General features: G+C 42.5%; 2 protein-coding genes across 5 annotated transcripts in view; both read left to right on the forward strand.

Annotated features, from left to right (window-relative positions):
* The first annotated feature begins 5,711 nt into the window (after positions 1-5,711).
* Positions 5,712-147,765, forward strand: SPATS2 (spermatogenesis associated serine rich 2). Of its 4 annotated transcripts, none has more exons than XM_089679637.1 (13): positions 5,712-5,832; positions 54,285-54,459; positions 100,324-100,403; positions 103,397-103,505; positions 104,216-104,265; positions 105,877-106,138; positions 107,100-107,300; positions 113,208-113,343; positions 122,838-122,896; positions 126,086-126,195; positions 126,569-126,671; positions 139,406-139,596; positions 139,720-147,765. In XM_089679637.1, the coding sequence occupies exons 2-13, from the start codon at positions 54,435-54,437 to the stop codon at positions 140,032-140,034; spliced, it is 1,641 nt and encodes a 546-aa protein (XP_089535763.1). In that variant the 5' UTR covers positions 5,712-5,832; positions 54,285-54,434; the 3' UTR covers positions 140,035-147,765. The 4 variants fall into 4 exon arrangements, with proteins under 4 accessions (XP_089535763.1, XP_089535772.1, XP_089535781.1 ...); XM_089679646.1 differs by having other exon boundaries at positions 5,736-5,905; XM_089679655.1 differs by lacking the exon at positions 5,712-5,832 and adding an exon at positions 10,617-10,731.
* Positions 147,766-201,883: 54,118 nt separating this feature from the next.
* Positions 201,884-288,358, forward strand: part of KCNH3 (potassium voltage-gated channel subfamily H member 3) — a 94,889-nt gene continuing 8,414 nt past the window's right edge. Inside the window, exons 1-13 of the mRNA XM_089679660.1 lie at positions 201,884-202,050; positions 205,839-205,952; positions 253,167-253,400; positions 257,005-257,136; positions 257,253-257,383; positions 258,155-258,404; positions 264,840-264,997; positions 266,557-266,764; positions 268,252-268,521; positions 274,117-274,316; positions 276,952-277,201; positions 284,403-284,620; positions 285,843-286,090. Of these exons, the coding sequence (XP_089535786.1) occupies positions 205,877-205,952; positions 253,167-253,400; positions 257,005-257,136; positions 257,253-257,383; positions 258,155-258,404; positions 264,840-264,997; positions 266,557-266,764; positions 268,252-268,521; positions 274,117-274,316; positions 276,952-277,201; positions 284,403-284,620; positions 285,843-286,090 (2,375 nt within the window). The 5' untranslated portion in view covers positions 201,884-202,050; positions 205,839-205,876. The remainder of the gene's footprint in view (positions 202,051-205,838; positions 205,953-253,166; positions 253,401-257,004; positions 257,137-257,252; positions 257,384-258,154; positions 258,405-264,839; positions 264,998-266,556; positions 266,765-268,251; positions 268,522-274,116; positions 274,317-276,951; positions 277,202-284,402; positions 284,621-285,842; positions 286,091-288,358) is intronic.

The following is a 288,358-nucleotide window of genomic DNA, read 5'->3' on the forward strand; positions in this document are numbered from 1 at the left end:
GGAGGATCTGCAGGAGAGGGGCTTATCGGAATCTGGAAGCCTCCTTTAACAAGAGGGCCTCCAGATCCCACCTCCCATGTGTATGAGTGTGGGATACATAGTATTAGGGCTGAAACAACTAATCAACATAATCGATTATAATCGATTATGAAAATGGTTGTCAACTATTTTTACAATTGATTACTTGGTCAGCAGATTGGTTGGCTTGCATACAGAATGCATTATTTGTTTACATATTAGAAAATACAGTGCTGCACATGTCAGTATACATAGTGCAGCACCAGGGGCGGACTGACCATTTGGAAACTTGGGCACTGCCCGAGGGCCCAGGGTCAGTAGGGGGCCCCATGAGATGCCCCTGGTACCTTTTTCATAGGCTTTTTTGAGTTTGGGCAAGGACACAGGGGCCCCATGATCCCCTATTGCCCGGGGGGCCCCATGAGTTGTCAGTCCGCCCCTGTTCAGCATACATACAGCTCAGTACACTGTCCATACATGTCAGCACGTGCCTGAGAACTTGTGAATGTGTGAGAAGCAATGCATCATGGAACATGTAGTCCTGGGCAGGGAAAGGAAGTAATATGAAGTGATTCTAAAGGCAGAATTTGTTTTACCTTGTTATGGGGGCACTCTATACGATACTTTGTGGCTTGCTATAGGGGCACTCTGAAGGCAGGAGAAGCCAAAAGCGCCAGTGGGGGACCCCAGAAGAGAAGAATCAAGGAGAAAACCATTACAGAGCAGGTAAGTATGACAAATTGACAAATAGGTTGCTTAAAAAAAATTCCAATGTTTACAATCACTTTAAGGGCTCTGTGCAGGAAGATCAGCATCTGAACCCAAAGAAGCTGGAGACTGATAGATTGGAGTTAATGTAAGGCATTACAATTACATTTAAAGTAAAAGTTTACCAGTATTGTGTATTATATTTAAAATTGTTTATATTCATGCAAAAAAATCTCAGCCTTTAGTTCTACTTTATAGATTTATATCTCCCCTTCACCCTTCATATTGCTTCATATCGAACTCCCAGTTCAAATACCCTGTATATCCTGCTTCTGGGTATATTTGTATATTTACAGTATATATATATATACCTCTCAACTTTCTGAGATGAGAATGAGGGACACCTACTATCAAAAGTATGTAGGCATAGGACACCCCCTGCCACGCCCCCTTAAAGGAGAATTGAAAAAAAAAAAAAATGTTAGGTTAAACCAGTGCTTCTCAAATAGTGGGGCGCGCCCCCCAGGGGGGGAGCGAGGCTCCGTCAAGGGGGGCGCGTACAGGGGTGGGCAGAGGGCTGCTGTCTCTTACCTGGCTCCCACGATGATCCATCCAGGAAGCACTGCTCCTTCCGTCACTCCGGCCACTCCCTCACTCCTGCCGCTCGGCTCCGCCTCCTCACCGGTGATTGGCCGCCAGAACTGTAGCTCAGGAAAGGTACACAGACGGCCAATCACGGGCGAGGAGGTGGAGCCGAGCGGACCCGCGAAAATCGAGTGAGGGAAAAGCCGGTAAGTGTGCAGTGCAGAGGTGCTGCTGCAACCACATATGCTGGCTGCAGCAGCACCATACTGCAACAGGGGTCAGCAAGTGTCATTGGTGTCAGTGGGAGGAATAGTGCCGCATCATTGGTGTCACTGATACTAATTATGGGGCATTATTCCTCCCACTGACACCAACAATGGGGCACTATTCCTCCCACTGACACCAATGATGGGGCACTATTCCTCCCACTGATACTAATGATGGGGCATTATTCCTCCCACTGACACCAACGATGGGGCACTATTCCTCCCAGTGATACCAATGATGGGGCACTATTCCTCCCACTTACACCAATGATGGGGCACTATTCCTCCCACTGACACCAATGATGGGGCACTATTCCTCCCACTGACACCAATGATGGGGCACTATTCCTCCCACTGACACCAATGATGGGGCACTATTCCTCCCACTGACACCAATGATGGGGCACTATTCCTCCCACTGACACCAATGATGGGGCACTATTCCTCCCACTGACACCAATGATGGGGCACTATTCCTCCCACTGACACCAATGATGGGGCACTATTCCTCCCACTGATACTAATGATGGGGCACTATTCCTCCCACTGACACCAATGATGGGGCACTATTCCTACTTATAACAATTTTATAGACAAATGATACTATTTACAGTCGCGCGGGGGGGGGGGGGGGGCGCGAAATGTTTTCTTCTTCCTAGGGGGGGCATGACAGAAAATAATTGAGAAGCACTGGGTTAAACTGACAAGTGCATTTTTACTACTACTATTCTTTTATATTGGCTTTTGAATTTTACAAATGCAACAATTTAGAAACTGGATGAAAGCTTTAGCACTGTGAAACACTTTTTGATAGCTAAGTAGTACATTTTATATACAACTGTATAGATCAGACCAAAATGAGAGACAAGGGGAAAATATATGTTTTAAGGGCCAGTTCACACCAACATCACATAGGAACATGGTCTGCGTTCCTGTGCATTTCCTGTGCGTTCCCCTACAGTGTGATTTTCATCATAAATTGCACCAGGCGGCACACAACGTAGAGCATGCACTACTTTTAAAAAATGTATTAGGTAGCTTCAGCGTGGTGCAGTGGCAGTTTTCACACAGAGGCCTGCAGTGCTGTAACTGATGTACTGAAAAACTTGCAAACAGTACAACAACCTGGTGGGAAGCTCACCTGACTGGAAACTTAGGGCTCGTTCACACTTGGCTGTTTTGCCAACGCTTGCCAAACGCCCCTATAGCGTTTGGCAAGCGTTGGTCCGGCATTTGCGGAGCGTTTTTAACGCTCCGCAAACGCTCCGCAAACGCCACATGCGTGGTTTAGCGGCGGTTGCTAGGCGTTTGCCGAGCGTTAATAACGCCCCACAAACGCCTATAATGCAGTTTGAGTGGTGTTACCGCTCCGCAAACGCCCCGCAACCGCGTCGCAACCGCACCGCAAACGCCGGCCGGGCGTTTGCGGAGCGGCACCATAGACGAGAATAGGAGGCTTCAAAGCCTCCTGACTCGACCAGAGGCGTCAGTTTTGCCGCGACGCGACGCAAACGCTCCCGTTAGAACAGCACCATGTGCTGTAATGTGCAGAATTGGCAGAGGCGTTTGGGAAGCGGTAAAAACGCTTCTCAAACGCCTCTCTGCCGCCTGCACACAAGGCTAGTGTGAACGTAGCCTAACAGTCTATGCAGCCAAAAGTAGCGCAGTAGGCTCAAACTGAAGACAGCATTTCCCAAGGGGGGTGGAATACAGCCTTGTAGGTCCAACCCAAAAGGGAGCTTTCTGAAGTCCAGATGTAAACCCTGAGGTATCCCTGCTCCTCTGGAACCTGTCCCTACCTGACAGACGGGAATGCTCTCACTACACTAGCCACTTCTCCAAAGCACACCACAACCTGGGGGCAGGAACTTAAAAATACTCTACATGACCCAAGATGACCGCTAGGGTCACCTGGATGCAGCTGCAGTACCACTCTGAACAAGCGCCCCCTGCAGTGAAGATAATAGACATTGCACAAAATTGCATGGTACTGCGATACCATGCGATCTGGTGTCTGCAAACGCACTAACAAAATATTGGCACACACAAGAGATCACAAAGGCATTGTGGTTTGAATGCAATGTCTTGCCTTTCTTGAACCATGTTCTGGTGCAAACCGGCCCTAAATGCAATGTTTATAGTGACTATACATCAAACCAGAACAAAGCACATCAGGAGATGGAAGAGGGACATTGGAATTTGGTTCCAGAAGAGGACAGTTGAATTTGGTTCCAGAAGAGGGACAGTTGGGAGCCATATTTAAATGGGTTGTAAAGGCTCCAGGTTTTTTAATTTCCCATCACAATCCAGCAATGTGCACAAGAGCCTTATCTCTCTGGGGACTCTTACACCTTCTTGGCTAAGACAGCTGTCAATCACAGCCAGTGAGCCAATGAGGAGAGAGAGGGGGTGGGGCCAAGTCATGGCTCTGTGTGTGAATGGACACACAGAGCAGCAGCTTGGGAGTGAGCCTGCTTGGGTGCCCCGACAGAAGAGAGGAGTCAGGAGCACCGGCGTGGGACCCGAGAAGTGGAGGATTGGGGCTGTTTTGTGCAAAAACACTGCACAGAGCAGGTATGACATGTTTATTATTCAAAAATCAGTATGTGCATAGTGCCTTTTGTGTGTTTTGCTTGATTTTTGCATGCATCTTCCTTCCTCAGTCACCAGGGAAAAATGGCCATGTGACAGAAAAAAATGCACTAATAAAAATGTATGTTGCATTTTTTGGTGCACTACCATTGACTATAATAAAAGGTCTGTTTTTCATAAAACACTCTAAAGATGCAACAAGCAGGACTTTTCAAAAACGACCAGCACACTGTAGAAAAAAGCAGCGCACAGATGTGAACAAATTACAAAGCATTAATGTTTTATTTAAATTTCATGTGTGTTTTAGCATGGCAAAAGCGCACAGATGTGAACAAATCCTAATCAAAGAATAGGTGGGCGCTATGAACACATGTGGGATGTTTTTTTTTCAACCAACCCCCTATAGCCCGGGTTCACACCCATGTGGAGCAGGAACCGCTGTGAATCCTGTGCGTTTCCCACACCGCATTGCAATGGCATCGCATTCATGTGATCTGAAACAGCTTGCAAATTGTGATGCAATTGCCAGAAATCGCATTGCATGGGTGAGAACACTCATGTGATGCGATTCAGGTGCAGATTTAAAAAAGTGTCCTGAACCTTTTTGGTGCGGTTGCGATTTGAGCCATACAAAATGTATGGCTCAAATTGCATCGCACAGACATTTGCATGTAATTTGCACATGTAAAATGCGGTATAGTGTGAACCCCGGCTTAAAACAGAACTCATGTTAATTTTTTTATTTTCCCATGCAGTGGGGGTGTGCCTGCACTGCAAGGGTTAACTGTTCGTTCTGTCTAGGAAAAGCTATACTTACCCTGTCCTCCGATCCTCTGGAAAACTGTGCTCCCCTACGTCCAGCGGTGGACTGTTCCTGGCCTCCTCACATCCAAAGCCGGTCTATGGGCATGATGACGTCAGCAACAGTCCATTCACAAGACTACTAATGTGAGGGGGGGAGCTGTGGGGACCAGTCTTGCGCTAGGAGAAGCTGCAGACTAGGTAAGTATATCTCAGCTTTATGATCCCCTAGAAAAAAGGAGCATTTAACCCATTCAGTGCGGGTACAGCTCCACTGCATGGGAAAATAACACTTTTGCCTGGATTTCCTCTTTAAGTCTTTTTTTTTATTTTGTTAAGCTTTTCATCTCCAATATTTTCCTTTCCCTTTAATGAGCACACTGTTATTATTTGAACAGATCTCCAGACATGGCTCTGCTATGACTGTACTCCTCTCCAGGATGATCTCATGTTTCCATTCATATAAAGGAAACGATCCAATCCCTTCGTTTCGTTTCCTCCCAACATCGGACAGTCCAGTAGCAGACTTCGGCTCTCTCCGTCGCTCCTCGGACGTCTTCGGTAATTTCCGGACGCGCCGTCCAATCCGATCCTTCCTTTCACAGCGGACTAGCTCCTTCGTTTTTTTGTTCTCGTGAGGGACCACGCCCCCAGTGCGCGCATTGGAATGCGGCTCTTCTATTGGTCGGAGCTCTTGCGTCCGCCCCGGGCTGAAGCGTAGCTCCTCCCTCATTGTGAGAATTCTCCACCTCTGCTGCTCGATAGGACACGGCACCGGAGACACGGGAGGTTGGTTTGGCGGAGCTAGGTCACGCAGGCGCCTCAGGAAGGAGACGAGGAGTCGTATTCGGGCGTTGGAAGGGTAATAGAGCTGCACGGGGGACACTTACAATTCAGCATCTTCCAGTCCGCTCCCTCGTCACCGATTAATCACGGTATTGTAGTGCTGTGCCAGCAGGGCCGCTCATCTGTGTGGGGGCTCGGTGGGCACGGCGGTGGGAGGCCTCCCTTCCCTCCCAGGGCTGTGTGTGGAATGAGGCGCCCGGCCATTGTGCTGCAGAGGGAGCTCGGAGGATGCTGAGGGGAGTGGAGGAGGGAGGAGAAAGGGCAGAGGATGCTGCAGGGCACGATGGAGCAGGGGCTCCGCTTCACTCCAAGGCTTCTCACACAGGGCTTGCCTGCCAGTGTCGGGAGCCTACCAAATGCCAGGATACCTTCTTACCCTCTGAAGAGCAGCAGTCATGCATGTTAGGTTACTGTTCATATGGGGCCCATTCACACCATACACATAGGGCACATGTGCCTGACACATAGACAGGGTCGATCAGTTGACATCAGTGCATAGCATTGGGGCATGCTAAAAAAAAAGACATGCTGCCTTTTAGCGTGGTGTGGTTGTGACACACTGTGCCACATAATGTCAATGAAGTTAAGAAAAACAAAAAAAGGTAAATAGTGTTGTAACACACATCACACGGCACTTCCCTTTGATGTGTGATTGGGCCCTTGAAGAGCAAAAATGTCTTTATGTTCTACTGTCACACATAGGTCATCATTAATGCTGGGCTTTGGGAAAAAATACCCGTGCCATGCCCCCCCATTCCACACTGAAAGGGTTTGAATGCTTCTCATCAAGGCAGAACTAAACCCTCCCATCGCTTTCAGCCAAGGAAGCTGCCATCTTGGCCTTGGTTTGATCTCTTATCTACTATGATGCTGTGATCAGTTATGACGCCAGCCATTTATTTATTATTATTTATTTCAGGTACTTGTATAGTGCTGTCAATTTACACAGCGCTTTACATATATATTGTGCATTCACATCAGTCCCTAACCCTCAAGGGGTGTACAATCTAAGGTCCCTAACTTACATTCATACATACACATACTAGGGCCAGCATGTTTTTTGGAGTTTGATGGTTTGACAGTTTGCTCAGCAACTGTGACAGTCACATTGTTGGCATGCCCGGAATGTAAGGGTCCTTTCACACCAGCGTTCTTTTTTTCATCAGTACAGTCATGTTTTTTCCAAGAAAAAAGGGATCAGTTTTTCATCAGTTCACATCAGTTTTTCATCAGTTCACATTTAGTTTTTCATCAGTTCACATCAGTTTTTCATCAGTTCACATCTGGTTTTTCATCAGTTCACATCTGGTTTTTCATCAGTTCACATCTGGTTTTTCATCAGTTCACATCTGGTTTTTCATCAGTTCACATCTGGTTTTTCATCAGTTCACATCAGTTTTGTATCAGTTCACATCAGTTTTGTATCAGTTCACATCAGTTTTGTATCAGTTCACATCAGTTTTGTATCAGTTCACATCAGGTTAACATCAGTTTTTCATCAGTTCTTCATCAGTTTTTTACATACTTCACCAATGCAAAAAATGGACCGTATGTCCGTTTACATCCATTTTTGTCTGTTCCGTTTTGTTTTTTTACAGAAGAATAATAGGGTTTTCTTCCATTCAAAAACACAGAATGTTAACGGACGCGGACATTAATGGCTATAAACAGGTTATCATCCATTTACATCCGCTAGTCCATAGAAATACATGGGTGTCTGTTTTTCATCCATAAACGGACAGATGAAAAGTAGACATACGGAACACCCCTATGAAAGGGGCTTAACTGTTTTTTTAAACTGTTGGGTTTCAGCTCAGCATTCATTCACACCATACGTGCATGAAAACTGATGGGAAAACCGTGCAGATTTGCCTTTCACGTCAGTTATGTGGCTTGTTCACACCACAGTGTTGGTGTCATGTTAGTTTTTCATGCAGAAAACTACATATATGCAGATTCCTGTGCAGAGAGAAAATCTGCACTTGATACTGGTGTTGTGGTGTGAACAGGCCACATAGATAAGTTGTTTTTTTTTTTTTTGTGCCCTTGCAAAACGCATGCAGAAAAACGGACATCTCTGCACCATGGTGTGATCAAAGCCTTAAAGACCCGTTCACATCTGTGTGTTGTAAAACCTGATACACATGTTTTGAAAAATCCAACGCAATGCATAATATGGTTTACACGTGTTTTCCTCCCTGGGAAAAATGGACACGTGACTCAAAAAAATGCACTTAGGTTGGTAGCAAACCCAAAACAAAAACGTGTTTTGTTGCAGCTTACCAATCATTAGATGTGGTGGTTGCATTAATTTTTATTTTTGGCTTTTTTCCCCTCTGTTTGCACCTGGTGATCTGACCAGTAACACACCTCCTGTACTAGTGCCCTAGTACTCTTGAAGAAGAAGCACAGAAGGCATGAAGGACAGCAGCATTGTTAGTCCTGGGGGAGGGAAGTGTTAAATGTATTGGCAAATTTAAATACACTAAACAAATTGGAGCCAAACTCCAGCCCACGCTTATAGTCATTTAAGGCAACTGTTTTTTTTTTTTTTTTTCCTTTGGGAATAAAAGTTTTGCATGACTAACTAAAAGCTCATCATTTTAATCACTCATGTCAGTGTTAGGTTGTTTGCCTCATCTGTGTAGTTACATAGTTAGTCTGGCTGAAAAAAGACAAAAGTCCATCTAGGTCAACCATAAAAAAATAGTTATAATCCTACACCCACAGTTGATCCAGAGGAATGCAAAAAACCCAGCAAGGCATGATCCAATTTGCTCCTGCAGGGGAGAAAATTTCCTTCCTGATCCCCCGAGAGTCAATCAGATATTCCCTGGATCAACTTTACCTATAAATGTTAGTATCCAGTTATATTTTGTGTATCTAAGAAATAATCCAGGCCTTTTTTAAAGGAATCCACTGAGCTGGCCAGAACCAACTCTTGAGGGAGTCTATTCCACATTTTCACAGCTCTTACTGTGAAGAAACCTTTCCATATTTGGAGATTACATTTCTTTTCCTCCAGACATAAAGAGTGCCCCCTTGTCCTCTGTGATGACCTCAGGGTGAATAACTGCACCAATTTCACTATATGAACCACTGATGTATTTATACCTAATCCCTTTAATTTTTCCTCATAGCTGAGCTCCTCCATGCCTCGTACCAGTTTGGTTGCTCTTCTCTGTACTTTCTCCAGTTCCACAATGTTCTTTTTGTGAATTGGTGCCCAAAACTGAACTGCATATTCCAGATGAGGTCTTACTAATGATTTGTACAGGGGTAATATGATATCTCTCTCTGGAGTCTATACCTCTTTTAATACAAGAGAGGATTTTGCTTGCTTTAGAAACCTCAGCTTGGCATTGCATGTCATTATTAAGAGAGATTCTACTTTTGAAAAACAGGCTGGTTGGGTCACCAGATGAAAATAGAAGAGAGCCTAAAAATGGAAACTAATGCAGTCATCACATCTAAGAATTGGTAAGCTGCAATATAATTTTTGCTTTTGGGTTTAATACTGCTTTATAAAAACACGGGGTGTGATTCTGTTGCCCATAACAGAAGGTATGTTTTTTGTTGCATTTTTTTTTTTACACAGCGTACTGAAGATACCGTGAGCAGGACTTTTTAAAAGTTCAATGCACTTTTAAAAAAACACAGTGCACAGATGTGAATAGCTACATAGGTTTTAAAAAGGACTATTCTTGTGTTTTTGTGATGGAAAGGTGTACTTTGGTACAGCAAAAGCACACAGGTGTGAACAGAGCCTATATTGTTTCCCAAAAACATTAAATTCAAGGCATGCCATGAATGAAACCTGTCTGTTACCAGTGTGCTTATGTTACCTCTCAACCAAACTGTCAAGCCATCAAATAGCTGGTGTTCTAGTTGATCACATGTGCAGCACTGTGGGAACTGCAGATTAAACAGAGGCTAAGAGGGCAGCTTCCTTGGTTGTAAAGGTTCGAAGGGTTTATATATTGAGGGAGTACAGGGGTTAAAGTGGAGTTCCACTCACACTGTAAAAAATAAGAGTCAGCGGCTACAAAAACTGTAGCTGCTGACTGTTAAACAGCCACTTACCTGTCCTACGAACCCGCGGTGTCCTCTTTGCAGCCCATTTCAGCAGGCGTCTGGTGGTCCAGGCACCGGCATCTTCAGTGTGGGCACCCAGCTGTGACAGCTTGCGGCTTCACAGCCAGGTGCCCACTACGCATGCGCGAGTAGCGCTGCGCTTCCTGAATGGTCCCGTAATCTTCTGGGACGTGTTCCAGAAGACAATGGGGAAGGCGGGTAGGAGGACAACTTCCGCTTCCGATCGCCTAGGCGATAGCAGCGGAAGTGGGAGCGGGTACCTGTCAATTTCGGGTACCCGCTTCCCAAAGGTGCCAATCCTTAATGGGGAGCGGGGGACCAGTCTTTAAAGCGGAACTTCCCCTTTTGGGTGGAGCTCCGCTTTAAGGTTTGTTCTGTGCTCCCACGGGTTCCCTGTATATGTGTATCTGGGTCCCTGCAACTTCCTCTGTAAGCGGTCCTCAGTTGCATGCTTTCCCCCTTCACATACACTGCGAAATTAATAGTCCTGCATTCCACATGATGACCCCAAGGGGTGGACTGGGGCTACAAGGAGAGCAGGAGCCTGCTGGAGTGGGGAGTCAAAAAAAAAAAGTCTATTAAAACTTTGCGCTTAACTTTTTTTTTAACTTGCCTAGGGGAGTAAAAAATATTATTTTTTTTTTTTTTTTCCTTTTCCTAATGTGATGTCATCACAGAGGCTGCTCACTGTTGCCGGACAGCGATATTAAAGATGGCCCCCTATGTCCATTCCTTCAGATGCAGGGCGCTCCATTGAAAGAGTTAGACTGTGCTGATTGGTGCTGAAAAGAATTATTAGTGGTGATCTCTCCTTCTCAGTGTGAGTATAGCTACGCAAGGGTGCCTGTTTTTTGAATGGACTAAATACTAAAGTGTTTGTTGTAGCAATGGTGGCGTGCACAGAAGTGTGCATTGGTACCATCCAGTGGCTTACTTTATAAAAGGTCAGTGATGCACTGCTATTTGCACCAGAAGTTTTGCCAGATGATTTTTGTAGTTCGGTTAGGATTGTTGTCAAATTATCCTGTGTTGTGAATGGCTTACTCTAAGGACACTGGCATAGCAGCAATTTTATTTTAAAATCATGCCTGTCATACATGAGAGGAAAGCAAAATCTGGGTGCGTTATTGGAGCAACCTGTTTTTTTGTTGCAGTGGGTGCACTGAAGGGAGAGATGTTGCACTGGCTTGAAGAGATTGCTGTGAGGCAAGACTATGGCATGTCACATAATATTCAGTGGATGATTGTGATGTGTGTCTGCTAGGTAGACCTGGAAGTGAGATGTGCCTGAGTTGCATAAAATGAGTTTTTACATTGCAGGAAGTGCTGCAGAGTGTTCTGGGAGATATTCTCCTGGATTCTGCTATAAATGCATATATGGCAAGTGTCTCTGGTTTTCAAATTACACACTTGTTACGCTATCCCTGGAAATGTTTCTAGTGTTTTTGGAACAGAAGATTTCACGGATACCATGTCATCTTAAGTCCTCGTGCACACTGGACGTTTTTGCAGCTGCTGTTTTTGGCTTTTGACATTTTTTTTTCTACAGCCAGTAACCCCCCCAGCATGTTATCCTGTGTGTCCATGCACCCATAGACTGTAATCAACATTTTTTTGTCAGGGGTGTTTTTTGTCTGGACCCCCCCCCCCCCCCAGAACTAGTGGGATTCTAGAGGAGTTTTTTTGCTCTAAAAACGCTCTAACACTGGAAAACATGGTAAATTGCAGCAAACCAGCTTTTTTGGACTTTCTTTTTTTACCCCCCCCCCCAAAAAAAAAATGGGGGGGGGGAGGGGAACACTAAAAAACTCAGCTAAATGCTAATACAAAAATGATAAAAACCACATGGAGCCTAAATCTGAACTCTAAGCACAGTTAAAATACACAGGTCAGTGCTGCTGCTGCTTCTCCTTTCATTGCCCAGTCATAGGCTGGGGGGGGTTTCTAGAGGACTTGGGTCCAGAGGAAGTAGGGTTGGATGATGCTGGCCATCAGACTGAAGACATCCTGTGGGAGAAGTCTCTAAATTGAAGGTGAATATTGCAGTGAAGACTGTTTTTTGTTTTATTTTCAATTGTTTATTACAGGTATTTATATAGAGTCAACAATTTACATTGCATGTTTATATACTGTATTCACATCAGTTCTGCTCTCAAGGTGCTTGCAATCTAAGGTCCTTATCTCACATGCATACATACACATGCAAGGTCCATTTAGACAGGAGCCATTTAACCTACCAGTATTTTGTGGCATGTAGAAGGAAATGTAGGCACAAGGAAGACATGCAAACACTGCATTGACATAGAACTGAGCACCCCAGCGCTGCAGTGGCCTAGTCATTTTTATCATATTTTTAGCTGGAGTTTCTACTTTATTTAACCACTTGCCTACAAGGCACTTATACCCCCTTCTTGCCCAGGCCAATTTCCAGCTTTCTGCGCTGTTGCACTTTGAATGACAATTGCGCGGTCATGCAACACTGCCCATATGAAATTTTTATCATTTTTTTGTAACAGATAGAGCTTTATTTTGGTGGTATTTAATCACCTCTGGGTTTTTTATTTTTTCTTAAACCAAAAACCACTTTTGAAAAAAAAAAAGTTTTTTCTTAGTTTTTGTTCTAAAATTTTGTAAATAGGTGATTTTTTTCTCCTTCACTGATGTGCGCTAATGAGGCTACAGTGATGGGCACTGATAGGTGGCACTGATGGGCATTGATGAGGAGGCACTGGAAGGTGGCACTGATGGGCATTGACAGGCATCACTGATGGGCACTGAAAGGCAGCACTCATATATGGCACTGATAGGCGGCACTGACTGGCACTGTTAGGCAGCACTGATGCACACTGATAGGTAGCACTGATTGGCGGCACTGTTAGGTGGCACTGACTGGCATTGATAGGTGGCACTGGCTGGCACTGATGGTTGACACTGAAAGGCAGCTCAGATGGGCACTGATATGTGGCATTGATGTGGCACTGTCAGGTGGCATGGATGAGCACTGAGAGCTGGCACTGATGGACACTGACAGGTGGCGCTGCTGGGGCTACACTGATCATCAGTGCTCTGATGATCAGTGTAGATGTCCCCTCCGAGGAATGCCGATTATCGGCTCTCCTCTCCAGCTCTCAGCGTGACAGCTCGTGGGGAGAGAAGTGCCGATAACTGGCATTTCCCTGTTTACATGTGATCAGCTGTGATTGGACACAGCTGATCACATGACCGAGCCGACATCTTCGGCTCTTTCCGTGGATCGGTGATCCGCTGTGTCCGAGGGACACAGCGCACCGCTGATTGCCGCGCTACGCGCTTTGGGAGCCGCGCATGCGCAGTTAGAATGGGACGATGTCATATGATGTCCTCCCAGAACGAGAGAACCACCTTGTCTGTCATATTACTATATGGTGGGCGGGAGGTGGTTAAGGATTTTATCTGATATGATTTATTTCATTATTGTAGAATGACATTGCCCTCTGATATAGAATCTTGGAACTAGATTCACCTTGGTGACTCCAGCATTGGAAAAGTACTATTTAAAAGAGAAGTATGGGGTATTAAAAAAACAAACATTATATTCGCCTAGGTCAGGGGTAGGCAATCTGCGGCTCTCTAGCTGTTGTGGAACTATATTTCCCATGAGGCATTGCAACATTACAAAACTGACAGTTACAGCTATGACTTGCAGAGGCATGATGGAACTTGTAGTCCTGCAACGGCTGGAGAGCCGCAGGTTGCCTTACCCTGGCCTAGGTGAATCCAGCATTGATCCCTCACTGGCTCTGCATAAAGACCATGATCGCTCAGTTCTCTCCTTCTGCTCTGAGCAGAGAGCCAGGACTGTCGGTCACTGGCTCTCTGCTTTTCTCCCCCAGCGCTCACTGGAGTGCTCGGCTGTGAAGGGTGATGGAGGGCCTGCCTCAGGTTCTCAGTGGATGCCTAAGCTAGGTGCCGGTCCAGAGTTCTAGGTGGAGCCTGACCATATGACCACACAGCTCGCTCCCAGCACAGAGACCAGGGTCTCACTGAAAGCCCTGGGTCCTGTCCTAACGATCGGGACTCGGAACTCCCAATTCTGGGTAATCTGAATAACCTGTGATTGGCTATCACAGTTATCAGTCACTGTGAAGCCCGTCCCCAATTTTTCTCTCTCTCTAAATGGAGGAAGAGAGATGCATTATATCTCTCTCTCTCTCTCTGTTCTTTCAGAGAGAAATAAAAAGTGTGTGTAAAATAATTAAAAAATAAAAAAAACCTAAATCAAGGGTTAGTGTTTGGCTCAGAGTCATGATTTATTTATTTTTTAATTAGTGTCCGTGTCAGTTAGTGGTAGGATAAAAAAAAAGCAAGGTAGGCACTATTGTTTCAGGGCCATACTACGGTACAAAAAACAGCTAACACACATGTGGTATCACTGCAATTGTCAGGAGCAAAACGGCAGTAAATTACCGATTTTTTTTTTTTTTTTTTTTTTTTTTTTTTTTTTTTTTGTAAAATATATAAAAGATGAGGTTGCAGCAAGTAAATACACTGCTCAAAAAAATTAAAAGAACACTTTTTAATCAGAATATAGCATCAAGTCAATTAAGCTCCTTGGATATTGATCTGGTCAGTTAAGTAGCAGAGGGGGTTGTTAATCAGTTTCAGCTGCTTTGGTGTTAATAAAATTAACAGGTGCACTAGATGGGCAACAATGAGATGACCCCCAAAACAGAAATGGTTTTACAGGTGGAGGTCACTGACCATTTTTTCCCTACTCTGTTCTGACTGTTTTTCACTAGTTTTGCATTTGGCTGGGGTCAGTGTCATTTGTGGTAGCATGAGGAGATACCTGGAGCCTACAGAGGTTGCACAGACAGTCCAACTTCTCCAGGATGGCACATCAATGCGTGCCAATGCCAGAAGGTTTGCTGTGTCTATCAGCACAGTCTCAAAAGCATGGAGAAGATTCCAGGAGACTGGCAGGTTCTCTAGGAGAGCTGGATAGGGCCGTAGAAGGTCCTTAACTCATCAGCAGGACCGTTATCTGCTCCTTTGTGCAAGGAGGAACAGGATGAGCACTGCCAGAGCCCTACAAAACCTGACCTCCAGCAGGCCAGTGGTGTGAATGTCTCTGACCAAACAATCAAACACTTCATGAGGGTGGCCTGAGGGCCCGACATCCTCTAGTGGGCTCTGTGCTCACTGCCTGGCACCATAGAGCTCCATTGGCATTTGCCATTTAACACCAGAATTGGCAGGTCCGCCACTGGCACCCTGTGCTTTACACAGATGAGTGCAGGTTCACCCTGAGCACATGTGACAGACGTGAAAGAGTCTGGAGAAGCCATGGAGAACGTTATGCTGTCTGTAACATCGTTTAGCATGACCGTTTTGGTGGTGGGTCAGTGATGGTCTGGGGAGACATATCCATGGAGGGACGCACAGACCTATACAGACTTGACAATGGCACCCTGACTGCCATTAGGTATCAGGATGAAATTCTTGGACCCGTTGTCAGACCCTACGCTTGTGCAATGAGTCCTGGGTTCCTCCTGATGCACGACAATGCTCGGCCTCATGTGGCAAGAGTATGCAAACAGTTCCTGAAGGATAAAGGAATTGCTACCATTGAATGGCCCCATGCTCTCCTGACCCAAATCCAATAGAACACCTCTGGGATATCATGTTTTGGTCCACCCGACACCGCCAGGTTGCAGCTCAGACTGTCCAGGAGCTCAGTGATGTCTTGGTCCAGATCTGGGAGGAAATACCCCAGGACACTATCGTCTCATTAGGAGCATGCCCCGACGTTGTCAGACATGCATACATGCACGTGGGGGCCATACAAACTACTGAGTACCATTTTGAGTAGCTGCAGTGAAATTTCAGCAAAATTAACTAGCCCAGCATTTCTCAATCAGGGTGCCGCGGCACAGAGTCCCCAGGGGTGCCACAGGAAAATTGCCCAAAATTTCCCAATCCATGCCAAATAGATTGTTCTCGACACCAGTACTGTATTTTATTTTCAGCGGTGCTGGTCCGCTGAGTAAATGACGTATACAGATGTCACCAGCACTCAGGAAGCTCTGCAGGCAACCCTCCCATGTCCTGCCAACTGATGATGTCATCACGTCCCACGTGGCTTTCTGGGAGTGCGTGTGGCTAGCGGTCTGCTCTCTCTGCAGTGGTGGACAGAGCTCTTCTGTTGGCAGCTGAAGCGGTACATGCTGGCATGTGAGAGGGCAGAAAAAGACACGGAGAAGGCTTTTCATTGGTGTGCTGCATATGAGCTGTGGAAGGTACAGACTATTCGTGATAGTCTCCTCCTCCCATGCCCGCCTCCAGGACTTCTCCAGGGTGTCACCCATCCTCTGGAACTCCCTGCCCCAACCCATCAGATTATCACCTACTCTCCTCTCCTTTAGGCGCACCCTGAAAACCCATCTCTTCAGGGAAGCCTACCCCACCTCCTGCTAACTTGCCGACCTCCTCCACTCTTCCTACCACTCCATCCCCCACAGCTATCTCCTCCTGTGCCACCATCCCCTCCCTCATAGATTGTAAGCTCGAAAGAGCAGGGCCCTCGATCCCCTCATGTTTTGCATTGTATTGGTATTGTTCTGTCACATGTTCTGTCCCCCTTTGTAATGTACAGCGCTGAGCGAACTATTGGCGCTTTATAAATACTGTATAATAATAATAATAGTAGCAGACGTGATGATTGCAAATTTGGTGATTCGTTTTCATATAATCAAGTTTAGATAGATATATAATTTTTTTTGCTTGCTATGTGGTTTTCACTACTTTCTAAATGTACTGCACGTTTTTTTATTTTTTATGCTTCTTACACATTGCCCTGCTGTAGTTTGGCCACAGTGTAGGTGCAGCACAGGGTACCTGTGTTTTTTGTGCACATTACCTGCAGTTTCCTATGAAACGTGTGGGGTGTGTACATGTGTTTGTGTGTATGTGTACGTACGTAGACGTATGAGTGTGTCTGTATATTTGTGTGGTTTGTACATGTGTGTGTATGCGCACATTACTTTTCATCTTGACCCCCTATTCCTGTACTGTCAGAACTGCTTTTTCTAGGGCTTGTTCATAATAGCAACATGGACTGCGGCTTCTCTGAAAAGCAGTTCATGCTCAAATTGCTTTTCAGAGGCATTTGACAGGTGGTAAAGATGCAATGTGGTGCTTCCTCACCACCTATTTTAATCTCATAAATGCAGCATCACCACACTACAACTGTGTGTAATGCACACAGTTGCCTGGTGGTTGCAGTGCAGTCTGCTCACCTGGCGGTATACTTCCAGCCATGGCAACATCATGTGTACTCTCCCAGCTGATGCCTCTGCAGCTAAAGGGGAACAATTGGGGGTGGTAAAAACAGCTTAACCACGTGTTTTTACCACCCCCAACCGCACATGTGAACAAGCCCTTGGTTCACATCTGTGTGGCTGCATGTAGCGTAGCCTATTTATTTCAGTGGGCTTCCCTATCCGCAGAAATGCAGGGAAAGAAGTCCCCAGCCCATATTTTTAAATTGTGCCAATGTGCGGAGTACCATTAACAATTAATGGCACCCCCAAAGATCAGAGCATTTGCGTGTCATGAACGAGCACACTTTTGCATGTATTCCACGACACGTAGTAACATGAATCAAGCCTTGGACAGGGGTGTCTCGAGACTGAAAATACTTTCCAAGGGCACCCAACTGGAAAAAGGTTGAGAATCACTGGACTAGCCTGCTGCATCATTTTTTCACTTTGATTTTTGGGGTAACTTTGAATTCAGTCCTCTGTAGGTTGATAATTTTCATTTCCATCAAACAATGGGGCATCCTTACGTTCCTAACACATTATCCCATCCATATCAGTATAGATATCCAGCATGAGATTTTTACTCATTGAGATCTGATGTGGTTTCAAAGTGTTCCTTTAATTTTTTTGAGCAGTGTATATATCCAACATGTCAAACCTTACATTTGCGTGCGCTTGTGAAACCAACTTTAGTACCATATACTTTCTAAAGGTGACGCTTTTAAAGCCCCTTATAGGTCATCAATTTAGTGTTGCACAGGAGGTCTTGTAATTAATACCAATAAAGTTATTGCTCTCACTCTGGCATGCACAGCAGTACGTAACGTGTATCGTAATCGGTGATGCAGTAAAGCATCCTTGTTATACTCACTGTGGAATTTAAGGGATTTATCCTCTGCATTGTGTAAAAATTCAGTTTGATCCTGACTTCTCTGATCCTCCCCTTCTTCTAGTATCCCCCTCCTATCTCCTGATAAGATCAGTTTGGTGTGCATTGCTGGAGAGGTTTTTTTTTTTCTTGGGAGAGTGCATGTGATCCGCACAGGGCCAATCAGCACTGTCCAGACAGAGTTAAGAGGTTCTGCATCCTCCTAGAGCAAAATGAAAAATTCCTCCTACAAGCTTTACCAAGTGCTCTGCTGGACACTGATAGAAGTCACAAGACTGGTATTTGGCAGTTTATATTTACTAAAATAATTGCACTTCCATGTTCTGTGTACTGTGGGGGACCAGATATAGTGAATGCAGGGTCCTGGGTTTAGTAACACTTTCACTTTTTTTCTTAATCAGGTGTGGAAATTAAAAAAAAAAAAAAAATACTTGTCCAGGGACTAAATCAGGGCCCCAATCTACTTGTCCCTCATGACAATCTACTGTCCAGATTAAAAAAAAGAAAAGAAAAAAAAACTACCGTATTTGCCGGCGTATAGGACGACTTTTCAACCCGTGAAAATCTTTTGAAAAGTCGGGGGTCGTCTTATACGCCGGTATACGGCGAGCCGGTGTCAGGGCGGCACTTTTTCGATTGGCGGCGCCGCCCGCCCCTCCTCCTCCAACGGACACCAAGTACAGGGGTGGGCAGAGGGGCTGCTGTACCTTACCTGGCTCCGGTCCCGGTCCCACGACGATCCGGTCCAGGAAGCGCGGCTGCTCCTTCTTTCAGTTCGGCCGCTCGATGGTCCCGCCTCCCGCTCGGCTCCGCCTCCTCACCGGTGATTGGGCGCCAGCACTGGAAAGGCACACAGGCGACCAATCACTGGCGAGGAGGCGGAGCCAAACGGCCCCGCGAAAATCAAGCGGCCGAACTGAAAGAAGGAGCAGCTGCTCCTCTCCCCCACTGACACTAACGATGGGGCACTATTCCTCCTCCACACTGACACCAACGATGAGGTACTGTTCCTCCCCCACTGACACCAACGATGGGGCACTATTCCTCCTCCCCACTGACACCAACGATGGGGCACTATTCCTCCTCCCCACTGACACCAACGATGGGGCACTATTCCTCCTCCCCACTGACACCAACGATGGGGCACTATTCCTCCTCCCCACTGACACCAACGATGGGGCACTATTCCTCCTCCCCACTGACACCAACGATGGGGCACTATTCCTCCTCCCCACTGACACCAACGATGGGGCACTATTCCTCCTCCCCACTGACACCAACGATGGGGCACTATTCCTCCTCCCCACTGACACCAACGATGGGGCACTATTCCTCCTCCCCACTGACACCAACGATGGGGCACTATTCCTCCTCCCCACTGACACCAACGATGGGGCACTATTCCTCCTCCCCACTGACACCAACGATGGGGCACTATTCCTCCTCCCCACTGACACCAACGATGGGGCACTATTCCTCCTCCCCACTGACACCAACGATGGGGCACTATTCCTCCTCCCCACTGACACCAACGATGGGGCACTATTCCTCCTCCCCACTGACACCAACGATGGGGCACTATTCCTCCTCCCCACTGACACCAACGATGGGGCACTATTCCTCCTCCCCACTGACACCAACGATGGGGCACTATTCCTCCTCCCCACTGACACCAACGATGGGGCACTATTCCTCCTCCCCACTGACACCAACGATGGGGCACTATTCCTCCTCCCCACTGACACCAACGATGGGGCACTATTCCTCCTCCCCACTGACACCAACGATGGGGCACTATTCCTCCTCCCCACTGACACCAACGATGGGGCACTATTCCTCCTCCCCACTGACACCAACGATGGGGCACTATTCCTCCTCCCCACTGACACCAACGATGGGGCACTATTCCTCCTCCCCACTGACACCAACGATGGGGCACTATTCCTCCCCCCCACTGACACCAATGATGGGGCGCGTTGGAAGAGGGGTAGTCTTATACGGCGAGTATAGCTCAAACCCTATATTTTAACAGGAAAAGTAGGGGGTCGTCTTATACGCCCAGTCGTCTTATACGCCGGCAAATACGGTAACCAAAACCGTATTTAAATCGGAGGTGAGTTTAGGAATGTCTGGGACTTCTAAAAACAAGAAACAGGCTTTAATAGCGACTTAAACGCCTCTCCAGCACAGCCATGCAAAGCAGTGTGCTTACAGTGAAGCACACAGACACAGCCCAATGAAAAACTGCACACAGTTAACCCTTTGATCACCCCTCATGTTAACCCCTTCCTGCGCAGTGCCCTTAGTACAGTGTCAGTGCTTTTTTTTTTTGCTGCACTGATCACTGTATTGGTGTCACTGGGGATGTCAGGAACACCAAGTTAGTTCCCCCCAGTGTCAGAATGCCTGCCGCAGCCCCGCTATAAGTCACTGATCGCTGCCATTACTAGTAAAAATTTTTTAAAAATTCCAGTATCTATATCGCCATTTGTAAACGCTGTAACTTTCACGTAAACCAATACCGCCATTTGTAAACGCTGTAACTTTCACGTAAACCAATCGACAATTGGCACGTATTGGTTTTTTTTTTTTTTTTTTTTAGCAAAGACATGTAGCAGAATACATTTTGGCCTAAATTTATGAGGAAATTTAGATTTTTTTTTTTTTACTAGACATGTTTAGTAGCAAAAAGTCAAAAATATTGTTTTTTTTCCTCAAAATTGTTGCTTTTTTTTTCTAATAGTGCAAAAAAATAAAAACCGCACAGGCGATCAAATACCAGGAAAAGAAAGCTCTATTCGTGGGAAAAGGACATAATTGCATTTGTGTGCAGCATTGCATGACCTCGCAATTGTTAAAGTAACACAGCGCCTTAATGCAAAAAAACGGCCTGGTCAGGAAGGGGGTAAATCCTCAGGAGGGCAAGTGGTTAAATGCCACCAAAAGAAAGCCCTATTTGTGTGGGGGGAGAAAAAAAGATAAAAATGTTGTATGGGCACAGTGTTGCATGGCCGTGCAATTGTCATTCAAAGTGCGATAATGCTGAAAGCTAAAAATTGGACTGGACAGGAAGGGGGTAAAAGTGCCCGGTATTGAAGTGGTTGATAACACAAGTGCCCCACCAGCTCTGCAGTCTTAGTTCCCAATCTGTAAGCTGAATAGCGATGGGGCTCAGGTAAGTATTGAGGGGCTGCTGCAAACAGTAGGTTTTATACCTTCATGCATAAAATGAAGGTAAAAAACCTTGAGCCTTTACAACCACTTTAATCTACTCCTGTCTTATGGCTTGTAATAAACTTTTCATGTACATAAGGTAAAGGCTAAGTTTACTGTTTGCAAGTAAACAAATAAAGGCACATATATTTGCAGAAAAAAATGTGTAGCTTATTATTTGTTTGCAAATGAGCCTGAAAAGCATTGCAACTGACCCATGTTTTGATAAATACCTAGAAAAAAAACTAAAATTATAAGTGGATTGCTGGTGCAGTGCCAGGCTCCTGTAGACTCAACTGAGACGAGACAACACTGAGGTATGGACTCTCGGAGAGCTGGAGGGAACTGTCAATGGACTATGAGTGCTGGTGGCAGGATGATCTTGTAGTGTATTCATTCACAGATCTCTGAATGAATGATGTTGCTGTGCAGGTGGAGCCATGCGCAGCTGCCCCAAGACCTCCCATAAGCTGTTGGGGGTTGCTTGGCTCCATGTTACACCCTTAAGATACCGTTGGGTCCATATATATTTTTACACAGGTACAATTTTCATACTTTTGGCTCTGTATGCCACTAGAGTAAATTTAAAATGAAACAATCCAAATGAATTTGAAGTGCAGACTTTCAGCTTTAATTCAAGGGGTTGAACATAAATATCAAATACATATTTTAGCAACTGCAACCATTTTTATACACAGTCCCTCCATTTTCAGGGGCTCAAATGTAATTGGACAAATTAATATAATCATAAATAAAATGTTCATTTTTAATATTTTGTTGAGAATCCTTTACTAGCAATGACTGCCTGAAGTCTGGAACCCATGGACATTACCAAAGATTGGGTTTCCTTCTTTCTGATGATTTGCCAGACTCTAAGTGCAGCTGTCTTCAGTTGTTCTTTGTTTGTGGGTATTTCTGCCTTTTAGTTTTGCCTTCAACAAGTGAAATGCATGCTCAATTGGGTTGAGATCATGTGATTGACTTGGCCATTGCAGAATATTCCACTTCTTTTCCTTCAAAAGCTCCTGGGTTGCTTTTGCAGTGTGTTTTGTCCATCTGTACTGTGAAGCGCCTTCCAATAAACTCTGCTGCATTTGGCTAAGTCTGGGCTGACAGTATATCTCTAAACACTGCAGAACTCATCCGGCTGCTTCTGTCACATCATCAATAAACACCAATGACCCAGTGCCACTGGAAGCCATGCATGCCCACGCCATCACACTGTCTCCACCATGTTTTACAGATGACGTTGTGTGTTTTGGATCATGAGCTGTTCCAAGCCTTCTCCACACTTTTTTCTTCCTGTGATTCTGGTACAGATTAATCTTAGTTTCATCCATCCAAAGAATGCTTTTCCAGAACTGGTCTGGCTTTTTTAGATGTTTTTTGGCAAAGTCTAATATGGCTTTTCTATTTTTCAGGCTTATGAATGGTTTGCACCTTGTGGTGAACCCTCTGTATTTGCTCTCGTGAAGTCCTCTCTTGATTGTAGACTTTGACAATGAAACGCCCACCTCCTGGAGAGTGTCCTTCACTTGTCTGCATGTTGTGAATGGGTTTTTCTTTACCATAGAGAGGATCCTGCGATCATCCACCATTGTTGTCCTCCTTGGACGTCCATGCCTTTTTATGTTGCTGAGCTCACCAGTGCGTTCTTCTTTCCTCAGAATGTACCAGACTGTTGAATTGGCCACTCATAATTTTGCTTCCATCTCTCTGATAGATTTTTTTTTGTTTTTGAAGCCTTACAATGGCCTGTTTCACTTGCATGAACAGCTCCTTTGAACGCACAATGTAGGTTCACAGCAATAGATTCCAAATGCAAATACCACACTTAGAATCAACTCCAGACCTTTTACCTGCTTAATTGATGAAGAAATAACAAAGGAGTAGCCCACACCTGGCCATGAAACAGCTTTTGATTCAATTGTCCAATTACTTTTCGTCACTTAAAAAAGGGGAATGGCTACTCTTAAGAGCTGTAATTCCTAAACCCTTCCTCCAATTTGGATGTACATACCCTCAAATTAAATCTCCCGAGTGTGCTTTTTCAGCCCATATCCATTATATAAATATAGCTTCAATATGTTTTGATAAATACCTAGAAAAAAAACTAAAATTGTGCCCGTGTCCATATATATATGGACCCAACTGTATAGTGGTTTGGCTAAGGAACTTTACCATCAGCTGTGAACACTCTTGCTTTCCCTTCATTTAGACAGATTGCTTTTTATTTCCACAGAGTGATGTCATAGCTGTCTGCTGGACATTAGGAATATAAGTAAATATTTCCTGACATGGGAAAACCCATCAGTCAGTTTACAGATTAGGCTATTTTAGGATATCATGCAAATAGAAATTTGGTTTTTGCCGCCTTATAAAGACGGCCTCATACGAATATTTATGTTGATACTGTAAATATATAGAAAGCTATGTTTCTGAATATTTGATCTTTCATTAATGAGTAGTCTAAATAACGCAGTGCCGTTAAAGTGTTTTGGAAAGAAGATGAACATGCCATATGCCCTAATCCGGGGGTAGGCAACCTTAACCACTTCCCGACCGCCCTATAGCAGATACAGTTATACAGTGATACAGGGCGGCAGGGGTGTGCAAAACGTGTGTGTGTGTGTGTGTGTGTGTGTGTGTGTATATATATGTGTGTGTGTGTGTGTGCCTAAGCTCTCACCTCAACGACAACAACCTCCTCGATCCCCTACAGTCTGGCTTCCGTCCCCTACACTCCACCGAAACTGCCTTACTCAAACTCTCCAACGACCTGCTAACCGCCAAAGCTAATGGCCACTATTCAGTGCTCCTACTCCTTGACCTCTCCGTGGCCTTCGACACAGTCGACCACCCCCTCCTCCTCAAAAAACTACACTCCCTCGGCCTCAGAGATTCTGCTCTCTCCTGGCTCTCATCCTACCTGTCACAACGCTCTTTCAGTGTTACCTATAATGCTACCACCTCCCCCTCACTCCCCCTCTCTGTTGGGGTCCCTCAAGGCTCCGTCCTCAGGCCCCTTCTCTTCTCCATCTACACCTCTTCCCTTGGCCAACTCATACACTCTCACAGCTTCAACTACCACCTATATGCCGGCGACACACAAATCTATCTCTCACCCCCCCACCTCACCCCCACAGTCTCTACCCGCATCACACACCTACTGAGCGACATATCAGATTGGATGTCGCTCCACTTCCTTAAACTGAACCCCTTCAAAACCGAGTTTCTTGTCTTCCCCCCCAGCCTGGACCCCACCCCCCACTGACTTCTCCATCACGTCCAACAACGCCACCATCAAACCCGCCCCGCAGGCCAGAGTACTTGGTGTCATTCTGGACTCCAACCTATCCTTCCAGCCCCAAGTCCAATCTTTAACAAACTCGTGCAGACTCCACCTCCGCAACATCGCCAAAATACGCACGTTCCTAACTCCAGAAACCACTAAACAGCTCATCCCCTCCCTCATCATATCACGACTCGATTACTGCAACTCCCTCCTTACTGGCCTGCCTCGCCGCTGGCTATCCCCGCTTCAGTCGATCCTGAATACGGCTGCCAGACTCATTCACCTTTCCAACCGCTCCGTTTATGCCACCCCCCTCTGCCAATCCCTCCACTGGCTTCCAATTGTGCAACGGATCAAATTCAAAATCCTAACACTGACGTACAAAGCCGTCCACCATACTGCCCCGAACTACATCTCTGACCTAATATCCAAATACCACCCAAAACGCACTCTCCGCTCCTCACAAGACCTCCTTCTCTCTAGTTCCCTGGTCTCCTCCTCCCATGCCTCCAGGACTTCTCCAGGGTGTCACCCATCCTCTGGAACTCCCTGCCCCAACCCATCAGATTATCACCTACTCTCCTCTCCTTTAGGCGCACCCTGAAAACCCACCTCTTCAGGGAAGCCTACCCCACCCCCTGCTAACTTGCCGACCTCTTCCACTCTTCCTACCACTCCATCCCCCACAGCTCTCTCCTCCTGTGCCACCATCCCCTCCCTCCTAGATTGTAAGCTCGAAAGAGCAGGGCCCTCAATCCCCTCATGTTTAGCATTGTATTGTTATTGTACTGTCACATGTTCTGTCCCCCTTTGTAATGTACAGCGCTAAGCGAACTATTGGCGCTTTATAAATACTGTATAATAATAATATATGTGTGTTTGTGTAATATATATGTAATTTTGCATTTCTGGGTAGGGGGTGTGCGCACCCTTCCCATGCCGCCATTTGCGGCCGCTACTGTCAATCACCGGGTCCTGGCTGGTGATTACTCGCCAGCGCCCGTTGATTGCCGAACATCTCCGACGTGGAGGAGAACAGTTTGTAAACAAAAGAGTTCTCCTCCCTGTCAGCTCGTGCTCCCTGCTTTGCATGGCCGTCCACAGCACAGCCCTGCAAAGCAGTGTGATTACAGTGCAGCACACAGACACAAGTGAAACAGCACACAGTTAACCCCTTGATCACCCCTCATGTTAACCCATTCCTGCCCAGTGCTCTTGGTACAGTCCTTTTTTTTTTTTTTTTTTTTTTTTTTTTTTTTTTTTTTAGCACTGATCACTGTATTGGTGTCACTGGTGTTGTCAGTGACACCAAGTCAGTCCCCCCTAGTGTCAGTGCCCGCTGCAGTCTCTCCATAAGTTGCCGCCATTACTAATAAAAATTCCAGTATCTACACCGCCATTTGTAAATGCTATAACTTTCACATATACCAATTAATTTACATGTATTGGGATTTTTTTTTAGCAAAGACGTAACAGAATACATTTTGGCCTAAATTTATGACGTAATTTTATTTTTGAAATTTTTTTTTACTGGACATGTTTAATAGCAAAAAGTAAAAAATATTGTATTTTTTTTCTCAAAATTGTTTTTATTTTTTTTAGCGCAAAAAATAGAAACTGCACAGGCGATCAAATACCACCAAAAGAAAGCTCAATTCGTGGGGGAAAAAAAAGAATGTAAATTTCATTTGTGTGCAGTGTTGCATGACCATACAATTGTCAGTTAAAATAACACAGTGCCGTAACGCAAAAAATGGCCTGGTCAGGAAGAGGGTAAATCCTCAGGAGGGCAGGTGGTTAAAGAGGTAGAGATCTAATGAACACAGGGCACAGTGTCACCTCCTTACACCTGATTTAACCCTCTAATTGCCATACTATCATATCGCAATCGCGTGCATTGCACAGCAATCATGGGTTTAAATCGGGTGGTGAGGAGGCAACATATCGCCTCTTCACCACCTGTCAAACACACTTGGATCGCTGGACAAATCACTGGATCTCCGCAATGTTGTCAAAATGGCGACCTTTGAGCTGGATCTTCATCTTTGGTAGGAGGGCATTTTCAGGGGTTGAGCTCGTTGAAAGTCTTCCTGATCTCTCATTGTTTTGCAGTGATGTTGTTCCACTCTTGAAGTGCACGTGCCACTCAAAACTCCTCGGAACACTCATTGCAGCATTGCTGTAAACTTGCAGAATCATGTCAAACATCTCTGTGGTAGATTTGCCCAGTTTTACACAGAACTTCATGTTTGCTCTTTGTTCTAACTTGCCCTCCATGATGAAATGGCAGACGTGGTAGCACACCTGGTCAGAATAGCACTAGTTGCACAGCTCCCGATGTACACAGGACAATGTCTTTTGCAACACTGACTTATGAAGGACGGTGCTCCCTGTAACTGTGTGCTGCCATCTGTTGGTGTGTTACAAAATTAGTCTTGAAACGTTTTTATACTACATCATATTATATCCTGCAGGTGTGTTTGTTGCACTTTCTGAAAGCACACCAAAACTCCTGCATTCAGAAGGTGCACCATACCCGCAGAATAAAATAGATGTCTATGGCTAAGCGCAGCAAACCCACAGGAAAGCCGCGGTGTGGGTAAACCGCAGCAGATCAGTGTGAAAGGAGCCCTATTCTATTATGCCCAGTGTATTGCTTTACACTGACCTGAAGATCTCCTCTTTCCTCCTGCTGGCCCCACTCTGGAGGCCGGTAGCGGGGATAAGAAGTGGAGCGCAGCTGGTATTATTATTATTATTATTATTATACAAGATTTATATAGCGCCAACAGTTTGCGCAGCGCTTTACAATATAAGGGAGACAGTACAATTACAATACATTTCAGTACAGAAGGAATAGGAGGGACCTGCTCGTGGGCATGGGACAGGAGCCGACACTACAGAGGAGGCATCAACTTATGTGGATCTTGCTCCCTACTACAGCTCCAACTTTACAAGTAGTCCCTCTGCATTACACTCTATTTGATACTCTGGGATGGTGGGTCAGCAAGCCCAGACCGCAATCTACCAGTCACCTGGCTGAGATCTACTGGTAGATCATGATCTACTGGTTGCAGACCCGCGCCCTAGTCTGTATGTGACCATAAAGCACATTTGGTTTAGTAAGGGTAGAAAGGGTTTCAACACGTCATGCTTTAATCATCTTCCACAAAACTCACTTTTTACGGACATATTTCAGTAGGCACCTCTTATTACTCATAAAAATACAAGTGATCCCCAACTTTCTGTAAATGTTTCTATTGCTACTGTTGGAACTTGCCATTTTATGATTTTTTTTCACCTACTGGTATTTAGATTGAATTTGAAAGTGTGTTAAATTACCTGAAAGGTGGCATAACCAGAATACTGGCAATGGACCAAGTGTAGGCGGTAAAGTATGATCTCTGCTCTCACTGCCCTTCGCTCAGCATTGACTTTCTGCAGGACCTGTCCCACAGCACATTTATTAACCAATCAAGGCTTGCCAATGACAACACAGGTTCTGCAGAATGGACCTTCTACTAGGCTCCTAGTTTGCTCATTGTCGGTGTGTTGTGAAGGCAGATGGATAAGGGGGGCAGGACTCCAGCTTTTCCTAAAGTGTCCCGTGATGTAAACCTATCAATGGTGCATCCTTTCTAATGTCCCTAGTATTAAAGTATTATGCCATATCGTATTGTTGCTTATGTCTTTATTAGTAGACTATCCAGTAATCTCCAAGTCACTTCATTTTATTTATATATATATATATATATATATATATATATATATATATATATATATAATTTTTTTTTTTTTGGGGGGGGGGGGGGGGTAAAGAGTTCACTACCGTTTTGCAATTTGCAAATACCAATATGCATTGTCTAAAGTAAATCTTGCTAATCTAAGCTTGTGTTTTTTTTCCTATTTCATGTACCAGATCATTATATGTATGTTGATCACTGTAGTTCCACTACAGGTACAGTGCCTTGAAAAAGTATTCATACCCCTTGAAATTTTCCACATTTTGTCATGTTACAACCAAAAGCGTAAATGTATTTTATTGGGATTTTATGTGATGAACCAACACAAAGTGGCATATAATTGTAAAGTGGAAAGTAAATGATGAAAAGGTTTTCAAACTGTTTTACAAATAAATATCTGAAAAGTGTGGTGTTCATTTGTATTCATCCCCCTTTACTCTGATACCCCTAACTAAAATATAGTGGAACCAATTGTCTTCAGAAGCCACCTAATTGGTAAATAGTCCACCTGTGTGAGATTTAATCCCAGTATAAATTAGGGATTTACTGAAATTTCGGCCACTGAAACATACCGGACGAATAGCCCTATCTGCATTTTGTTGATAGGAAAAAATGGTGCTGATACAGGAGACTGTGTGTACTGTAGATGTGAGGGGGCGGCTGAGAAAGACAGGAGAGGAACAGTGTATACAGTGACTGGCTGTCATATGTCAGTGCTGGTTTTTAAATGTAATTGCCTGCTTTTTTTTTTTTTTTTTTTCTTCACTATAGCTCACAGAATTAGCTGTCACCCCCCCAGCTAAAAAGACAAAGTTTTCCTCTTAATTTATTTCCTGAGATAAAAGAAACAAGGTTTCCTTTAGCTCCAGGGAAAGCGACAGCTAATTCTGTGAGCTATAGTGAAGGGGAAAAAAAAACGGCAATTGCGGTTAAAAACTGGCACAGACATAGTGAGGGGAGCCTCTCTGTATACACTGCTCCCTCACTGTATACACTGCTCCCCTCCTTGCACACACTGCCCCCAACTCCCTCCCACCTACAAAGAGGACATGTCACTCATGTGCTATCACATAAGAGACTGTTGGTCCCCAATGTGATAGCAATAAAATCATAAGTTAAAAAAAAAAATAAAATATACATGAAAGTAGAAAAAAATACAGAAAATTGGAGCCTCCCTACCCCCACATACAAAGATATTTTTGGTTTCGGTTCGGTTTTTAGCCACATGCTTTCTGAATTTTCGGTATTGGTTTCGTCACCAGAATTTTCTTTTCGATGCACTACTAGTATAAATACAGCTGTTCTGTGAAGCCCTCAGAGTATTGTTAGAGAACATTAATGAACAAACAGTATCGTGAAGGCCAAAGAACACACCAGACAGGTCAGAGATAAAGTTGTGGATAAGTTTAAAGCTGGGTTAGGTTATAAATGAATATCCCAAGCTTTGAACATCTCACAGAGCACTGTTCAATCCACCTTCCAAAAATGAGAAGATTATATCACAACTACAAACCTACCAAGGCATGGCCGTCCACCTAAATGGACAGGCCGGGAAAGGAGATCAATAATCAGAGAAGCAGCCAGTAGGCCAGTGGTAACTCTGGAGTAACTGCACAGATCCACAGCTCAGGTGGGAGAATCTGTCCACAGGACAACTATTAGTCGTTTACTCCACAAATCTGGCCTTTATGGAAGAGTGGCAAGAAGAAAGCCATTGTTGAAAGAGAGCCATAAGAAGTGCAGTTTGTGAGAGGCCATGTGGGGGACACCGCAAACATGTGGAAGAAGGTGCTCTGGTGAGACGAGACCAAAATGGAACATTTTGACCTATAAGCAAAATGCTGTGTGTGGTGATAAACTAACACTACACATCATCCTGAACACACCATCCCCACTGTGAAACGTGGTGGTGGCAGCAGCATCATGTTGTGGGGGATGCTTTTCTTCAGCAGGGACAGGGAAGCTGGTCAGAGTTGATGGGAAGGTGGATGGAGCCAAAAACAGGGCAATCTTAGAAGAAAACCAGTTTGGGTCTGCAAAAGACTTGAGACTGGGGCAGAGGTTCACCTTCCAGCAGGACAACGACCGCAAACATACAGCCAAGAGCTACAATGGAATGGTTTAGACCAGGGGTGGGCAAACTTTTTGACTTGAGGGCCGCAATGGGTTCAAATATTAGACCCGGGGGCCCGACCAAGAGTAGATGAATGATGTGTATGTGTCATCCATAGTAAGTATAGTAATATTCCCCCATAGTAAGCATAGTAATTCATCCCCCATATAGTAATTCATCCCCCATATAGTAATTCATCCCCCATATAGTAATTCCTCCCCCATATAGTAATTCATTCCCCATATAGTAATTCATCCCCCATATAGTAATTCATCCCCCATATAGTAATTCATCCCCCATATTAAGTCCCCAAGTCCCCCCTGTGTCAATTCACTTACCTTTGCTCCGCGCGTTCCTCTCGCCGTGAATCCCGCGCCGTTCCGGTGTAGCATGAAAATCTGTCTCCTATGAGGATCTGTCCCCCTCGACGTATCTGCGCATGTGCCAGTTTCAGGCATTAGCAGCCGATCGGCGATCTCCGGCACATGCGCAGATACGTCGAGGGGGACAGATCCTCGTAGGAGACAGATTTTCATGCTACACAGGTCTTCAGGGCAGACTGTGAGAGGAGCCTAGCGGGAGCCTAGCTCCGCGGGCCGGATTAAAAGGTCCGCCGGGCCGTAGTTTGCCCATTGCTGGTTTAGACCAAAGCATATTCATGTGTTAGAATGGCCCAGTCAAAGTCCAGACCTAAATCCAATTGAGAATCTGTGGCAAGACTTGAAAATTTCTGTTCACAAATACTCTTCATCCAATCTGACTTGAGCTATTTTGCAAAGAAGAATGGGCAAAACTGACACTCTCTAGATGTGCAAAGCTAGTGGAGACATACCAGGGATGTTGAATTCTTATCGCCTGACGCCTGGGACATGTAGTTCCGGGCGTCAGGCAGGTAGTTTTTTTTTTTATTTTTCCTCCTTTTAGCCCTGCTGCGGGCAAGCAGCAGGCCCACCTGTCAGGTGAAGCACACAGTGCCAGCCTCTCCTTGCCGCCCCGCCGTGAGTTTTCCTGGGCTCTGCTTTCCCATCTGCGGGCTCGGCTCGCAGTCAGCTAGAGGGCAGGGAGAAGAGCAGACAAGTCCGCTCCCCTCCCCTACTTGTGCTGACCTGGAAGTGACGTTGCGATGTTACTTCCGGGTTCCCGATGAGAGATTGCAATAAAATCCCCGGGAGAGAATGTAATATGGTGCAATGTACACCACATTACATTCAATGGAGCAGAGGGGAGACATGCAGGGTCTTTTAGACCTTGGATGTCTCGGAGAACCTGTCACCAAAAACCATAACATAGGAGACTTTGTGCCCCATGTGATGTGGGAAAAAACAATTTTTTTTTTAATCGTAAAAAAATTAAAGTTACACTCAAGCACATACCTTGCCCCCCCCCCCCCAAAAAAAAATAGAGCCCCCCACCCCCACATATACACACGTACAAAACTAAAAGCACACGTTGGAATGCCTACGCATGAAACCGTCGATTGCGATACTCCTGTCACATATCGCGTGCAGATCAGGATGAGAGCGATAATTCTAGCAGCAGACCTCCTCTGTACACTATACTGGTGACCCATAAGGAGCTTTAAAAGTGTCGACCTATAGAAAATATAGGGTGCTGAAGTTCGTTGCCATTTCCCAAGTGCGCACAAATTTAAGGTTTGACAAGTTTGATATCTATTTACTCGCTGCAGCCTCATCTTTTATATTTTACAAAAAAATTGGGTAATTTATTGCTTTTTTGTGCCCTAAAATTAACTTGTATTTACAAACATTTTCCGGTAAAATCATGCGACATAAATTGGAACTATGACTATTTTATTCTCTAGGGTCTCTGCTTTCAGAAAATAATATATAATGTTTGGGGGTTTTATGTAATCTTCAGGTCTAAAATTATTTTTTAAACGTGTGCAAAGATGCAAAAATGGCCCTGGCAGTGAAAGGTATAAAGTATAAGCCCTAACCCATCCTTTCCTGACGAGCAGCCAATCGGTACTCATTACACTAGGGCTGTGGAGTCGGTAGATAAATGTTCCGACGACTCAGTTTTTTGTACTTCCGACTCCCGACCGCTCTGTATTAATATGCGAATGTATTTTATACATTCATATTTTTGTGTGCTGATCTGCTGCTGAAGATAGGGCAGTGGGAGGATCCAGGAAGGGGCATTTATTATAAAACATGATTTCCCTAGTAGAATCCCATAGTCATGTTTAAAGTTTAAGCTAACAATCGGAGTTTAAAGGTTTTTTATAGTCTTAGCTAAATGACAGTTTTTCCAATGGTTTACAGCTTCAGTCTTGAACTATTGACCCTCCATTCCATTCCCTTCACTTATACAAGGGTCTCTAGTCCTGCAAAAAATATATTTACTTAATCCCTTATCAGTGAGAGGCTAGGTTACCCATGGGCGCTGCGTTCCCTGTAACAGCAGAACTCAACAATATGGAAAGTATAAGTATTTCCGCTCCTAATTGTGCGTTGCGTGCCATATAGTGAAGCACATGAAAAGCATGCTTCTTCACGGTCACTTAACGTGTTCGTTTTGCGGTTATGTGAGGCACTGCATGCATTGGTCTTTATTCTTACAGTAGAGAAGTCATTAATTATAACTTTTTGTGAATTGGGACATTTAAGCTTGCTTTTTTTTTAAATTCCAATCTAAATTTAATCGGAGTCGTAGCATTGTTTGCCGACTCCGACTCCAGATACCCAAAATTTCCTCCGACTCCACAGCCCTGCATTACACTGCACGGTCTCTCTCCTCCCTGTTAGTCCCTGGGTGCGGTGCTGGAGACAGGGAGGGGAGGAGGAGATATACAGGGCAATGTTAAAAATATTACACGTTTAAGTCTCCATAAAGCCCCTTTTTGTTTTTAAAAGCCCCAGACATTCCTAAAATCACTTCCGATTTAAAAACAGTTTTGGTTAAAAACATTTTTTTTAATCAAGACAAGTAGATTGAGGCCCCGATGAATATTTTTTCAAGGCACTGTACACTTAAAACATGCAGCTTTACAAGTCTATAGTAGGAATCCATACCAGTAATATTTAAGGGCATTTCTGAGCAAATGGGTAACAATGGAATTAGTACATAATTGAACCTTGCCCAGGATCCCCTTTGACCATAATCCCACTATGATAGCGAGCAAGTAAATGTGAAGAGATTAGCATACTTGGTAGTCACATCTTTAGATGGTTGTAGTTACCCTTAAATCTTTTATTCCATTACGATATGGTAAGGGGAAAAGGCAGCCTCTGCGTCATTCTAATACTTTGTGTGACCTTAGGTAAATCCTTTCATTTCCCTGTGACTATTTATCTACCTGTTAGAATTGTATTAAAACTCTTTCCTCCCTCCCTTAGCTGTGCTGAGAACTGCCACGCAGACAAGAGCTGTGGAAATGAGCTGCCAAGATTTGGAGCAATAAACCCCTTTGGAATTCAGTATTGCCATTTAACTTTACATGCTTAAGCACTGTCATCATTTGCTAATCTTTTCCAGTGCAATTAGTCTTCATAGTCTGCTGTCAGTTGCAGACTTTTTTTTTTACTCTGTTTATAAAATCTTTGTGCCATTCCAGCAAATAGTAGGTTAATAAAAGTTACTATTGAACTTCTTGAGCCCTTTTGACACGGCTGGGATTATGTTCAGGTAGACTGGCTAGTCCCAGACAAGCCTCCTTTGTGCAGCTGGCCAGTCAGTGACTGGTTTCAGCTTTCCTTTGCAGTCAGACAGGAGCAGTGTGTTCTCAGTCATGGTTACTGAGTAGATAGTTTAGGCTTGAGGGAGCAGAAGGCAAAATAATCTCTCCCCATTAGCAAATTTTAATGTGTAGATATAGAAATTAGTTCTATATCCCCCCCCACTTCATTTCATAGAAACGTTTTTTTTTTTGGGGGGGGGGGCAGGTACCTGATGTAGACGGGTACCTGCTTTTGCCCAAATCGCCTAGGCAATCTGTGTTGAAGCTCTCTCAAAGGCTTTGAGAAAGCCCAGAGGGGCAATATGCGTGAGGCAGGCGGGACCTGTGTGATGACTTCATGCTGCGAGTGGCCAGGCACCATGTTGCTGAGCTGACAAATCTACACTGTGAATATGCATGCTGTGAATAGACACTTGTGTCTCTGCGCATTTTGTTACTCCTTTAACCACTTGCCTACTGGGCACTTTTACCCCCATCCTGCCCAGGCCAATTTTCAGCTTTCAGCGCTCACACTTTTGAATGACAAAGTTTTCTTAGTTTTGGTTATAACATTTTGTATATAAGCAATTTTTCTCCTTCACTGATGTTCACTAATGAGGCTGCAGTGATGGGCACTGATAGACAGCAGTGATGAGGAGGCACTGATAGGCATTGACAGGCATCACGGATGGGCACGGAAACGCAGCACTCAAATATGGCACTGATAGGCAACTCTAATGAGCACTGGCATTGATGGGCACTGACAGGTGGCATTGATGGGTACTGACAGTGGCAGTGATGGGGCTACACTAATCATCAGTGCCCTGATGATCAGTGTAAATGGCCCCCCTGAAGAATGCCGCTTATCGGCTCTCCTCACGCGTTGTCATTGTGAAGAGAACTGCCGATAATTGGCACTTCCTATTTAAATGCGATCAGCTATGATTAGACACAGCTGATCACATGATAGAGCCTACGTCATCAGCTCTTTACTGTGATCGGTGATCCGCTGTGTCCCAGGGGCACCGCACACCCTTGATCACCGCGCGCTTGTGCAGCTAGAGTTGGAGGACGTCATATGACATCCTCTCAGAATGAGAGAACCGCTGTCCTCCTGTCATTTCCTTATATAGCGGGTGGGGGGGACAGTTAAAGTCACTGGCAATACTACACTATTGGATCTTCTTTGCATATACCTATTTTTGTATGCAGGAGATGTGACCTGGGAGCTGCTGAGGTGTTGCCTGTATGATTAAATGCTCTTGACCACCTTCTGATACTGTGGAAAATGTACTTGTGGCACATGAGCTGTGGTGGTGTTTTTTTTTTTTTTTTTTCTTCCCTGGACACTTACAGACTAATTGGATGATATCTTGGGCTGCTCTTACTTTTTTTTTACCTACAGCCTAATTGGATGATACATGGGATTGTTTTCCTGTGTTTTTTTTTTTTTTTTTTCTTTCTGCACTTGATTTATGATGCTTTGTCCCAATAGACATGAATGGGACTGCAAGCATTGGCGTGCACGCAACACCTGTGCATCCCCATACCGGTAAAATGCGGCCCTGCACGGGGCACAGATGAAATTTTGAACAAGGCCCTAAAGGAGTTCTCTAGTCATAGCATTGTAATGCAATAAAAACAATAGTTTTATATTGAGAATCCAATATAAAGCTTACTTTTAAAAAACCTCTTTGTTTTGAGTGCTGCCTATCTGTTGCCATCTCTTTCTACAACATCCTGGATTCCCTACATGCTTTGCAGCTTCTCCTGTTTAATTTCAATTTCTAAGTCCTACATTTCTCTTACATTCATTGACAGACAAAGCTCTTCTATTCTTAACCATAGGGTTTTATAGAGCCACCTAGAGGAGTTGGACACTAGGCAGAAAGAAACACAGCACTTCATATGCCTATGGGCAATTCTAAGTGGTTTAAGGTGTAAGGATCTAGTTCCTGTTGGCACCTATGATTCCATGGCTTTTTTTTTTCCTGGAATATTGTTCCTGTAGAGATCTTCAATCAACAGCCGAGCTGGGAAAAAGAATGGATAATTTAGATTCAGTGGTCACCTCAGTCTGGCCAACAAGTGCACGCAGACCTTTAGCTACCCTTTGCCTTGACTGCAACAGCCCCACCCTGGATCAGGGCAGCCAGCGAGTTAAACATCTCGCAGACACACATGACCAGGTGCCTGCAGTCTGTGTCAGTGTTACCCTAGCCAACAGCTCTCCACTTTGGTGGAGAAAGGCTCTGTCTTGGGATTTTCGCCCACAAGCTCTGCTAGTGTGATAAGTAGATGGGCCTTCTCTCCCCAGATATGGTGTGGAGCACAGGTATTTCCTGGGGTAGTCGGTTCTGAGGTGTCCCCTCCTCCCCTCCTGGTCTTCGCTCCCTCCTACCAGTCCCCTCCAGTGTTGTCAGTCTCCAGCCTAGGCTTCTACTATGGTGTCTGAGGTCACAATGGTTATACCCCAATCTGTTTATGGTCCTGAATGAGGATGGGGTTTGCCTGATCCATGCCCTGAATGGCTTTATGCAGGTGCAAAAGTTCAAGATGAAATCCATCCGTTCGATGGCAGGCTCCCTTCATCAAGGGGGAAGTTCTGGCTTCCATAGACATCAAGGATGCATACCTGCGCTTCATGTGTTTTTGCAGTTGGTGCATACTAGTATGTTATGACATAAAACTGCAGTGGTCTGTTTTTGTTGTTTTTTTGTTTTTTTTAATTTACTACCACTTTAAAGTGGAGCTCCACCCAAAAGAGGAAGTCCTGATTCCTATTTTGTCTCCAGCTCCCCAAAGGTGCCAATCCTTAACGGGGAGCGGGGGACCAGTCCTTACAGCAGAACGTCCCCTTTTGGGTGGAGCTCTGTTTTAAAGGATAAGTTCACCTTTAAAAATAATAATGATAATAAATGCAAATCTTTTTTGTAGGTAAAAAAAGTGCATTTGTTATTATTATGTATAAAAAAATGCAGCGCAAGATATCACAGCTGGGTGCCCACACTGAAGATGCCAGCGCCAGGGAGAGAAGACGACTGGCGAAACCAGCCCTGGTGAGGACACCGCTGGACCGAGGGACAGGTAAGTGTCTGTATTTTAAAGGTCAGCAGCTATAGTTTTTGTATTTTTCTTTTTCTATTACAACAGTAATGTATTGCTTACTGGCACCAGTTTATATTTGTGGTGATTGACCATTTTCAGTTTCAGAAATACTCTGCAGTTTCGTAGCTTAGGCTTTGCTCACATCTGAACTTGGAGGGTACTGAAAGCGAGGGTAAAGTAAACGTGCTATGAGAGAAATATGAGGCTGCTATTGCTAACCTAATTTGTAAATGCCAGCTGCCTGGCTATTATGCTGATCCATTTGTACCACTATTTTCTTTGTTTGGAATGTTGCTTCCTTGGAATGAGTTTGTAAATCAGGGAAGTCCTGACTGCTTTTCTTTTCTTACCTGTACTTCGGTCCTTCATCAGAGCCCACTAATGCCATGTACTTCAGGGTCGGGGGTAAACCTGTACAGCCTTTGTCCCCAATAATGCAGTATTTCAGCAGTCTGTCACCAGGTTTAAGTGTTGTCACATTAGGCTTAAGAGATGGGTAAATTTTGTGTAATTGAGTTACAGCTTAATATTTTTATGGGCTACAGTCATGGGGGTGTAAAATGGAGAAAAAAAAAAGTGACATGTTTAGTTGTGCCCTGATCGCTGGGAGGGCAACTTCCACCTGGATCTCCTAGGCAGTCTGAGCGGTATTGGGAGCGAGCACCCAGTCCCCTACCCAATGCCTCCCAAAAAAGGTCTACAATAAGGAAGGGGGGGGGGAGGTAGGAACTTTTTAGGTGAATTTTAAGTGCATTAACCACTTGCCTACTGGGCACTTATACCCCCTTCCTGCCCAGCCCAATTTTCAGCTTTCAGCTCTAAGTAACAATTGCGCGGTCATGCAACACTGCATCCCTGTGAAATTTTTATAATTTTTTTCACACAAATAGAGATTTCTTTTGTTGGTATGTATATGGGTGTTTTATTTTTTGCGCTATAAACAAAAAAAGAGCAAACATGTTGAAAAAACATTTTTTTCTTTGTTTCTGTTATAAAATTTTGCAAACAGGTAATTTTTTTCTCCTTCACTGATGTGCGTTGATGATTCGGCACAGATGGGTGGCACTGCTGGGCACTTGTGGGTGGTACTGCTGGGTGGCACCGATCATCAGGGCACTAATCATCAGTGCTGATCCCTCCTCTGACAATTTGCTGGTTATCGGCAGTAACTGCATTTACCGGTGATCTGCTGTGTCATTGGACATGGCTGATCATGTGGTAAAAGGCTGCTGTGATTGGACTTACCACATCACATGATCAGCTGTGTCTGTAGCAGACAGCAATCACGAAGATCGCTGGGTGGGAGGGCGCGTTCTGGGAGGACGTCATATGTCGCCCTCCCAGAACTGGCTGGCCGCAGTGAAGCTGTCATTCGGCTATCTGTGGTTGGCAAGTGGTTAATTGGGAATTTAACTTATTGCATGTACAGCAGAATTTTAAGTAGAATGGTTTTCATAAGATGTATCAAAGGTTTATCAAAGTAGCAGACTGAGAGACGATAGATATTGACGATATATATGCCTCCATAGAATATAAACTTAGACTATAGAGAAAAATAAGGAAGATGCACATATACAGTTAGGTCCATATATATTTGGACACAGGCACAATTTTAGTTTTTTTCAGGTATATGCCAAAACATATTCAAGCTATAGTTATATAATGGATATGGGATGAAAGTACAGTTTAGGAATTACAGCTCTTAAGAGTAGCCATCCCTCCTTTTTAAAGGGACTAAAAGTAATTGGACAATTGAATATAATAAATAAAATGTTAATTTTTAATATTATGTTGAGAATCCTTTACTGGCAATGACTGCCTGAAGTCTGGAACCCATGGACATTACCAAATACTAGGTTTCCTCCTTTCTGATGCATTGCCAGGCTCTAACTGCAGCTGTCTTCAGATGTTCTTTGTTTGTGGGACTTTCCACCTTTAGGTTTGCCTTCAGCAAGTGAAATGCATGCTCAGGTGGGTTGATATCAGATGATTGACTCAGCCATTGCAGAATATTCCACTTCTTTTCCTTCAAAAGCTCCTGGGTTGCTTTTGCAGTGTGTTTTGGATCATTGTCCATCTGTACTGTGAAGCGCCGTCCAATCAACTTTGCTGCATTTGGCTAAATCTAGACTGACCGTATATCTTTAAAAACTGCAGAATTCATCCAGCTGCTTCTGTCACATCATCAATAAACACCAAGGACCCAGTGCCACTGGAAGCCATGCATGCCCATGCCATCACACTGCCTCCACCATGTTTTACAGATGACGTTGCGTGCTTTGGATCATGAGCCATTCCAAGCCTTCTCCACACTTTTTTTCTTGCTGTCATTCTGGTACAGATTAATCTTCGTTTTATCCGTGTCAAGAATGCTTTTTCAGAACTGGTCTGGCTTTTTTAGATGTTTTTTGGCAAAGTTTAAACTGGCTTTTCTATTCTTTAGGCTTATGAGTGGTTTGCACCTTGTGGTGAGCCCTCTGTATTTGCTCTCGTTAAGTCTTCTCTTGATTGTAGACTTTGACAATGATATGCCCACTTCCTGGAGAGTGTCCTTCACTTGTCTGGTTGTTGTAAATGGGTTTTTCTTTACCATAGGATCCTGCGATCATCCAACACTGTTGTCTTCCATGGACGTCCATGCCTTTTTTATGTTGCTGAGCTCACCAGTGCGTTCTTCTTTCTTCAGAATGTACCAAACTGTTGATTTGGTTAATCCTAATGTTGCTGCTATCTCTCTGATGGATTTGTTTCATTTTTGAAGCCTTACAATGGCCTGTTTCACTTGCATGGACAGCTCCTTTGAATGCATGATGTAGGTTCACAGCAATAGATTCCAAATGCAAGTACCACACTTAGAATCAACGCCAGACCTTTTTACCTGCTTAATTTATGAAGAAATAATGAAAGAGTAGCCCACACCTGGCCATGAAATAGCTTTTGATTCAATTGTCCAATTACTTTTGGTCCCTTTAAAAAAGGGGGAATGGCTAATCTTAAGAGCTGTAATTCCTAAACCCTTCCTCCAATTTGGATGTACATACCCTCAAATTAAACCTGAGTGTGCACTTTCAGCCCATATCCATTATACAACTATAGCTTGAATATATTTTGGTAAATACTTGAAAAAAACTAAAATTGTGCCTGTGTCCAAATATTTATGGACATAACTGTAGCTAGGGCTCACTTGGATACCTGGGATTCAGAGTGGTAAAAACATATTTATCTTACCATGAGATATACATACATATATATATATATATATATATATATATATATATATATATATATATATATATAGGAGTTTTTTTTTTTGTGGGGATTTTTACTTTATTTTAGTCACTAAGATTTGTATATGTGAGATTTATGTTAGCATTCTCTTAGGTTATTGGTTTGTGCTAAGATGGCATTCAGAGTTTTTAGTGTTTTAAAATAAACCAGCAAAGATACCCAATCCTCAGGGTCTTTTACACCCAATAGATTACGTACATACCAACATATTTTTTGTGTGTGTGTTTGTGATCAACCCCTTAGGGATCAATTATGACTATTAAATCTTCATTGCTTTTCAAGTGGAACCCAGATCAGTGAGACTTGTGGGAGCAAAGTGCATAGAGAAAGAGAGCCTAAAGTTTGATTGTGTTATATATTACTATGTTATTCTAGGTAAACACAATGGAATAGGAAGATACAATAATGTCATGTAATGTTCTGCACTTAAAGTGGACCTTCCACATTAGTGGAAAGGTCTGCTTAATCAAAATGACCTCGCTTCCCTCTTTAAAATGCAGCATGAAAACACCTTGGGGGAGGAGGTAGTTGGATAATCTCCTTTCCCAGATTGTCTTAATTCAAGGGTTTAATGTCATCCTCCTGTTGACAAGATTCCTGGGAATGTTCAGTAGCCCGAATGTCACAAGAAAGAGCAGCAGGGGAGCAGTTGAATTGGTATCTTGAGCTACTGAGGTGGCAAGGTCTCTTATTCCCAGTAACATTCTCTTCATGGATGTTACTGAGGGTAAGAGTACTCCTCTACTCCAGCAAAAGAAGATTAGACGCTAAGCTGCGAAGAATAAGCCCTCCTCTGAGGCAAAGAAGAGTTACTTTTTTTAATTTCAAGGTTTCAGCCTCTAAGAGTTTAACTGCAAACCTGGGGCCCCTAAATTCTCCCATTTCGGTAGAGCATTCTTGAAGGGTCACCCCAAATTTTCAAAGTAAGGCAACATCTGTTAGAATTTGCAGATGTTTGGGCAGATAGACATATCAGATGCCGGGGTGCACAGGTGGTGTCAACAGGCTAAGTCAGACTTCTGCTTCCAGCCCCCTTTTCGTTTCTTGTTTTCCAATTTTCTGTTACCGCTTAGATAACAGACCTCAGTGTATCCTTGTGGATCTTCTGGAACAGCGTGTTATCACCTCAGTTCCTATTTCATAAATGTTTGAAGGATTTTACTCCAACCTTTTCCAAGTTCCAAAACCAAAAGGAGGCCCATTGACTCTCAAGCCCCTGAATGTTTTCATTCAGTCCCAAATGTGTGGAATCCACCTGGTCTGTCATATCCTCCCTTCATCAGGAAAAAACGTAATGATCTTTACAGACGTCAAGGACATATACCCGCATGTCCCTATTTTTCAAGCACATCAGTAATTTCTTCCTTTTACTGTGGTTCCTCAGCACTTCCAGTTTGTGGCCCCATCATTTGCTCTGTTTTACATACAAAGATTCTAGAATTCATGCTTGCCCTGATACACTCCCTGAGCATCCCAGTTTGTGGGACTTCTAGATGACCTTGTATAGAGCACAGATCCTGACTAATATTTTGGCATTTCAAATCTTGAAAAGGTTCAGTTGGATTCTGGACCTTCAGAAGTCTGCATTGGAGCTGACCCATTGCTTGGAGTGTTGGGGTCTGATCTTGGACACCTCTCCAGCCAGAGTTTTTCTTCCACGAGTAAAGGCTTAAAACTTTCTGCTACCAGACTACCAGACTGTGACTCTTTGATCCAAAATGTAACCAACTCTTCTCTTTTGCTTTAGGGTAATGGGACTGCTAGTAGCCTCATTAGCTGTCTTGTTTCCCACATTTTACTCAAACTGGTTCAGTCTCTAGACAAGCTTATAAGCCAGACACCAAAGACCAGGTTGTTCCTGGCCTAATGGTTCAAGAATCCAGCTCAGAAGTAAAGGGAAATCCATCCTTCCAATCTCTTTGAAGATCATCAGAGTGGTTGCCAGTCTGACAGGCTTGGGGGGAGTCCCAGACACCCTGAGAACGCAGGGGACGTGGACACTGGTAGAATCCTGACTTTTGATCAGCTGTCTAGAGCTGTCAGTGATTTGGTTACCTCTACAACATCTGAACATCTTCTGAACAGGAACCATACATTTCCATATTGGTGGTAGAATGAGAAGTCTTGCCATGTCAAGAGAAGTGAAAAAGATTCTGTCCTGAACAAAACATCACATTCTAGTTTTTTCTGCTGTTCTCACTCCAAGCATGCACAATTGGCAGGCAGACTACCTCATCTAGCAGCATCTGGATCCAGGGGAATGGTCCCCATACCCAGAAGTGTTTCAGAACCTGTTTCTTAAGTGATGGATATATTCAACAATAAAAATTTGTCTCCAGATGCAGGAATCCGAAGGTGGAAGAAATGGATGCTCTGTAGAATTGGTAAGACCTGTTCCACACTTTTCCTCATAAGTCAATTAGATCTCCTATCCCAAGTATCTGTTACCATCCTGTTTCATGTTCATTTTCATGTTAAAATCAGTATTTTTCAGCCTGAAGAACTGGCCATTAAATGCAAAATGTTATTAAAAATACTCTAAAAATTAGTTTTAGTGAACACAAATGCCGTAAAATATATGCAGTAAACATTTTTGGAAAAATGTAAAAGAGGTTGTGTCAAGTAAATATCAAACATGTCCAACCTTAAGGGTGTTTGCTCCTGTGAAACGCTTAAAACCTACACTATGCAAAAGCGTCCATAGGCCACTCCAATCGCATCTACAAGAAACCCAACAGTTAGCTGAAGAAATGTACACAAAATTGCAGTGGCTACAGATGCCAGAAGTCTGTTTACAAGGACTCTGCTGTTCTTCCCCTGAATTTACTTGGCCGTATTAACATCCTCAAAATTATTTATCTACCTAAATTCAATTGTCTTTTCGGAATTGCCCTGTTCGGATTCCCCCTTCCTTTTTTGGCGATCTCGACAAGTGTGTTCATTCGTTTATTTGGCATGGTTCTCTTCCTTAGCTGGCGAAGTCCACTGTGGCTTCATCCTAGACTGGGGGGCCTGGCACTTCCCAATTTTCGAATATATTCTTGGACGGCAATATTGGTATCTGTTCGTTGGTGGTATATGGATTCTAGAGCTAACGCTGTGGTGTGTTTGGAAGCGGCTTCCTTGGGCTCTCTGGTGGATCTGCGTAATTTTATGTATAGGGGACCAAGAGCATATGATAGGGTGACCAAGCCTACTCGTACTACGTGGAGGGTGTGGGTGGCGGCCTGACGTCGTTTTTGTGTCGCCTGGTCAGTGGTCTCTGTCTAACCCTTCTCTTCCTCAATTCTGTACCGTTCCTGACCCTCTAACTTGGGCGAGATATGGGGATAAGACTTTGGCTGATATGCCACAGGAGGACCTTCTACCCTTTTCCCTGCTTTCCATTACTTTTAGAATGTCGCCTCACATGTTTTTTAGGTACCTCCAACTGAGACACGCTGGGAGGGCTCAATTCGGCAGGACGCCTCCCCTCCTCCACTCTGACCCGGTTGAGGAACTGGTGTCTTTGCCGGATTTGGCGAAGCATCTTTCGGCTCTATATGGGGTGCTTCTTCATGTTCAATCTCCTAAGCTTGAGTGTGTGGGACTGCTGGCGGATTGATACTCCGACCTTGGACAGAGAGGACTGGGAGGACTATCTGGAAAGGGATCCTAAGTTGGTCATCTCTTCAAGAGATAAAATGATTCAAGTCAAATTCCTTCATAGATTCTATTATACCCCTCAGAGGCTTCATGCAATTTACCCTGCCTGGGACCCTGTTTGTCCCCGTTGTCGTGTGCAGCCGGGGTCCTTTTTTCATATGTTTTGGTCATGCCCCATAATTTTGGCCTATTGGTGTGAGATTTTTGGTGAGATTAACCTCAGGTTGCACTTGACATTGCCTCTCTTGCCTGGGTTGGCCCTATTGGGCATTCATGAGGACGAACGGTTGTCCCATCACGCTAAGCTTCGTATATCTTACCTTCTGTTTTATGCTAAAAAAGAGATCTCGATCAAGTGGACTTCCCCAGCTCCTCCCGAGTTATCGGCTTGGGAGGCGCAGGTGGATGCCGTTTTGCCCATGTATAAACTTGTGTACATTAATCAGGGTTGTCCTTGGAAGTATCACAAGGTGTGGGCTCCATGGTTAGCTGGGTAGTGCCTTTTCTCCTCTTCTTCTGTGTCTCCCCCCCCCCCCCCCCCCTTTTTCTTTCTCTACTTTTTTGGGGATTTGCCATTGCTTTTGGTTGTTGTATGTGTTCTATACACTGCTCATGTGTGACATCCTAATCAAATTTGTGATTTCCTTTTAGGTATTACAATATATGGATGAATGGTGTCTATTTATTGTTTTTCTCTATTTCATTCTGCTGTGGATTGTGTTTTGTATTGCATCGTGTTGTTTTTGTACCAATGTGTATTGTCTGTTTGGTCAATAAAGTACTCCTTTGTTGTTTGTTTTTTAACAAGAAAAAAAAAAAACTGGCAAGAGTAGAGAGAGAGAGGTGGCACCATCAAAGTGCAGCATAAAAACACCATTTATTGGAATAAAAGTGGAGCAACTCACAAGATAGCAGTGTAAAAGCTCTTGTCAAAATACAAATCCTCCACTAAAGGTTCAGGTGTAGTCAGCTGTGTTACTGGATGTAGCTGGGATGTTTCTCGGTGGCGCTGGTGGCTCCCAGCGCTTCCTGTGAACTCAGGTACACCAGAGGGATGGGGCGGACGGCACTTCTGGGCACATGGGTAGCGGGGGGTTGGTACATGTTCGGAGCATGCGTGCTCCCTCTTCAGACTATGCAGGAGCTATCTTTGTGTGGGAGACCAGAGGGGGTAGATCGTGAACTCTCGTCTTGTGATGATGACATTCTGTATCAATTAAGACCATAAGGGTCCTTAACAATACAAGTAAAAAAGGATAACTGTGAAGGTCGGAGGTGGACGTTGACGTCTGTGAGTGCTTCTTGAACTTTTCAGCATGAGGCGACTGTTCCCTAAATTTAGAAGCCTGCCATCTGGTCTGCTGTTTACATGTTCTCTTCATTTTTATCAGATAGCTGTTCAAATTCTCCTAATGCAAGCTTTGAGTATAGGTTCCTTTAGACGGCAGTTTGAGCTGCAGGTTGAGTTGGTGTGGTAACTTCATTCCGCTGCGGCATTGTATTCTAACAGTGGGAGGTTTCCCAGCCTTCATAATACAGTGATCACTACTGGTGGTTATATCTGCTGGCAGTGATCGAGCAAAAGAACCCGACATTCTAGTTGTGCTAAAGTCAATTGATAAATCGACGACCGTACAATCAAACTGCCCATAGATGGATTAAAATTTGTCCGATTCCTGCTGAACTGGACAAATTTTAGTAACAGTAAAGTGGCGAGCGAGCGACCAGATATAATTATCACCACATCCCTTAAAATTGCAAATATTCAATAGAGAAGATGGGACTTTCAGGGTGCAGGAGCATGAATACCAAACGTTTTAATTAATATTAATATGTTTGGTATTCATGTTCATGCACCCTGAAAGTCCCATCTTCTCTATTGAAAATATGGACAAATTTGAGGTCTGTCTGTTGCTGACTTAATACTAGAGAGTTCAGAACAGTTAATTTTGCATTTCTTGCCAGATGTTTCTGTAGACAAGATCTTATGCTAGCCAGTAGGTGTCCCAAATGTATCATGCTGTTCTTATTTCTAATTTAAATTCAATTGGTAACTTTTCATGTACTACGATATTATGCAGTAAAGTCCAAAATGACCTAATCTGTCAGAAACGTGTATAGGTTAGGGCTAGTTTTGTTGCATTGTCTTTATCCACTGATCTACCATAATCAGGCTGGGCAATCCAGTTGTGTGATGCCTCTATTTGCAAATATATTCACTTATACTACAACTGATTCAGTTTTTCCTACGCAAATGCCTAACCTATATTTATAATCAAAATATTTTTTTCTTGAATTTTGGATGGGGGGGGGGGGTGCAGTTTCACCTTTTCTGTTTGTGCAGGTGAGGACTGTCATCCTGACTTAAAATGAAGGAAAGTCAAAAGTTTTACTTTGTCCCCAGAACAGTAATAGAGGGGAACTCCTTCAGTGAGGATGCTCTTCTTTTTTTTTTTTTTGTAGTGAACTGTCTGCGAGGATCTCCTTTACTTGAGAGCGAGATACATTTTCTCTCTTCCTGTTGTGTCTTCCAGAAAGAAAGAAAAGGAAAATCTCCATATTGGGACAGTAGTATACTTTTATATAGTAGTATATTTATATAGTACTTTAGGTCATGACACTTGTGTATGACCAGATCTGTAAAAGACCATCAGGTGGCTTGATCTTAGCATTGTAAATGGCTGAAAAATAAATGTTTCTTTCATACATAGTGGCTGTGTTTGACTCCGACCCTGCCCTGCTGCAGTTTATATGACCTGTGTGGGTAATAATTTGGAGCTTTATCAGAATCCAGCTGTCCAGGCTCCTTGGGACAAAACTGTTCTGATGAAAAATAAAAGTTGCAGGTCGATATTTACAGTGGTGTTAGAGGTATAGTTTGATATTTATGCCAAGCTCCTTTTCCAGTGCTCGATCAACAAGCTGAAAATAGCTTGTTTAGGGACAGCTTTACTCAAAAGCCAATTAGCCAGATGTTAACGCAAGACGTTGACTTTGTTGTTTTAATCCGAAGAGCAAAACACAGCTCACTGGTAAATCTCCGGTGGCATTTTTAGTTATCCTTTAAGTAGCAGATTTCTACTAAGTTTTAGAAGGATTTTTGGAAATCTGCTGTTCCTATTTGCTTGGTTTCTCAAACCTGAAGAACTCCAGGACAGACACTGTTGTATTTTTTTGTAGGTGCAGTGAAAAGCTTCCTTCTGTCTTGGAATACAATATCTTCAATACAATATGCTTTTTAAAATTTTGTATGCTGTAGTTGGCATAACGACATTAAGCCTAGGTTCATATATGTGATGCTGGAAACACAGCGAATTCTGTGCCTTTCTTGCACTGAATTGAAATCGCACGGTTGTGCTTCAGGTGTCAACATAAAATAAAGATGCCCCAAAGCCGCTTGCAAAAACTCAGTGCAATTGCCTGAATTGGATCGCATGGGTGTTTACACCCATGTGATCTGATTCTGGTGCAGCAAAAAAAAAAGGATCTTTGTAGTCCCAGCAGTTAAATCTGTCAGTGTCCATCAGTGCCAGCTGTCAGTGCTCATCCATGCCACCTGCGAGTGCCCATCATTGCCACATCAATGCCACATATCAGTGCCCATCTGAGCCGCCTATCAGTGCTGCCTATCAGTGTCGCCTATCGGTGCCATGTATGAGTGCTGCCTTTCAGTGCCTATCAGTGATGCCTGTCAATGCCCATCAGTGCCACCTATCAGTGTCTATCAGTGCCCATCACTGCAGTCTCATTAGCGCACATCAGTGAAGGAGAAAAATCACTTATTTACAAAATTTTTTTAACAAAAACTAAGAAAAAACGTTTTTTTTTCCAAAATATTCAGTGGTTTTTGGTTTGTTTAAGAAAAAATAAAAAACCCAGAGGTGATTAAATACCACCAAAATAAAGCTCTATCTGTCACAAAGAAAAGATAAAAATTTCATATGGGTACAGTGTTGCATGACCACGCAATTGTCATTCAAAGTGTGACAGCGCTGAAAGCTGGAAATTGGCCTGGGCAGGAAAGGAGTATAAGTGCCCTGTAGGCTAGTGGTTGATATTATACAGGAGCATGGCTTCAGTGCCTTGTACAACTGCTGGAAGTACCTAGGAGTACACTGTTAGAGGACATTCAGCCCCCCCCCCAAAAAAAAACTAAGTCAACAGCTACAAATACTGTAGCTTCTGACTTTTATTAAAAGGACACTTACCTGTCCATGGATCTAGTACTGACCTCACCTGGGCTGATTCTTCACCGGTCTTCTTGTCCCTGGGGCCAGCATGTTTACAAAGAAACGCCGGCTGTGACTCCTTCACAGTCAGCTTCCCACTCTGCATTTGCGAGCTGCACTGCACTTTGTGGTCCTGCAGCTGTCTGGGACCTGTGATGTAACCCAGAAGGCTGCGGGCAAAGTGGGGTGTACTTCTGCTCCAATCGGAAGTGGGAGTGGGTACCCGTCAAAACAAGGGGGGGGGGTGGAAAAATGGAACATCCCCTTTTGGGTGAAGTACTGCTTTTAACTTCTGCATCCAAGTAATTGTCACCACCAGCTTACTCGCTTCTCTCGGTCTCGATTGTGGCTGCCTTACTCCAGGCCTGCTATGCAGCATCCTGTGCATTAAAAGCTGGGGCTTATATGACAGCACCATTTTTTTTTTTCTTTTAAACTCATTGCTTTTGATGTTTTTCATTGGCTAGCGAGCCAGGGATTACAGTTTTTTAAAGTGTCACTAAATCTACATCACTACAATAAATATAATGTTTGTTTCTTTTGCAATCATTCATATAAAACTCAGTAAAAGAAGTATTTTATAAATATTCCTCACTTTGAGGGTGGTTATGCTGGCCCTGTATGGTCTCACTGTCGGCACTCCTGACAGATATAACTTCTTCTTTATAGCCTTAAAATCAGATTAAAGGCCCTGCCCAGAACCTAGCTGATGGAGGGGGACCAGGAAATCACTTTGCTGGCAGCATTTTGCTGTGGCTGCGTGTGTGTGCGCGTGCGTGCGTGCGTCCGTGCGTGCGGGCACACATACATATACACACACTACGTTGCCAAAAATATTGGGCCATCTGCCTTTACACGCACATGAACTTTAATGGCATCCCAGTCTTAGTCTGTAGGGTTCAATATTGAGTTGGCCCGCCCTTTGCAGCTATAACAGCTTCAACTCTTCTGGGAAGGCCGTCCACAAGGTTTAGGAGTGTGTCTATGGGAATGTCTGACCATTCTTTCAGAAGAGCATTTGTGAGGTCAGGCACTGATGTCGGATGAGAAAGCCTGGCTCGCAGTCTCCATTCTAATTCATCCCAAAGGTGTTCCATCGGGTTGAGGTCAGGGCTCTGTGCAGGCCAGTCAAGTTCCTGCACCCCAAACTCGTTCATCCATGTCTTTATGGACCTTGCTTTGTGCACTGGTGCGCAGTCATGTTGGAACAGGAGGGGGCCATCCCCAAACTGTTCCCACAAAGTTGGGAGCATGAAATCGTCCAAAATGTCTTGGTATAGTGATGCCTTAAGAGTTCCTTTCCCTGGAACCAAGGGGCCAAGCCCAACCCCTGAAAAACAACCTTACACCGTAATCCCCCCTCCACCAAACTTTACACTTGGCACAATGCAGTCAGGCAAATACTATTCTCGTGGCAACTGCCAAACCCAGACATGTCCATCGGATTGCCAAACGGAGAAGCATGATTGGTCACTCCAGAGAACACTTCTCCACTGCTCTAGAGTTCAGTGGTGGCGTGCTTTACACCACTGCATCCGACGCTTTGCATTGCACTTGGTGATGTAAGGCTTGGATGCAGCTGCTCAGCCATTGAAACTCATTCCATGAAGCTCTCTACACACTGTTCTGCTAATCTGAAGGCCACACGAAGTTTGGAGGTCTTTAGCTATTGACTGCAGACAGTCAGTGACTTTTGCACACTGTGTGTTTCAGAATGCACTGAGCCCACTCTGTCATTTTACATGGCCAACCACTTCATGACTGAGTTTCTGTTGTTCCCAGTTGCTTCCACTTTGTCATAATACCACTAAAGGCACTATAGAAATGCAGTCCAGATGTGTTGCTGCATTCACGTTTTTGGCGCATTCTGGTGCGTTTTTGAATCATTCCAGTTAATTTTTTCACCTCTTTTTCTTGAATTTAAATAGACATGTGCGTTTTGTTGCGGTTCGGTATGTTTTTGATGGATTTTACCACATTCCAGTACAGTTCTGTGCAGGAAAAATGCAGCCTGTTCTTTTTTTTTTTTTTTTTTTTTCTGCATCCGAAATGCACTGAAACAACAAGTTCTGATGTAAACTATGACATTGACAACCATATATCCTACTTTCTGTTTGTTTTGGATGCAGAAAAAAAAGCACACTGAAACGCATGTAGTGTGAACTAGCCCTAACTGTTGACAGTGGAATATTTAGTAACAAGGAAATTTCACAGATGGACTTATTGCACAGGTGGCAACCTATCGCGGTACCACGCTTGAATTCACTGAGCTCCTGAGAGAGACCCATTCTATCACAAATGTTTGTAGAAGCAGTTTGCATGCCTAGGTGCTTGATTTTATACACCTGTAGCAATGGAGGTGATTGGAAAACCTGAATCCGATGATTTGGAAGGGTGTCCCAATACTTTTGGCAATATAGTTTATTTCTGTCTCCTATAAAAGAAACTTTGTTGCCATGCGCACATAAGACAAGCCTCGTCTCTGTAAGCCAGTATACATGGTTTTGATACGCTGCAGGGTTCTCCTGCATACACTGGGGAGCATTATATCCACGAGTTTTGCACCACTGAATGGGATATACCTTGTCTCTATGAGCCGGTGTACATGGGTTTGAAACGCTGCAGGGTCGTCCTGCATTTATGAGGGTGCATCATATCCATGGTCTCTGCAATACTGAATGGAATAACTGGTAAAACTGGGTCCTTGAAGTCTTATACCATACCTATTGCGTAAATACGAGGAGGGGGTGTGACAAGATCTGGATATTTAGACACTCAATGTGACCTGTGGTGTCGCCCTAGTGATCCGTGTCTTTTGTTTGGGGGGTTCCCTATGATGTTCATTGGGTATAATTTATCGGGTGGAATGAGGAGGAGGTGTGAAATGATTTGGATGGTTACACACTCATTGTGACCTGGGGTGTGCCTTTGTGATTTGTGCCTGGGGGGTTCCACTGTCTGGGTTTAGCCGGTTTTCCAGCCACATAAGGCGGTATTTTGAAGCACCATGTCTTTTAATGGAGTTTAATAATTCAACTATTTTTTTCTGCACTTTCATGTCACCCATATGCAGAGTTCTTCTTTTTTCCCTGAGGGAGGAGTGAAGTCACTCCGAAACGTGTTGGATCATTTAGAATATTATCTCTGTAATCATGTATACAAACAGTGATATTAAAATATATTTTTATGGCCAGTCACAGTCATACTGGGTATCCTTATGTAATTCATATTCTGATGTTGATGCTGTACTATGGCTTTGGACTATTGTATCGTATGTCTGTGTTGAAACAATTCTTTAAAAAAAAAAAAAGTTTGTACTTTTTTTTATAAAAAAAACTCTTTTGGTATATATTCAAGCCTTTAAAGTCCCAAGCCTTATAGGGGGTCCCTTTCTTGACCTATTTTGCAATTTTAGGGATGGTGGCTCACGATCAGGAATTTCTTTTTCTTTTAGCCTATTGGAAGAGGAGCGTTTACAGGCAGGAAAAAAAAACTGCCAAGGGAGCATTCTGAGAGGCGCTTAAACACTGCTAAACATCTTCCAGTGGCCAGAATAAATAAATATTCTGGCCAGTAGAATGCATATACATATGTAACATTACAGGCCATATTCTAGCAGAAAAAATGCTTTTTTTTTCATAAGCCTCTGTGCATGAGGCCTCAAAATTTTGAAGACTTGGGATCAGCAAGGCTTCAAGGCAGTTGGCATTTTCAACTGTGGTGACTTCTATTTTACTTTCTGTGCAGGTTTTTCTTAACTTTTTATCTTCAGTGTCTCAGCCAGAAAGCTTCCATAACGAGTTAAACACTGCAATTGCAGGAACCGATTCACAGGACACAATCACTGTAATTTAAAGTACCAATTCTGCCAAAATTTATTACATTTTATACAGAAGATAAAAAGGGAGTGGTGTGAGATGTTGCTAAAAATTAGCAAATAGAATAATGTCACATTTTCATATGTCATAGAGTCAGACTATGCCTAACAGTTGCAAAACAAAAACTTCAAGAAGGGAGGCAGAGAGAACATCTAGGTCTGTTGTATCTGTGTCTTTAGTGAAGGGCACAGGGCATATTTTAACACTGCAAGCAAGATGGATTCTTGTGCTTAAATGAACAATGCAGGGAAAGTCCATGTCAAACGTAAACTGAAAGGATGGTTGTTACTTAACATAACCCAGCTACTGTGAGTTGTAAAGGCTGTGGTTGCTCAACTCTCAGAAGAAAAGCAAGAAATAGCATCACACTTGGGAGCTAGGCTGTGGCAGCCTCCAGTGTTCGATGGGAGCATTGGTTGTGACAGGAAAAATCCTGACAGGCTTGCTCAGTCTGCAATGGCATTACTAAGTCTTATGAGATAAGTGTCTTTGTTACACAGATTCTAGGAAGCTTTTAGGTATGATTGAGTTGCGTTTTAATAATGTTGCTTTAAGACCTGGTTCACACTTTTTTTTTTCAGTGCATTTTCAGTAGGGATGCACCGAAATTTCGGCCACCAAAACACATCGGCTGAAAATAGCTCTATCGACATTTTGCCAATAGGAAAAATTTAGGTGATACAAGGGACTGTGTACTGTAGATGTAACCCGCATGACAACAAACACCTCCCAAAAATGCATTTGAAAATAATGCACTGGGGAAATGCATGAATCGCAGCCTATAGGGATTCACCAATGCACTTTTTTGATCGGCAAGTACAAGTGCCAATACTTTTGGTCAAGTACTTGCCGATACTTTGTGGTGTGATTTACATAATACAAAATGTAAAGAATAGCATGTGATTTGAACAAGAATGCAATTCTTGTCCAAATCGCATGACAGTTTGGGCTAGAGGGCTTTTGATTGATCAGCACCATCACATGGACAGTGCTGACCAATCGGAAGTCATCTAGCCCGTACTGTCATCCCTGCAAGAAGAGCTGCTTCACAGGTCTGGGGATTTCTCTCCTCGTGGCTTTCTCTCCTCTCCTTGCAGGGATGATAGTACGGGCTAGACAGCTTCCGATTGATCAGCACCAACCATGTGTGGTGCTGACCAATAAAAAGCCCTCTAGCCTGATCTGTCATCCCTGCAAGGAAAGGAGAGCAAGCCGCAGGGATTTCAAATCCCCGCTGCTTTCTGTCCCCTTCTACAGCTGAGAATACGGAGTATTTGCCTTCATGGTATACATTCCCACATGCCCACTCTCCACTCAACATGAGAGCGATGCAGGAAGGTTTCCCACACCGCTCCTGTGTGAGCTGGGTTCACACAGGAGCAGTGGGGAAAATGCATGTGATGTGGACAGGAATTGAATTCTTTGCGAGTGCATTTTGTATTCACGCAAATCGCACCCCAGAGTATCGGTTTCTGGTATCAGGAGCATTTTCACAAGTACTCGTGAAAATACTCGGTATAGGTGCATGCCTAGCAGCCTATATAGGTGTGAACAAGTCCTAGAGGGGCTTTTATGATTGAAGGCTGCTGTCTTGCTAATTTGGAAGTGTACCTGTAACAACAACTTATTATAGCCTGATCAAATAAGAGAAAATGTCTTTGCTGATGACCGTGAACTTTTAAACAGTCAGTGAGTATATTACATAATGGATGCACATTTGATCTTAGGACTGTTTTACCTTTTGGTTTGTCTAATATCTGAGAAAGTTGTGCATAGTAGTCGTGATGATGTCAGGGACTCTAATGCTTCTGCATATATATTTTCCAGTTGGGCCTTGTGTACTATAATGTATCTCCTGTGTTTTGTGGTTTTACTGTTCCAGTAGAAAGACTTGAATCACAGACATTTGGCACTATCCAGTAATCTTAGTCACATCAAAGTTGCCATCATGTCTAGAAGTATCTCTAGATTAATGTATCCTTGTCTTTTCAGAGCCCAGCAAGACGTGGGGAAGGAACTGACCCAAGTGATGTAAGGAAGCATTTATTCACTTTCCTGGCACCAAAGTCCTAAAATATTGTCAAACTAAGCCTGTGGACAAGCAAACCTCTTGCTTTGAATTCCTAAAATACTCTAACAAAGATGTCTCGAAAACACAGTAATAAGGGTGAGTTGATTAATACCAGTCTATATGTATGCCAGGTTGTTTAAATAAAAGCCAAATATGGTTTCAGTTTTGAAGAACCATTACAATATTCAAATAACTAATTAAATCTGTTTAAAATGCATGCTTCTTTGTGTTTAGCTAAAACTTTTTTGTTAGGTTTGGATAGAGTGGAGGGAGGATTAATACCCAGGGGTGTGGAAATTTTTGAACTACTTGTCTAGGGACTAAATCGGTGTCCCAATCTACTTGTCTCTTGTGACAATCTACTTGTCCTAATAAAAAAAAACATAAATTTTAACAAAAACTGTATTTAAATCTGCTTTAAGTAATGTCGGGGGCTTTTAAAGACAAAAGGGCTTTATAGCGACTTAAACGTTTAATATTTCTAACATTGCGCTGTTTATCTCCTCCTCCCCTCCCTGCCTGAGACAGCACTGGAGACCAGTACTGCACCTGGGGACTAGCAGGGAAGGGAGAGACCTTCCAGTGTAATGAGCACTGATTGGCTGCTTGTCAGGAAAAGGGAGTGTCGGGCTTATCCTTTATCCCTTTCGCTGCCAGAGCTGTTTTTGCATTATTTTCACAAGTTTAAAAAATCGTTTTAGGCCTGAAGATGACACAAACCCCCCAAACGTATATTTTCTGAAATCAGAGATTCTAGAGAATAAAATAGCGGTAGTTCCAATTTTTTATGTCGCACGATATTATCACAAAGGTCTAGGAAACACAAAATTTCAGTAAAAAATACACTTAAATTAATTTTAGGGCACAAAAAGCAATGAATTATCCATTTTTTTTTTTTAAATATAAAAGACGAGGTTGAAGCGAGTAAATAGATATCCAACATGTCAAACCTTGAATTTGCATGCGCTCGTGAAGCGGCAACACACTTTAGTACCCTATATTTTCTATAAGTGACATTTTAAAGCCCCTTATAGGTCATCCGTGTAGTGTACAGAGGAGGTCTGGTGCTAGAATTATTGCTCTCATTCTGGTGTGTGCGGCGATATGTAACATGTATATCACAATCCACGTTTTCATGTGTAGGCGCCCCAGCGCATGCTTTTATGTTTGTGCGTGCGAACATATGTGAATGGCCTGGAAAAATTTGGGGGTGTTATATGCTTGGGTGTAACTTCCATTTAAAAAAAAAAAAAAAATTTAATTTAAAAAGTCCCCTATGTGATGATTTTTGGTGACAGGTTCTCTTTTTTGAGACATGCAGGGTCTAAAAGACCCTGCATGTCTCTCCTGTACTACACTGAATGTAATGTGGTGCACATCATACCACATTACATTCTTTCCTGGCCTCAATGACCGTGAATCTGTCGAACTGGGACCCGGAAGTGGCGTCACATCACTTCCGGATAAGGAGGGTAGGGGAGCGGATGTGTCAGCTCTCCTCCTCCCTCCCCTATACCACATCACCGAACCAGTCTCGGGCCCGCAGATGGGCAAGTGGAGCCCGGGACATATAGCGGGGGAGAGTCTGACACTGGGCTATGTGGAAGTAATCTGGCGGCAGCGCTGCTGCCCAATTGCTTCCACCTGATAGGTGAGCCCTGCTGCTTGCCCGCAGCAGGGCTAAAGGCAAAAAAAGCCTACCTGCACAGCGCCTGGAACTACATGTCTCGGTCGATAAGAATTGAACATCCCTGAATACCCCTGTCAAACTCTTATTGATGTCCGCTTCTTCAGTGCAGAGATTCAAGCTCTGTCTGTCCTGCAAAGCACTGTTGCTAAGAAAGAAAACGATGAAAAATCCAAATTTTACAGTTTTCACAAGAAAAAAAAGTGAAGGTAAATCTTGCAATGTTTGGACACCTGTTTCAGTGATAACGAAGTTGTAATTCCTCCCTCTTAGAGAGATTTCCTTTCACTCCTATTTCTTATCCAATACACTAAGTGAAGAGAAATTCTGCTTTGAATAATTTAACTGACAGTTTTATCCCTTCTCCTCTTTATCCCCCCAAAAAATGTTTTTTGACTTGATACCCAAGCCCGCTTCTGAACAGAACTTGAAATCTGTACGAGTTATACAGTTATTTATTTTGCATCTTAAAAGTGAAGCATTTTTGTCCTGGTTCAAACCTACTTTGAATTTTACACAAGAGGGAATGGCCCCATAATAGAAGTTCTCTTCTGTTGTGTGATGAGGTGTAGCGTGGGGAAGAGAATGAAACTCCTGTCAGGTTGTACTGCCAGTTGGGGACTCCATTGGTGACATTCTTTCACTTTCTGTCTGGTAAAAAGATTGTCACCAGGACAGGAAGTGTGGGGAGATCTCTCCTTTTTGAAGTTAAGTAGAGAAATGCTTAATTATCTTTATGAATTTATTGTCCGTTTCCTGTTTCAGATGTTTTCCTCACTTCCTTTCTGTTAAAGGTTGTCTCCAATCAGGCAACTCTTACAAAAGGGTATGTTCCGACGTCAAGATTTTATCTCCAGCTTGGGTTTGAAACATACAGTTGTGTCCAAAATTATTCAACCCCCAATGCTGTAAAGGGGTTTAGGGACTATAGTGTACATTTGGAATTGTATTCAGAATCAAATCCTACAAGGACGTTGTAACTACCCAAATGCAACTAAAATGACATCAATTGTTTATGTAATACAGTAGTAAATGGTTCTTATGTGGTTTCTTCATTGCCACAATTATTCAACCCCTTAAAGACTACCACTCTGAAGAACAGAGGTTCATACAGGTGCTTTCCATCAGGTATTGAAAACACCTGTGGATGTCACCGAGCAGCAATCAAGCATAATAAGCACCAATTAGGCAGCTTTAAAATGACTGTGATACTCAGCTCCTTCTAGACATTTACTGGTGTGGTTACAAACATGGTGAAGGCAAGAGAATGGTCCAGGAAGACAAGAGAAGAGGTGATTTCTCTTCACAGGAAGGGCAATGGCTATAAGAAGATTGCAAAGATGTTAAACATACCAAGAGACACCTTAGGAAGCATCATTCGCAAATTCAAGGCAAAGGGCACTGTTGAAACGCTACCTGGTCGTGGCAGAAAGAAGATGCTGACTTCGACTGCTGTGCGCTACCTGAAGCGTAGAGTGGAGAGAAGTCCCCGTGTGACTGCTGAGGAACTGAGAAAAGATTTGTCAGATGTGGGTACAGAAGTTTCAGCCCAGACAATAAGACGCACACTGCGTAATGAAGGCCTCCGTGCCAGAACTCCCAGGCGTACCCCCTTGCTGTCTCCAAAGAATAAGAAGAGTCGACTGCAGTATGCCAAAAGCCATGTGGACAAACCACAAAAGTTGTGGGATAGTGTTCTGTGGACTGATGAAACAAAATTAGAACTGTTTGGGCCCATGGATCAACGCTATGTTTGGAGGAGGAAGAACAAGGCCTATGATGAAAAGAACACCTTGCCTACTGTGAAGCATGGTGGAGGGTCAATCATGCTTTGGGGCTGTTTTGCTTCTGCAGGTACAGGGAAGCTTCAGCGTGTGCAAGGTACCATGAATTCTCTTCAGTACCAGGAGATATTGGATGGAAACGTGATGCAGTCCGTCACACACCTGAGGCTTGGGAGACGTTGGACCTTTCAACAGGACAATGATCCCAAGCATACCTCCAAGTCCACTAGAGCATGGTTGCAGAGGAAAGGCTGGAACATTTTGGAGTGGCCATCGCAGTCACCAGACTTAAATCCGATTGAGAACCTCTGGTGGGACTTAAAGAAAGCAGTTGCAGTGCGCAAGCCTAAGAATGTGACTGAACTGGAGGCCTTTGCCCATGAAGAATGGGCGAAGATACCCGTAGATCGCTGCAAGACACTTGTGTCAAGCTATGCTTCACGTTTAAAAGCTGTTATAACTGTAAAAGGATGCTGTACTAAGTACTAAGATTGAATGTCACTTGGGGGTTGAATAAAACTGATAATGCTGTGAGCACAGAAAAGACATTTGTGGTTATTTCATTATAACTGTTATGTTATATTTGTCTGACCTACAAGTGCCTCTTTAATGTAAATGTAAGCAAGATGACTGAATGATCAAAAGCAATGTCAAACTGGCCAAAACACTCAATTTCAGTGGGGGTTGAATAATTTTGGACACAACTGTACCTTGGACCTCTGATTGTGTTTGACCCCCTGTTGGATAAGTGGAGGCTCCAACATCTAACTAACATCTAACTCATTACCTAGCCAGTTTGATTCGGCATGGTATTTTATCCCACCCTAACTCTTCTTTCAAAATTCTTTGCCTGGAGTCAGTGGTCTCATATGGTCTCGGCTGCTGACAAGCTGATACTCCAGCCTTCCAAGTCTTTTGTATCACCCTTCCTGCTGGGACTTGCGTATATTCTGTACTTTGCCCACTATTCCATTTTGAGAAAATATCAGGATTTGGGCTACAAGGTTCTTAATCGCTGTTATAAGGATTTCAGCAATATTGGCAAAAATTTACCCTAAGGCAGTGAATACTTGCTGGGAATGCAAAGAGGGTACCAAGTCAGGGCAACTATTAACCACTTCCTGACCACCCTATAGCAGATGTACTGCTACAGGGCTGCTGGGATGCACAAAATCGTGTGTGTGTGTGTATATTTACGTGATTTCGTTTTTCATGGTAGGAGGCGTGCGCTTCCTACCCGTGCTGCTATTGGCTCCTCAGCATGTCAATCACTGGGTTCCAGACGGGAGCTGACGGTAGAGGTCTGTATGTAAACCTAGATCTCTCCCCTTTCAGCACAAACAGGCTGCTTTGTATTATACTGCTGTGCAGAGCAATACAAAGCTTGTCTCCCTAGTAAATCACACACCGCGCACTGTTAATTCTTTGATCACCCCAGATGTTAATCCCTTACTGCCCAGTGTCATTAGTACATTGGCAGTGTTTTTTTATTAGCACTGATCACTGTATTAGTGTCACTAGGGATATCAGTGGCAGTTCCCCCCAGTGTCAGAATGCCTGCCGCAGTCCCGCAATAAGTCCATTACTAGTATAAAAAAGAAAAAAAAAAAAAGAATTCCAGTGTATATATACTGCCATTTGTAGATGCTATAACTTTCACATAAACCAATTAATTTCCACATGCTGGGATTTTTTTTTTTTTTAGCAAAGACGTGTAGCAGAATACATTTTGGCCTAAATTTATGAAGAAATGTTAATTTTTTTTTTTTTTACTGGATATGTTTTATAGCAAAAAGTCCAAAATTATGGGTTTTTTTTTTTTCAAAATTGTCATTTTTGTTTTGTTTATAGCGCAAAAAATAGAAAATGCACAGGTGAACAAATACCATCAAAAGAAAACTCTATTTGTGGGGAAAAAAAGAACATACATTTAATTTATGTACAACGTTGCATGACTGTGCAATTGTCCGTTAAAGTAATGCAGCAGTATTGCAAAAAATGGCCTGGTTAGGAAGGTGGGGGGGGGGGGTAAATCCTCTAGAGGGCAAGTAGTTAAACAGCTCACTGACTTTGACTTGGTTACAGACCTAGCCAGTTACATGCTGTGCCACTAAGATCTCCTGAAATACAGCTATAAAAAAAACAAAAAAGCACTGGTTCACTTGGTAAATACAGCCACAGTGCTTAACCAAAACTCTGGAAATAGGAATCTCCTCCCACACTTACATTGTGGTTCATCAAAATAGCTTAAATTCACTTCATGGAAAGCAATAAGCTGGCCATACGTGGACCAAAATTCGATCCATATATAGGCACTCTAGTTGTATAAAATTCTCTGTTTCCAGGACTGCTGCAAACAATTGTGCTGGCTGCTGACTGAGGAGAAATTGGAAAATCCATTTGTCCCCTTCCTCTGTAACAAATGGAAAAGCAACAAGGATTTTGTTACTTCTGGTTTTGGTTGTTTGTCTACTGGTCATTATTGGCCCAGCAAACATCTGATCAAACTGATCTTGGTTTAAAGTGACACTAAATTCTTGTTTTTTTTTTTTTTTGTTTTTTTTTAAATAACAAACATGTCATATTTACCTCCTCTGTGCAGTGGTTTTGCACAGAGCAGCCCAATCCTCCTCTTCTCAGGTACCCCCACCAGCGCTCCTGGCCCCTCCCTCCTGTCAGGTGACCCTACAGCAAGCCGCTTGCTATGGGGGCACCCCCGCAGGTGCGTTCCTGAGCTGTGGCTCTGCGTGCCCATTCACTTTTGTCCATCCCCTTGTGATAGCAAGATGAATAAAAAATGAAAGTGTGAAAAAAATTAAATTAAAAAAAAAAAAGTAATGTCCTCTGTGCTTACGCAGAAATGTAAGCATGCATATGTAAATTGTGATTGCACTACACGTGAGGTATCGCTGCAAACAGCAAGAGCAATAATTTTAGCACCAGGGCTCCCATTTAACATGATAATCAATGGTTTGTTTTTTGGTTAAAATAATGTCATACTTGCGTGCTCTGTGTAATGGTTTTGCACAGAGCAGTCACAATCTTACACTTCTCAGGTCCCTTGCTGGCGCTCTGGGCTCCACCCCTGCCAATGGCTCTTCCTGCTGTATTTGAGCCAATGAGGAGTGAGAGTGCCAAGCACATCGCTGAATCGAGATCGGGCTAGAATGCAGTAAGGTAAAAAAAAATAATATTCTGTCTTTAGAATCACTAAGTCTAAACTGGTAACCTGTGAAAGCTTTTAAAGTGTCGCCTTTGGAGATACTATTTCACAGGCATACAAAATTTTAAAATCTTCACGTTTGGTATCTATTTACTTGGTGCAACATCATCTTTTATATGTTACCAAAGTATTGGGTATTGTGTTGTGTGCACTAGAATAAATTTAAAGCGGAGTTCCACCCAAAAGTGTTTGCCTCCAGCCCCCCCCCCCCCCCTTACACTGCCATATTTGGCACTTTTTGGCGAGGAGCGGATACCTGGTTTTGACAGGTACCTGCTCCCATTTCTGGCTAAGTTCGGTGCAGCAAAGTGAGCCGGAATCTTGGCCCCCTCCTTCCTCCCACAGTCTCCTGGGATCATTCACAGGTCCAAGAAGACTGCCGGACCAATCAGGATGCACAGTGTCACTTGCGCATGCACAGTGGGCACCTGGCTGTGAAGCCGCAAGCTTTCACAGCCTGTTGCTCACAGTCTGTGAGATCGGGCGCAATGGAGAGAAGGGACGGCGCGGTTGAGCACATTGCTGGACCCTGGGACAGGTAAGTGTGTGTCTATTAAAGGTCAGCAGCTACAGTTTTTGTAGCTGCTGGCTTTTAATAAACACAAAAATGGCCGGAACTCCTCTTTCAGTGTATTTTTTCATGAAAATTTGCATTTAAAAAAAACAACTGCTCAAATATCGTGTGACATAAAGTGCAACATCCACTATTTTATTCTCCAAGTCCTCTGCTTTCAGGAAATGTTTGGGGCTCTAAATTGCTGATTTAAAAAAAAATGCTGATTTTAATATGTATGTGAAAAATGTCATAATTGGCTTGGGTAGCAAGAGTCTGTTCACCCTTGTATTAACATTTACTGTATATTTAAGGGGCCTTAGTACTTAATAAAACACTGCTTAGTTTAGAAAAAAAAATCTTATTTTGTAGTGATATCCCTGTAAGACAAAGGTGACTTCCCTAAAGTCTGGTGAGAAAACTTCCATTGAGAGAGATTTGCCATGTCCTATGCCAGAATCTTGGACACGAGAACCATTGAGCAAGCCCAAGTATCTAAGGAGCGCCTCCAGAATTTTAGAAACAAGCGCCCTCCATCTGATATACAAAAGCGAATGCACATTGTACTATTCCTCCCCCTGCTATCACAGCAGTGGGTGAGATCTGCTGCTGTCGGGCAGAATGAGCGCACAACGCATGCATGGTTGTATGTGAGAAGGAGAGTACTCCCTCCTTAGATACTGGTGCCGAATCTGTCAATGGACATTTTCTGGTCAGGCTTCAGGAAAGCCACCTTTGGCCTACAGGAATATCATTTTAAACTGAGCTCAATTTTTTTTGCCTCCACTGAACAATGTGTTGTGCAAATCTGAACCCTCTTTATTAAACAGTAATTTTTAATATAAATGTTAACGCTAAGTTTTTTTTCTGGGGGGAGAGGTGTTTTGAGTGGCTTTTTGGCACATATGATTTAGATTTAGTCCTTTGCCCCATCCTTTACAGATCTGATAATATTATTTGACAGCATGTTGTAATAAGCAGTAAATGATAGCAGTAATCTCAGGTTGGCTCATTACTCCTTTCCTCTTACTTACGCATTTGTTGCATTCATTGACCACAAACAAGGTTTATGTTGTTTGAAATCTTGGCTGGCATCCACTGACCTATTTATCTAGGCAAGATAAATATAAGGGCATTTAAACCAATACCGGTTATTCATTTACATAACGTATAGATTATAGTGATTATCTTTCAGTGTAACTCCAGCTTTGGGTCAAGAAAAAAGTATTTAGAGTTGCAAATGATTTATGAATAAATCACCAAATTTATCCTGTAGTGTTTTGTGCTGTTTCACATATACTGTAACCTGGTATTTAAAAAATATTTCAGAGGATGACAATGACTGTAATGTGATAATAGTGTACACTTTGTGTTACCTTCAAGACGTTTTTCCTGGAATAATCTCACCCTAAGGTTTATGCTTATCATGCATCAGTGAAGAGTCAGAAGCATAATCATGGTGGTTTGGTAAAAATAAAAAAAAGCCCACCCAGTATGTGAAAAGTGTAGTCAGATTGGGTGCAAACATACTCCAAAGTATTCTGAGGAGATGTGGTCATCAATAGCTAACTTGACTGTTCAGAAGGCTACTATACCTTGTATGTAAATGAGGGTTTATTAAAAGGTATGTTGAGGCAAAATTAATAATAGTGATAAAAGTACATATCTGCAGTAAATGCACACTTGCGCATGCTTTATCCATTTTAAAAACCCTTCAGGTACAGAAAAATGCCTGTTGATACTGGTAGACATGCATTCAGTTCCTAATTTCACTTTAAAAAGTAAATTTTTACTTGGCTTGGTGAATACAGTGAAACAAAGCAAAAATTCACTTTGCTAAGAATACCTAGATTGTAAACTCAAAAGAGCAGGGCCCTCAATCCCCTCATGTTTTGCATTGTATTGGTATTGTTCTGTCACATGTTCTGTCCCCCTTTGTAATGTACAGCGCTGAGCGAACTATTGGCGCTTTATAAATACTGTATAATAATAATACCCGATCGTGATTATGCTAAAAAGAAAACATTTTCTGCTTGTACCACCTCACCTCCTTCATTTAAGCTAAGTAAAAATTATTTTTGCAAAGTAAAAATTTGCCTTGCTCAGTGAATTGCCTACATTCATGCAGTAAACCAATCCTAGTGTCTATATTGAAAGAAAAAAAAAAGTGAGCTTTACAATCAAGAATTTTTCATTTTATGGTAGCTATAGCTCGCGTGCCCGCAGTGCTGGCTGTTTATGGCATTATTGACACTATGGGGTTGATTTGCTAAAGGCAGATACACTGTGCACGGCAAGTACACCCATAAATACAGTTGCTCTAGATATGAGGGGAAGCTCTGCTGATTTTTCATCCAGTCATGTGCATAAATGCTGGGGTTTTTTTTTTCCTTGCATGTGATTGGGTATTCTTTGCAAAGTGAAGTTTCACCTCATGGAGTAAGTGTGCCTTTGGTAAATCGATCCCTATGATTTTTACCTGTAGCATTAATCTGGATCTAGAATAAGCATCATTAAGCCCGGGTTCACACTGATGCGGTGCGGAACATCACATGTGATTCGCACAGGAGCCGCACCACATTCCTGTGCCAGTCATGCGATTTTCTGTGTGGTGCAATTTGAGCCACCGCACCAGTTTGAACCCAGATTAAAGGCATCCCATTTGTACACAGCACAATTTTTTTCCCTTGCAGTTCTGCTTCAGTGTTCTCTAATTTCACAAGTGATCGGTGTAAGATTGCTATTGTTTGGAAGACGCTGGTGTAACTTACAGTGAGGTTGTAAGATGTTGAAAGATGGTCTGTCACACCTAAAGCTCTTAGAAGCTGCCCTTGCTACATTTTCATTGAGAGAGTTAACAGTGTTAGTGTGAGGATTTACAATTTATATGGGTTAGGCTAATACATTACAGCTATGGTGTCAAGTTTGGATTGGGATTCTTATTTATAGCATAATTTCCCTGAGTTGGAAAGGATTAGTACAATTCATCCAGATGTAAAACTCTGGCTTGAATCATGACTATAATGGAATAGGAGTTTGAATTCTTACTACTTCCATTACTTCTGCTCTTTGTCTCCATGTAACTATTTGTGTCCTAAACATCTAAATCACAGATCAGATTTGCTCTGTCAATAACTCAGAACTAACAAAGAAAACTAAAAGTGCCAACGAAATAAGAAGATCAGAGGAAATCCATTTGTAATCGCCTGTGAATGGCTGTTCAGACCCGGTGGGTGACTGGCTGTGGAAAGCACAGCATTGATCCCTTCAGACCCTGCCTTCCTCAGTCTTTATTAAGCAAGCTGGAAAATTCTTCTGTCCAGTGACGCTCTGAATGTTACAAAATATGCATTTTGTTATTTTATGGCATACGAGGCACACTAAGCAACATAGAGCTGGCTTATTTAGCAACAGATGACCAGATAAACAACCTGTATATTGTAGTAAGTAAATGAATGCCATCCTTGAAAATATGAGTTTGGCTGCCAGAAGTTCAGTTGTGTCCTGAGAAAACTGCAGTGTTGTTTAAGACATCCTTGACCAATTCACCTACAAATCACCACCACTATGTTATAGAAGTGGGAACAGTGGAAGTGTTGTGTAGTCCTAACACTTTCTAGGGTGACAGAGCTGTGCCTACAAAGATATAGTAAAGTGTGTGATTGTTGTGACCCTAGGATAAGGGAGTGTGTTACTGGCAAATCACCAGGCAAAAATTAAGGAAAAAGCCTGAAGAAAAAGAAAACTAACACAACCACACATTTGTTATCTGTAATTCCACTAGTAACTACAAGGTTAAAGTTACTGGACACTTGTAGCTGGAAGCTGCTTTCGGTAACCTATGAACTATAGTAATTTAATCTCAGTTGTAGCAAACAAATACTTGTAACTATGTAAAAATATCTATACCTGAAATTCTTCTTTAAGATATTTGTGTTCTGCTTGGACCAATGTGACTATGCATATGCCATACCTGTGGAACAACCCTGGAAGCTTGAAATCACTGTAGTAGACACGACTACTACAAAACTGGCTTCTGACACCATGCGCCGTTCAGATGGTACTTTTAGGGGGATTGCACAGGTATATGGTATGGTATATGCATGATTACATTGGTACTAACTGGTTCAGTGTAACTGAAATATTCATATCTGGAATTCTTCTTTAACCACTTCAATACCAGGCACTTATACCCCCTTCCTGCCCAGGCCAATTTTCAGCTTTCAGCACTGTCGCACTTTGAATGACTATTACGCGGTCATGTAACACTGTACCCATATTCAATTTTTAGCAATTTTTCACACAAATAGAGCTTTCTTTTTGTGGTATTTAATCGCCACTGAGTTTTTTATTTTTTGCTAAATAAAACAAAAAACACCGGAAACTTTTAAAAAAAGACACACTTTTCTTCGTTTCTGTTATAAAATTTTGCAAATAAATGACATTTCTTCATAAATTTAGGTCAAAATGTATTCTGCTACATTTATTTGGTGAAAATAATAATTTAATTTGTATTTTTTTTTTTTTATTACATTATTTTGTTTTTTACTTTTTTTTTTTCAACACACTGTGACCAAAGCAATACAGTGTTACCAGAGTAATATTGAACTACGCTGGGCAAGTGATCGGGATTTTTTTTTTTTTTAACACATTATGATTGCTAATACCAATGTTTGTATTGATATTTGTAATCATTGTTATTGAATGGAACGGATTCATTCAATCTTTTGTTGTGATTAGCTGTGATTGGGCAAAGTTGATCACATGATACAGATGGGCTGTGAATGGCCCAGTCTGTATCATGTGATTGCTTTGACCAATCACAGCTAACAACACAATTGTATACAATGGATGGCATGTCAGGAAGCCATCCATTGTATACAATTGACATGTAATCTGCTGTGATTGGTCACAGCGGCCACATGATACTGGCAGCGGGCCAGTGTAGTGATATGTCATCGGCTGTGTCCTGTGGACACAGCCGTTGACAGATGACGCCAGTGCGCGGCCCTGTGAGCGGCTAGTTTCGACAGGACTTCATATGACGCCCAGTCACAATAGCGAGTGGCCCGCCTGGCCTTCATTCTGCTATAGGCAGGGTGGGAAGGTGTTAAAAGGCATATCACACTCTTTGACACCTGCTAGCAGTGTGAAGCCTGCACTTCTTGTTAATAGCTGACCCTTTTATAATGCTGTCGTGATGTAAAATAGTTTAGTAAATGTATTTGTAATTGAAAGGAAAAGCTCGCCTCCAGAGCCACTCAAAGAAAAAAAAAATGTGGGCGTTCGTGTGTCAGCTATACCTTAAACCTATATTTCAGCTTTGTGAAGTTGGCTTTTAGTGTAAAGGTTCTCAAGGTAAATCATACATCAGCGTGAAATGGCCTTCGGCTGAATTTACACCTGAATGTGAGCTTGTACAAGCAATTTTGGAATTGCTCTGTGCAGTTTTGCAGGTTTTTTTAGGCATATTCAGGGTTTGTTTTCACACCAGATACGGTGGGACTGCGTTGGGCAGCTATGAACAAGGCAAAATGCCTTGTCTTCTATGTGTCCAGTTCATACCACTGCGTTGTGATGGTATGTGGGCAGAGTGCGCTGAGAAAAAGTACTTATGCAGTGAGAGGCAAACCTTAGTCCCCGGAGAAAAATGCTAATTTTCAAGTACTCCCATTGACATCTATAACACAATTGTATAAATAATTTATTTTTTAATACTTGTTTTCACTTTATGGGCTAATTCACACAAGCGCAGAGGCCCGTACAGCATTCAAAAGCCTGTCTCTGGACTGGTCTGCAGGCGATGTTTGTAAGTAAATTGAGGCACGGAGGCCGTATGGACATTCGAGTTTGGCAGGTTTTCTAGGATAATTGCTCAGCCCGAATGCGGGCAGTGAAGGGAATTTATCAAAACTAGAGCAGCCAAAATCTGAACCAGATGTGAAAGGTACCCAGTCAATCTTTCATTTGCAAACCTTAACATGCTGAAACTGATTGGTTGTCATGCACATATACTCCAGATTCTGTCTGCTCTAGTTTTTTGATTCCCGCCAGTGTGAATTCAGGGCCCTCCCCTGCATGCCTGTCAAACTCCGATGTCTGTACAGCCATTGCATCTGCACTGACTAACATAGACTGCCTGCATGCAGTTCTACGCTGCTCTGGACACACAAACAGCTGGCTCTTGCACACTCTACAGGCTTCTGTGCCATGTGATTGAGCCGTTGTTGGGAATCTGCAAGAAAAAAAAAATAGCAGCTGCGCTTCAGGGCAAATCTGACTTTACTTTTGATTAAAAAAAAAAGTTACGGACAATGAACCAACATCGCAGCTACTGAAGTCAGAACCTGTCCTATAAACTTGTTGCAAGTTTTCAATAGTTTTTTGCATGTTCAGTAGTAAATAGTCTACCATTTCTGATTTGTTTTTAAATTTTCAACTACCATTCTTCTGGTTCCCTCTGTAGCAAAACTACAGGCAAATGGCTAAATAAACAGTTGAAGTGCACATAAGGGAGCTAATTTACGTGCCGGTGAATTAGTATTTTTATCCATCCAGTCTTGAAATTTACACAGATCTGACAGGCAAGAGACCTAATTTTTATTTGCTGCAGGTAAAGTCCAATTTCCACTTCATTATGTTAACTACTGCAGGGCCACTGGATATGAAAACCACAGAGCCCCCCATGTCAATCAACTTCTCTCCAGAAGCAATAATGACCCCGCCCCAGGGGGTCTTTTCATAACAGTTCTTTGCACCCATAGTACAGAGATACAAAAACTATCACATCGGGGACATTGTTGTTATGAGGACCTCCCAACATCCGACTATGAAACAGTTGAAATAAAAGTGTAAAAGAAAATATCACAAAATATATATGGGTGGGGTAAGAAAAAGTGACCCTAATATCCCTATTCTCCAAAAATATTCCATACACATCCACTACTTAATGGCACCGTAATCTATTTTTCATGACATTATTTCTGTGATTTTTCTGCCTCCTTGTAATGTTCTCCATGAGTTTATGAGCTTTTTCTCCCCCCCCCCCCCCCCCCCACTTCAGTTTGGTTTGAACAAGCAGTGCTTGTTAGTTGCGGTCCTGTGCACTGTTCTGTGCACACTACAAATCCCATAGTCCATTGCCCTTAGTTCATCATGGGAGCAAGCAAAAGAGGGTGACTAAGTTCCTACATACAGTGGGACCATGTACAACAAGCGTAGCCAACCTCTGACTGAGAGTCAAATCACACCAGCAAGAACAAGATTTAGAGGAGGCTGAGAGCAATAGAAAGAAAGGACTTTTTTGTGTTTGAGAAAAAAAAATTATATTCGAGCATGTATTCTTAAACAGTTTTAGTTTTAAATTACACTCACTTTAAATTACAGTCACAGCTCACATCTCTCCCCCAGCCTGTAACAGGAGAGTGTGAGGGGAAGCAGCAGACTGATGAGCGCATCTCTCTACACTTGTCTCCTATCAGTAAGTAATGCAGGACAACTGGCTGCCTCCCTCTGCCAGTTTAAACTTTGCTGTACATAGGGGTTTAGCAGGTACTTACACTACTTGCATTTTAACACTAAAACAGGGTTGTTTGTGATATATACAGTGCTTTACATTTGTCCTGATAACGGAGACAGTGATGGCAAAATTACTAAAGGATGAATCTCTCCAGCAAAGACCCGGACATCAATAAAATACTGATGCACTTTATCCAAAACATTAAGGCCTTGTTCACACCATACGTGCAAAATAACCAATGGAAACTGACGCACAGAATTCACTTGCAGAGGCATCCATTTTCATGCGCACTTCATTGGGTTTTATACACGTTGCAGATCCATGTGCAGAAAAAAATCTGCACGTGATGCTGCACCATGGTGTGAATGAGCTCTAAAACCTTTTGGCTTGAGATGTACTAATCTTTCTGAGTGCTATCATCCTTTTTCGTCCATAGATTTTGGATCCAGTGACATCTAGGTATTGATGCCATGGTATTATTGTAGCACATAAGTAACCGTGGATAATGGAAGATATGCATGTGTGCAAATTTTCCTTTAAATATCTGTGTTGCCATAGAATGATGCACAGAACATGTAACAGGGAAGTCGCAGAGATTTTTGGGAGCTGGAAGGAGATGCAGCTGTTCTACAGGACCAAGGAGGGTTGCTGCTGTTATGGCGTGAGGTGATTGTAGCAGTATTAGTGCACGTGCGGCAGAAACAAAATTGAGTACTATTGTTGATACTTTTTTTTATTTAAACTAACATACAATTTTCAGGGCAAGCTTTTGGGGTATGTCCCCTTCTACAAGGTCCTAGCACTACTATTCCAAGTGAAAAGAGGACTTATCCTTTAATCCTTTCGCTGCCATTTTTTAATTTTTTTGCACACGTTTAAAAAATTATTTCAGGCCCAAAGATTACACAAAACCCCCAAACAGTATATATTTTCTGAAAGCAGATGAATGCATTCCATGTGATGAGAATAAAAGTGATTACATTTTTTTTTTTTAAAGGGACAGTGTAAAAAAAAAATTAAATTTAAAAAAAGTTCAAAGTGCCCCCATTCCCCCATGCTTGCACATAGTGGTGAACGCATACATAGGCAACGCCCACATATGTAGACGGTGTACAAACCACACGTGAGATATCGCCACGAACGATATAACGAATTACTAATACTAGTCCTCTTCAATTTTACACTAGTAACCTGTAGAAATTTTAAAAGCATCACTCATGAAGATTTTTATGTACCGTAGTTTGACGCCATTCCATGAGCGTGAGCAATTTTGAAGCATGACATTTACTCGCCGTAACATCATCTTTCTTATATTACAAAAAAATGGTGTGTGTTTGTGTGTGTGTGTATATATATGATATGTATATGTGTGTGTGCGTGTGTGTGTGTGTGTGTATATATATATATATATATATATCTAAAGTGTATTTTTTTTCCACAAAAAATTACATTTGAAAAGTATACTAATTTTTAAAAACTATCTGTTTCGGACAAGTGCATCCTGAATTTTCAGTTACGGCGCCAGAATTTTCATTTCAGTACACCATTTTAGATGCATGATTGGAAATAGATGATGATTTTTTTTTTTTTTTTGTAATCTGGACTATTACTCAAGTGTTTAGGAGGTGTTGTGTTTGTTATGCACATTGCATCTTGAAGGTGTTAAGGGGCAAGGCTTTACACAACTGTCAGCAGCCTGAGGGACATACCAGATCATTTTGTCCTGGAGAACCTCTTGTGATTACTAGCTCCTCTTTTATAATGGAGTTGAATGGAAGGTGATGGATTTGTGCACAGCAATCAATAACTCAACATCTATAATTTTTTAGTGCATTGTAAAAGCTTGCATTTGTTTTTGTTTTTTTTAGCTTGTGTTTGCTTTCTTTTGACAAAAGAAACTGCGCTGTTTGCGTGTGCCTGTAAATAACACACTTTGCACTTCCAGCAGCCTTTATTTGTTGAAATGACTAGAAGGATCCGCTCTATTAAATATAGTGGCCTTTTCATCGTCTAACCTGCACTGGCAGAAAATAAGAGCAGTCCTGTTATATACAACACAGACTTTCCCCCTTCAGACATAAATTCTAATAGTCATATTGTGGTTCTTGAAAGAATGCAGCTCCTATTGCTGAAAATTCCACTTTCGCTCTACAATGTTCAGTCTTAAACGCATTGACTAAATTTGCATTTGATAATCTAGTCAGTTCTATGCATATTGCATGCATCCTTGGCTGTGTTCACCTGAAACTCTTGTTCTATTAAGTACAAAGAAGAACATGGGATGGTGCCCCTTCATTTTAAGAACATGACAAAGCATTCTAGAATTGCATGACTTCACTAAAAGGTACTTTGAGCTTTGTATGCTGTAAAAACAAGAATGGGTATGGACTTGCAAGCTGAGGAGCTGTGCTGTGGATATCTAGACATTAAGGAAAAAGCTTAAACATAAAGAGGAGAACCACGTGAGTTACATGATAAAATGCTGTAAACCCACAATCGCATTGGTAGTAAAGGTCAGTTATCTTAGACTACTTGTCGATACAGCCACTAGCACCTGGTAGACTGTAAAATAAACACTTTTCCAGAATTGGAAAAAAAGTTATACTAAAACTTAAAAAAAAAAAAAGAAATTCTCCCCTTTTTTTAATGAATTCCGTGCATTAGGGTTAAACGTTTTCTATTTCTCTGTTCTTCCCCTTCCCTGTGTGAAGGTGAAGAGATAGCAGAATAGATCCAACGCTGTGCACGGCTGCATCTCTTTTCCCCTCTCTTCCTCTTCACACAGCACTCAAGCAGCATAAGTAGTCATTGGCTCCTTCTGCTGTCAACCAAATGCAGTGAGGAGGAAGTAGGTGGCAGGGCTAAGTTCCACTGTGTGTGTGTCTATGGAGCGCGGCCATAAACACAGCTCTGTAGCAGGCAAACACCGTGTGATCCCAAGGCAAGCGGCTTGCTTTGGGGACTTACGAAAAAGGGGAGGAGTCAAGATCACCACCAGGAGAACCGAGAATATGAGGATTGGGGCTGCTCTGTGCAATACAGTTGCACAGAGCAGACAAGTATAACATGATTGTTATTTTAATTTTTAAAAAAATGACTTTAGTAACAGTTTATTAATCTAGCTGCACTTTAAGGCTTACAGGTCTATGTAAAAATCCACTCTTCATCAGACCCACATTTCTTGAAGACTGCATTGTGTTTGTCTTTCCGTTTTGTCAGGCAATTTTATGTACCGCTCACACTACCAAGTGTTTTTCCTGGTTAATTCACTTACATCCATAGCTTCCATAAGCAAGCAGGTGTTAGACTTGTATACAGGTATTAGTCTAGGTTTACAGCTATGCGTTTTCCATTGCGTTTTGCAGAAACGCACAGCAGTCCATTTAACATGATTTCCTATGGGACAGGTTCACATCTCCGCATTTTTCACCCGGTGTGTTTTTTGGAAAGAGTCAGGGACTTTTTTTAAACTCAAAATGTTGCGTTTTTGGTTCAATAGACTTCAATGGAGATGGTGCAGAAATGCATTTTAATGTTTTAATCTGCCTAGCGATAAGGTGGAGAAAAAAATGCACCACAAAAAGTACTGCAGAAATAGATTAAATGCAAACTGCATAGGTGTGAACCTAGCCCTACTATTGTATAGTTCATCCACTGCGGATCCTATTCATTTTGGGTAAACGACAGTGTGCATCACCCACCTGCATCTCATAACCTGGCTACTATGGTAGCAGGTTTGCAGCTGAGTTTCTAGGTCATCTGTTATGGGTTTTTTTTGTTTTGATTTTTGGGGTGGGGGTGGCTTTTTATTTTTTTGTACAGTATTTGTAGATTAATAGTACAAGTCCAAGTGTGGTCCAGGAGGTGAACTGTCAAGCAAAGATTGTGCTGGTGAAGGTGCCCGTGAATGATTCATCATATAGGCATCTACCAAAAACCAAAATATTTTCCATATCCATTCCTGCTGCCCTACATTGTAGATTTCTTCTGGTTCCAAACTGCTTTCAGCCTCATATACTGCATGGTATGTTTCATAAGTACATCTGAACCAAAGTTTGCTTTCTTGCCTAAATGCAATTACTACTTCTGGTAAGTAATGTGCAGTGTTTATATTTGGCTTGAAATTTCATGGTTTACACCTTTTTGCTGTAGCTTCATTGTTTGTTAGTTTTCTAATAATTCCAGCTTGAAGGTTTTTTAATGTCTTTTAATAATGTTTGTTTGTCCTTTTTGTACGAGATGGCAGTCAGACAACCATGTTATCCGGACTCCTTGATTTCCGCTCATCAGCCAAAAAAACTATTAATGTTTGACATTTCTAAGGAGGCTGACATTTATTTTAATTAAAAGGCAAGTCTTGTGTTACATTGAAAGGGAGGGTGACATGTGGAAGCATGCTGTTAAGACTACACTGACAAATTATTTAAAGATATTTTTTTCTCTTCCCAAATCTCATTTAAAGCCAATATCTTGGGCCGAATCAGTTTTTTTGTTTGTTTTTGTACTTTCTATAGGCATCTTTTTAAAGTTGTAGCATAACATTCTAGTTTCCCGAATTATGGTATTTTGACTGCCGTGAAAGGAATCGCGTACTTTCTTAAATAGGACTTTTTGTGTTTGTAGATTTACTTTTTTTTTTTTTTTCTTTTTTTTGTACCCTTTCCTAAATGTTCTAAAAAAGTTGTCCTAACCATTCTAGGCATGAATTTGGTCATATTGTGCTGTTGATAGAGGGTAAGAGGAGTATTATTTCTATTAATGAATTAAGTGTGTGTGTGTGTGTGTGTGTGTGTGTGTGTGTGTGTCTTCGAAGCGTTGTCTTTTATTAAAATTATAGAGTAGAAAGGAATAGTTTTATTGTTTTCTTTCCTTTTGTGGAGATTTTACTTCCTGTCCCGTAGATGCAACAAGGAGTGAGAGGAAACATTTGTGCACCAGTTTTCCCCCGTTCTGCTGACAACTCATAATGATGAATTTTTATCTTCCTTTCTGTTTCGGTTATCTGGACAGAGGGTGGGTACACACAGTAAATACATACCTGATAGGGTTTCACCACTCCATGCAAGAAATAAATACATACATTTGCCTTTAAATATAAATGCACACACCACTGCACTTCATGAAGTCACGTTGCCTTGCAAACAGTACTATATTTGCTCGCATGAGCACAGCCTGGGGCATCAATCAAAAAGATATCATTCTTGGCAATGCCTATATGCAGCAACTCCACCCACTCCCACAATCCAAAATGTGGAATATGAAGCTTGCATGAGACTGTCATTGCTATTTTAAAATGCCTGCAAAAGAAAGTGTACAACCGTGCAAGAGTATTGTTGACTGTGCGTGGCATGTGAAGCTCCCCGTGGGCAGGATAGCATTGAGGATTTTATTCTGCAGCACACAAAACTGCTATGTTTCCATGTGCATGAAGTCTTAGAAAAGATGGGAAGCAAAAGGAGATGCCATAATGTTGACAGGGTAAAATCCTGGTAATTGGTTTTAATTTTTTGCCATCTCCTTTTGTATGTAAAAGTGTTTATCACAGTAACAACACAAGGAGTGAGGGGAAAGTTTCCTGATGGGGGAAAGTTTCCCGATGGTGTTACAAATGGCAGAAAAATCCCATACTTTGTAACCTTTGCTCATTATATGAGAAACGCAAAAACAAAATTGCTGAAATGTTTATGTAATCTGAGCTATCATAAAGTAGATGTCTAGCCGTGTTGTGATTTCTGTGTAGTTTAATGCTTGCCCATCTATAAGGGGAATTTGCTAGACAGCAAAAGTCTGATACAGATTTTGTATGGAAACCTTGCAGTTCTATTTCGTGTGTAGTTTCAGAGAATCTGTGCCAACTGCAACCAAGCTATGAGAAATGCAAATTCCCAGCTGTGCGAGTTTCACAAGGTATTGTTGAATCTTTACTATTTTCAGAACAGTTGGTTATCCAGATGGCTACCCTAACCAACATTCTTATTCTCTGGTTTCTGTCTTGACATATCTGGTGGTAGCAAAATGGCACATAAAGTATTATAGAAATATTTACTGCTGCCGCAGTTTAACAATTTAGCTTAAATTCTAGTTTTACCATTTTCATTCAACTTCACCTTACATTATTGCAAAAGATTTGCTTTGCATTGTATATAAAGCCACATTCTTCATTGTTTCTCTTCTTTTCTGGTATATTTCTTCAGTACAGCTTATTACATTGCTGTGTGATAGTGTGAACCGTCTGCAGTTCAGACACAGATTAAGGCTTCCCTGGGTCTTCCTTCCCTTTTCAGATTAAAGGTACCAGTGTAGCAACATACTTTCTATGGACGCTATTTTCCTGAAGTGTTAAGGCTGATTGTAATTTTTCCAAATAACTTTTCTTAGTTGCATATTTGTGGGTGTATGGCATGAACATTCGTTAAAGGGAAACTATAACTGAGGGCTGTTTTATATAAATATGTTTACATTTTTATTTAGTGTGTAAGGGAGAGGGAGTCCATGAACAATGGTTCATGTTCTAATTTTAGGCGGAGCCAGGTTAGGGCTCATCTACTGGATTTACATTTGCACATCATTGAGTTAAATACAGTATTTGGATTATATACAGTATCTTCAATCACAATTGGTGGTAGTCAGGTTTGTACTTGGAATGCTACATTTAAAGTGGAGCTCCACCCAAATGGGGAAGTTCCGCTTTAAGGACTGCTTCCCCCGCTTCCTATTAAGGATTGACACCTTTGGGGGGCGGGTACCCAAATTTGACAGGTACCCGCTCCCACTTCCGGTCCGATCGCCTAGGCGATCAGAAACGGAAGGTGTCCTCCCTCCCTGTGGTCTTTTGGGACACGTGACAGGTCCCAGAAGAGTACAGGACCATTTACAAAGCGCAGCACTGCTCGTGCATGCGCAGTGGGTACCCAGCTGTGAAGCCGCAAGCTAGCACAGTCAGGTGCCCACACTGAAGATGCGAGCCTCCTGGAAAACAGGACGGCTGGTGAAACGGGCTGCGGGGGGACACACCATGGGACCGAGGGACAGGTAAGTGGCTGTTTTTTAAAAGTCAGCCGCTACAGTTTTTGTAGCGGCTGACTTTTATTTTTTGACAGGGTGAGTGGAACTCCGCTTTAAGTTCCAGAGAGCAGATTACTCTTGGTTACAGTCTGCATCTGTTTGTAGATGCTGCCATTGGATGCACAAGCTAGCTACCCAGAGGAAAGTCTATATAAACCCCTAACAATGAGCTTCTCTTATTTGCCCCGTTTCGGTCTGCTAAATATACATGTTTATAATGACCTGTACTCTGACTGCTCATGGAGGGATTCTAAAGATCAGGAGGGTAGTGGAGATGAGGCGAGATCTGTGTTCTTTGTATGGGCAGCACGGTGGCTAAATGGTTAGCACTTCCGCCTGGCAGTACTAGGGTTGCTAGTTCGAATCCCAACCCCAGGCCACCTGCCTGGAGTTTGCATGTTCTCCCTGTGACTGCGTGGGTTTCCTCCGGGTACTCCGGTTTCCTCCCACACTCCAAAGACATGCTGGTAGGTTAATTGGCTCCTGTCTAAATTGTCCCTAGTATGTATGTATGAATGCGAGTTGGGGACCTTAGATTGTACGCCCCTTGAGGGTTAAGGACTGATGTGAATGTACTATATGTGTGTGTGTGTGTGTGTGTGTGTGTGTGTATGCATGTGTGTATATGTATATATATATGTACGCTGCGTAAATTGACGGCGCTATTTAAGTACCTGAAATAAATAAATAATCCATCAGTAATTAAATAGGGAGGCCGACACCTTGTGCTTAGGAATTCAGAGCTGTGTTTTCACGTCAGATTGGAAGGGGGAATATATTTCTGGTAGATCAGAGGTTCTTTTTCTTTGCTTTTTCTGTACAGCATGAGTAAAGGGAAAAACATGGAGAATGTGCATGAAAATCAAACCTGTACTAAAAGTCATATTAAAGGCTATTTTTCTTTTTTTTAATGGTAAACACATCATACTTACCTGCTCTCTGCAGTGGTTTTGCACAGAGCAGTTCACATCCTCATCTTCTCGGGTCACCTGCCAGCGATCCTGGCCTCTTCCTCCTGTTGGGTGCTCCCACAGCAACCCTCTGTTCCGTGTGTCCATTCACACACTGAGCCGCAGCTTTTTTTCATCGGAGGGGGCTTAGGTGAGTATTTGGGGGGGGGGGGGGGGCTCGGTGAACTTCTGCACAGAAGTTTTTTTTCTGAGGTAAAAACCTTGAGCTTTTTACAACACTTAAATGTTTGTTTTGTTTTTATGTTGTATTAACATACACTTTAAAGGGTAACTGTCATGTGCATGTGTATTGTTGAATTACTATGAGTGAAGGAAACGTCGTGTCTTAGGGCATCACCACTCTCAGTGGAAGGAAGCTGGGCCACTTGTACACAGCAGCACTGTCAGTCTGGGAGAGAGAGTAGCATTAGATACACTAGCAGATTTGGATGGACTTGACTAACCAATTTAAAGGTGAACTCCACGGAACACTTTTTCAGCTACAATTTTTTTAGGTTAAAGATTTTGCATAAATGAATAAAAGCCGACCATTCTAAGCACCCTTGTCAGTGTTAGATGGTTTGTCTTAACCCTCTAATTGCTGCTTTGTTTGGCCTTCTGGGCAAATTACTGGCTGGATCACCTGGTGAAAAAAGGGGAAAAAAACTAGAAAAGAAATCTAATACAGCCACCACACCTAAATATTGGTAAGCTGCAATATGATACGTTTTTGGATTTAGTGCTGATTTAAAGTGGTTTTAAACTCAAAAGCAAAAGGAGCAGGGCCCTCCTATCCCTCTTGTATTGAACTGTATTGTTGCTGTATTGTTTCCCTTTATACTGTAAAGCACTGAGCAAACTGTTGGCGCTATATAAATTCTGTATAATAATAATATGTATTTTGCAGCTTACCAACTCTTGGATACGGTGACTCAATTAGTATTCTTTTTTTTAGGCTTTCTTTATTTTCATCCTGCCAGTAAGTCTTTTTTTCAACAGAACACCCTTTCCTGCAGATGTAGCAGATATGTTGAGACAAACCATTTACACTGACAAGGGTGCTTACAATGATCACTGTAAAAAACTGTTGCTGTAACTGCTTTAAGCCTGGGTTCACACTGATAAGGTGTGGAATTCGCAATGGTTTCTGTTCGGATTCCACACCGCACCACAATCGCACCCCGTTCATGAGAATTGCTGTAGGTGTGTATGTTAAGTTAACAATACCCTGAAATCGGTCTGCAAAACGCGGTGTGATGTGCATAATCGGATCGCATGGTTGTGAATACCTATGCAATCCGATTCTAGTGTGGATCAAAAAAAGGGTCCTGCACCTTTTTTCTGCGAATGCAGTGCACATGTGATTTGCACAGGAATGCTGTGTGGTACCTGAGTGAATCACATGTGGTATGCTGCACCGCACAAGTGTGAACCTAGGCTAAAGTGTGAGCTGAAGTTCCTGCCCAGATCACAAGGTGGGGGGTGGGGGGGTCTATATAAAGAAAACTAATGCAGCCACCACATCTGATGATTGATAGGCTGCAATATATTGCATTTTTGGTTTTGGGTTTATTACCCCTTTAAGTGGGCCTAATAAAATGAAGTCTGTTTATTTAATTTAAAAAGAAAAGGTAAACAACTATTGTGTTTTTTTTTTTTTGTTTTTTTTTTATTTACGTTTTTTGTTGCTGTTTTTTGTCCTGAGTGAAGTTAGTAATTCTAAAGAATTAAATTAAAAAAAAAAATATCTATACTTACCTGCTGTGTGCAGTGGTTTTGCACAGAGCAGCCCAGATCTTCCTCTTCTCGGGTCCCCCGCTGGTGCTCCTGGCCCCTCCCTCCTGTTGGATGCCCTCGCAGCAAGCAGCTTGCTATGGGGGCATCCGAGCATGCTCCATGTATCTGTTCACACTGGGAACCGTGGTGTGGCCCCTCCCCCACTCTCCTCATTGGCTCACTGGCTGTGATTGACAGCAGCAGGAGCCACTGGCTCCCACTGCTGTCTCAGCCAATGAGGAGAGGGAGTCCTGAGATAACCAAGACTCCATTGCACATCACTGGATCAAGAGGGGCTTAGGTGAGTATTAGGGGTGTTTGGGGGGTGCTGCACAACGAAGGTTTTTACCTTCATGCATACAATGCCTTCATGCCTTTACAACCACTTTAAAGGAACTGTACAACTGAGGATTTGGTTTCGTATAAATTTACATCTGTCTGGGGATTTCAGGCAGTCTGGACACCGATTTCTCCTGAGAGATTTGTAGCTTCCTTTTTAGCACTAGATTTGGGTTTCATCTAAATACCTTTTGGAACAATGGGCCTCTGACAATAAGTTGAAAAGCAGGTAGAAGCAAAATTCAGTTACGGCTTGGAAGAGAGCGCTCAAGCTGGCTATCACACTGATTAGGGTAAATATTTGGACTGCTGTGAGCATCCTGTTTCTTGCAATTTAAAGACTTTTCCTCTCATATGTAACATTTCCTTTGTCCTGCCTAAAATTGTCATGACTACAGTCTGTGCAGAAATACAAAGTGAGGCATTTTTTTTTTGGTGGACTATTGGGATTAGCAGCGATATATTTTTTTTTTTTTTTGTGATTATCCAGTTTCCAGATGCTAGCTTAAAAGAAATGTAAACTGGTTTTTCAAGTATTTTGTACATTAGTTACAGTTTTGTGTATTTTCAATAAGCAGATAATAACATGTTTGCAGTGTTTACTTTGGTCGTTTGTGATGTCCACATCTTTAAATGCTTGCACTTAACATTCTTTGTTGTGTTAGATACAGATATTTGTTGGTTCAATGAGTTGGTTGATTAATGGTATTGTATTGCGAGAAGGAGCAGTAAAGCCAAACCATTGTATATCATTGCAAGGCAGGAAGTAGAGCTGCAGCTTGCTTTAAATATGACTGCCCATGTACGTGTGAGCATAATTGCAAACTGTACGTAGAAAGCAAAAAAAAAATCTATAACCACTTGAAGTCCAGACACTTTTACCCCCTTCCTGTCCAGGCCAATTTTCAGCTTTCAGTGCTATCACACTTTGAATGACAATTGCGCGGTCATGCAACACTGTACCCATATGAATTTTTTAGCATTTTTTTGAGACCGATACAGCTTTATTTTGGTGGTATTTATTCACCACTGGGATTTTTATAAATGAAAAAGTCCAAACATTTGGAAAAAAAAATGTTTTTCTTATAAACTTTTGCAAATAAACAATATTTCATCATAAATCTTGGCCAAAATGTATTCAGTTATCTTTTTAGTAAAAAGAAAATAACCCAAATTAGTTTATAACCAAAAATCATAATTTTTTTTTTTATATATTTTTTTTTTTTACATACTGTCACCCTAGCAGTACAGTGTCACCATGGTGACATTGTACTACTGGTGGGGGGGTGATGTTGTTTTTGTTTTTTTACACTGATTGCTTTTACACCCATAAACACTGTATAAGCAATCATTTCTCCTTCTCTCTGGCTGCATTCTTGCAGCCATTGAGAAATACTGTGTGAGCTGTGATTGGTCACAGCTTGTCACATGGTACAAGGCTGTTGTGAATAGCCTTGTACCATGTGACCTCTGTGACCATTCACAGATTTCACACATAGTAAGCAATGATGTCAGAAGTGACATCTTGCTTACTTTTCTGCATGCGATTGGCCATTCAGTGATCACATGATCGGGACCTCGCAGAAAGGTCCTATACGACGATTGGTGTTCCACTGTGTCCAGAGGACACAGCGGGCACCGGATTGTGGTGCTGCGCGTTCCCAGGGAGTGCGCACAAGCAGGGGGCGAGGAGGCCATTTATAAACGGCCACCCGCACCTGCACTGCTACCGTCTGACCATTTATATACAACGTCCAAACAGGAAGTGGTTAAACACACACAAACTGATGACATTTTCCACATCAAGCTAATCTTTTTGTGTATATCTTTGAATAGATACTACAATTTCTTTAAAAGTTATATTTACTATGCAAGTGGCACCAGGTGAGCAGAATTGTAGAACTATTTCATTATTTTACGTTATTCTTGTGATTCAGATGAGAGCACTAAAATATTATGGTGTAGGAGAGTCTGTTTTGTTGCAATCACAGCTGAAGGGAACAAGTTTGGTGTACAGAGAGAGCTAGAGGAAAATACAATTATGTGGAGAACCACACACTTAACTTTCCCTCTGTGGCACCTTCTTTCCAGTTCAGTCTTGGTCCCAATGAAAACTGCATGTGGGGTATTTTAGGGCTTGTCATTGGGGTGCCATGACAACTATAAAAGGCCTCTGGCAACCAGGATATCCTGTTTTGAGCTCCCAGAAGTTAAAAGAACAGTCAGATGGGGGGATTAACAACTAGTGTGTGTTTTAGGGAGCATGAAAAAAGCCTGGCGCATAATAAGGACTAAACAAGAGAGAAGATGACTGTGAAGAGAGGGATGTAAGAGAGCAAGTAGTCAACTTTTCCATCTATAGCCCTCTTCCTCTATAGCCCACTACAGTGAGGATATCACAGAAAGTGGTTAACAGGTCAACAATCATGTCTATCATAGTATTATGATGTTTGTTTGAAGGTGCTTGGACAAACTACACCAATGCGTTAATGCAAGAGTAGACAATTCCCAGTCCCAAAAACTCAATGGAAAAAAGAAAAAAAACTCCAATAACTAGGTAGCTGAATGCTATTGTCTTTTAACATGGGTCTTTCACCATTTCTAGTTTTATTGCCATGGACATGACACAGCTGGGTAATGGCAGGAAAAAAGGCATGGCGAACGGTCAACTTTAATAAATAAAGCAGGCATTAGGTGATAGGGTAGGGGCAGTAAAATAAAGAGAAACTTACCTCTAAGTTGAAAATATGGTCCATTGGTTCTCTGCATTCAGGTTATTCAGCTGATATACAGAATAAATGTGACTTTTTATTTAAGAAAAATGCAGTGTTTCATAATGTCCATGTGACCTTGCACTTTCCTAGGTTCTCATTTAAAGTCCATTATATGAAATCTATGATGCAAAGCGTTATTTAGTTAACAATATAAGAGGCTGTGTCGGCAGACTGTGGCTAAGTGGTATCAGTTTGAGACGCATCTGAGATCATTCAGAATGAAATGCTAGGTGCAATTGACTTCCTTTTGACCTGCTTCAGGCAGGTTTGAATTCCTATAGGTTTGTACCCATTTGAAGTGGGGGGGGCCTGTCAGCACAGGCCCTGAATTTGTTTTTAATGCAGTTTTCCAAAGACATGCAGAATTAGGTGCGGGATGTGCTATTTACGTAATGTACTTGAAATTCCTATTTAGCGTTGTAGTCACTGCACAAATAATTAAAGCTGGATATGTACTGGTAGGATTAATCACTGACCAGCTTCTTATACAGTGCTGTGAAAAAGTATTTGCCCCTTTCCTGATTTTATTTTTTTGCATATTTGTCACACTTAAATGATTCAGATCATCAAATAAACTTTAATATTACACAAACATAACCCGAGTAAATACAAAATGCAGTTTTTTGGGGGTTTTTTACTTATTCAATTTAGTAGGGGAAAAGAGCTGTCAGAAGCTGCCTAGTAACCCCCCCCCCCTTTCTAAATCATGAATGAACTGTGATTAGCCATTTTTGGAAAGCTGAGTTAAATTTCACATGCCACACCCAGGCCTAATTACTGCCAGACCTGTTGAACCAAGCAATCATTTAAATAGAAGCTGTCTGACAAAGTGAAGCACGCTAAAAAAAACAATGTATCATGCCGCTATGTGAAGAAATTCCAGAACAGATTAGAAACAAGGTAATTGACGTATCAGTCCGGAAAGGGTTACAAAGCCATTTCTAAGGCTTTGGGATTCCAGCGAACCACAGTGAGATCCATTATCCACAAATGGAGAAAACTTGAAACAGTGGTTAACCTTCCAAGGAGTGGCTGGCCTACCAAAATTACTCCAAGAGCACGACGATGACTCATCCAGAAGGTCGTAAATGAACCCAGAACTTAATCTAAAGAACTGTAGGACTCACTTGCCTCAGTTAAGGTCAGTGTTCATGATTCAACAATAAGAAAGAGACTGGGCAAAAATGGCATCAATTGGAGAGTTCCAAGGTGAAAGCCACTGCTGACTAAAAGGAACACAAAGGATCATCTCACATTTGCCAAAAAAAATCTTGATTATCCCCTAGACTTTGGGGCAAATATTCTGTGAACTGATGATTCAAAAGTTTAAATTTTTTGTAAGTTGTGCCTCACCTTAAATCTGGAGTAAAACTAACACAGCATTTCATAAAATGAACATTATAGCAACAGTCAAACATGGTGATGGTAGTGTGATGGTCTGGGGCTGCTTTGGAGCTTCAGGAGCTGGACGATTTGCCATAAGTGATGGAACCATGAATTCTGCACTCTACCAGAAAATCCTGAAGTAGAATGTCCAGCCATCAATTTGTGAGCTCGAGCGCACTTGGGTTATTCAGCAAGACAATGTTCCAAAACACACCAGCAAGTCCACCTTTGAATGGCTCAAAAAAAAAAAATTAAGGATTGAAGTGGCCTAGACAAAGTCCAGACTTAAATCTGATTGAGATGCTGTGCCATAACTTTAAACAGGCTATTCCTGCTCAAAAACCCTACAATGTGGCTGAATTAAAACAATTCTGCAAAGAAGAGTAGGTCACAATTCCTCCACAGTGATGTGAAAGACTCCTTGCCACGTATAGGAAATGCTTGATTCCAGTTGTTGCCACCAAGGGTGGCACAACCAGTTATTAGGTTTAGGAGACAATTATTTTTTCGCATAAGACCAGGCAGGTTTAGAAAGCATTTTTTCCCCTTAATAAATTATCATTGTTTAAAAACTGCATTTTGTATATACTTTTAGTATCTTTGTGTAATATTAAAGTTTGTGTAATCTAAATCATTTAAGTGTGACAAATATGAAAAAAATCAGAAAGGGGCAAATACTTTTTCACAGCACTGTATCCTTACAGATGTTTTGCAACCACTGTAAGGGGGTAGGCTCATAGTGAAGCTAGCAGGTATTGTGGATAATCTGCAACATTTAACCACTTGACCTCCAGAGGATTTACTCCCCTTAATGACCACGCCTCTTTTTGCTACTCGGCGCTGCACTAATTCAACTGATAATTGCGTGGTCATGCAATGCTGCACCCAAACAAAATTTACAGCCTTTTTTCCACACAAATAGAGCTTTCATTTGGTGGTATTTGATCACCTGTGCGCTTTTTATTTTTCACGCTATAAACAAAAAAGGCCAAAATATTTTGAAGAAAAACAATATTTTTTACTTTCAGCTATTAAAAAAAATATATAGTAAACTCAAAGTTGGTTATAAATTTAGGCCAAAATGTATTCTGCTACATGTTTTTGGTAAAAACAATCCCAATAAGTGTATATTGATTGCTTTGTATGAAAGTTATAGCGTCTACAAACTATGGTATAAATACTGCAATTTACGCCATTTTTTTGCTATACAGCGCTGCGCTAGTTAAACGGACAATTGCGCAGTCATGCAATACGGTACATAAATAAAATTTACATCCTTTTTTTTTTCCCCACAAATTGAGCTTTCTTTCGGTGGTATTTGATTGTCTGTGCGGTTTTTATTTTTTGCGCTATAAAAAAAAAGTCTGACAATTTTGAGGAAAAAAACAATATTTTGGACTTTTTGCTATAAAACATGTCTAGTAAAAAAAAATTTAAAAATCAAATTTAATCATAAATTTCTGCCAAAATGCATTCTGCGACATGTCTTTGCTAAAAAAAAAACCCCAATACGTGTAAATTAATTGGTTTACGTGAAAGTTATAGCATTTACAAATGGCGGGAAAGATACTGGGATTTTTATTTTTTTTTATACTAATAATGGCGGCGATCAGCGACTTATAGCGGGACTGCGGCGGACATTCTGACACTGGGGGGGTACTGATTTGGGGTCACTGACATCAATACAGTGATCAGTGCCAAAAAAAAAAACACTGACACTGTACTAATGGCACTGGGGAGGAAGGGGTTAAGTTTATTTTGCAGGGAAGGGTTATCTGTGTGAGGAGGAGTGTTTTACTAGGGGGCGGTGGTGTGTGCTGGACAGGGACAGGCTGATCGAGAGAGAGAAACTCTTCTGTCTCGATCAGCTTGTTCTCGAGCTGTCAGGGAAGTGACAGAAAGCACAGCTACTGCAGCTGTGCTCTCTGTCACTGATTGCCGCCGATCGCCAGGTGATAGCCGGTAAGGACCGGCTGTGACCCGGTGACTGACACCCGCGGCTGTGATCAGCGGGACAGGTAGGGCGGCGACGCGCCTCGCGCGCACCGCCTACCTGTTTACAAAACACACGTTTTAAAACGTGGTTTTGCCTGCCCGTGCCGCCCTGCCGCCGTATTTCTACAGTGGCAGGGCGGCAAGTGGTTAAACTGAAATAGTAGTTTAGGCCCATTACATTAACCCATAATTAGTTCAACCCTTGTCAGTTGTTTTCCTATACTGTTGTGCTCCACATTCTTTGCAGTACTTGAAGGTTTTACTACTATCTGCACATTGTGTCTAATTCACAGAAAACAAAAATATCGAGTTTATATTTCCACAGAAAATGGTTTACCTCCATCCCCAACCCAGTCTGTTGCTAGATTTTTATTTTTAATTGACTGCTTTGCAGGCATGATTGATTACGATGTCTGCAAATAATTTTTTCATGCCAAATAGAGGGTCGGGGTGACCTACCTGTGCTGTTACAGCTATTTCTTGTGTAAACTAAGCTTTTTTATTTCTATTGAACTTTTTTATTTTATGTTTTCTTATCACGGATGGGGCAGGTCACATTGACATAATCTGTACATGCAGGACATGGTAAATCCTGCACACAAAATGCATATTATGTTGTGGTGTCTGGCAGTTCTGTGTGAAAAACACATCTTTTGCAGATGTATATTTGTGGATTTATGATGTAAAGGAATTCAGTGGATTCTATTTGATTGATATACTGGTATTGGATCATTTAATCACAAATCTCCAGAAGTACGAATAAAAAACAGAAAAAGCAGCTCATGGATGGACATTCACACTAAAGTGAACATACACTGGACGATTTTCAAACGACCGTTCATACGAACATTCAAAGGAAAATTCTCAGTATATTTGACAGCTTGATGAATGTTGTTCTAAAGCACTTCAAAATGTTGTTTGCTGGTTACCACTTCCAGCCTTTCGGTGGTTGTACCAGAGTAATGTCTGCAGCTGCGGCGGTCGGCTCTTTTGTACAAGCTGTCGAAGCATCTACTAGCCTCACAATTGCTTGTGCAAGCAGCGGGAGGGGACACCCCCCCACACTTTACTCCACTCTATCAGGATCTCCTGTCCCACCGTGACATGTTTGGTATCTGTTTACTAGGCGTAATATCATCTTTTATATTTTACAAAAAAATTGGGTTATGTATTGTTTTTTGCAATAACATTCTAAAAACTATATTTTTATCGCTTTCCCACTACCTATCATGGTTTCGGAGGCCCTAAAATGCCAGGATAGTACAAACACCCTCCCCCAAATGACCGCTTTTCGAAAAGTAGATACCCGAAGGAATTTGATAAGAGGCATGGTGAGTATTTTACAGATCTCATTTTTGTCAGTGTTTTAAAAAAAAAAAAATACAATTTTGTTTTGTTTTTTTTCTCTTCGTTTTCCAAAAACGTGGTAACAAATGAGATCTGCAAAATACTCACCATGCCTCTTAGGAAAAACCTTGGAGTCTCTACTTTGCAAAAATGGGTCATTTGGAGAGGTTGTTTCTACTATCCTGGCATTTCAGGGCCAACATTAGAAGCTTGTGCCACACATCACCCTCTGGAAAACCAAGCCTTTTCTGACACTTTGTTCACATGAAAAAACTTTTATTGCTAGAGAATTACTTTGAACCCCCAAACATTATATATTTTTTTAAAGCAGAGGCCCTAGATAATAAAATGGTGGGTGTTGAAATGTTTTGCTAAAATATGATGTTACGCCGGGTAAATAGATACCAAACATGACATGCTTTAAAATTGTGCATGCCTGTGCAATGGCAACAAAGTAAATACATTTTTATTATCGATAGGCAACATCCACTCACCTGTCCCACAATCCCACGGTGACCACACCGCAGCCCATTTCACAGGCTTTCCTGTAATCCAGGCACCAGCATCTTCAGTGTAGGCACACGGCTGTGGCAGCTTGCGGCTTCACAGTTGGGTGCCCACTGCGCATGCGTTAGTAGCACAGCGCTTCCTGAATGGCTCCGTCCTCTTCTGGGGCCTGTCACGTGTCCTACAAGACTACGGGGAGGGAGGGTAGGAGGACAACCTCTGCTCCCCAAAGGTGCTGATCCTTAATGGGGAACTTCCCCTTTTGGGTGGAACGCTTTAACTACAGTTTTTATTAAACTTTTCTTTGTGTAGAGAACAGGGGAAATGATTTTGAAATCAAGTGATATGAGCACATAGCTAATATGTAAAGTGCAGTATTGATTGGTATCTTTGGACAATTACCAAATACTCCCAGAGGTCCGTGGTCCAATCAAATGCTCAGAATAGCCAGCACCTTGATGGTAAGCATTGTCTCAAGATAATCTATCTCAAGATAATCTAATAAATGTAATGCCTACACAGTTATGGCTTTATATACATTATTTGTGTGTTTTCCTTCTTGAATACAACACCCGCATATTATAGTGTGACTTTGTTTGTTGCTATTTTCTTTGTATACCAAAAATCTTTATATTATGTTTGCAAATCTTTTTTGTTTTTCATAATAAACTTCTGTCCTTATCCCTGGTACTTAGTAGCATTTCATAGCATATTTTGTGTAAATTACAGACTGCCTAACTTCTCTAGAGAAGAACTATTTAAAAGTTGTGTAACGTTGCATGCACATTCATAAAGTAATATGTGTAATAATCCTTAATGTTTAAATTCCTCCCTTAGAATCTAGGAGAGCAAGGCTGTATGCTTAATTTGCATACTAAAAATAGTAGTTCATTATTGAAATGTCTATCTTGGGTGTTGCCCTAACCTGGAAGTTATCTTGCATTTAATGGCCATTTTTATATCCTGATACCACATAACTGAAAAGTTGTTTTTGTTTGTTTATTTTTTTTTGTTTTTTTTTTACTTTTCAGTCTAAGGCTTGGAATATAATTTATACCATTTGAGGAATAAATATCCCACTGTATGTTGGGTGGATTACATGACCACATTAGTTAAGTATCGGGGATCACTAGTTTTAACCCTTATGCGATCCAATCCTGCTGATAGGTTTCTCTGTTCTAAGCATGGTCGGAATGTTCAACAAAAATTATATATAAAAAAAGTCTCTTGAATTTTCGTTTTACAAACAAAGAGTTCCAGATAGGTTAAACCAGTAATGGTACACTAGCAAGCTTGTTTGATCTAATAAAATTGTGTGCATCATACTAATGTTTCTACTATATACACCACTTCTTACCTGCTTTCCTGTTTATTGGCAGGCATTTTTAATGGTTGAAGTTCTAAGAGGGTGTTTTATTATCTGGTATGTCAGCAGGCTAAAGCTGGCCATATATTATACAATATTCTTGTTCCATTTCCTTTAGATTTACCTTTAACTATGTAGTGCAAGGGCCTGCCCGATTGCCCAAAAATTGAAAGTATTTAGGTTTGACCTCATGTTAAATGGTTTTGGATAATCTAAAGTAAAATTGTATAATGTATGGCCAGCCTAAGTCTGGATGATATCACACTGGTCCTTTATTATGATGTTTCATAACCAGTACATTCTAAGAAGGCATTGGCTTGCTGCTGACTGCTACCATTTTGGTGTGGATAGAGAATGATTGAAGCATGCTTTACTGTAAACCTTTCCCCTTTTTACAGTTGAAATTCATTTTTCAAGTTTTTTTTCTTTTCATTTGCATCTCAGTGCTGATAATTTCTTACAACCATTTCCTTTTTCCATGCACATAATCTGCTGGATGTACATTGTTCTGGATAAGCGTCCTAATGTTCGGAATAGTGGACCATACCTGCACAATGTATCCTTGTAATTTTCTTGGGTGGTGATTTTGACATTGTAACAATGCAAGTGCACATTTGGTTGTCTCTGTAACAGGGGAAGGGGGGGGGGGTGTATTGTCCTAATAACTGGTGAAATTTTAAAGACTAACTTTTGGAATAATATTAAAATATTAAAGCTTTATATAATATTTTAGCTATTGGATTTAGATTTAGCAGTCCAGAAAAGTGTGTTTTAAAAACCAGTTTAAATGTTATGCCTATGCATATTGTTCTTCTGCACTCTCTCTCATATAAACGTATTCTTATATTTGCATTAGCTTGTAGTCTAATCAGTGCTATATTATAATTTTGGTAAATTCAGTACTATTCATTTTTTTGGACACAGTGACCTGCTCTGGAAAAACAGGCCAATGGAAAACTTGTTCTATTTACTCATTTCAGTCTTTGACCTGAACCGAAACTTACTGCAGGTTTTGTTTCAATCCAGGTCACTGCAAATACATTAGCGCTTTAACTCCAACCCTGCTACAGAGATTAGCTGTGTAAGCTCAGTAGCTTCTTTGTGATGTGAGATCATAATAGACACTTGTATGAGTTATTTTGTGTGTGTGTAATAAAATTAATTGGCCTTGTTACTTTCCAAGTGATGTTAAAGCGAAGCTCCAGGCTCCCCCCAAAAAAATTTAAAGTAAGCAGCTACAAATACTGAAGCTGCTGACATTCAATATAAGGACACTTACCTGTCCATGGATCCAGCAATGTCGATTTCTTATCGTTTTTGGGTGCAGGGGCCAGAAAGGGGGGGCTGAAATTCTGGCTCAGGTTTCTGCTGTGCATCTGACCAGAAGTTTGAGTGGGTGCCTGTCAAAACCAGGTGCTATTTCCCCCCCAGACAAGTGGAATTTCCCCTTTTGGGTGAAGTTCAGCTTTGATGGTTTTGCTTTAATGATTAAAATAGAGTAATTGGGTGCTGAAACAGTTGGGCTTTCCTGAAGTGTGTTGCTGAACACGTAAAAGTTACTAATAAAGTGATGATATTCCAACTACTTGATGTTAAAGCTGAAATCCAAGCAGATAGTAACGTTTGTGTGTTTTTTTGTTTTTTTTGTTCTCCTGCAACGTTTTGGTTCTGGATTCTATAAGTTTTAAGTCCTGTTCATACTATATTCCTTGTCCAGCTCATTCCCAACATATAGATGAGTCAATTTGCCTTGGAGCCTTATGAGTTCAGTTAACACTACTAGCAGTGTCCAAAACACACTCCACCTTTGAAGCCAGGCATGACATAGGTGTAAAGTTGGGTGCTGCCGCCCAGGGTGCAGATCCCCAACAAGCGATAGAAAGACCCAACATATGTCCTTGCTAACACATAGCTTTTATTAGCATAACCAGTAAGATTGCAGCAAGAGAAGCTTATATATTTGGCAAACAACCTAATCATGTAAACTTCTGTTGTTGCAATTTTACTGGCTGTGCTAACAAAAGCTATGTAACAAGGACATATGTTGGGTGTTCCGTTCTCTGTCTTGGACAGTTCACACCACTAGGCAAGCACTATTTCTTGGATCGGATTGCATGGGTATTCACACCTGTGCGGTCCTATTCTGCACATCGCACCGCGTTTTACAGACCGATTTCGGGATGTTGTTAACATACAAACCCACAGCGGTTCGCATGAACGGGGTGCGAATGTGATGCAGTGCGGAATTCGCACAGAAACCGCTGCGAATTCCGCACCGCATCAGTGTGAACCCAGGCTAAAACGGTCACAATCCCAGTTTAAATGCCAGGTAAACAGCTGATCAAGCACAGGGAGCTAAGGACATATGTTTACCATAATTAACTCTGTCTGTACTATGCTGACAGATCTTCATAATTCAGCCAAACAATTTAAACAGCCTATGAAGTCTTATGTATATACCTGTTCCAAGAAACAGCTAGGCTGGAGACAGGGAAGATGACCAGATGACCAAGCTGTATTGCTTGTCTGCATTGGAGAAAAAAAGGAACACCATCCTGGCTTTTATACAGTGAGGAACAGAAGTATTTGAACACCTAAGAAACAGCAAGAATTCTGGCTCTCAAAGACCTGTTACTGTGCCTTTAAAAAGTCCACCTCTACTCCACTCAATCTAACTTAGTAGCACCTGTCTGAGCTCTTTAAAGACACCTGTCTACCCCACAGTCAGTCAGACGCCAACTACTACCATGGCCAAGACCAAAGAGCTGTCAAAAGACACCAGAGACAAAATTGTGGACCTCCACAAGGCTGGAAAGGGCTACAGGGCAATTGCCAAGCAGCTTGGTGAAAATAGATCAACTGTTGGAGCAATTGTTAGAAAATGAAAGAGGCTAAAGACAACTGTCAGTCTCCCTCGGACTGGGGCTCCATGCAAGATCTCACCTCGTGGGGTATCACTGATGATAAGAAAGGTGAGGAATCAGCCCAGAACTACAAGGGAGGAGCTGGTCAATGACATGAAGAGAGCTGGGACCACAGTTTCAAAGGTCACTGTCGGTAGAACACTACGCCGTCATGGTTTCAAATCATGCATTGCACGGAAGGTTCCCCTGCTCAAGTCATCATATGTCCAGGCCCGTCTGAAGTTTGCCAGTGACCATCTGGGTGATCCAGAGAAGGCATGGGAGAAAGTCATGTGGTCAGATGAGACCAAAGTAGAACTTTTTGGTCTAAACTTCACTCCTCGTGTTTGGAGAAAAAAGGATGAGTTGCATCCCTACTGTGAAGCATGGGTGTGGTAACATCATGCTTTGGGGGTGCTTTTCTCCGAAGGGGACAGGACGACTGCACTGTATTAAGGAGAGGATGAATGGGCCCATTTTATTATGAGATTTTGAGCAACAACCTCCTTTCCCTCAGTCAGAGCATTGAAGATGGGTCGTGGCTGGGTCTACCAACATGACAACGACCCGAAGCACACAGCCAGGATAACCAAGGAGTGGCTCCGTAAGAAGCATATCAAGGTTCTGGAGTAGCCTAGCCAGTCTCTAGACCTAAATCCAATAGAACATCTTTGGAGGGAGCTGAAACTCCGTGTTGCTCAGCGACAGCCCCGAAACCTGACAGATCTAGAGCTCTGTGTGGAGGAGTGGGCCAAAATCCCTGTTGCAGTGTGTGCAAACCTGGTCAAGAACTACAGGAAACGTTTGACCTCTGTAATTGCAAACAAAGGCTTCTGTACCAAATATTAACACTGATTTTCTCAGGTGTTCAAATACTTATGTTCAGCAGTGCAAGAGAAATAAATTCTTTAAAAATCATACAATGTGATTTCCTGAATTTTTTTTTTTTCAATTCTGTCTCTCAGAGTGGGAATGCACCTACAATGTGAATTTCAGACCCCTCCATGATTTCTAAGTGGGAGAACTTGCAAAATCGCAGGGTGTTCAAATACTTCTGTTCCTCACTGTATGTATAGTAGCAGTGATAGTTGTCTTTTAACCAAAGCCTAGGCACATAGCAGTGTGATCACTTCTGAAGACGAGGAATTGATGCTGAGCTGCTGATACTTCCCTTCAGAAAAGATCATGTGACCAAATATCTAGGCTTTTGGCCATGTTTTCTTGGTGTAAAGACAATCTTTAGGCTGAACTCAGTTGTGTTGGACTTGTGTGGCAACAAATGTTATGTATATAAAAAAAATTATGTAGCACTAACACAAACCAATCTAATAAATGACACATAGACCATAAATGTTGTGTATAAGTGACACCACACAAACACACAAAGTGTTTGTAATCAAATGGTGATAAGTAATACAAGTGCAGCCTGTGGGCTGTAATTCCTACATATGAGTTGTGATCACACAGGGATCAAAATAAAGTGAAACAAAGTATAGAATAAATCTCCAGTGACCACACTATTCCCCAAAAAATGATCTACATGAGATCATGGAAATATCTAAGGTGCAAAAATAGTCCACAATGACTATAGAAGTGCTCAAAAGAAAGAGACCCTAACTGGTCCAAGTGGTATAATACAATGAAAAAAGTCCAATAATAATTAAAAAATAATTTAAAAATATTTTTCAATAAACACGTGTACACATAAACGCAGATACCAAAAAATACAAAACAAAGTGCAAAATAAACGCATACACAAACACATGCGTGATAGTGCTAAATAATGTTCCAACGTGAATATGCATGTGGCTTCACAGCCGGGTGCCCACTGCGCATGCGCGAGCAGTGCTGTGCTTTGTGAATGGTCCCATAGTCTTCTGGGACCTGTCACGTGTCCCAGAATACTATGGTGAGGGAGGGGGGACTTCCGCTTCCGATCGCCTTAGGCAATCGCAGTGGAAGTGGGAGCGGGTACCTGTCAAATTCGGGTGCGTGCTCCCCCCACTCCCCAAAGGTGCCAATCCTTAATGGGAAGCGGGGGACAATGCATTAAAGTGGAACTTCCCCTTTTGGGTGGAGCTCCACTTTAAGGACATTTGTCGGCTTCACAGCTGACAGCCTGCTAGCAACCAGTGATGCTAAGTAGTTGGAACTTGCTGGGGAAGATGAGACACTGGTCCACTCTCCTTGTGATTGACAGCAGGCAGTGTACAAATTCTGTGACCAATAGCAGGCTGTCTGTTAGCTAAGGATCAGACACCACTGCCAGCAGTCAGTCACCAGGAAACCGGACATGATGGGGAACCAATGACTCTGAATCCCCATCATGCTCCGTCCAACCAGCTACAAACTCTTTGGCTGCGTATACATCCCCAGAAGCACTTTGGAATTCTAAAGAGTGTTGTAGACTGCATTGCACTGGATGAATCCAAGGCCCTGACAACAAGTGGAGGCTCTTAGAGGAGCAAGGAGTAAGGAAAGTATATCACTTACATTATTATTCATCCTCTAGGCAAAATGACCAGTTAACCCTTGCATTGGGGAGAAGAACCACTTTTTTCCCAAGGAGATCAGCTTTAACATATTGGAGCAGACAGAATCTGGAGCAGCTGTGCGTGACAACCAATTAGCTTGCATCTTTTATTTTCAAAGGTTAACTGAACAAGTTGAAGATAGAAGCTGATTGGTTGCCATGCACAGCTGCTGTAGAATCTGTCGTCTCCAGTTTTTGTAAATGTCTTCTAATTGTGTTTCAAAAGCTGGGAAAAGCATTTTCCTTTTAACAATGTTTACTGTAGTTTTCCTTGTGCACTTTTCGTGTCAATAAAGGACATAGCATAAGCGTTGAGATCTTGTCTAATATGTAAGTATTTCGATCTGGAGTTGAACCTGAGTTTCCAAGTCCAGTTTTTTTATCAGCCATGTCCCACCCCCTTCCAGCTTTATTGACGTCAGTCAGCATGCTGTGCATTTATGACGAAGAATAGTTGTGCTTACTTTGGGTGCGGATTGTCTTCTGACTGTGACCACTGTGATGGTATTGGAGAGATCTTTTGACAGGGCTGGAGGCGTGGTTGGGAAACCATCCGCCTGTAAAAATGTGTGACACGTTCCAGTACAGAGCACAGCAAACATCAGGTACATTTAACTCTGGTTATACTGTACCTTGTCACACAGCTCGAGTCTGTGATCTCCTATCCACACAAAGCGGAGATCATCACATACTTTTTCAGTGCCTTCATCCAGGTATATGGGTAAGTGGCTACAAATCATAGGTGGTGGGGATCAGGACCTGTTTTGAAGCATTTTTTTATTCTTTATATTGTATAGTTGAACAGTACTGTCTGTTATGTTAATTTCCATACTGTCTTATTTTATGTGGACAATACGAGTTTACAATGTACTTAATAAACTTTTGTAATCTGTTGCAGATGTTTGGGTGTGTTTCTTTTTTTTTTTTTGTTTTTTCTTTTCCAGTTGTGAACTACAAATCCCAGCTTGTAGGCAGAGGCTAAAATGATCTCATTGGACTTGTTCCACAACTTTGTAGCTGTAGGGTGTCGAAGCATATTTTAGCAGTGAATATTGTGGCATTGGAAAACTGTTCTTGAACGTTCTACAAGCTGCATTCTGCAGGTGCACACACAGCTGCGTGTATCTTGCATTAGAGAAAATGTATTTTTTGTTTCTGTGATTTCCTTGTCCTTGGAGTGAAATGCAGGCAGCCGCTTGTAGCACTGTACAGTAAATGTTTCAAAAGAAATCTATGCAGGTATGCCACCAATACCGGACATTCCAGAGCTGTACATGGAGCATCTGTTTAGTATTTATAGACTTTGAAGTTGAGTTGCAGAAGAGCAATTTCTAAAATCTGTACCTACATACAACATCACCCCCCCCCCCCACCCCCCATCTGTTCTTTTCAACAGCCACGTATTATGTGAAAAGCAGTGAGTGCTAGTGTTCCAATGAAAGGCAGCATGTGCCAAACTGTTCATTTGCCTTGTGCAGCAGGCCTAATTCATTGTTCATATTGGGGAATGTGTATTTCTTTGTGTTTTTATATCCTTTGCTTATGACAAACTTCCAACTTTTTTTTTTTTTTTTTTTTTTTTAAATATTGTCCAGGGAGTAGGCAAGAACTGCTGCTAACCAGAACTAACATAGAAGACACAATACAAGTCTTTTGGGGATTTTTTTTTTGGAATGGCCCTAAAAACATAAGTTGTGCAGGTGACTCAACCAGTGCAGGTTTTGCTAGCAAAAACCTCTTTGTACTGGGGAATGTAGTGACCAGTTTACTGGACACTTTTGGTTGTGACAGATCAAAAGGAGATATAGTTGAATGAAGCCTTGCTTACGTCAGAACAAAAATGTTACAGGCAATGGTCATTTGTTTAGTGGTTGGGCAGATGTTACAAAGAACTGTCGAAACTAAAGAAAAACAGTTTTGGCTGGACTTGCACTTTAATGCCCTGGAGACAATTGTCAATTGGACAGAAAGTGAGGGGAAATCTCACTATTGTCTTTTTCTATTGGAAGAACTCATTAAGGAAGATCCTCCAGTAAGGACAACTGTCACTGTGACAGCTGATAAAGGTGAGAATTCTGCTCATTGTGGGGAGAATTACTGTCTCAGGAACCGTCTACACAATAGAGATACAAACAGCTTGAGCCGCGCACGCCGCCCGTCTAACCCCAGCCACATGCATTCCCTTTTTTTTTCTTTTCATAAATGGGGTTGTAGCTTTTTCCTGTAGTGGCATTTTTACTTTTTAAAGCCCAACTTTAGGATGTTCTGGATTAGTGGCACTGATGTGATGTCTGCATCATTATACAGTGAATGAAAAGAGCTGTGGTGATGCCTCCTTAGTGGGCGAGTCCATGAAACGTCACTCACTGTATCTCATCAGTCTTACTGATGCTCAGTGTCATTCATTCCAGAAGGCAGAAGACATCTTGTGTTGAGAGTGTAGGGCACTGCTCTGGATTAAAGGTGAGTATTGCCGCTTGAAATGCCTTTTTCATTTTATCACTGCTTGGAGTCTATTTTAGTTTTAAAAGAACATTTTTATTTTATTTTTTTTTTAAGAATTGGGCTTTAAGTAGTTTTGTCAGCAACTGCTGAAATTGCAGCACAAGTCACATAAAACATAAATTCACAAAGGCACAGCAATTTTTTTTTGTTTAATTCATTAAAGATTTGTCTACTAACTTGACTGCATGTGTTTGTTATCTTTGCAGTTTTTTTTAACATTAAATCAGTTCCCTATTACATAGCTTTGTCCTCCTAGAAATGCTGCTAACTTCTGGATGGCATTACCAGTGAATTTCTATGAGGTGTCTATTGAGTGTAGAAGTTTTTACATGTGGAAAAAAAATCAAGCCTCTCAGTTAAAACATCAGTTTATTAAATATAGTGGATTTCTCCAATTAAATCATTTCAAGTTTTTCTTTATTATCTTTTGATACAAAGATGATTATGTTAAAAATGATCATTAAAAATAATTTGTATGGCTTTGAGAATTGCTATGATGTAATGTTTTCAGTCAGGTTTGAATGATAGCCCTGCACTGCGAAAGTAAACTGAAACGCATAGTACTTTATTACGCAAGGAAAGCCAGCAATATATAAATCCAATTGATATACAAGTTTGTTGTGTTTTTCTTTTTTTTTTTAACCGTAAAAAGATTTTCATTAATGAGAACCTGTCATTCGAGGAAGATGGGGCTGCCACTGTCAGCATTTGTCCAAAAGTTGTGTGACTTTTTTTTTTTTGTTTTGTTAACTGACTAGAGTAATTTGAGTTACTGATGAGTATTATTCAGGTTTTCAGAAAAGTCAAACTTTCCAGGTAACACAGATATATTATTGAAGCCAGGTGGGGGGGGGGGGGGGGTGGGTCAGCAAGATATCCGGACCTCTAACGTTTTTAAAGGCAGGTCTGCAGTGGCAGCTTTCGTTTTTCCCTTCATGACAGGTTTACTTTAAGCTGATCACATTGTCACATTTAAATGTACTGCAGATGCATTTTTGCCATGTCTTCCTGTGTATGCATAATGTAGTTGAGACCTACTTTAGAACTGGAAATGTTAGTTTTTCTCCAGCAGCGACATTTTAAACGAGTGACAGTCATCAGTGACGGGAAAAAAATTTGCCCTGAAGCAGCTAGAGAGGAGCTAAATGAAAGCTCTTATGGTAATAGTTCTATATATCCATAAATATGGATGTCTAGATTATAAATAAATGTACCGCTTTTTTCATTTAATTTAGTAAGAAGAGAATAATTTACAGCTGCCTGGCATCCTGCTGTGTTTCTTTATTTGTATTCTATTAGCACCTCTGTTGTACATTGTACAACCAAGGACCAGTGCTACTGACTGTTGGTGCTCACTTGTAATGGACTAAAGTCAAAATTACTCTATAGACAGGCTTGGTGATAAAATATGGTTCTCACCATCTTGCCTCATTGAGCACTGTAGGAGTTGGTCACAAGTATGCAGCCACTGAAGCTATAACTCCTGGCCTGTGTAAGTGTTCTAGGTCATTGACTAGGAAGAAATTAAAATTGTAAGGCCTACAAAACAGCCAAGCAAATGGCATTTTTAGGAAATTGGCAAGGCAGCAGTATGCATTTCTTCAAGTTTTTGTAAGTGTCTCTATCAATAAAATTAAGCTGCTGGCAGCTATAAAGTACAAACACACACAAGAACCTTCACACAGAGCCCTGGCAATTTTCCTTGCCTGCTCTCAACTCAAAACGTGTGAGTGATAATATCCTACATACTTTCCTTATGGCTAGTAAGGCAGCCCCCATAGTCCTTAGGGACCAAAGGGAATACACTAAGAAGCTAAGCTACCGAAAGGTGTGTACAATTTTCCTGTTCAGAATGGCTCAGCATTTCTAGTGTAGAAGGGGTAGGGTTCCTGAACTCTGCTGCCACATGCAGCACTTTAAGGCCTCATGCTCGCTAAGCATTTGCTCCACTCCTCTACATGCCTTTTCTCCTGGTAGGAGAAATGCTGCTTTTAAAAAACAAAGTAAGAACTACATACTGCGCACACACATTTGCGCATTATTATTCTGGCCATTAGAATGCACTAATGCGCTACACCTAAACACATCTAGCATTTATGCGTGATCCGTGTTTTTTCTGCGTGTGTGTGTGGTGTTTTTTTTTGTTTTCCCCCTACCTGTAAATGCGCCTCTTCTAATACATCTGTAAACCCCTACGAGTGCATGGACACATAGGCTAACATAGAGATGTGTTTACAGGCAAAAACCACAAACCTGTAAAAGCGGCCTTTTTTTATATATATACTTTGTGTGCTTGAGCCCTAAGGTACAGATGATCGACCCTAGACACAGATTGAATGAGCTCTAACGGCAGCTAACCACTCAATGTGCAGATGCATTCAAAAATCAGGGGACAGCCACTGCTCCTGTCAGCCTGTCATTGCTTTGTATAGGCTTACTGGGCACAGATGTTGCATACGCGTGTTTCCAAACACAGGGATCCATTTCCTGGCCTTATCGCAAGTGTGAATGAATACCAAGAAAATGGATTGTCCAAAAAGAGGTGTATACCAGCATAGGTCTCTGATTCACTCACCTTGCAGAGTTTAATGTTAATCCAGTGGTATATATTTAGCATGTACAGTTCCAGACAAGATGCAGCCTTTCTTTCAAAAAAAAAAAAGCCAGCAGGTCTTAAGCCAAAGTAAGTTGAAACACCTGAGCTTCAATTTAAGAGCAACCTTGCCTAAAAGGACTGTCTTTTTCTATTGTTTCTTGCCGCCTTGAGGTGTCCCTATGTCTCATATTGTGTTCTTCTATAAAACGGAAGAATTCAACATATCCAAATCCCCATGGCAGGACTGTGGAACAAATGGCAAACATTGAGATCTAATTCTGGCCAACAAGCATCGGCTGAATTTCTCAATTCTGGCTGACAATTTTCCCTCTCAACAGAAGTTGATTGCTGACTGAATCAAAAAATACTAACTGTGTATGGCCAGCAAAACAACCATAGTCTCAAATAGTGGTTGGATGGTTTAACTCTTCAAAATCTGACCAATCCATATTCGTTCAGGATGAATTGATCTTGATTGTTAGCTTGCTTAGGTTGGTTTGGTGTTGCACATTTCCAATAGCAGAGGGACATGAACAATACAATAGTCTATTGTCATTGCCTGATCTTATCTAATACAAGATTTGGCTCCTTTAGTAGTTTGGTAGCAGCTGCTGAAGAAGTAAAGTCTTCTGGTGTTCTCTTTACACCTTTTTATGGTGTTTATGGAATGTTTATTTTGTTTGTTCTGAAGCACATGTAAGACTTCATATGACAAGCCACATACAGTGTGTGATCAGACCAAGTGATTTCACTGCTGCTACTGACTTTTTAGAGCAGCCTCCCTGTGCAGGATGAATAGTGCACTATGTTATGGAAAAGGAAATTCTAGAGTTAAAGGGATAGAGGGCTGTCCAGTTTTTCCGGGTCGTACAGTATTATAGCCACGCATGCAGCAGCTTCTACACTATCCAGACTTGGGAGGTGGAGCTGCTGGGTATGAACACAGCAAGCTTTAATAAAGTAGCCAAGTAAGAGGAATGAGGTATAACATATATGTGGATATCACACGTACTGAAAAGATCATCATTTGGTGTATATTCCCCATTTTAATATTGTAAATATATTGAGAGTAGATTTTGGTCTAAGAAGTGTGATCTATATATACGTGTGTATGTATGAGTGTAATTTCTCTACATTTATTTTTTTTCACAGATTCAATCGGTTTTGTCTTTGACGTCCAATCTAATACTGTGATGGCTCAAGGAGGCTCCTATGAGAATATGAAGGAAAAGGTAAGTGTCCTGGGGGTTTGTATAGTGCAGGGTTTCTCAAACCCATCCCAGGTATTCATCAGCCATTTTTTGTGGCTATGCACTTAGCAACTAAATCCCATTGTTTGGGACACTAAATGCTACAAGTTTACATATATGCAAAACAAGCCTGGGGTGCTTGAAGACCAGATTCAAGAATCCTTGAGGTAGTGTGCAGCTACACTGAAAGTTCTGAATTTCACTTCTGCACACAATTAGGGCACATAAATTCTGGCTGTCTTATCTGACTATTGATCATTTTATTGCTCAGTTTTCACTGAATTAACCACTGCTTGTAAGTTTTGATTTGAAAGTTTATAAACTGTTTGGTATAATTTTTATTATTTGCATAAAATCTGTAATCTGCAATTAAACATCATTGCTGGGTGCCTGTATTCTTCACTGTAGGCAGCTTGTGAGAGTCTGAGAAAGCCCAGCACTATCTCAGCTGCTGCAGCAGACTAAAGATCTAGACACCGTGTCCTCTTGGGGAAAAGGTGAAGGTTTGCCCCTCCTGTGTGACCTGGAGCTTCAGTTTCCAGGTTACCTGCTGACTACAAAAGGGTAAATGTGGAATATTTATAGTGGATATTTCATATTTATCTTGCTAAATATTAGATTTATTTATAGAAATATTTAAAAAAAACTTTGCATTCCCTTTAGAGTTAACCAGATCTGATTTTTCATTAATATCCAATGGGTTCATTCACCCAACTGCTTATATCTCTGCATTTCAAACATCTCTTTGGTGACTCCTCTCACAACATCTCAGCCATTCAGCTACATTTTCTGTAATTTATGTAAAGAATTCAATAGACAGTGAGATGTCCGGAACTTATGCAATGACATCTTGCTACAGGAGAGACTATAAAATATAATGTTGCTGTTTCATAAAAGGGATATTTAGGCGAATAGCTTTATTTTTCAAGGTCCAAAGAAAAGTAGTATAGTAGTTTAAAAAGATAATTATTCACCACTTTACTAACAGTTTACTTAGTGTAGAGTGCATCCAGAAAGTATTCACAGAACTTGACTTTTGCCACATTTTATGTTCCAGCCCTATTCCAAAATGGATTAAATAATTTTTCTCCTCAACATTCTACAAACAATACCCCATAATGACAATGTGAAAGATGTTAGGGGTTTTTTTTGTTTTTTATTTTTAATAAATTGCATAGATTTCAAAACTATGTACATAAGTATTCACAGCCTTTGCTCAATACTTTGTTGAAGCCACTTTAGCACCAATTACAGCCACATATCGTTTTGAGTATGATCCTACAAGCTTGGCACACCTATTTTTGGGCAGTTTCTCCCATTCTTTGCAGTACCTCTCAAGCTCCATCAGGTTTGATGGGGATCGTCCGTATACAGCCATTTTCAGATCTCTCCAGAAATGTTCAATCGGGTTCAAGTTTGGGCTCTGGCTGGGCCACTCCAGGACATTCACAGAGTTGGCCCGTAGCCACTCCTTTGTTATGTTGGTCTGTGTGCTTAGGGTCGTTGTCCTGTTGAAAGATGAACCATCGCCCCTGTCTAAGGTCCAGAGCGGTCTGGAACAGGTTTTCATCAAGGATGTCTCTGTACATTGCTGCATTCATCTTTCCTTCAATCCTGACTAATATCCCAGTTCCTGCCACTGAAAAACATCCCCACAGCATAATGCTGCCACCACCATTCTTCACTGTAGAGATGGTATTGGCCATGTGGTGAGCGGTGCCTGGTTTCCTCCAGAAATGACGCTTGGCATTTAGGCCAAAGAGTTCAATCTTTGTTTAATCAGACCAGAGAGTTTTGTTTCTCCTGGTCTGAGAGTCCCTCAAGGTGCCTTTTGGCAACCTCCAGACGGGCTGCCATTTGCCTTTTACTGAGGAGTGGCTTCCTTCTGGCCATTCTACCATACAGGCCTGATTGGTGGAGTGTTGCAGAGATGGTTGTTCTTTTGGAAGGTTCTCCTCTCTCCACAGAAAAACATTGGAGCTCTTTCAGAGTGACCATTGGGTGCTTGGTTACCTCCCTGGCTAAGGCCCTTCTCCCTCGATCGCTCATTTTGGTTGGGCGGCCCGCTCTAGAAAGATTCCTGGTGGTTCCAAACTTCTTCCATTTACGGATGATGGAGGCCACTGTGCTCATTGGGACCTTCAATTCTGTGGAAATTTTTCTGTAGCCTTCCCCAGATCTGTGCCTTGATACAATCCTGTCTCAGAGGTCTACGGACAATTCCTTGGACTTCATGGCTTGGTTTGTGCTCTGACATGCACTTTTAACTGTGGGACCTTATATAGACCAGTTTATGCCTTTCCTAATCATGTCCAATCAACTGAATTTCCCTCAGGTGGACTCCAATCAAGTTGTGGAAACATCTCAAGGATGATCAGTGGGAACAGGATGCACCAGAGCTCAATTTTGAGTGTCATGGCAAAAGTTTTTTTTTCCATTCTTTATTTTTAATACATTGCAAAGATTTCAAAACTAACGTCTTTCACGTTGTCATTATGAGGTATTGTTTGTAGACTGCTGAGGGGAAAAATAAATTTTATCCATTTTGGAATAAGGCTGTAACAAAATGTGACAAAAGTTAAGCGCTGTGAATACTTTCTGGATGCACTGTAGATCAACCATAGGAAAACAAACTGTTAGGCCTCCTTCACACTTAATTACCATTCACAACATAATTATTTACATTGACAAAAAAAAACACAAACAAACCTTTAAAAAGCACATCAACAAATGCAAATAAAATTTTAAACAATGCATTTTACACAAGAAATATACATGTACACAATAATAAGAGAGCTGACCTCCCAGAATACATTTTGGGTGATGAATGGGGGTGAAAATGAATTATGAATGGTTCTGTATAATAATCTGTATAATTTTAAATAAAAAGATACATCCTTTTACTGGAGCATATGTGATCTTTTTGAATTATCCTTTATTATGTTACATAATTTAAGCTATTTTTATTATTCTAGATCAATGCAGTCCGTGCCATTGTTCCAAACAAGAGTAACAATGAGATAATACTTGTACTACAGCACTTTGATAACTGCGTGGACAGGACAGTGCAGGCCTTCATGGAAGGTTAGTTTCATAACCTATTCACATAAGTAGTGTGTGGACACCTGGATTTAGAAAATAACCAAAAATTGTTTTGAAGATGCCTGAATTGTGCAGACTATTTTTTTGCTTTTGAGATACTATGCTTATACGCTGTTTGAATTCGCTTGGGAATGTTCACAACAGTGTGCTTAATAACTGGAAATCTGTGTGTATTGAAAGTGAGGGTTCTATTAGAAAAATGCAAGCACATTTCCTAGCATGTGAACTGTGAGAAAACACCCCAGCAGGAGGTCTGCGATCTTACCAAGCAGCAGCTAAAATCTGAAAGTTTTGGTGTCCTGTAAAATCAGAGTAAATATCACCACATTACCTTACCACCAGATCTCATGAGATCCATGTGCCTGCTAATTTTACTCTCTCCCAAACATGATCACTACAACAGAAATGGATTTTGCATTTCTGTCCATCTGGTCTTTGTGTTTTTATGTTGCACTGCATTAAAATGCAGCATGCCTGCATTTTTCCTCAATGCACTAGTTTGTGTGTGAATGAGCCCAAAAAGTTGGAACAGCATTTCTGTGATATCTGGTGTAAGAATTTTTAGAGGAGGAGTTTAAAAAACAAAACACAAAAAAAGTGTATACTTTTTTGTTCTTTTCTTGTGCTGTAGATGTAATGCCAACATGTTAATTTCCTCCTAAGACACATGCATTTGTCTCTTTTTACCCTAGGAAATGCTGTTGAGGTCCTAAAAGAGTGGACTGTGCTTGGCAAGAAAAAGGTAAAACTGCATCTTTGTGTAGTTATGTTGAAATGAGAGCTGAATTTTAGAATCAACAAAGTAAAAGATATTTATACAAACTAACCCTTATTAAGGGCCTGTTTATACAGCAGTGGGCAGCTGCCACCCAAATAAACCACAGCGGTTTAGTTGAGCAGTAGGGGGGTAGTGGGATGCGTGTTTCATCACATTACACAACTTCCTTTTTTTTTCCCCGCCATTTTTTTGTACCAAAAAAAAAACCTTTTATTTGAAGTGCACAAAATGCATGTCTGAATTTTGTCGATGCATACGGCAGCACACATCTTGGGTGTATTGCAATGTCAATACGACACATAGAAAACAGTTGTTTTCTGTGTGACCTGCATTCTTCCAGTGTGGTGAGATGCAGGTCACCGCGCTATCTGTGAACAGGGCCTAATGCTTGTCGTTTGTATGCTGGATCTTAGTAAATTGTTCATGACTTTGGAAATTTGCACTGCCTTTCTACAAATGTCTTTGTGAAGTGTGCTGTAATTTGGATATTGAGGGATATTATCATCTGAATTGTACCACATTCCTTTAAAAAATAATCTTTGCTTTTAGTGTAAATAGACACGCTTTAAAGGACCACTTTTTTCACGTTTGCAAACAAAGTGATACATTTTGCTTTTAATGCAATTTGGTAAGATATGTATAAAATATTTCTAAAAGGAAAAGATGTGTTTGCCACCTTAGTCCTAATTATTCACATCTTCTGTCCAGTCTATATAGAACAAAAAGGAACGTTTTTATGGATTAATTTACTTCAGGCTGGTTTAAAATGGCTAATATATTCCTTTGTTATGTGTATGCAGAAAGACCCAATGGGACTTTATTGCAGCAACTGAGACATTACACATATACCCAAGGAGACATGTTTACAAAAAGAATATCAGCTTTTTACATAGCTGTACTTGCATAATTTTTTTAAAAGCGAAATTTTGCTCTGACAAATATTACAAAAAAGCTTTCTTCACATGATAGAATGCCACTCAAAAAGGGGGAGAAAATTACCCCAACACGTTTTGATCATTCCACATTTTTGATCTTCTTTAGGGGCATAAATACAGTTTAAAAAATATATCAGAGCAATTGTGGGATAATGACATCCAGGTTGAAACCACATGGATCAAGGTCCCGACAGAATAAAGTATCCAAGAGCGCAAGAGTGGTCAAATGTCAATCCCAAGAAACCGACAGCAACTGGGAAACATTAGATCACCCTCTAAACTTTCAAACCATCAAAGTAACGCAGGGAGCCACTTTGGAAGCAGAAACACCAGATCACGGATAGGTAGAAATGTAGTAAGCCTCAGTTGGTATGAGCTGCGTCCAGATTATTTGTCAAACCATGAAGATAATGTAAGAGACCACCTTCAAGTCAAGAAGCCCTATGTATTTTTTATAAGTACATCTATCTAATAAAGCTGATATTCTTTGGAAAAATGTTTCCTTGGATATATGTGTAATGTCTCAGTTGCTGCAATAAATTCCCATTGGGGGGGGTCTTTCTGCATATGTATCTATCAGGGACGAGCAGCTAGATACTTGACTTTTTTGGTTGTGATATGTTCCCTGCTTATCTCTTAGAACAAAAAGAAGAAGACTAAAGCAAAAACAGAAGCTGCAGCTCCTAGCAATACGCCAGATGCTGGGAAATCCGCACCTACAGAAGGGGAACAAAGTACTGCTGCCTCTGATAAAGGCGGACTGAATGGCTATCATGTCAATGGCACCACTAATGACACTGAGTCAGTGGATTCCCTCAGTGAGGGCTTAGATACACTTTCTTTGGATGCTAGAGAATTGGAAGACTCTGAACCAACCACACCGGATGTATCTGACCACCCAGGTGAGAAAAACAAACTGTTCGCCTGTTGTCTTTGTGCACTGTAAAGATGCCCTGGAAACCTAAAGCATATGGCCTTTTCCCTTTTGAAAGAGCATTGTGAAGGCAAACCTGCTGAGGTGATTTAAATATTTAATTGTCCTACTTTAAGGAGGATTAAATAAAGATTTTCCCATTTCCTCTGGGGGATGGGGAGCTTTTGAAGATAATTGGAAAGAGATTTAGACAGTCTTACAACTAATTTGTGGCCAGAGTATGGACAATAAAATATTTACATATTTCTAATACGCAGTAAATGAGCTTTACAAACAAGCTCTTTCTGGCCCCTTTAGCTGAAGGCACTGTGCTGCAGTTCATCCTGAAAGTTGTTAACAGCAGACACACTATTAATTTGGCACTATTAGCAGCTCAGCTTACCCAGATCAGCCCTTTCAGAACATCTGATCTGTTTTATGTTGGAAGACTGCTGAAAAAACTGCTGGAACAGGGAGACCAAGGCAAGCTGAGCTGCCAGGAGTATAACGTGAAGGATTTTAGTTCTTCTGTTAATTTGGAGCATGAATTGTTCCACAGTGACTGTAGACACAGAGGTCAGTGAGGACTTGTTTTAGATATGTATATCTATATATGTATATGGATATATATCTATGTATATGTATGTAATATATAAATACTTGAATATCTATAGCTTACAGGTTCTCTTTAATTGCCTGACTGTCAATGCTTAGTAGTCAAACTGCCTTGGACAAGTGTGCGGATCAGGAATTCTGGCTGCACACTCCTTTTGGTCAACAGACAGTGTGTTAAATCAGAGAATTATTAATGAAGAATGGTGCTTTTTGCATGATGGAAATGTTTTCCATTCATTAACTTTTTGCCTTTCCTCAAAGCCTGCAGTATATATATATGTATCGCAGTACAATAGGTATAAAAAATTTTTGTTTTTTTAATTTTCTTTCTATAGGCTCCACATTTCACAATGGCCGTCCAGACTTAGAGCTGAAGTTGACAGCTTCCCAGCTTCCTCAAAATTCCCAGCAGAAATCCATGCCATCTGACCACAGGCATTCTAATAAAGTCCGCTCTGGAAGTGGTTCAAGTTCCCAGTCACTTGCTTCATCTGTCACAGATGATTCCTACCTATCCACAGGGTCTAAAAAGCTTGGTAAGAGTTTGTAAAGTAAAAAAAGTCATTTCATATAGCAGTGTAGTTTTATGGATTACATAAAAGTTTACTTTATTGGTACATTACAGACATAGGCTAGACATTCCCCAGGCACCCCGGGTCCCCTGTAGTCCTACCCTACTTTGTGTCCTGTTATTTTGCTTTGGGCACTAGATTCTGCTTGGAGGCTTACCTTGGCACTTGGTATAATGCTTGTAGTTAGCCGCAGGGTGCTATACAGGTCTGTGGCTGTGGTCCATCACTACGGAAGCAAGACCCCGTGGTATGCCCACAATGATGGGCAAAGTCTGGACCAGTGACATGGTCAGTTAAGACAAGATGACACTGTTTATTGGTCATTTCTGTAGCTCCATAGCAAGTATGAGACATAATATCTCTTAATTGCGTTACACTTATTGTGTATATGTGTATCCTGACTATTTGTTTATACTCTAACAGATCACACACTTTACCACCATTGCCACTTAGAGCATTTTTTAAGGTACTCAAGTGCTTTCTCCTGCCCTTTTTGCCATGAGAACTTTGCTACAAGACAATCATCACCTGGGTTGGTGCATATTCCTTCACAGACACCCTTGCCCCATTCTGCACCCTACTCCATGAGTACTTTGCAGGGAAAAGCTCAGGTAAACATTCACTCTGCTGATTACCTGCAACACCCTCAAACTGCTTGGAGTGACAGTGCTTCCCTCGTACTGGAACACAACGCTATTTTAACACTAGACTTTGCATCCAATTCTAGCTCTATTTTGGGCATTACAGCAAAAGGCCTACCTGTTTAAGGTAGACTTTTCTATGTCACAAACACTCAGCCAACTGCCAGGCTCCTTTTCAAATCCCAAAGTCTCTACCAGAAGTTATTGCCTCCTCTGCAGGGCACTGTCTTTGCGAGAAATTGGGGTAAATTGGAGGCAGTGTTGGAGAAAGCCGCAGAGGATTTCTTACCAGCAGGCCCCTATACACCTGATGTTATGGCTTTCCGCAATATGCTCACCAACGTTGATATGCACAAAAGCCTTGGCTATGTCTCACTATGCCTCTTTCGGTATTAACAGACCTGTTATGTTTGAAAAAACATTCCCCATTCATGAACAAATACAGTCGGTACTTTATGACAATTGGGTTCATCTTGAAAAGATATTCACCCTTCTGAGAATCATTGCTGAGCTCTATCCAGTGGAGAAAAAAGTGGACTAATGCAGGCCATAGACGGTTCATTTGACGGCCGATTTTTTGTCTGAAAAACGAAACATCGGTCGTACTGTTGCCATCAATGATTGTGAAAATCGGCCATTTTTCACAAATTTTCCAGCATGACCGATAAAAGAAATGAGGAGGAACCGTGAAATTCGGTCATTGCCCCACTAAAAGTGCGAAAATCGGCCAATTATTCTTTCAGACGAAAAATCGCCCGATAAACGAACCGTCTATGGCCTGCATTACTTTGACTGCCTTCTCAGTCTTAAACCTCTTCTGAATACCCACTGAAGATGTTTCTTCATTCAAAGATTTTTCTAGCAGAACGTTTGAGACACTCCTAAAAGCTCTTTACTCTTGCAGGCCCAGCTCTGCAATCAGCTATTGCTGCAATTTCTGTTTGTTGAACTGCAGCTAATTGGACTAGGGCAGCAAGTAATAAACAGGATCCCGTCTCCCAGGTTCACACTTTGGTGAACCGCTTACAGGCTTTACCCCCAACTTTGTTTTTTTTTTGTGTTGATGCTCTAGAACAGTGATCAGTGGGTGAATACAGCCCTTTGCATGCTTTTATCTGGACCTTGGTGCATTCTTCTTCCCACCATCAGCAACAGTGGGACGCAGTTCCCGCCACTGACACCAACAATGGGGCACTATACCTTCCACTGACACCAATAATAGGGCATTATTCCTTCCACTGACACCAATAATAGGGCATTCTTCCTTCCACTGACAATAATGGGGCATTATTCCTTCCACTGACACCAATGATAGGGCACTATTTATCCTACTGACACTAATGATAAGGCATTATTCTGCCTACTGACATCAATGATGGGGCACTATTCTTCCCACTGACTCCAATGCTGGGGCACTATTCCTCCCACTGATGCCAATGATGGGGCACTATTCGTCCTACTGACAGCAATAATGGGGCACTATTCCTCCTACTGACAGCAATAATGGGGAACTATTCCTCCTATTGACAGCAAATATTCAGAATGGTCCTGATTTTTTCCATATGCGCTAAATCTTGTGCGAGTTGGCCCCTTCTCCAATGAGAACAGGGCTACGGGGTAAATGTTTTTTTTTTCTTTTCTTTGGGTCACAGGCATCCCAGACTGATGGGTTCAATTGATGGTTTCAAAGGGGGTAAGACCACTCATCTCAGGAGCATCTACCTTAAAAAATAAAGCATCTCCTGCACAGATGCATGCCGACTCCACCAGGTCAGTAGGAGTTTCCTGGGCGCTCTGACATTAAGTCTAGGTTGCTCAGCTTTGAAGGGCCACCATCTGGTCTTCTGTTCATACCTTTTCCAAGTTCTACCAAGTGGTTGTCTAGTCCTCTGTGGATGCAGCTTTCAGCTGAAAGGTTTTTGCAGCACAACTCTGTTGGGTCCATTGACACTTGTTTTTGTTGGGCCTGTTGGCACAGTTTTGTTTTCCTTTTTGTTGGCCGCCCTTCTAACTCATTGCTTGGGTACATTCTAGGGTCTTTAAATATCAAGCCCAGCCTCCTGTACTGTATGTTTAAGATAAAGAATTTGTTTTGCTTGTAAATTCCATATCTTGGAGTACATTACAGGACACAGGCTGCCCTCCCTTTGTTATTCTGCTTTGCTTGCTGAAAAAAAAAAAAAGTATTCGTGGGGTAGGGTTATAGGGGGATACCAAGGAGCACTGCCTGGAGTAACTTAGAGCGGGTTTTGGGGGACTGGCAGCACAGATGGATAGATTTTTAACTTACAGCTTGCTCAGGTATTGGGGGAGGGGGGGATGATGAGATGAGGGGATCAGTGTACAAGTGACAGGAGCAACAGAGCAGGTTTCTTTTTGAGTTTAATTTACTGACACTTTTACATTTTAAAATATGCTCTTTTCCTTTCTTTGTATCCCACTTACACTTTAAATGATATAGATAGTTAAAATACAAAAATCAGTTGTGTATCATTGCGCTTTGCAGATATCATGGGCAGAAGGGAAGAGACATGAATACTTTTAGCTGTATTACTTCTAGATCATGTTGGTAGATCTTCTTCTTTAAACAGCATTTGAACTACTCATTAACTGGCCTTATTGTGTCAGTAACTTATGCAAGGCAACTGCACTCACCTCTGACCCTAACATTTCATTAAAGTGAGATCTTTGGCAAAAGTGAGTTTATTGGAAACTTATATCGCCTTGGTTAGATCCAGGATCTGAAACTTTTTTTTTTTTGTAAATGGACACTGACTTTTTTGTCATCCTAGTTCACCTGGCCCAGGCTGTTTGAATACAAGCCCCTGCTCAAAAGTTCTTGTTTGTTTAAAGTATAATGGTTATGTAATTTATCTTCATTTCATTTATTATTGGGTATTAAGGAATTTCTGAGCTTTATCCTGAAAGTTTGTAAGTTATTAACATTATTGTAACTTGTTTTGGCGTTCATCGTGAGCAGCTGACACCACATCCTCTATTCTTGGGACACTTGATTGCATTTGACAAGCCATTCAAGCTGAAATATTCATTTTATTAGAATATTGTGACTTCGCTGCTCATATTTAGATTTCAACCAATATATTTCTTTTAATGAACTGGTATTCCTATGATACATTCCAGTGCAACAATCGTGAAAATTGTATTTTGCTTTAATATATATATATATTTTTTTTAAATGATAACAGTCCAGTACACCAAGGTATTGTACAGGCACAAGAGAATCCACAAATATTAACCATGATCCTAGATTCTAGAATGTCCATTTCTGGTGTTCTAAAATCTCTCTGGGAGGTGGGCACAAAGGACAACCCACGTAGCCCAATGGCAGGCTGCTAGTCCATGCTTTTTACAAGGAAGAACAGATTTAAAAGGAAAAAAAGACATAGAGATCCACGGCAGATACCGATCAATGAGAACTATTCTATAGCATTCTACTGGTTCCATGGACTCCACGTTGAATACATTTTTTTTCTGTGCATTCTGAATGCTCAACATCTCATCATTCATCCAATTCAATATTTGACTAAGCCCAGGGGGGCCACAGACTTTCGCAGACTAGATGCCAAAAATATATTTGCAATCATTCTTCTTTAGTCCTTCTCTTCTAATATTTGGAAACAAAGTGTCCAATAGTGCATCATAAGATTTTTTTTTTTTTTTCTTTTTAAAATAATTAGAATTAATGTATTTATCAGTGTATAGATACAAATTCAGGTCTGTTGCTATGCTGAATAGTGTGTGGCAAAACCGAGCTACCAGTGGGATGAACCTAAAGGGGCATGGTTAAATAACTTGCTATATACGTGGCATACACGTGCCACAGAGCCTGACAAACATGTACAATAGTCAGCACACTTATTTTAAAAATAAACCTATTCCCATCTGTGTGCTTTTTCCTTACCTTAAGGAAGACATTGATATAATAGTAACTTCCTGCAATTTTGAATTGTTCACTCAACCCAGTCATTCGGAGCTTTGTGATTGCAGAATTTATGAACAATTCAGAGTTAGAGTTAAGAATTTCTTTAGCGAACAATGCACAATTATGTTGCTCCATTTGACACTGGATGTACCTGATATTTGTATGATCTTTCACCATAACCACTAATGGTTGTATAGCCAATACAAAAAGTATCAGCAACAAGGGGCATTCTTGTCTTGTACATTTTTTTTTATTTTGATCAGAATTGATTTGAAAAAAAAAAAAGATTTACAATATTTCTCCATCCACACAACCAAGGTGATTGGACATTGTGTTCTGCCAGTGGCTCCCACTGCTGTCAGAATACACTGCTCATTGGCTGCAGCTGCTGATCAACAAATTTTTCTTGTGTTTCCGTTTGACAGAATTTGATCTAACAATCGATTTCTTTCAAACAGGGAGGGCCACACACAGTTTGAAAAGTCAACAGAAAGAAGCAGAGCTTGTCTATTGGGATTAGAGTTCCAACTAGACTGTACGTTAGAAATAAAATCGATCGCATGCAGCTTGATCTTGTGCCTGTCCATTTCTAACAAAGTCTGCCTGAACAAGGTGCATGTACCTACAAAGGTACTGCCAGGCTAAAAGTCATAAACTATATGGTCACAGTTAATACGCCATATAGCTCTAAAATTAGCTGAATCCGTGTTGTGATTGGAGATGTAATTTATGTAAAAGTTATGTGTATTTTAGAAATGAAAACAATTGCTGTATTCCTTTAAATCAGAAACTGTAGATCTGGTATAAGTACCTCAATTTTCCTGTATATTATTTTTCTATAATCTTCTGCACAGTAAAATTCTGTTAGGAGGAGGAGGAGGGTCAAAATGTAAGCCAGTTAGGCTGTGCTGTGTCATACAGTTCCATTGGTTGAAATGTGCCTACTGAAGGGCAAGACACAGATTAGTGTTCTTCTGTCTGTTCATTGTCCAATGAGCTTGATAGGTAGTGAGATGAGCTAAACTACTGAGTTACTGATCCCTTGAAAATATGGTGTCATTTTTCTGGCTATGAAAGTTGCTGGAGTTTGGGAATTACAAAACTGGCTGAACAGAATTACAAATGATTTAACAGTTCACTGAAGTTGTAAACGGTAACCCTAATGCTCCGTACTTACACATACTACTTCTACTGAAATCCCCAATAACAATCACAAACAAAGTACATTTTAGGTAAGCTCTTCAGTGTGCAAGACCATAGAATTTCTGATGACATTGTATTTTGCAGGTGCCAACATTGAGAAATCTGTTAAGGACTTACAGCGATGTTCAGTGTCCTTGGCACGGTATCGCATAGTAGTGAAGGAAGAAATGGACAACTCTATTAAGAAAATGAAGCAGACTTTTCATGAACTGCAGACCTGGTAAGCTTTTGCTGTTTTTATATCTAGTGGTATTCTTTTCCTGGTATCACAAGACTGTAGCAGCCCTTGAAATCAGAATGATATATTTTATATATATCTTTTGCTTTTTCTCCTCAAAGGCCAGATAAAGGGCCTTGGCTTTTCATTTTTATAAAGCACAGACATATTACACAGTGATTGAGTCCCTAGGATGAGTTGCATTTTTTCTGATTACAGTGTTATGTCCTTAGCGCACTTATTTGCATTGTTGCAACAGCTCTGGATGGTTGCTATTTATCTACCACTATTATTGTTTTTGGATTGGTGTGACGAACCTAGAAAAATCAAAGAAAACTCACACATACATGGAGTAAACCTAAAAAAAAAATTCCTGGCAGAAAGTGTCTCTGGTGGGATATGAACCTTGGACCTGAAAGGCTGTAGATGCTCTCTTCTAAAGTAAATTGTGTTAAAGGGGAAGTACAGCCAAAGCTCTTTTGTCCGTTCTGCACTCCTGTGATGCACAGGAGAAGTACAAACATGACCCGTTTTTAGCTGACAGCCAGCTGAAATCACTCAGCCAGTCCAGACTGGGGAAAGATCCTGACTTTAAAGTCGGGATCTACCCGAGTCTGGAGCGGCACCTTACTCAGCCTCTCAGTGAGCCACTGAGAGCCTGAGCAAGCCGCTCCCTCCCCCTCCACAGGCCAGCACTCCAGTGACCACAGGGGGGGCAGAGCAGACAGTGGTGACTGACAGTCACTGCTCTCTGCTCACAGCAGCAGTGAGAACTCAGTGGTCATATGATCGCTGAGTTCTTACACTTGGAGCCGGCGGGGGACAGATGCCTCATCGGACCTCATGCTGCATCTACCTAGGTAAGTATAATTTGTGGGGGAAAAAAAACCCCCAAACTTCTCTTTTAAAAGAGAAGTTTGGAAATATTAAACAAAAAACAAACTTACACACTAACCTAGGTGGATGCAGCCTCAATCCAGTTTTGCATCTGTCCCCAACTGACCTCTGAGACTGAGAACTGAGCGATCAAAGACCGCTGATCGCTTAGTTCTCGGTCTTCAGTGACCGTTCCTTACTGTCTTTCTGCCTTTCCAGTGCACACTGGAGCATCAGTCTGTGCAGGGGGTGGGATCGACTGGCTCAGGCTATCAGAGGCTCACTTAGAGGCTGAGCCAGCTGCCGCCAGTCCACACATCTGGTTGGAATCTGACATTAAAGTCGGGATCTCTCCACAGCCTTGACGGGCTCAGTGACATCAGCCACCAGCGGAGTACATATGAAATACACTAAATCATGTCATGGTGTATAAAGGTGAATACAGAACATATGCTCAATTCTTTTGTAATGAAGTAAATCTTGCTCTATCCACTATCTGTGCAGAATTTGTCCTGATGATAATTTTTTTTTTAGAAGAATAACATCTTGATAGTTGTAGCAGGTAATATGTTATTCATGTGTGAGTGGTTCTCTTTTATGAGCAGGTTTACAATTTATGTTGTACTGTAATTCTCTTGTAAATTCACTTATGTAACTCAAAGCTAGCTCCCTGCTGTCAGCAATGCTTATCCCTCTGTTTCGTTTCATGCTGTGTACATGTTGACTATCAGGAAACATGGCCTTGGGCTGTTTCATTTCTCCAGCACCTTTATGGTGCACACTTGCCACGCCAGTCCTACATTGTGCAAGGGAGTATTTTTATGACCCATGATAACCCTGCCTCACTGACAAACATGCTCAGCTGAGCGTAATCCTGTGACGGATTCAGCTCTGTCCTGTCATTTATAGCTGCTGTGCTAATACATCTTTACTTTAAAAATATTTCATTGTCCGAGTCAGAACCTCCCATATGTTTCAGGTCAGTGTCTCAGAAAGTATTGAAGCCATTAAATCCACATGATAGGTAGGCAGACCTTTTGAGGAGTGGTTAATGATGGCCCCCTTGATAGTCTCTTGGTACAGTACTTTTAACCATTTCCCATTCTTTTATTTTCCTCTATAGAAATTTCTGACATTGCACAGCTGGATAAGTTTGAAGGCTAGTTGAACCCTCAGAATGCATTATTCTAATGCATCCATGCTGCATATACATTGGACTGCTTTCACACTGATCCCTTTTCTTCCGCTTTTTCGTTAAAAATAGCAGAAGAGAAACTGGTGACCATATATTCTATGGGACTCTTCACACTGCTCCATTGCGGGTCCGGTGCATTTTTTAATATCCTGCTTGCGGCACCTCCCAATGGAAATCGGTGGGAAAACACCACAAGAACACACCAACATTGTGTTTTTGATGTGGTTTTGAGTCACATGTCCTGTACAACTGCAAGTGTAGTAAAACCACGGCAAAAACGCATATGATCAGTGTATAAATGGTAGCCTTAATAAATCTGATCTTCTTTTACTCTTTATTTAACTGTCCAGTGTTGCAGCAAGGTTTAAAATACCCTATGGTGCTGCAATCTGGAGAGTGGCTCTTATGCAAATCAGCAGGCTGACTCTACTATGGCCTGACATGACCAGCAGCCGGTGCACTAATCTATGGCTTTTTCAGGTTGTAAGGGGGGTGGCAAGGTGAAGGGTGTCAGACCAAAGGAGAGCTGGCCCTGCTCTTTGTTCAAAAGAGCTGCAGTTTGACGTCTAGATTGCTGCAGTACAGGGTAGCTAAAATATATTTTAGGCTTAGTTCTTCTAATAAAGGAAGCCCACTTTTCAAGAAATATAGATGTCCCGCGTTTGTTTCAGATGAGATTAGATTTGTCTCTAATATGTATGCCAGTTATTCACAAATCTGTTAGTTTGTTGTGTTTGAAGTTAAAAAAGATGAACTGTTGAATTTCAGCCCTATGTGTGTAGTAATGAGCTTGGGCTACCCACCAGGAAGCTTTCACCTGTACAGGCCAATCACGTGCTGTCAGCACATTCCCCGCACACGAATACAAGGGGGTGTATACGTACAGGTAGGGGAATGCCTCAGCCACAGTTGATTTGCCCATACAGGTGACCGCTTCCTGGCAGGTTCAGATCCTAGTCTGAATACACCTGAGCTCATTACTGGTTATATGTAGCAGCATTGCAAGTTCCTTTTAACCCTTTAATTTGCATATACTACTTTTTATGCAGTTCTCTTAGAGTTCACTCATGTTGACACCTATAAAGTTATATATGCTTATGTGCAGTGAATGGACAATGCAATGCTAGCACTACATAAATGTGCCATGTTTGGCCATAGGTGGTGTATTGATCGGCTACTATATATATATATATATATATATATATGTATATATATATATATATAAACTCCAGTTTAATTTAAAAAAGAAATGGATTGCAGATTTAAAATGTGTTCATAATTAAGCCAAATAAAGGGTGACTCTGGGTAACAACGCAAATCTGTGAACTGTATATATACTCTTCAGTAAACATTACACCTATGCTCAGAACATCTACCCGGTATACTTAAATTCATTATATAGCATTCATTGCAGCAAAATTTAGTAGATCTCTAAAATAATTTCCAGGTAGGACTGCACCCCACTTGGCACCATGTTACAACCTGGACATTTTATAAAACATGGTCTTTAAGGTAGGGTTAGCTGGCACCATGTTACAACCTGGACATTTTATAGAACATGGTCTTTAAGGTAGGGTTAGCTGGCACCATGTTACAACCTGGATATTTTATATAACATGGTCTTTAAGGTAGGGTTAGCTGGCACCATGTTACAACCTGGACATTTTATATAACATGGTCTTTAAGGTAGGGTTAGCTGGCACCATGTTACAACCTGGATATTTTATATAACATGGTCTTTAAGGTAGGGTTAGCTGGCACCATGTTACAACCTGGACATTTTATATAACATGGTCTTTAAGGTAGGGTTAGCTGGCACCATGTTACAACCTGGATATTTTATATAACATGGTCTTTAAGGTAGGGTTAGCTGGCACCATGTTACAACCTGGACATTTTATATAACATGGTCTTTAAGGTAGAGTTAGCTAGCACCATGTTACAACCTGGATATTTTATATAACATGGTCTTTAAGGTAGCGTTAGCCTAAAGGCTAGCGGAGCTGTTAAGCACATCAAATAATTGTCAGGAGAAGGCTCCATTTTAAGCTGATCAGGAATGGATCGAAATTCAGCCTGTTCAGCAGGGACTTGCTGAATTTTGCTGTGTGTGGCCAGTGTGATTGAACATAAGTCTACAGATTGACTTTTGTTCAGCTGCCCCGACAGTAGTTTTTTTTTAACCTGTCAGCATGACAGGCATTAGACTGAAGCCCTGATCTGTGTATTCTGATGGTGGGGGTCTCCCCACTGTCAGAATATAAAGACATCGTGGGGAGGATTGTGTAACACGGAATGTGTGGATGAGGGACTTGGTTGAGATTTTTTGTTTTTTTTTTTTCAACCTGCTGGTTGAACAAATAGAAGGACTCGTGCATGGTCAGCTTTAGTCCATTTAAATTCCATGTTTGTTTGGAGCAATTCTTTTTCAACGTGGAGGGGCAAAGCGATATAGTGGTTTAGCAGATCATTATTAAGCGCGGCTTCTCAAACTGCCTGTGTCCACAGTCTGTACTGTCATCATGTTAAATTAAAGCACAACTTTTGCAGGATCAAGTCAGAAAAGCCCCCTCTGCATCCAAGGGCTAAGGTTATTGTTTATTCAAAACAAGACGAGGAATATTTCCAACAGTATAATTGGCTGTTACCTTATGTGCTTTTGTTACATACTGTTTCTTTAAAGCAGAGAGCTTTAGTTAAATGTCAGTGTTCCCTTATTTGTTTTTACTTGCATACATAGTATAGACGTCAGTGGCTGTTTGTGTTGCTAGATGCTTCAGCACCTAACCCGTTTCTATCCTGGAGTTGCGTGCACAGTGAGTGAGAACCAGGAAGCTTGGTTCCGTATAGTGGAGAAAAAGAAACTCCTCAGCTGCTTTGGCTTTCAGCCAGGTGGAAACTCCTTCAATAAATATAAGGGGACAAACGTTTACTCCAGCTTCAGGACAGTTTTTATAAGTCAGGGTGTTGTCTTGCCCTTTTTTGCACGACGGATAAGCAGATAAAGCAGCAAATGTTAGAAAAAAAAAACCCTTTACTTATTCAAAGTAAAACCACTAATTTGAATGCTGTTCTAGATCTATTCAAGTACTAGAGCATAGGTTCATATGCAGTTTAAAGGACACCTATCATAGGAGAAATATGTAGGCTGCACTTTTTATTTCTTTCAATTCTAGTTGCCCAAGCTTTTATGCTCATCCTTTGGCCTGAATAAAGTCTGTGTCAATGACCTATATCAAGTATAGATATCTGAGGTTCTGACTTTCTTCTGACTCATAGAATCAAAGTATTGACATTCAAAGGTCAGCATGACCGCCAGACATCTAGCATTTCAACAGAAGATCATTTTTTTTTCTTCTCATGGCCATTTTGTGTAGGAAAATTATCCTTAAACATCTTTAGTCTCATAACCAGTAGGGGACAACTTTTTCCTGTAAGAACAGTCAAAGATTACATTTTCACTTTTTTTTTTTTTTTTAAATGTGATCTGATTTTCCACTGGGGAGATTTTCCATCACTTCCAGTGATAAAGTATTGAGCCTAGAGATACCTCTAGTGATACAGCCAGTTTAATCCCTTCACGCCTAGGGGTAAAACAAATCTTAAAGCCTAAGTATAATCACAACTACTTTGTACATCCAGGTATACCTTGTTTTTTTTCAGGACAAGTTGGGATTTTTTTTGGTGGTAAAAGGCAATGGATAGCTCCTGATTTTTTTTTTTTTATTATTATCATCAAAGAAAAACTGGCCCAAAATAGTAAAAAAAAAATTATTTTTTTTTAATTTAGCTGTGTGTTTCTTGTTACTACCATAACCTACCACCAAAGAACAACCCAAAATAAATTTTCCAGCTTTTGACGATCGCCATGATACCATATATGTGTATGTTATTTGTACCTGTACTACAGCCCAGAAGCAATAGTGCGCATTTTGTTTTTTATCTAAATCACACTAACTGACACTGATACCAATTTTAAAAAAAATCCTGACATTTGACCTGGACCTTTGACCATGACCTTGATCCAAACACTAACCCTGGCACTTAACTAGATCAACCCTTGATCTAGGTATTTTTTCTTTTATTTATTGATTTTATCTTTTTTTTCTCTCTCTCTGCAAGGAGAGAGAGAGATACAATGTATCTCCTCCATTCAGAGAGAAGAAACCAAGGGCGGCAGGCTTCACAGTGACTAATCACTGTGATAGCCAATCAGATGCTATTACAGCGGTAATGTGACCTTGAATCGGGGGTCCCGATCGTTAGAACGGGACCTGGGGCTCTGTGACACCCTGGTCTTTGTGCTGGGAGCACGCTGTGTGGCACGCTCCCAGCACAAAGACAGGAACGCAAATATGTGGCCCCATGGAAAAAAGCCCAGTTCTGGGAGGCCGCATATTAATGTAACGTTGGCGTGAAGGGGTTAATGATCATTGTGATAAAAATCATTTTTGTATAAAGAAAGCCTAAAAGTGTCAGATCACCTGAATGTGTTTAGGTTAAAGGTAGAGCCTGGTGGGCTGAGGCACTCCCTGACTTCCAACATGAGATTCATTTGAGTCCTAACTCGGTTCCTGTGGAGTTTAGAGATGTTTCCTCCCAGTTTTGCATGTTTTAGATCCTCTAGTTTCATGCCTTAAAATATAAGAACACAAGCCAACAGGAAGAGAGGGAAACCGTCATAATGGGTAAAGCAGGGGGTAGACCCAGGAAGTCAAGCACAGAGATTCTGGCAACAGGGTCCCCAAGTGGTGTACAAAATTATTAGGTGGTTTAACTGGCCCTTTATAGCAGTTCTACTACTTTGTGTGCGTTCTGCTTCTTTATTATTATTATTATACAGTATTTATATAGCGCCAAAAAGTTGCTCAGCGCTGTACATTGTAGTGGGGGACAGTACATGAGACAATACAGTAACAAAACAATACACAAGGGGTTCGAGGGCCAGGCTCTTTCGAGCTTACAATCTAGGAGGGAGGGGAAAGTGGCTGTGGGGGATGGAGTGGTAGGAGGAGTGGAGGAGATCGGCTGTTACGTGAGGGTGGGATAGGCTTCCCTGAAGAGATGGGTTTTCAGGGTCCGCCTAAAGGTGAGGAGGGTAGGTGACAGTCTGATGGGTTGGGGTAGTGAGTTCCAGAGGATGGGGGAAGTCCTGGAGAAGTCCTGCAGTGGGGCGTGGGAGGTGGAGACCAGGGAGCTAGAAAGTAGGAGGTCTTGTGAGGAGCGAAGATTACGGGTTGGGTGGTATTTGGGTATCAGGTCGGTGAGGTAGTTTGGGGCAGCATTGTGAATAGCTTTGTATGTCAGTGTTAGTAGTTTGAATTTAATGCGTTGGGCAATCGGGAGCCAGTGGAGAGAATGACAGAGGGGGGTGGCAGAAGAGGAGCAGTTGGTAAGGTGGATGAGTCTGGCCGCTGAGTTCAGGATAGACTGAAGCGGGGATAGTCTGTGATGAGGTAAGCCGGTGAGGAGGGAGTTACAGTAGTCCAGACGTGAAATAATGAGGGAGTGAACGAGTTGTTTAGTAGTGTCTGGGGTTAGGAACGAACGTATTTTGGAGATGTTGCGGAGGTGGAGTCTGCATGAGTTTGCCAACGATTGGACATGGGGTTGGAAGGACAGGTTTGAATCTAGAGTGACACCTAGGACTTTGGGTTGCGGGGTGGGACTGATGGTGGCGTTGTTGGTTACGATGGAGGGGGGGGGGGCGTGGGCTGGGGGGAAGATTAGGAGCTCGGTTTTGGAAAGGTTCAGTTTGAGGAAATGGAGCGACATCAAGTCTGATATGTCGTTCAGCAGGTAACATTTTTTTAGCTAAGGACTTTAAACCACCAATTAGTTAGACATAAAAGGTCTTTGCTACAGCAAAGCTTTAGTAGGAATTTTATGAATGCTTTGAGTTTTAGGACCGCAGATTTATGTTACTAAATTCGTCGTGATATTACATGCATGCCATACATGGGCCTGCTCAGTCATTTATGTCAAACAGTACGTGACTTCTGTTCACAAATCAGAAACACCTTATTACTGTTTTCACTTCAGTCCACTGAAACCTGGTTTGTGGTCATGGGTTAATGTACTTAATGTAAAGACTGCAGAGCTTTGTCTGTAAGTGACTGGTAAGATGAGATGAGCAGGGGAGCACAATCATTTTGTGATGCTGATCTAGAAATGGGCATGTATACTAAATGAGTAAATATGAATACCTCTTGAATTGTACTAAAAAAATGTTGATTGAAACAAAAACTGTAAAAAAAAAAACAAAAAAAAAAACAAAACAATTTTATAATGCACACACACTGAATCGCATGTATGTAAGTACAACAGCACTAAACTGCTCAAGTGCAAGTTTTCTTCTACTTCACCTCCCATTTTGTTGCTGTGTTATTAATCTGCTGTAGTTACCCAACATCTTTTATCTTTGAACTACCTCTTGTCCATACACTGGTCATGGGCCTACTTTATTCCTGAAAGTCAGCCTGTTTGTATTGCCCTTTCCCTTGTGACATAAACAATGTTTAAATATAAAGATTGATTAGAAATTAGTATATGAGAAATAGGATCATTGAAGTCTGTGGACAATAGAATCCAGAAACATGGAACAGAGAAGTGATTTTTGTAATGACACCAGCAAAGTGCCTAATTGTTATTTGGAATTGTTGAAATGACTGCTTCTTCGTTGGCAAGAAAAATTTGGCAATGTTTTGACTAGTGAGGGTACATCGTCATAAAAGTAGGTGATTGCTTTATATCGTGGTCCTATTGCTGACAAGTTGCAGTCAATAATAACATGATTGCTAGCATTTGGAGTACTGCAGAACAATGCTGTGGGCCCAAAGTAACTTTAGATTTTCTATTTCCGTTTTTTTTTTTTTTTGTTTTTTTTTTAATTAAAAAAAAAAATACTAAGTGGTTTTAAACTCTTACATATACCCAGTGAAGTGACTGGCCTCAGGTGATACACAGAGATTAAACAAATCTTGCTACAAAATTTGTACCTCTGTCTGTAGTCTTATCTTCTCTACATCCGTTCAGAGTGGTGAATTTATAAAGCTTGCCTGAGAGTTCAGGAAAAAAAAGGGGGTGGAGCTGGAATTACAGTCTGCAGGATTCAGTGAGGAGAGAGCTGAGTGGGAGGGAAGAGACAAAACCCCACTCTCCTCCCCGCATCTCCCGATTTCCCCCCCCCCTTTTTAAAAGGGGTGTAGGGCTTAACTTGATAACTGGAAATGGGCAAATATGAAATATTGAAATGCAGAATTGTGTATTTTTCCTGTAAAACAAATGCACAACCACTGTACATTCTCTGCAATCAACAATTTTGAGTTTACTAGTGAAGTGTCTTTACAAAGTTGTCATCTTCTGCCACCTGCTGGCTCTTTTGATTTATTTTCTCTCAAATTACCAATTGTTCTTTTCTCTCTAGCCTTATGGACAGAGAAGTGGCACTTTTAGCAGAAATGGACAAAGTGAAAGCTGAAGCAAGTAAGTAATGATGATTCATACTTTTTATGGCTTTAAAAATGATTGCGTGATAAAATAATCTGTATGTTATATAAATTATATGAACCGATTTGAAGCTTGTGTGGTTCCAACTATGGCCTGTAAAACACACGTTAATGCACATCAGGGTATTGAGTTAAAATCCATGGAGGTCAGGACAGGACCATTTTTTTCATCCAGCGGAGGTCTGAATCTCATGTTTCTTCTACTAAATCAGATTACATCACATCATAGTACCACTCAGCAGCTCTCGGCTCAGCTGTGGTGTGTAGAAAAGGTTGCAACACAGATCCCCACCTTTACATTGGTGCCCTCACTCTCCCCTTTATATCATAGCATGGGCCTCACGGACAGTGATGTGTGTACATTATTTCCCATTTTAAACCTGTATGAATACATATCATTAATACATATGCATGCAGTTCATTAGAGCAAAAAGATGTAAATGGAGCCTTCTAGCCAAAAATCCAATTCTTTTATATCTGGTGCCCACAGTGAGAGAGTCATGTAGCCCCCCCCCCCCCCCTATCAACATGCTAATGACATTAAGTCAAAACTTGCTATTTTCATTGCATGCATTAATTTAGACCCAGTGTTCTCGTCATCATTAGGTCTCTGTACTTCTCCATGGAATGCCCACTGATCATGGCTAGTAGTACTTAGCTTCCTGACACCTCACAACATGCTACCTCGGTATGCTTTTCAAGAACCCTCAGCCCTGATGCAAGTAGAGGGCTGGTTTTTGGGAGGAGTTATGTAAAATATGAAAATTCCTTTTAGGCTGGATGTCACTCAATTTTGATTTTATCTTGACACACTTTGCTTAACCATATTTGAAAATATTTACTGTTTATGTGTGAAATCATACAAATGATAAAAGAACATAATTAGCCATAATACACCTCATTTAGCACTATATGTGAGATAAGAATACATTCAGATGATTGCATAGTCTACAAAAGCCTGTCTTTTTCTCTGGGAAGTATGAAAGATTCAAGGAAAAATTTTGGTATGTCTTTGTGGGCTGCACAGAGTGAATCAGTTGTCTGATATATTGATAAATAAGGGCTGCTGCTATAGAAACTTCTATTGAAAACCCATCTCCAGCTAAACCTTTTCATTTTGTTTGACACAGTGGCGAAGGATTAGAACCTTTTGTCAGAAATCTCTCCAAAGAGAACACCGCAAACCATTTTAAGCAACATGAGGAAGGTGTAATAAAACCCTTCACAATTAATTGCTTTCCAAGCCCTGTTATCCAGTTGATGACTGCACCCCCTCTTTCTTGTACATACAGTTGTGTTCAAAATAATAGCAGTCAGACATCACTAACCTGATCAATCACTGTTTTTGGTAGAAATGATATTTCTACATGGCAAATAATTTACTAGCAGGTGTAGTAGAGTAATAGAAATCCAACAGACCCAACAGTCATGACATGCATGCTGCTGATTCTGTGTAATTAAATCACTCATTGAAAGGGGCATGTTCAAAATAATAGTAGTGTGGAGTTCTATTAGTGAGGTCATTCATTCTTTGAAAAACAGGTGGCAATTATTGCCCTTATTTAAGGAAGGAAGGCAGCAACTGTACATGCTGGTTACAGTGCATTTCTCTTGAAATTCTGAGGAAAATGGGTCATTCCAGACATTGTTCACAAGAACAGCGTACCTTGATTAAAAGTTGATTGGAGAGGGGAAAACATATAAAGAAGTGCAGAAAATGATAGGCTGCTCAGGTAAAATGATCGCAAATGCTTTAAAATGGCAACCAAAACCTGAAAGACGTGGAAGAAAGCAAAAAACTACCATTCGAATGGATACCTGTGAGTACTGTTACAATTAGAAGACGCCTATGTGAAGCCAAAATGGCAACCAAAACCTGAAAGACGTGGAAGAAAGCAAAAAACTACCATTCGAATGGTACCTGTGAGTATTGTTACAATTAGAAGACGCCTATGTGAAGCCAAGCTATCTGCAAGAAGCCCCCACAAAGTCCCTCTGTTGAAAAAAAGACATGCTGAAGAGGTTACAATTTGCCAAAGAGCACATTGACTGGCCTAAAGAGAAATGGCGCAACATTTTGTGGACTGATGAAAGTAAGATTGTTCTTTTTGGGTCTAGTGGCCGGAGACAGTTTGTCAGACGACCCCCAAACACTGAATTCAAGCCACAGTACACTGGGAAGACAGTGAAGCATGGTTGCGCAAGCATCATGATATGGGGATGTTTCTCATACTACGGTGTTGGGCCTATTTATCGCATACCAGGGATCATGGATCAGTTTAAATACATCAGAATACTTGAAGAGGTCATGCTGCCTTATGCTGAAGAGGAAACGCCCTTGAAATGGGTGTTCCAACAAGACAACGACCCCAAACACACCAGTAAAAGTGCAACATCTTGGTTCCAGACCAACAAGATTGACGTTATGGAGTGGCCAGCCCAATCCCCGGATCTTAATCCAATAGAAAACTTGTGGGGTGACATCAAAAATGCAGTTTCTGAGGAAAAACCAAGAAATGGAGAAGAACTGTAGAATGTAGTCCAATCATCCTGGGCTGGAATACCTGTTCACAGGTGCCAGAAGTTGGTTGACTCCATGCAACACAGATGTACAGCAGTTCTCAGAAATAGTGCTTATACAACTAAATATTAATTGATTCAAAGGAAAGCAAAATCTTCAAACATTTTTCAGTTTATATAGTGAATGTTTGAGTTTGTAAAGAAGAATACAAACACTGCTATTTTTTTGAACAGTCTAATATTCACTTTTCTTCAATTTTTTTTAGAGGAACAACACAAATTTGATATATTTTTCTTCATGTTTTGATTTGGAATAGAATGTGTAGTGTTCCCAATGCATTTGTGTGTATGGAAATAAAAGCTATTAGAAGGATTTTGAGCTTTATTCACTTTTTTCAACACACTGCTATTATTTTGAACACAACTGTATATAACAGGACCTGAATTTTTCTCATTCCCACAGTATCAAAAACAAAAAAAATTTAATGGGAGCTGCAATAAAGTGTATTTCTTGGTAAATTAAGGAATGGCATTAAAGTAATGCCTTAAATATCCTTCACATGCTTGTCATTTTACATCCAGGCAGATACAGCAACTATACCAATGTTAATGTTTTTTGATGTGCGGTTTGTGTATCTTTTCACAGTGGAGATTCTGGACAGCCGACAGAAGAAGGCAGAGGAGCTAAAGAAGCTCACTGATGTGGCTGTGCGCATGTCTGAAGAGCAGCTGGCAGAGCTCCGTGCTGATATTAAGGTTGGCCTTCCAAATTATGAATATTATCACACACATAAGTAAAATGTCCAACATGTTTAATTTCTTCCATTGTTAGGAAGTTATGGTAAAACCGTAGATGTAAATACGCTTTTCCAAGCTCTGTAAACACAGTAGCAACTGGACTAGTTCTAATGTATTTCAGTCAGTTTATCTACCCTGCTGCTAATGCCCTCCAGTTATTTGTGGTATGACAAAATGTTTTTCATGATAGTTATATTAACGTATATGCCTCCCTCTTTCCTCTTTTGTTCATGCAATTTTGTCGAGTCATTTCCACCTGTAAGTTTGATAACCTATAAACCTTTCCTTCTTGATTTACCTGTGGCATCACTTAGTATCACTTGTCTTGTAGCATTTCGTTAGTGAGCGGAAGTATGATGAGGAACTGGGTCGTGCTGCACGCTTTACAGCTGACTTGGAAACCCTGAAGAAGAGTATAGAGTCTTTTGGACAAGGTTTGTGCCACCTAATCTTGTGTACTTTTGCCTTAAAGTTCTGACAGAATCAACAGTGAAGTATTTCTTGCCTGTTTTCCTCATCTGGGAGAATATTCACGGATGTCTTGGTGTGGGAGATTCTGTAATTTTCTTCTTGCACTCATCAGCGAGCCAAGCATATATTTTATTATTTTGTTTTCATTGTGTTTTATGATCTTGTCATTGGAGTCTTGAGGTTGTTTTGTAAAAACATTTAGTAGACCCCTTAGGTTCAAAATTTAACTCCTGTGGGATCACATCATGCTGACCCCTTTTGAATAGCTATGTAAGTATGTATAGTATAGTTATGTAGAACATTAAAAATTAGTGCCTATACATTCATTGTTAGTGGTTGTACTAAAAAAAAAAAAAAAAAAAAAAGCATCATTCACTGAAGCCTATTGGCCATTAGTTATGACTACAAGTACAAGTACATCTCTCAAGTTGAGTTGGTTTACTGGCAGGCTTTCACCTCCGCCTATGCACTCCAATGTGCAGTTGTTTTATAATTCTGATCTGAAAATACTAATCATCAGGTGCATGAGCTTGGCAAGATTAAACCATGCAGCTGTTCTTTTCATTGGTACTTGTATTATAAATCTAATACATGGATCTCTTTGTCTGATTGGTGACACAAATTCCTTTACTTTCTGGTTATAATTCCACATACAGGAGACACTAGCAAACAAAAAACTTGTAGGCCTTCACAGGACAACCCCCTCTTTTTCCCAGCATGTCTCCAAAGTCCACATTTTTTACAAAATATTTTTCTTTAAAGATTCTCAAGATCCCTGCTACATTGCTTGAGCTGGTCTCTACATGGCAGGTATGCAAATTGGTCTTTTCATTGACTCTGGAGTGCTATACCCCTGCCCTGCCGAACTGGACATTGTGGGGATAGCCTGGAATGTGAGCTGCTGGCACTGGGTTCTGCTAGTGCCACTTTCCAGAAATCGCAAACTGGTAAAATTTAGCCACAAGTGCTTTCCAGATTAAGAGCTCTGCTGTTTCCTTAGCTTTTTCCCTGTCTGTGAAGACTCACTTTGTGAGTAGGCTTTTCCAGATTAGCACTAGATGTTACTTGGTTAGTGGGACTACTCCTTTTTTTTTTAATGCATTGAGTGCCTCTAGCGCGCTCTGCACTGTTCCGGTGCCTATAGTGCAGCCACTGATGGGCTAGGTATCTACATCTGGAATTTTGCCGTCGGGCTCCTCTGCTCTGTTAATGGAAGATTTCATTGCAGTCATGCAGGATTTCATGGATAAATAGCACTGTGTTTTCTGACTGCAGAGGCTTCAAGAACTCTTGTGGCTTCTGCTGCATAATTTCTGTCTGATCTACCCCTGGCTTCTACAGCTGCCAAGCCTCTATCTAAAGCAGAGTCTCATCAGTGCTTGACAGACAAACCTGCATCTGAGGAATTACAGTATTCTGCAAATGCTCCAAAACCGTTTCTGGCTCTTATGGATGTGGTATGCACCATTTAAAAAATTAAGAACCGGCAAATAGCCTCTATCATCTCTGTCCCCAATCTAGAATCCTTTAGTACTCCTAAGACCACAAAGTCCTTTTCAGTGCACCCACTGTTTATAGTTTTTCCTTTATGCAGACTGTAAACATCCTGACAAAGTTTGTACCTACTAAGCCAGTTTGTGAAGGATTTTGTTCAAAAAGTGGGCTTTCCCCTCTGTAGATCTGGCAATATCCTATCCTAATAAAGCATCTGCTATCACAGTGAAGGATGCATCTGTCTTTAAGGACCCCATCGACAACTGATTGGAGGCCCTTTCTAGAGCCCGATTCCTGGTGAGTCCTGAACTACATTCTGTCTTAGTCAGCATTTGAGAGATCAACATCACAGCTGACCTATCTATTTTAGATCCCAACTAGTAGCATTAGACTAAACTGCGCAAATTACCAGTACCTCTATCATACAAAGCTGCATATATCAAAAAGGATATTCTCTCTTCTAAAACCTTATTAAATAAAATATTGCGCTATGTATCTAGTTGGGATCTGACCACTGACAGTTGATCTATGGGTCATAGAGTATTTGGAACTCACGCCTGCAAACTTTGAGCTACAGTGTGGATGGGTTGGCGGAGGTTTCCCCAGATCATCTCTCCTATAGGAGGGTCCTGTCAACGCACTCTTTGGGCTACTCTCCTCTGCTACCAGTGGCACGAGTACTTGCCTCCTTCAGTAAAAGAAGCCTAGCGCTCAGTTTGGGAAGACCCAGCCCTCAACAGAGTCCAAGGCAAGTCCTTTTCATAACTCCATGACCTCAGACTCCAGGCTTCAAGACCAGAAGTATAGCATCTAGCCTTCCCACAGACCTTGAACTTCCAATTTCCCCAAACCCTTAGCGAAGTCTTCAGCATAAAGGTGCGATCACTGAAGTAGGGGGACTTTTGCAGACACTTGCATAGTCTGTGTCTCGGATGCTTGGGTTGGGGGGTGAATGGTTTCCAGGATGTGCAAGCTAGAATTTTGCTCCCAGATCCCAATTCAAGTTAATCACTTTCAAACTGCCTGTCTTGCTGCACAGATACAATCCCCAGAAAAAGTATTCATAACCCTTGAAATTTTCACATTTTGTTATGTTACAACCAAAAATGTAATTGTATTTTACTGGGATTTTATGTGATAGACCAACACAAAGTGGCACATAATTGTGAAGTGGAAGGAAAATGATAAATGGTTGTCAACATTTTTTACAAATGCATATCTGAAAAATGTGGCGTGCATTTATATTCAGCCCCCTTTACCTAGATAGCCCTAACCAATTGCCTTCAGAAGTCACCTAATTAGTAAATAGAGTCCACCTGTGTGCAATTTAATCTCAGTATAAATACAGCGGTTCTGTGAAGCCCTCAGAGGTTTGTCAGAGAACATTCGTGAACAAACAGCATCATGAAGGCCAAGGAAAACACCAGACAGGTCAGGGATAAAGTTGTGGAGAAGTTTAAAGCAGGGTTTGGTTGTAACAAAATATACAAAGCTTCAAACATCTCACAGAGCACTGTTCAATCCATCATCCGAAAATGGAAAGAGTATGGCACAACTGTAAACCTACCAAGACATGGCCGTCCACCTAAACTGACAGGCCAGGCAAGGAGGGCATTAATCAGAGAAGCAGCCAAGAGACCCATGGTAACTCTGGAGGGTCTGCAGAGATCCACAGCTCAGGTGGGAGAATCTGTCCACAGGACAACTAAAAGTTGTGCACTCCACAAATCTGGCCTTTATGGAAGAGTGGCAAGAAGAAAGCCATAAGAAGTCCCATTCGCAAGAAGCCATGTAGGGGACACAGCAAACATGGAAGAAGCTGCGCTGGTTAGACTAGACCAAAATTTAACTTTTTGGCCTAAAAGCAAAATGTTATGCGCAGTGGAAAACTAACACTGCACATCACGCTGAACACACCATCCCCACCGTGAAACGTGGTGGTAGCATCATGTTGTGGGGGTGCTTTTCTTCAGCAGGAACAGGGAAGCTGGTCAGAGTTGATGGGAGGATGAATGGAGCCAAATACAGGGCAATCTTAGAAGAAAACCTGTTAGAGTCTGCAAAAGACTTGAGACTGGGGCAGAGGTTCACCTTCCAGCATGACAATGGCCCTAAACATACAACCAGAGCTACACTGGGATTGTTTAGATCAAAGCATATTCATGTGTTAGAATGGCCCAGACAAAGTCCAGACCTAAATCCAATTGAGAATCTGTGTCAAGACTTGAAAATTGCTGTTCAGACGCTCTGCATCCAATCTGACTATTTTGAAAACAACGGGCAAAAATTTCACTGTAGATGTGCAAAACTGGTAGAGACATACTCAAAAAGACTTGCACCTGTAATTGCAGCAAAAGGTGGTTCTACAAAGTATTCACTCAGGGAGGGGGGGGTCTGAATACAAATTCACACCACCTTTACAGATATTTATTTGTAAACCATTTTGAAAACCATTTATAATTTTCCTTCCACATCACAATTATGTGCCACTTTGTGTTGGACTAACATATAAAATCCCAGTAATAAACATTTACGTTTTTGGTTGTAACATGACAAAATGTGGAAAATTTCAAGGTGTATGAATACTTTTTAAAGGCACTGTAAGCAGATCTCCATGCAGGTCAACTGGAGCAGGGTGTCGTTTCCTTTTGGCAAAAGGGGGCATCTGCCCCATCCTGGATATCAAAACCCTAATTGTCTTTATTCCATCCCAGAAATTTAGCATGGATTCCACCAGGGTGGTCATGGCTGCCCTACATCAGGAAGACTTCTCTAGCTTCTGTGGACATCAAGGATGTATATTTGTATGTCCACGTTTTTCCAGAGCATCAGCAATTTCTATGCTTTGCTGTGAGTACTCTGCACTTCCAGTTTGTGGCCCTGCCATTTAGCCTATCCTCTGCCGCTTGGGTGTTCACAAAGGTGCTGACCCCTATGCCAGCTTTACTGCACTCTTAAGACATCCCCATAATGGGATAGTTAGATGACCTCCTGCTGAGGGAACAGTTAGCACTGGTTCTGGCTGACAACATAGCTCTGATCTTGCAGAGGTTTGGTTGGATCTTGAACTTGGTGTCTCAGGAATCCTGCCCTAAAGTCAAAAGTCCTTCCTACGCCCGCCTGTCTGAGCAGGTAAGAGGTCTAGGCACCTTGTCTGTGCAAGGGACTTGGATGTCGGAGGATTGCCTCTCTCAACAGTCTGGTGCCACTTAATAACGTTTACCTAAAAACCAATCGCCTAAGAACTGGAAGTGGTTAAAATATAAGAGATGACAAAACATTAAAGTTTAACAATTTATAGATAATATTTGGTTGCTGAATCAGGCGACAATAAACTCAACACTAACCCTTCACTTTTCCATCCAATTTTAAAATAACTTTAAAATAAAGGTTTGGCTATATACTTTAAAGTGTTACTAAAGTCTAACTTTGACATCCCCCAAAGGACCCGCCCAGGCTTGCCACCCCATTCCTTTAAAACTGAACACATATTGATTACACAGGCTCTGAGACTGATAACCTGCTTCCCATCTGCCCTATAACAGAAATACTGCTACAGGGCGGCACTGGTGTGCAAAATCACGTGTGTATATGCATTATGTGTGAGTGTGTGTCTGATTTTGCATTTCCGGGTAGGGGGTGCACACGCCTTACCCAGGCCACCATTCGCAGCCGCAGCTATCAAATCACCAGGTCCCAGCTGGTGATTACTCGCCAGCGCCCGGTGATTGTCGAGGATCTCCGAAGGGGAGGAGAACTGTTTGCAAACAAAACAGTTCTCCTTCCGGTCAGCTCGTGCACACTGCTTTGGATGTCAGTTCCCCCCAGTGTCAGAATGCCCGCCGCAGTCCTACTATAAGTCGCTGATCGCCACCATTACTAGTAAAAACAAAAATCCTAGTGTATATATACCGCCATTTGTAAACGCTATAACTTTCACGTAAACCAATTAATTTACACGTATTGGGATTTTATTTTAGCAAAGACATGGAGCAGAATACATTTTGACCTAAATTGATGACAAAATTTTGATTTTTTTTTTTTTTTTTTTTTTTTAAATTTTACTAGAAATGTTTAATAGCAAAAAGTCAAAAATATTTTTTTCTCAAAATTGTCAGTTTTTTTTTTTTTTTTTTAATAGCGCACAAAATGCACAGGCGATCAAATACCACTGAAAGAAAGCACAATTCTTGGAGGGAAAAGGACATAAATTGCATTTGGGTGCAGCGTTGCATGACCACGTAATTGTCAAAGTAATGCAGCGCCGTAACACAAAAAATGGCCTGGTCAGGAAGGGGGCTAAATCCTCAGGATGGCAAGCTGTTAAGGTGGTAATTAAGCTCACTTAGTGCCTTATCTGCATTAAATTGGCCTAGGAACCTGTGTAATGAATGTGTTTGGTTTTAAAGGGGTGAGGTGGCGACCCTACACCCCCTCTCCCCACCTCCTTTCACACTTACCTGGCTCCACTCTAGAACAGCTTCCTTCACTTTCTGCTGTCAGTCAATCTTCTGAAAGGAGGCAGTGGAGGCGTGGCTATGAATGCACACAGTTTGGCTTGGAGAGGAAGATGGTAATCTTTCTGTGCAATATAGTTGTACAGAGCAGGTAATTATGAACCCTTTTTTTTATTTAAAACTAAATTGTAGTCTTTAATTTCACTTTGGGATTGTGTAAATCATAATATACACCACACTATTGGCATCTACAGATAATCTGTAGAATTTGATAAATCCCCCATAACTTTGAGATAATAATTACATAGTTACATAGTTAGTCTGGCTGAAAAAAGACAAAAGTCCATCCAGTTCAACCATAGAAAAAAAATAAAGTTATAAACGTATACCCACAGTTGATCCAGAGGAAGGCAACAAACCCCAGGAAAGCATTATCCAATTTCCTCCTGCAGGGAAAAATTTTTTTTTCCTGATCCCCCAAGAGGCAATTGGATATTCCCTGGATAAACTTTACCTTTAGGTGTTAGTATACAGTTATATTCTGTGTATCTAGGAAAGAATGCAGGCCTTTTTTAAAGAAATCCACTGAGCTGGCCAGAACCAACTCTGAGGGAGTCTATTACACATTTGCACAGTTCTCACTGTGAAGAAACCTTTCTGTGTTTGCAGATTGAATTTCTTTTCCTCCAGACATAAATGCCCCCTTGTCCTCTGTGATGACCTCAGGATGAATAGCTCTACACCGAGTTCACTATATGAACCACTGATGTTTTTATACATGTTGATCATATCCCCCCTTAATCTCTTCTTCTCAAGAGAATAAATTCAGTTCCTCTAATTTTTCCTCATAGCTGATCTCCTCCATGCCTCTTATCAGTTTGGTTGCCCATCTCTGTACTTTCTCCAGCTCCCCTATGTTCTTTTTTGTGAATTGGTGCCCAAAACTGAACTGCATATTCCAGATGAGGTCTTACTAATGATTTGTACAGGGGTAAAATGATATCTCTCTCTCTGGAGTCTATACCTCTTTTAGTACAAGAGAGGATTTTGCTCGATTTAGAAACCGCAGCTTGGCATTGCATGTCATTATTAAGCTTGTGATCTACCAGAACCCCCAGATCCTTCTCCACCATTGATTCCCCCAGTTGTACTCCCCCTAGTATGTATGATGCATGCATATTCTTAGCCCCCAAGTGCATAACCTTACATTTATCAACATTAAACTTCATTTCCAAGTGAATTCACCACCAAAAAGGGTTAAATAAAATTCACCAGAGCAATATGCTGATTTTGTGATAAACCAGCATATTATTATTATTATTATACAGTATTTATATAGCGCCAAAAGGTTTGCTCAGCGCTGTACATTATAGTGGGGGACAGTACATGAGACAGTACAGTAACAAAACAATACACAAGGGGTTTGAAGGCCCTGCTCTTTCGAGCTTGCAATCTAGGAGGGAGGGGATAGTGGCACAGGAGGAAGTGGCTGTGGGGGATGGAGTGGTAGGAGGAGTGGAGGAGATCGGCAGTTAGGTGAGGGTGGGGTAGGCTTCCCTGAAGAGATGGGTTTTCAGGGTGCGCCTAAAGGTGAGGAGGGTAGGCGACAGTCTGATGGATTGGGGTAGTGAGTTCCAGAGGATGGGGGAAGTCCTGGAGAAGTCCTGCAGTCGGGCGTGGGAGGTGGAGACCAGGGAGCTAGAAAGTAGGAGGTCTTGTGAGGAGCAAAGATTACGGGTTGGGTGGTATTTGGGTATCAGGTCGGTGACGTAGTTTGGGGCAGCGTTATGAATGGCTTTGTATGTCAGTGTTAGTAGTTTGAATTTGATGCATTGGGCAATCGGGAGCCAGTGGAGGGAATGACAGAGGGGGGTGGAAGAGGAGCGGTTGGTAAGGTGGATGAGTGTGGCCGCTGAGTTCAGGATAGACTGAAGCGGGGATAGTCTGTGATGAGGTAGGCCGGTGAGGAGGGGGTTGCAGTAGTCCAGACGTGAGATAATGAGAGAGTGAACGAGTTGTTTAGTAGTGTCTGGGGTTAGGAACGTACGTATTTTGGAGATGTTACGGAGGTGGAGCCTGCATGAGCTTGCTATCGATTGGACATGGGGTTGGAAGGACAGGTTTGAATCTAGAGTGACACCTAGGACTTTGGCTTGCGGGTTGGGACTGATGGTGGCGTTGTTGGTCCTGATGGAGGGGGGGGGGGTGCGCAGGCTGGGGGGAAAATTAGGAGCTCGGTTTTTGAAAGGTTCAGTTTGAGGAAATGGAGCGACATCCAGTCTGATATGTCGTTCAGCAGGTGGGGATATGGGCAGAGACTGAAGGGGTGAGTTGAGGGGTGGAGAGGTAAATTTGCGTGTCATTGGCATGGAGGTGATAGTTGAAGCCGTGGGAGTGTATCAGTTTGCCAAGGGAGGAGGTGTAGATGGAGAAGAGAAGGGACACGAGGACAGAGCCTTGGGAGACCCCAACAGAGAGGGGGAGGTGGTAGTGTTATAGGTAACGCTGAAGGAGCTTTGGGAGAGATAGGAGGAGAGCGCGGAGTCTCTGATGCCGATGGAGTGTAGTTTATCGAGGAGGAGGGGGTGGTCAACTGTGTCGAAGGCCGCGGAGAGGTCGAGGAGTAAGAGGACTGAGTAGTGGCCATTAGCTTTGGCAGTTAGCAGGTCATTAGTGATTTTGAGTAGGGCGGTTTCGGTGGAGTGTAGGGGACGGAAGCCAGCCTGTAGTGGATCGAGGAGGTTGTTGTCAGTGGGGAGGGAGCTTAGGCGATTGTAGATTAAGCGCTCAAGGAGCTTGGAAGTGAATGGCAGCAGGGAGATGGGTCTAAGGTTGTTGAGGTCAGTGGGGTCCAAGGAGGGTTTTTTGAGTATGGGGGTGATGTGCGCGTGCTTTAGGGGGGAGGGGAATGCGTCAGTAGAGAGGGAGAGATTGAAGATGTGGGTGAGGGAGCGTAGGATGGAGGGGGAGGGTGCCCGGAGGAGTTGTGTGGGGACAGGGTCAAGGGGGCAAGTGGTGAGGCGGGCTTCTGAGAAGACCTTGGTGACTTCATCAGTGGTAGCAAGGCTGAAGGAGCGGAGTGTTGGGGGGTTATGGTGTGCGGGATGTTAAGGGTGGTGGGGGGCAGGGAGGTTGCGAGGTCAGAGGAGGGGAGAGTTGGAGGGGTTGTAGTGGGAGGGAGGCTAGGTGGGGAGGTAGGTGGAGCATTGGCAATGTTCTTAGGGATTGCGTCGATCTTATTTTGCAAGTGAATGGCAATCTCGTGGGCGGTGAGTGAGGTACTGGGTGGGGGGGGGGGGGAGTAGGGAGTTGAAAGTGGAGAAGAGCCGACGAGTATTGGAGGAGAGGGTGTTGATGAGGGTTACGAAGTAGGTTTGTTTGGCGGCGTGGAGGGAGGAGGTGTAGGTGAGGACGGCGGATTTGTAGAGGGAGAATGCTTGAGGGGATTTGGTTTTGCGCCAGAATCGTTCCAGCGCAGGACTGCATCGTTTAAGATGTTTAGTGTGGTCGTTCTGCCAGGGTTGAAGCGGTCGGGGTCTAATGCTACGTGTGGTTAGGGGTGCTAAGGAGTCTAGGGCAGCTGATAGCTTGTTGTTATACGCAGCATGGCCAGGTCAGGGCATGACAGTGGAAGGATACTGTTGTACAGACAGTCAGCTGCAGAGTGGAGAGGGGCCGGATTCAGGTTGTGCAGATTACGTCTGGTGAAGGTTTGACGTTTGGGGGGGAGGTGTTGGAGGACGGGGAGATGGAGAAGGTAATGAGGTTGTGGTCAGAGAGAGGGAAAGGGGTGTTAGCTAGGTTGTGGGGGGTGCAGAAATGGGAGAAAACGAGGTCCAGGGTGTTCCCATCGGTGTGGGTGGAGGACTGCGTGCACTGTGTGAGTGCAAACGAAGAGGTTAAGTGGAGGAGTTGATGTACCCGGGTTGTTGACATTGAGAGGGATATTGAAGTCACCAAGGATGATGGTGGGGAACTCAGAGGAGAGGAAGAAGGGCAGCCAGGCTGAAAAGTCGTCAAAGAAGCGGGATACGGGTCCAGGGGGCCGATAGATTACTGCAATCCTCAGAGGGGTGGGGGAGAAGAGTCGGATGCAGTGGGCCTCGAAGGAGGAGAAGGATAGAGAGGGGGGGTTTGGGAGGACCTGGAAGTTGCTCAGTGGTGAAAAGAGCATGCCACCACCTCTACGACCGCTCAGTCTGGGTGAATGGGACCAGACGAGACCTCCATAGGAGAGAGCCGCAGGGGAGGTGGAGTCAGTGGCTTGGATCCAGGTTTCCGTGACCGCTAGGAGGTTGAGGGAGTGGGAGATAAAGAGGCCATGGATGGCAGTGAGCTTGTTGCACACCGATCGGGCGTTCAGGAGTGCAACCGAGAGTGGAGGGGTGGGTGTGGGGAGGAGGGGGACAGGTATAAGGTTGAGGGGGTTGTGGGGGTTTGTGTGAGTAGGAGGGTGCCTAGTGGGTGAGTGAGGTGGTGAGGGACCAGGGTTTGGGGAGATGTCCCCAGCATTGAGAAGGAGGGTGGGAAAGGTGGCATGGGAGCAGGATGTGGAAGAGCGTGTGGGTCTGTTAGGGGTGGCGTGTGAGTCGGTGGGAGAGTAGAGTATCAGGAGGAGGTGGTGAGAACCGTAGTGGGGAGGGGAAGTAGTGAGGGTCCGATGTAAAGTTGTTGTAGGGGGGTAGAGGGAGGAGATTTTGTGAATGGAGGAGAGGAGGAGGAGGAGTACAGGTGGCATATTAGGAGGGTGAGCGGAGTGCTGGTCAAATGAGGGAGGTGAAAAGTTTCACATCAGGGTGTATAGAGCCAGTGGAGAGGGCCAGGGGCCCTCAGGGTAGGATCACCTCAGAGCGTGTCAGAGGGCAGGGGCCGAGGGACGGAGCGGCGGCGTCACAATTCGGCCCGCGATATACGCGAGGTCGTGGCTTCAGTGGCTGCAGTAGGCCGCGATTCCGGAGGGGGCCCAGATTGGTTCATACCCCTCCCTAATGGGTTCATTAGGGGCCGGAGGTGTTTCGGGGCCCCTGTAGTGTCCGCTGCTGCCTGGATGGCAGCTGATTAGGCAGTGGGGCGACGGAGCTCCTGGATGGTGTGTTGCTCAATCGCCTTCTTGACATATAGCGCTTGTTGCTCTGGGAGCGATGGTCTGTGTGGTAACAGCAACATTTGAGGCTTTTAGAGGATGAATTCCAAGGAGTAATGCTCTGCAGAGCTGAATATCCACTTCAAAACAACTTATAGACATCCACACTGAGGTTCAAACCGCCACTCAGAAGAAAAAACATAAGAGCTCATGGTGCAGTATGTAATAAAATATCTGCTTTAATAAAAAGAATGCACTTACATGAAATGGTTCCCAGACCGACACCCGTTTGAATCGTATGAACAAATAAAAGCAGACCCAGCCAGCCTACAAGCGGACCGGGAGCGTGCTGACGTCACATCCAAAGGCTCTATTAGATTGTACACCCCTTGAGGGTTAGGGACTGATGTGAATGTATGTATATATATATATATATATATATATATATATATATATATATCTGTGTAAATTGACAGCGCTATATAAGTATCTGAAATAAATAAATATTCAGCTCCTTGGAATTCATCCTCTAAAAGCCTCAAGTGTTGCTGTTACCACACAGACCATCGCTCCCAGAGCAACAAGCGCTATATGCTGGTTTATCACAAAATCAGCATATTGCTCTGGTGAGTTTTATTTAACCCTTTTTGGTGGTGGATTAACTTGGTGATATATATATATATATATATATATATATATATATATATATATATATATATATACTTTGGACACTATTGATTATTTTGAATTTCATCAACACTTTGGACTTTTTTGTTTATTGGACTTCACTTATAAATGTATTTGTTTGATTGATATTTATGTACATCTAAAGCGCAGCCTGTTTTTCGATAGTTTGCATATCCTATGTATACTATAGGTTAGGTTTGCAGCTCATTCTGTGTTCTATTATTTGTCCGTGGCGTTATTTCTATTTACCATATTAAACCTCATTTGCCACATAGTTGCCCAATTAAACGGTGAATTAAGGTCAGCTTGTAAATTGGAAACATCCTGTAAGGACGTTATTCCACTGCACAGCTTGGTGTCATCTGCAAACACTGAAATGGGATTTATAATCCCAGACCCTATATTGCTTATAAATATATTAAAAAGTAAGGGTCCCAACACTGAACCTTGGTGAACACCACTGAAGACCCTAGACCATTCAGAGTATGAATCATTAACCACTACTCTCTGAATACGATCTTTTAGCCAGTTTTCTATCCATTTACATACAGATTTTTCCAATAATCCTTATGGAGTAATTATTAACCTCTTCACGCCGGCCGTATGCATATGTGCAGCCTTTCGCCGGGTGGGCATGAACGAGGTCACATATATGCATACTAAAATGTAAACAATGCAGTGCGGGTAATGGAAAGCTTCTGATACTTGCGTTTTGGGATTCAATCGTGACCGCTGTGACACCCGATAATGATGGTGTCTTAAAGGGCTGGGAGGCGCTGGCAGAAAGGGGTTAATTGACTTTTCAGTATGATGGTATACTTAACTTCTTGTTAATAGATACTGACCTTTTTTTTTTTCCGCACAAGAATAAATTGTTTATGGCAGCTTGTGGAATACTAGCTAGCTCGCCTTTTTTTTGTTTGACCTGCTACAGCAAACATCAGCAATACTGAGTTCTGTTTCTCTGGTTTTCCAGTTTCCCATCCAAAGAACAGTTATTCTGCTCGCTCCCGCTGTTGTTCCGTAGCAAGTCCCAGTGACACCCCTACTCCGTCCACTACTGAAATCTCTAATTCAAGCCTTACTTCATCCAATCGAAAGGCTACAGTCTCAGGAGACTTACCTGTGACAACAAGTCATTATGGCCCCAGACAGCCTCCAAGACAGGTAATTGCTTTATTTTCCTTTAGAAAAATTTTGATTAAAAATACCCATAAATTATATTGTATCTGTTTTATCATTGTGCTTTTGAAATGCTTACTTACATTCCCTTTTATTGTGTTCTTTAAGGGACCTCCAGCCAATAAAAGACCAGGGCAAGGTTATCGACCTCAGGGCCAACGACAAAACTACCATGCTAATAACCTGAGATACGATAACACCAACCGAAACCGAAACAACAATTGGTATAATTCCAACCCACGAAACCAGAGCTACCATCCTCAGGCACAGCGTCCACCTGGTGACCGGACATCCACCTATTCTTCTGGCACCAATGGACCTGCTGCCACCACCTCAGAGCCCGTCCAAACAGGGGTTTTAGACCCTGAAAACAAGGCCCTACCACAACGTAAACCGAGAGCGAACCCACCATCTGCTTCCTGAGTTGGAAAGAACTTCATGCCTTTAGTCCGCACTTTCAATGTTCAACTCCATAACTTGACTTTAGAAAACTGTTAGGTTTATTAACAAAGAGAAACGTTTACAGCCAGCTGTTCCGTGCCACTTTTTCCTCTTTATCCTGTCTTCTTTTTTTTTTTTCCTGTTTAGCCTGCCTTTTTCAGCCTCTTTCTTTTCGATTTGTTATTGGACTGTTGCATTAGACTTCAAGCCATTGCTTCTAATTCTACATTGGGCTCTTCCAGGAGCTCGCTCATTGTGTTTGTATCCCTGTGTTTCTCACTCTATCGGTTGTTATTCATCTGTGAGAATGAACTGTTGCTGGCTGAAACAGAACATGTTGTCATAGTGACATGCCAACTCTTGCCACTGCTGTAATGACAACTTTGCAAAATTCAAGCTCATAGGCTCCCAGCAACTGCAGCTTCTGGAGTTGTTCAGTTCATGCTTGGTTATACAGAGAAGATTAGCCAGTGTCATGAAAGCAGCGGTTCTGTGGCCAATTTTGGAGCTATTTGACATTGTTTGGTTTCTACTTGTATTTCTTGTTAATCACTTTATCTTTTAAGTTACTCCCCAGCAAAACCCATTCCTCTGTCTGTATTTAAAGTGCCTTGTTTTTGTAATGGGGTCAGCAGATTCTTCTCATTCCCACCCTTTCATACATTCCCTGAATACTGTTTTGGGTTTTTTTTTTTTTTTCTTTCTTTGGAACTAGTAAGTCAGTCATTTTTTAATGATCCTGAAGCCATTCCATTATATTCTGAATGACTAAAAACAGATTGATAGCAGAGCTCTGGGACATGGTCAGAGATGCCACTGTTTTCCTTTAATATAGGGCCAGTGCAACTGTTTTTTTCTTTTTCTTCAGTACCTAGAACCAACTTTTAGACTTTACTGCTCAGGATCAGTAACATTGTAAAATCTATTTGGAACCAATCTAGTCTTATTTCTTTCTCCCTCCTTTCTTCCTTGGTCCTTTCACACTTTTTTTTTTTTTTTAAATAAAATTGCACTGTCCTATTGATGTGGCTGAGTAATAGACAGCAGGCTGCATGCTGTTTGTTCCCCTATGATTCTGTGAATTCATCATGGCAGTGCCCTCTTCCTTATCGTTTCTCTTGTCCAAAGATGCACCTTTCACCAATATTCATGTGTCTTGTTTTTCTTTTGTTCATTGCAAAGTTAGGATTGGTTTAGTTTTAGTAATATGATAAATCACCTCTATTCTAAGGGCTAGTGTTGATACTTTTATAGTACAACACATAACTACTATGTGATATTAAATGCATTACATGTATCCAGTGCAGATGTTATGCAACAAAACTAAGGGAGAGGCCTGTATCAGACATTGTGAAGTGGTTCTGATCATGGAGTTCAGAACCTGTACATCTTTTGGCGGTTTCCCTTCTCTGGCTATTAGCCATTGCTGCAGTTGTATACACCATTCCTTAGACAATAAAGGGAAAAATATTTTTTTCCATGAAGACAACCCTGTGGCTCCAACATGTACTTCACAGTAGCTCCATGCATTGACATAGCCTGACATTTTCTAGCTCAAGGGATATCGACATAGTTCAGTTATAAAAAAAGGAGCATTTTAATTAGCTAAGATGATAGAGCAATGAGCTGTGCAGAAATGAACAATGTTGAGGTGTTGCATGGATTAGTCAGTTAACGTGCAACCTTGGAGTCAATCAAATGGTATAAAAATGGGCCACATGTGTTTATTCCAGACTGTCATTAGCGGTGGCACTCTGCCCCGTTATTTGCGTCATCTTTGGCATGCAGTGATCTTGATGTGACCACACTTTGGTCCTTTGCATGTGACATGTCAGTGATTTCCTCCATTGGTAGGCTGAGGGTTTCAGAGATTCAAAAGTGGTACGATAAAATTGTGTGTTGATTGGAGAACAAAGTATAAATATCTCAAACACAGCTTGCCACTCCGATTTTTTTTTTTTAATTTTATTTTGTTTGACATTCACAGTGCTATTAAATATCCCGTTACCCAGAGCCTTCATCAAGACATGCATATTCTTTCCTGGCCATGTGTGTCTGTTATACTGTGCATGCACTACACAAGTACTGCAGTCCATCTACTTGTAAGATAAAATATGCCTTAGTGAAGCCTCTATAAGGACACAAGTGACTGCATTACTAGGTTTGTAAACTGTTGCTCCAAATATACTATTTTGTTCTCATTATTTTAGTATGTTTCTTTGTCTTATGTCCTTCTTGTAGATTTATTCTTCACCAAAGAGAATCAGGTGGTCTGTTGCTTCTTTATCATGAAGGTTGTGGTTTAGCCACAAGACCATACAGTAGGTGACGTTACTGTTGTGGTTCACAAAGGAATTATATGGAATACATACCATAACAAGTATTCTAAAATCAGGAGGTGTAATTACAAAGATATCTTCCCCTGTAATTACTGTAGTTAACACAGCACTGGTCATTTCAGTCCACAGCTCTGTTTTCTTGTATGTAGGGACACAAAGCCCTTACTTTTAGAATAGGCCACTAGAAGCAGAATACAATTGGTGGGAAAAAACAGAACCTGAAAGGAAGTGTGGACTAGGAACTGAACAGGACAGGAGGTGCCAAGATTTGCCTGCCAAATGAACTAGTAATCGAGATCATATAAAAAGGCTTTGCAGGGAAGCGTAAAAATTATGTTTAAAACTATGTCCCATGAACAACATGTAGAGATAGTTTTAAACACTCACAATATTCTTTCTTAGTTGTTTGTTACATACTGTCTGAAATAACTATTGTAGTCCAGGGTAATCTTAAAGCGGTTATTAAGGCTCATGGTTAAAAGGTTTTTTTCCTTAAAATAACAAACATGGTCTACTTTCCTGCTCTGTGCAGTGGTACCTCCTCTTCTTGGGGTCCCCCGCTGGTGTTCTTACTCCTCTTTTCTACCCCCTGCTCTCTTTGATTGACAACAGCAGGAACCATTGCCACTCCATGAATGCACAGAGAGAGCTGCTACAATTGGGCACAGTGCTGAATTAAAGGGGGGGCACATGAAGGTAAAAAAATGTTATGACTTTAAAACTACTTTAAAGTAGTGTGTTAAGATTGTGGATTATAGCCAGATTAGTGCTGACCGATCTAGCCAGCATGATGTTTATTGGCATTTTAAATGCTTATAAAGATGCAGAATTCTAATGTTATAGAAAAGGGTGTGAAAAGACATGGGTTGATTTTTACCCAGTATAGTCAGTGGAATATGGAACAACTGCTCATGTCTATTAATGCCCTTACATACTCTGATTTTTGTTTAGTGCTACAGTCTGGCAAGGATTGAGGCATTATTACTTTAATAGGAAGCAATTACAAATGATTTGAGTATGAGAGGCTCCAATCACCACACATGATTCCAGCATATTGAAAAAAATCTCTGTATAGGTGGTTGCTAGTCATTCTCTTTTCTCTCTAGATATAAATATGCACGTTGAGGGAAGAACTTGCATGGTCAGATCAGTCCAACCTTTCTCTAATGTTTGACAAATGTTAAAGCCATTATAAGATGTATAGTTCATATTAGTAATTTTTGAACTGTCCATTTTATAGTAAGTTTTTATTGTTGCAAGAATAGCAGTAATATGACCTAGAACTGTAAACCATAAATCAGATTATAGAGTGATATATAAGCAAAAGGAACTATTTAAACTGAACTTGCAATTCTACCGAGAAATCACAGGCAGTGGTGTTTAATGATACACAGTAATCAGTGTGATATTAGTCTTCACTAGTTATGAACATGACATCTTTTTCATTTGCTACACTATATCCCTTTTTCTTCTACCCTTTACAATGATTCCATTATGCTGACAAACAAGTATGTTAAAAAATGTTTAAACAAAAAATAATTGCATGTTACTTCATTTGTTGGACACATCATGAGGTACTCCTCCAAAAGTGGACATACACAGGCCTGAGGGCTGCACATATAATATCTAACATATTCTTCCATCTATGCACAAGCAAAGCACATGGGTAAATATCCTGCTCAGCTATAGTATTGCCAGCTGCAAATGACCCAGACATTGGCTGCATCTCACTGAATGCATCACTGTTCAGCTAAAAAATTTCTGTCTGGCTACTTTGATGCTTCAGTTGAAGGCTGCTGGGCTTGAGGGTATAGACAGGGCAACTTGGAGCAAATTTCAGCTAGTTCTTGATGAACCGGCCACAATTCACTCTATGTATGGGCCAGCTTGACAGATGTAGAGTATTGATCTTTTTTTTTTTTTTTTTTTGTTATGGTTAAATCACATCCTTCCTCTTCCCTATATTGGACTTTGAAACCCAAAAACACACACACACGCACTTCCTTTTGTAAACTTCTAGTCCCCCACCCCCTGGAGTTGAAGAAAGGAGGACATATTTGAAGTCCAGCCTGGGTGCCATACAGTAGAGAAGTGAAGGTAGCTGCTCAGGGACAAGAAGTGTGCTAATTGCAGGTTTATCAAGGAAAAAGGCATGCGATGTGAACACTAATGCAGCCACCTCCTCTAATGACTGCAGTATAGTAAGAGCAGGTACATCCTGTATTTGTTGGGAACTTTAGGCTTGGTTCGCACCTATGTAGTTTGCTTTTGATCCATTTCTGCGCAGCATTTTGTGTTTTCACGTGTTTTATTGATGCATTTTGAAGGTTTTTTTGGCCAATTTGTTGTTGGACAGATTAAAAACCGCAAAAAGTGTAAAAAATGCACTACATGCTTTTCTGCAGTGTCTCTATTGAAGTTTATGAAACTAAAAACACACCATTTTGCATTTTAAATCACTGGCCAGTTCCAAAAACACAGCAGCTGCATAAAGCAGAAATATGTACGTGTCCCATAGGAAACCGTGTTAAATGGACAGTAGCATTTCTGAAAAAGCACCAAAAAATGCATTGGTGTGAACCAGGCCTTATAGAAGCTCTAAGTGGTACTCTGAAACATTAAAAGTATGATCAGACAAATAATGATGCCTTCTGTTTGCCATTAAATTTAATTTCTTTAGCGTTCATTGAGGTACACAGGATTCCAATTACTTGGGTTAGATCGCTGCAGGTAAAATGAATATCTAACCTCAGTTCGGTTCCAATGCCTACCTCCAGGGACCTGGCCACCTCCAAACTTGTAAACCCCCATCCCCTGTTACAAGCAGCCACTACAGAAGTACTCAAAACATAAGCCTTGTACCCTCATAGCTACATTGCCATCCACTCTGCAGTGCAACATGCCAGACCATACATGCATGGAGGGGACATTCCTGCTGCCGCAGGTGTTTCTAGTTCTCTATCCACTGCAGCGAACCCCCAGAAGGCCTGATACTGACAACCTGGAATTTTGTCCTCTGCTTGAGTCTGTACCACTCGTTATCTGGTTCTGTCTCGGGGGGGTTTCGGCATCAGACTAATGATCCCTTGATTTGCAAAGCTGCCAGCAGGTCTTTTGTTCACACGCTCTTCACATTATACCAGGTGGATGTTCAGGCCTCTTCTGATGACAGTTTGGAGCTTAAGGTCCTGCCTCATGAGTGTTTTGTTGCTGTTGTCCACTCCTCAGTTGGATTGTTTTTTGATGTTACAACAGTCATCCCTGTGTGCCTTTAATGAACACTAATCAAAATGGGTCATTTGCGCTTGCAGTAAAATATCTTTCTTGTAGTTATGGAGAAACACAGGTCCCACCCCTCTGTCTGTGATCATGGTACTGATTTGCACCAGCCTGAGGCATGCTTGGGGTAGAAGGAGCTATACTGGCCAGGTCATAATTTTCATGTTTGCCGGTGCCTAGATCCTAAGCAGCAGTCTTACACAACAGGTGAATTCCTGTGTCCCTCAATGAACTACAAGAAATGGATTTTATGGTAAGTACAAAAATCCCATTTTACATTACAATACAGCATATACTGCTCTTTAAAAGTTGTTTTGATCACCATTATCACTAGGAAGTTGTTCTATGCATTTTCATGCTGAGCAAGCCCAGTCTGTCACAGGAGTAGACTGGGTTTTTTGCAGTAACTAAAGCTGATGTGATTGCCCTAAACAACTGCCACGTGAAAATTACAGAGATTAAATCCAATAAACCAACACGTTGTGCAGTTCAAACGTCTGCTATTAACCCGACAGTATGCAAATATGCAGCCTCTCGGCGGCTGGGTCTTGACGCTGGGCGGCCACATATTTGCGTACCATTTGTAAACAAACGTGCTGAGAGCTCATGCCCTGTGTGCTCCCAGCACCTGTGTCGGTGTCCCACGGAAAGGTCCTGCTCTCTCCTTGCGATCAGGACCTTTCCGCTCCTGTGAGTGCCGTGACAGCAAATCACGGCAGTCACATGACCCTAAACCCTGCCCCGCCTCCTGGTGTCAGAAACCCCTTGAAGGGCTGGGAGGCGCCGGCGTGAAGGGGTTAGTGATTCTAAAGTCTCAAGGTTTTTTCACCTTCATGCACTCTGCACAAGGTAAAAAAAAAACCTTCTGTGTGCGGCAGCCTCCCTTAATACTTACCTGAGCCTCCTCTCGATCCAGTGATGTCCATGAGAGCCTTGGCTCTCTGGGGACTCCCACTCCTGATTGGCTGAGGCAGCAGCGGTAATCATTGGCTCCTGCTGCTGTCAATCACAGCCCATGAGCCAATCAGGAGTGGGCAGGGCTGAACTGCAGCTCTGCGTGTGAATGGACACGCAGAGCTGCGGCTCAGCATCGTGCCTGCTTTGGTGCCCCCAGAGCAAGCTGCTTGCTCTGGGGGCACTCAGCAGGAGAGACGAGCTAGGAACACCAGCAGGGACCTGAGCAGAGGAGGACCTGGGCTGCTCTGTGTGAAACCACTGCACAGAGCAGGTATGTATAACATGTTTGTTATTTAAAAAAAAAAAAACTTGAATTCTTAATCTTAGTTTACATATTCCTCTCTGCTTAACAAGTAGAAAAGACAGCGACATAGGCCACTTTCATTTTGTTAGCTCAAATTTGTCCTAGTGGCCTTAAAGCCTAACTCTATCCAAAACAAAAATATCTGCAGCAGGGAAGACTTTAGTTTGGTTTGGTTTGTTTATGGCCCCATTGGGTAGATTTTTCCTCACTTCCTATCTGGTGCTACATGTGCAAAAGATAAAGGATTAAGAATTTACCAGCAATGGAAAATATTCTCAGCAGTAAAAACATTGTTTGAAGTTCTAACCCTTCTCCATGTCATATTTGGAGAGATTTTCTTATCAGTAATCTCCAGCAAGGCAAAGCATGGGCCGCAACAAAATCCTATCAGAGGCTCTTCCTAACTCACCCCAAAACAGACATTTTAGCTATGGGGGGGGGGGGTGGTGCAAGGTTCTACTCTTGTGCCTTCAGTGGGGCAACATACTCCAATTTACAAAGGAAAACCACCAACATAATTGGAACACCAGAGTAACCTGCATCAAGTACAAAGCGTCTTTTGTGATTTCACATTATAGCAGTGGACTAGTATGGTTGGTTGTTAATACTTTGCCAATTCATTTTAAATAAATAAGTGCAGTTATGTTTTTCCCATATACTTGCTAATTGTAACTTTTTCAACTTGGGGAAGAGGGTAATGAAACATCCCCACAAATATCCATTCAGCAAATGTTTGATATAAACATAAAAACATTTTTGAACCAGAAATGGTTTGTGTATGAATGCACTAATTACATTTTATATTTCACAATAAATGTGCAAGTTTGTAATGTTCCAGTATTGAAAGTGATAAATTATTCTAGCTGGGAAGTATTCAGCTAAATTCAATGGTACTGGTATTAAAGTTAATCAGGTAATGGTTGTGAATGGGGGACCTATTTGCTTAACCCTTTGAGGACCATAAGATTACGGAACGCCAAAAGAATCAATTTTTTGTTTTTAAAGTTCGTACACTTCAGTTGCTGTAACTAAGCCATTTCATGAAATAATTGGCAAAAAGCTAGATCCATTTGTTGATAAGAACTAATATTTTGACTCAAACCAAAAAAAAAAAAGTATTTTAAGTTCTTAATCAGATGTTACAGGCAATTAGGGTTAATTGCACTTTTAGAGTGTAAAAACTGCTAATTGTAATGAAGTTTGAGATCCAGTGGAAGCCAGAGATCCTGTACCCGAAACCAAAGTGGGAGAAATAATTGTTGCAAAATCAGAATATTATAAATAAAATACATTTTACATTTCACCTTGTGTTTACTACATTTGAAGTGTCGGTGTATGCGTAATGCGTATGTGCTTAATTTGATCTGAACACATTCAGATCTGTTGGTGATCATCATTTATTCTGCATATTCAGCTGTTGCTTGGGTGATCAGTATACCAAGTTGAACTTGTAAAATCCTTTACAAGGCTCAGCTGTTTGTGGTTTCCTGCACTGTAATATGCTCTGCCCTAAGACAATATCTGGCCTAATCTATAATTGCATTCATTGGTTGATTTGAAAATGCAAGTTCCTCTGAGTTTGAGGCAAACCATGCTATACCTGGCCTTGCAACAATGAGATAGCAGTAAATTACAAAACCAGAAAAGGTTGTTGTATGGTTCATTCACAATAAGTACAGAAAACGATGGGGGGAATTCAATAAAGTTGTTGCACCACTTTTCTGGTGTTAAGAACTTTTGTTGATGTATTGCACCAAATTCATGAAGCATTTGCAACATTTTTGGTTCTGTTAGTGACTCATGCACCAAACTCTAAATTGTGCCACTTTTACATCGAACATGCCAAATGTAACAGTGGAGCAAATTAAATCGAACTCTCTTTTGGCATACAGAGAAAAACTGGTTGAGGCAGATTTTTCAAAAATGTCCCGTGCATTCTAAAAGTGGCACAACATCAGCCAAATTCAAGTACAAGTTCTAGACAGGTACCTGAATTTGGCAAGTTCTTTCCCACTTTCAGAGTGCATGAGAGGCACTTTCACAAAATCTGCCTGCACCAGTCTTTATGAATTCCAGGGATTTTTTTCCGAAAAATCTGAGAAGGGCCTCAGCTACACTATATTGCTAAAAGTATTGGGACACCCCTCCAAATCATTGGATTCAGGTGTTTAAAATCAAGCACCTAGGCATGCAAACGTCTACAAACATTTGTGAATAGAATGGGTTGCTCTTAGGAGCTCAGTGAATTCAAGCATGATTCTGTGATAGGTTGCCACCTGTGCAATAAGTCCATACGGGAAATTTTCTTGCTACTAAATATTCCACGGTCAACTGTTAGTGATTTTGTAACAAAGTGGAAGCAACTGGGAACAACAGCAACTCAGCCACGAAGTGGTAGGCCACGTAAAATGGGTGGGGTCAGTGCATGCTGAAGTGCGCAGAAGTCGCCAGTTGTCGGCAGAGTCAATAGCTAAAGACCTCAAAACGTCGTGCGGCCTTCAGATAAGCACAACAGTGTGTAGAGAGCTTCATGGAATGGGTTTCCATGGCTGAGCAGCTGCATCCAAGCAGCACCAAGTGCAATGCAAAGCATCGGCTGTAGTGGTGTAAAGCATGCCGCTACTGGGCTCTAGAACAGTAGGATGTGGTCTGTGGAGAGACGAATCATGCTTCTCTGTCTGGCAATCGGTTGGCAATGTCTGGGTTTGGCGGTTGTCAGAAGAACGGTTCTTGCCTGACTGCATTGTGCCAAGTGTAAATTTTGGTGGAGGGGGATTATCGGGTGTGGAAATTTTTTAAAAAGCTGCTTGTCCAGGGACTAAATTGGTGCCCCAAACTACTTGTCCAGATTTAAATCTGAGGTGATTTTAGGAATGTCTGGGGCTTTTAAAACCAAAAGGGGCTTTATGGCGACTTGTAATGAGCACCAATTGGGTGCTTGTCAAGGACTGGGAGTGTCTGGCTTATCGTTTATCCCTTTCACTGCCTGAGCCATTTTTGCGTTTTTTTGCACATGTTTAAAAAATCATTTTAGGTCTGCAGATTGCACAGAACCCCCAAACACTATATATTTTCTGAAAGACACTCTAGAGAATAAAATAGTGGTAGTTCCAATTTTTTGTCACATGATATTACCGCAACATTTCAGTACAAACTACAAGTAAGTTAATATTAGGGCACAAAAAAAGCAATAAATTATCCTATTCTTTTAGTAAAATATAAAAGAGGAGGTTGCACTGAGTAAATCGATATCCAACATGTCAAACCTTAAATTTGCGTGAGCTGGTGAAATGGCGACAAACTTCAGTACCCTGTATTTTTTATAGGCGACACTTAAAGCTCCTTTATAGGTCATCAATATAGTGTACGGAGGAGGTCCGGTGCAAGAATTATTGTGCTCATTCTGGTGTGCATGGTGATATGGAACGTGTATCGCTATCGGTGTCTTCATGTGTAGGTGCCCCAGCGTGTGCCTTTACGTTTGAACGTGTGTATATGTGGGGGGGCCTCTTTTTTTTTTTTTGGCTGCCCGAATGCTTCCACCTGACAGGTGAGCCCTGCTGCTTACCTGCAGCAGAGATGAAGGCTAAAAGAAAAATACCTACCTGGAACTACATGTCCCAGGCATCGGGTGATATGAATTCAACATACCTGATTATGGTGTGGGGTTGTTTTTCATGGGTTGGGCTTGGCCCCCTAGTTCCAGTGAAGTGAACTCTTAAGGCGTAAGCATACCAAGATCTTTTTGGATGATTTCATGCTCCCAACTTTGTGGGAACAGTTTGGGGGTGGCCCCTTCCTGTTCCAACATGTCTGTGCACAAAGCAAGGTCCATAAAGACATGGATGAGTGAGTTTGGGGTGGAGGAACTTGACTGGCCTGCACAGAGTCCTGACCTCAACCAGATAGAACATCTTTGGGATGAATTAGAGCGGAGACTGTTAGCCAGGAATTCAGTGCCTGACCTCACAAATGCGCTTCTGGAAGAATGGTCAAACATTCCCATAGATACACTCCTAAACCTTGTGGACAGCCTTCCCAGCAGAGTTGAAGCTGTTCTAGCTGCAAAGGGTGGGCCAACTCAATATTGAACCCTATGGACTAAGACTGGGATGCCATTAAAGTTCATGTGTGTGTAAAGGCAGGTGTCCCAATACTTATGGCAATGTAGTGTGTAGGTATGTGTCCCCGTGCACACACATGCAGCCACAGCAAAATGCTGCAGTGTAAACGCAGGCATCACAATACTTTGGCAATATAGTGCATGTAAACATCCCTACAAACTTTTTTTTTTTTTTAATTTTGACATATTTTACATTCTCATGGACCTTATAGAAAAATGTACCCAGGGTCCAGAACAGCTGGTGGAGGTGGCGTATCCACCACACAGGCAAAGAAAGGAGGAAAAGCATTCTTAGGAATTGGGTGGAGGTGATTCATTATTCCAAGGCTAAAAATGGAACAAATACAAGCTGAAATAATCAATGAATAAATTGGTGTCTGGTAAGAAAACTGAAAATTAGTTAGACCTGAAAGAGCTACTGTATCAGGGTGCCTTTTTTTATTTTTGAGGGCTGACCCATTCTTATTTTACCATTAGTAGCCAAGAAAATGACATAAGGAACAAATAAACAAAATCAGTATATTTCCACATGATAATTACCAGTACAGACTGCTGAGTTACAGACTTCCAATCGGTCGACACCGTATGAAAATATAGATTAAACATAAATATTTTATGTGGCTTCAAATGATGCCTATACGATCTTAGAAAACTATTTAAAATATTAAAAAACAATCTTGAAAACTCACCTTATGAGTTTGAACCCTTTTCATACATGGCACCATATGAGCTACATCCCATTCCCTGGGTATTTGATATATTCGATCTCAGTCCTCTAACAGTTACTCACAGCACATCTCAGGTCTTTCTCAAGTGTTTCTCCCCCCAGGTGTTGTACTAAGAAGGAATGCAACTTTGTTTCACTGCTAAAGAATTTTGCCATCAGGACTGTACATAGTGGTAAAGTATCTACCACCCATAAGGTCCAACCACTTCTAGAGTATGGCACTCCATCTCTGACAGGTCTCCACCATTTCTTTCTCACTAGTGTCTGTCTGCATCCCCACCACAGGCTATGTTATTTTATCAGTCTCCATCTATACACACTCTTGTCTAGTGTCCTTACTTTTAGCTTCTGTTGTAGTTCACCCCAGGTTTCCCACCATTGAGTTGTTCTATGGCAGCTGTCCCTAAACTGTCTACCCTACACCCTGATCACGTTTGTTTACACCAATGTCCACATTTTTCTCTTTGCAATACTGTCTGCTGCATCAAATACTACATGCTCTGACTTTGTATGCGTTGTAGGGTACCATAACAAAGAGCCTTTTGGCTGCCAGATTGTTGCTGCTTATGTGTCTGGATTCTCTAGCATTCTGTTCCAGTCTCCGCTGCACTACATTTTATATGGTATATTGGGTTCCATTCACAAAAGCAGATCACATGCAGTATTTAGGTATTTTCCCAAATACTGCATACGATCCTGAAACTGTCAGTTCACTATTGCTTCCTGCGCTATTTTCTGCATAAAGCGAAAACACTTGGTAAATACCACATAAAACAGGAGTTAAAGTCAGTTCACATAAGGAAATAAATAAATGTATGCGGTGAATAAGTAGTGGTCCCAGCATACAACAGGTAAGGAACCAGCAGTTGCTGGCATTCTTAACAACAAGGTTGTTAAGGAGCAAGCAGTCGCCACGTTCTTAACAACCAATGAGTCATCAGCTGTCAGCGGGCTTCCTCACTGCCAGCTGGATGTAAAGCAAAGAATTGCTAGCATTTAAAAATTGCTGAAAATAAACATCATGGGGTCCCCTCAATACTTACCAGGCCCTAAAGGTGTGATATGGATTTTAATGGGAACCCCACACCAAAAGAAATCCATACCAGACCCTTATCCAAGCCCTAGATCCTGGCCCTCCCTATGGGAATAAGTATGGGGTACATGGTACCCCTACTCATTCACTAAAAAGAGTAAAAAAGCAATAACTTTTTTACAAGTTCTTTATTATTATTTTTTTCGTTCCCTGCTGTAGATCCAGTGACGATCCATCACGATAAACACCGACCCAAAAAAGAGAGCAAAAAGGTCTGCTCGCGATGAAGGCTCCCAGTGAATGGCAGCTCCACTGCCTCTCACTGCTCAATAAAGGAAGGGGTGGGGCCACCCGGTGATGTCACCATGTGGCCTTGCCCCTTATTACATCATTGACTGGGGCATGCAGGGTGTGATGTCACAAGGCGGTGGGGTCACTCCTTTGTTTTAGTGCGGAGCTGTCATTTTGTGAGAGCCTTTGCCAGGAGACCTTTTATTCCCCCTTTTTTTTGGGTTAACAGCTGGTGTTCATTGTGATTGACTTCATCTACACGGGGGGACAATTTTCTTTTCTAATAAAGGACTTGTCAAAAACTGTTGTTGCTTTTTAACTTTTTTTTAACCACTTTTTTGGTGAATGAGTTGGGGTACCTCCATAGTCTTTCCCTTTTGGTGGGGGACCAGGATCTGGAGGCTCCCTTCTTAAAGTAGGATTCCAGATTTTGATAAGCTCCTCACCTACAGACCCCCACAACCACCGGCCAGGGTTGTGTGGAAGAGGCCCTTGCCCTCATCAACATGGGAGCAAGGTGCTTTGGGGGGAAGCTCCCCTGCCCCAGAGCACCCCCCCCCCCCCATGCTGAGAGCATGTGGCCTGGTATAGTTTGGGGGGAAAGGCACTCGCTCATGCCCCCCTCCGTCCTGATCTGCCTGGCTGCATGCTTGGATAAGGGTCTGTTATGGATTTTGGGAGGGTGGCACCCCATGCCATTATTTTTTTAATTTTGTCATGGGGTACCCCTTAAAATCCATACCAGACCCAAAGGGCTTTTGCTCCGATACAATGTGCATTGTCAGCTATGAGGCATTTTATAGAAAGGTGTGTGCATTTCCAAATCCTGTCCAATCAATTTAATAACCATAGGTGCACTCAAGGTGTAGAAACATCTCAACAAAGATCAAGAGAAACGGGAGGCACCTGAGCGAAATTGTTTGTTGCAACTTTGTTGTTGCAAAGTGTTTGAATACTTATGCCAACGTGATATTTTTTCTTTTTCATAGATTTGCAAACATTGCTAAAATTCTGTTTTAACTTTGTCATTATTGGGTACTGAGTGTAGATTAATGAGGATACTTTGAGAATGCACTGTACCTATTGCAGGTGCCTAGGGATTACTGTAAACAGAACTGTAACAAATTTGTCAGTTGACATTCCATAGGTGCTTGGGTGCTTGTTCCACTTAACGGAAACTGCCTTGCTGGAGGTATAGAATAGTACTTGACATGAATTAGGTATCATAAGACCAGGACCTTCAAATGGAATGGCCTTTTACCCCTCTGGAGGTAGCTATAGTTATCTCCGGTCTTCCTAATGGGAAGAGCCCAGGCCCAGACGGTTTCACTACTGCCTCCTATTAGAAACTATCTCATCTACTGGTGGAACCTTTGTGTACTTATTTTAATGCCATTGATTCCGAAAACACTTTTTCTAAGGAGGCATTATTGACCCACATAGTTGTGATAGCCAAACCTGGGAAATATCCAGCATATTGTCAGAATTACCGACCCATATCTTTGTTAAATTCTGATATGAAAATCCTTTCCAAACTCCTACGCACTAGGCTACAGGATCTCCTCCCTACAGTCATCCACCCTGATCAAACCAGGTTAATCATTGGAAGGGAAGTCTGAGACAATAACATAAGGGCTGTTAATATCCTTCACTGGTGTTGGTACAGCCCAGAGCAATCCCCCTCCTTATTACTGTCGACATATGACGAATAGACATTTGACAGGGTGGATTGGCTGTTTCTGGAGGAGACCCTGCTAAAACGGGCTTGGGAAATGATGGAGTGGATTTTAGCCCTGTATCATGATCCAGAGGCGAAGGTAAAGGTAAATGGCATGTTATCTGTGCCATTTGGCATTTGCAACGGGACACAACAGAGGTGCCCGTTTATCCCTCTTCCTGTTTCTGCCGGTGCTTGAACCTTTTCTTAGGTAGGTTAGACAGAATGGAAATATTAAAACTATTTATATTGGATCTAGAGAACATTCTAGAGACTACATTTTATTTTATATGTCTCAGCCACTTACTACCCTACCAAACTTAATGTCTGATCGTCGCAGATATGGACGTCTGTCAAATTTCCACATTAATTACAGGAAATCTCAAATTCTAACAATTATAATCCCACCAGGCCTAATGTTGCAGCTTCAAACAAACTTTCCATTTACTTGGAAACCACACACGATGCCTTACATAGGCACGAACATCACCCCTAATCTCAACCTATTGTATTCTGCTATGACAACCTCCTGCAGGCTATAGATAGAGATCTGAAGCATTGGCAGAATACCACTCTCAAATTACTGAGGCGTATTAATATTAAAATGAACATATTGCAAAGAATTTTGTATCTGCTCTATACAGTACCCATAAGACTACCACCTTTGTTTTCAAGCAAGTTTGTACATTGTTCATTACTTTCAATTGGTGGGGGAAACAACCTAGGTTGGCATATTCTATCCTCCGCAGATGTAAGGAGAAAGGGGGACTAGGCCTACCTGATATTTCCTTGAATTATAAAGCGGTGGCATTAGTCTGCATCCTTAACTGGCTTTATAACTTGTGAGACAAGATCTGGGTCACTCTAGAGAAATTGCAGGCCGCAATCTAGAGGGAGCTCCGTGGATCCCACATGCTGCTAGGGGGAATAAAAGGTCTCCTGGCAAAGGCTCTCACAAAATGACAGCTCCGCACTAAAACAAAGGAGTGACCCCACTGCCTTGTGACATCACACCCTGCATGCCCAGTCAGTGATGTAATAAGGGGCAAGGCCACATGGTGACATCACCGGGTGGCCCCACCCCTTCCTTGAGCAGTGAGAGGCGGTGGAGCTGCCATTCACTGGGAGCCTTCATCGAGAGCAGACCTTTTTTCTCTCTTTTTTGGGTCGGCGTTTATCGTGATGGATCGTCACTAGATCTACAGCGGGGAATGAAAAAAATAATAAAGAACTTGTAAAAAGTTATTGCTTTTTTACTCTTTTTAGTGAATGAGTAGGGGTACCATGATCTGTTGATTTGGACATCACCCTTAATATTGACAACTCTCCAGATTTGGGACCAGATCTACAAAACAGGTGAACTGTCCCCATTGACATCACCCTTGGCCCCATTAGGCAGGTTTCACTTGTTCCCCCCTGGTGAGGATGTCACATTTTCCAAACATTGGAGCAGAGATGGTGACTTTTCGTGCTCTAAACTGGCACCAGCGGGACACCTTCTGGCCTTGGAAGGGTTAAGACATACTTATGGTGGATTTCCCATGGATGCTAGGTGTCATAGAGAAATGGGTGATTTCTTACAGAAACTAATGCCCAATCTATGCCCTAATGACACCATAACGCAATTCGAGTCTATGTGCACATCCAACGGGGATGTTCAACACCTCTTATTGCAGATGTATAAACTCTTACTTAGTAACCACTCCCAGACGGTTCCTTACTTCGTACGGAATGGGAACTAGAGTTGGATGTGGAATTCACTTTGCACCATGTATCTTCAATAAGCTCTAGGACTCAAAAATCTTGTTATAAGTTCTAACACTGTGGAGGGATATATCACCGTGGATACATAGATCAAGTTCAAACCTCTTCAAATAACCCCCCTCCACTACTTATTCCATGATACTCCATCTTCCCCTAAATCATATAAATATAGTAATTTTGGGAAAAAACCCGCTGACCTACACTGCATTACAGGAAGAGAGAGGTGGATAAGGTCATGGAGGCAGAGAACTGGGTATACACTGTTCAAAATAAGAAATATTTTGGAGAAATTGTGCAACACCTGGCTTGGATGTACTACTCCTTAGAACTTGACGACCCCAATTGACCTGCTTTTTGGTCATTACACTGAACTCTGGCCTTCAATGGCCACTTCCCTTCTGATTTGATTATACTAGAGAATGCTAATATTTCCTCATGGGAGCTAATTATCACTCGACCTTGGACTGCACACTGACCTCTGGCTGGTGCCATATGTCCTATAGACATTACCTCATGTTTACACAACCTCACTATTAAGATTCTAGTTGACCTCTACATAAGTTTTATCCTACACCTATTTTCTTTCCTGTTTGATTCTAATTGTCTTTATCCAGGATACATAATATTATTATTGGAGTTATGTTACTTGTTACTTCGACACATGCAGTGAGGTGGACTGAATCTCAGTTCACCCGCCACCATCTGAAGTCTTCCTATGGGTACACGCTTCTGATGCAGCATTTATTTTTATTTCTGTCATGCTACATTCTAAGATGTATGTACAGTATATCTGAGTATCTGAGCAGTGTACTGTCTCTCTGCTATATAGAAGTACTGAAAATATTTCCATAAAAAGAGATTATGCAAAAAAAGACCAGGAACTTCATGCATGAGGCTTCCTCGATGTGTATTGTGAATGCCAGAAATGCCCCAGAACAACAAGATAGCAGCTAGAAGCTTTAATTATTAAAGTGGTTGTAAATGTATGAACAAAGCATATCCCTCTATAGTGTGTACTTGTCTCAATTAAGAGCACTAATTGTCATTTCTGTCTGCTGCTTTGTTTCTCTGCTATCAGCATAAACCACTTCTGACAAGTTTTCATGACCCAAGAGAAAAATGGTGATGGGAGGGATATCCAGCAGATTGACAGCCTCAGCTTTGTTCCTGTGAGCTGTGTGGAGGGCGCGTGTCTCTTCCCTCCAATCAGCTCCCAGAACTCTCCTCACTGAGCTCTGAAAAGTGTAACTTCAGCTCTCTGCCCCCTTTTTTCAAACTCTTAGACAAGCTTGATAAATTCGGCACTTTGAACAGAAGTAGGGAAGCGAATACCTCAGATAAACAGGTACAACTTATATAGGATGATTTGTTTCATCTCTATGTATCACCTGAGGCCAGTCACATTACAGGATATACAGTTGTGTTCAAAATAATAGCAGTCAGACATCACTAACCTGATCAATCACTGTTTTTGATAGAAATGATATTTCTACATGGCAAATAATTTACTAGCAGGTGTAGTAGAGTAATAGAAATCCAACAGACCCAACAGTCATGACATGCATGCTGCTGATTCTGTGTAATTGAATCACTAATTGAAAGGGGCATGTTCAAAATAATAGCAGTGTGGAGTTCTATTAGTGAGGTCATTCATTCTTTGAAAAACAGGTGGCAATTATTGCCCTTATTTAAGGAAGGAAGGCAGCAAATGTTGTACATGCTGGTTACAGTGCATTTCTCTCTGAAATTCTGAGGAAAATGGGTCGTTCCAGACATTGTTCACAAGAACAGCGTACCTTGATTAAAAAGTTGATTGGAGAGGGGAAAACATATAAAGAAGTGCAGAAAATGATAGGCTGCTCAGCTAAAATGATTGCAAATCCTTTAAAATGGCAACCAAAACCTGAAAGACGTGGAAGAAAGCAAAAAACTACCATTCGAATGGATAGAAGAATAGCCAAAATGGCAAGGACTCAGCCAACAATCAGCTCCCGGAAGATCAAAGAGATATAAAGTTACCTGTGAGTACTGTTACAATTAGAAGACGCCTATGTGAAGCCAAGTTATCTGCAAGAAGCCCCCGCAAAGTCCCACTGTTGAAAAAAAAGACGTGCTGAAGAGGTTACAATTTGCCAAAGAGCACATTGACTGGCCTAAAGAGAAATTTTGTGGACTGATGAAAGTAAGATTGTTATTTTTGGGTCTAGTGGCCGGAGACAGTTTGTCAGACGACCCCAAACACTGAATTCAAGCCACAGTACACTGTGAAGACAGTGAAGCATGGTGGTGCAAGCATCATGATATGGGGATGTTTCTCATACTACCGTGTTGGGCCTATTTATCGCATACCAGGGATCATGGATCAGTTTGAATACATCAGAATACTTGAAGAGGTCACGCTGCCTTATGCTGAAGAGGAAATGCCCTTGAAATGGGTGTTCCAACAAGACAACGACCCCAAACACACCAGTAAACGTGCAACATCTTGGTCCAGACCAATAAGATTGACGTTATGGAGAGGCCAGCCCAATCCCCGGATCTTAATCCAATAGAAAACTTGTGGGGTGACATCAAAAATGCAGTTTCTGAGGCAAAACCAAGAAATAGAGAAGAACTGTGGAATGTAGTCCAATCATCCTGGGCTGGAATACCTGTTCACAGGTGCCAGAAGTTGGTTGACTCCATGCAACACAGATGTACAGCAGTTCTCAGAAACAGTGCTTATACAACTAAATATTAATGAAGTGATTCAAAGGAAAGCAAAATCTTCAAACATTTTTCAGTTTATATAGTGAATGTTTGAGTTTGTAAAGAAGAATACAAACACTGCTATTTTTTTGAACAGTCTAATATTTTCTTCAATTTTTTTTAGAGGAACAACACAAATTTGATATATTTTTCTTCATGTTTTGATTTGGAATAGAATGTGTAGTGTTCCCAATGCATTTGTGTGTATGGAAATAAAAGCTATTAGAAGGATTTTGAGCTTTATTCGCTTTTTTCAACACACTGCTATTATTTTGAACACAACTGTATGTACGAGTGTACAACCACTTTAAAGTATAACAAGAAAAAAATGTATTGTCTAATCTCACCAATGTTACTGGGTTGCAAGATTGAACATTTTGAGTTGCCACTCAAACAGGAATAGAGGGGAACTGTCCAAGAGGGGATATCGATAACATTGGAAAGATAACACATCTTGTGAGCAGGACAAGAAGTGAAGGGAAATCTCTCTAGTGGGAGACAGATAGCCAAAATTGAAAATTGGCATTGGTTTTAACCCTTCCTGACTCTATCCATAATGTAAAAAAAAAAGTTCCTGCTTTTGCAAAGTACACATCACTTAATTCAGAAGATGGTATTACACACATACTGGATTTGAAAGTGATGTGCACGTGTACAGCACAGGCAGCAAAAGGAGGGGGACGAGGAGCTGCCAGAGAGCACAGTGTACACATTGAGGAGAGAGATGGCATAGCATGTAGTGTGGGTGTTGGGGAATGACACTACTGCGGATTGTGTGGGGAGAGCGTACAGCAATGTGGAAAACGGCAAGGGAAAATGTCTCAGCTTGGGGCATGAACGCTGCTGAGTGAACAGGGTGTGCTGTGGACCTTGCAGAGTTGTAGCTCAAATCTCCAAAAGAGGTCAGATAGATCTGAGAGGTGGCACTTGAACTTTCCTGCTAAGAAATTCTCCAGCAGTGAAACTAGGAGTTGCATTCACTTTTACACTATATAGGACATATGGAAATATTATGTCCAGTAAGCACTCACAGTAAACAGAATGTGACCATGTGATAGCAGAATACTCCAGTTTTTTTTTTTTAATTGCATAACTTTTGTTCCAACTGAAAGCATTTTATAGAAAGCCCAACTCTGATTCCTGGGGGTGGGGAGCTGGGTGGGAGTCATGGAATTCTACATGAAGTTTGGAAATTCCAAACCTAAAATGAAATCCCACTGAAGTCTTAGGGAGGGGGGTGAGTCTAGATCAGGGTTTCTCAACCTTTTTTCAGTCAAGGCATCCTTTAAAATTATGGACAGTCCCGAGGCACCCTTTAAAGTTATGGACAGTCCCGAGGCACCCTTTAAAGTTATGGACAGTCTCGAGGCACCCTTTAAAATTATGGACAGTCTTGAGGCATCCCCATTCTAAAATGTGAAAAACTATTCTAATAGTTTTATATGATGCAGCAACATCCACACATGTAGGACATCCAATATTAGTGGTGATTTATTCTTCCAAAGCAAATACACTTCTGCACATTGGTACTGACTGTGGCGATTGGACGCGGACAACCATTTTGTTAAAGATCTACCATCTTGTATCATACTCTGAAAATATCATTCTCTCTCTCTTCAGCCCCCTCCCCTTGCAAGGAATGTGGTCTGTGTGTGTGCTGAGTTCAGGAGTGCACAGGGCACAGCTGGATACGAATCATGGTTGTAAACCCAATTAGCTGGTTCCATGAAGTCTGTCAGACTCCCGCCTTGGCCTGGTCGTAAAGCTATAAATCAGTCCGTCACTGGACATGAAAAGCATTCCAAAATGGCAGTAAAACATGCATACCACTTGAAACCGCTTTTTCATACAAATTCATAAATCCCGCCAGAAACAAGGTACAATAAAACAAAGCATATATTCAGATATGTCAGTTTAATACGAGTCACCTGATACCTTACACCCCTATGTGGCACCTACACGAGAGTAGAAAGCAATATTTCTTTATCTGGAATGGTAAGATATGTCATTTTTAAAGTCTGGACGTTCAGGATATCATTCTGCATATTAATCTACCAGTGGCTAGGCTGCCACATGTACCTAGTGAAGGTTATTGGCCATGGTATAAACATGGGAGGGATTTGGGTCATAGCCTGAGGCGATTGGTTCTCTGCTTTAAGGAGACACCCTGCTGGGTTCCTAGAAAAGAGGCTGTCATGCCTGGAGTAAGAAGGAAGAGATTTTCCCTTTTAACATCAGGAATCAACTCTGGGAGAAAAGGCACCCTTTTGTTCAGGACACTTGAATGCTGCTTAAACCAAGGACATCTGCAGGTATCCTACCTTCTTAAACTTCTTTCTTTTATCTCTCTGTTGTGTTATTGCTGTCTCTATTTATATATATATTGGTTACATCTTTTCTGTAAATATTTTTACTGCACCATTTTGACCTTTTTAGTAATAACTCCTATTTTCTGAAAAGTGTTGAACTGTTTCTAAAGCTCTTTAATGCAAACTAAGAATCCCTGTCTCTGAAGAGTGCTACTGTGTGTTTTAAAACCTCTGGATACATCTGTCTGCGGTGTCCGTGTGTATGCAGACGCTTATTCAAACATCATAGTGTTACTGCTACGATTTGTGAGTTTCCTCCTTCTCTGTAAAAAGGTGGTGGTGGCAGTGTGAAGGGTTAATTGCGTAATTAACCTGACCCAGTAACAATCGCTCTCAGGCTGTTGGCACCTAGATTGGGGTCCAGTGAGCTAGAAAATCTCTGTGCAGGGTGCAGCTGAGAGTGGCATTGTTACGCATGTGACAGCATGGTTTTAGATTGGCTAGTCCTTCGGTCACAAGTTGGTCAGAAGGGCTGGGGTCTGACACCGCGCCCACCACACTGACTAGTATTCAAATGTTTCTCTTCTCCCTCAGTTTTTATCCATCAGTGAGCTAATGTGACCCCAGCACTGATGGAGAGGGGCAGGGGAGGGTCAAACTAGGATGCTGTGCAGGCAGCTGACATCGTCCTTATCAACTGATGATATCAGTGGTTGTCAGGATGCCAGCGGCTGGAAGGTCATAATGGTGCACAATGGCAACCTGTGGCTTTGTGTAACTAAAAGGCAGGCTTGTTCCACCCGCTGGCTTGTATACAAGTTTTGGGCAATTTTTAGACATTTTGCCAAGGCACCCCTGAAGAAACCCAAAGGCACTCCAGGGTGCCTGGGCACCCTGGTTGAGAAAGGCTGGTCTAGATAAATTCTGGCCATTTTCAAGGCTAGGCAAGTTATTGTAGAAATAAGAGCATGGGTAGCTGAGCTCTGCCATGGGGGACAATGGAAGTGTTTTTAAAAGTACTGCATAATGGGGAGAGGATTATTATTTAGAGCTCTTTCACAAATGTGGCGGTGGGGGGGGGGGGGGGGTGGTAAAAAAAGAGGCAGCTGAGCCACAGTTTTACCACCTACCAACCTCCCCTCTTAACCTAACATAGTATGTACACATGCTGTAGTTTTGATACTGTGCGACCACAGCAAACTTTATACCCCTCTGTTGCATTTGACAGGCAGTGCTGCTGCCTAATGCAACCCATTCAAGTGAATGAGGCCATGGCACAGTGGTGTGTGCAATTTTAAGGCTTGACATATTTAGTATCAGTTTACCTTAAGTCAAAGAATTAAGTCCCCCTAGATCACTTCAGGCTGGTCCCTTCTGCAGGTATACCTATGTAAAACTTTAAAAATAAGTGCCTATACTACTTAAAATCCAGTAATGCACTGTCTCGCCCTGCTCTGCACATGCTCAGCTGCTCTCTGTTTTTTGACACTGTGCTTAAAATGTAGAGGCTGATCTGCTGACAGCCTGAAGATTTACTGCTACTCATGGAATCGGCTTCAGCAAGATGGCAGCCTCCAGTGAGAAGAAGCAGGGACAATGCTAGAAGCAATTTACAGCACACACTAATTTTGGTAACATAATTATTAATGTGGAATGTATGTTCCTTGCTAAAGATCATTATTTTTTATTGAGTTGTTATGGGTAAAATTCATGCTCAGTTTGTTTATTATACAAAAAAATCGGTTAATAGTTTGTGTGCAAAAATTAACTATATTGTATTTTTTACTTAAAGTATGGGTCTGATAAACTGTTACGCTAATAAAAAATTGCAACTGCCCATTTATTCTCTAGAGTTTCCCATTTCAGAAAATATACACTATATTGCCAAATGTATCAGGATGCTTGCCTGTACAGACACATGAACTTTAATAGCATTCCATTCTTAGTCCGTAGGGTGCAATATTGAGTTGGCCCACCCTTTGCAGCTATTATGGCTGCAACTCTTCTGGGAAGGCTGTCCACAAGGTTTAGGAGTGTGTCTATGGGAATGTTTGACCATTCTTCCAGAAGTGCATTTGTGAGGTCAGGCACTGATGTCGGATGAGTAGGCCTGGCTTGCAGTTTCTGCTCTAATTCATCCCAAAGGTGTTCTATGGTGTTGAGATCAGGACTCTGTGCAGGCCAGTCAAGTTCCTCCACCCCAAACTCACTCATCCATGTTTTTATGGACCTTGCTTTGTGCACTGGTGCACAGTCATGTTGGAACAGGAAGGGAACATCCCCAAACTGTTCCCACAAAGTTGGGAGCATGAAATTGTCCAAAATGTCTTGGTATGCTGACGCCTTAAGAGTTCCCTTCACTGGAACTAAGAGGCAAAGCCCAACCCCTGAAAAACAACCCCACACCATAATCCCCCCTCAAACTTTACATTTAGCACAATGCAGTCAGGCAAGTACCGTTCTCCTGGCAACCGCCAAACCCAGACACGTCCATCAGATTGCCAGACAGAGAAGTGTGATTCGTCACTCCAGAGAAAACGTCTCCACTGCTCTAGACTCCAGTGGCGGCGTGCTTTGTATTGCACTTGGTGATGTAATGCTTGGATGCACCTGCTCAGCCATGGGAACCCATTCCATGACGCTCTCTATGCAGTGTTGCTGTGCTAATCTAAAGGCCACATGAAGTTTGGAGGTCTTTAGCTATTCACTCTGCAGACAGTTGGCAACTTCAGCATGTGCTGACCCTGCTCTGTCATTTTACGTGGCTTACCACTTCGTGGCTGAGTCGCTGTTGTTCCCAAAGCGATCCACAAAGGAACTTCAGAGGCCAGCTAGCTGTAAGCTGCCCTGCTGAGAAAGGTAAACAACAGCCGACTGGGTCTTGTAGTTCCACACATAAGGCGGCACTGAAAAGTGATCCACAAAGGAACTTCAGAGGTCAGCTAGCTGAGAGCTTCCCTGCGGAGAAGGGTAAAAAACAGCTGGCTAAGACTTGTAGTCCCACATGCAGGCCAGCCCTGGAAAGCCATTCATATGGGGATTTCAGCCTCTGGCAAGGTGTGAGCTTCCCTGCTGGGAAGAGTAATCAAAGGCCTGACAGGGAGGATGGAATGAATGGCCTACCCGCAGGGGGCTGGGAGCTTGAAAGCATGTCATCTGATCTGACCTGTCTTGGTGTGTCATCAGGCTGACAAAGGTGTCCTAGGCAGTGACAGCACACCTGGATTGGAAATGCGAGGGATCTCCTTGGAGGGGGTCATCGGATCTCAGAGAGGGGGCTGCGGCCCTCAGCTTCAATCACCTCTCCTTTCCATTCAGGTACAGGAGCTGCTGGCAATGCCTATGATCGATGGTGTCTGGGTTCTGGGAAACCCAGGGAGAGCTCACCATGCAGTTCAGGAGGTAGACGTCAGAATGCATGCCTCCTTCCTGCCTCCCGCCAACCTTATCTCCCAGGAGGTGCAGGCTGAATGGGCCAAAGAGACAGAGGGAATGGCGCAGTCAGGGATCCAGGGGTCAGCTAGAGTCTGGCATCCCCGGGTAGTCTCGATCCCCAAACAGGATCAGATGACCAGGCTTTTTGAGGATCTTTGAAAACTGGGTGCCAGCCCTGTGGGTGTGGCACACCCCATGCCCAGGGGCCATGAGGTAATGAAGCATCCGGAAGGTGCCTGCTGTTTAACCATCATGGACCTGAGCAGGGGGTATGGGCCACCATCTCTAACCCAGGAGGCTCAGGACGAGCCAGCCTCCACTACCCCATATGGCTCGCCTGAATTCACTGGAAAGCTAGTTGGGGTTGAGAACGCACCAACCACCTCTCCAGGGGTCAGGAATTACCTGCAATGCGGAGTGGAACTGGGAGCAGTTGCCCACTTTAGTAGGGGCCTTGTCTGGGAAGAGCAACTTGGGCCCCTGTCACTAGTCAGGAACAAACTGCCCGTGCCTAATCTGACAGTCGAGGAAGGTAACTGTCAGAGGTGCATGTCAGTGGTTCAGCTTTGGGAACCACCGGTAGGAAGAGATCCCCAGAGGTCTGGGCATGGGGAGACTGAGGCAGTTGTGGCCTGGCCTACTCCCCAGGCCAAAAAGCAGGTTACGTCAGTCGTGGGTGCAGCTGGCTACGGTAAGACGCCTGGGTGCAACTCTCCTGGCTCAGCTGGACCTGTGACTGACCTGGCAGACAGGAAACTGGCGGAACTGGTGTCCTGGATGCTAGCAGGTAAAGAGGACTGTTCATCTTGGATGAAGGTACCTATGGACACATCTGGGAGGCGAGTTCTAGAATTCGCCTGTCCGGTTGTGGTGCACACAGGCGCCACTACCTTCGGGCCAGATGTAGTCCTAGGCCTGAGGAAGAAGATGGGAGAGGGAAATCTCCTTCTCTACCTCAACAAGAAACTACACATTAATATGTTAGCAGATGACACCCCTTAGCCGAAGTGTTTTGTGAACCCCTGGGCACAGTGGCTCTGTGCCCTCGTCAGGCAAGCCCACGGCAGAAGTGGGTTGCGTCAGGAGGGAAATTGCAGTCCCCTCCAATGCAACCACCTGAGGGGGGAAGTGTAGAAAGCGTACACATTTAGATGGACGCGGTTCAACCATTTTGGCTTCAACCTCCATCTTGGCAAAGGGGTTAACCATCCTGACAAACATATTTCCCCCTCATTCTCACCCTTCCCTCTCTGAGAGTCACAGCGACATTTGGCCAGTGTGTGTGTGTGTGTTAGGAGTGCCACAGGAGGCCAGAGCCTAGCAGGGGGCTAGGAGCTATAAAGTCCCCAAGGCAGCTGGGGCTTCACTGTCCAAAGAACCTGTGCCATTTAACACCTCGGAAAAAGATAACGCAGCCTTCCCAGGAAATCAAAAGACATTGAACCAGATAACCTTTTTAAAAATCCATTTTTCCCCTATGTCTCATATCTTGGAGTATGAGAGACTTACAGAAAAAACAGGCATATCTTCAGATTGGCCAGGAGGAGACAAACAGTTTGTTAGGTCACACTCCCTGACTGGAATACATAGGAAAGCAGAAACGTAGATCTCATGAACCATTCAAATATGTATTTCATATTTCATATCTATCCGCTCCTCAGAGGCAGCTGCATAAAAATCTACCCGCGGGTGGAATGTCACTTGTGCATAGGAAAAGTTATGACCAAATATGAGTTATGAGAGATTTTGGCTATAGTTTAGGCCTCCGCCCGACGATCCCTCCCTAAACGGGGCATTGGTCCTTGACTTCAGAGACACCCCCTGCTAGGGAACCACAAAATGGGCTGTCAGGCCTAAGAGAGCTAAGTTGAATAATTCTCCCATTTAACATCAATACCACCGTACCCTTTCGCTCTGAAACTTGATCTGCTAACCCAGGACTTTGGCAAGTACTTTAACCCTTTAACCTCTCTCTGTTATCTCTTTGCTGTGCTGTTGTTCTCTGTATATTTATATATATATTGGTTACATCTTTTTTCTGTAAATATTTTTATTGCACCCCTTTTTGACTTTCAGTAATAAATCTTTCCTTTTGAAAGTGTTGAACTGTATCTATAGCTCTTAATTGCAATTTACGAATTCCTGCCTCTAAAAAGAGCTCTACTGTTAAACAAACCCTCTGTATAACCAGCCTGCGGTGACCGCGTTAGGCAGACGATTATCTCAATCGTTATAGTGTTATTGCTGGTATAGCCGAGTTTCCTCTTTCTCTGTACAAAAAGGAGGTGGTGGCAGTGTGAAGGGTTAATTGCGCAATTAACCTGACCCAGTAACAATCACTCAGGCTGCCGGTACATAGATTGTGGTCCAATTAGCTGTAAAATCATTGTGCAGGGTGCAGTTGGGTATGGCATTGTTATGCACGTGACATCGCGGTTTTAGATTGGCTAGTCCTTCGGTCACGGGTTTAGTGAGAAGGGCTGTGGTCTGGCGCCGCTGTCGTCACATATTGGTGACTGCGATCGTGGGATTGACGCATATTGGTGGCAGCTATCCCGCGTCCACAACAGGCACTGGAGTCACAACAGCAAAACAAAAAGGAGGACTTGCTGCTGTTCTAGGGTCAATGACACAGAGGCAGCAGGAGGCTGAGGAGGAATAAAAGGAGGAGGAAATAGGACAGACTTCAGAAGAGACACTACACTCCTTCCTAACCACGGATGTCATACATAAGGGGTGAGAATATTAAAGAGTGTTGTCCGCAGCAACACCAAGGACTCAGGGTCCTCTGCTGCAGGCATTTTGTGGTAAATGTTGTCTTTTCAAATGCCTACTCAAAGACCCTAGGGTTTGGTCCTCAAAGAGAGGGACAACTATTGGGCAGCAACCCTATTAGATCCTCAATACATGGGTAAATAAAGTGGCTGATCTTGTGCCACCATACAAGATCAAGCCCAAAATGTGGTACTAAATATACAGTATATGGTGGCAGAATCCCCTCTGATGATCAACAAGCCACCAATCCTTGAAAGGGAGGGGCGGCAGATTCAGTGCCACCTCTCAGAGTTTGTTTTTAAAAACATAGTGGCCACATGTAGCTGTAGGCAGTGCTCACAGGTAGAGCCTGAACCACGTGATTGCTGACTACATCAGGTCCACTCTCAGAAGAAAGGACCACGTGCCGTGGACAGGGCTGCTGTGAGAAATTATGGGGCCCTGTACAGTCTACCTGATAAGCCCCCCTTCCCCCAGAAAATATTTAAAACAATATTTTTGTGAAGAATACACTAATATTATTAGCGGGCACAAACACAACATAACTTACACTGTTCTAAGAGATAAAACTTTACTGAGTTAGTAAATAAAGCTCTGTGGTGGATGAGGTGGTGGGGCTCATTAACATGGGTACTGTGGCCTATACAGTGTGAATCAGTGGTTTGTTTATGTAACCAAAGCAATTTGGAGCTGTGTGCAGCAGCCTATGTTACGCAATGAGGGCGCAGTAGCTGTACGAACACAGCCATAGGTCATAATTTGAAAGTCGTGTGAGTGCAGGTGTATGGCCCCGAACACAGACAGTGAGCAACAGACCCCTGATGTCTCACTTTTGAGACTGCGAAAAAGATTGAGGACATAGATTCCTCAATCATTTTCCCTGCAACCTCAACTGCACTGCAGATGAATATACAGAGGCTTCCTTTTCATCCACAAACTTAAGCATAGTAAATGCAGTTTACTATGCTTCAGCTATGAATAAGTGCAGGAGTGATCAGTACTGACCACTCATTGTGTTCATTCAGGAAGGGGCTGGTAAATACGCCATATTTACTAGTCCCCTGCTCTCCATCCTGACCAGGGCTGCTGTTAGAAATAATGGGGTCCTGTACAGCCTATCTGATGGAGCCCCCTTCAACCTCACCCTTGACTATACCCCTGGTCCCACCCTCGACCATACCCCTGGCTCCTCCCCTGAACCCACCTCAAAGTAAAATGCAGCTTTGTCTTCAAGTAGATGGGGGAGCAGTTACAAATACATTTATAAATTAGGCCTAAAGTTACAGGGCTTTTCTTTCTTCGAAAATAGGTGCATAAACTCTATCATGCCCCCATTGCACCACTCGCCATCAACATAATCAAAAACACCTCCCCACCCCCCACCCCCCTCCTCCCCATATGCTACATATGCAAAGTTCAGCAATGCACTACATACAGAGTGCAAGGTTCAGCAGTGTATTATGCAAAAAGTGCAGAATTCAGGGGTACACTGTGTACAGAGTGCAGAGTTGAGGAGTGTGCTATGTACAGAGTGCAGAATTCAGGGGTACACTGTGTACAGAGTGCAGAGTTGAGGAGTGTGCTATGTACAGAGTGCAGAATTCAGGGGTACACTGTGTACAGAGTGCAGAGTTGAGGAGTGTGCTATGTACAGAGTGCAGAATTCAGGGGTACACTGTGTACAGAGTGTAGAGTTGAGGAGTTTGCTACGTACAGAATGCAGGGTTGAGGAGTGCACTGCATACAGAGTGCAGGGTTCAGAAGTGTGTGTGTCAGGGATTCCCGGTCCTTGGCGGCGCGAGCAGAGTCCTCGGCGATCGCGGCGGCCGCGCATGCGCAGTAGTGATCGCGGCCGCACCAATGGGAGAGCAGGGCGCTCTATTTAAAGCTGCCCTGTGCATCTCCAAGTTGCCGCAAGGTCTTGTTTCCTGTCCTGTAAGTACGCTTCCCTGTTGCCAAACTCTGCCTGTTCTGTTTATGCTGACCTTCTCCTGCTCTGACCCCGGCTCGCTGCTGACCATTCCTCTGCCTGACCCTCGGTACCACGCTGCCCGCTACCTGCTGAACCTGGCTTGTGACCCCGACCATTCTCCGCTTACTCCCCCTGTACCACGCTGCCCGCACAATACCGACCCAGCTAGTCTGACCTCGCCTACTCCTGACAGTCGCCCATCCATCTCGCTCGGATCGGGATCTGTCATCCCATCCATCCCGCTCGGATCGGGATCTGTTGTCCCCTTCACAGCAGGCTCAACCCGGGCACATACCCTCAGCGGGACCCCTCTGCCGCCGCCGGGGGTGCCCAGGAACGCGACCTGGTTTCAGTCTTGCACCAAGTCCATCCCCACCATCAGGGGCCCTGGTGAAAAGGCAGACTGGGACTTAGACTCCGCGTCCTGGGAAACCCCGTGCCGTGGACCACTAGAGATCCCGTTGGGCGGAGCCTGACAGTACCTTGCAGCCATGACTGAGCCTGGAAGGGGAACTTCCCCTCTGGACGACATCTGCCAACAGATGGAGACCCTTACACTGGGAATTAGGGGCCTACAGGAAGGTTATACGGTATTGGACAGTCGCATGCAGACCTTAGCTACCTCTACCAGGGGGTCTGGGGAACCCACTAGGGAGACTCCGGGGTTGTTACCCGCACCAGAACCCCGTGTCCCCACACCGGAACGTTTTTCCGGAGACCGAAGTAGATTCAGGGCCTTTCGTAACTCCTGTCAGCTATACTTTGACCTCCAGCCTCGGACCTTTTCCTCCGAATCGGTGAGGGTAGGGTTCATTATTTATGAAAAATAGTTATTAAGAGGTTGTCAGATGAATTATCATGTCACCCAATATTTGGTCTCCATTCAGTAGCCAAAAAAGGCATTCAAAAAAGGGGATTTGTGAAAAGAAATTCACAGAAAAAGCGGCTACATTATGAACAGAACGTGACACTCAGAAAAAAATTTTCCAAAAATTATGCTTTATTACACATATATAAATATGACATATGGGAATTCGCCCTGGTTTACCATCACCTCAGTATGAGACAATACACACAGACCTAAAACCATATAAAATGACACCAAGACCGGTCTAAATGCATGTGCAACAGAAAAAATGACTGCAAGAGTCTAATATCCCTGTAGCACAGACACATAGGTGAACACTTCCCAAAAGAGGTGTATCCAAAAATTATACCATAGGCATACCATAATGTTGAATATTATATGTAGAACAATACCATTATGGTGAATCCCAATCAGGGAATCCAAAAATTGTACTATGGAAAAATATCACATGTATACAATGCAGCAAGCACAATAGGCGTCAAGAAGAGAACAACAAGCCTCAGGCCTGTATGGGGGGAGACATAAATGTCAAATATATAATGCAATACATTCCTGTGCCGGCACAAGTGGTTGGGGCCCATTCATCTGTAATATAAACAGCTGTATCCTAGAGCTCTTGAATGAAAAAAAATTTCACAGGAATGTATTGCATTATATATTTGACATTTATGTCTCCCCCCATACAGGCCTGAGGCTTGTTGTTCTCTTCTTGACGCCTATTGTGCTTGCTGCATTGTATACATGTGATATTTTTCCATAGTACAATTTTTGGATTCCCTGATTGGGATTCACCATAATGGTATTGTTCTACATATAATATTCAACATTATGGTATGCCTATGGTATAATTTTTGGATACACCTCTTTTGGGAAGTGTTCACCTATGTGTCTGTGCTACAGGGATATTAGACTCTTGCAGTCATTTTTTCTGTTGCACATGCATTTAGACCGGTCTTGGTGTCATTTTATATGGTTTTAGGTCTGTGTGTATTGTCTCATACTGAGGTGATGGTAAACCAGGGCGAATGCCCATATGTCATATTTATATATGTGTAATAAAGCATAATTTTTGGAAACATTTTTTCTGAGTGTCACGTTCTGTTCATAATGTAGCCGCTTTTTCTGTGAATTTCTTTTCACAAATCCCCTTTTTTGTAGGGTTCATTATTTCCCTACTACAGGGGGGACCCCAAGACTGGGCCCACCGGCTCCAAGAGAATCGAGACCCACTGTTGAAGTCAGTGACGGTATTTTTTGAGGCTATGGCCCTCTTGTATGACGACCCGCTGCGCACCGCAACGGCCGAGAGGGCCCTATATACGCTCAGGCAGGGTCACCGGACAGTGGAGGACTATGCCGCCGAATTCAGGCGTTGGCATAGTGACAGCCAATGGAACGAGGCGGCTCTGCACCACCAGTTCTGCGTAGGGTTAGCTGAATCCCTGAAGGACGAATTGGCCCGAATAGACATACCTAGCACTTTGGAGGCCTTAATAGCTTTGACTATTCGAATTGACCGCCGGTTGCGGGAGCACAGGCAAGAAAGGTGCAACCAAGGACAAGGACCAACTGGAACACCCCCTCAGGCCTCAACCCAGTTACAGCCGGCAAGCCAGAATCAGGATGCTATGGATACACCCGAGACCGGGCCATCGGGAAGGATCCGGCCGACACTTACGCCTGAGGAACGCCAGAGGCGTCTTACCAACCATCTCTGCCTCTACTGTGGGGGAGCAGGCCATGTGGTACGTACCTGTCCAGCCAAGAGGGGTAAGTGTTCCGCTGTTTTCTCTACGGTCACTTCTAACAGTGTGGGCAACACTAGTTATCTAGTGGTCACTTGTGTTATCTAGCGGTCACCTGTGTCACTTCAGCTGCCGGGGAGAACAGTGGTGACCACGGCTATTGTGGATTCTGGGGCGTGTAGTTGCTTCATAGATTTAGACTTTGCAGTTCAGCAACAAATTCCCCTACAAACCAAGGAGGTGGGATTGAATATTTTTCTAGCAGATGGATCACGTATTAAGTCAGGGGTGGTGGACCACGAGACCCCACCTATCCGTACTACCGTATCGACCCATCATGAAGAACTCCTTCGGTTGGACGCCATAGCATCCCCATTATTTCCAATTATTTTGGGGCTCCCGTGGTTACGAGCCCATAATCCCCAGGTGGACTGGAAGGCGGGTTCTATGCAGTTCCTCTCCCCATACTGCCAGCAGCATTGCCTCCCTAAGATCTCCCCGATTCCGCCGACTTTGTTGTGTCTAGAGACAGATGCGGAGCTGGCGCAAGTCATTCCGTCAGTCTACTATAGTTTTCTGGATGTGTTTAGCAAGCGGGGGGCGGACACTCTCCCCCCGCACCAAGCTTATGACTGCCCAATTGATCTCCTCCCATGGTTGGAAATCCCATTTGGGCGGATATTCCCCTTATCCGAGTTAGGGGTGCTAAAAGAATATATCGATGAAAACCTCCATAAGGGGTTTATTAGACCCTCCACGTCACCAGCCGGGACGGGCATTTTCTTTGTGGAAAAAAAGGACAAGTCCCTCCGGCCCTGCGTAGATTACCGGGACTTGAATAAGGTCACAGTAAAGAACCGTTCCCCTCTACCACTAGTCCCCGAACTTTTTCAGAGGCTGAAGTCAGCATCTGTCTTCACTAAACTAGACTTGAGAGGTGCCTATAATTTAGTTCGTATCAGAGAGGGGGACAAGTGGAAGACAGCATTCCGTACCAGATTCGGACACTATGAATATTTGGTTATGCCCTTCGGCCTATGCAACGCCCCTGCCACCTTCCAGCATTTCATAAACGATGTGTTCAGGGACTACCTGGATATCTTCGTCATCGTATACCTGGACGATATCCTTGTCTTTTCCCCAACCTTGGAGGACCATAGAGGTCACATGAGGCACGTGTTAGAACGGCTCCGCCAACACAGCTTATATGCCAAGGCAGACAAGTGCTGCTTTGAACAGAGTAGTATTTCGTTTCTGGGTCTAACCATCTCTCCCACGGGAATAGCCATGGATCCCCAAAAGGTTTCGGCCATTTTAGATTGGCCAGCCCCCACCGATAAGAAAGCGGTCCAACGCTTCATCGGCTTCGCGAACTTCTACAGAAAGTTCATTAAGAACTTTTCGGGCCTAGTGTCTTCTATCACCCAGCTGACCAGGCAGGGGGTTCGCTTCCAATGGACACCTGAGGCTCAGAGGGCTTTCGAAGCCTTAAAGGAATTGTTTACGGCAGCCCCTATTTTGAGCCACCCTGATTCGTCCTTGCCATATATCTTGGAGGTGGACGCATCCGAGAATGCGGTCGGGGCGATCCTGTCCCAGAGGAAGGGCATCAAAGAGCTCATGCACCCGGTGGCTTTCTTCTCCAGGAAACTAACTCCTGCGGAAAGGAATTATGATATCGGGGATCGGGAGCTCTTGGCAATTAAGGTGGCACTAGAGGAATGGAGATACTTGTTAGAGGGGGCGGTACACCCAATATTGATTTTTACGGATCATAAGAACCTAGAATATCTGAGGACAGCTAAACGTCTGAGGCCACGTCAAGCCAGGTGGGCGCTGTTCTTTTCACGGTTCTTTTTCCATATAACCTATAGGCCAGGGTCTAAGAACACAAAACCAGATGCGCTCTCCCGCATGTTTGGGGATCCCGAAGAGAATCTCAAGCCAGACACTATCTTGTCCCCAGGAAATTTCCTAGTTCTCCAATCGGAGCTCCATTCTCAACTGCAGACCGCATCCGTAGGAATGCAAGGTCCACCCGGTGTCCCCTTACTAAATAGGGAAGGACTTTTTTGGAAGGAGGATCAGATTGTGGTCCCTGAGGAGGCCCGTACATTGGTATTAGGATACTGCCACGATCACCCGCTGGCCGGGCACTTTGGGGTACGTAAGACCTTGGAGCTGCTGCAGCGTACTTTCTGGTGGCCTAATATGGCCAGAGAGTGCGAAACCTACATAAAGACCTGTCCCGTTTGTCAGAGAAACAAACCCACTAGGAATAAAGCTTGGGGTCTCTTGCGCCCATTACCCATACCCGACAGGCCATGGACCATGATTTCCATTGACTTTATCGTGGAACTTCCACCCTCTCAGGACCACACAGCAATTTTCATGATTGTAGACCGCCTGTCCAAGATGGCCCATTTTGCACCTCTAAAGGACACACCTACGGCCCTTGAGACAGCACGTGTGTTTATTAAGGAAGTGGTAAGACTCCACGGAATTCCCAGGGACATTGTATCTGACAGAGGGGTTTAGTTTACGTCCAGGTTCTGGAAAGCTCTATGTGAAACCCTGGGAATTAAGTTATCGTTCTCCTCAGCTTATCACCCACAGACCAATGGCCAGACGGAGCGTACAAACCAGACCCTAGAGCAGTACCTCAGGTGCTATACCACCTTCCTTCAAGATGACTGGGTTACTCTCCTGCCGCTTGCGGAATTCGCATATAATAATGCAAGTCACTCTGCTACTAGACAGTCCCCGTTTTTCGCGAACTATGGGTTCCACCCTGTATTCCTGCCAGATCTAATCCCGGAGGTCGCAGTCCCAGCCACGCAGGATATGTTGACCTTTCTGTCAACCAATAGCAAGGTATTGCAGGAAGCAATGGCAAAGGCCCAGGATGACAATAAGAGGGCATTTGATAGGAAAAGAAGAGGGGAATTGAGTTTGCGGCCAGAGGACCAGGTTTGGTTGTCCACCGCAAATTTAAAAATGTCCTGCCCTTCGAAGAAATTGGCTCCCAAGTTCTTGGGGCCTTTCCGGGTCAAACGTAAGATCAACGAGGTGGCATACGAGCTGGCACTGCCCGAATCTATGAAGGTTCATCCGGTCTTCCATGTGTCCTTGTTGAAATCAGCAACTCCAGACCCCTTCCCGGATCGAAGGTCTAAACCACCGGAGGCAATAGACGTGGATGGGGAGGAGGAATTTGAAGTTGAAGCTATCTTAGATTGCAGGAAGAGGGGAGGCCAAACTCAGTTTCTGGTTAAATGGAAAGGATATGGGGCGGAGGAAAATTCATGGGAGCCGGCCCAAAATGTGCACGCCCCAAGGCTTGTGCGGGAATTTTTTCAGAACCATCCGTTGAGTAGGGGTCGGTTGGGCATCCGGAGGTTGCCCGTAGGGGGGGGGGCAATGTCAGGGATCCCGGGTCCTCGGTGGCGCGCGCATGCGCAGACTGCCGATCTGTCCCAGCCGGCGAGCGCAGAGTCCTCGGCGATCGCGGCGGCCGCGCATGCGCAGTAGCGATCGCGGCCGCACCAATGGGAGAGCAGGGCGCTCTATTTAAAGCTGCCCTGTGCATCTCCAAGTTGCCGCAAGGTCTTGTTTCCTGTCCTGGAAGTACGCTTCCCTGTTGCCAAACTCTGCCTGTTCTGTTTATGCTGACCTTCTCCTGCTCTGACCCCGGCTCGTTCCTGACCATCCCTCTGCCTGACCCTCGGTACCACGCTGCCCGCTACCTGCTGAACCTGGCTTGTGACCCTGACCATTCTCCGCTTACTCCCCCTGTACCACGCTGCCCGCACAATACCGACCCGGCTAGTCTGACCTCGCCTACTCCTGACAGTCGCCCATCCATCCCGCTCGGATCGGGATCTGTCATTCCATCCCGCTCGGATCGGGATCTGTCGTCCCCTTCACAGCAGGCTCAACCCGGGCACATACCCTCAGCTGGACCCCTCTGCCGGTGCCCAGGAACGCGACCTGGTTTCAGTCTTGCACCAAGTCCATTCCCACCATCAGGGGCCCTGGTGAAAAGGCAGACTGGGACTTAGACTCCGCGTCCTGGGAAACCCTGTGCCGTGGACCACTAGAGATCCCGTTGGGCGGAGCCTGACAGTGTGGCATACAGAGTGCAGGGTTGAGGAGTGTGCTGCGTACAGAGTGCAGAGTTCAGGAGTGCGCTGCGTACAGAGTGCAGGGTTGAGGAGTGCGCTGCGTACAGAGTGCAGGGTTGAGGAATGCGCTGCGTACAGAGTGCAGGGTTGAGGAGTGCGCTGCGTACAGAGTGCAGGGTTGAGGAGTGCGCTGCGTACAGAGTGCAGGGTTGAGGAGTTGCTACGTACAGAGTGCAGGGTTGAGGATTGCGCCACGTAGAGTGTGCAGGGTTGAGGAGTGCACTACATACAGAGTGCAGAGTTCAGTAGTGCATTACATTTCAGCTGTGTGTGCTTTGGAATGGCATAACAAGGCAATCAGGTGTTAAGGAGGGCTTAGGCTTGGTTCACACTATGTTGCACTGAAACAATTGCTTACACCTTCTTCCATGTCACACAAAAGTGAGTTGCACAGCTGTTAGTGGACCCTGTATAGGATGATGAGATTCGCTACAACCATCAAATAATAATTTAAAGTATTATTAATATTCTATTTTTACTGAGTCTCTACACTACAAATTGTAGTTTATAAGGTAGGTGTTAATGAATCTCAGCCACATTAAGATGTAAACATTCCCCTTATAATGCAGCCTATATATAGAATTATATATATATATATATATCTCAACCTCTCGAGACTCTTCTTTATCTGAGCCTCTCATTATAGAAAGGCTTTGTTGCATTGTAAGCATTCTTAAAAGAAAAGAGAAAAAGCCCATGGATACTATGCCAACACAGCAAGCATGTAAAAGTGATTTTATACATAGCATAAGTGAGAATATTTGGCAGCAAATAGTTTATAAGCACATGGTTTGCTGAACAAAAATCTATAGTGAAACAATTTTTTTTTTTGGTATTACATATATTTTTCACCAAAAGGTGATGGTGGCAAGGAAATGCTCTGCAGCTTTTGTGAAAATCTTTGTTCTACACAAAAAACTGTCACCCGATATCAGGGACGTTTTTAATATTGCTTGGACCCTGGGCAAACATTTTCTTGAGCCCCCCCTCCCCCCCTTCCATGCAATTTTGTTCTCCTCCTGCTTTGAGATATACAATAAATAGCAGCTAAACTCAAAATCAGGCAACAATGGCAATTGATTGTCGGAGGTTACAGCATATCGTTATCGCTCACTGACTGGTTGCTAAAGGCTACAGCACACATTACGGCTCACTGATTGGTTGTTAGAGGTTACTGCATATGATTTCTGCTTGCTGATTGGTTGCTAGAGGTTATTGCACATCATTACTGGTCACTGGTTGGTAGCTAGAGGTTACTGCATATTACTACCGCTCACTGATTGGTTGTTAGAGGTTACTGCACATCATTACCGCTCACCCATTGGTTGCTAGAGGTTACTGTACATCCTTACCACTCACTGATTGGTTGCTAGAGGTTACAGCACTTAATTATGTTTCACTGATTAGTTACAGCACATGATCTCCTCACTGCGCACCATGGACTGAGAAGGTTAGGGGACCCACCAAAAGACTGAAAACTCCTAGGACTCTTAGGCTCAAAGTCAGTGCTGGGGGAGGGTGTGATCAGTGGCAGTGGTGGGGGGTATGAGATCAGTGGCAGTGGTGGGGGGTATGAGATCAGTGGCAGTGGTGGAGGGATGGGATGAGTGACAGTGCTAATGGAGGGATGGGATCAGTGGCAGTGCTGGATGGGGATGGGTGGTGACATTTCTGCACCGACCACCAATGTTTGAGGAGATTAAAACTGATAACCAATGAAAGAGGATTTACACTGACTACCAATGTAAGGGCAATTCTGCACTTACCGCCAATGTAAAGGGAAATTTACACTGGCCACCAATGTAATGAAGAATTTACGCTGACAACCAGTGCAATGGGGGATTTTACACCAACAACCAATACATTTCTACACTGGCCACCAATGTAAAGGGAAATTTACACTGACCACCAGCAGAGGTGGGGGGGTATGAATGCCACAACTATTTACATATGAATGCAAAATTGCAGCCTCTATTTACATATGAATGTCGCCGGTATTTCCATGTGAATGCTGACATGCTCTGCACATGTGAGTAGTCTGTATGTGGCAATAGGACAGACCTGGGCAGCATAACTGACAGCACTTCACACTGAGCTATCAGACGCAGCTCGAGACAAAGACTTCCAAGGGAATAGAAACCAGTACAGTTGGCAAGTATGGGGCATCTGCTTTTGGTCCCACAACAATGACTGTGCCCAGGTCAGCTGCCCCTCCTTAAAGCAGAGTTCCAGTGAAAATAAAATTTAAAAAAAGACACTTACCTGTCCCTCGATCCCATGGTGTCCCCCCACAGCCCATTTTACCAGCTGTTCGGTGTTCCCGGTGCCAGGATCTTCAGTCTGGGCGAGTAGCACTGTGCTTTTTGAATTGTTCCGTAGTCTTCTGGGACCTGTCATGTGTCCCAGAAGACTATGGATCGGGTGGGGGGGGCAACTTCCGCTTCCGATCACCTAGGCAATCGCAGTGGAAGTGGGAGCTGGTACTGTCAGTTTTGGGTACCTGCTCCCCAAAGATGCCAATCCCTAATGGGGAGCTGGGGACCAGTCCTTATAGTGGAACTTCTCCTTTTGGGTGGAGCTCCGCTTTAAAGATGGCCCTCCACTCTGCTGCCTATTTATAGAAGCCTTTGTATTTTGTGAATGAGTTAACACAATACAAAGGCTTCTGTGACTGGGCAGGAGGAGGGGAGGGGCAGGTATAGTAGCTGCACCATCTCTACACTTGAAGGGGCTGAGTCCAACATTGGAGCTCCAGAAGCAATACTGCTGGAACACAATAAATCTGTCAGATATAAAAAATAGAGATAAGCCCAGGAGGTGGCAGGCACCCCATTGGACCTAACTCTTAGAGTGCCTTCACTTTTTACAAAGTTGCTGAGTTCCTGGTCCTTTTGGTTGCAGCACACCACTGCATCATTAGAAGGAGGAAAAAACATAAGTGCAATAACAGTGTGCACCTAAACCACATCACTTAGATACAATAAAGGTTAGGAATATACCAGTTAAGCCTATTAGGCCTGCTTAAAACTGTCCTGTTACTGACCAATTTTAAACTGATATATCCTGTGCAGTATCCCAAATCTTGTAGCAAAGCCCAAGCCTGTGCTTTTTGTTTCTAGGAAACTTGGGCTGAACCTTCCCATTTAAAATTGTTCTGTTGCTGCCCAATTTTACTCTCTATTACAGTTTAGTCAATTCTCACTTGTTAAAGGTGTTCTGCTGTTGGCCAATTTTACAGTGCTGTATCATCATGGATCTCTTACTTATTAAAGTGAGCTTAATAGAAAGTGGCCAGTGGTAGGACAGTTTGACATCTACAAGAACAGTGGTCTCCAAACTGTGGCCCGAGGGCCAAAGGCGGCCCTTTCCTAGCCTTTATCTGGCCCTTGGGGCACTATTCCTCCCACTGACACCAGCAGTATCGCATAATTCCTGCCAGTGACACTAATGATGGAGCACTATTCTTCTAACTAGCTTCAATGCTGGGGAACTATTCCTCCCACTGACACAAACAATGAGGCACTATTTCCTTAATTGATACAAGTGGTGGGATTATACCTCCCACTGATACCAACAATGGGGGTACTATACCTACCACTGATACCAATAATAGGGACTATTCCTCCACCTACTGACCACCAACCCTGAGGCAATGTTTATTCCTATTGAGCCCAGGACATTTTCTATACCCACTGGCCACAATCTGCCCCCCGTAAAGTCTAAAGGACAGTAAACCGGACCTTTGTTTGAAAAGTTTGGAGACCCCTGTACAAGAACATAGGCAACTATAGCTAACTACAGCCCAATTTTAATCTGCCAGTCAAAGCTGGTCTATTACCATTTATTGAAAAAAGCATGTATCACTGCTAAAGTTACCTGGAAAAAAAGGCTTTTTTTCAAACTGAAATTAATCAGATTGGGATGCTACTGCTGAATGTAAGCCAAGCTATTTAAAAAAAAAATAATTCCACAGCAAAATATGCTTTGTCGGTGTATACTGCCACAGAATCTGTTGGTATACATGATACTGTTTCTTAACATCACAGTTTCAAGGCATCCCCAAGCATGTTATTTAAAGGATTTGTGCATATTCAGTGTTGCCCTTAATGTCACATGGAAAGATTCTCCACTGTGTGGTATTTAAAAAATTATTAGCATCCGTACATGTCCCCTATGGCGGTGCCCAGCTTCCCTACTAGTTTGCCTAGTATCCTTAAAAATGGTCAGAATTTAACAAGATTCAACACCCCCATAGAATTCTGTGTGATTCACCTTGAAGTTTGGGTTTATTGAATTTTAGACAAGATTCATCAAGTCCTTGGCTAATCAAACTTTGGCAGATTCACCCATCACTAGTGGCTAATTGATTTATCCTATCTCTTGTTCAGCCGATCATACTTCTTTGTATACAGCCTAACTCCATATTTTAGTAAATAAATAGTTTGTTTGAACCAAGATGTGATATAATGTTCCATATAATTCTATAAATCTCATATACATGTATATTATTTTTAGTGTTTTAAAAAAAATGTACATATAGTGCTTTGGGCTATGATTGCATTAATTGAGAATATTTATCAGAAAGTATGGAGTTAATTCAAGACGGAATGCCAAATATATACAGGGGTTGGTTAAAATTATGGAAACACCCGATAAAAGAACAAAATCGTTACCTAATATGGTGTTGGTCTGCCTTTGGCATCCAAGACGGCCTGAATTCTCCTGGGAATTGAAATATACTTATAGCCTTGGATGCTGGATAATGGAATCTGATACCACTCTTCATGCAAAAATCGCTCCAGTTCCTGCAGAGATGCCGGAGGCCTTAACCTTGTTCTCCAAAATTGATCATAGTGGCTCTATGATATTAAGGTTTAGTGACTGCAGGGCCCAGGGAAGGTGTGAGACCTTATCTGCATGCTCATCAAACCACGATTTAATAACACCAGCTGTGTGAATCGGAGCATTATTGTTTTGGTAAATGGTACTGTCTTGGGAAACAATGTCTGCACCATGGGCTGCACATGGTCGGCCTAAAGTTGCACATAGTCGCTGGCAGTGACTCTACCTTTCAAAGTGATGATAGGGCCTGCAGAATACCAAGATATTGCTGCCCAAACCATGATTGCATCAACAAATAATAAAATGGTGACCTGGTACCTAAAATGTAAAGCCTCCATCCCTATTCAACCCAAACAATACAAACAATTATTTTGCCTGTGAAACTTTAAATGAGGCATGATGTATAACTGGGTTATGCATTATCAATTTATTCAACAAAACATGAAGTTGTTAATACATACATCAGAGGGTTGAAAATAACAAGTTGGTTCTTATGTTTCCATATGCAAACTTTTGAGCACAACTGTATATCAGACAAGCATCAACATAAAGTATACAATTCTTAAAATAATCCCTAAAACTCTACGCATTTTGTGAATAATATCTTCACTTCCTCAGGAGTAGATATCTTCCACATATTGTCTGTAAGTTATACACATTTCTCAAACCACTTAACATCTGCCCTATAACAGTTTTACTGCTACAGGGTGGCTCTCTTGTGCAAAATCACATACATATACATGATTTTGCACTCCTGCCACATGGGTGCGTCACATCACAAACCAGGGGTGGACTGACCATATAGAAACTCAGGCACTGCCCGAGGGCCCAGGGTCAGTAGGGGGCCCCATGAGATGCCCCTGGTACCTTTTTCATAGGCTTTTTTGAGTTTGGGCAAGGACACAGGGGCCCCATGATCCCCTATTGCCCGGGGGCCCCATGAGTTGTCAGTCCGCCCCGTCACAAACTGATCTACAAGCACCTGCAGATCGTCAGTCAGGGAGGAGTTTACATAGATACAGCTCTTTTGTGACAGGGAGGAATCACGAATCCTGTATCTCTGCAGAGCTGAGAACACCATCCATCACTTTCCATAGTAAAAGCACCACCTAGTGTACACGAAGCACATAGCTAGGCACACACTTAACCCTTTGATCACCCTAGATGTTAACTCCTTCCCAACCAGTGTTATTGCTACAGTGATTAGTGTATATTGTTAGCACTGATCACTGTATTAGTGTCACTGGTTCCCATAAAGTGTCAGTTAGTGTAAAATGTCTGCCACAATATCCCAGTCCCGCTATAAGTCACTGATCACTGCCATTACTAGTATAAAAAAAATAAAAATTCCAGCATATGTACCATAGTTTGTACCATAATTTGTAGATGCTATAACTTTTGCGCAAACTAATCAATATACAATTACTGGGAATTTTTTTACCAAAAATAAGTAGCAAAATAAATTTTGGCCTAAATTTATAAAGAATTTGATCTTTAAATTTTTTTATTGGATATGTTTTATAGCAGAAAATAAAAAATATTGGGGGGGGGGGTTCAAAATTGTTAGTCTTCTTTTATTTATAGCTCAAAAAGTAAAAACCGCAGAGGTGATCAAATACCACCAAAAGAAAGCTGTAAAAACATAAATTTCATTTGGGTACAGTGTTGCATGACCGCACAATTTTCAGGAAAGTAGCACAGAACTGTAACGCAAAAAATGGTCTGGTCAGGAAGGAGGGTAAATCTTCTGGAGGGAAAGTAGATGCACGTTCTTCAAAGAGGATATATTTAGGCACTTGGTCTCTTTATATGCTTGGTGGTAGTGCATTGCAACCAGTTAATATACATTTTATTATACTCCTCTTTTTCTGTTTGACAGTTCTATGTGCTTGTCTTTGCTAGGATCTTGGCCTTTCAATCCTTATTCATTGCCTTCTGCTTCCCTTCCACAGCAACCAGGTCAGACACTCGGTGGGGGTTCTGATTTGGAGGTGCTACACTAATGTTTTTATACCAATATCAAGCGGGGTTGTAAGTGCTATTTTATTAACCAATGATAACAGCAGAAATAGCATTGACCTCCCCCTTATTATTATAGGGGAGTATTATAATATAACGAAAATAAAAATAATTTTTTGCCATTTTGTAGCTTACAGACAATATGTGGAAGGTATCTACTCCTGAGGAAATGAAGATAACATGTTCTTTCAAATATTATATGGATAGATTATTGTAAGAATCGTATACTTTGAAGTTGATGCTTGTCAGATATACAGTTGTGCTCAAAAGTTTGCATATCCTGGAATGTTTGGCCTTGGTGCACACACACATGGTGACACACATGGGTTAAAATGGCAATTAAACATTAATTTCTCACATCTGTGGCTTTATAAATTGAATTTGTGTCTGTGTATAAATAGTTATTGAATTTGTTAACTCTCACGTGCATGCACTGAGCAGGCTAGATATTGAGCCAGGGGGAACAGAAAAGCGCAAAGACAACCCCACAGGTAACCTTAGGAGAAATGCAGGCTGCTCTAGAAAAAGTCAGTGTGGTTGTTTCAAGGAGCACAATAAAACAATACTTGAACAAAAATGAGCTGCATGGTTGAGTTGCCAGAAAGAAGCCTTTACTGCACCAATGCCACAAAAAAGCCCAGTAACAATTTGCCCAACAACACCTTGACACACCTAAAAACTAAAAATTCTTCCTGCGCCTAGTAAAACACTCTAATACAGGTTCTATCCTGCTGCTGTGCACTGTGATCAACACAAACAATGAAAAAAAAGGAAAAAACAGCGCAAACATAGACCTTTACATGAAATCAATATTACAAAGTGCAAACATAAGTGAAAAATTAATCAGTGGTAAAGTCCATCAAAATAAACCAAAGTTCAAAAAATATTAGTGCAAAAAAGAAAAAGAAAAAAAGAAAAAATATTTTCAAATTCTTCTTCTAATATAGAGGAACTTCCACCTTCCACCCGTGAAAACCAATATCAAATGCACTCACCAGATAAAGGTGAAAAAAACGCCTCTTAGGAATTTTATGGGATCCTACACCCTCTTTCGTATCCACTCTGTAGGAATCCTCCTCTCCACCATAGGCTCCACCATCCGACCAGGGAGAAAAAAATCTCAGATAGTGTAATATTGTAAGACACCATTCATAAGTGAAATCAAGGATTCTTGATTTCACTTATGAATGGTGTCTTACAATATTACACTATCTGAGATTTTTTTCTCCCTGGTCGGATGGTGGAGCCTATGGTGGAGAGGAGGATTCCTACAGAGTGGATACGAAAGAGGGTGTAGGATCCCATAAAATTCCTAAGAGGCGTTTTTTTCACCTTTATCTGGTGAGTGCATTTGATATTGGTTTTCACGGGTGGAAGGTGGAAGTTCCTCTATATTAGAAGAAGAATTTGAAAATATTTTTTCTTTTTTTCTTTTTCTTTTTTGCACTAATATTTTTTGAACTTTGGTTTATTTTGATGGACTTTACCACTGATTAATTTTTCACTTATGTTTGCACTTTGTAATATTGATTTCATGTAAAGGTCTATGTTTGCGCTGTTTTTTCCTTTTTTTTTTTTTTTTTTTTTTACCTTGACACACCTCACCGGGATTTTTCGTGGTATTGGCACAGTAAAGGCTTCTTCTGGCAACTGGACAATGCATCTCATTTTCAAGTGTCCTGTTGTGCTCCTTCAAACAACCACACCTTTTTCAAGAGCAGCCTGTATTTCTTCTGAGGATATCTGTGGGTTTTTATTTTTATCCCAAACAATTATTTTGGCAGCTGTGGCTGCAATCCTTCTTGGTCTACCTGCCCTTGACTTGGTATCAAACTTTCCACTTTTTAATAAGTGATTGAACAGTACTGAGTGGCATATTGAAGGCTTTGGATATCTTTTTATATTCTTTTCCATTTTTATAAACTTCCATGACCTTGTTACACATGACTTTTCTGCTCCCCGCTCTCTCCTCATTGGCCCACCGGCTGTGGTTGACGGGCTGGGGGGAAGACTAGGAGCTCAGTTTTGGAGAGGTTCAGTTTAAGGAAGTGGAGCGACATCCAATCAGATATGTCGTTCAGTAGGCTTGTGATTCTGGCGGAGACTGAGGGGGTGAGGCGAGGGGTCGAGAGATAGATTTGCCTTTCGTCGGCATAGAGGTGGTAGTTGAAGCCATGAGAGTATATGAGTTGGCCAAGGGAGGAGGTGTAGATGGAGAAGAGAAGGGGCCTGAGGACAGAGCCTTGAGGGACCCCAACAGAGAGGGGGAGTGAGGGGGAGGTGGTAGCGTTATAGGTAACGCTGAAGGAGCGTTGTGATAGGTAGGACGAGAGCCATGGGGCCTAACACAGAACCATGTACCATGTGATCAGCTCTGTGGCCAACCACAGAGCACTATTATTTTGAACTGTCATGAACCGAACTCATTCATGACATTTCAAAATAAGCTTTGCATTGCAGAAGCAATAATCTTTATTGCTCCTGCAAATCAAATTGTTTTTAAAAAAAAATCCCTGATCACCCCAGGCTGTGGGCGTAGTAGAGTAACCTTATGTTGTTTTCTGTTTCAGGGTGTGAATGTGCCTGCACCCCCCGTTGCCCCTCCTGTCAATCCAGGGAGAGAAGAGAGAACACCGCACTGTGAGTAAAAGCACTACATTTTTACACGTACACATTAGATTAGCACATTTGATCACCCCTATTAACCCTTTGATCACCCCATCACCCAGCCGGTGCCATTAGTACAGTGTCAGTATATAGAATTTTTCCCTGTATTACTGCCACTAGCGACATCAGATAGTGTGAGGGTCTGTAAGATCCCCTCCCAGCCAGGGTCAGCTAGCATTAGATTGCCCGCACACTATCGCACTCAGGCTATAGGTCGCTGATCACCGCCATTACAAGTTTAGTGTTTGTACGGATCAATATATTGATCACAAACAGAACTATACTAGTGCCTCCTTTGTATAGTGACCCCAAAAATGCAGTGTTAGCAGGTTCAGCCCTGTTTGCTGCCAGGACTAGCGTTTAGCCTCTCCACTGTTTTTCACAGAAGATTTGTATCAGTTAATTGTGGGCTAAGGCAATTTATACGCACAACAATACATCGCTGTTCACCCAAATTTAGCTCTTGCCAGACAATTCGCATGGAAACTTATCACAGTTTCTTTATTTAAAACTTTTTTGGGCCTAACCCTCAACATGGACATTACAAAAAATAATGAATTACAATCATATTGGTCCACAGACCTGATTCATCATAAGCCCATGTTCTCTGCTGTTACATATATACCCAACATGGACCAGCAACATACTGGTACATCGCTGGACTTTGAGTGGTTATACCGGGATGATGGCTGCAGCTATAGGCATCATCCTTGTATTGTTTTTTCAGCTGGTGGTCGGCTTTCATGTAAAAAGCAATCCTATTGGCTAATTAGCTGCTGTATCACTTTAAAAAGCAGCGTGAAGGGACGTTCCCCTCCTCTTGCCACCTTCTACGGTTTTCTTGGGCTCTCCTGTCTCACAGAGGAATGCAAGAATGCAACAGGCAGTTCCAATGGCTGACCATAGAGCTGATTGGAGACCAGAATGGCTCCAATCATCCCTATGGTCTGAGAAACCGGTAGTTACTATCATTTCCGTTTCACCGGATATTAACAGCGCCATTTTTAAACTGGGAAAGCATCTGATCACACCAATCTTGGTGTGATCAGATGCTTTAAGGGCAGAGAGAGAGATCTAGAGTCTAATAGACCCCAGATTTCTCAGAAAAGAGAACCTGTTATTGCCTAATACTATCAAAGGGTTTATTTGCATTCTCTGTGATAACAATAAAATGATTTAAAAAAATAAAGAAAGGGAGAGTGTGCAAATAAAAAAAAATATAAAAAATTAAAAAGAAGAAAATCACCCCCTTTCCCCCCTACCAGTGCTCGTGAGCAAAGGAGAACGCAAGCATCGGTCCCGTATTGGTATGTAAACAGAGATTGCATGTGAGGTATCACCTCGAACGTCAAATTGAGGGCAGTAATTCTAGAACTAAACCTCCTGTGTAAATATAAAGTGGTGAACTGTAAAAACGTTTAAAGCATCGCCTATCGATATTAAAAATGTATGTAGTTTGCTGCCGTTACACGGACATGGGCAATTTTAAAGCATGTCATGTTTGGTAGAGTAACTATGTATAGTTCAGATACATTACTTATGAAATGTATAAAATGACTGCAAAACCTAATGTAATTTTAGTGGAATGGAGCCCAGACATTTGTAGTTGCGCCCCTGGGAGGTTCAACATTCACAGATAGCTGTCCCATTTTCCAGTGCCAGTAGGGAAATGATAGCTTCCTGAAGCAAAGGCTAGGGGAAATAACTGTAAAGTGACCCAGGAAGAGCCCTCTGATGACCAGCACACTTAAACTAATGCTTGGACAAGGGCTTTTGAATGAACTCGGACATTATTGCTAGTAATCAGAACAGTAAATAATTAATGAGCGCTTGGAAATAAATGGTAAGCAGCTGGCATAAAAGGTACAAACCCAAACCTTCACACTATAAATAATAATAACATATGCAGTGCTAAAAAAGAGATGACACATAAATCATAAGTCTGATAAAATATGAATATGAATAAAATAAAATAAAATAAGTGATGGCTAAAGTGCTTAAAGTGAAAACAACGTCCTCAGGTAAACGCTCAATTGTCCCAGTAAAAGGTGCAAAAGTTGTCGACTCCGTGCTCAAAGGTGGGCAAATTTTATGCACTGTCACTCTGGTAGGGATGCTCCTTCCTCTAACCAGCAGGGGGACACCAGACATCCAGCAACGGTTGGCATAAAGCTAATCCAGACTCCTCAGACCAGGACACTCAAAAAAGATATCCACCTTGAAAAGGGGGGGGCTCGACCAAACAGCCCACCCAAAAAAGCACATGCGCAATGGTAAATTCTAAAACCACAGATCACAATTTTCCCTCGTGGAGGAGCTGCTGTCCTAAGGCATTTCTGTTGCTGTTCGATCCAGAGTGGAGACACTCTAAGACAGGAAGCAGTTGGTTTACTAAAACAGGAGAGTGCACTGCGCATGTGCTTTTTTGGGTGGGCTGTTTGGTTGAGCCCCCCCCCCCCTTTCTCAAGGTGGATATCTTTTTTGAGTGTCCTGGTCTGAGGAGTCTGGATTAGCTTTATGCCAACCGTTGCTGGATGTCTGGTATCCCCCTGCTGGTTAGAGGAAGGAGCATCCTACCAGAGTGACAGCCTGCTAGATGACCCACATTGCCTCAGCCTTCTAGTACCAGGAGTGGTCTGACAACTCAAATGCACACATTATGCGCTTTCTGGTGAGTGCATAAAATTTACCCACCTTTGAGCACGGAGTCGACAACTTTTGTACCTTTTACTGGGACAATTGAGCTATTACCTGAGGACGTTGTTTTCACTTTAAGCACTTTAGCCACCACTTATTTTATTTTATTCATATTCATATTTTATCAGACTTATGATTTATGTGTCATCTCTTTTTTAGCGCTGCATATGTTATTATTATTATTATTGCTAGTACACACAGCTAGTGGATGAATCCTCACAATCATTTTTCAGAATAAATGCAAGTTTGGTGGGTTTAAACACAAATTAATTTTAGGGCTGCATTGTAGTTTGTGTAGCATCCTCCTAGATGGGTTGCTAGATTGTTAGATAAATTTAGTTTTTGGCTTCTCTGTAGTCAGTTGAGCATTGTTCTGGTTTTCACAGGCTTCACATTTTAATGTTCTTCCCTGCCTTCTAGAAAACTGTGGTTTGCTGTGGAACATACTGTAGTTGTAGAGCAAGGCAATGGCCAGCATGAATATTTATACTGTTTCAGCCAATCCCTGGAAGGGATGCCCAGATGGTGGCTGGGAAAGTGTAAAAATAATCTGAATTGCAGAACAGCATGGGCTTCCTGCTAAGGGATTTAATCTATTTAAGTGGGGGTGGGGTGACTACCTGTTACTTTGAGCTGCTGTTCATCAAGGTGCCAGCTAGGACTTGATGGGGGGGACCCATACTTGGGTCCTTCTTTAGAGTTACTTTGGTCTCTACTCAAGAATCCTATCAGAAGAATTGCTGGAGAATGTTGAGTGTTAAACTCTCTGTCAGGAATGGACTTGCCAGTAATGGTGGGACCCACCTGCCTTGCGGGCTGCAGTACCAGGGCTGGCCAGCGGGTGCTCCCGGCAATCAGAGACTCAACCCTGCAGCCAGCCAAACACCTGAAGTTGATCATGCAGGTGTATTTAAGGGATGGCCAGACCTGCAGTCTCTGCCTTGGTGTGTGGTTTTCCTGGGCCCTGTATCTTGTTCCTGCATCCCTGTCCCTGTCTGACTGATTCGTTGCTGACCCTGCCTGATCCGGACCTCTGCTGACTTCTCCTGTTTCATCCCTGGCTTGTGACCCCGACCATTCTCTGCCTGACCCCCTGTACCTACCTGCCCGATTGATATTGACCCGGCCTGCCTGACGACGCTTGCATTGTATGTACTGTTATCTGTGGGTGGTTGGTTTGGTTTGTTTGCACTGTGTTATGTTTTAGTATTGCACTGCGTTTATGTTTGTATTGTTAGTCTTTAATAAATTATATTGTTTATAACTTATCTGAAGCCTGCGTTTCCCTGCGTCAGTCACATACCTCTGGTCACACCCCGGAGCCCTGACATTACACCAAGGCCAATCCTGACCAGAAGTGGCTGCACAGGGAAGCCATCTTGGCTTGTTGCTGGGAAGGATGGATCTGGATGAGGTTGTGTATTTATATCTGCTAGTGTTTGATGACAGAGAGTATGCTTATCAAACTCTGAAGGAGTATCCCCGGGATGAACTGCTAGAATGTATACGGATCGCTCATGTTCTAGTAGATCAGGGCACAGAATTCTCTGAGGTGCAGCCATGGATTCAGGTTTGTGCTGAGTTGGTTTCATCTGGTACCCCCGAATGCAGGGATGAATTTTTGCCACCATTTAGTGTCGACCAGGTAGAGTCCCTGGTATGGTTATTAGAGGATGATGTGGATTACTTTCTGGAGCGTTACTCTGCATGTTCACCACAGATACTAAGAGATTGTATAAACGCAGTGCAGTCATTGACCAGACAGGCTTTGTGTAAACTGAGCTTCGTTCAACCCATACTGCAGACATGGTCAGACTTGTTGCACCCAGCCTCAGTCAGCTTACAACATCATTCCTCCACTCAAGGCACTCTTCCTGCATCCTGGACAGCACCCCCAGTGACTGCCCAGTATACTCTAACTACCACATATCAGTCCCCTGCTCACACTCGCTGCACCTATCCTTTCTTTAACCCTGTAAAGAAGTCCTCTGTAGCAACTGCTCCCTCCTCTGTTCCATCTTCCAGCTCTTCTCTGTCCTCAGCTGCTCCATTCGTTTGCAGACCTGCGTTTACTTGCAGTGCCCCAGTAGTTAAAACCAGAAAAAAGCGGAAATTCTTTCCAACCAGTACCATCCTGCCAGTATCCAAACCGGTGAGCCTGCCGTCTGAGAACCTGCCTTCAGTGGTTCAGCCTGGTGCCTTGGCACCCGCACTTCAGCCTGATGTCTGTACCCAGCCTGATGTCTGTACCCAGCCTGATGAACTGATCCAGCCTGATGATCCTATCACGCCTGATGACCCAGTGCCCGCTGTCGAGCCAGACGATCCAATGCCTGATGACCCAGTGCCCGCGGTCATACCTGGTGACCCGATGCCCGCTGTCGAGCCAGACGATCCAATGCCTGATGACCCAGTGCCCGCTGTCATGCCTGGTGACCCGATGCCCGCTGTCGAGCCAAACGATCCAATGTCTGACCCAGTGCCCGCGTTCATGCCTGGTGACTCGGAGCCCACTGTCATACCTGGTGACCCGATGCCCGCTGTCGAGCCAGACGATCCAATGCCTGATGACCCAGTGCCTGCTGTCATGCCTGGTGACCCGATGCCCGCTGTCGGGCCAGACGATCCAATGTCTGACCCAGTGCCCACTGTCGTGCCTGGTGACTCGGTGCCCACTGCCTTGCCAGATGACGCGGTGCCCGCTGGCGAGCCAAATGACCTGATGCCTGGTGACCCGATGCCCGTTGTCGTGCCTGGGGGCCCGGTGCCCGCCGCTCCGCCTGGGGGCCCGGTGCCCGCTGCTCCGCCTGGGGGCCCGGCACCCGTCGCTCCTCCTGGGGGCCCGGTGCCTGCCGCTCCGCCTGAGGGCTCGGCGCCCGCCGCCCCGCCTGGGGGCCTGATGCCCATCGCCCCGCCTGGGGGCCCGGTGCCCGCTGCTCTGCCTGGGGGCCCGGCACCCGTCGCTCCTCCTGGGGGCCCGGTGCCTGCCGCTCCGCCTGAGGGCTCGGCGCCCGCCGCCCCGCCTGGGGGCCCGATGCCCATCGCCCCGCCTGGGGGCCTGATGCCTGTCGCCCCGCCTGGGGGCCCGATGCCTGTCACCTCGCCTGGGGGCCCGGTGCCTGCCGCTCCGCCTGGGGGCCCGGTGCCTGCCGCTCCGCCTGGGGGCCCGGTGCCTGCCGCTCCGCCTGGGGGCCCGGTGCCTGCCGCTCCGCCTGGGGGCCCGGCGCCCGCCGCTCCGCCTGGGGGCCCGATGCCTGTCGCCCCGCCTGGGGGCCCGATGCCTATCGCCCCGCCTGGGGGCCCGCCGCTCCGCCTGGGGGCCTGGCGCCCGCCGCTCCGCCTGGGGGCCCACTGCTCAGCCTGGGGGCCCGATGCCTGTCGCTCCGCCTGGGGGCCCGATGCCTGTCGCCCCTCCTGGGGGTCCGCCGCTCCGCCTGGGGGCCCGATGCCTGTCGCCCCGCCTGGGGGCCCGATGCCTGTCGCTCTGCCTGGGGGCCCGATGCCTGTCGCCCCGCCTGGGGGGCCCGATGCCTGTCACCCCTCCTGGGGGCCCGATGCCTGTCGCCCCTCCTGGGGGCCCAATGCCTGTCGCCCCTCCTGGTGGCCCGGTACCTGCTGCTCCGCCTGGTGATCCGCTGTCCAGCCCGGTGTGCCGCTGCCCGGAGTCCAGCTCGATGTGCCTCTGCCCGGTGTGCCGCTGCCCGGAGTCCTGCCCGGTGTGCCGCTGCCCGGAGTCCTGCCCGATGTGCCAGTCTTTGATATCCCGCCAGTTACCAGACCCGGGCGGTGGAACATTTTGCCCAGCTAGGACTGTTTGGAGCGTCCTGAGGCCGCTCCTTGAGGGGGGGTACTGTCAGGAATGGACTTGCCAGTAATGGTGGGACCCACCTGCCTTGTGGGCTGCAGTACCAGGGCCGGCAATCAGAGACTCAACCCTGCAGCCAGCCAAACACCTGAAGTTGATCATGCAGGTGTATTTAACGGATAGCCAGACCTGCAGTCTCTGCCTTGGTGTGTGTTTTTCCTGGGCCCTGTATCTTGTTCCTGCATCCCTGTTCCTGTCTGACTGATTCGTTGCTGACCCTGCCTGATCCGGACCTCTGCTGACTTCTCCTGTTTCATCCCTGGCTTGTGACCCCAACCATTCTCTGCCTGACCCCCTGTACCTACCTGCCCGATTGTTATTGACCCGGCCTGCCTAACGACGCTTGCATTGTATGTACTGTTATCTGTGGGTGGTTTGGTTTGGTTCGTTTGCACTGTGTTATGTTTTAGTATTGCACTGCGTTTATGTTTGTATTGTTAGTCTTTAATAAATTATATTGTTTATAACTTATCTGAAGCCTGCGTTTCCCTGCGTCAGTCACATACCTCTGGTCACACCCCGGAGCCCTGACACTCTCCCTCACTGGAACTTGTTCTGCTCGTATTAGAAGGAGGCATCCAGTTACCCAAAAGACATTGTGAGTACTGATCTGACTTGGGATTTTCTGTTTTGTGAATGTGCACTATTGGGATTGCTGGGCCACGACATTCTTCTTATGAGGGGTACATACTGAGCAGTCCCCTCTAGTTTGTGAAAGACTGTTTGCTAAGCCTGAGCTATGTAGTTTCTCTCATGAGAGATTCATACAGTCAGCCTGTTCAGTGTTCTTGTGAGAGATCTGTTCTTTAACCTGAAAGTCAAGTAGTTCCTCTCCTGATGGGTACATACCTCTGGCCTCTACTACTTTTTTACAAGAGGATTTTGTTCTGAGTTAGGCAGAAGACTTCTGTTCTTGAAGTACAGCTATAGTAAGTTTGTCCTCCCGTTTGCACATAGTTCTGGAGTATCCTATACCATTCTTTATAACTATCCAAGTCACCCCCAAAACAAAAAGAAAATACCCCTAGACTGTTCATTGAGCTAATCGGGGTGACTGTTGCTGTGTGGCTGGCTGCCTCTGCAAAAATCTGGAAAGAACTGTAGGACCAAATCAGCGGGCCATTTAGGGGGTGAATGCTACATGTGTATATGGTGACAGCCCATACCCAAACAGATCACATGTAACTGTAACATTACTGTGTATGACAACTACTGCACATCTGGTATTCTACAGCTTAGAAACCAAAGTCCTTGTTTTACATATACAGTGCATCCAGACAGTATTCACAGTGCTTAACTTTTGCCACATTTTGTTATGTTACAGCCTTATTCCAAAATGGATTAAATTAATTTTTTCCCTCAACATTCTACAAACAATAACCCATAATGGCAACATGAAAGAAGTTGTTTTGAAATCTTTGCAATTTATTAAAAATAAAAAAAAACACATGTACATAAGTATTCACAGCCTTTGTCATCACACTCAAAATTGAGCTCTGGTGCATCCTGTTCCCACTGACCATCCTTGAGAGGGTTCCACAACTTGATTGGAGTCCACCTGTGGGAAATTCAGTTGATTGGACATGATTAGGAAAGACATAAACCTGTCTATATAAGGTCCCACAGTTAACAGTGCATGTCAGAGGACAAACCAAGCCATGAAGTCCAAGGAATTGTCAGTAGACCTCAGAGACAGGATTGTATCAAGGCACAGATCTGGGGAAGAGTACAGAAAAATTTCTGCAGCATTGAAGGTGCCAATGAGCACAGTGGCCTCCGTCAACTGTAAATGGAAGAAGTTTGGAACCACCAGGAATCTTCCTAGAGCGGGCCACCCTGCCAAAATGAGCAATCAAGGGAGAAGGGCCTTAGCCAGGGAGGTAACCAAGCAGCCAATGGTCACTCTGAAAGAGATGCAGTGTTTCTCTGTGGAGAGAGGAGAACCTTCCAGAAGAACAACCATCTCTGCAGTACTCCACCAATCAGGCCTGTATGGTAGAGTGGCCAGACAGAAGCCACTCCTCAGTAAAAGACAAATGTCAGCCAAAAGTTTGCCAAAAGGCACCTGAGGGACTCTAAGACCATGAGAAACAAAGATTGAACTCTTTGGCCTGAATGCCAAGCATCATATCTGGAGGAAACCAGGCACTGCTCACCACCTGGCCAATACCATCCCTACAGTGAAGCATGGTGGTGGCAGCATCATGCTGAGGGGATATTTTTCAGCAGCAGGAATTTGGAGACTGGTCAGGATCGAAGGAAAGATGAATGCAGCAATGTGCAGAGACATCCTTGATGAACACCTGTTCCAGAGCGCTCTGGACCTTAGACTGGGGCAACAGTTCATCTTTCAACAGGACAATGACCCTAAGCACACAGCCCACATAACAAAGGAGTGGCTACAGGCCAACTCTGTGAATGTCCTGGAGTGGCCCAGCCAGAGCCCAGACTTGAATCCAATTGAACATCTCTGGAGAGATCCCGATAATGGCTGTGCACCGATGCTCCCCATCCAACCTGAAGAGCTTGAGAGGTACTGCAAAGAAGAATGAGAGATATTACCCAAAAATAGGTGTGCCAAGCTTGTAGGATCATACTCAAAATGACTTGAGGATGTAATTGGTGCTAAAGGTGCTTCAACAAAGTATTGAGCAAAGGCTGTGAATACTTATGTACATGTGTTTTTTTTTTTTTCATTTTTATTTGTAATAAATTGCAAAGATTTCAAAATGAACTTCTTTCACGTTGTTATTATGGGGTATTGTTTGTAGAATGTTGAGAGAATAAATGAATTTAATCCATTTTGGAATAAGGCTGTAACATAACAAAATATGGCAAAACTTAAGCTTTGTGAATACTTTCTGGATGCACTGTATATGGGCAGGATTAAAGCTGATCTACAGCTTTATTTTGACTTTAATTAGTTTGTTTGGGCCAAGCTGGCCCAAATTATTTCCTACACTATTAGGTGCACCCCCCGGGCACGCTCTATAAGCTGTATGTATCCTCAGCTACATACAGTGTACAGCCTTGTATTCCAGGAGTAAGATGAGACCTTCTCATCTCACTCCCAGAACAAAAGAGTCGTGCGGAGCTGCGCTCAACCATTCACAGACAGCTTTGTATTCTATCAATGAATACAAAGCTTCCTCTGATTGTCCAAGCCAGAGATGCCTTGTTCACCGGGTCAGCCAGTCAGAGGCAGCTTTGTATTTATTTACAGAATACAAATCTTCCTATGAATGGCTGAGCACCACTCACTGTATTGTTCCTAAATATGAGACGGGAAGGTCTTGTCTTACACCCGGAACACAGGGCTGGATACTGTATGTAGCACAGTTTAAACAGCCTGGCCGCACCTATTAATATAGAAAATAATTTGTTTGCGCCAGCTTGGTCCAAACAAAATACTGAAAGTGGCAGTAGGGCTGTAAATTCACTTTAAGATCAACCTCTGCTTTGTCCATGTAGGGCAAACAACGAGTACTTATTAAAATGGTATTAAACTCCAAAAACAAAACCTTTATGCACATCAGTTTACCAATCCTTAAATGTGATGGCTGAACTCTTTTTCTTGCTTTATTGTCACCTGGAGATATGACCAGTAACATCCTTCCTGTCCAGTGTGGCTCTACTCTATGGAGGAATTAATGGAGCCACCCTTGGACAGCAGCATTGTCAAGATGCATCAGCAGTTTTTGGGACTTTTTGGGATAAAGGTTTTGCATAAATGAATAAATAGAAATTTTTATTTTGTTTAATTTTCGGATGCATTCATTAACTGAAGAATTTGTTTTAGATGCATTTGTTAATGCGTTTGTTAATGGACCCTATTCATTTTTGGAATTCGTTTCATATCTTTAGTATTTGGTATGTTTCTTTCGGAATAGCCTAGAATGTAAACAAAAGAAAGACCGATTAAAAAAAAGTTTAAAAAAAACAACGTACGGGTCCACCCCAATCTATCCCAGGTCCTTCAGGTCTGGTAAGGATTTTCAGGGTAACCCCATTGTGAAACTTTTTTAAAAAGGCGTGCCCCCTCCAAATCCATAACAAACCCTTAGGTTCTAGCATGGATTTTAGGAGGAACCCCATGCTGAAGTTTAAAAAAAAATGGAGTGGGGTCCCCCTCCAAAATCCAAACCAGACCCTTATCCAAGCATGTAGCCAAGCAAGCCAGGAAAAGGGGGGAAGAGTGAGCACCCCCCTCCTGAACCATACCAGGCCACATGCCCTCAACATGGGGCACCTTGTTACCATGTTGATGGGAACAAGGACCTCTTCCTCACAACCCTGGGTGGTGGTGTTAGTTTTCGGGCAGGGGGCTGATTGGAATCTGGAAAAAGGGTGCCCCCCAAAACCCTACCCCCCCCATGTGAATGAGTAGGGAGTACCCCTACTCATTCTCCAAAAAAGTATCAAAAGTAAAAAAAAAACACAGACAATTTTTGATTTTTGTTATTGGAAAAAAAAAAAAATTGAATGTCTCCAGAAGTAGATCCAACGTCAATCACGATGAGTGTTGACCCACATGAATAAAAAAAAAAAGCACCGCCACTAAACGTGACAAGTAACTGGATTTTTCAGATTTGTTCAGATTCATTACTATGTCCATGCTGAAATTCAGATACATTCAAATCTCTGAATTCGCTAATTTGTATATTTTCATCCCATATTTGTGTCAGATGCCCACTATTAAACCCCCTTTTCGTTTCAGCATTGACATTGATTTGCCATTTTTCGCTGCCCCCAAGACTTGCTGCCTTGAGGTAGTCAGACTATTTATGCTCACCCCGTACTATCTATGGGCAGCATTATTCTAGCTAGGGATTCCAGTACAGTGCTTATAGACTCCGTGTAAACAATTATGTTAGGAGATGAGGCAATCTGGGGAAAGGTTTAACAGGGAAGAAAACATATGGCATTACAGACCACATGCTATTCTATTTTCGCCAGCAATGTATAAGACGCAGTGATGACAAGGAGCATATGGAAATGCTAAAACCAGAAGTCTTTGAAACCTGCCACTTTGCTGTTTATATGGTGTAGCTAAGCCCATCACTCACATTCCTGCCTTTAATGGGCCATAGAGCACTACACATGCTATTATAGCTTAATTGATGTGGCCCTACCACATTCTAAAAAAGTAGGATGGAACCACAGTGTGCAGTGGGGAAAGCAGGCACCTGACATTCCCAGAAGTGTCAAATGTTGAAAAGACTGGCAGAGGCTGCAGTGCATGGAACAGAAGGAAGGTAGGAGTCAGGCTGATGGAGAGGTAAGTATAATACCACTTCTCTTCAGGGAACTTTAGACTGATTTTCTTTATTATCTGACTGGTTTGCTTAACAGTGAATATAAATACTCTTTTCCTGTCCCTTAATATCTGTCTGTCAATAAATATCCACATGGACATGAAAAAAAGACTGTATTTATCATGCACAAACCTGGAAGTATGATGATGATGGGGTATTTTTAAAAAGCACAGTTTTTTCCCAGGAGCAAACATGTTTGATGTTATTCCAGGAATTGTAAAAAATTAAATAAAAATACACTGCATTTCAAACTAAATCTGATCATGTATAAATAGATTCTGCTGGCCAACTCTTCTAGTTCTTTGTTGTGGGTACACCGATCAATAACATTTTTCTTTTGTCTATAGTTTAGCTTGTTAGATTTATCCCTCAGTAGAGGCGCATAATCCACATGGCAAATGTGGCAGGAGCCTGGAGCCTTATAGATGTAGAGAAGCCTGGAGCCTTATAGATGTACAGGGGGAACTGCTACAACCTTCAAGCTCCTGCAGTAAACCAGGGGGTAATGCAAGTGGTCAAAGCTGTCACTTCTCAAGGAAGGATGCACTTGCAGGCAGTTGGTGCCTAATGGGGCCATCTCAGTACAGGAATTACAACGTTGTGTAAGTTGATAGCAATGAACATGTCAGTTGAAAGCACTGTTAAAGATGGATAAGGGAGGGGGGGGTGCAAAGCTGCTACCTAAAAACCAAAAACTCTGTGCTAATAAACACAAAGACCTACCCACAATGTGTGAAAATGTGTTATAAATTACAATTCAGAATTAAATAAATATGTAAATGGAAAGCTGCCAACATAAATACCCACATACAGATATTGATAATAATCTAAAAGCATACATACGTATAAAGCACTATGCTCAGTGTTCACAAAGATAGGTAACGCCCCTTTAAATCTATGATACACCAATTTATGTTTGAAATAAAGTCCCCCCAAAAAGTCCTCTTTATATTAAAAATAATAAGTGATAAAATGTGCACAAAAGTGCTTGTGAAAACAAAAGATCCAAATTCTCTTGTGCCAGGATGTGACCAAATCAATCCAGCCACCACCACCAGAAGATATAGTCAAACTCCTTACCCTCTAATATGACCCCTATATTGCAAGGAGGCCAAAAAGCACTTGTTGTTATACCACCATTCCACACTCTGGACGCGCTCAGCTGTCTTTCACAGGATCTCATTGGCAATTCACAAGACCCACACGGATGGTTTTCAGGGGATATATGACACCACAGTACCATGGGACCGCAAGTATTCAGCCACTAAGGCTGCTACATCTCTTCCCACATGGATCATATCATTAAAAAGATAATGATTAAAAGGGAGATATCCACAAGACCTGAGTGGCAGGTGATGGACACATTCATCCTTCACATAAGGTTGATAGTGGTGCTCATCACAAACAAACAAAAGATTTCCCAGCAACACTTACCAGCCAGCCTGCAAAACAACCAATTTGTCCCTGTCTAACAGTTTGCGTTAAAAACAGAGGGTTTTGTTTGCACACACTTGCAAATACATGTGTAGGCCACAGTCCCGCTTCAAGGAACCTCTGTATACTGTGTACCTAACTCTAAAATTTCCAGGGCCTCCATAGTAGGAGCGCATATATCAAAGGATAGGTTAAGGGAAGGTGTGCCTGGAGGAGCCCATCGCTCCTTAACCACTTGCCTAGGCCAGTGCCCAGGCCAATTTCCAGCTCTCAGCGCTGTCACACTTTGAATGACAATTGCGCAGTCATGCAACACTGTACCCATATTACATTTTTATCATTTTTTTGTGACAGATAGAGCTTTATTTTGGTAGTCTTTAATCACCTCTGGGTTTTTTATTTTTTCTTAAACAAACCAAAAAACACTGAAAATTTTGTAAAAAAAAAAATTTTTTCTTAGTTTTTGTTATAAAATTTTGTAAAGAAGTGATTTTTCTCCTTCACTAATGTGCGCTAATGAGGCTGCAGTGATGGGCACTGATAGGCTGCACTGATGGACACTGATAGGTGGCACTGATGAGGAGGCACTGGTAGGTGGCACTGATGGGCATTGACAGGCATCACTGATGGGCACTGAAAGGCAGCACTGATATATGGCACTGATATGCGGCACTGACTGGCACTGTGAGGTGGCACTGACTGGAACTGTTAGGCGGCACTGACTGGCACTGAAGCACACTGATAGGAGGCACTGACTGGCACTGATAGGTGGCACTGATTGGCAGCACTGATAGGTGGCACTGACTGGCATTGATAGGTGGCACTGATGGGTGACACTGAAAGGCAGCTCAGATGAGCACTGATATGTGGCATTGATGTGCACTGGTAGGCACTGATATGTGGCATTTATGTGGCACTGATGGGGACTGGCACGTGGCACTGTTCAGCACTGACAGTTGGCACTTATGGACACTGACAGGTGGCACTTCTGGGGCCACACTGATCATCAGGGCACACTGATCATCAGTGCCCTGATGATCAGTGTACATATCCCCTCTGCGGAATGCCAATTACCGGCTCTCTTCTCCTCTCGAGCTGTCAGCGTGACAGCTCGTGAGGAGAGAAATGCTGATAACCGGCATTTCCCTGTTTACATGTGATCAGCTGTGATTGGACACAGCTGATCACATGACCGAGTCAACATCTTCGGCTCTTTCCGTAGTTCGGTGATCCGGTGTGCGCAGTGAGAATGGGAGGACGTCATATGACGTCCTCCCAGAACGAGAGACCCACCTTGCTCCTGTCATTATACTATGTGGCGGGCGGGAGGTGGTTAAAGGAGGGATGCAAAGGCATCCAGTGCATCCCTGCATCCAAATTACCCAACTGCACAAAAAATGGCAACTGTCCAAACCTATAACCAGCCTTACCAGTAAGGTGCACATGGAAGGGCAATGCACATCACAAACAAGCAAAGGATTTCCCAGCAACACTTACCAGACAGCCTGCAAAACAACCAATTTGTCCCTGTCTAACAGTTTGCATTAAAAGCAGAGGGTTTTGTTTTCACACATTTGCAAATACATGCGTAAGCCACAAAATTTAGGTCCACAGAAAACAGAGGACCCTTGATGCGGGATGTGGCCGTTGATGTGACCCTTGATGTGGTCGTTTCTTATTAATAGAATATGACTCTTTGGCACAGCTGCCCTATTTGCAAATGTAACATCAATACTTAGTATATCCAGGATGCAATCCAAGCATCAGAGCCACTAATATTAGATCTTCATGGATGTTCAAGTTGTACTTGGTGTACTGGATGTGCTTCAACAACAGTTCCATGTTTTCGCATGTTTCTTTTATGTGTGCAGCATAGCCCACAGGTATTGCAAATTGGAAAAACAGAAGATTTCTATAAGATGGTACGTAATAGGTTAAATATAAGTTAGTTCCATGATTAGAAGCCAAAAATACAGATAAATCAAAAAGGGTTCTGGAAGCAAAATGTTGCTATGCAGTATGTTCCAACAAACTGAAAAAATCTACTTTAAGCACCTTTAACTGTCTCTAGGACATCAAAAATGGTTCAGCAATCACAAGCAATGCTCAAGATCTGAACACCCACTTGGTTGTATGCGGCTGTTTAATAAAGGAAACCCAAAGTGACACTTTTCTGAGGATAACTTTTCAATGTATGGCCATAGGTTTATTTTTTTTTACTGCTTATTGAACAAAATATTCCATTTAATTTATTTTATTGTCACCAACAACTCTGCCGAGCTCCGATCTGTAGAGGGAAGCGAGCCCCAGTATCATAATTAGTCTCTGCTGCTGATCACCGTATTGTCTCTTTAAGAGGAGCGGGTGTGTCAGTAGTAACTATGGAAACTTCAAGCTGAGAATAAAAGCAAATCTGTTCTCAAGCAGTCTATAGGCGCATGACAGGAATGCAGCGAGGAGGGAGATGAGGATTTTGGATGCAGAAGTTCAGGTGGGAGTGACTCCCAAAGAAGATTTCTTTCTGATCAGGTGTGAAGCGGTGATCCTCCCTCTGCTATACACCTGCTGCTGATAGAAGATGGACATCAGGTGAGAAGGTGCAGGTGATGCTGAGAGTGTCACACCCATGAGATGCCTCCTTCTGTTCACATAACACTTCCACATTGCACTGCTGCTTTTAACTTTAGGCTTATGACATCCACTGCTCAGCATGAAAGGCATTGAAAAGGTTTAACACATTTCCATTCTTACATTATCCCTGAATAACTGTTATACAGGAACTGTTAGCTGATTTACCAGAATCCCATGCATCTTACTGTGTATACAGAGAAGAGGGTGTGGAATCGTCACTATTTGGCTGTACAACACCTATCGCATTACTTTTATATGACTTTTAGCACTAAACTCACATATACAGACATTTTTAAAAATGGAAAGTGTAGTTAACCACAACGTCACTTTTTTTTTTTATATAGTTTTCACTGTTAAAATATTCTGCTTTTGATACTGTGGGACAAACTGAACTTTGCAAACCATTATGCTACTGCACTTTGCACATACGTCATTGTGTTGTGAGTTCTTACACTTTGCACACCATCATGCTGCGGGTTACTGCACTTTGCACACCATCATGCTGCGGGTTACTGCACTTTGCACACCATCATGCTGCGTGTTACTGCACTTTGCACACCATCATGCTGCGTGTTACTGCACTTTGCACACCATCATGCTGCGTGTTACTGCACTTTGCACACCATCATGCTGCGGGTTACTGCACTTTGCACACCATCATGCTGCGGGTTACTGCACTTTGCACACCATCATGCTGCGGGTTACTGCACTTTGCACACCATCATGCTGCGGGTTACTGCACTTTGCACACCATCATGCTGCGGGTTACTGCACTTTGCACACCATCATGCTGTGGGTTATTGTACTTATTGTACTTTGTACACCATCATGCTGTGGGTTACTGCACTTTGCACACCACCATGCTGCGGGTTATTGTACTTTGCACACCATCATGCTGCGTGTTACTGCACTTTGCACACCATCATGCTGCGGGTTACTGCACTTTGCACACCATCATGCTGCGGGTTACTGCACTTTGCACACCATCATGCTGCGGGTTACTGCACTTTGCACACCATCATGCTGCGGGTTACTGCACTTTGCACACCATCATGCTGCGGGTTACTGCACTTTGCACACCATCATGCTGCGGGTTACTGCACTTTGCACACCATCATGCTGCGGGTTACTGCACTTTGCACACCATCATGCTGCGGGTTACTGCACTTTGCACACCATCATGCTGCGGGTTACTGCACTTTGCACATACGTCATTGTGTTGTGAGTTCTTGCACTTTGCACACCATCATGCTGTGGGTTACTGCACTTTTCACATACGTCATTGTGTTGTGAGTTCTTGCACTTTGCACACCATCATGCTGTGGGTTACTGCACTTTGCACACCATCATACTGCGGGTTATTGTACTTTGCACACCATCATGCTGTGGTTTATTGCACTTTGTACACCATCATGCTGTGGGTTATTGTACTTTGAACATACATCATCATACTGTGGGTTGCTGCACTTTGCACACCATCCTGCTGTAGGTTATTACACTTTGCACATATGTCATCATGCTGTAGGTTACTGCAGTTTGCACACCAGTGTGCTGTGGGTTATTGTACTTTGACCATACATCATCATGCTGTGGGTTACTGCACATTGCACACCTTCTTGCTGTAAGTCATTACACTTTGCACATATGTCATCATGCTGTAGGTTACTAGACTTTGCACACCAGTGTGCTGTAGGCTACTGGACCTTGAATTGCACCCTGCTGTGCATAACATCACTTCATACATCATGTTATGGGTTACTTCACTCTGCACATCATCAGTCTGTGGATTACTTTGCATGTCACTATGGTGTGGTTTACTGCACTTTGTACACCATCATGCTGTACATTACTGCATTTTGCATGCTATGGATTATTGCACTTTGTGCACCATCATGCTGTGTGTTACTGCACTTTGCGCACCATCATGCTGTGGGTTATTGCACCTTGCCCACCTTCATGTTGTGGGATATTGCACTTTGCACATCATCATACTTTGGGTTATTGCACTTTACACACTTGAATGCTTTGGGTTATTGCATTTCAAACACCATCATGCTGTGGGTTATTTCACTTTGCACACCTTAATGCTGTGTGTTATTGCAGTTTGCACACCTTAATGCTGTGTGTTATTGCAGTTTGGACATCTTAATGTTGTGGGTTCTTGCAGTTTGGACATCTTAATGCTGTGGGTTCTTGCAGTTTGGACATCTTAATGCTGTGGGTTCTTGCAGTTTGGACATCATAATGCTGTGGGTTCTTGCATTTGGCATACCATCATGCTGTGGTTTACTGCACTATACACACAATTGTCCTGTGGGTTATTGCACTTTGCACACCTCACGCTGTGGGTCACTACACTCTGCATTTTTTTTTTACAAATTTATGTTTATTGGCAGCAGCCATAACAGTTAAGAGAAATGTATCCAGATACAAAGGTTAGAATCAGTGTAACATCAGGATATACAGGGCAAAAGACAAGATGAAACATCTACAGTGAGCCCATCCGGGCCAATGTACCAGTCCAGCAATCACATCCTACTAAAAAGAGACATTAAAGCCCGATAGGTAAGTATATCATCAGAGAGGGTCTGCGCGCAGGACCCAAACCACCAGAATTTTATATCTGCAAAGCATGGAACTGTAAGTCCCTGGGAGGGGGGAACAGGTACTGCCTCACAGTCATTTTAGGATATATTCTAAAATTTAAACTAATAGCGAAGCAAGACGGATAAGAAAGAGGGAGCTAGAACAGAGGGAAGCAAGAAAAAAGAGGGAAGGGGGATTTGGGGAAAGGCAGAAAGAAAGAGGGGGATGGGGAAAAGAAGGCTCTGATCTGAGCGAGGGGACAAGAGAACACCCTTAGTTGACAGGGTCCGGTTCAAAGTGAGCTTTACCCTCCTCGGAGTAGACAAACATATTTCACAAACCCCACGTCTTCGACACTCTGCATTTTTTTGCTTCACTTTGCACATCATCCTTCCTATTCTATAATCATGTAAATATCTAAATATAATAGTAATTTGTTGTACTACTAAAGTTTAAAATGTACAGCACCTCAATATGTTACATTTTTTTTATGTAACCTATTGCAGAACTGTTCATTGTCAATGGCCAAATTTTGCTAAACAACAAAACGTTTTGCCCCTTCACCTTGTTCTTCACACTTTGTAGAGCTTCGCAAATTATTCAATGGATGGAGGCTGACTGAATAAATCAGATGCTATTTGTTTTTTAAATATTTAATTAGCAGAATAAGTGCATCATGAATGCTAGCTGATTGCCCCATTTCCGATAAAATAGTACCTGTAAATATAGCTCTCTGATGCACATTAACTGCCCAAACCATAAAAGATAATGGACCAATTAAAATTTTTTTCAAATAAGATATTTGCTTTTCTGTAAAGCATCCTATTCACCGAAATCCACTCTATTCACATCAAATTGTAGATTTGCTGGCTGTAACTAACTTTATGATAAGGCTGACAACACTGGCACATAGATATAATTTAGAAGTAAATATGCCATGCTGTTTACATTCCATTATAACACAGTAATTAATGTCTCCACTTTACAGTTTGCGGTTGACTTATCAGACCAAGCTTTGCCTTTAAAAACAGGCGCTCATATGGCAAAAATGACAGGCTGCCTGCCCCACTGCTGACAAATACTGGATTCCACTATCTAATAGCTTTTGACAGGCAGACTTGCACGTTAATGATAGAACTGTATTTTTTTTCTCTGTGCAGCCCAAGCTCGGAGAGTGTCAGCAGTGAAAACTAGAGAAATGCCAGCCATGAGAGGGTTGCTTGCTCCTCAGAATACTTTCTTAGATACCATAGCGACCAGATTCGATGGAACACGTGAGTAGTATACATATTGTTGGGGTATTTGTGTGTTTTGTTTTAAATATTTGTATTTAATTTTTGAAGCTATGATAGTACAAAAAAATGGCAAACACCCAACCTATAACTATGATAGGTTGGAGCTAGAGTTAAAGTGACACTGTCAAGCTCATCTAAGACAGTGTGAAGAACAAATGGGTAGAGTAACAGTTTTATCTCTCATAAGTTCAAAAGGGTCAGAACTATGGGGGATGATTGCTAATTGACTGCTATAGGTTCAATAACATCACAAGGTGTCCCAGGTATCCTAGCTCCTGAGCCATTGCAACTGAATATATACACCTGTTGTACCTCTAGGACCCATCCATGCCTTATGTGTTATCAAGCATGTTTTGCACAAAAAATTTACATGAAAATATGCATCGTGTTTATTAGGGCCAATGCCCAGCAATGTGAAAATAGTCCTGAATGCTACATTTTGGGGTGCTAATATGAATTTGATCATTCAAGCCCTGTAAACTTGCTTATGTGTTTAAAACACATGACAATGCACCCCAACCAGTTTTTGTTAACACATGCATTGTGGTATCAACAGGTCCTTAAAAGGAAGATGTTAAGATGGGAAAATAGGAGCTGCCATGGCAGACTTGAGGGAGCATGCCCTGTAGCTGCCATACATATCCTTCATTCACTTCTTGATGAATCACCAACTTGGAAAAAGCATGTACATACACTCACCGGCCACTTTAATAGGTACACCTTGCTAGTGCCAAGAAAATCCCCCCCACATCATTACACCACCACCACCAGCCTGAAACATTGATACAAGGCAGGATGGATCCATGCTTTCATGTTGTTTAGGCCAAATTCTGACTCTACCATCTGAATGTTGCAGCAACCAGTCTGCCCATTCTCCTCTGACATTAACAAAGCAATTTCATCCAGCTACCGCTTACTGCATATTTTCTCTTTTTCGGAGCATTCACTGTAAACCCTAGAGATGGTTGTGTGTGAAAATCCCAGTAGATCAGCAGTTTTTTAAATACTCAGACCAACCCGTCTGGCACCAACAACCATGCCACGTTCAAAGTCACTTAAATCCCCTTTCTTTCACAGTGGCTGTGGTATATATCCCTCCGCCCTACTCTTCAGAGGTCATTTAACACCTAGCTCAATTTATGGCCAATCATCCTGATGTTCCCCTATTGGCGTTGGGTGATTATAACAATTGCTTACTCCCTAGCTTGGATAGATTGCCTTTGGGTGGTAGGGGCAGACAATTATCCTATCAGCCCACCCCATTTGCTAATTTACTGGTGAAACTGGGCCTCTGGGATGTGTGGCGGATTAAGTATCTGACAGCAAAATGTTATTCATGTTTTTCTGCTACTCATGATGGGCTTTCACGCATAGATTTGGGCCTTGGGAACATGACTATCCTGCCATGTGTTTGATACTGCGTATAAACCCAGGGCTCTATCTGACCATGCCCCTTTCTGGGTCAAGCTACAGGTGTCATACCCGCTCTCGTCCGCTATGGAAGGTGAACCCATTTTGGTTGACACTGTTTCCGGAGTCTGAGTTGATTCTGGGGGAGTTGTCAGACTTTCTGCAGTGGAATGAAGGCTTGTCCCCGCTAGGAATGGTTTGGGATGCGATGAACGCCTTCCTGCAGGGCTTGATTATCCTGGAGATTTCAGCGGGTAAGTATAGATCCAGGGAGTGGGAGGAAAAGGAATGGTTAGATGTTCAACAGCGGGAGGTTAAGATGATCCAAGACCCAAGCCCCTGTAACCGCACCTCCTGGAAAGAGACCCAAGCCCTTTATGAATCAGTGCTTACTCAAGTGGCAGATAAGCAGTATTTTTTGCAACAAAAATATTTTGAGGAAGGGGAAAGTACGGGGCACATTCTTGCTCTTGTGGCAAAGTCACAACAAGGGGTGTCCACTGTAGACAAGATTGAGGATGCTGATGACGTGAGTCATGTGGAAATTCTGAGTTTTTCATCACTTTTATGATGATCTGTCTGCTTCTAAAACTATAACTAACAATTCTGAGTTTTTGCAGTTTCTAGACACCTGCTCTTTTCCTGTTTTATCGGAGACTGACCAGAGAGAACTGGAGATGCCAATTACTGTTGAGGAGTTATCTGAAGCCTTGACAGGCACCCCCAGTAATAGATCTCCTGGTTTAGATGGATTGCCATTCGAAATCTATAACTGATACGGTGCGCAACTCAATGCCCTGAATGCTGCCATGGATGGGAATGGTTTGCCCCCCTCATTAATTAAGCTGTTATTATAGTATTATTGAAGCCTGGAAAAGATCAATTAAAACCTGACTCCTACCGACCTATTTTCCTTCTGAATACAGATGCTAAATTGTTGGCCCGGGTTCTAGCTACTAGACTGGCGCGGATTATTGGTAATATCGTACATAAAGATCAGTTGGGGTTTATTCCTTCAAGAGCGACGGCTAATAATAATCGTAGACTTTTTTTGAATTTGCAAATTCCGGTGGACAATGCTGGGGGGAGGGCAATTTTGTCTTTGGAAGTGGCCAAGGCATTTGATAGTGTGGAATGGCCTTATCTATGGGAAGTATTGTCTAGATTTGGCTTTGGTCCCAAGTTCATTAGCTTGGTGCGCCTCTCTATGCGGCCCCTAGTTCCCAAATCCAGGTTAACGGGGATTTGTCAGATTCATTCAGGCTGCACAGGGAACAAGACAGGGCTGTCCTCTCTCGCCCCTTTTGTTCTCTTTGGCGTTAGAACCTTTAGCAATTTTGGTGCAACAATCTCCAGACATCGTTGGTTTTAGAAGGGGTGTACTTTTGGAAAAGAGATCCCTTTATGCGGATGACACACTATTATATTTGGGTGATACTTCCACATCCTTAGATGCTGTTATGTCCCTTATTGAACTCTTTGGTGGATTTTCCAGCTTTAAAATTAATTGGCATAAATCAGTGTTGATGCCCGTGGATCCTGTAGAACTCCTCCTCTCGGCCTGTGCAAAACACATCCAAGTAGTGTCTGCATATATGTATTTGGGGGTGGTAGTCTCTCCTGATCCTAAGTAGTATATTTCTCTTAACCTTTTACCTCTACTCCATCAGCAGAAATTGAAGTGTAACAGTTGGTGCAAACTCCCTCTGTCGGTGGTGGGTAGGGTCAATTTAATTAAAATGATTTGGGCCCCTGTTCTTGGGGTATAGACAGGGATTTTTCCTGTGCCAAGTTTGCTCCTATGGGCACCCTCCTATCCATCCCTATGTTGTTCTCTAGATATGGGACTTTTCCTTTTGCTGCATGGCGGCATCGCCAATTGAATTACATTTTTATGACTGTGCTCCCTAGGCTACGTTCTAGACAGACCCTTACATCATACGATTGTATGTGTACCGCACTCCCCAACTCTAAGCATCTATTATCTCAAATGTATAAACTGGTGCTGATTTAGCACTCTATATCGGCTCCATATTACTTAAGGGAATGGGAGAAGGAACTAGGCCTTGATTTTACCCCCCCAGTAAATCCATAGGATTATTAAAATGACATATACCTCCTCTATTAGCTCCCGTGTTCAGGAGTCCTCTTATAAATTTCTTACTCAATGGTATAGAACCCTGTCCCGTCTAGCTCAAATCTTCCCTACTGCCATAGCTTGCTGCTGGAGAGGATGAGGTCACTGTGCTCGCCGCTGGAGAGGATGCGGTCACCGGAGTACCTTTCTTCATCTCTGGTGGACCTGCCCCAAAATTGCGCCCTTTTGGGATGCAATTTTCCCATGGATTCAGAAATTGACATTGAGCCCAATGGAGCAATCTCCCCTTTGTTTACTTTTTCATGTGACTTCAATTACCATGAAGGCCTGTAAGCGTAGTGTTACGCCTCATCTCCTGAATACGGCTAGATCTTTGATTCCTAGGTTCTGGAAACAATCTGAGTGCCCCACGCTTTCTGATTGGAAACAGGAAGTGGATAGAATCATGGATGCTGAGCATTGGGTCCACCTGGTCAGAGGTCAAAGGGAGAAATTTAAAGATATCTGGCAGGGGTGGATGTACTACTCCGTTGAGATACCTGATGCATGAGTCTTTTTGGGTATCTTTGATATTTTGTGCTCCTAGACCATGTTGATATGTACACCTGGGTACTTTGTGTTACTGTTTAGATAATACTACTTCTACAGATCTGATTCACTGGATGTTTTATGGGGGTGGGTTTTTTTTTCTTTTCCTTTCTTCTCTTCTGTTCTTTTTCTTTTCATTTAATTGTTTGAAATATTGGAACCACTAATTGTCATAGCTATTCTGCTTATGTGTGATTTTGGCTAAGATATTTGTTTGCCTATGTTGTTATACGGTTTATTTCTGCATCCTTGTCTGATCTATCTTGCTGAGTTACTGTTTGCTCTATGTCATCAGAAAATGTTAATAAAGATTGATTACAAAAACAAAAAATGATTTGGGCCCCACAACTTCTTTATATTTTTCATAATTCTCCCATATTGATTCCTAAGAAATGGTTTCATCGCACAGAGAACCAGTTTAGGAGTCCTTTTTGGAAAAACCAAGTGGCTAAGATAAAATTGTCCACGTTGCAATATGGCAAGCAGTCGGGGGGGGGGGGGGTTGGCGGTTCCTGAGCCCAGACTTTATTTTCTGGCGGCCCAATTGCAGCAACTGGTTGGCTGGGATTCCCCTGATAATACTGATCCCATTATTAGTTTGATTTCCCTTCCTGATCCCACCATTTCGGCTCTTTTTCATCTTGAGATGGCTCAACCGGTCCTTCCATCCACGGCTCCAACTATGGACCTCTTGAGGTGCGTCTGGAGTACGGTAAAAGCGTCCTTTCATATTACCGGCTTTCTTTCCTGTACTTTGTGGAATAATCTGCAATATGTAGAACTGGCTAAACGGGAGGTTTTTCACAACTGGAGGGATCGAGGCCTGAAATTTGTATCTCAGCTGTATTTGGGGGCAATCCTAAAGTCCTTTTTTCTCAACTGCAATTGGAATTTATATTTACACATAAGCATTTTTATCGTTCTCTTCAGCTACCCCATGCAATACAGGCTCAGACTTTGCTCTCTAATCTCACATTGACAGAGTCAGTTTTTCTTAAGGATGTAACTCAGGCAATGCATAAGAAGGGCATGATTTCTCGGGTATACTCCCAGCTATTGTCCACAGTATAGGATCAAGATAGTCTCTGGAGCAGGGCGCAGTGGTCCTAGGATATTGGAGAGTTTGCTGGAGATGTCTGGGATGCTGCCCTGGAATCTGTTCTGGGAATTTCTCTTTCTCCCTCTCATAAATTGTCTCAATTGTTTATTCTCCATCGAGCGTATATGACCCCTGTGCAACTGTATCGGTGGGGCAGGCGGGATTCACCTGATTGTCCGAGGTGCAGGGTCCAACAGGGTGATTTCATTCATATGCTCTGGCCTTGCCCCAAGTTACATAGATATTGGAGTGAGGTTTTCCAACTTATTTCTCTAGTATCGCAATATATTGTTCCCCAGGATCCCTTACATTGTCTGTTGGGGGCACTGGACCAAGAAATGTTCCAACCAGTAGGGTATATTATGGTATCTAGACTTTTATATCTAGCTAGGAAAGTTGATAGCAAGGTACTGGTTATCGTCGGCTCCTCCCTCCGACTAGTAAACAATGGATATATTATGTTAATTCTTTACTCCCACTGGAGAAACTCAGGTACCAACATCGCAATGCTTATCGTAAATTCCAGCAGGTATGGCAGGGTTGGCTTGGATATACCTGGGCTCACCCCTCCTCAATTGATAGTAAAACGACTTCTGCAGGTGTGATATTTTATATAAGGTGTGTGGCTCCACTCCTCCCCCTGGGGGAGTTCATGTGCATCTCCCATTCTTTTTGATGAGACGTCTCGGGTGAACCAGAGGTTGTTGTTGATGTGTGTGTTTTGTTTTTTATTGTTTGAAGACATGTTTTGGGCTTTGTTCCTTTCCCCCATTTCTGTTTGCATCTGGTTGGGAAGGAATAAGACGTAAAAAGGAAAAGGCAAGATATTGTCAAGAAAGTTTTGGATCCTTGTGGTCTCTGTTTTGTTTGATTACCATTTCTGGTATTCTGTTTATTACGGGATCTGCATATCCACGTTGTTCTATTTATGTGTAATCCTGCTGTTACAGTAATGTCATTGAGGATTCTGTAAGTACTGTTCCATTTTCTCTATTATCTTGACAATAAAAGTTGTTTGGATTTAAAAAAATCCCCTTTCTTCCCCATCTGATGCTTTGGTTTGAACTTCAGCAAGTCGTCTTCACCTTGTCTACATGCCTAAATCCATTGAGTTGCTGCCATGTGATTGACTAATTAGTAATTTGTGTTACCAGGCAATAAAACAGGTGTACCTTATAAAGTGGCCGGTGAGTGTATGTGTTGGGATACTTGATATGCATATGCTTGTTCCAAGCCAGTAAATAGTACAGTATGGATAAGCATGGCAGTTCTGGGCGGGCAAACCTTCAAAAGTAAATCGGCAGTGTAAGCTCCCATCCTTCCATCCTGTCCTTTACAGTGAAGAGCTGTAAAGGTAGCAGAAAAAAGGCACCCTGGAAACCCCTACTGTTCCTCATCATCATCTGCCATTCATAGTCAGCATGCATGCCTCTGGCTACATCCTGCTCCTGCAATACTGTACCACACCACCACAATCAGTAGTCAAGAACAAAAGTGGCCATAACAACACAACAGATCGTTCCTATGGGCAATCTCCTTACTGTAAGAAATTTTGAAGGTGATTGGTCAATGCCGGTTGTAGGGAGAGATGATGGCTGCAGATTTTTTAAGATGACTGAGTGACTCCTATGCGCTGAGTACAGGAGCTTTAACCACTAGCCTACAGGGCACTTATACCCCCTTCCTGCCCAGGCTAATTTTCAGCTTTCAGCGCTGTTGCACTTTGAATGACAATTGCGCGGTCATGCAACACTGTACCCATATGAAATTTTTATCATTTTTTTGTGACAGAGCTTTATTTTGGTAGTATTTAATCACCTCTGGGTTTTTTATTTTTTCTTAAACCAAAAACCACTGAAAATTTTGAAAAAAAAATTTTCTTAGTTTGTTATAAAATTTTGTAAATAAGTGATTTTCTCCTTCTCTGATGTGCGCTAATGAGGCTGCAGTGATGGGCACTGATAGGCTGCACTGATGGACACTGATAGGCTGCACTGATGGACACTGGTAGGCGGCATGGATGGGCACTGGTAGGTGCCATGGACGGGCACTGACAGGCAGCACTGACTGGCATTGTTAGGTGGCACTGATAGGCGGCACTGATGTACACTGATAGGCGGCACTGACTGGCACTGAAAGGCAGCTCGGATGGGCACTGATATGTGGCATTGATGTGGCACTGATGAGCACTGGCAGGTGGCATGGATGAGCACTGAGAGCTGGTACTGATGGACACTTACAGGTGACACTGCTGGGGCTACACAGATCATCAGGGCACACTGATCATCAGTGCTCTGATGATCAGTGTACATGTCCCCTCCAAGGAATGCCGATTACCAGCTCTCCTCTCTTCACGAACTGTCAGCGTGACAGCTCGTGGGGAGAGAAATGCCGATAACCGGCATTTCCCTGTTTACATGTGATCAGCTGTGATTGGACACAGCTGATCACATGACCGAGCCGTCATCTTCGGCTCTTTTCGTGGATCGGTGATCCACTGTGTCCGAAGGACACAGTGCACCGCCGATCGCCACGCTCCGGGAGCCGCGCACGGGCGGTGAGAATGGGAGGACGTCATATGACGTCCTCCCAGAACGAGAGAACCAACTTGCGTCCGTCATATTACTGGCGGGCGGGAGGCGGTTAAAGTTGAACTAAACTCATCAATTTAATGGTTTCAAAAACATTTTCATTCCCAGCATGCCGGAAATGCGAACTGTCGCATTTGCTTGCACTCCCAACCAAACTGTCAAATCATCAATTGACTGGCGTCATAACTGATCACATGTGCAGCATCCTCCTATACTTTTAAGCCAAGGAGGTGCCATCTTAGCCTCTGATTTGCAGTTGCCATGGTGCTACACGTGAGTTATGACACCAGCCATTTGATGACTTGACAGTTTGGTTGAGCGCTAACATAAGCACATTAGTAACAGTAAGGAATGCCTTGAACGTAACTGTTTTGGGAAACCGTTAAAGGATAAGTTCACCTTTTCCAGAATATATTCTATACCGTCAAAGGCCCCAGTAGATAAAGAAATCTGGGCAGATTTGTAAGATGACCATTAATTAGATTGTTTTACCTGTAGGCCATTTAAGTCCCCACAGAAGCCTGGATAATAAACTCCCAGCTAGCAACCCCTTACATCCTGACTTGTTGCTAGGGCATGAAAACTGTTGGTTTTCAAATCTGCATTGCTGAGCATCCAAAGGTTTTCACGTTCTATCAACAAGACAGGATGTGGGGGTTGCTAACTAGGAATTTATTAGCCAGGCTTCTGAGAGGACCCAAGTGGCCTACAGGTAAAACAATAAAGATGATAATTTTACAAAGCTGCACAATTTGTAATATCTACTGCGGCCCATTGAGTGTATAGGCTATTTTCTGGAAAGGGTGAACTTAGCCTTTATCTTGGTGGTTTAGTTCCAAATTAATAAACCTCACCTACTGTTGCAATGCCTACAACTTGGCATAATACATTTGCAGTTCTTTGTTCTTGAAGGTTCTTGGGTTGGGCAAGGTCTTTAGAACTCTAGCAATACCTTTGTTTGGATTACAGCATACAACGTATTTAAATAATAGCCTGTCTGTATAAAGATAATTACTTTCTCATTTTAATTATACAGTGTATAGAAAATGTTCTAAAAATATGCATTGCCATCAGCCTGAGCTGATGACTTCTAACACTGCTAACATATTATTGACCTTAGAACCCCGTCATCCAATACATGAGATTTCAGTATGGTTCAGCTGGCAGTAGAATTGTTACAAACAATAGTCATTTTAGTGTAATGAAATATTTTAATTATTGAATTATTTTATAATGGATAGATGTGTAATCTTCAACAATTTAAACTGAACACGTTTATCCTGTGGTTTTTTTTTTTTTTATCATAAAAATGTATGGGCTAAGGTTATCTACTGTGAAATTCTGTATTTCAAGAAGATCATCACTCCAGAAAAGTAAAGTTGTTTGCAACCTTCACTCTAATTCTTTGTTTTTAATTACCTTATGGAATAAGCCTAATATTATGTATGGAAAGCTTCATGTATCTGTTTGCTAAGGTGCCCTTGCTCATGCTGTACCTATAGATAAAACACAAAAAAGTGAAATTTGTGTCTGTGCAACATTTTACAAAGTTTGATTAGAATAGATGGTTTAAAGAGTCTGCTCATACTTTAACCACTTGCCCTCCTGAGGATTTACCCCCCTACCTGAACAGGCCATTTTTTTTGTGTTACGTTGCTGCATTACTTTAACTGACAATTGCACTTTCATGCAATGCTGCACCCAAATGAAATTTACATCCCTTTTTTCCCACAAATTGAGCTTTCTTTTGGTGGTATTTGATCACCTGTGTGTCTTTTATTTTTTGCGCTATAAAAAAAATGACAATTTTGAGAGACGATATTTTTACTTTTTGTTATTAAACATGTCCAGCAAAAAAATTAAAATAAATTGCATCATAAATTTAGGCCAAAATGTATTCAGCGACATGTCTTAGCTAAAAAAAAAGAAAAACCCACTATGTGTACATTAATTGGTTTACGTGAAAGTTGTAGTGTTTACAAATGGCAGTATACATACTGGGCTTTTTATTTATTTTTTTTATTTTTACTAGTAATGGTGGCGATCAGTGATTTTATAGCGGGACTGCGGCAGACATTCTGACACTGGGGGGAACTAACTTTGTGTCACTGGCATCCCCAGTGACTCCAATACAGTGATCAGTGCTAAAAAAAAAGCACTGACATTGTACTAATGGCACTGGGCAGGAAGGGGTTAACATGAGGGGCGATCAAAGGGTTAACTGTGTGCAGGGAGTGTTTTACTAGGGAACAGTGTGCCCGAGCTGACAGGGAGGAGGACTGTTAGTAAACAAAACAGTCCTCCTATCCGTCGGTGACTGTCAGAAATCTCCGGGTGCCGGAGAGTAATTACTGGACGGGACCCGGTGATTAGCGGTCGTGAAAGGCATAATGGGTAGGGCTAGTGACTCGCACGCGCCCCCTACCCAGACATGCAAAATCGCATATATATACATGATTTTGCGCACCCCTGCTGCCCTGTAGCAGTATTTCTGCTATAGGGCAGTGGGAATTATTATTATTATTATTATTATTATTATTATACTACAGTATTTATAAAGTGCTAATGGTTCACTCAGCGCTGTACATTACAAAGGGGGACAGAACATGTGACAGAACAATACCAATACAATGCAAAACATGAGGGGATTGAGGGCCCTGCTCTTTCAAGCTTACAATCTAGGAGGGAGGGGATAGTGGTACAGGAGGAGAGAGCTGTGGGGGATGGAGTGGTAGGAAGAGTGGAGGAGGTCGGCAGGTTAGCAGGGGGTGGGGTAGGCTTCCCTGAAGAGATGGGTTTTCAGGGTGCGCCTAAAGGAGAGGAGAGTAGGTGATAATCTGATGGGTGGGGGCAGGGAGTTCCAGAGGATGGGTGACACCTTGGAGAAGTCCTGGAGGCGGGCATGGGAGGAGAAGACCAGGGAACTAGAGAGAAGGAGGTCTTGTGAGGAGCGGAGAGTGCGTTTTGGGTGGTACTTGGATATTAGGTCAGTGATGTAGTTCGGGGCAGTATGGTGGACAGCTTTGTACATCAGTGTTAGGATTTTGAATTTGATCCGTTGCGCAATCGGAAGCCAGTGGAGGGATTGGCAGAGGGGGGTGGCGGAGATGGAGCGGTTGGAAAGGTGAATGAGTCTGGCAGCCGTATTCAGGATCGACTGAAGCGGGGATAGCCAGCGACGAGGCAGGCCAGTGAGGAGGGAGTTGCAGTAGTCGAGTTGTGATATGATGAGGGAGTGGATGAGCTGTTTAGTGGTTTCTGGGGTTAGGAACGTGCGGATTTTGGCGATGTTGCGGAGGTGGAGTCTGCACGAGTTTGTTAAAGATTGGACTTGGGGCTGGAAGGATAGGTTGGACTCCAGAATGACACCAAGTACTCTGGCCTGCGGGGCGGGTTTGATGGTGGCGTTGTTGGATGTGACGGAGAAGTCAATGGGGGGTGGGGTCTGAGCTGGGTGGAAGACAAGAAACTCGGTTTTGGAGAGGTTCAGTTTAACCACTTCCCGTCCGGCAGCTGTTTATAAACGGCAGGACGGGACACCTACAGGAGCGGGTTGCCGTCTCTAAACGGCACCTTGTATCTGAGGCTCGTGCGTGGCTCCTAGAGCGCGCACCCGCGAGCCCGATGATCGCCGAGTCCGACGGACACGGTGGATTACGTGACATGGTATGGGACCAATGAAATCGGTCCCATACCATGTGATCAGCTGTGTCCAATAAGGACACAGCTTAAGTGTAAACAAAAGCCGCATGGTGCGGCTTCCGCCTCCTTCTCCTCTCACGGAGTTGTCTGTGAGAGGAGAAACAGCGAAGAAAAGGGTTGTAGCTAACTGCCCTCCACCTCAGTGACACCTGATCGCCCCTAAAGTGGCCCTGATCGCCCCTAAAGTGTCCCTGATCGCCCCTAAAGTGTCCCTGATCGCCCCTAAAGTGTCCCTGATCGCCCACAAGTGTCCCTGATCGCCCACAAGTGTCCCTGATCGCCCACAAGTGTCCCTGATCGCCCACAAGTGTCCCTGATCGCCCACAAGTGTCCCTGATCGCCCACAAGTGTCCCTGATCGCCCACAAGTGTCCCTGATCGCCCACAAGTGTCCCTGATCGTCAGTGTCCCTGATCACCACATAGTGGCCCAGCAGTGTCCCTGATCACCGCAGTGTCCCTGATTGCCGCACAAGTGGTCCAGCAGTGTCCCTGATCGCCGCAGTGGCCCAGCAGTGTTCCTGATCGCCGCAGTGTCCCTGATTGCCGCACAAGTGGTCCAGCAGTGTCCCTGATTGCCGCAGTGTGCCTGATTGCCGCAGTGGCCCAACAGTGTCCCTGATCGCCACACAAGTGGCCCAGCAGTGTCCCTGATCGCCACACAAGTGGCCCAGCAGTGTCCCTGATCGCCACACAAGTAACCCAGCATTGTCCCCGATTGCCGCACAAGTGGTCCAGCAGTGTCCCTGATCACCGCAGTGGCCCAGCAGTGTCCCTGATCACCGCAGTGTCCCTGATTGCCGCACAAGTGGTCCAGCAGTGTCCCTGATCGCCGCAGTGGCCCTGATTGCCGCAGTGGCCCAGCAGTGTCCCTGACCACCACACAAGTGGCCCAGCAGTGTCCCTGATCACCACACAAGTGGCCCAGCAGTGTCCCTGATCACCGCATTGGCCCAGCAGTGTTCCTGATCACCACACAATTGGCCCAGCAGTGTCCCTGATCCCCACATTGGCCCAGCAGTGTTCCTGATCACCACACAAGTGGCCCAGCAGTGTCCCTGATCGGCGGATAAGTGGTCCAGCAGTGTCCCTGATCACCGCATTGGCCCAGCAGTGTTCCTGATCACCACACAATTGGCCCAGCAGTGTCCCTGATCCCCACATTGGCCCAGCAGTGTTCCTGATCACCACACAAGTGGCCCAGCAGTGTCCCTGATCGGCGGATAAGTGGTCCAGCAGTGCCCCTGATCACCGAAGTGTCCCTGATCACCGCAGTAGTCCAGCAGTGTTTCTGATTGCCACACAAGTGGCCCAGCAGTGTCCTGATCATCTCAGTGGCCCAGCAGTGTCCCTGATCACCGCAGAAGTGGTCCAGCAGTGTCCCTGATCGCCGCAGTGTCCCTGATCACCGCAGTGTCCCCGATTGCTGCACAAGTGGTCCAGCAGTGTCCCTGATCACCGCAGTGTCCCTGATTGCCGCAGTGGCCCAGATCACCACACAAGTGGCCCAGCAGTGTCCCTGATCACCACACAAGTGGCCAGCAGTGTCCCTGATCGCCGGACAAGTGGTCCAGCAGTGCCCCTGATCACCGCAGTGTCCCTGATCACCGCAGTTGCCCAGCAGTGTTTCTGATCGCCACACAAGTGGCCCAGCAGTGTCCTGTTCATCGCAGTGGCCCAGCAGTGTCCATGGTCGCTGCACAAGTGGTCCAGCAGTGTCCCTGATCGCCACAGTGTCCCTGATTGCCACAGTGTCCCTGATCTCCACACAAGTGGCCCAGCAGTGTCCCTGATCACCGCAGTGGCCCAGCAGTGTCCCTGATCACCATACAGTGGCCCAATCAGTGTCCCTGATCACCTTACAGTGTGCCTGTTCATAAAGTGTCCCTGATCTCTGCCACACCAGTGGATCCTGTTCACTGCCATCGTCTGTGAGGAGAGAGATCCAGTACAGCTAACTGTGAGTAATTTTCAGCCTTTGCACAGAGTTTACACACACTCACAAAACATTGCCAGCCACCTCACTGTATCTCTGATTTTTGCCCAACAGTGACTAGTGTGAACCAACTGCAGCCAGATATCTGTCCCTCACTGCAACACCATCCTGATCACTGCCATACCAGCGGGTCCTGATCAGTGTCAAAAATATGGCCAAAAGATCATATACAAGCGAGGAGGCATTTCAAATTCTGAGTATGACAGATGAGAGTGACTGAGAACTTAAAACATACCTTGGGGTGTTTGCTTTCCAAAATGGGGTCTTTTTATGGATAATTCCATTGTCCTGATGCTCCAGGACCTCCAAAACAGCAATAGGTAGTTAAGAAATTAGATGTGCGATCTTTGCCCTTAGAACGCTAACAGGTGCTTATTGGATGTGGAACCCTTCTATGTGGCCAGACTGTGAAAAAGTCTCACACATTTGGTATCGCCATATTCAGGAAGAGTTAGAGAATGTGTTTTGGGGTGTAATTTTAAGTATGCCTATGCAGTGTATTAGAAATATCTCATAGATTGACAACTTTGTGTAGAAAAAAATACATTTTCATTTTCTTTTCGCATTTTCCAAAAACTTGTGGCAAAAAATGAAGTCTTCAGAAGACTCTGCATGCCTCTTAAAACATACCTTGGGGTGTTTGCTTTCCAAAATGGGGTCATTTTGTGGATAATTCCATTGCCCTGATGCTCCAGGACCTCCAAAACGGCAATAGGTAGTCAAGAAGATACCGTAGATGTGTAATTTTTGCCCTTAGAACGCTAACAGGTGCTTATTGGATGTGGAACCCCTCTATGTGGCCAGACTGTGAAAAAGTCTCACACATTTGGTATCGCCATATTCAGCAGGAGTTAAAGAATGCGTTTTGAGTAATTGTCATTCACAATGTGAGAGCGCCGAAAGCTGAAAATTGGCCTGGACAGGAAGGGGGTAAAAGTGTCCGGACAGGAAGTGGTTAAGGAAGTGGAGCGACATCCAGTCTAACACGGAATACGATTACATTTCCCCTTTAATTATTACATGTAATTATTGTATTTTTAATTAGTGTGTGTGTGTGTATATATATATATATATATATATATGTATATGTGTGTATGTGTGTATATGTGTGTATATATATATATATATATATATATATATATATATATATACACACACACTGCTCAAGAAAATTAAAGGAACGCTTTTCAATCAGAGTATAGCATCAAGTCAATTAAAGTCCTGGGATATTGATCTGGTCAGTTAAGTAGCACAGGGGGTTGTTCATCAGTTTCAGCTGCTTTTGTGTTAATGAAATTAACCGGTGCACTAGATGGGCAACAGTGAAACAACCCCCAAAACAGGAATGTTGGGTTTTTTTTTGGTTTTTTTTCCTTACTCATCTTTCTGACTGTTTTTCACTAGTTTTGCATTTGTCTGGGGTCAGTGTCACTACTGATAGCATGAAGCAATACCTGAACCCTACAGAGGTTGCACAGGCAGTCCAACTCCTCCAGCATGGCACATCAATATTTGCCATTGCCAGAAGGTTTTCTGTGTCTCCCAGCATATTTTCTAGAGCAAGGAGGAGATTTCAGGAGACAGGAAGTTATTCTAAGAGAGCTGGACAGGGCCAAAGAAGGTCCTAAACCCAGCAGCAGGACTGGTATCTGCTCCTTTGTGCAAGGAGGAAAACAGAGTGAGCACTGCCAGAGCCCTACAAAATGACCTCCAGCAGGCTACTGGTGTGAATGTCTCTGACCAAACAATCAGAAACAGACTTCATGAGGGTGACCTGAGGGCCCAATGTCATCTAATGGGCCCTGTGCTCACAGCCCGGCACCATAGAGCTCAATTGGCATTTGCCATTGAACACCAGAATTGGCAGGTCCGCCACTGGCGCCCTGTGCTTCTCACAGATGAGAGCAGGTTCACCCTGAGCACATGTGACAGGCGTGAAAGGGTCTGGAGAAGCCATGGAGAATGTTATGCTGCCTGCAACATCGTACAGCATGACCAATTTGGTGGTGGGTCAGTGATGGTCTGGGGAGGCATATCCATGGAGGGACAAACAGACCTCTGCAGGCTAGACAATGGCACCCTGACTGCCATTAGGTATCGAGATGAAATCCTTGAACCCATTGTCAGACCTTACGGTGGTGCAGTGGGTCCTGGGTTCCTCCTGGTGCACGACAATGCCTGTCCTCATGTGGCAAGAGTATGCAGGCAGTTCCTGGAGGATGAAGGACTTTATACCAATGAATGGCCCCTACACTTGCCTGACCTAAATCCAATAGAACACCACTAGGATATGATGTTTTGGTCCATCCTACGCCACCAGGTTGAACCTCAAACTTTCCAGGAGCTCAGTGATGCCCTGGTCCATGTCTGAGAGGGAATACTCCAGGACACGATCTGTTGTCTCATTAGGAGCATGCCCCGCTGTTGTCAGGCATGCATACAAGCACGTAGGAGCCATAGAAACTACTGAGTACCATTTTGAGTTGCTGCAATGAAATTTCAGCAAAATGGACTAGCGTGGTGCATAATTTTTTTTTCACTTTGATTTTTGGTCCTCCTATAGGTTGATAATTTTCATTTCCATCAAACGACAGGGCATCCTTATGTTCTTAACACATTACCCAGTCCATATACATATCCAGCATGATATTTTTCCCCATTGACATCTGATGTGGTTTAAAAGTGTTCCTTTAGTTTTTTTGAGCAATGTATATACAGTGCTCAGCATAAATGAGTACACTCTTTTTGAAAAGTAAGATTTTAATCAATATCTCAATGAACACAAGAACAATTTCCAAAATTTTGACAAAACTGAGTTTTATAGAACATTTGTTTAGCTCATTACAAGAAAATGGGGTTAATAATATAACTTAGGGCTCGTTCACACTAGGCTGTTTTGCCAACGCTTGCCAAACGCCCCTATAGCGTTTGGCAAGCGTTGGTCCGGTGTTTGCGGAGCGTTTTTAACGCTCGGCAAACGCTCCGCAAACGCCGCATGCGCGGTTTAGCGGCGGTTGCTAGGCGTTTGCCGAGCGTTAATAACGCCCCACAAACGCCTATAATGCATTTGAGTGGTGTTACCGCTCCGCAAACACCCCGCAACCGCGTCGCAACCGCACCGCAAACGCCGGCCGGGCGTTTGCGGAGCGGCACCATAGACGAGAATAGGAGGCTTCAAAGCCTCCTGACTCAACCAGAGGCGTCCGTTTTGCCGCAACGCGACGCAAACGCTCCTGTTAGAACAGCACCATGTGCTGTAATGTGCAGAATTGGCAGAGGCGTTTGGGAAGCGGTAAAAACGCTTACCAAACGCCTCTCTGCCGCCTGCACACAAGGCTAGTGTGAACGTAGCCTTACAGTTGCAAGAAAAAGTATGTTAACCCCTTGGGATTACGTGGAGTTTTGCATGAATTGGGCATAAAATGTGCTCTGAACGTCATCTAAGTCACAACAATAGAAGAACACAGTCTGCTGAACATAATACTACAGAAACATTAGATGTTGCCATGGTTTAATTGCACATAACATGTAAACATTCACAGTGCAGGGAGGAAAAAGTATGTGAACCTTTGGACTTAATAACTGGTTGACCCTCCTTTGGCAGCAATAACCTCAACCAAACGTTTCCTGTAGTTGCAGATCAGACCTGCACAACGATCTGGAGTAATTTTGGACCACTCCTTCACAAAACTGTTTCAGTGTAGCAATATTCTTGGGATGTCTGGTGTGAATCACTCTCTTAAGGTCATGCCACAGCATTTCAATCGGGTTGAGGTCAGGACTCTGACTGGGCCACTCCAGAAGGCGTATTCTGTGCTGTTGCAGCCATTGTTTTGTTGAATTACTTGTATGCTTTGGGTCATTGTCTTGTTGCATCACCCATCCTCTGCGGAGCTTCAGTTGGCGGACAGATGGTCGTACGTTTTCCTGCAAAATGTCTTGATAAACTCTGGAATTCATTTTCCCATCAATGACAACAATCCGTCCAGGCCCTGAGGCAGCAAAGCAGCCCCAAACCATGATGCTCCCTCCGCCATGTTTTACAGTGGGGATGAGGTTTTGATGGTGTGCTGTGCCTTTTTTTCTCCACATATAGTGTTGTGTGTTCTTCCCAAACAACTCAATCTTGGTTTCATCTGTCCACAGTATATTTTGCCAGTAGTGCTGTGGAACATCCAGGTGCTCTTTTGCAAACTTCAAACGTGCTGCAATATTCTTTTTGGACAGCAATGGCTTCCTCCGTGGTGTCCTCCCATGTACTCCATTCTTGTTTAATGTTTTCCTTATTGTAGATGGGTCAACAAAAATGTTAGCATGTGCCAGAGATTTCTGTAGGTCTTTAGCTGACACTCTGGGATTCTTCTTTACCTCATGCAGCATTCTGCGCTGTGCTCTTGCAGTCATTTTTACAGGACGACCACGCCTAGGGAGAGTAGCAACAGTGCTAAACTTTCTCCATTTGTAGACAGTCTGTCTTACCATGGACACATGAACATCAAGGCTTTTGGAGATACTTTTGTAACCCTTTCCAGCTTCATGCAAGTCAACAATTCTTGATCGTAGGTCTTCTGAGAGCTCTTTTCTGCGAGGCATGGTTCACATCAGACAGTGCTTCTTGAAACCAGTAATCCCAAAACAGGTGTGTGTTTTTTAAGGGCAGGACAGCTGTCAGCAACACATCCAATATCATCACACTGATTGGAGTCAAGGTTGGCTCACTCCTGGCTCCAATTAGCTCTGGGAGAAGTCATTAAGCTAGGGCCTCACATACTTTTTCCTCCCTGCACTGTGAATGTTTACATGTTATGTGCAATTAAACCATGGCAACATCTAATGTTTGTGTAGTATTATGTTCAGCAGACTGTGTTCTTCTATTGTTGTGACTTAGATGACGTTCAAAGCACATTTTATGCCCAATTCATGCAAAACTCCATGTAATCCCAAGGGGTTTACATACTTTTTCTTGCAACTGTAGATTACAAAATCTTCAGTTTTATTCAAATTAATTGATGCAAAAATTAATACACCCCACAACAACTACATGTAGTATTTTGTATGACCTCCATGATTTATAAGGACAGCACCAAGTCTTCTAGGCATGGAATTAACAAGTTGGCGACTTATTGCAACATCTCTCTTTTTTTCCATGTTTGAAAAACAACCTCTTTTAGAGCCTGGATGCTGAATGCTCAACTTGCCTATTCAGAACTCCCTATAGGTGTTAGATTGGGTTCAGATCGGGCCACTGAATCACTTTTACCCTGTTCTTCAGAAATGCAACAGTGGCCTTAGATGTCTGTTTTGGATCATTGACATGTTGTAAAAGTACACGACGACCTAGGGAGCGGAGTGATAGCATCTTCTCTTGCAATATAGAGCAGTACATCTGTGAATTCATGATACCATCAATGAAATGCAGCTCCCCAGCACCAGCAGTACTCATGCAGCCCCACAGAAGGACACCACCACCATGTTTCACTGTAGACACCATGCATCTTTGTACTCCTCACCTTTGTGATGCCATACAGTTTTGAAGCCATCAGTTCCAAAAACAATTATCTTTGTCTCATCACTCCAGAGTACAGAGTCCCAGTAGTCTTTTTCTTTTTCAGCATGGGCCATGGCAAATTCTTGGTGGGCTTTTTATATGCATGGGCTTTACGAGAGTCTTCCTTCGTGGACACCCATGCATGCCATTCCTCTGCCGTTTATGCCATATTGTGTCGTGGGAAACAATCACCCCTCTTTAGCTTTCTACTTCTTTAGCTAACTGCAGTAAATTTTGCATGGCGATTTTCTTCAACCCTTCTCATCAGAAGACGCTCCTGTCAAGGTGTTAACTTCTGTGGACAGCCTGGACGTCTCTGTGAGATGTTTGCATTTCAATCTTTGTTAAATTTTTGTATCCCTTTTGATAAGTAAAGCTTTGCTGATCTTCTTGTAGCCTTCACCTTTCTTGTGTAAAGAAATTATTTTATTTCTCAGGCCTTGTGACATTTCTCTTCCATCTGGTGCCTTTGCTGACAGCATGAAATGGGAAGGGGTTTTCTTTAAGTAACTCCCTCTTATAATCAAATGTCCTCTGGACACCTGTTTAATGAATAATTAGACTCACCTGTAGTTGAATTCTTGTTAATTAGGATTTTGCTCTCTAAAATTTAGCTTTGCTCCTAAGACTTTCATTGGGGTGTATTAATTTTTGCAACATGGACTCGAATGAAATTGTTAGGAAAAATACTTTGTGTGCAAATTAACAAATCTTGTTTGCAATCAATGGCCCTCATTTGGGGAAGCATTTTGTAGTATAGTGACCCATAGAAAATGTTGATTTTGAAAGAAAAGTAAAGATTTTCTGACAAATATTTTGGGGTATACTCATTTTATGCTGAGCACTCTACATGTATACACACTATATTGCCAAAAGTATTGGGACATCCCTCCAAATCACCTCCATGGTCACAGGTGTATAAAATCAAGCACCCAGGCATGCAAACTGCTTCTACAAACATTTGTGCAGGAGTTGACCGGGAGGAGCACTGTTTTGTTTACTAACAGTTCTCCGCCCCATCAGAGATGCCCGGCAATCACCGGGCGCCGGCAAATAACCACCATCCAGGACCCGGTGATTGACAGCCGTGGCTGCGAACGGCAGTGCGGGTAGGATGTGTGCACCCTACCCAGAAATGCAAAATCACGTGTGTGTATATATACGTGATTTTGCAAACCGCTGCCGCCCTGTAGCAGTATTTCTGCTATCGGGTGGTGCTAAAGCGGTTAACATCGAATGAAAAAACTCTACAATAGAAACAAAGTCCATCCACAGTTGAAGTGCTGATTGGAAATCACCTGATCACTCCTGTGCTCCAACACCAAGCACTGGTGTACATATGTCAAGCAGAGATAATTTATCTCATTTCAGCTCTCTGCAGTTCTCAGGGAAAAATCTTCTCCTCTGTCCTCCTGTTTATGAAACGCAGAACATCATGTTCTCAGAAGGAGAAGAGAAGTTTTTTCCTCCTGAGTTCTGTGTAGAAGGGGGAGGGGCTGCCTGTGATCTTCTGAGATAATTGTGTGATTGCAGATCACCTGAGTTAAACAGTGAAACCATAAGTTAAAAAGACCATGCAATACATGAAACTAATGCAGGCCATAGATGGGGAGAAAAACGGCAGATTTTCGGCCGATTAATGAACTATCGGTCGGTCTAAAAAACTTACCTGACCACCAATTATTACGAAAATCGGCCGATTAATGAGTAACCTATAACGGGAAATGATGTCATTTTGTGGCCTTTGTGATCCTTTTTCGGAAAACGATCGTTCGTTTTTGACCATCAATGAGGATAAAGTCGGGCGTTTTTCGAAAATTTTCCAACATCACCGATAATCTGAAAGTCCAAAATACACGAAAAACGGCCGACAAAATCGTCCACTAACGATAAGATAATCGGCCGGTTTTATTTTCGGACGAAAAATCGGCCGTTTTTCTCCCCATCTATGGCCTGCATAACAAGCCCTGACCACTGGTACTTTTTAACGCACATTTTGGCACATTATTTAAATGTGTACTTTGGCTCAGTTTTATTAATTTTAGCATTATTTGCATGCATTTTGTCGCTTTTTAACATGCTGTATTTTTTTAACAAGCATTTTGACGCGGGTTTTTGTAATGTGCATTTTAGCGCTTTTCTAAACACACATTTAGGTGCTTTAATGCACATTTTGGAACAGGTTATTTTAGCATGCATTTTAGTGTGGTTTGTTACGCACATTTTGGCACTTTTCTTAACATGTAATTTGGCACTTTTTTTAAAGTGCATTTTGATTTGGTTTTTATGCAAATTTTGGAAAACTGCACATCTGCTAACCACTTTTAGGTGCCATTAACAAATAATGGCACTGCAAACATGACATGCATTTTGCATGTGTTTCCAGAACGCACACAAAAAACGCAAGTAAATAAACGAGCCAAAATACAGGTTAAAAAAGCACCAAAACTCACATTTTTTAAAATACGTGTCTTGAAAAAAGCAGCAAAATGTTTGTTAAAAACGATAACAAAATGCATAAAAAAGCCAAACTGAACCTTTTTTTTTTTTTTTTTTTTTTTCGTTAGGCATCAAGTGTTGTGTGTGTTTTTTTTTTTCCATAAGCATTTTGGTGCGCTGATAGTATTTGTCAATCTACAAAATGTGCAGCAAAATGCATGTCTGTTAACAGCATTTGGGGTGCCATTAACAATAAATGGCACCCAAAAGTGCACTGCGTATTTTAACACAATTTTAGCATAATTTGGAATTGCAGCAAGAATTGTACAATTCTGCATTGCTCAGGTGTGAATGCGTTCTAAACGAAAATACACTATAACTATACTGTATGTGTGTATGTATATGTGTGTGTGTGTGTGTGTATGTATATATATATATATATATATATATATATATATATGTGTGTGTGTGTGTGTGTGTGTGTGTGTGTGTGTGTGTGTATATATATATATACTGTACATTATATATAAAACACAAATATACATACGTAAACAGTTATAATTTATAAATTTATGTCAATGTTTAACTTCACTAGTGCTGCTATTAGGAAGAAAGAAGCCTTTTTCCTCACATCACAGCAGCTTCTCAGCAGGATTCTCCTGCTCTGGGCTGGAGGATCTGAGACGGAGATAATTTAAAGAGATGGCCGGTGAGATCTTCAGATCTCACCGGCCATCTCTGTAAGGCTAGGTTCACATCTGTGTGGGCGGTGCCACTGCGGATCTGCACGAAAATCCATGCAGCCGCACCACCCGCACAGAGAAATGCGGACCCGCAGGCGGGTGCTATTTGTTCTAATGGCATGCCGCCCGCACTGGAAAACACAACCGTACTGGGAACCGAGGTTCCTGTGCAGGCTACGTTTTCAGAGGAAGTGCAGGGACTTCTTTGATGCGTGTCACGGGAGTCCATTCAAATGAATGGGCTCTCGTGCCTGCACAACACGTGGCACGCACGGCCGCATATATGTGAACCAGGGCTAAAAGTGAGTGACAGAAGGGTGTGTCCTGTGCAGGGGCGGAATGACAACTCATGGGGCCCCAGGGCAATTGGGGATCATGGGGCCCCTGTGTCCTTGCCCACACTCAAAACACACCCAAAAAAGCCTATAAAAAGGTACCAGGTGCATTTTATGGGGCCCCTACTGACCCCGGGCCCTCGGGCAGTGCCCAAGTGCTCGAATGGTCAGTCCGGCCCTGGTCCTGTGATGAGAAGTGAAGAAAATGTTCTCCGCACCTCACCCCAGCTTCATAAACTGGCACAACTGAGAGATCAGCTGTGATCATCAGGATCTCGGCTTTTTTCTCTTTCATAAACACACCATAGCCTCTTACCAGAGATATCAGACCTCTAATATAAAGGTCATAAATGTATGGGTACTATCCAAGGTTATTGTTAGATGAACCCCCCTAAGGCAGGCATCACAACTCTTCAAAACAACATGAACAGACCACGTAGAGAGGAAAAAGACCGACTCTTAGTGCAATACTGGGGTCATCTCTCTGAAAACTAATACGGTACTTTCCAGTGTTGCCAACCTCCTGCATCTTTTTTTAATGACAAAACATGGGAAATTTATTGACAGCACATTTTTTACTGACAACCCGAAAGATGAAATTAAAAGCTAAGACAATAATCAAACAGTATAAACACAATATGGAAACACTAACAATACTCAAACCAAGTAATTTGAATGGTTTACACTTACAGAAGTCAGCACAGCATTACAAATTATAAGCCCCTGATATTTATAGACAGTTGTGAAAATCACTGATTTTTACAAACTGTCCATACATTTACTGACATTTGGCAACCCTGGTACTTGCAGGTACCAGATGATTCCTGCATTTCAGTGTTGTTATCTTAAAAATATTTTAATTCAGGTCAAGTTAATTTTTGTCACGTGCCTGGTAGAGGCCGAACTGACAAGGGGGCTACCCTTAAACTGGCTGTCCAACACCCATTGAAGTTAGAGACCGAGTGTAGTAGGATGAGTAGTGTGTGTTTGTGGAAGTCTTGGTTGCCCAGATGACACTCTGTATACTGCAGGACTTCTCCAGGACTCCCCCCCTCCCCCATCCTCTGGAACTCACTACCCCAATCCATCAGACTGTCACCTACCCTCCTCACCTTTAGGCGCACCCTGAAAACCCATCTCTTCAGGGAAGCCTACCCCACCCTCACCTAACAGCCGATCTCCTCCACTCCTCCTACCACTCCATCCCCCACAGCCACTTCCTCCTGTACCACTATCCCCTCCATCCTAAATTGTAAGCTCGAAAGAGCAGGGCCCTCGAACCCCTCGTATATTGTTTTGTTACTGTATTGTCTCATGTACTGTCCCCCACTATAATGTACAGCTATGAGCAAACTTTTTAGCGCTATATAAATACTGTATAATAATAACACTGCTGAAATGCTGAGGATATATGACTGGAACTTATGCAGAATATTATCACACAGAGCACAAGAACTCGCAGATGCAGAAGTCAAAGCTGTAGTCAAAGAGAGCCAGAGTCAGCAACAACTGGGCAGTAGAGATACCAATTCAGACAGAAGTAGGGACAGAATACAGGTCAGAATTGATGTCATATGGGCAGAAGTACAAAAACAGCAGGCAGAAGATATGGTCAGAACAAAACCCAAGGTCAGCAACAGGAGAGCAAAATCAAATGCAGTCAGGAGGCAAGCTGGGGAAAAGCACAGGATAATCAGATGCAGATTTGGTCACAAGTCCACCGAAGCTGACAAATACTCAGCAAGTTCCTTTTAATTCTGTTGAGCCTTAAATAGGCCACTGGCCATGCACCTAATCTTCTTGACAGCTTTTCACCCCTGGTATATCCAATTGGAGCATAAATAAGGTAAAGAAAGGATAACTAAATTATAAGGATTGTCTAGTATACCTCAAAATGAAACACCATTTATATACCCAAACTGTCAAAAACACCATTGTATAGGGAAAAAAGTGAGCACTAGTTAAAAGCCGCTGTACACCGAAAGGTACCAATGAACCTTCAACAACTGATAGAACACAAAAGGTGCAGCGCTAAAAGCAAATGAAGCCAAAATATACTAGAAGGTAAATATGAACATAAAACTATTAAATAAATGGTAACAAATAAATAAGACAACAGTAATAAAATTGCATATATAGGTGACTGGTTAGTGTCAGAAAAAAGTGCCAAAGTCTATATAATAAATAGTGATCCTTCGTGTGTCTTCCGGTGATCAAATATTCGAATTATACACTCATCAAATGTATATTTCCAATATGCATTTAGAAGACTATTCACGTCTCAAGGTCTCAAATGGAATCCTCTTATGGACTTGTCTAACATCTCTGGGCTTCCCTCTGGGCACCTCTGTCCATCTGGGGTTCCCCTTGGATCATCCAATAGGGTAAAGCACCTCTCAGCTACCTTCCCTGGTGGCTCTGTGGGTGTTGGACTCAGCGCGAGTCCCAAGAAAGGATGCCAGAATGGTGTAATACCGTTTAAAGGATAATTTATTGATCCAAAAAATTAGACATAGTAAAACAAAAACAACTGACCATGAGAAATTAAAGATGGCCACCCACAGAGCCACCAGGGAAGGTAGCTGAGAGGTGCTTTACCCTATCGGATGATCCAAGGGGAACCCCAGATGGACAGAGGTGCCCAGAGGGAAGCCCAGAGATGTTAGACAAGTCCATAAGAGGATTCCATTTGAGACCTTGAGACGTGAATAGTCTTCTAAATGCATATCGGAATTATGCATCTAGTGAGTGTATAATTCCAATATTTGATCACCGGAAGACACACAAAGGATCACTATTTATTATATAGACTTTGGCACTTTTTTCTGACACTAACCAGTCACCTATATATGCAATTTTATTACTGTTGTCTTATTTATTCGTTACCATTTATTTAATAGTTTTATGTTCATATTTACCTTCTATTATATTTTGGCTTCATTTGCTTTTAGCGCTGCACCTTGTGTTCTGTCAAAAACACCAATTTCCGCTAATGTATGCATTTCCTGATTCCGGATGACAATGACCCTTTTCAGAAATGCCACACCTTCTGACACACCAATGGTAAAGAAGAAACTTTTACTTGGTCTACACATCCAAGAAAGCAACAGTAATAGCAACAACTGCAAACCGTCACAAAGTAAAGGAAATTTGTACAATACAATAATAACCATATGTGAACTGAGTACTTCTGGATCCAAACTCTACCAGGTACCTGAATCTTGATTCTAGGGGACCCTAAATAATGGTGATACTCCTTTAGAGTCTAAAGGTCTTTGAGTCTTCCTACAGCCTTTCCCACTGGCCTGCGTGTGTGACAGTTGCGGCGTCATACCCCAGCCCTTCTCACTAAACTTGTGAACCGCGCTGTCACATGCGTAACAATGCCACGCTCAGCTGCACCCTGCACAAAGATTTTCCAGCTAACGGACCACAATCGATGTACCTGCAGCCTGAGCGTGATTGTTACTGGGTCAGGTTAATTAAGCAATTAATCCTTTACACTGCCACCACCTCCTTTTTGTACAGAGAAAGAGGAAACTCGGCAATATTAGCAATAACACTATGATGTTTGAATAATCATCGGTATACCACTGTCACCGCAGGCAGCGATATACCGAAGTTTAAAACACACACACAGTAGCGCTATCAGAGGCAGGAATTCGTAGTTTGCATTAAAGAGTGTTAGAAACAGTTCAACACTTTAGGAAAGTAAGATTTATTACTAAAAGTTCAAAAGGGTGCAATAAAAATATTTACAGAAAAAGATGTAGCCAATATATATATATATATTTATATATATAAATATACAGAAAGCAATAGCACAGCAAAGAGATAACCGAAAGGAGTTGAGGGTTGAAGTACTTGCCAAATGTCCTGGTTTAAGCAGATCAAGTTTCATGAGCCAAAAGGATGCCTGATCTCCCAATCTTAGTTCCGATGTTAAAAAAGGAGATTTCTTTCACTTCTTCACAGCTTAGCTTAGCTTTTTCTAGCAACTCCACAGGGTGTCTCCCTGGAGCAGTAAATTGGGGAGGGAGTTGTAGGTGGAGACCCAAGCTATGACCAAAAACTCTCATAGCTCATATTATGGTTCATAACTTATCCTCGGTGCATTTAGCAGCCTTGCCACTAGTAGATTAACATGCAGACGCATCTGCTGAATGGTTAGATATGAAATATGACATATCTGTTTGAATGGTTCAGGAGATATAATTTTCTGCTCTCCTGTATATGCCAGCTAGGGGGTGTAATATACCAGGAGAATGGTCTTAACTTGAGCCGTCCAAATATGGGCTCCATGTTTAGGTAATTATGTCCTATTTGAAGATATGAACGTACATGAAAAAGTGAGTTTTTAAATGTAAGTCTGTTTTTACAACCCTTTGGAATGTCTTGAAGTTCAGTGAGGCTTGGTTTATGTCTTGATGAGCCCTCTCTAGCAGGAGTCTGGCAAATATCTGGGGCCCAGCTAATTGAGGTTTATAGCCCTGGAGCTCTCCCACTGAGCTTGGCGCCTGTGACCTCTGCCTCATCCAGACCACATGTCACTCAACAGAGAGGGAGGGGGGATGAGGAAAGCTGATTTGGGAGTAGGACATGATAGAAGATGGAAGACCCTTAACAAGATGGAGGACCGTGTCCATCTCTGTATGCATGATTGCTACAGTGTGGTACTAGATGTTGGCTCCATAGAGTCCTGTGCATAAATTTGTAATCCAACTGTAAAGGGGTAAAAATCCCCAAACTAAAACCATAATTAGGGTGGCACCAGGGGCGGACTGACAACTCATGGGGCCCCCAGGCAATAAGGGATCATGGGGCCCCTGTGTCCTTGACAAAACTCCAAAAATCCTATGAAAAAGGTACCAGGGGTATCTCATCGGACCCCCTACTGACCCCGAGCCCTCGGGCAGTGCCTGAGTTTCCAAATGGTCAGTCCGCCCCTGGGTGGCACTGTCCCCTTAAGAGATGGATATGGAGACTGTGGTCAGTGGCCTCTCACCCAAACATTCAATTAGTTGTGGAACCTTCTGTTCTCTGGTGTCCGGAACCCTCGACGCTCAAGGGCTGCTTCCCGCAAAATCTGTGGTGGTGTCAACTTTGAACTCTGTAGTAAAAATCTCTTACAAAGCCAGTGAATGTGACATTCTCCAAACATTTCATGCTGGCCGAATCTTCCTAGTGAATATGTTTTCTGCTAAAACTTTTGTATCGGTACAGCTTGGATCTTAAAATAAAAAGGAGGTACACCCCAAAAGTCAGTCCTAAAAATTTGCCAGTATTCAATTGTACTAACACTGACGTATAAAGCCGTTCATAACACTACCCCAAATTACATCACCGATCTTGTCTCTAAATATCACCCAAACCGTCCACTCCGCTCCTTGCAGGACCTCCTACTCTCTAGCTCCCTTGTCTCCTCCTCCCATGCTCGTCTCCAGGACTTCTCCAGGGCTTCCCCCATCCTCTGGAACTCCCTACCCCAATCAGACTATCGCCTACTCTGCTCACTTTTAGGCGCACTCTGAAAACCTATCTCTTCAGGGAAGCCTACCCCACCCTCAGCTAATACTGGAATTCTCTACTCTTCCAACCACTCCATCCCCCACAGTCATTACCTTTTGTACCACTATCCCCTCCCTCCTAGATTGTAAGCTCCAAGGAGCAGGGCCCTCAAATCCCTCTTGTATTGAACTGTATTATTAATGTACTGTCTCCCACCATAATGTAAAGCACTGAGCAAGCTGTCGGCGCTTTATAAATCCTGTATTATAATAATAATTGTGTGTGCTTTTAGCTGCTTGCCCGTTGCTCTATAGTAGAAGTACTGCTATAGGGTGGCAGGGCTGCATTTCCGGGTAGGGGGGCGCTCGCCGCTATTGGTGGCTAGGGATGTCAATCATCGGATCCCGTCTGGCGATTCCTGGCTGGCACTCGGCAATTGCTGTGTAAAGATGATGGGGAGAGACCTGTGTGTAAACAACATACATGCACAGCATAGAGATACAAAACAGCAAGGCTCCCTAGTAAAATACAAGACTGCACACATAATAAAACGCACACATTAACCCTTTGATCGCCCAAACGTTAACCCCTTCCTGCCCAGTGTCATTAGTACAGTGTCAGTGCTTTTTATTAGCACTGGTCACTGTATTAGGCTCCATGCACACTGGGTGTTCGGTGTGTAAAGTCACGTTAAAAATGCAAGTTTTTCAGCATTTTGCTGCGATTTTTAGTGGGGTTTTTTTTATACACACAAAAAAAAATTTTGGTCAAAAAAAGTCCAAAAGCGCTGGTTTGCCGTGTTTTACCATGTTTTTCAGCCTTAGAGCTTTTTTACAGCTAAAAAAACTCTAGAAACCCACTAGTTCTGGAGTTTTTTTTCCAGCCAAAAGACATCCCTGCCAAAAAATGCTGATTAAAGCCTATGTGTGCAATACACAGGATAACATGCTGGGGTGTTTACTGGCTTTAGAAAGAAATGCCAAAAGTCAATAACAGCTGCTGTAACAACATCCAGTGTGCATGAGGACTTAGTGTCACTGGGGATGTCAGTGGTAGTTAGTTCCCACCCAGTGTCAGAATGGACACCGCAATCCCACTATAAGTCGCTGACTGCCTCCATTACAATTATAAAAAAAACACGAAAATTACAGCATATTTACCGTCATTTGTAAACGCTCTAACTTTCATGTAAACCAATTAATTTACACATATTGGGATATATATTTTATTTTTTTTTTTTAGCAAAGACATGTAGCAGAACACATTTTGGCCTACATTTATGACGAAATTTGATTTTTTTAAAATTTTTTATTGGATATGTTTTATAGCAAAAATTCAAAAATATTGGGGTTTTTTTTTTTTTTTTTTTTTTACAAATTTGTCACCCTTTTTTTTGTTTATAGCACAAAAAATAAAAACACAGCAGTGATCAAATACCACTGAAAGAAAGCTCTATTTGTGGGGACAAAAAAGGGACATAAATTTAATTTCTGTACAGATTTGCATGACCGCACAATTGTCAAAGTAATGCAGCACCATATTGCGAAAAAAAATAAATGGCCTGGTCAGGAAGGGCGGTAAATCCTCTGGAGGGTAGTTAAAGCACGGTGAATAATTCACCACCAGTGAATGTTGTTCTCAATGCTTCAAAAATATGCTCTTTTATATGCTATATTTTTTGTGAATGTTTATGCAGAATTGCACCATTTGTGTACTGGCCTTTTAAAATCTGTGTAAGCCCTGTTAAATATTAGCATTAAATGGCAGTCATGTGGTACTCTCGCCTCCTTAATTATATGCTTCACATTCCATTTTTCGCACAACTGACAGCGAGACAACAGCTCTGGTTAACTAGTTAAGCATTTGCTGGGATTCCATTGAAGTTTAATCAGAGGATCTGTGGCAGCTCCAGCAGCATAGAGACAGTTTCAAGCCTGCGTGTGTTTCTGTCCTCCCCCTGTGTAACTAGAGGTGAAAGGAAGGGCTGTGAGCCAGTACTAACAATTCTCTGTGAGATCTCTCTCACTCCCCCAGGAACACATCAATACATGTTATTTAGATGAGCAATTGCATTGTGCAACAAGTCAACAACAAGGAAAATGATTTCGAGATGGAGGGTTTAAACTACCACAGTCATTAAGAAGGTTTATATTATGTACAGTATGTGCATATCTATATAAAATACATATATGTGTATGTATGTATCAAGAATCTATTAACATCATAAAAATAGTTTAATCTGTAATGCACACCATAGATGGGTCGAAAACCGGACGTTTTTTTAACAAAAAACGAAAAATCGGTCGTTTAATAGGCCAATGTTACCACCAACGATAAAAAAATGGCCGATTTTCGTCCCGTATACGGCCGGCATTTAATTACTTCTGTGCCCTGCAGAGAGCTCCGCTATTATATTTGACATTAAAAAGTATAGCGGTTACAACATTGTATCTATTTGTATCCATTTCGGATATAGATGTTTTTATTCAGATACAAATAGATACATTGTTGCAACTGCAATACTTTTTCATGTCAAATATAATAGCGGGCTGGAATTCTTCTTCCTTCTTCCTTTTTCTTCTTCCTTTTTTCTTCTTCTTCTTCCTTTTTTCTTCTTCTTCTTCCTTTTTCTTCTTCCTCTTCCTTTTTCTTCCTCTTCTTCCTCTTCCTTTTTTCTTCTTCCTTTTTCTTCTTCTTCTTCCTCTTCCTTTTCCGTCACGGCTCATGCACAGATTTTTTTTATTGGTGAAAAGATCGGCCGATTTGCCCATTATTGCTGCGAAAATTGGTCGATTTTTCTTCCAACTTTACGGATGCAAAACGTGCCAAAATCCAGAAAAACGGCTGACCAATTAACCCATTAACAGTGTGAAAATCTGCCTTTTTTTTTTTTCGGCCGAAAAATAAGCCAATTGTTGACCCATCTACTTACAGTGAAGTTGCACGATTTCAAAATCAGGTGACCTGCCGGATTTCAGTTGCGATTTGCAAGACATCTGACACAGATAATATGTATCAAACTTGCGCCAAGGAAATAAGTGAAAAATTAAATGCTGCTGTTCAAGGATTGACTAAACATCAAAAAATAATACAGCACAAACACAAATAATCAAAACCGTGAAAAATTGTATGTGAAAGTCCAAAGAAAAAGTCCCAAAATGTGAAAAAATTATTATTTACTCAAACTTTATAAATTTGAAGCTTGTTCACATCTGTGAAAAGCATTTTTAGATCCACAAAATGCTTTTCACAGAAGATGTGAGCAAGCTGGAAATTTATAAAGTTTGAGTAAACTATAATTTTTTCACATTTTTTTTGGGACATTGGACTTTATTTGGGGACTTTTTCTTTGGATAATTGTTCAGTTTTGATTATTTAGATTATCTGACACAGATGCCTATGTAAATCGCAACAAAAGTAGTGCCTGCGATACTTTAGAAATCGGTGCGGCCCCGACCAAGTCGAAACTGCACCAATACGACTGCTCTAATAGCGGAAAATAGGGTGGGTCTTGGCATACGATTTACAAGTGTCAGGGCATGCAAATCGTAGGCCACGTCGCACCTGGGGTGTAAAGGAACTATTCACATTCTGAGTTATGTGCTGAATAAAAGCTGAATTCTTGGTATTCCTGATATTAAAATAAATTTAATGCATGCAATATAATATAATTTTTTTTATTAACTACAATTGATATAAGTACCTAAATATGTGTTGATATCAACCTCTTGTATTCCCCTGTACAGCAGTAGGAGAGGAAGACACTCTGAGCCAATCAAGTGTGTTTTTGTTTTATGTGCTAACAATAAACAAGCTAACAGGAGGAGAAGGAAGATGACTTGATCATTCTGCTGCTTTTCCTTTCTTGCCCAATCACAGGGTGGTGCAGGAATGTGACCAGGCTATATTGCATAGCAGTGGCAGAGAAAAGAGAGGTCACCAGACTGGATGTTCAGTTTATTAACCACTTGCCCTCCAGAGGATTTACCCCCCTCCCTTCCTGCAGGCCATTTTTGCGATACAGCGCTGCGTTACTGTAACTGACAATTGTGCAGTCATGCAACGCTGTACATAAATTTAAATGCATGTCCTTTTTTCCCCACAAATAGTTTTTTCTTTTGGTGGTATTTGATCGCCTGTGCATTTTTATTTTTTGCGCCATAAAAAAAAGTCTAACAATTTTGAGAAAAAAACAATATTTTTGACTTTTTGCTAAAAAACATATCCAGTAAAAAAATGTAAAAAATCAAATTTCGACAAATTTAGGCCAAAATGTATTCTACTACGTCTTTGCTAAAAAAAAAATCCTAATACATGTAAATTAATTGGTTTATGTGAAAGTTATAGCGTTTACAAATGGCGGGTTTTATTTTTTGCGCTATAAACAAAAAAAAGCACCGACAATTTTGAAAAAAAAATATTTTTGACTTTTTTCTATAAAACATCCAGTAAAAACATTAAAAAAAAAAAAATTTCTTCATAAATTTAGGCCAAAATATATTCTGCTACATGTCTTTGCTAAGAAAAAATCCTAATAAGTGTATATTAATTGGTTTACGTGTAAGTTATGTTCTCCCTGTGCCTGCGTGGGTTTCCTCTGGGTACTTTGGTTTCCTCCCACACTCCAAAGACATGCTGGTAGGTTAATTAGATCCTGTCTAAATTGGCCCTAGTATGTGTATGTATGAATGTAAGTTTTGGATCTTAGATTGTACACCCCATGAGGGTTAATGACTGATGTGAATGATTGTCCACTTGTGAATTTCTTTTGGAATTTTAGTAAAGGTAAAAATCCTTTATGGTTCTGAATTCATACATGACACTTGCAAAGTTATGGCTGTATGCAGATATCCAGTGCAGGGACTGCATTTTCTACCCACCCCTTCACAGCTGTCCCTCACATGTAGTTAGAAAGCTAAAAAAAATAAAATGTGTAGCTACAGAAAGGAGAGGGTTTGGTTACTTTTTAATTAAAATACTTCAGGAAAGATTATCCTCAAATAATCTTTATTGCCATATACCAACAAACATCATTTCTATTGTTATTTTATTTGTTATTTTTCAGTAGAGATTTGACTATGATAAAGTCTGTATGATATATTTATGTGAGGGATTATGGCACAAGGGTGAATGGCCTGCCAACCTTGCTTTAGTCCTCGTGTCACTGGCTGTGAGGGAAGAAATACAAATCTAGCACTGATTATTTTATAGATTAAAATTGGTGATGTGGTAAATGACATCAGTTGTATATTTATTACTGGTGTAAGAATTTGGAACTCAGAACTTCCAGAATTTTGAAACCCAGTGCTCAGCACTTCAAACTTAGAATTTGGTATGAGAAATTTGGAACCTGGAATCTAGAATTTGGAAGTCAGAGCTTGGAACGTGGAACTCATAATTTTTGTGAATTGTGCACTCGAATTTAGAATTCATAAATTGATACTTGAAAGTTACTTAGAAGTTGGAACTCAGAACCTGGGATATGGCATTTGCTACTCAGAAATTGGAATTGGGAGCTCAGAATTTGGCTGGAGCCTCACCACCTGAGAGTGGGCAAGCTGGATTCAGGGGAAAAATTGTTACTCCTCTGGCTGAAAACTAAATAATGATTTTGCTGGAAATAATATGCAGTCTGTTATTTTGCAGTAAGAACACTCCAATCTAAGCTTCTTGTATATTACAAAGTGTTAAATACATATACTGTATATTGCTTTTGTTGCTAAGAGAATTCATGGAAAAAGTTGCTTACGAGTAACGGTCAATGCAATTGCCAAGGGTCGGATACGACTGAATGGATACTAATTTTTGTACCTTAAATGTGAAAATAAGTCAGCAGCTACAAATACAGTAATTGCTGACTTTTAATATTGTGGTGCTTACCTGTCCAGGGATCCAGCGGTGTCCTCACCCCAAGCTGATTCTTCAAGCGGCTGTCGGGTGCAGGCGCTGCCATCTTGACTAAGGGAAACCAGCTGTGAAGCTGCAAGGTCTACTGTGCATGCACAAAGTTTCTTGTACTTTGTGAATGGACCGCAGTCCTCTGGAACCTGTGAAGTGTCCCATGAGGGCTGCGGTGGGGCGAACGTCTGGATCAGTTCGCCGCGGCGGTCAAAGCCAGTTACCCCCTCACCCCAAAAGGCGCCCAATGTGGCAGTGGAAGAGGGGGGAGGCAGAAAAGTGGAGCTTCCACTTTTGTTTGTGTGACGGAGTGTAGGCAGGACAGAACACACAAAGAAGATGGTAAACACACAAAGCTTTATTAAACTATGGAAGGCACTCACTCGGGAGGACGATAGCGTCCAGGTACCAAAAAAGGGGAAGAGAGTGGAGGAGCCCAAAATAATTGTAATCCGGCCCACGATAGGGCACTGCAGGTAGCGATGGCCCCAGCACTCAGGGGGGCAGTTCAGGTAGCTATAATCTGAGCACGCAATGGGGCAGTTCAGGTAGCTATAATCTGAGCACGCAATGGGGCAGTTCAGGTAAGGGTAATCCAAGCACACAATAAGGACAGTTCAGGTAAGGGTAATCCAAGCACACAATAGGGGCAGTTCATGGCACTCCGCAACATGCGGCTTCTAGGGACACTCACGGTAAGCGGCTTGCAGACACTCAGCCGCAGGTGGCTTCTAGGGACACTCAATCAGTAGACAGGGACCCTCACAGGGCTCAGCTTTCCAGGGACAACAGCAGGCTCATGGGGACTCAGCGGGATCTTGGCTGTGGGGTCTGACCTCAGCACAGCCCCCATACAGCTCTCGAGGGACAACAGCAGGCTCATGGGGACTCAGCGGGATCTTGGCTGTGGGGGTCTGACCTCAGCACAGCCCCCACACAGCTCTCTAGGGACAACAGCAGGCTCACGGGGACTTAGCGGGGTCATAGCTGTGGGGTCTGACCTCAGCACAGACCTCACACAGCTCTTCTAGGGACAACAGCAGGCTCACGGGGACTTAGCGGGGTCATAGCTGTGGGGTCTGACCTCAGCACAGACCTCACACAGCTCTTCTAGGGACAACAGCAGGCTCACGGGGACTTAGCGGGGTCTTAGCTGTGGGGTCTGACCTCAGCACAGCCCCCACACAGCTCTCTAGGGACAACATCAGGCTCATGGGGACTCAGCGGACACTCAGCGTCTAGGGAGGGTAATGGAGGGGCTCGCGGACAGTTCAGGCAGAGAAAAGCAAGGGGGGGAAGTCCACGGACAGTCCAGGAAGGGAAAACGGGGGTATGGACACACACAGTTCTGGCAGGGGTTCTTTCTGGCAGGGGTTCTTTCTGGCTCCCAGCGGCCGGCAACATGCAACGACATGCCTCAGTACACGGCAGGTAATCCACACAGCAGGTAGTTCTGGCACGCAGCGGGCATCTTGGCACGCAGCGGGTACTCCCGACCCGGAGTATTATGCAGAGTGGCAGCGGGTACTCCCGACCCGGAGTATTATGCAGAGTGCCAGCAGGGTTGGCTGCGGGAGTCTGGCCTCAGCGCAGACCTCCCAGCAGCTTTGGCAGCAGACCCACACTGAAGAGTCCTGCGCCGGCCTTCTTAAAGCTGGGCAGGATGCTTCCTGGTTGCCTCAGCAACGTCCGGCCCAGCGCCGCATTACCGAGCAACAAGGCACGCCCCCTTGACACGGGCCGTGCTCTGCCTCCGGCGGGTGCAGGAAGCCTCATGCCCGTGCTGCACCCACCAGGGGGCGCGTGGCGCCAGGTTGGCAGCTCCGTGCCGGAATCCCCCCCAGCGGGGTGTCACTCCTCTCCCGGCTATATGGCCGTAGATGTGTGAGGTCCACTACAGGGGTCACTTTCCTCCCATCCTGCGCAGCCTGTCTTCAAACGCTGCGTCAAGATGTGAGGAGGTGACAAGGGGCAGGAGGGGTGAGGGGACCCCTCTCATCCTGTGCAGCCTATCTTTAAAGGCTGCGACAGGATGAGGAGAGGGTGGGGGGACACGAGGAAGACACAGGCGGGGGGGGGGGAACTCTGCTTTAAAGTGGAATTAAACCCATCCTTTACAGTCAAAGAAGCTGCTTATGTTTTACCTGCAATTGCTATGGTGCTGCACATGTGATCAGTTATGATACCAGGCATTTGATGGTTTGACAGTTTGAGGAAACAAGCAAATTTGACAGCATTCCAGGAATGTAACTGTTTTTAGAAAACCATTAAATCAGTGGGTTTATTTCCGCTTTACAATTTACTGCTGTTCAGGGGCTTTGGGCTTCAGCAAAATGGCAGCCTCCGGCAAGAAGAACCAGGAGCAATGCTGGAGACAATTCATAGTACACACTAATTTAGGTCACATAATTTATAATTATAAGGAAATTATTTTTCATCAAGTTGTTATGGGTAAAGTTCTGCTTTAATGTTAGGGTGTCTGTTTCCACGAGCCATGAAAAACACTTTCCTCTGCCCTATCCTAAAACCATAATAACTCAGTCAAGCCTGTCACACATGACCTGTAAGGTCATTAAAGCTCTAGGAATGCAGAGCGTGCCATAAATTATCTATTCCAAAATTTAACAATCCATGTCAGGGGCGGACTGACCATTTGTAAACACGGGCACTGCCCGAGGGCCCAGGGTCAATAGGGGGCCCCATGAGATGCCCCTGGTACCTTTTTCATAGGCTTTTTTGAGTTTGGGCAAGGATACAGGGGCCCCATGATCCCCTATTGCCCGGGGGCCCCATGAGTTATCAGTCTGCCCCTGATCCATGCACAATTCCTAAAATCCAACAGGAAAAGGACACATTAATATTACTTATGTATTTGAATTTGGGAATATCATGCCAAGTAAATCAAGGTCATACAGGACTATTTTAGCACATACAAAAGGGGAGAAAGCAGTCGCCTCCCTCCTGGGTGACAAATTGTACGCAGTTTTTGGTATCCCTGGATACAAAATATAATTCTGAATAATAATCTGCCAGTTTCTAGAATACAATTTGCACATGTTGAAAGATATTAATATTAGTTTAAAACTGTAGTTGGGACTTGGTCATAAACGTGGTGACCTCCCAGCACCCATCCCTTAAACTGGATGATTGGTCAGAGGGTCTCTGTCCACACCCCTTTGATATCACAGAAAAGGGGATGATAGCACAAGTTAAGGAAGCTTTCGTTTTAACATCAACCAAGGAACACCTAAGAGAGCCACGGCAACATTTTTGCTCAGACAATTGGGCTCTGCTATAACCAGGACTTTGCAAGTATTCTCCATTTTCATCTCCTTTTATTTCTCTGTTGCGTTATTGTTCTCATTATGTCTTTGTAATATCCTTTTCTGTAAATATTTTAATTGCACGATTTCACATTTTCATTAATAAACCCTATTTTGAAAAGTAGTAAAACAATCTCTAAGGCTTTCAATACAAACTAAAGAATCCCTGTCTCTTGAAGAGTGCTACTGTTTATAATAATCCTCTGAATTTGCCTGTCTGTGGTGACCGTGTGTGTTACAGATGTTTATGCTAAAATCATAGTTGTTATTGCTAAGATTTGTGAGTTTCCTCCTCAGTAAAAAGGCGATGGTGGCAGTATAAAGAATTAGTTGCTAATTAACCTAACCCAGTAACAATCGCTCTTAGGGTACTGGCACCTAGATTGTGTTCCCAAGAGCTGGAAAATCTCTGTGCAGGGTGGCAGCTGAGGGTGGCATTGTTACGCAAGTGACAGCACGATGAGACTGGCTGGTCCTTTTTCACGGGTTGGCGAGAAGGGCAGGGGTCAGGCACCGCAGTTGTCTCATGCCTCATCAATGTTTTTCCTTTGCTCATGTTTTAAAGTGGTTGTAAACCTGAGATATGAAACATGGACAAACCATATCCCTCTATAGTGTATGATTGTCTCAGTCCAGAGCACTAAGTGTCATTTTTGTCCGCTGCCTCGTTCCTCTGCTATCAGCATACAGTGGGGATCGAAAGTTTGGGCACCCCAGCTAAAAATTTGTATTAATGTGCATAAAGAAGCCAAGGAAAGATGGAAAAATCTCCAAAAGGCATCAAATTACAGATTAGACATTCTTATAATATGTCAACAAAAGTTAGATTTTATTTCCATCATTTACACTTTCAAAATAACAGAAAACAAAAAAATGGCGTCTGCAAAAGTTTGGACACCCTGCAGAGTTAATATCTTGTACTGCCCCCTTTGGCAAGTATCACAGCTTGTAAACACTTTTTTTAGCCAGCCAAGAGTCTTTCAATTCTTGTTTGAGGTATCTTTGCCCATTCTTCCTTACAAAAGTCTTCCAGTTCTTTGAGATTTCTGGGCTGTCTGTCACGCACTGCTCTTTTAAGGTCTATCCATAGATTTTCAATTATGTTGAGGTCAGGAGATTGTGAAGGCCATGGCAAAACCTTCAGTTTACGCCTCTTGATGTAATCCCCCGTGGATTTCGAGGTGTGTTTAGGATCATTATCCATTTGTAGAAGCCATCCTCTCTTTAACTTCAGCTTTTTCACAGATGGCATCAAGTTACCATCCAAAATTTGCTGAAATTTTATTGAATCCATTTTTCTACTCGTGAGATCTTCCCTGTGCCACTGGCTGCAACACAACCCCAAAGCATGATTGATCCATCCCCATGCTTAATACTTGGACAGAGGTTCTTTTCATTAAATTCTGTGCCCCTTCTTCTCCAAACGTACCTTTGCTCATTCTGCCCAAAAAGTTAAATTTTAACCTCATCGGTCCACAGAACTTGTTTCCAAAATGCATCAGGCTTGTCTATATGTTCATTTGCAAAGTTCAAACGATGATTTTTGTGGTGAGGACGTAGAAGAGGTTTTCTTCTGATGACTCTTCCATGAAGACCATATTTGTAAAAGTATCTCTTTATAGTGGAATAGTGTACCACAACTCCAGTGTCTGCCAGATCTTTCTGGAGGGATCATGCAGTCAAACGTGGGTTTTGAATTGTTTTTCTCACAATCCTGCAAGCTGTTCTGTCTGATATTTTTCTTGGTCTTCCAGATGTTGCTTTAACTTCCACTGTTCCTGATGACTGCCATTTCTTAATTACATACCGAACAGAGGATTTTGACATCTGAAAACGCTTTGCTATCTTCTTATAGCCTTCTCCAGCTTTGTGCGCGTCAACTATTTTCAGTTTCAGTTTTCTAGACAACTGCTTAGAAGAACCCATGGTGCTGATTGTTGGGGCAAGGTCAGATGAGTCTGGGCATTTAAAACCTTTGAGATTGAAATAACCTGGTCTTCCCAGACGATGATTGAGAACAATCCATGACACTGGCAGGTCTCAGCTTGGCAAAGGGGGCAGTGCATGCTATAAATTCTGCAGGGTGCCCAAACTTTTGCAGACGCCATTTTTTTTGTTTTCTGTTGTTTTGAAAGTGTTGTTTTGTTGTTGTTTTGAAAGATGGAAATAAAATCTAACTTTTGTTGACATATAAGAATGTCTAATCTGTAATTTGATGCCTTTTGGAGATTTTTCCATCTTTCCTTGGCTTCTTTATGCACATTAATACAAATTTTTAGCTGGGTGTCCAAACGTTTGATCCCCACTGTAAGTCACTTCTTATACGTTTTCCTGACACCAAAAGAAAAATGGTGACAGGCGAGGGCACAGCCTGTGACTGACAGCCTCAGCTGTATTCCTGTATGCTGTGTGGAGTGGGTGTATTGCTTCCCTCCAATTTGGCTCTCAGAGCTCTCCTCACTAATGTAACATTAGCTGCTCGCCCCCTGCTTTTCAGAGCTGAGAGATCCTGTGTAAATTCTGCACTTTGAATGGATGTATCGAACAGACAGCTGTAGATAGACAGACAGGTACAAGTTATGTGGGAGGATTTCTTTAATTTCTGTATATCACCTGAGGCCAGTTACTTCATTTGGTATTGTAGCAATTATGCACACAGAGATGGACGCAGTCATCCATTTTGCTCCCAAACCCCTCCATATTGTATCTCTCTCTCCCAAATCAGATTCTTCCGACATTCCCCTCCCTCTCTGTTGAGTGACATGTGGTCTGTTTGTTGCAGAGATCACAGGTAGCAAACTCATTGGGAGGGTGTCATGGCTATAAAACCCCCAACCGAGCTGGGGCCCAGCTGTCTGTTAACTTCTCAATCTGGGATATCGTAAAGCCATAAACCAAGTCCTTCACTGAGCTCAAAGGCATTCCAGGTAGTCGTAAAAACAGACTTACATTTAAAAACTCACTTTTCCATATAATTTTATATCTTCAAATAGGGCATAATTACATAAACAGGGAGCACATATTCAGATGGCTCAGTTTAAGACAAGTCGCCTGGTATATTACACCCCCTAGCTGGTATATACAGGAGAGCAGAAAATGATATCTCCTGAACCATTCAAGTAGATATGTCATATTTCATATCTAACCGTTCAGCAGATGCGTCTGCATATTAATCTACTAGTGGCAAGGCTTCTAAATGTACCGAGAATAAGTTATGAACCATGACATCAACTGTGAGAGTTTTGCTCATAGCCTGAGCTCCCCGCCTACACAACCCCCTCCCCAAATGAGGCGATTGGTTCTCTGCTTCAGGGAGACACCCTGTGGAATTCCTAGAAAAAAGCTAAGCTGAGTTGAAAAAGGTGGTAGATTCTCCCTTTTTAACATCGGAACTAACGTTGGGAGATATGGCATCCTTTGGCTCATGAAACCTGATCTGCTTAAACCAGGACGTTTGGCAAGTAGTTTACCTCCCTAAATTCCTTTCTGTTATCTCTTTGCTGTGGTATTGTTCTCTGTATATTTATATATATTGGCTACATCTTTTTCTGTAAATAATTTTTATTGCACCCTTTTGACCTTTTTAGTAATAAATCTTACTTTCTGAAAGTGTTTGAACTGTTTCTAAAGCTCTTTAATGCAAACTAAAGAACCCCTGCCTCTGAAAAGCGCTACTGTGTGTGTGTTTTAAACTTTGGTATATCGCTGCCTGCGGTGACAGTGGTATACCGCCGATTATTCAAACATCATAGTGTTATTGCTGATATTGCTGAGTTTCCTTTTTCTCTGTACAAAAAGGAGGTGGTGGCAGTGTGAAGGGTTAATTGCATAATTAACCTGACCCAGTAACAATCGCTCCCAGGCTGCCGGCACACAGGTTGTGGTCCATTAGCTGGAAAATCTTTGTGCAGGGGGCAGCTGGGCGTGGCATTGTTACGCACATGACACCGCGGTTTTAGATTGGCTAGTCCTTCGGTCACGAGTTTGGTGAGAAGGGCTGGGGTCTGATGCTGTAAGGGTTTACAACCACTTTAAAATAAATGGTAATCATTTGGTTTGCAGAGACAATATTCAAAATCTGCTGAAAATGTAACCAATTCTCTAGTTCCTAGGACATTTTTAAATTGTGACTAGTTGTAAAGTACAATAAAATGTTAGGCTCATTCTACATTTATTATTTGTTAAAATGAGGTGAAGGTGATGCTTGTTTTACAATTTTCAGAAAGGAAACAGCGTATGCAGAAAAGGGAGAGGGTTAAAAGAAAATATCCAGCAAATTGGCTACCCATGTGAGATCAATACATTTTTCTGGAGTCTTCTCCCTCTTGCAAGGAAGGGAAGTGTCAGCAGTGATTTAGTGGCACATTAACCAGGTAGTTGATATAAAATCTTCAGCACAAACAATGTATAGAGGATATTTATCAAGCTGTAAGACACTAAGGAGCAGTAGCAACTAAAGTAAGTTACTGAGCAATAATATGATATATGGAATTAGGTCCAACACTGCTTTTTGTACAAATAATGGTACCATTGGAAGCGGAGATACTGCTGATATTTTAGTCCTTGGCGTCCCATGTAATTTGTTTGTCGGCTGGGGTATTTTGAGCTTCTTTGCACATGCCATTAGTCATTAGTTTCAGAACATGCATTTATTCATTATGTTTTATATCCGCATATTGGAGATTTTCATGGCTCTTAAACTGACCATAAAGATATATCAAAGTGGCTTTTCACCTGCATACAATTTTGTTTTATTGATTTTTCACAAGCCTCATGCAACTTATGGATTTAAGTAAAGGCTTAGTAAATCTTTGAAAGAGAGGTTGAATATATTGTACATTTTAAACCCTTTTTGCTACACAACCCTCTTATGACTGACTAAAGATGAAGCTTATGGGGCATGCCAGAAAGGATGGGGTCAGCAAGTCAGTATAGATTATATAATAGGGGTTCTAGGCCACAAGGTCTTTTTTATAATAAATAAATACCTTTACTGCATACCCAAATCATAAAAGAGAACACATTTCAAACAATTGCTGTGCTGCTGATTTGCAAGTTCTGCACCCAAAACCTTTTCACTTATTAAAAGTTTGCACTGCTATAAGAAAATCAGAAACATTACTTGCTAGACATTTTAAGGGCTTTCCATATGAGGACACTACGTTTGGAAAACAATAGGCAGGCTTCTATTCTTTATAAAGCAAGGCAGAATCAGCTGTTTAAAGAACAAGCTATTGAGATCAAAGCAGACCTCGATTTTTGCCCTTAAAGGTGCTACTTATACTGAAATTTTTAGGAGCCAACTATAAGTACTATATTTTGCAGATCCTCATTTTTGTCACAGAAAATGCAAGACTTTGATACACTGATTGTGGAAATATTTTGTCAGTTACTGGGCCAAAACATGTTCTGCAGTTATGTGCAATACAGATTACTTAGTCAGGGCCATACTTAACCATGAGAGGAGGGAAACGTTTACCTCTTCCTCTCACAGGTATGTACAATGCAGACACAACACATTCACTGCATTTGTGATAGTGGATGCAGCTCCCTGCAAAGCCACCCACTGACAATGCTGTCAGATTCCTACTCATTTTCCGGGGGTAAAAATAAAGGAAAGAGCAGCCAATTAAAATAATAGCATTTGTGCTGTTATGCTTGTTTTAATAAAAGCATCTAAATAAAAAACAGACTGTTAAACCCCCCCCCCCCCCACACACACACACACACACACCCTACAATGAAGCCCCATACCCCCCGCTCTTAAACTCACATATAGTGAAGCTTGCTGCCCCTCTTCTTACATTCACATAGAATGCAGCCCCCTATTCTTAAATTCAACTACAAGTCAGCCAGCTGCCCCCACACACACAGTTACATAAAATGCTCCTCACAAACAGTGCAGACTGCAGCCCTTCTTCCTAAACTTACATTAAATGCCCCCCCATGTCCACTTCCATTCACACATACAATGCAATCTGCCCCCGCTCCCCTACCCCTCACACATAAACTTACAATGTAGCCCCTTCTCCCCCCTTGCACACACATTCATTGCAGCCTCCCTTCCTTACATATACATACACTGCCTCACCTCACATATCCATGCAGGCAGCCCCCCCCCCCTTCCTCAAACATGCGTACAATGCAGCCCCCCCCCCCCCCCTTTTTTTTTTTTCTTCCTACTCAACCTTACCTCTTCTTTTTAACCTAACACAATGGACACAAACCACCACTCACTCCAATGGCAACACCCTTGACCTTGTATTCTCCCACCTATGCACTCCCTGTAACACCCCTTTTCCTCGCTCTCATTACAACTTTATCAGTTTCACACTCTCCTTGTTTCCTACCTCCCATGCCTCCAACCAGCAAACAGTTACCCGTAGAAACCTTCACCTCCTCAGCCCTTCCCTTCTTCACTCTGCTACTGAATGCCTCTATGATAAAATTGTGCTCCTGTCCTGCCCAGACCTGGCCACATATGTCTACAACAACTTACTATCATCCTCCCTATCATCTTCCCTGGACACACTTGCTCCTTTATATATTCTGTAAGTAACCGCCTTAAATTGTTAACCAAAGTCACTATATCGCGCCTGATGCAGATAATTATTATCTTCTAAATACAATGTTATATATATTGCTGCCACTTTCCTTAAAAAAATCAAAAAATTGTATAGTATCACCCCTACTCCAGTGAATACAAGTGGCGCATGCATTACATAATGATATCATGATACCATGATATGGTGAAGTGGAGTTTTTCAATGATCCTGGCAACCAATCTTAGAAGGGTGATTCTTGGAGGAACCTCCTGGTCTAATTAATGGATATCCTCTTGATTATGCTTTAAAAAAGGTTAGTTCTGGTGAGTGCACACTTGAGTGGGGGTGCATGGTGGGCTCAACACAGAGTTTCAACACTTTTATGTTTTTTACGTCACATGAATTAATTTCAGCACTGGACTTTAATTTCTATTCTATCACAGGACTTTTTCTGAGTTTTTGTGTTTTTTTTTTTTTTCACGGGATACGTGGACTGTCACAATTTTGTGTCATATTCACTTAGTTGTTTTATTTATTTTCTGTTACAGCAATAATGGTGAAGACAAAGCATGACACAATATATTAATGTTAAATGATGTTTAATGATAGCATTATGAAATGTATGCGCTGCTTGTATTCACTGGAGTAGGGGTGATACTATACACTTGCTCCTTTCTCTACATGCAGAACCAGGCCACGCCTGTCACAAACAGTTGACACCAGAAGTCTCAAGAGATGCAGCCGTGCTCTTGAGTGAGCATGGCGTAAAACGAAATCCCTGCAAGACTTTGCCCTCTACAAATCCGCTCTTCTCAAATACAACCTTGGCCTCCATGCTGCTAAACAAACCTACACTGCAACACTCTCATAAAAACCCTCTCATCCAATCCTCGTATACTCTTTTCTACCCTTCATTCCTTACTTCATCTCCCACTGCCTCCACCCACCAACTTACTGCCCAGGAGATTGCCAGTCATTTCAAGAACAACATTGGCACAATTCGTGATGAGATCTCCAGTGTCAAGCTTTCTCCTTCAACCAGCATACCAGGCTCAACACCACACTCAATACTTTCCTCCTTTGACCCTGTTACCACTGAGGAATCTTCCAAACGCCTTTCCGAGGTTCACCTCACTACCTGTCCCCTGGACCCTGCCCCCTTCACAGTTATTGCTGCCTTTCTGCTCTTTCCTAAGTTCTCTAACCCATGTTTTGAAACCTCCCTTCAGTCTATTATGAATGCTGCTGCTAGATTTATAAACCTTACCAACTGATCAGAGACTGCTGCCCCTATCTGCCAATCCCTTCATTGACTTCCGCTAGCCCAATGCATAAAATTCAAAATACTAACCATAACGTAAAATGCCATCCACAACACTGCCCCTAGCTACATCACTAACCTCATCTGCAGATATCGTCCAATCCGCTCCTCCCAAGACAACATTGCTTTCTAGCTCCCTTGTCACCTCCTCCCCAGCTCGCCTCTAAGACTTCTGCAGAACCTCTCTCATCCTCTGGAACGCCCTACCCCAGTATGTCCGGTCAGCACCGACCCTGTCCGCCTTTAGGCGATCTTTGAAAACTCACATATTCAGGAAAGCCTACCCCACCTCCACCTAAGAACTGTACTTGAGTCATCAGATCATCCCCTGCAGCTATCTCCTTTTGCACCACCTTCCCCTCCCTTTATATTGTAGGCCCTCCTATTCCTTCTGTATTGTAATTTTACTGTACCCCTTTATATGGTAAAGCGCTGTGCAAACTGTTGCCGCTGTATAAATTCTGTATAATTATAATACCTTCACAATAGATGCCTTTGGTGGACCAACATAAGCTTTCTTGGCCTTCCACAGAGCCTTTTTTTCTATTCTGGGAGGCTGAGCCAGCTGTTGGTCCAGGCATCCGAGTGGATCCTGACCATATGGTTGGGATCTTTTCAGAGCCTGGACCCTCTCTGTGATGTCATCCAATAGTAAGCTTTAGACTGCTGTCGGCTGAAAATGGGTCAGAGTAGTGCAGAAAAAAACTGCACTCCTGTGATCCCCAGGAGAAGTATAGCTAATAGACATGTGCGTTTTATTGAATATTCACCACACATAATTACCAAATTTGCTATATTTACCACAGCATTGATATTTTAATTTATAGAACAGACTCCTTTAAAATGGTTCTAAAGGTTTGAAGTTTTTTTTTTACCTTAATATTAACCATACACTTTAAATGTTACTAAATCCAGAACACTGCATTCACTATATCTGCTCTCCTACAGTGCACAGAACATGAACATGCAATTATGTTAGTACATATAAACTGCTAAACACCTTTTCTCATCAGCAGTTAGACCAGTCTAACCAGTAACCAGTGACTTCTATCAGTGTCCAGCAGAGCACTGGTTACAGCTTGTAGGAGGAGTTTTTATTCTCCCCGGTTGTCCTATGAGACTGCAGGACCCCTGACTGTCTGGACAGCACTGATTGGCAGTGTGCTGATCACGTGCCATCTACCAGAAAAAAAAAACTCTCTAGCAATACACACCAAGTTGACGAAAGGGAAGATCAGAGAAGACAGGATCACAATGCAAAGGATTAAGCCCCTAGGTTCCACAGTGAGTATAACAAGCATGATTTACAGCATATACAGACTGATTTTACTGTTGTGGGTTTAGTAACACTTTAACATCAGCTGCTACCAGTACTCAGTGTATGTGACCACAAAGGCAAGAAACACAGCAGAGCCTTTTAAAACAAAAGATATTTGCTTGTCTCTGTACTTCCATCACAGATCCAAATACATTGGGTTATGTTAGAATGGATTATAAAATGGAGCTCTGCAAACCATTCCTTTATGCCTCTGTGGCCAAATTCACATCCAGATCCCCAGCATAATGTTATAGAGCCATTTATTCCAAAAGAGCAAACAGGAATAGTTGGCAATCATCAGTGTAGTGTATGGAAACCATGGCTTGTGGACCAAGATTTCAGAGCCTTTGTTGTGAGCTTTGAAGATAAACTTCCCCACAATGTCTAGCTTCAGAGGTGAATCAATGGCTTGCTTTAACTGGTTTTACTGCTTGTTTGGAATGTGTAAATACTTTTGTCTTCATAGCTTGGGCACAAGTTCACTTAAATGATGTCATGCAGAGACCAAAGGTGATGGCAACTTGCAGTAACCAAAACATTAGATTTTACGTCATTGGGCAGAGCAGTATTCAAGGATTGCAGTATGGCTTATATTATTGCTGAACGTTTATTGCTGTTTATTGCATTGCTGTTTCTTTAAATTGCCTGTCCACTTCTTGTATCATGCTGTTTTATTTATCTTACCCCTTACCTCTTTTTCTTCCCTGTGAATATTTGTGCTTTCCTTTTCTAGATAGCAACTTTGTCCTTGGAAACGCTCAACTGCCTCATTCCTACCCTGTGGTGTATTGCTCGGATGGCTTCTGTGAACTCACTGGCTTTGCTCGAGCAGAAGTTATGCAGAGGTCATGTGCTTGTACCTTTCTGTATGGCACACATACCGGGGAGCAAATTCAGCATTGTATCCAGAAAGCCTTGAATGATAAACAAGAGCTAAAGGCTGAGCTGCTGCTATACAAGAAAAGTGGTGCGTAAATGGAATTTTTTCTGCCAAGTACTTCTTACTTCGTATTTGTATACTAATAAGAAGCTCCTTCGTAGCATAAAGGATAAGACCAAATAGGTATTTTTTATTTACTCAATTTGCCTTTTAGATGTTATTCTTAAATTAATTGTCAGCTCTCCCCCCAGCTCCCTCTTATATTTACCTGAGCCAGATCTCGATCCAGTGCTGTGCCCAGGAGCACTGCTCTCTCTCCCTCCTTACTGCACTCAGTGAGAGCAGCAGGAGCCATTGGCTCATGCTAATGTCAATCAAATACAGAAATGAGGGAGTGAAGGGAGGGACCAAGTGGCACTTTGTGTGTCAATGGACACAAAAAGCGTGACTCTGGATTAAGCCAGCATGTGTGCCACCATAGGAAGTGGCTTCCCTTGGTGGCACACAGAGAAGAGGAGCAGCCAAGAGCGTTTGCGGGGGACCCCAGAAGAGGAGGTTCGAGGCCGCTCTGTGAAAAACCATTGCTCAGAGCAAGTACAGATGATAAGTTAAGAATTAGGATGCCTGTCAGTATTTATTGCAGTCTGTGCCTATGTTAGGGAGATTCACCCTCTCGATTTGTCCCATTTACCATTATCATTGAAAATTAAGTAAAAGGAAATCCCACATTTTGGGTTGTCCCCAGAAAAGTAATAGAGGGGAAATATTCCAATATTGGAGACACTAGTGTTGGGGGCCTGGTGTTCTTAAGGAATTCCTGTAATTTGCAGGGATTTCCTCTCACTTCCTGTTTGTCTATGAGATAGGAAATTAGGGCAAATCTCCACAATTTGACACAGACGGCAAAAAAAAAAAAATTGATGGGTTATAACCCCCCCCCGTTCCATCCAAATTAAACAAAACATTTTGCCTATAGTTCTACTTTAAAAAAAAAATACAATCACTTTAAAGCACACCTACATTTAGTAAAAAAAAAATAGAAAAAGCCCCACACTTTCTTTACGAAATGGATATGTTGTGAATAGTTATTACTTACCACCTCCGCCTCTGCACAGAAAATTTCTGGGCACTGTCATCTTGTCTTCCTTGCATTATCTCATCTACTCCGAGTTTTTGAAAGCTTGTGGGAATCTGTCAGGATAGAATTATGGTGTTTGCCATTAAAAAGGCAGTCAGAGGGCACTTAAAGTCTAAAGCTGGCAATGCTCTGGCTACATAGATACGGCTTCTGCCTAGCAGCACTAGATGCATTGGTTCAAAACTCAACTATGGTACTACTTGTATGGAGTTTGTTTTCTGTTCCTGTGTGGGTTTCTTTCCATGCCCCAAATATATGTTTGAAGGTTAACCTTAGAATATTGGCTCCTTGAGGGCAGGGGCTAATGTGAATGTGCATCAGGTAAAAGTGCTTTGTAAATTGTTGGTGCAATATGAAGAACTGTAATAAATACATACACTGATAGATTTTCAAACAAACATTTGCATGAAAAGTCTTGTCAGTACATTCAATAATGCCAAAAACGACTTGACGGATGTCGTTCAAAAGTACTGCAAAATTTTGTTTACTTTTAACATTTGATTTTGGTAGAAATGGAATTTTCCTGAACAAAAACCACTGTTAGGAATTCATTCATTCCAGAAAAACCTTCCATCCTGCTCCTTCCAATTATCTTGCCACTAAGATCAAAAACAAACATCAATTTATCCCTACTAAGCATTAAAATAGAATGAACGTTCCAAAAATGAAAAATTTACCAAAATTCTATTAGTTCATGGCCAGCTTTACTGTTTCCAGCAATTGTTAGACTTCAGAGGATCTCTGACACTCCAGTTAAAGCAGGTCTGAGAGGCTCAAGTCCAAGGAAGGCCAGCAAAGGCAGTTGAACCTTCAGCTGCAGGTCTCAGTTTGATAGATATACTGTATATATACTGAAATAAAAAAACTGTTAATGATAGCCTAAGAGAGAGACCTGGAGGAACCTTTTTAAATCTGTCTCAGATACATGTTTGTGAATTCCCTGTTTGTGACTCACCATCTTTGGACAGCCTTTAACTCAGATGTCTCCCTGCCTTCAGACAAACTGTTTGCAATGCCATGCCCTGTTCTAGAATCACCTGCCCACCACCAGAAAGACACCTTTTTATTTGTCGTGCTCTATCTAGAGCTGTGGCAGCTCTGTTTCTTCTGCCTTCCACCACCTTCAGTTGACTATATATGCTCCTCCTTGTCTGCCCAACTTTAGTGCGCCGCAGAGCACGTTCCTTCAAAATGCAGGTTTAACATACCTGGGCGAAAGTGTCAGGCTCAGACAATTTACGGAAGCTAAACAAGAGAAAAATATAAATATTTACAAAGTAAGCCTGCACAGTTAAAATTTTGGTATTCCGATTCCTTCATGAGCCCAGTCCTGACTATTCTTAACAAGAATTATAGCAAATTATTGGTGAAGAGAAAAACAAATATAGGGAATGACCATATGCATACAGCAGAACAAAACACACTTAACACACTAGCATGAAAGATTGTTAAGTTTTCCCAAGCCCCTATGTGTGAAATCTAAAATTAAAATACTGAAAAAATCAACCTATAATATGCTGGGGTGGCTGAAAACAACCAAAGTGTTTCCACAATTAAATTAGTATCCCAATAGGTGTGATGTTGCAAATCCCTAAGGAAATATATTGCCACAATGTGCAAATAATACAACCAAATCTAATAAAGCCTAAGATCTCACATCCATATCATAAATATATAAGTGTCAATTGCTGATGACCATGCTCATAAGATACTGGTGAAAATAAACACAATCAAATAACATGAATGTCCACAATTTATATGATGTGCATGTATTTTCTTCAAAGTATACGCGTTCCACCTCCTGTTTTATTTCCAAAACATAAAATCCACCACCATTCAATCCTGCACTCACCTCCACTCTTGGACCTGTCTACTTACAGGTCAAATGCACTTTTTACCCTTATCTGGGATCCTTAGGTCGGCTTCTCTTGTTGTTATCCCATCCTATGTCCACTCTATGCCGCACTCTAATTTTGGTAGCCTGGCCCTTTAAATGTACGATCCCCATTTCTGCAGTGCACTCACATAGAGAGGGATATGCCCATAGTGTAGTATGTTAAAATATTAATTTAGTAAACTCAAAATTGCATTCACAATTGATAAAATATGAACAGACATAAATCACAGATAGCAGGGCCACTGCTCCCGCATCACGTCTGGTCTCAGCCCCCTGATGCCTGACTCCGCCTACATGTGTATCGTCACAGTGACCTGACTTCTTCAGTAGGCTTTATTAGAATTTGTTGTATTTTTTTGCACAATGTGGCAATACATTTCCTTAGGGAGGGGCAACATCACACTTATTGGGGCACTTAACACACTGTTGAACTTTAACTTTACAGTTGAGTGTGGAGACCATCCTTCATGAAACCAACTGAGGAACCATGCTGATTTCTAAAAGAAAAAAAAGCATAGTGAACCAGGTCAACTTAACAGTACTAAATAATAAACCAATGTCAGGGTACTTCCTTTAACTGCCACTTCTTTTGGAATTGTCAAGGATTGTCTCAGTGGAATGGATACAGTCATCCCTTTTTGTATTTTACGCTTCAGGTTCACAGTTCTGGTGCTTGCTGGATGTTGTACCCATCAAAAATGAAAAGGGGGAGGTGGTTCTATTTCTTGTTTCATTTAAGGACATCACAGATGCCAAGACCAGAATGACAGAGAGCTGGAAAGAGACAGGTACTAGAAGAAAATTTCCATATGCTGAGCATTCTGTATTGTACATTTCTTGGATTCTGTTGACAGTGGGAGTATTACATTGAGTACTGATTGAATGCAATTTCTTATTTTGGCAGGAAGGGAAGAGCAGCACAATCGTTTAACAGGGAAAGGTTTCAATGCTAATCGTAGGCGAAGCCGTGCTGTGCTTTACCATCTCTCAGGTCATCTACAGAGACAAAATAGAGCCAATGCAAAACTTGGTAAAGTAGGTACAAAATGAGAGTACTATGTGAATGTGTACTACAATAAAGTGCTAGATAGTAATGCTGTGCCAATTTGATGACCTAAATAAACCTAGAATTATTTTGTTATTTCACATTGAATATTAAATGTCAGAAGAGAGCAGAATATGTACATTTAAGAATTACAACTGTAGAGAACGTTTAGGAAAATTTAATTCCTCCCACAACTGGTTTTGTATGTTTGGCATTATGCCTCACTGCATACGGCTTTCCTAAATCAATCATCTTTGTTAAATCTGTTGCAAAATGTCTTACCTAGAGATCCTGCTAGTAGCAGCTCTTCCTGTCGCAAGCTGAGCCCCACTAACTCAGTCATGCAGTGCATTGTCAGCCTTTCGTGTGAACTTCTTCAGTTGCTCATTGGGTTTCCTTTTAGAGGGACCTGATAAGTTGACCACTGGCCAACAGGAAGTGCTGTTTCTGGCTGGTAACAAAACTTTGCAACAGATTCACAAAAATGATTTGCTTAAGAAAACTGTATACATTGAGGCATGATGGCAAATATAGGGAATATTTAGGGTTTACATTTACTTTAAATGGAAAAACAATTCAAAGGTATATCTGTCTAAGAACCATATTCAAACTAAAAGGTATTACTAAGTTGAGTAAGCAATGCTAAATATCTTGCTTTGTACAGATGTGAGGACTTTATTAATTTATTAATAGCTTTTTTACATTAATTAAACTTCTATTTTAGGGTTACTGGCTTTTTAACCAATTTTGCTTCTTCACAGGGTGTCTTTGGTGAGAAACCTCGGGTTCCAGAATATAAAGTTGTGTCTATGCGTAAATCTCCTTTTATACTTTTGCACTATGGACCCTTCAAGGCTTGCTGGGACTGTTTGATCCTGCTTGCCACCCTCTATGTAGCGGTGACCGTGCCATACAGTGTCTGCTTCAGTAGTGCGAAAGAAGAAGGTACTCCAAGTCCACGCAGCCCACCCAGTGCATGTGATCTTGCTGTGGAAATCCTCTTCATACTAGGTAGTTATGGTGTTTGCAGGGAATAAAGTCACAAATAGATTTCAAAATATGTGAGTTTAGCAGAAATTAGATGTTTGATTAAACTGAAACCAGGATTCTTGTAACCAAGGGTTTAACTAGGACACAAAAGATCGATAGCCTTATTAAGGAACCTATTTCTGAAGTTCACACCTTGTATTTTATTTATTTATTTCACGTAACATATTTCCACAACGTTTGCCTGTTTGTAAATTAAACCTGTATTGAGCAAATATGTAGGCTGCCATTTTTAACTTTTCATCTGAACATTTTAGGTTTCTGGCTGTGAAGATATAATGATATGTTTTCAGTCTTTGAAGCATATATTAGGAAAAAATAAGATTAAGAATTCTTAACTAACCTACTGTATGCTTTTCTGGGTCAGTGGCTCAAAACCTATTAAAATCAGAAACAGCCAGGATAGAGGTCAGCAATGCTGACCTCCATATTTCCCTCAGAACAAAAGCTGTTCTAGACCGTACCTTCACACAGCTAACTACATTTCAGCCATGATGGAAAACAATACCTTTTTGGCAGATAAATTTACTAGACGTGCATTAAATATGAAAATTCCATTTTCTGAAATTTGGATGAATACGAATCTCCGAATGGACAATGGTCAACATCACATGATTTGATAGTAGCTCTGGTCCATGGGAAAATGAATAACATTTTTGAATATCGAACTAGGATAACAAATGTATCCAAATTTTGTTCCATTTGTTATTTCAAAAAGTACATGACGTCAGTCGACATTCTACAATCAGCTCATGCCATTTTTCTTGGTGGGTTGGACAAGAGTCCGGAAATATATTGAATATATACAATGAAAATAATTATTTTATCCCCTGCAGATTTTGTAAGTTTGCAAACTTCCAAATAAATTAAGGGTTTAAACTTTTTTATCATAGGTGTATTTTAAATAATATAGACAGAATATCAACCAAAAATCCAGAAAAGGCACATGATACAAATGTTATAAATTGAGTTGCAGTTCAATGAGTAAAATAACTATTTGATCCCCTACCAACCAACAATAATTCTGGCTCCCATAGACTGGCTATGCGCTCATGTGGTAAACAGATTAGTTCTGTCAATTTAAGAAGGTGCTCCTAATGACAACTTGTTATGTGTATAAAAGACACATGTCCACAGAATCTTTCTTCCATTCAAACATCATCACCATGGCTATGTGCTGTCAAAGGACATCTGGGACAAGATTGTAGACCTGCACAAGGCTGGAATGGGCTACAAGACCATCGGTAAGAAGCTTGGTGAGAAGGAGACAACTGTTAGAGCAATTATTCACAAAAGGAAGAAATACAAAATAACCATCAATCGCCCTCTGTCTGGAGCGCCATGCAAAATTTCACCTCATGGGGTAAGGATGATCAAGGGAAAAGTGAGGGATCAGCCCAGATCTACACAGGAGGAGCTTGTGAATAATCTCAAGTCAGTTGGGATCACAGTCCCCAAACTAACCACTGGTAATACAATACGCCGCCATGGATTGAAATCCTGCAGCACCCACAAGGTCTCCTTCCTCAAGAAGGCACGGCACATATACAGGCCCATCAGAAGTTTGCCAATGAACATCTAAATGATTCAGAGAAAGATTGGGAGAAAATGAAGTGGTCAGATGAGACTAAAATTGAGCTCTTTGGCAATAACTCAACTTGCTGTGTTTTGGAGGAAGAAAAATGCTGACTATGACCCTAAGAACACCATTCCTACAGTCAAACATGGAGGTAGAAACATTATGCTTTGGGGCTTTTTCTCTGCTAAAGGTACAGGTACAGGGTCCAATGGACAAGGCCATGCATTGTAAAATCTTGATGGGAACCTTCTTCCCTCAGCTAGAACACTGAAGATGGGTCGTAGATGGGTCTTCCAGCATGACAAGACCCAAAACATATCGCCAAGGCAACAAAGGAATGGTTCAAATTGAAGCACATTAAGGTCATGGAGTGGCCTAGCCAGTCTCCAGATCTTAATCCTATAGAAAATTTATGGAGGGAGCTGAAACTTTAAGGTTTCTTGGCTGTTGCTTGGCAACTCAAAGGATAAGTTCATCTTTTGGACAGAAATAATAAATGCACATTTTTTTTTCGGGGGGGGGGGGCGGCCGTGGCTGGTGCTATGGGAACATGTTACATGTTCTACCCCAAAAATGAATGGAACATGTTCCAAAGGTGAACTTATCCTTTAAGTATTTAGAGAAGATCTGTAAAGAAGAGAGGACTAAAATCCATCCTGAGATGTCTGCAAACCTGGTAACCAACTACAAGAAACGTCTTACCTCTGTGCTTGCCAACAAGGGTTTCTCCACAAACTACTAAGTCATGTTTTTCTTGGGGATCATAAAAAACCAATTTTGGTGAAGTGCTTCACATAAAGAACTAAATATATAAAGTACAATGATATAAAAATATAAAATGCATATAAAGTGACCACGCTGTATTGAAAGATACAAATGATTAGTGCTAAGTATTCCCCCGAAAAAAATATATAAGTGCCAAGTGCTGAGAGTGCAAGACAGGTCATGCGTTTGCTGACTAGATCGTGCCAAAATACAATATATGCAAGGTAAAAGTAATACACAATGACATTGCACACTCTAACTGAAAGTGACAGGTGCTCAGTATGAATATAAATGTTGGTTAAAGATAAAAATCCACAATAAAGTGCAATAACAAGTGCTTGACATTTCATGTGCAAACAATCACTGCAATGTCAGTGCTTCAATTCTTCACTCCAAACATGATGCATGTTAGCATGCCACACGTGTATATCGTGATCCAAAAGTGGCTAAAGTACCTCCTCACCTTAACCATGCGACCCCTAAGGGCCACAATGCTTTAAGTAATAATGCTCCACCAGACTGGGGATCTCTGTAATAATACTCCTGTAGTACCACTCAACCTCCTCTGCCAGGTCAGGTGCCCTCAGATGGTAATACCCCCAGGATTATCACAATGCCATAGAGAGGTAGACAAAGAGCCTCCATAGTAATACTGTTTATTCCATTTAGCAGATGAAAACAAGCCAAAAGAGAACACTCATAGTATAGCAGATCTCATACAGCTGGTCTCTCATGTGCTGTGGGTGTACTGCAAGGTGCTGGGTGTCCAAAGATGGCGTCTCCCCTTGTGCGTAACCGGAAGTACATCACCACGCTCCACGCGTTACTCCACGATGTCACGTGGCTTCGTCAGCAGGGATCATATAATTAATTTCCCCACATCTTTCGGAAAAATTGCTAAATTATTTGAATCCACCCAGAACAACGAATATACGAAATGAATGCTGAAGATACAAAATAAATTCAGACAACTAATTGAGTCAACATAATGAATATGATGAAATTAAATTCTACAATGGACAAAGGCATCCGAAATTAAGCAAAACAAAAATTTCTGGCATGCACATGTTTAAAATTTACCAAAGACCTTCCGCTATTTTTGCCTAAATATATTGACTCATTTTATGCCATTCCTATATAAGTATGATCTATTATTTTCAGAACGTATTTTCTATTTTTTGTTTTTAATGCAGCTTAGTTTATCTGTTTATTACTATTCTTTTTGCTTTTTAATTTAGACTGTAAGCAGAAGAAAGGTTTAAGTTCAAAACCGAGCAGTGTGGTGAAACAAAAAGCTATCATTTTGCTGAAATAAAATATAAAAATATACAAAAGAAGCCTGTTTACAAAAACAGCTGCCAGATATCTCTGCCCCCCAAGAGCCAATCATTCCCCAAATAGATGCTCCCATCTTGCTTCTTGCAGGGCATAGAGAAGTTTAGGCCAGGCTGTCAATCACAGCATGTGTATGTCAAAGTCACCTATGTTTTTCTGCATGTGAGCGTGATAAAGCATGTGTGCAATCCTCTTTAAAGATAAAAGTGCTTCAAAATAATTTAAGCTTAAAGTGGTTGTAAAGGCTGAAGGTTGTTTACCTTCATACATTCTATGCATGAAGGTAAAAAACCTTCTGTGTGCAGCAGTGCCCCCAGCCCTCTCAATACTTACCTGAGCCTCATCGTGGTCCAGCAATGTGAATGACAGCCTCGGCTGTCACTGGCCTCTGCCTCCTCACTCATTGGCTGAGACAGCAAGCAGGAGCCATTGGCTCCCGTTGCTTTCAATCACCGTCAGCCAGCCAATGAGGAGAGAGAGGGGCGGGACCAATCAACAGCTCCATGTGTGAATGGACACAAGGATCAGTGGGTGCCCCCATAGCAAGCTGCTTGCTGTGGGGGCACCCGACAGACAGGAGGAGCCAGGAGAGCCTGTGGGGGACCCAAGAAGAGGAGGATCCAGGCTGCCGTGTGCAAAACTTCTACACACAGCAGGTAAGTATAGACATGTTTGTTATTTTACAAAAAGAAAATTAACCTTTAGAATCACTTTAAGATTCTAACCTTTTCTAGATTTGCAGATAGACAGCTTCTGCAGTTTTGTCTCCTAGGCCATGACTCCTGGTCCATTTGTTTCCTTATAAAGTCTGTAGGGTGTTATAGAAAGAATGGGGAAGGCAAGGGGAGGGTGTTAGTGATATTAAAGGCAGATTTTTGATTTTTTATAACAAACATGTCATACGTACCTGTTCTGTACAGTGATTTTGCACAGAGCAGCCCCGATCCTCCTCTTCTTGGGTCCTCGCTGGTGCTCCTGGCTCCTCCCTCATGCTGAGTGTCCCCATAGCAATCTGCCTGCAATAGTTGCTGGTGCAAGGCTTAAATGTTTCATGCAGGACTAGCCACTTAATGCTTGATCAGCAAGGGAAAAAAAGAAAGGAAAAAATATCCCAAAAAACTGTTGCACATTCCATCCTGCCCTCCCCTTCCCCCCCATTCCAGGCATGCTCATCTGGGATAGACCCTAACATGCAGGACTCCAAAACCCAGAATGGTCTCTATAGTGGGTGATTTACCAATTTTTTCCCCCAGAGTACATCAGGAACTACAAAACTACTATGCAATATACATTAGTGTCATACCAACTTACCACAAGGTAAAATGAAAATCACAGGGCGACTTATCAAGCTGCAACTGCGGGCACTCAACTTGACCGCCAGTGACCACTAATGGCATGTAGGAGTGTGGGCCTGTTAAGGAGTAAGTTTAAAAGCATGTTCTAATATTTAAGCCCTAGTAGATTAACTATCTAGCCAAGATCACCAAATGTTATCAATTGTTTTTGGACACCCTCTACTTTGGTAAGTAGCTTTATAATACAACATGGTTTTATTGATCATCCCTTTCCAAAAAGACAGGGGAGGTGCCGTCAGCTTCTTCCAATGGAGAATAATAGCTAAGCAGTGTACGTTGTGCCCTAGTAGGAGCTAAACCTTCTACCAAACCCAAAAGACAAACTGATACAGTTAGTGATCGTTTTATGGAGGTAACCCTGGAGATAACCTGCAGTATATCATTCCGAAATCACTATATCACTGGGCATTACCAGAATATATGTCCAAAATCAGCTGGGGAGTGCGTGCATCGCCAACACTCTGTGGAGAAAAATAATATGTAAAAATTTTAAATGGATCAGACGATCCCTAGCTGAGACCAAATGTGTAAAATGAAAATCCCACGTCATCCCAATCTCCACTATCTAGAACAGGTACATCCTCCACACATTTTACCCTACACTTTTGAGCCGAAGCTGGAAACCATTCCTTACAAAGCTCCGATAACGGTTTATTAGGAGATTGATCCATAAGAATGTTCACAAGGTTTGTGGGTCTAGTCACTGGCTGTGATGAACAGTAGTGGGAGCCAATGGTTCCTGCTGATGTTTCAGTCAATGATGAAGAGCTCCCGAGGAGCCTCTGCTCTCATGCACACCGCTGGCGAAGGGGTACAGGTAAGAGGGGAGGGCTGGGGGGCTGCTGCGCACAGAAGGGAAAAAACCTTGAGCCTTTACAACCACTTTAAGCTTTGTTTATTTGAAAGTTCCAGTGCAGCAACATGTAACAGTTCAAAATTCTCCCATGACTACTGCAGGTAATGTCATGCCTTGAAACTGTGCAGATTAGAATTTAAAGAATTCATCCCGGGCTTTGCACATCCTCCAAAGTGTAGCTTTTTCTCAGCACCTCTATAGTTCAAAAGGCAGGCCCTGTGAAATGTGTGATACCGCAATGCCTACTCATAGGGCATAGTGAATATGTGTCACAGAAATCAAGAAAGTAAATATGTGGGGATCTTCACAAAGTAAGTTTACAAACTTGAAGATCTTTCAGATTAATAGGAGTAGGCTAGAAATAATTTAAATTCAAAGTGGAAATGAACAGAGGAATTTAATTTTTTTTTTCCATAGCTACACTTGAATTAAGCTGTAGGTCTTGTTTAAGATTTCACATAGTCTGAGACTAATGCTACATTTTTACATGGTCTTCTATTGATAAACAGATATCATTCTGAATTTCCGCACTACATTCGTCAGCCAATCTGGACAAGTGGTATTCTCCTCACGTCTTATCTTTATCCATTACATCAGGACATGGTTCCTGCTGGATCTTCTAGCTGCTCTGCCTGTGGATCTGCTCTATAGCTTCAAAGTCAACATAGTGAGTGGCCTTTTCTTCAAAGTATATAACCTTTTTCTTTTGTGTGAGACTTGGGGGGAACTTTGGGTAATAAACTCTCTGAAAGGCTTTGCATTCTCTAACATTGACTTACTCTGTGGTGCAGTGGGTCAATAAAGGTGATTGTTAGACTGTAATACTGGCAATAACGTTTTTATGCAATGAGACTGTACAAACACAGTGACAGTGGAGATGATCAGTGTAATGTGGTGTTACCACAGGCACAGACTTCATTCTTTTCTCCATTCTCTAAAACAAAAGCAAATTTTATTTTGGCATCTGAAACAGCTACAGTTATTAAACTGCTCCCATTTGAATGTGGTAAACAAAGAAATCCTTCCAAATTAATTGTAATGCACACCAACAAAAAGGGCACACTAGATTGGTTGAATGTATCCCTGGGCCAAGGGAGCACCATTTCTTTTATCCCTTTTTTTTTTTTTCTTCCCATTACTAGCTGCAACTTCGAGCTCTGCTAAATCTTTTCTGATTCATGCTAATATTCATGGGTTTGTGACAGATGTGATGTTTTATCAAACTTTATATCCTTAATCCTCGTACACACAATAAGAATATCGGACGGATGGTCATTCATTTTTTTGGGGGGTTTTTTTGCATGCTAGTCTCATATCAAAAATGAAGAGGTTATTAAAGCTCCGAAAATTTTCGTAAGACAGAATACAACTTTGGAAATGTTGTATTGTAATGTCTTCTCTAGTGTCCGAGCACGCGTGGTCTTTGTCTTCTGATTTTTTTCGGATGGAAAAATCGTTCATTCTGGTATTGTATGAGAGAGAAAAAGTTTTGTTTTGTCCCTTCAGATAATTTTGCATGAACTGTCGTGATCGGCTCTCGAAAGCTGTGCACTAATGATCAAATTACGATCACTTTGAAAGCGGTATTTTTCTTCCAGTTTTCTAATCGTGTGTAGTAGTGTGTGGGGGTTACATTAGTTTTCTTTTTCAGGCTAAGAACATATTTGTTGATCTTGCTAGAAATTCAGTGTCTTTGCTCCTTCCTGTGAGCCACAAAAGAAAGCACAAACCGTGTTATCTATCTTGTGTAAACTACTAATCAGCCCCCAGGTAATGTAGATGAACAAATGCAGACGAGCATAAAGTCTAGGTCCCTCCACAGATGCAGTGGAGGAGTATACTGCACCCCCTACATACCCTCCCTGGGACAGGAAGTGTATTTTTCACAGGATCGTCAGGTAAAATAAAGGGAAAAAAGAAAACTAAGAGGCACCTTAGAACTGGTACACTGCAATATATTACATGTGTGTGTGTTTGTTGGGATTTAAATGTGCTTTAATGAATATACCAGATCATTCATTCTTTTGCATTCAGTAGTCAGACTATTATAGAATCCTGGCATGTTTCCAGATCTTTTATACTTCTTTTTTCTGCCTCAATTTGCTTGCAACATGTTATCTGTTCTGTAATAATGCTGTAATAATGCTGTATTCTTTGTACTATTATTTCTCAGTTGTACTCTTATTCCTGTTTCTCTTATTTCTCTTTCTTTTCACCTAATGAAAGTATTTTGGGGCTCACCTCTTGAAGACTGTTCGCTTACTTCGACTCCTTCGCCTTCTCCCACGATTAGATCGATATTCTCAGTACAGTGCAGTTGTACTTAGCCTCCTCATGGTTGTATTTGCTCTTCTAGCACACTGGGTGGCTTGCATCTGGTATTTTATTGGTCAGCAAGAAATTGAAAGCAACCAGTCGGAAGTGCCAGAGATTGGTGAGCTTGCATTGTATATTATATAATGCAGTTTTTTATATGGTAGCGATAGTTGTTTAAAATGTAAACTTACATACAAATGTAGACATATTTAGTGCATACTGTATATGGATGCCCAAAACTGTATAATATAATGGCTGGTAATAGGGTTAAAAAAGGAAAATGGTTCCACCTAGAAAAACATCCTTAATGCCAAAGATCTTGTATAGTATATTAAAAACAGTGCAAGAAAATTAATAGCGTTTTTTTGGAACCAATGAAAGAATTCCTTGCTCTACTCCATATTTCAGAAAACCAAAGGGAGTTCCCAGTTTGCAGAAATGTGGATTAGCACAAATCGTACAGCTGACTCTTTATACAATGCAGCGGAGACCTCCACTGTGTGTATTTCTAAAAATCCCAAACTGCAGTCCACTGCCAATTTCCTCTCCCCTATCTTCCTCCTTTCCCATGCCCAAAACATTTGAACCCTTGAATGCAACACAACTTTCAGATCTGGGATAACTGGCAATTCTCCGGAAAACAACTTCTTCCCCTAATTGGTCCACCCATAACTTTAAAGGACAGCCTTTAGGGTCCTATCACACTTATGTATATTCAGCTTAATGGAATTTCTACCTGGAATGCATTTTCATGCAGTAAAACGTATGCATTTTAATGCAGGAAAACCAACAACTGTGAATTGCCCACAACTCAGACCAGTTTCTTTCCTACTAAGGAATAACAATTCACTAAACCAGATTACCTCTTTTTAAAAGGTTTGTTTTTCTATTCCCCTTTACATTTAGATCATTTTTATATTTTATTCACACAAGACTGCTTACACAGCTCATAAACATTTCCACTGGTAAATTGGACCATGACCTACCTTCCAAAGGCCTTTAAAAGATCAGTTATAGTTGGATTAGTTGCTGAACCATTGATCTGGAATACGTTTGCTGATCAGAAGCTCATGTGACCCCTTTCTTTTCCTTCTGTATTTAGTCCAATAACTGTTTATGAATTTTTTTTACAAATTTACAGGAGAACATTGCAATAGATTGCCCATTAGAGGGTATAATCAAATTCAATGGGTGGATATTGTTTTATCCAGGAGGCATGTATTTGGACAATTGGGTATCTGATTATTTTAGATTCCCAATGACTGAACCTAATTTCCTCATCATATGGAGGAAAGTGGAAGTGGTCATAAAGTGTCATTGCATATCCAAATTGATATTAATTGTATGCAAGAGTTGTCTTTGATCACCTGTAAGAAATTCATTGGTGGTTTATGAGCACTCTTGCACTAGTCATAAATCCTTTGTTCCCCCTGTGACCTCATTGGCTTTCTGTAGGAGGTACCGTACTGCTTTCTCTTCAGCTGAAGAAATACAAAATGTGTTAAATATTCAAGTCTCTGGAGCAAATTACATCAGTTCTAAGATGAGGAATGTCACAACCCCATTAATGCAGTGTATTTTTTTTTTTTTTGTTTTTTTTTGCAGGTTGGCTTCAAGAGCTGGCCCGGCGTTTGGAAACCCCTTACTACATGGGAAGAAAAAATATCAGCAGGCACTTGTCACCTACAAACAATGACAGTGAAGACACTTCAAATGAGACTGCTCTTGTGTTATTAGGAGGGCCATCTTCCAGGAGTTCATACATCACATCCTTGTACTTTGCACTCAGCAGTCTAACCAGTGTTGGGTTTGGGAATGTTTCTGCTAATACAGACACTGAGAAAATCTTCTCCATCTGTATCATGCTGATTGGAGGTATGTGTTTATCATGGAGAACAAAATTACATATATACTCCATACACAGATTTTTTTTTTTTGATTTTTTTTTTTTTGTTCGCTCAGCCTGCAAGCTGAACAAAATAAATCTGATTCCTCCATTTATGTCATACATTGATTAAATGTAGCTGCTGTTTGACTGATTTTCTGTCCAGCTTCTTTAATTTTTCAATTTAAGGATGTTGGGCGGGCAGGGGCTGACAGGGTCACCCAGGGAGTGAATTTTTCCAGTTCGTCGGGAACTGAGCAGAGTATGACCAGCTTAAGAATGCATGGGAGCCTGGATGAGAACACAATTGCTGAACCTTTTCTAAGTTGCTGCATTCTCGATGACTTGCAGTGAACCTGAGAAATATCACTTGTGAAGTTGTAAAGATAGCTGATAAGCTGTTACTTATCTATTTAATGGAAGTGTAAGATTAAAGTAAGAACTGCAAAGATGGTTACTGTGCTAATCCTACAACTTTGCCATTGCTTTTTGTTCCCGATTACCTATTCTTATAGCAAGAGTCATTAGAATCCAAACCAGCCACACTAAATAATAAGGGACTGGAGTTTCAATTAGACCTAGCATATAAGGAACATGTCTTTTTCTGTATTTGACCAAATGTCTTACACCCTGTGGAGTAATCATGTTTAAGCTGTATCAGAGATAAGAAAATAAAATATGTACAGAGCATGAGCACACCATGGACACTCAACCCAGTCATGCTAACCTTACTGGCAAATGCCAAATTGGAAAGATGATCAGTCCAAGCATGTTAGTGAAGAGCACAATTCTCTAAAACCAATGGAGGGGTAATGACAAAGATCCTGCTCTTTGCATACTCATGGGCCTGTTATTGGTAGCCTATCCTCTAATCACTAGTGGTTATATTTTTAACTGTGCAGCTAGTTCAGTTCTTGCTCGTCTCTGAGAGAGGTAGCCGGTGGCCATTGGGGTCTGGAGGATAGAAGAACACCTCATCGTTTCCATCCCTGCATAATACCAGATGATACCTGATAAATGTTCTTTGCACATTGAAACACAAAGGAATTCTGATAATACTATCCTTTGCGTGCTTAAAGTATCTGTTGGTATACCGACACATACAGTACCTGCCTAGTTAAGAGCAGAACCTGCTGAGATAGTATCAAATGAAAGTCATTCTAATTATTTAGATATCGTTACCTATCTTACTACTTCAGTGTTTCTTTTTATTTAATATCACTTCCTTAATATTCACTTTGTTAAATTATTGTTAATTAGTGAGCAGAGCAAGGCAGATTCCTGATCTCTGCATGTGTGGGATATTTCTATGGAGACAGTGTATGCATACATGCGTGGGTGTATGTGTGTGCATATGCTGGCTGGTGAAGGGTCTCCTAGTCAGGGTATTAATAGCTGCAGCAGAAGCTTTAAACTGAAAAAGTTATCCATACATATCCCTAGCAGCTTCTTAGCAACACACTGCTCTACCAGTTAAAGTGTCAACTGTGTGCAGCAATGGAATATATAAACTAAACACTAACTGTAAAACACTGGCATTATGTAATCCTGGCTACAGATTTTAGAACTCAAATAACATTTACAAATAACTGTGCAGTCGGTAAACCTATACTAAGCAATCCATTTAAATTGAAAGCATGTGCCCAGACAATTTTTTAAGTTTTCAGTGTAGTTAACTTGTAGGTATAGTTTAGTGATTTATATTTGGCAATGATTTGGGGTGTGGCTGCTCCACAGACTCCTTATATCTACGGAATCATTAACCACACTTTGATGCTTTACGGTAACATGGCTAATGGCATTTTCTGTTTTTCAATTGTTTTAATGTCAAACTGTTTTTTTAGGGTATAGTCAACTAAATAAAATAGTTTCTATATATTTAAAGTTGTTATAATAGCTTTTTCTTGTTTTACGATATTTGATTGTTTTTCTTCTATACAGGGTTCTATTTCTTTTTGCATTTTATGTCTATATAATCTTCACAAGAAAAAATAATGCAGGTCGTGCTAAAGCATACAAAATTCAGAGATATTTTACAATTTCATTGTATTAGCAAGGGTGCATAGTTAATTAGAGTGAACCTGTGTCCAGACTATGGACATTAAACCATTTACATATTCCAATCAAGACATAAAACAGCTTTGAAACAAGCCAACCTTTTTAGCTGCTGTTAATGGGAAGTTATTCATTCTCAAATATCACAAGAACTCTACATTATGGTTCCCATTGGCTTCTAACAGCTTAGAAGCATCTGCTGTGTATTTACATTTGAGGCCTGACAGGCTGCCAAGGCATTGTTTCATAGAAAGCTGATATTTCATTGACTGTGTTGTGAACTTTGAAAATATAATGCTTTTAGATACATAGACAAATGAGGACTTGTTTTAAAATAGAGGCCCCCCAAACACAAAAATCCAAGGTGCAGAAAGCACTGCATGCATGTCCATTAACATCGTAAAAGTAATTGTGTCTAGTCATTAGCCCCTGGGAAGGCAATGTCACTAGTTGGGATGAATTCAAAGTTTAGTCCAAACAGAGGTTTAGACTGAACTTTGGTTGTTTGGGCGTTCTTCCAAACACCTGACTTTTAGCCTGTTTGGCGGGATCCAAACATCATATCTAATGGCAGTATTTCTACTGCTTCTATTTGTCAATGGTTGCTAAGGAAGCAGTGGATGCTGGCACCTGCTGTGTCCTTTGCAACCAGTGGTGTCAATGAGTGTATTGTTTTTTGTTTTTTTTTCCTGTATGGGGTACTATGTTCCCATTATTTATTCACATGGGGGGAGGTATCTGGGTGCTCCCATACTGTAGTTCTGATAAACACTCTGCCCGCACACCCCCACAACCCTAGCACTTCAACATGGGGACAAGGTGCTTTGTCAGTGGTGTCCCCCCTGGTATGGTACTCCCCCATGTTCAAAGCCCTCATTTTGCTGGCAATTTAACTGGGTGTATACATTGGCCATTTTAAAAGTAAGGTTAAGGACATTCCCTCAAGGCATGTTTTGTAAAGGAATTTTGCAATTTTAATTGACTTTAGTTGACTTTAAAGCATTATTAAAATTTCTGCTTCCTGGCAACTAAAAAAAAAAAAAGTTTTGTTTTGGTACATACTTCTCAAGGCAGTGCTCAGCTCCCAATGCTTTTTCTTTAACAATTTCTTGTCTATTAGCCTAGAAAATGGCCATAACTGGTTTCTAACATTCGGCTACCATTGATTTCAATGGTGTTCAGATTTGGCATATTCTGAAAACCCACCTCAAACCAAACCCAGGTACGTTCAGTTCATCCCCAGTCATCAGCGTTTTCAGGGAGATCTCGCTCATGCACCATATGAGACCTGGTGAGAGCTTCTTAGTAGTTCAGATACTGCATAACATCACATGCAGATGCCATTGATGGGCTGGCACAGGATGAGGAAAAAGAAGCCAGCTGATTACTTTTTTTTTTTTAAAAATGTCTGTGTGGGTTTTTCATCTGAACTGGGAACACACCAAGAAGACTATATAAAACACAAAAGCAATAGAGAAGTAACTAAGTCTATTGTTTTTTTAAATATACTGAAGATTGAAATGCTGTTATCAGTCTTAGTAAGGCAGTGGGGAGTGCTTTAAGCGTGTTTTTAAAATATTTAGTGTGCATCATCTGGGCACAGGTACACTTTAAGGTCCATAACTGGTTAGGACATGATCATATACAGTATCTTACAGAAGCGAGTTCACCCCTTTTTTTTGTAAATATTTATTTATATCTTTTAATGTGACAACACTGAAGAAATGACACTTTGCTACAATGTAAAGTAGTGAGTGTACAGCTTGTATAACAGTGTAAATTTGCTGTCCCCTGAAAATAACTCAACACACAGCCATTAATGTCTAAACCGCTGGCAACAAAAGTGAGTAAGCCCCTAAGTGAAAATGTCTAAATTGGGCCCAATTAGCCATTTTCCCTCCCCGATGTCATGTGACTAGTTAGTGTTACAAAGTGAAAGGGGAGTAGGTGTTATCGCTCTCACTCTTTCATACTGGTCACTGGAAGTTCAACATGGCCCCTCATGGCGAAGAACTCTCTGAGGATCTGAAAAAAATAATTGTTGCTCTACATAAAGATGGCCTAGGCCATAAGAAGATTGCCAAGACCCTGAAACTGAGCTGCAGCACGGTGGCCAAGACCATACAGCGGTTTAACAAAACAGGCCTCACCATGGTCGACCAAAATAGTTGTGTGCATGTGCTCAGCGTCATATCCAGAGGTTGTCTTTGGGAAATAGACGAGTGCTGCCAGCATAGCTGCAGAGGTTGAAGGGGTGGGGGGTCAGCCTGTCAGTGCTCAGACCATACGCCGCACACTGCATTAAATTGGTCTTCATAGCTGTTGTCCTAGAAGGAATCTTCTTCTAAAGATGATGCACAAGAAAGCCTGCAAACAGTTTGCTGAAGACAAGCAGACTAAGGACATGGATTACTGGAACCATGTCCTGTGGTCTGATGAGACCAAGATAAACTTGGTTCAGACGGTGTTAAGTGTATGTGGCGGCAACCAGGTGAGGAGTACAAAAACAAGCATGTCTTGCCTACAGTCAAGCATGGTAGTGGGAGTGTCGTGGTCTGGGGCTGCATGAGTGCTGCCGGCACTGGGGAGCTACAGTTCATTGAGGGAACCAAGAATGCGAACATGTACTGTGACATACTGAAGCAGAGCATGATCCCCTCCCTTCGGAGACTGGGCCGCAGGGCAGTATTCCAACATGATAATGATCCCAAACACACCTCCATGATGACCACTGCCTTGGTAAAGAAGCTGAGGGTAAAGGTGATGGTTTGGCCAAGCATGTCTCCAGACCTAAACCCTATTGAGCATCTGTGGGGCATCCTCAAATGGAGGTGGAGGAGCGCAAGGTCTCTAACATCCACCAGCTCCATGATGTCATCATAGAGGAGTGAAAGAGGACTCCAGTGGCAACCTGTGAAGCTCTGGTGAAATCTATGCCCAAGAGGGTTAAGGCAATGCTGGAAAATAATGGTGGCCACACAAAATATTGACACTTTGGGCCCAATTTGGACATTTTTACTTAGGGGTGGACTCACTTTTGTTGCCAGCAGTTTAGACATTAATGACTGCTTGTTGAGCTATTTTGAGGAGCCAGCAAATTTACATTGTTATACAAGCTGTACACTCACTACTTTACATTGTAGCAAAGTGTCAGTTTTTCAGCGTTGTCACATGAAAAGATAGAATGAAATATTTACAAAAATGTGAGGGGTGTACTCACTTCTGTGAAATACTGTACGTGTAATGTACAAAGTGGGGACCGTGACCCAATTACTGCCTAGAGTCAATGATGGTTTCAGCACTGACTATGATAGTATAGCTTAGTGTACCTATGATTATGGTTCTACAGTTACTTGCTTTTTTCTGTTTTTGTTAACTATGCATCAATGCAGTAACCTATGGCATCCAAACTTTTCCACGCTTTTTCCTGTACTAAATACATAAAAGGGAATTGCTGTTTACAGGGTGTTTTTCTAATGACTATTTAGTGAATAACCATGCTGCTTGTGCATTATTCTAATGTCTTCTAGCCCTGATGCATGCTCTGGTGTTTGGAAATGTCACAGCTATCATCCAGCGTTTGTATGCAAGGCGCTTCTTGTATCACAGCCGTACTCGGGATCTTCGAGATTATATCCGTATCCATGGCATCCCCAAACCTCTAAAACAGCGCATGCTGGAATATGTTCAGACCACGTGGGCAGTGAACAATGGCATTGACACTAATGAGGTAAGAAAAGCTTTGCATGTATTAGAATTTGTCATGACTTAATTCCGTTTTGCACACTTTCTGTTTGTGTTGGTGCTATTTTATTTTTTGTTTAGTAAGCCTATAAAACTAAGATCTGGAATGTCTGCTGTTACCATATTAGTCATTAATACAGTATACATTAGCACGTATGGCAACATCGTTACTTTGCATGGATAGTCTGCACAGTAAAAGTCAGCAGTAGAGTTACAGGGAATGCATTGTCGTTTTCTGCATATATGTTATGACATTATGGTCTAAAAGAAATAATCAATTAAAAAAAAAAATGTTTTCAACTGCATAGGGATATTTAGTATTTTCACATACAGCCAGCAATTGGAGCTCCTAACACCTTGCCCAGGCACTCGTTGGGTATTTTGTGGTAAAAAGTCCATTGTTTAGACTTCTCAATAACTCAAAGCTAAACTTCAGTATAAACAAATGTTATCTACATTCAAGAGCCATGTGCATTTTTACTTAAATCTCTCTCTAATCTTGTGCAGGGTAACTGGTCTTTTATCTGCCCCCTCCTGTAGTTTTCTGAAGGCAGCCTGTAGTGAGTAGACCTGCCGGGTCTCTCTCACAGCTCTGCACAGGCTGTGTGCAGCACAGTAAGGATACCACTACTTTTGCAAGGCAATGCCTAGATTTGTAAAGGCATTTGGTGCACACAAAGTGTATTTGTATCCTTTGTAGGCAATATATTTAAATGAAAGTTATTCTGAAGTTCAGCTTTAGAACATTTACACAAGTGAATAAATCAGGGGCAGTCACTAAATCCCCTCTCTCCCTTCCCTTCATTCAGCTTGAAGACAGGTGTAGTTTGGCCTCCCTACATAGATGGCACTGTTCATCAGCTACCATGCAGAGAGAGTGGAGGGCAAGGGGAACCCATGCCTGCGTAGGTGTCATCAGGAATGTAGCTGCCTGATTGGATGCTGCTACCTTGGTTGACCCCTGCGGCCATCTTTGGTGTGGGAAGTACTAATAAATAGCACTGTTGGAGCAAAATTTTGTGGAGTGGCTAGATCAGGGACAGAGTGCCTAGCGTAGGGAGAGGTTACAGTGGAGATGGGACAGAGAAGGGCCTGTCGCTTGTATCTTGGGCAGGAGCCCCTCCTCATCCAGGTGCCTGGTTGCTGGTCTGCCTCTTCTGTCAGATGCTGTTGGACACACAGCAGTGTGTACGGCTATCCTCTGCACAGTTCCCTGTAAGTATTGCCAGGCTGGTGTGGCCGTGTATACAGACTTTGTACTATATTCTCGGAACTCACAACAATATACTTTTCCACACTACTTGGCCTCCATGTGTGTTCTGTCATCTCCCGGAACCCAGTGCTTGACCCTCCCCCCATGCTCTGCTTACGAGCTCCCTCCATCTAAGAGACAGAGGTATAGAATTCTATTAGGCCACAGCACTGAAATTGTCAGTGCTTGCACTCAATTCATCCACTTGTCAGAGACGGGTACATAAATATGTCAGTGCTCAGAACTAAGGTCAGAGTGTCTATATTTGACACTTTCTCCTGGACACTCCCTCCATAGAGTCAAAGGGGAGGTCCACTAGTGACATAAACCACACAAAACAACCCGCCATCACGCTTAACTGGCCCAACTGGAAATGAACTATGAGATTTCAGGCACTGCCTATAGTTTCTTGGGTTTGTACATTTATAAGATGCTTTGTGACTAAGGGCCTTAAGTCCAAAACATGTCATCTGCCTTTAGAACCACTTTAACCATCTAGTTGATACCAGAAGGTTTTTTTACCTCTATGAATTCTATGTATTAAGGTAAAACGCAACTCCCCCTCAGCCCCCCCAATACTTACCTGAGCTCTGAGCCCCATCTCGCTCCAGCCATGTGCATGAGAGCCATGGCTTTTCTGGGTCTCTCTCTTCTCATTGTCTCACACAGCAGAGGGAGTCATTGGCTCCTGCTGTTGTCAATCACAGCCAGTGAGCCAATTAGGAAAGAACAGGGGGTGGGGCCGAGCCCTTTCTCTGTGTGTGGACAATGTCCACTCACAGGAGCGTGGCTTGAAAGCGAGCATAAGGCTTGCTATTGGGGGCACTCGGCTGCATGGAGGAGCCAGGTCCGCCAGCAATAGACCCAAAAAGAAGAGGATCAGGGCTGCTCTTTGCAAAACTATCACACAGAGCATGTAAGTATAACATGTTTGTTCATTAAAAAAAAAATGCCAACCTTTTAGAATCGCTGTAAGTAAAATATAAATAGCTATTGTCATTATTGGATGTGTTCTGATCTATCACCCAGCCCTATTTATTGACTTTACACTTTTATCATTATTTTCTATGTTTATTTCTGTTGAGGTTCAAACGAGTAAACAAATACCATTATTGTGCACGTTACAATGGTCTAGTTTTGCAGATTGTTCTATAAATAAATGACATGAAGGATTACAATTCAAAAAAGCAAAAGGACATGCTGACCACAGCAGCTATCAAATGCTTGCTTCTGACATGCATTGAAAATGACAGGTTGAGGCCTATAGGTTGCTATAGGCAACATCTGTACTTTCCCTTCCTCTCGTTTATTTACACAGTGCAGAATTTATTGTTTTGAGTCCTATATTTTCTTTTTTCACATTCTGCAGCTCCTGCACAGTCTTCCAGATGAATTGCGAGCTGACATTGCCATGCACCTCAACAAGGATCTGTTGCAAATGCCACTGTTTGCCCTTGCCAGCCGTGGATGCCTGCGTTCTCTGTCATTGAATATTAAACCCTCCTTCTGCACGCCTGGAGAGTATCTGATCCGACAGGGGGATGCTCTGGAATCTTTATACTGTGTGTGCTCAGGATCCATGGAAGTGCTCAAGGATGGTGTTGTCCTAGCAATATTAGGTGTGTGCTGAGGTCAAAACATGTTGTTGTGTTCATTATTTGTAACATTGTGGGAATTTAATTTAGATAATATTGACTAACACAATAAAAAGGTGAGAGCGGAGGGTGATCACTTTTATAATTGATAATTATAGCTGCACTAAAAAAACAGACAGGATTGTTTGATTTTAGAGGGTAAATCTATAACTACGGTATCAATCAAAAAAGTACCAAACAAAATTATATATTACAACTACACCATCTAACACATAAGATCTAACTTTCACCCTTGAAAGTGCAAACCAACAATATAACTCCAATATGTAGAATAAATATCCCTAAATATGTGAAACAAATATACATATAATGAACCCAAAAATTATATATAAATGAACCCAAAAATATCCAAAAATTAAAAATAAAATAACATTTTTGATAAAAAAAAAATTATTAAAATTATAAGCCAGTCGTGTCCAAAATAAAGTCAGTCCAATCTTTGTTTCCAATAATGCAAATTTTCAGATCCTTTAGTATCGAGCCCTCCCATTGGCTCCCAAAAGGAAAGTATGTACCTCCAAAAAAGAGAAAACTCATAGTGCATTAACTTCAATATATAAATTCAATATCATACCCATATACCATATGCGCTGTGCAACATGTGATAATGTGAACACTGTGCAAAAACCGTGATAGTGCGTCACTCTGTGAATGAAATAATCCAAGTGACCATTCAGTGTACACTTCTATAATGTAAGGCATAAATACCCTTACCAAAAAATCAAATGCCTTATCAATACTGCGGAGATAAGCAACACGCTCCCACGAATTTCCTCCAAGCCTGAATAATACTCCTTACGATGTCATCAACCACCTTCTCCTAGATGTCATCATGGCTTTTAAGGAAGTACTCCATAGTACTTACAGTACCCATGCTCCATGAGAGTGATGTATAAACAGGATATAGTGTAATTCCATTATGGGATTAATAAACATACACTTTATTTACTGCTTACATTAATAAAGCATCAAAACGCTTATTCCCATGCCCTCAAACCTCTATGGTCACCGAGCAGCCTCCAAAATTGTTTGACATGTGAATACCAATATCCAAAATGGCCGACATGCCACTTCCGGTTCCTCTCCTGTGCATCCGACGTCACTTTCCTTGACGCGTTTCGTCACATTCGGGACTTAGTCATAAGGGGTGTACTCGTTGGACTGGCCAGCCGCAATTTATAGCTCTCCTCCCCACAGCTCCGGAGCTCCGGCCGCCATCTTGGGAAAGGGAAAGCCGCCCACACTATATACAATACCGAAGTCCTTTCTTGCACGATATTGTAACATTAGCGGGAAATCCGAAATTCAGTCGAGGCACTAATATCAACACTCTGGTTCCCCCTAATCTATAATCATGCAAAAAGAACAATACAACAATATTTTACACAGCCCACAGAATCCCGCACTTGCATCTTCCCCATATATACAGAAAAACTACACAAAGACATTCCCTAATTAAAACCATGGGGAATACTCTTATACTATATATATCTATTATTATATATCTTATGGATACATGTGTGCAGTATATCTACACACCCACATAAATAAAACCAAGGATTCCCTGCAAAGTATTGCACATATCTATACTCATAATCAAATAAAATCACTAATGTATCCTTCACTATAATACTATACTACAGTACCAATGATTAATACATATATGGACATTATTATTGAATACAGATTAAATATACGCATATTAAAATTACTATAATAAAATTACAATAAAATAATTTATTACCAAATTAAAACTAAATTGATTATAATCCCAACTATTCACAAACATTTACCAAAATCCTTTATATATATTTTTTATATATATTTATATATATATATATATATATATATATATATATATATATACAGTCAGGTCCATAAATATTGGGACATCGACACAATTCTAACATTTTTGGCTCTATACACCACCACAATGGATTTGAAATGAAACAAACAAGATGTGCTTTAACTGCAGACTGTCAGCTTTAATTTGAGGGTATTTACATCCAAATCAGGTGAACGGTGTAGGAATGACAACACTTTGCATATGTGCCTCCCACTTGACAAGGGACCAAAAGTAATGGGACAGAATAATAATCATAAATCAAACTTTCACTTTTTAATACTTGGTTGCAAATCCTTTGCAGTCAATTACAGCCTGAAGTGTGGAACGCATAGACATCACCAGACGCTGGGTTTCATCACTGGTGATGCTCTGCCAGGCCTCTACTGCAACTGTCTTCAGTTCTTGCTTGTTCTTGGGGCATTTTCCCTTCAGTTTTGTCTTCAGCAAGTGAAATGCATGCTCAATCGGATTCAGGTCAGGTGATTGACTTGGCCATTGCATAACATTCCACTTCTTTCCCTTAAAAAACTCTTTGGTTGCTTTTGCAGTCTGCTTTGGGTCATTGTCCATCTGCACTGTGAAGCGGCGTCCAATGAGTTGTGAAGCATTTGGCTGAATATGAGTAGATAATATTGCCTGAAACACTTCAGAATTCATCCTGCTGCTTTTGTCAGCAGTCACATCATCAATAAATACAAGAGAACCAGTCCCATTGGCAGCCATACATGCCCACGCCATGACACTACCACCACCATGCTTCACTGATGAGGTGGTATGCTTAGGATCATGAGCAGTTCCTTTCCTTCTCCATACTCTTCTCTTTCCATCACTCTGGTACAAGTTGATCTTGGTCTCATCTGTCCATAGGATGTTGTTCCAGAACTGTGAAGGCTTTTTTACATGTCGTTTGGCAAACTCTAATCTGGCCTTCCTGTTTTTGAGGCTCACCAATGGTTTCCATCTTGTGGTGAACCCTCTGTATTCACTCTGGTGAAGTCTTCTCTTGATTGTTGATTTTGACACATATACACCTACCTCCTGGAGAGTGTTCTTCATCTGGCCAACTGTTGTGAAGGGTGTTTTCTTCACCAGGGAAAGAATTCTTTGGTCATCCACCACAGTTGTTTTCCGTGGTCTTCCAGGTTTTTTGGTGTTGCTGAGCTCACCGGTGCGTTCCTTCTTTTTAAGAATGTTCCAAACAGTTGTTTTGGCCACGCCTAATGTTTTTGCTATCTCTCTGATGGGTTTTTTTTGTTTTTTCAGCCTAATGATGGCTTGCTTCACTGATAGTGACAGCTCTTTGGATCTCATCTTGAGAGTTGACAGCAACAGATTCCAAATGCAAATAGCACACTTGAAATGAACTCTGGACCTTTTATCTGCTCATTGTAATTGGGATAATGAGGGAATAACACACACCTGGCCATGGAACAGCTGATAAGCCAATTGTCCCATTACTTTTGGTCCCTTAAAAAGTGAGAGGCACATATGCAAACTGTTGTAATTCCTACACCGTTCACCTAATTTGGATGTAAATACCCTCAAATTAAAGCTGACAGTCTGCAGTTAAAGCACATCTTGTTTGTTTCATTTCAAATCCATTGTGGTGGTGTATAAAGCCAAAAATGTTAGAATTGTGTTGATGTCCCAATATTTATGGACCTGACTGTATATATATATATATATATATATATATATATATATATATATATATACCCATATCTTTTAATAAATCATATGAATTTACTTATAATTTTGATAATTTTTTGTGTTATTTTATTTTACATTTTTGGGTTCATTTATATATAATTTTTGGGTTCATTATATGTATATTTGTTTCACATATTTAGGGATATTTATTTAACATATTGGAGTTATATTGTTCATTTTGGAGGGAGCTAACTCAAAATGAAAAAAGTCCACTATGCAAAAGATACTAATAAGTAAATGGGAAACTGCTATATTTGAAAAAAGTTTGGGGGTACTTATTTCAGATGATTGCAAAATGAGCAATGTGACCATGCAGTGGGAAAAGCGAATAGAAATCTAGGATGCATCACTAGAGGGATCGCCAGTAAGAAGGAGGTCCTGATTCCCCATATAGATCTTTAGTTAGACCTCATTTAGAATACTGTGTCCAGTTCTAGAGACCTCACTTACAAAAAGATATTGATAAGACAGAATGGGGTTTATTTACTAAAGCTGGAGAGTCCAAAATCAGACTCCCTTCTGCATAGAAAAAAATCAGCTTCTAACCTCAGCTTGTTCAATTAAGCTTTGGCAATGAAACCTGGAAGCTGATTGGTTTCTATGCAGAAGTGAGTCTGATTTTGCACTCTCCAGCTTTAGTAAATAAACCCCAATGAGTCCAGAGACAGGTAACAAAAATGGTGAAAGGTCTGGGGGATAAGACATATCAGGAAAGACTATGGAAACTTAGTATGTAGTCTGGAGGAAAGAAGAGACATGATTGAAACCTTTAAATACATCAAAGGAGGGAATAAGGTTCAGGAGGGCAGTATTTTCAATATAACACTAAAATCAAGAACACGGGGACATGACCTAAAACTAAATGGAGGAAATTTCAAAACTAATCTTAGAGAGTATTATTTTATGAAAAGGTAGTTGATGCTTGCAATAGACTTTCAGTAGAGGTAGTTAGTCAGTCAACAGTAAGTGGTTTCTGACATGCTTGGAACAAACATACACTACATGATCAAAGGGTTGTGGACACCTGATAATCTCACATACTATATGGAAAACTTGTGTGACACCCCGTCCTACAGTAATTATTGAGTGCAGGTGTTTCCAATGAAGGTTCTTGTTAATATTTCTTTGTATGCTGTAACAATTAACTACTTCCCGCCCAGCCTATAGTGAAATGACAGCCGGGCGAACCTCATGTCCCTCTGGTAGGGTGTCATATGACGTCCTTCCCGGATAGAGCTCTGCGCGTGCCCACAAGCCCGTGGTGTGTTGAGATCTGTCACCAGCTGTGTACCTCGGACATGGCTGATGACAGATCTGTGTATCGGCCTCGTTGCCAGTACCATGTGACCTGCTGTAACCAATCACAGCAGGTCACACGACAGTTGTATACAATGGATGGTTCCCTTTTATGCCTTCCCATTGTATACAACAGTGTCCAACTGTGAATGGTCACAGTGATCACATGCACAAGCTGGGCCAGTCAGAGTCCATCTGTGTCATGTGATTAGCCATGGCCAATCACCGCTAATCACAACAAAAAAAGCTGAATGAATCGATTTCATTCAGTTAAATGCTTGCTTATAACAAAGAAATTCTTTGCTATAAGCAATCAAATTGTGTAAAGAAAGAAAAATACTGATTACTTCCCCAAAGTATTACAATGTTACTATGGTAACATTATACTACTTTGGTCATAGTGTAATATGAAAAAAAACTTAAAGACAAAAAATTTAATAAAAAATAATTGAAAAGAATTGAAAAAAAGAATGATGAAGCTGTACTGCACTGGTGACAGTATGTTAAAAAAAAATTGGGGGAAATTTTTTTATTTTCTTTTTCTAAAAAATTATGACAAAAAAATTACAACTTAAAAAAACTTGCCATGCCTCTTATGAAATACGTCAAACTGTCTACTTTGCAAAAAGGGGTCATTTGAGGGATGTCTGTACTGTTCTGACATTTTTGAGCCTCAAGAAATTAGATTGGCCGTCAGTACTTCAGGATTGATCAATTTTCAGATATATCCCATAGTTTGTGAACTCTATAACTTTCCTACAGACTAAATAATAAACACTAATTTGGGTTATTTACACCAAAAAAAGTAGCAGAATACATCTTGGCCTAAATTTATGAAGAACAATTATTTATTTGCAAACTTTTATAACAGAAGCAAAGAAACGTGGGGGGGCTTTTCCAAAATTTTCATCCTTTTTTTGGTAATTTAGCAAAAAATAAAAACCCCAGTGGTGATTTAATACCAACAAAGAAAGCTCTAGTTGTGCGACCAAAATGATAAAATTTTAGTTTGGGTACAGTGTTGCATGACCGCGCAATTGTCATTCAAAGTGTGAGAGCGCTGAAACATGAAAATTGACAACTGTGTGCTTCCAATCTTGTGATGACAGTTTTAAAACGTGACTGTGGCCAAAAATCAGGTCCAAAATTTTATAGTTTGATCAGCTTGGTGTGGAAGATCCTGAGTTGCCTTCACAAAGCCTTGACCTCAACCCTATTGAAAATCTTTGGGATATACTCAAATGCCTATTGTGTGCCAGGCCTTCTAATTTAAGACCTCACAAATGCTCTTTTTACTAAATGGGCCAAATTCCCATAGACATGCTTTCCGGTGGAACCTGTTATAGCCCCAAAGTGTTGTTCAGTTGTGTATCAATGCTCATGGTTTTGGAATGGCATATTTAACAAACTTGTATATTGTACTGTAGGTGTGATTGGTCAGGTGTCCACAAACGTTTGATCATATAGTGCAGATCTATACTCAAACAAAACAATGACAAAAAAAACGAGAAAACAAAAAGAAACTGGAAGACTCCCTGGACCGCTTGGTCTTTTTTCTGCCGCCACTCTTCTATGTTTCTGTATTTGAATTGTATTTTAATTTGCTCTGTAATCTATTGCTCTATTTTATTAGACAAATGAAGCCAAATAGCAGACATGCCCCTCAAAGTGCTACAGGTTTTTTGGTCTAAGATTGGAGTGGTTGTAAACCCTTTCATATGCCAGTGCAGTGACTGGCCTCAGGTGATACACAGAGATGAAACAAGTCCTCCTACATTAGTTGTACCTATCTTCATTAATTTCTTCTCTACATATGTTCAAAGTGCAGAATTTGTACATCTCAGAATTCAGAAAAAAGGGGGCAGGAAGCTGAAGTGGCACTTTGCAGCGATCAGTGAGAACTCTGAAATCTGATTGAAGGGAAACACCCCCTTCACACAACACATAGGAACAGAGCTGAGGCTGTCAATCAGCTGGAGCTCACACCCCTGTCACCATTTTTCTCTTGGTGTCAGGAAAACTTGTCATAAGTAGCTCGTGCTGAGAGCAGAGGAACAAGGCAGCAAACTGAAATGACACTTAGTGCTCTTAACTGAGACAAGTACACACTATATATAGATAGGCTTTGTTTATATTTCATGTCTGAGGTTTCCAACCACTTTAACATAACTGATCAAACACTCTTATAGTCATCAGAAAGATGTACTGTACATCAGTGGGCCATTACATTTCTGATCCAATGAACATATTCTGTCATCAATGTAAACTAACATTTGGTATCTTGTTAATCATTTCAGTATTTGCTCTCTGCAGGTAAAGGTGACTTGATTGGCTGTGAGGTCTCCTGTGAAGACTCTGTGATTAAAGCTAATGCAGATGTCAAAGCTTTGACTTACTGTGACCTTCAAGGGATCAGTCTGAAGGGTCTTCGTGACACTCTGTCACTCTACCCAGAATATGCACATAAATTCACCGGTCAAATTGTACACCAGCTCAGCTACAACCTGGGAAGCAGCAGATGTGAGCCAGAGGTAAGTGAGAGATAACCACAAGGTGAAACATATATTGAGCAAATAGACAAGTCAGACTGGAAGCTGAATTCTGTTTGGCTCTTATAGGTTACTGCACATTGTCACCTAGCTATTAAACAAGGGCCAAAAGTCTTAGATTGCACGTGCACACGAGTCAGCTGCTGAGTCATCCTTGGCCAAGCTGTGTCTTCAACAAAATATATCTAACAAAAAACAAAGTCTAGAAGAGACATATGGTAAATGTGTACTAATAAACGCTTACCAGTCATATAAAAATCTACAGAGTAAGTTGCATGCCACCACCCATTAAAACAACTTTTGTCTATGATACACATACCACTGCTCAACCTATCCAAGCAATCAACAATGTACGATGTTGAAATGTGCAAATATAACACAATCCTCAGTTACTGCAATACTGGCCCTCAAATGTACATAGAAGATACCAATATCAAAGCGAGGGAATATAGTCTTTTTGCAGCATCTACTATCTTTTAGCATGCTAACCATCCTTAATAGATAATGTCAGTACATTCATTATCTTAAAGCCACCTCCATTTCACTCTGCAACTTGCATAACTGAGCTGCTAACAGCAGTGTTCCAAGGTAGTAGACAGATGAATAAATAAGTGATCAGTGACAACCAGGGGCGGACTGACCATTTGGAAACTTTGACACTGCCTGAGGGCCCGGGGTCAGTAGGGGGCCCCATGAGATGCCCCTGGTACCTTTTTCATAGGCTTTTTTGAGTTTGGGCAAGGACACAGGGGCCCCATGATCCCCTATTGCCCGGGGGCCCGATGAGTTGTCAGTCCACCCTGGGTGACAACTATAACTATAGGTAAGTCCATACACTTACAAGGATCTTTAGTTCACTAAGATACAGTATATCCGGTATATGTTTGTCAGTTACCAGCCCTGTAGATTTGCTCAAACTAGACACGCACTTCTAATTACTGAATATCTGTGGTGCTATCTCAAGGTCATCCTACATTTCAACATTATTGGCCATATGATACATCAACAGTGTATTTAATATTTTGCCTAGATTTTTGATTTGATAATTTTAAAAAAACTTGGCGTGTAAGTGCCTTTAAGATAGAGGCTGTAAAGCAAAGGGGCCTAGAATTTCTTTCTGAGTCCGTGTTTATATATGTTTTTGCTCCTCAAAATAATGCTGCATAATTCTGAAAATAATACTATGCCTTTACCTTCCTACCAGACTCGAATCCATACTGAACATTCTTCAAGGACAGATCTGCCAGACAAAGCTTCCCCAAAGTTAAAGGCTTCAGCCCTCACCCCAAAGAACTCCCCTCACCTTCGCCTCTCTCCATCTCGATATTCTAGCTGCAGTCCACAACACAGATCTCAGGAAGTGACTCCAAGACGGACTCCTCACAGGGAGACCACTACTGAACTTCATATACCACTGATGTCCCAATCGAGGCCACCAGATCTGAGCCCAAGGTACAGCACACATGTAACAAAGCTTCTACAAATTTCCATTTATAAGATCACATTTCATTCATAGATGCTGTAGTACTGGCTTCTATGAATGGAGCAGCTGGGCAGAAAGGGCAGGCATAGCCGGACTCTCTTGATGAGAGCCTGTGACAGCTTCCACAATTCTATTAACCCCTGTCGCCCTGGAAGATTACGATTGTAATAGGGAGTGGAGCTGCATGAATGGAGGATTTCACCTAAGGGTCACATCCTACTGTAAGCTATGTCCCTTGTGCTAATGTTGTGGGGTTTTTTTTATTTTGGCTGCACTTAGGCTTTAGGTAGAACTGTGACCAGGCTTTAGGCATTCAACTATTTACATATTTTAACAACTTAAATAAGCTTTAAAACAAGTCCTCATTGACCTCTGTAGCTGTGGACAGTGTGGAGCAATTAATCCTCAAAAGATTAAAGTGGTAGCAAATTTTAAATTTGTATTTACAGGTAAGCTTTAAGTGTTTGTACAGACTGACAGTTTTTTTTACCTTCTAATACTTACCTGAGCCCCCTCTCAATCCTGTGCACGGAAGCCTTGCCTCTTCCAGGTCTCTCTCTCCTTATTGGCTTAGACACAGCTGTGGGAGCCATTGTGAGGAGCGAGTGGGGGGTGCACTCAGTGGGGGGAGTGTCCAGGAGCGCCAACAGGGGAACCGAGAAGGGGAGGATCGGGGCTGCTTTTTGCAAAACTGTTGCACAGAGCAGGTAAGTATAGACATGATTGTTAAAAGAAAAACAAAGAGCCTTGTATATCACTTTAAAATATGTCTTACCTGTAGGTTTAGTGAATATCTCCTAAACTCGCGCTGTTTAGAAGATATTCACATCGGCTCTGGCCTATGACTTTTCCCTGCGCAGGCATAGTGACTCTGTATCCAGGGCAGTGTGCCATGAATGCAGGCACCGCTCCACAATAGTGACTCTTGTGCACATACATGGGAATAATATCATTATGGCCTGGCCATTTAAATGGCCAGAGAGCACAAAACCAGCACTGGGGGGCTCCATGTGAAAGGCAAGTCAGTCATAATGTGCTAACTTGCAGTGCATACTGACACAATATTGCATAAACCTGCAGGGGGACCTTAGTTCTCAGCACTTTTTCTTCCAGATTAGAAGGCTGGTAGGTTGCCAAGCCACTGTTGGGAATCGAGACACAAAACCTCTAGAGCTAAAATAGTTTCACTTTAATTTTTCACAGTAGAGGAATAATTTCTCCACAATGCCCCTAGATACAGATATCAATGAGGACTTCTTTAAATTGGTAATAAAACCCTTACATATACTCAGTAAAGTGACTGGCCTCAGGTGATACACGGAGATGAAACAAATCCTCCTATATAAGTTGTACCTGTCTATCAGCAGTCTTTTCTTCTCTACATCCTGTTTATCTGCAGTCTTCTCTTCTCTACATCCATTCAAGGTCCAGAATTTATAAAGCTTGTCTACGATTTCAGAAAGCAGGGGGTAGAGAGCTGAAGTTACACTCTGCAGAGCTCAGTGAGGAGAGCTCTGAGATCTTATTGGAGGGAAGGGACACACCCCCTTCACATAGCTTACAGGAACAGAGCTGAGGCCGTCAGTCTCGGGCTGTGTTGTTGGAAGTCCCTCCCCTGTCACCATTTTTCTCTTGGTGTCAGGAAAACATATCAGAGGTGATTCATGCTGATAGCAGAGAAATAAAGCAGCAGACAGAAATTGCACTTAGTGCTCTTAATTGAGACAAGTATACACTATAGAGGCATATGATTTGTTCATATTTTATGTCTGAAGTTTCCAAACACTTTAACCACTTCCTTACTGAGCCATAGCCAAAAAATGTCTACAGCATGGCTCTGTTGTTCTGGGAGGGCGTCCATGGCCCCTCTGCATGCCCCCTGTGGCGCACTCTGTGATCACTGTGTCCTTTGGCCCTTTATCGTGATCTGTGATCAACTGTGTCCAATCACAGTGACCCTTTACATTATGGTCAGCTGTAATTGGACACAGCTAATCACATAGTAAACACACTTGGCAGTTATTGGCAGTAGTTTCCTGAAGTGCTGTTACAGCGTGAGGAGAGGACAGCTGGTAACTGGCAGGTATGACGGGCATGTACACAGATAATCAGGGCACTGATCATCAGTGCCCTGATTATCAGAGCTGCCTATCGGTGTCCATCAGTGCTGCCCATCAGTGTTCAGCAGTTCTGCCTATTATTGCCCCTCAGTGCCACCTATCAGTGCCCATCAGTGT

The sequence above is a fragment of the Staurois parvus genome, unplaced genomic scaffold, assembly GCF_062004578.1.
Source record: "Staurois parvus isolate SC_StPar_1 unplaced genomic scaffold, SC_StPar_1.0 ptg000017l, whole genome shotgun sequence".
Classification (NCBI taxonomy): domain Eukaryota; kingdom Metazoa; phylum Chordata; class Amphibia; order Anura; family Ranidae; genus Staurois; species Staurois parvus.

Excerpts from the sequence above, each read along its gene's own strand:
- SPATS2 (XM_089679637.1), top strand. The coding sequence starts at position 54,435 with ATGTCTCGAAAACACAGTAATAAGG. Across the intron at positions 100,404-103,396 it reads ATGAGAATATGAAGGAAAAG|ATCAATGCAGTCCGTGCCAT; the intron begins GTAAGTGTCCTG and ends TTATTATTCTAG. Across the intron at positions 113,344-122,837 it reads TTTCATGAACTGCAGACCTG|CCTTATGGACAGAGAAGTGG; the intron begins GTAAGCTTTTGC and ends TTTTCTCTCTAG.